General features: G+C 45.8%; 2 protein-coding genes across 5 annotated transcripts in view; one reads left to right on the plus strand and one right to left on the minus strand.

Annotated features, from left to right (window-relative positions):
- The window catches only part of CLEC3B (C-type lectin domain family 3 member B), an 11325-nt gene extending 8102 nt beyond the window's left edge, over positions 1–3223 (plus strand). The window contains exons 2-3 of one of the 2 annotated variants that reach the window (XM_063924880.1): positions 1454–1555; positions 2528–3223. In XM_063924880.1, the coding sequence (XP_063780950.1) occupies positions 1454–1555; positions 2528–2928 (503 nt within the window). In that variant the 3' untranslated portion in view covers positions 2929–3223. The remainder of the gene's footprint in view (positions 1–1453; positions 1556–2527) is intronic. The other variant, XM_063924881.1, reaches the window with a different exon arrangement.
- Positions 3224–52732: 49509 nt separating this feature from the next.
- On the minus strand, positions 52733–187112 carry CDCP1 (CUB domain containing protein 1). Of its 3 annotated transcripts, none has more exons than XM_063922418.1 (9): positions 186923–187112; positions 100152–100364; positions 99465–99818; positions 87241–87588; positions 73742–73960; positions 67884–68273; positions 59248–59616; positions 57290–57374; positions 52733–53500 (listed from the first exon to the last, which is right to left on the minus strand). In XM_063922418.1, the coding sequence occupies exons 1-9, from the start codon at positions 187095–187097 to the stop codon at positions 53083–53085; spliced, it is 2571 nt and encodes an 856-aa protein (XP_063778488.1). In that variant the 5' UTR covers positions 187098–187112; the 3' UTR covers positions 52733–53082. The 3 variants fall into 3 exon arrangements, with proteins under 3 accessions (XP_063778488.1, XP_063778489.1, XP_063778490.1); XM_063922419.1 differs by lacking the exon at positions 186923–187112 and adding an exon at positions 186681–186916; XM_063922420.1 differs by lacking the exon at positions 186923–187112 and adding an exon at positions 175066–175258.
- Between the last annotated feature and the right edge of the window lie 83935 nt (positions 187113–271047).

A 271047-nucleotide genomic window follows, 5' to 3' on the forward strand; every position in this document is an offset into this window, starting at 1 on the left:
AATGTGGACAGAAATGAGGGTGACGATGTAGGAGGGGGCAGACTGAATAAATGTTTTATAAGAGAGTGCCAGGAGTATACACTGGATTCAAAGGGTAATGCAAAGCCAATGAGCAGGTTGCAGAGGTGGAGGCTTACACTGAGCGTTAGAAAGTAAAATGAGACAGGCAGCAGCTGCCATAATAGATTGAAGTGGGGAGAGTCCATATGAGGAGTGTGTGGGGGATGAGGATTATGGTCTCATGAGGGGTGAGAGAAGGCCTGATCTTATATATGTTGTGGAGGTGGAAACTGCAGGTTTGGTAAATATTTTAAATGTGCAGGGTAAAGGACATAGAGGAGTTGAGGATAACAGTCAGCCAAAGTTAACATTTTGGTGCTACAAGAATAGTCACATAACAGAAGCAACCATTCCTATTTAGTTGAGTTTGTCACACCAGAACTAGGCATATTCCTGGGGCGTGTCCATGCCCCTATGATGTCATGACCATGTCCCCATCACAAAGGGTCCACATTCTCTGAGAGAGAGAGAGAGAGAGAGAGAGAGAGAGAGAGAGAGAGAGTGTGCATGCTCCACAACATGACCCATCCAGAAGGGACACGATGCTCTTTTTCTGGATTTACCTCTTAATGATCCCCATTGCCTTTCTTATCAATTAACTAGTTCAACACAGGTGACTGCAATCATAAATTGAAATGAAAGTCGAGGTACAGAGTATTTTGTTCCTCCTGCAATGGGTCATGTTGGAAGGTATGTGTGTATTGATGCTTTGAGGCTTTTACTCTGTTCAGTGAGTAGGTAAGTCGGCAGGTATGCAGAGTTGTTGGTAGATGTGCCACCATATAAAAACATTATGAATCCATAAGCTACACATCAATGCAAAATAAATGATGGCAGAACCCATCATGTTGATTGCAAAATGTATTTGCCTGGAAAGAAGAGCACTTGGCCTCCCGTCATTTCATTTTTCTGATTTTTATTTTTTTATTTTGTAATATCTTAGTACATACTACATCATGTGCAAATAAACTGAGATATTCATATTCAATTATACAATCTAGACTATCCAGAGACCAGGGGTTCACAACCACGGTCCTCAAGGCACACAGTCCAGGCTTTAAGGATAGCCACACTTGAGCACAGGTGATATAATTCGTTTGATTTAACCATCTATGCTCAATCATAGATATCACAAAAACCTGGACTGCTAGTGTGCCTCGAGGACAGAAGTTGGGAATCACTGCCCTGGACACAATAAAATGATACTTTCTCTCTAATACTGTAATTGTTCTCTAATACTGTAGAACAGTGCCCTCCAGTGGGCAGAATGTCACAAATATTTATTAGGATAGTTATTTCTTGCCAGTAGATTCTGTATTGCTTTAGAGAGACTGATTAATAAGCAGTTGCCAAAAGTATTTTTATATTTCTATTCAAATGTCGGTTTATTCAGCAGATGTAGTTACCATGAAAATGTATGAAGAGCTGAAGAAGGAGATCCAGAACATCGTGAATGAGATAACCCACCTGAAGGAACAGCAGTCATTGCAGACAAGTAAGTACTAATTGGCCACTAGGTCAATACTGGGTATTTTTTGTATATAGTCCCTCATACAGCTTTGCTAATTTAGTAAAACTGCTTGCGATTGCGTGCTCAGGGCCGCCCAGCATGTTAATGTCGGTAAGCGATACAATCGCAATTCAGTTGCATGGATGAATGAGGGAGCCCCCTGTCTGGCAGCCTGGCTGCGGAAGCAGAAGCGCTGCTGACAGTTTCTGCATTACAATGGGCGCGTATGACGTCATGAGGTCACCCTGAACCAGCCTGTTTTTACTGCCACATCCCAACAATGCCACATCACCACCTCACGATCGCCGCTGACTGTCAATCACGCAGAGGCGTTCTCATTAATGCGGTCGTATTGGCCAGCGTGTGTGCACTGATGCCGGTTTCAGCATAATGCGATCGCATTGCATTAACAAACAATGCTGAATAAGTCCCATAGTCCTACAAAGAAACGATAATTTACTCAAACAATAAAAATCATAACACCTAAAATCTAACTAAAATAAAATGACTGCAAACTAATATTAAATATGTGTACCTGAAAGCTCTCATATTTTAATAAAAGTTAAAAGACCATTACATACAAAAGAAATCCACTTCTATCAATCTCCCCCATCCCAACCACTCCAGACACTGTTCATTGAGACGTTCTACTGGTGAAACAAATCATAAATGGCCTTTGGCTGCACAATGGTAGAAGCTCTTCTGCACAGTGACCACCTTCTAGCATATAACCCAGAAGGCGGACATTCTCAAATTCTAGAAAACACTTACCCTTCCTGTGGGTGTGCATTGGGGTACATAGTTCCAGCTTCTTCCCAACCATTATGATGTAAAAGATTTACATGACTATGAAGGCACTGTCTTTGTATACTAACCTTGTATAAAGTTATCATTAATACCAGTCATCTTAGACTTTACACTTACTGTATTAAAGCACTGATCTTGTTTTCTTTTCAGTTTGTTTGAAGGGCACCAAAGCACTCAACAAATGTTTCCTGTCCTTCTCCGAGCCAAAGAACTATCACCAAGCCAGTGATGTCTGCATTGCACAAGGGGGAATCCTGAGTACAGCAGACAATGGAGATGAGAATGACTTACTGTATGAATATGTGCGTAGGAGTTTAGGTTCAGGGTCAGAGATCTGGATAGGCATCAATGACATGGCTAATGAGGGAGCTTGGGTTGATATGACCGGGAGCCGTATTTCATTCAAACATTGGGAGACTGAAATAACCACCCAGCCTGACGGTGGGAAGCAGGAGAACTGTGCATCTTTGTCTGCCGTCGCAATTGGCAAGTGGTTTGACAAAAACTGCAAAGATGAATTGCCCTTCGTTTGCCAGTTTGCAATTGTTTAGATGTAATCCCTTCTGTATTCTGCTAAATTAGCCATGCTTAAGAGCAATTATGTAGTAAAACGCACACAATAAGCTCAGTCAGCTGAAAAATAGGCTCTTCTGGAAGATTTGTCCTTATGACAAAGTATAAAATTAAGCCAAGACATTAACTTGCTGCCACATGTATATTTATTTACACATTCTATATTGTATATAGCTTTATGACAGTGGAAGTAATTAAGGTCAAGTGCCATCAGTAATTCTATTATGTAAAATGTAAACCAATAAAGTATTTGTAGTTCTGTTCATAATACAATTTGGTGGTCTGTGCTTCTAGCCTTTAAATCTGCTTGCATTGTTCTAAAGCAATGATCAATTATTTTCCGCCTGGGAACCCCCTTGGCAGCCCATTTGTGTTATTCGTACAAGCAAAACATTTGTGCTGTATATAATAGCTATTGGATAAAATGTTTAGGCGCCGCTATATATAAAGGCAGTAAATGTGCTATATACAAGATTTTTTTAAATGATATAAGAATAGAATGAACCATTATTATTTATTAACAGTTTCTTATATAGCGCAGCAAATTCCGTTGCGCTTTACAATTGGAAAAAACAATGATATAACAAACTGGGTGATAACAAACAGACATAGAGGTAGGAAGGCCCTGCTCTCAAGCTTACAATGTATAGGGAAATAGGCATGTATACACAAGGAAAGGTGCTATCTATTGCATAGTTGTTCACCAGTGTCAAAGTCAGAAAAATGTCTCAATGCACGTTGCCATATTTGCACCGCACACTGGTCCGTGCTGCGCATGCGTACGCTCTCCCGTGGAAGCGCATACCCGCAATAGCGTGCACTCGCACGCGCAGTATGCGCATTTACGGTAGAGTTTATGTGATCGTAGCGTGCGACTCATTAGTTACAAATGTTCACAATTAATGTAGTTTATAGATCATGATCCCTTTGATAGTTTCTGTAAGTTTGGTTAAAGTATAATGTCCCAGAGCTGAGGAATCCCTCTTTGCATCGTACGAAGGGTTTAACAGGAATCATACAGCAGTGTTTGGTACCCATCGGAAGAGTATTTGATTAGCAATATTCCGGTGTTGGTTTGGAGCGTATTAATCGCTCGTGCGAATAGTTATGGACATAAGAAGTTTATGTCCATTTCTATGATTTGCACATACTCAGGTATGCGGCGGGAAACCCAGTTTCCCACCCACCTGAGCTGTTGGAAATCGTCACAGCCCACCTGTATGAATCACCCTATGACCTTTTGTTATGATGCAGGGCCGAATTCCTTCGGCCAATGGACAATGGGATTGTAGGACCAGGAGATTGCATTGTGTGTGGAGCATAAATAGGCAGGCCGACCACATCCAGCTCTCACTCTCTCATCAACGGTTATCTGCTGATAATCGGGAGCTGGATATCGAGGCGCTGGCGATCATACCCTTTGTGCGTAAGTTCTCTCCATAATCATTGTCTTTCTGCGAGCCAATCTCTCTCTCTCTCTCTCTCTCTATCTCCCTCTCTCCTCTTTTTCTCTTAAATACCTTATAGTATTATAGTATTGTATCGTATTGCATTTAGGTCAGTGTAGTATTGTCTTTTTGTATTTATTGTTTAGTTCTGTGGTTAGGAAGTCTCTGTTATATTGTAGTGTATCATATGTACTGTTATCCCCTTTTACAAGTATATTAGACATAATACAGTTAATAGGCCTTGGAAACCTAAACCAGTATCTGTGTATTTCCTATAGTGATAAGTGTTCATTTGAGCGTCGGTGACGCTCATGCAGCTTTGTAGATAGTCAGGTTCCACAAGGTTGCACTTACACCCTGTACTCACATTAAGGTATTCAGTGTATTTCATCGGTATAAGGTTTAACATAAAGGTATAGTGTTGTGAGCGTCTGCATCGCTGGTGACCTCCTCGTGGTCTCTAGCGTACGCTACGTTACAGCGAATCTTTCCCCTAGACATAACCAATAACGTGTCCTGTGATCACTGGGCCGTGAGCGAACGTGACGCTTGAGCGTCTCGCCTACGGCTGAGCGATCGTTACGCAAATAGCGTATCATTACGGTATTTCTTAAATAAACAGCGTACAGTGTTCTTAGCTTCATAAGGGTTGTTTATACGACAAGGAATTTAGCATTGTCAATTGCGGGCTCGTCCGGTCCTTTTCACATCTGCACTAGGTAGATCAGCAGACGTTATCCCCCAGCAAAAGGGTGGGAGGTTGTCTCGCAGTTGCTGACGGGATAAGCGTCTGCTTCGCTTAGGTAAAGAGTGCTGAAGGAATCCGGTAACCGGAAGTAAGAACAAAACGCTTGTGTCTTTTAAAACTGTTTATTTTTCTTTTGTCTTGCGTACGCATACATTTATCTGCATTTCTGTTTCATTTTCGTATATCACTATTCCTGTTTGCCAATTTTTTATAGTTGATAGAAAGTGCTAAAAAAGAGATTTGCTGTTATTTTAGAGGTAATAGTTAAAGTATAGAACAAACACACGGTTTGTCTGAGATACAAGGCAGGCAGTGTGGATTGCGGTAGATGATCAGGGATCACCTACATTGATAAATAAATATATTGTGTTACGGTGGATCCTTTGCATTGCGTACACGTGTCGCTAACAAAGACTAGCGTACGCAATCCAAAAGGCAGACGCACGCAGCGTTCACTACGCAACGTAGCGTCTGGTTACGCCCACGTAGCCCAAGTCACGAAAAGTTGAATTAGCGCAAAGCGATAATTAGCGCAAAGCGATAATTAGCGCAAAAGCGATAAGTAACGCACAGCGGTAAATAACGCAAATCTATTTTTTGGAAAATCTGAAATTTAGTTTAACAGATCCTGCTCCTAATTGGTAACACTTTTGGCCTGAAGACAATTTCTGCGCAGAAATAGATATAGAAACAAAGTGTACATGTGTTGAGTGAGTGTGTTTTGTATACAAAAGTTTATATAACTTTAAGGTGGAACCAAAAGGAAAGTCGGGTACTCGTCAAGGAACATACGTGTAAGTGACATATACGGTGGCCAGGGAGGCATCCCTGGTTAAATAATATTTGAGCATTAGAGTATAGCGGACCATAAGGTAACAAGACCAGGAGGTCATAAGGAACAAGACCAGGAGGTCGTAAGGTAAAAGGTCCGCTATAAAAGTCCAGTGGCACAACGCCTGGGGTGTTGGTGCAGAACCCATATAGGCCATAAGCTCTTGCTGAAGGAATCGCGGCCGGAAACATCGATTCCATTGGTCTTTCAGTACATGACAAATAGTGCTCGTGTACTGAACGATTGGACCACACGTAATTGTGTGCAGTAGTTAGTAATCTGACCTAAATACCATTAGAGTAAAGTGGTCACAAACGCTATTTGTACATTCTGACGTGATTTGTGTAATTTTTTATTTTTGGAAGGGAAGTTCGCTGGTCACTCAGGAACTATCTAACAACCCCAACTTTACTGGAAAGAGTAAGTGTCCTGCGGGTAACCCTCATATGTTCCAGTAAACTGAAGGTTCCATAGGGGCCCTGTATCGAGTACGCTGGCATCATAACGGTGTTTACAGGTCGTATTGGTCGAGGTGGGCGAGTGAGTGGGGTACTCGGTAAACCGCCACCGCCGGCCTACTGTGGAGTAATTTGGTTGTCTGAAAAGGCTTGCTGAAAACCTTGATACAGAAAATCCAAGGAGGATTAAGCAACACCTACAGACTATGGGGGCCAGTTGCTCAGGTAGGGGGCGATCAACCCTGGTTCAGGTTGATTCTGTGAACCGACCAGTTGGGTCGGCACGATATGTAATGTGTGAAAAATATGGAATTCACACCGAATCTTTATGTGATGAATGGGAGAGAATGACTGTACAAGACAGGGACAAGTTCCCAAGAATAGGTAGCTTCAGTCCAGAGGTGTTACAAAATTTAAGGAGGAGGATATGTCTCGTAAAATCAGCAAAGAGACGAATTCAGCATCATGATTATTTACAGTTATGGCACCAGGAAGGTGAGATACAGAGAGGTTTGGCTCTGGCGGCGGGATCTGGGGCAGTCAGGAAGTTGATTGCCACAGCTCCTCCCCCACCATACATTGCAGGAGAGAAGTTGATTGCGGAGAGAAACGCACTGGGTTGTAAAACACAAACTCTTAGTAACACTGTAAATGTTAATGATGTTAACCAAATAACTCATGCAAGTATTAACCCGTGCAAGATGTACCCTGTTTTGAACCTTCCTCAGGAGTGTGATCAAGAAGACGATTCAGCAACAATTTCAGCTCTCTCTCTTGCAGCCACCATAGCAGAGACCACAGTAGGCACAGCGACACCCACGAGATTAGTGAAAGCCCCTAGCGGAGGGATAGGTGAGGTCGTGTCAACGGGTAAGTACGGCACCATGCACTACACTGAAACAATTGTACCACAACAAGCTGTAGAATCTACACAGGAAGAGGCTGTTAGAATTGCTCCTGTAAGGGTAATAGCAGTTCCCAATGGAAAAACAGATGTGTCTGGAGCCACTCCCATAAGGAACATTGCCATGTACACTCCATTTTCCAGAATGGAATTAAGAACAATAGTGTCCGAATTTCCTGACCCCAGGAAGGATTTAGTTGCTAGCCAAAAATACATCAGGGATTTAGGTAACACGGTAGAACCCAACAACAAGGATTGGCAGATACTGCTAAGAGCTTGTTTACCTTCCAATGTTGATGCAACTCAGTTTTTAGCTGATTGTGCATTGGATAAAGATGTACCGCTTACAGACGTGTACAACAAGGATAATGTAAAAAGGATAAATTTACAGCTAAAAGAGTATTTCCCAGCCGTTGTTAAATGGAATAAAATATTTTCCATTAAGCAAAAGGAGTCCGAAACGGCAATAGAATATTTTCACCGGGCACTATTAGAAATGGCAAAGTACACTGGTATAGAAGACATTAAGACCAACCCAAACCATCGAGAAGTAGCAGTATCTGTACTGATGGATGGTTTGAAAGAAACATTAAAAGCTAGGGTACAGACCACGCAGCCATGTTGGCGAGGTCTGTCAGTGTCCACCTTGAGAGAGGCTGCTATTGATCACGACAGAAATATCACTAGGCACAGGGAGTCGCAAAGTGATAAGTTGATGTCCGTAAGTATACAGGCGCTGACCACAAGGCAGCCTGCGTATGTACCACCGAATCCTGTGGGTAAGGCAAGTGTAATAACATGTTTTTCTTGTAACAGACCGGGACACTATGCACGAGACTGTAGAGTAAGAAATGTACAAAGATCTTTTCAACCCCCTAGACAACAACACCACACACGACATTGGGAGCAGGGTCCACAGAGGCGGAGTTTTGAGCCACATACAGGGGAAACAAAAAGATATCCCCCACACAGAGATTGGCATGCCTCTGGTAGTTCCCAGCTAACTCCCTCACAAGTAGTTGCTGCCAGCGGGATTCAGGGAGGTCAGCATACCCAATAGGGGTGTGGCCATACCTGTAATCTGCAACCAGTTAAATTGATTGCCAGTCTTGGAAGCGAACCAGAGATTGCAATCAATGTAGCCGGTAAAACTTTAAACTTTCTTGTAGACACAGGGGCGGCCAAGTCAGTGATCAATTCGACAGTGGGCATGAGAACCACTGGTAGGACAGTTCCAGCCATAGGAGTAACAGGAGTAGTCCAGCACTACCCTGTTAGCAAACCAGCCGAGATTACAATAGGGCCTTTGCATACCAAGCATTCCTTTTTGCTGGCTGCATCGGCACCGACCAATCTCCTGGGAAGAGACTTACTATGTAAAATGGGTTGCGTCATTTATTGTACTCCTGAAGGTGTATTCTTGGACATCCCTGAGAATCACGCTCAGGAAGTACGAGACATGTTAGACTCCCCATCAAAATTAATGTCACATTCCATTATGACAAATAGGAATCCATCCCAAGTAGAAGAGATGACATCTCAGATACCAGAGTCGCTTTGGACAAAAGATGGACAGGACACTGGATTAATGGCAAATGTAGCTCCAGTAGTTGTACAAGTAAAAGATGGTAGGATAGCTCCAAAAATCCCACAGTATCCTCTGAAGCCAGAGGTGGAGTTAGGAGTTTTCCCGGTAATAGAGCGCTTGCTACAACAGGGCATTCTAGTAAGAACGTCCAGCACAGCAAATAGTCCCATCTTCCCTGTTAAAAAGAGTGGGGGGAGGGGTTACAGGCTAGTGCAGGATCTAAGGGGGATTAACAAAATAGTTGAGAGTCAGTTCCCCGTAGTGCCTAATCCAGCTGTCATCCTAATGCAAATTCCTCCCACTGCCAAATTTTTCACTGTTATTGACCTCTGCTCCGCTTTCTTTTCGGTACCTCTGCACCCTGACAGCCAATATTTGTTTGCATTCACATACAGAGGAGTCCAATATACGTGGACTCGGTTACCCCAAGGTTTCATAGATAGTCCAAGTATATTTTCTCAGGCTTTGCATGATTGTTTACAGTCTTTCCAACCGGAAAGTGGATCAGTGTTGATACAGTACGTGGATGATCTACTGCTGTGTTCTGATTCATTGGAGGCATCCCTGAAGGATACGAAACAGCTCCTGTTTCATCTTTCAGACACAGGTCACAAGGTCTCCAAAGACAAGTTGCAATTATGCCAAGCTAAGGTAAAATACTTGGGACACTGTCTAACACAAGGACTGAGACACCTGACCGCTGATAGAATCCAAGCCATTAGAGACATGACACTGCCACAAACCCAGCAACAGATCAGGACGTTTTTAGGAATGTGTGGGTATTGCCGTAATTGGATCCCAGGGTTTTCCATATTAGCACTACCTTTGCAGGAAATGGTCTCCTCAAACAAACCTGATCGGATTTCGCATACAGACGAATCCGAAACAGCATTTGAGAGACTCAAACAGTGCCTAACGCAGGCACCAGCATTAGGTATGCCAGACTATGGGAAACCCTTTGAGCTATACGGAACAGAAAGTGCTGGGTGCGCAGCAGGGGTACTAACACAAAAACACGGTGATGCCAGCAGGCCAATTGCATACTACAGCGCGCAGCTAGACACGGTAGCGCGATCCCTCCCCACATGCTTGCGTAGCGTTGCAGTGATAGCATTGCTAGTGACGAAAAGCGAAGATGTCGTGCTAGGCCACAACCTCACAATCCATACACCACATGCGGTATCGGCCTTATTGAATTCTGCCCAAACCAGACATGTCTCATCAGCAAGGTTTACGAGATGGGAATTGGCATTAATGGCCCCAGTAAACATCACCATAAGGAGATGCAGCGCATTAAACCCTGCAACATTTCTCCCAGGTGTGCCTGGACAGGCACAAAGGGTGGGAGGTGAGAGTGATGGGGAAGGAGGATTTAATGCAAAGGAAGATACACATGATTGTATGGAATATTTGACCCAAAATTTTTCCGCAAGGCCTGACATCAGTGACAATCCACTAGAAGATGCAGAACTCACGTTCTACACGGACGGTAGTTGTCACAGACAGTCAGACTCGGGAGACTTGTGTACTGGATACGCAGTCGTAGATGACCAAGACACCATAGAAGCGGAACCGCTAGGCCCACCTCACTCAGCCCAGGTTGCTGAACTGGTCGCCCTAACCAGAGCATGTGAATTGGCTAAGGGTAAGTCTGCCAATATCTACACCGATTCTAGATACGCGTTCGGGGTAGTCCATGATTTCGGAGCGCTATGGCGTCTCAGAAATTTCATGACGGCAGCTGGTACACCGATAGCGCATGCAGCTCACATAAAAAGGCTTCTAACAGCGATACAGGAACCCGACAGAGTGGCTGTTATCAAATGTAAAGCACATACATATAGTCAAGACCCAGTATCCCTTGGTAACAGCCGAGCAGACGAAGCTGCAAAGCTTGCAGCTGCTACCCCCATACGGACAGACACCACACAACTGATGGTATTTAATACCATCAACACACAAAAGTTGTGTGAAATGCAGAATTTGTGTTCCACTCAGGAGAAGGCAGTCTGGAAGGCAAAGGGATATGGCCAGGAGTCCTCAGGGCTCTGGACGGATGGACATGGTAAACCAGTGGCCCCCAGGGCATACCTTCCGTGTCTGGCTGAAGCAGCTCACGGGCTGACTCATCTAGGCAAGGAGGGGATGTGCAAATTGGTAAGAGCATACTGGTGCGCCCCAGGATTCTCCTCTCATGCTAGTAAAAGAGCAATGTCATGCCTTACCTGTCTGAGAAAGAATATTGGAAAGGCAATACCTACAGAACCCTCCCATATCCCACCTGCCGGCGGCCCTTTCCAAGTAATACAAATTGACTTCATTCAATTACCCCCATGTAGAAATTTGAAATATGTACTTGTTTGCATAGATGTTTTCTCGAATTGGGTCGAGGCTTTTCCAGCAGCTACAAATACCGCTATGTTTACAGCTAAGAAAATTGTGCAGGAATTTGTATGTAGATATGGTATCCCTAGAATCATTGAAAGTGATAGGGGTACCCATTTTACAGGTGATGTCTTTCAAGGAATGTGTAAGTTGATGGGAATTGATAGTAAGCTGCACACTCCGTACCGTCCACAGGCGAGTGCGAAGGTCGAAAGAGTGAACAGCACTATTGAAAATAAATTGAGTAAAGTAATGGCAGAGACAGGATTGACGTGGCCAGAAGCTTTACCCATTGTTTTGTATAGTATCAGAACCACTCCCAGGTCCCCTCTTAATCTGTCTCCTTTTGAAATTCTGTTTGGTCGACAACCGCATGTCATAATTAACCCTCAGGATGATTTGAAATGTAACAATGAAGTAACTGTAAAGTACTTAATTAATATGAGTAAGCAGTTGAGGAATCAAAATGATAATCTGAAGTTGGTGATTCCTGATTTACCAGATAGTAATTGTCATGACATTGAACCTGGGGATTATGTAATGATACGAAATTTTCTACGCTCAGGTTGTCTTATTGATAGATGGGAAGGACCATACCAGGTCTTATTGACTAGCACCACAGCATTGAAGGTTGCTGAGAGAGAGACTTGGGTCCATTCATCCCACTGCAAGAAGGTTGCTGATCCAGAGAAGTCCCGTGATAAGGAACAGACGGTAGAGGTTGTATCACTAGAGTGTCTGTTCCAGGAGGACTGAGGCGGCACCTGAGCCTTGAAGACCGAAAGCAGCTGTCGACTCCCCTCTCCCTTTTATTGTTTTCTCCACTTCCCATCCCCTCTCCTTTAAAATTTCTTTTTCCCCCTTCTCATTCTTCTCTATTTCCTCCTCAAAGATGGACTTGCCCCAAGAGACTGTGATCCGGATTTTGATGTTAACCATGATGTTGACCAGAGCAGTCTGTTCCGGCGAGAGTACCATAGAGGTCGAAAGAGGTTCTGGAATGGGTTCCGATTATGATGATGGAGGCGTAGTTTTCCAAGATCAACCAAGCCAACAAGCAAAGGCGAGTATCAGAAAACGATCCGATAGAAGAAATTGTGATGGATTGTTAGCTGAGGAAAATTGTATCTGTAGGCTCTGTGATAATCTGGTTGAAGATGGATGCATAAAGAAATGCCAATCTAGTTTTAATATCCATATGGACCGGCATCCATTGAGTGACTATCACTCCTTAGTGGGTAACGTGTTAAACCAAACAGATTGTTGGGTATGCTCTCAAGTACCTCAGGGTCACAGTAAATCAGGGCTAGTACCATTTCCTTTAACGTTAGGGGAGGTACTTGAGCTAAGTGGTGGGAGACCGGTGGACCGGAGGTTTAACATCTCCAGCCCTCCTAGTTTGAAGCTCCACCAATACCATGTGGATAGGTCCCTCATATGTTTTAACATCTCCAATCCCAGAAAACCGGGAAATTGGGAAGTGTCATGGAGCAACCTTACCATGACCTTTTCACACAGAGCAGATAGAATGCCTACAGATACAGAGCTCGTACGCCACATAGCCAGTAGAGGAAAATCTTTCCGGTATCGATATACCTTAGGAAATAGGATTACTAAAGTTGGAGAGGTATCACCAGGATACTGTGCACATATCGTACAAACCGATACGTGCATTAGGCAGATGGAAGAATTAGGGTCAGGAGATTTCACCTGGAAGGTTTGTAACATGGTCATGTCCTTCTCCGTCCCCTATGTTCTCCCCGATGATGCATATTTCATATGTGGGAGAAAGGCGTACAAGTGGCTTGCCCCAAACTCTGAAGGATTGTGTTATATTGGAAAAGTATTGCCTGAAGTAATGACTGTTACACATGACAAAATGAAGGACATACACCGTGGTGCCCAAACTCCTTATACTCACACTCACTACGAGCACCTTGTTAAAAGACAACTGTCAGAAAGGTTAGAGCATCCGGCCTCTGATCTTATCCATGAATCCACCGGGATTCAGGTTCTGGTAGCGTTAGATTTCACTCGCACCGCTCGAGGTGTGATGAATTATAGATACATTTCCGCACTCGCCAATTTGTTAGATAATATCACTGAAATGTATGATGACACGTTTAGATACACTGGAAGAGAACTTCAAGCTTACAAAACAGAACTAGTTCAGCATAGGATGGTTCTTAATTATCTTACAGCAGTAACAGGCGGATATTGTGTTACATTGGCAACACAGTACGGCATAAAGTGTTGCACGTATATCACAAATAGCACCGAGGATCCGATAGAGGTCATAGACCAAAAGATGGACGATATTCTGCAATTAAAGTGGGAATTTCGTCGAAAACACAATCTCACCCTTGCTGCTGTAGGTAATGAGCTGACTGGTTGGGTGTCATGGTTGAACCCGCGAAATTGGTTCTCCGGTTTAGGAGACTGGGCTCAAGGAGTCATAATGGATGTTGGAAAGTTTCTCCTATGTATTTTGGGTGTCGTTATATCGTTTGGATTGATATTTAGATGCGGGCAGGCTTTAATAAGGTGCAAACAAAGTACAAAAGTGATGAGCTTGAGGAGTGAGGAAACTGTAATTAACCTGGATTTGATTTATGACCCAATGCTAGAAACCATGACGTAATGATGTAATGAGTATACGGTCCGTCTTTCACCCATTTCTATGTTTTCCTCCGAGGTACAAAGACCCACGTAGACGAAGGATTTGATGAGCCAAGGGGCCGACAACGGAAAGATGGAAAGAAGAAGAGCAGACGACCTGATAAACAAGATTTTGATGGACAATGCCATGGGTACCCCAGTTTCCCTAGGAACTTTAAAATCACGCTAGCCCAACATTTTTTGTAAATCCATGGACGTTGTATGCTTTACTCACGATTTATGAGCAAAAGCACAAAGAAGAAGACTCCAATCAACCGACACCAATCAAGACCCCAATCGACGAACGTACATTAACCTGACATAGAATATCATTGCATTTTTCGTAAGTGTTCTTTATCTTCATCTCTGCAACCCTCAGGTAATAACACACATAGTCGATAGGGAATACAGGCACAGATAGCAGCAACCACATACCCCCCCCAATTCATGTATCATCAACTAAAATGTGCATCCCCATTGTGTTACAACCACAGCCGAAATGAGCTCGGTAGAGTTTGACAGCCCATCCACAGACCTGTACCACAGGATAAGAAGGAATTCAAATGTATACTTCGCAATACCTCGAAGCTTGATTTACCACACGTACGGCACGATGATACATGACCCTCCAAACATGGACTCATACACACATGCTTCTACTTTCTCACTAGGTCATACCCTCTTCACACCTACTCCATTCTTCTTCCGTTCCCCACCATGGAAATCAATTAACCCCTGACTTACATTTTTCTCCTTAAATATTTTGTGGCAGTTATTATTGACTGCCAAAGGGTGGACTGTCAAAGTCAGAAAAATGTCTCAATGCACGTTGCCATATTTGCACCGCACACTGGTCCGTGCTGCGCATGCGTACGCTCTCCCGTGGAAGCGCATACCCGCAATAGCGTGCACTCGCACGCGCAGTATGCGCATTTACGGTAGAGTTTATGTGATCGTAGCGTGCGACTCATTAGTTACAAATGTTCACAATTAATGTAGTTTATAGATCATGATCCCTTTGATAGTTTCTGTAAGTTTGGTTAAAGTATAATGTCCCAGAGCTGAGGAATCCCTCTTTGCATCGTACGAAGGGTTTAACAGGAATCATACAGCAGTGTTTGGTACCCATCGGAAGAGTATTTGATTAGCAATATTCCGGTGTTGGTTTGGAGCGTATTAATCGCTCGTGCGAATAGTTATGGACATAAGAAGTTTATGTCCATTTCTATGATTTGCACATACTCAGGTATGCGGCGGGAAACCCAGTTTCCCACCCACCTGAGCTGTTGGAAATCGTCACAGCCCACCTGTATGAATCACCCTATGACCTTTTGTTATGATGCAGGGCCGAATTCCTTCGGCCAATGGACAATGGGATTGTAGGACCAGGAGATTGCATTGTGTGTGGAGCATAAATAGGCAGGCCGACCACATCCAGCTCTCACTCTCTCATCAACGGTTATCTGCTGATAATCGGGAGCTGGATATCGAGGCGCTGGCGATCATACCCTTTGTGCGTAAGTTCTCTCCATAATCATTGTCTTTCTGCGAGCCAATCTCTCTCTCTCTCTCTCTCTCTATCTCCCTCTCTCCTCTTTTTCTCTTAAATACCTTATAGTATTATAGTATTGTATCGTATTGCATTTAGGTCAGTGTAGTATTGTCTTTTTGTATTTATTGTTTAGTTCTGTGGTTAGGAAGTCTCTGTTATATTGTAGTGTATCATATGTACTGTTATCCCCTTTTACAAGTATATTAGACATAATACAGTTAATAGGCCTTGGAAACCTAAACCAGTATCTGTGTATTTCCTATAGTGATAAGTGTTCATTTGAGCGTCGGTGACGCTCATGCAGCTTTGTAGATAGTCAGGTTCCACAAGGTTGCACTTACACCCTGTACTCACATTAAGGTATTCAGTGTATTTCATCGGTATAAGGTTTAACATAAAGGTATAGTGTTGTGAGCGTCTGCATCGCTGGTGACCTCCTCGTGGTCTCTAGCGTACGCTACGTTACAGCGAATCTTTCCCCTAGACATAACCAATAACGTGTCCTGTGATCACTGGGCCGTGAGCGAACGTGACGCTTGAGCGTCTCGCCTACGGCTGAGCGATCGTTACGCAAATAGCGTATCATTACGGTATTTCTTAAATAAACAGCGTACAGTGTTCTTAGCTTCATAAGGGTTGTTTATACGACAAGGAATTTAGCATTGTCACCAGATTGCAAAGGTTCTTGGTGGGCTCCTATGATGTGGTCACACAGCAATGATGAACCGGGTTAGAGAGGAAGGGAAAGTGAAGAATGAGAAGACACGTGAGGATATGTGTGGACTCTACAGAGTGGATGCAATTTGATAGGAAGGTTTATGAAAGCTAAACCATAGGCGTTTCTATCATGGGTGCAATGTTGTTTAAATACTTACCTTTCCGGAGTCCCGCAAGGGGAGCTGCAGCCTTGGCAAAAAACACATTCAAAATGGCCACCACGCATGCACAGTAGATAATTAGTCTCCAGACATGACAGACCCATGTTTCTGGAGACCTGCGCAGAAGACTCCAGCATAGTGCCGGAGCCTGCGGCGCTGTGGAGAGGAGGGGGCTCACTCGGTGTCTGTACACGGGCCCCCTCTTCTCTTAAAACACCTCTGGAATGAACTGTACTAATATATGACTCACAAAGTATTACCATTCACAAACAAAACTGACAATCAAACTATAGTACACCTATGTTTTCTTTTACAGGGGTGAAACATTTTAGAGATCCACAGGAATCTGCTTTCTCTGGGTGTTTACTTATCAGTTGGATGTCCTAGTTCGCCATTTTGTATTATTTTATTTTCAAGTGCCTTCCTCCAGCTATTGTTTAACTACGTTATTTGTTGTTTTTCCCACCCTCTGTCCTCAAGCCACACTAACAGTCCTGGCTTTAGTGATGTCCATGCTTGAGCACAGATGGTTACATTAAAATAACTGCTGTACCATTACCTATGCTCAAGTATGGCTGAACTTAAAACTTGGACTGTTCTAGATCAGCAAAAGCTTAAAGCTGCAGTTTGCCACACATGCTAGTGATAAACCTGCATTTCTCCTGCAGCACTTAGTTCATTATATTTAAATGCAGTTTGAATGGCTGTCATAGGGTTAATTGGTATCACTGGTAATTTGTTCTCAGTAGACACTGTAGCACAGGGTGGAACATTGCCCCAGGTATGATGAGCTCTAGAGTGTGTGCTGTACATGTATACTATAGTGATCAATCATAACTATGACAATAGACAGCTTCCTTCCGTAATTAGCCTTCTGTTACATATATTATTACAGCCTGACATGCTGTCAACTCTCACTACTATCTATCTATGGGGGTCATTCCGAGTTGATCGCTCGCTAGCAACTATTTGCAGTGCTGCGATCAGGATAAATCTCGTCAAAACTGCGCATGCGTATGCACCGCAATGCGCAGGCGTGTTGTACGGGTACAAAGAGGATCGGTGCTGAGCAATGGATTTAATGAAGAATCTATTCGTACAGCCAATCGCAAGGTGATGGACAGAAAGAGGGCATTTGTGGGTGTCAACTGATCGTTTTCTGGGAGTGTTTGGAAAAACGCAGGCATGTCCAAGCATTTGCAGGGCGGGTGTCTGACGTCAATTCCGGGACCAAAAAGACTGAAGTGATAGCAGCGGTTGAGTAAGTCCAGAGCTACTCAGAAACTGCAAAAAACTTTTTTGTGCTGTCGACTGCAAAAGCGTTCGCACACTTGTAAATGTGAAAATACACTCCACCATAGGCGGCGACTATCTGATCGCAGCACAGCAAAAAGTTGCTAGCGAGCGATCAACTCGGAATGACCCCCTATGTTACCTGCTGGCAAGAGAAGAGCAGCATCAGGATATTTTAGTGAGGCACATCAAATATTTTTATTCTTTGTCCGCTGCTTTCTGTACTCCTTGAAGTAGCACTGCTGTGCTTGACCTCTTCTCCTCCTGGGACTGCAAGACTGGCTGTGGAATCATAGCCAAGCGCCACACTCCCAGAAGAGCAGCACCCAGCAGTTTTATGTGTAAGAAGCTACTGGCTGCCTCTCCTTCAGCAGCTGGTTCTCTATGTGACGGTGTCGCTGGGGCATTAAGGGGCAAATTTCACGACAAGTGATAGTCTTGTCATCACTCATTACGAATGATAAATGGTGCTCCAGCCAGTAATTTCCTGTCATGTGTTTGAAAAATTACAGAATCTGATTGGTTGGTGCACCATTTAACATTTGTAACAAGAATATCAGTCATTATTAAATTCGCTTCCAAGTCACTTATTCAGTGTTTAAGATGCGGTGATGCCCCATAAGCTTTCAATCTGTACTGAAACTAAAGGAAAGCAAAAGCTAAGACATGAGAATTACTCAACATAGTCATTGTAAGGGCTTGTATTTTAAAGTGCTGCTTGGATTTGTAAGTGTATGTGAGTTGGTAACAGCAAAAGCAGGAGATGGAATCCGAGTGAAAAGGAGGTGCAGTAAGCTGGAACAACTGCAACTACTAAGTGGAGTATCGGTGCTGCAGGAGAGAGTACTACGGCTGCATAAAAGTGAAGGACCAAGAACCGCACAAAGATAGATAAGTATAAGCCAGCTTAATTATTGTATAAGTGAGATTGTTTGTCTTCTACTTTTTCTTTTTGCTGCTTTTTCTTTGAGAGTAACAGGGAGTTAGACCTTACAAACAATATGGGAGGGGCTGTGATTGGGGACCTCACTCAGTGCATGTCGTGCAAGATGTATGCACACCTGGAGCTACCGGCCCAGTGTGATTACATCTGCACGAGGTGTGTGCGAACAGTTGCCCTGGAAGCCCAGGTAACTGATCTAGAGCAAACCGTTACACAACTGAGGGAGATTCACAATCTCGAGCGAAGTTTAGACAGAACGGTGGAGGAGTTGCGGGAGGGGTCACTGGTAGAAGAGGATGATGATCAGGTAGCCAGCTGGGTCACAGTTAGACGGAAGAAAAAGAGGGGGAGGCTCGACATCTCCTTACTATCAAACCCGAACAAATTTGCCCGACTGGACAAGGAATCGGAGGATGATAGTGAAGAAATGACGGTGCCGGAGGAGACTGCTCCCTCTAGCATCCAGAGGAGCGGTCCCTCTGGCGCGGTTGGGATAAAAGATAGTGAGGTACCTAGTCAGATGGTGGTGGTAGGGGATTCTATCATCAGGAAGGCAGATAGGGCAATCTGCTACCGGGACCGTGATCGCCGTACAGTCTGTTGTCTCCCGGGTGCTCGGGTTTGGCACATCGTGGACCGGGTAGATAGATTGTTGGGAGGGGCTGGGAAAGACCCGGCGGTCTTGGTGCATGTTGGCACCAATGACAAAGTTAGCGGAAGGTGGGTTGTCCTTAAGAAAGACTATAGGGACTTAGGAAAGAAACTTAAGGCAAGGACATCTAAGGTAATATTCTCAGAATTATTTCCCGTGCCACGCGCTAGTCCAGGGAGGCAGAGGGAGATTAGGGAGGTAAATGTGTGGTTTAGGGATTGGTGCAGGAAAGAGGGGTTTGTGTTCCTGGAACACTGGGCGGACTTCTCAGTCAGGCACCATCTCTTTTGTCATGACGGATTGCACCTGACTGAGGAGGGGGCAGCGGTGCTGGGGGGAAGGATGGTTAGAAGGTTGGAGGAGATTTTAAACTAGGAGCCTGCGGGGAGGGTTTAGCTAGAAACTACGGGTCATGCAGTGAGAATAGTGGGGATGGCGGTAGTAAACGAAATGGGGGAGAAGTTGGGGGGAGGGTAAGAGCAGGCGGTAAGGTTACTAACATGGGTACTAAAAGAGATTTTACCAAAGCACTAACCAATGACGATTACAGGTCATCATTGCTACATAAGGTGAAAGATGTCCCTAATGCAAGGGAAAATACTTATCTTAGTTGTATGTATGTAAACGCCAGAAGCATTACTGGTAAAAAGGGCGAACTAGAAATACTTGCAGCAAGCAAACAGTATGATATTATAGGCATTACTGAAACTTGGTGGGACGAATCTCATGATTGGACAGTCAATCTAGAGGGCTATACACTGTTTAGGAGAGACAGACTAAATAAAAAGGGTGGAGGGGTGTGTCTTTACGTAAAGCCATTTTTAAAACCTGATATACGGGAAGATATTCAGGAGGGGACTGTAGATATTGAATGGGAAGGTTTGTTTTTAGGAAAAAATACTCCGGAGAAATGGGAGGTACTAAAATTCCTGCTAGCTAAAAATACACTCAAATTTATTCCTACAAGCAGCAAAAAAAGGAATAAAAATCATAAACCGATGTGGCTTAACAAAAAGATTAAGGAACTTATGGGCAAGAAAAGGCGAGCATTTAAAAAATACAAATCTGACGGGGAAGCAGAGTCATTTCAGCACTATAAGGAAAGTAACAAAATTTGCAAAAAGGAAATAAGAGCAGTTAAAGTAGAAACTGAAAAACTAGTAGCAAAGGAAAGCAAAGCGAATCCCAAAAAATTATTTAAATACATTAATAGCAAGAGATTAAAGAAGGAGAGTATAGGCCCTTTAACAGACAAGTTGGGAGTCTTAAGCAAAAATGATAATGACATAGCGGACACACTAAATGAGTTTTTTCCAACAGTATTTACTAGAGAGGACCCAATTCAGGGACTAACACATAATCTCAATAATGAGAATATCCCACTGATAGGTACTTATTTATGCGAGGAAGTAGTCTGTGACCGATTAAAACATTTAAAGATTAATTAAGTCACCAGGTCCCGATGGTATTCACCCAAGGGTCCTAATGGAGCTTCACTCTGAACTTGCAAAACCGCTATTTTTGAACTTTAAGGATTCAGTAATATCAGGTATGGTTCCCAAAGACTGGTGTATAGCGGAAGTAGTGCCTATATTCAAAAAGGGAAGTAAAGCTGAACCAGGTAATTATAGACCAGTTAGTCTTACATCTATAGTGGGGAAAGTATTGGAAGGTATTCTAAGAGATAGTATTCAGAAGTTCATTGAAGTCAATAAGGTCATTAAAAGGAATCAACATGGGTTTATGAAGGACAGATCCTGTCAAACCAACTTACTTGGCTTTTATGAAACAGTAAGCGCAAACCTAGATCAGGGTAAAGAGGTGAATGTAATCTTTTTAGATTTTGCCAAAGCGTTTGACACTGTACCACACATGAGACTTATCTACAAGCTACAAGAATCAGGGCTAGGAAGCACAATATGCACTTGGGTCAAAAACTGGTTAGATAATAGGGAGCAGCGCGTTGTGGTTAATGGATCTTTTTCAAATTGGACTGAAGTGCTAAGTGGTGTGCCGCAAGGCTCAGTATTAGGACCGCTATTGTTCAATATTTTCATTAACGACCTAACAGAAGGTCTAGAGAGCATGGTGTAAATTTTTTGCAGATGATACCAAATTGTGTAAAGTTATAAATGCGGAGGGGGATGCTGAGTCGCTTCAGAATGACTTAGTTAAATTAGAAGCTTGGGCAGCGAAATGGAGAATGCGCTTCAATACAGACAAGTGTAAGGTAATGCACTGTGGTAACAAGAACAAAAATAACACCTATCTACTAAATGGGGTAAAATTAGGGGATTCTGTACTAGAAAAGGAATTAGGTGTCCTCATAGATAGCAAACTAAGAAGTAGTACCCAAAGTAGGACTGCAGCAAAGAAGGCTAATAAGATATTAGCATGCATAAAATGGGGAATTGATGCTAGGGACGAGAGTATTATACTCCCGATCTATAAATCACTTGTGAGGCCACACCTTGAATACTATGTACAATTCTGGGCACCTTACTACAAAAAGGATATCCTGGAGCTAGAAAAGGTTCAAAGGCGGGTGACCAAACTAATTAAGGGTATGGAGACGCTGGAATACGAGGAAAGGCTTGCAAGACTAGGCATGTTTACACTGGAAAAGAGGAGATTAAGAGGGGACATGATCAACATTTACAAATATATAAGGGGACATTATACCGATCTTGCGCAGGACCTGTTTTTGGTTAGATCAACACAGATAACTCGTGGACACTCGCTCAGGTTAAAGGAGAGGAGATTCCGCACAATACGGCGTAAAGGCTTTTTTACGGTAAGGACGATACGTGTTTGGAATTCCATGCCTGAGGGAGTTGTAATGGCCGACTCAGTCAACACCTTTAAGAATGGGTTAGATAAACTCCTAATGGATAAGGATTACGGGGCATAGTCACACATATGGTTATTATAAAAAAGTGGGGTAAAACGTAACGGCTGTCATCAACTTCAGTCAAAATTTTATACAAAATAATCGTGCATAGGAGACCACAAATAGGTTGAACTCGATGGACAATTGTCTTTTTTTCAACCTTAGATACTATGTTACTATAGTAAACACATTGCTGGCACATACTGAAATTTCCAAACATTTTGATGCATGAGTTATGGGCCCTACACACTTGCCAATTTCTTTGAAAGATCTCGTTCAGTAATGAACGATAAATCATTTATATCTTTCAGTGTGTATGCAACAACGATGAACGATGCGCATCCCCGCAATTGTTCATCGTTGATTGATCATCGTTTAACCATGCAAGCCAATTTGGATGATATCGATGTATGTAATGTCATATCGTCCAAATTGGCCGTAGATATTGTCCAGTGTCTAGGCTTAAAATTGCTGAAGAAAAATTGGCCAACGATAATGTCAATTTTGCTGACACTACCGGCCAGTGATAAGTGTGTGGGTCCCTTAACAGATGTGTCCTCACACATCCAGCTTCAATATGCTGCAAGATGCTTGGTGTGAGTAAGCTGCCAGGTCCCGTTCAACTCTGCACATGTTGGCCATCTTTTTTTTTTTTGCAGAAAGTACGTCTTAGTCACAACACAATGTGACTAGCATGCACGCGGAGACTGCTGGTTAATCTGATATGAAACTTGTATATTGTGTGTGATTGAGTCTGTATACAGAGCAGAACTTGTATTGGAAAAAGCTGCGGATACTACATTGTAGCACTTTGTGTACAAATTCACAGACTCTGTTGCGCACAGACATACAAGTGTCATATATCAAATTAATCAGCACTGTTTCCTCGTGCATCCTAGTTGCATAGCGCTGTGAATAAGACATATTTTTGTCAAAAAGGCACCCGGCGCTAGAAGATTCTCATGCAGCCTGGCATGCCAAGAGGGGCTGTTTGGCATGACTGCAGGAAAGATAACCGAAGGGGAGGTTCAAGGGGCATGGCAACACGCTATGAGTTTTTAATTCCTGCTCTTGCTGCAAAACGTTTTAGATAATAATAGCACACGCTTCAGTGGGGAAATGGGTGGTACCGGGAGTTGGCCTAGCACTTACCAAAATTCAGGAGTCTCCCAGATATGCAATAATACCAATTGGATTCCCAACATGAGTTCTCTTAGTTTTGTACCCTGTGTCAAGCATTTGTTATACAGTAGCGAGCATCAAGTTTCAGCACTGTGTGCTCCTAGTGACAACTCAGGGGAAAAGCATATATGCTGTAACAGAATCACACAGACGGAAAAAGTCCAACTTGAATTTATTTTGCACCACAGGCAGGTTACACAATTTCATGCAGGTTTCGCAGGTCAGTTTTACAGGCAATTACAAACAGCAACAGAAATCACAGCACACCATGGTAAAGTCTTCTCAATGAAGTTGTTACAAAGATCCAATGGTTCCTAACGTAGTCCTCAAATACACCAACCATTGCTTGGCCGACCACTTCAGCATCAGGAACAACTTCCCAGTGTTTCTGCTACTTCTTTTACCAGGCTCACACAAGTGACACAGGTGATTGTAATCATGAGTGCTGCTCAGCTTTGCACACAGAATTCCTGGCCTGGATCTTACATCCTGCATTTTACATTATCTGTGCTATCCCTGCCACAATACCAATTTGTAAATTACAAGATATAGGGCCTAATTCAGACCTGATCACTCACTAGCAGTTTTTTGCAGCGCTGCGATCAGATAGTCGCCGCCTACAGGGGAGTGTATTTTAGCTGTGCAAGTGTGCGAACGCATGTGCAGCCGAGCAGTACAAAAAGATTTTTGCAGTTTCTGAGTAGCCCAGGATGTACTCAGTCACTGCGATCACTTCAGCCTGTCCGGGACTGGAATTGACGTCAGACACCCTCCCTGCAAACGCTTGGACACGCCTGCGTTTTCCAACCACTCCCAGAAAATGGTCAGTTGCCACCTACAAACGCCATCTTCCTGTCAATCGCCTTGCGATCGGCTGTGCGAATGGATTCTTCGTAAAACCCATCGCACAGGAATGATCCACTCTGTACCTGGGTGATGCGCCTGCGCATTGCGGTGCATACGCATGTGCAGTTCTGACCTGATCGCAGCACAGCGAAAAAAAGCTAGCATGCGATCAGGTTTGAATTACCCCCATAGTGTGTTATTCAGAGCTGTTAGCAAACCAAAAAAGTAAGCAATTGAGCAAAACAATGGGGGTAATTCCAAGTTGATCGCAGCAGGAATTTAGTTAGCAATTGGGCAAAACCATGTGCACTGCAGGGGAGGCAGATATAACATGTGCAGAGAGAGTTAGATTTGGGTGTGGTGTGTTCAATCTGCAATCTAATTTGCAGTGTAAAAATAAAGCAGCCAGTATTTACCCTGCACAGAAACAAAATAACGCACCCAAATCTAACTCTTTCTGCACATGTTATATCTGCCTCCCCTGCAGTGCACATGGTTTTGCCCAATTGCTAACTAAATTCCTGCTGCGATCAACTTGGAATTATCCCCAATGTGCAGTGCAGGGAAGGGGGCAGATATAACATTTGCAGAGACAGAGACACTGCTATTTAGATTTCAGTTTGAACACACCACACACAAATCTAACTCTCTCTGCACATGTTACATCTGCCCCCCCTGCAGTGCGACATGGTTTGCCCATAAATGTGCTTTTGTGGATTGGTAATAAACCTGAATAAGACCCATAGATCATTATTTAGGGGTATGCCCTAATAAACAAAATAGTGGGACCTTTTTTACAAGCCTTTTGCTATAAACCTAAACACTTCATTCTCTCCGTGGCTTCCAGGGGGACCACGTCATCAAGCAGTGCAATCTTCCATTTAAAACCAACACCTCCCAAGTAATATCTTATACTGTACGCAGCCCAACTCCTTTTGATTTGCAGTTCCCTTGAAGAGATCTGGCAGGGATACATTGCAGTACAGATGTGTCGCAGATGTTCAAATATTACTAGTGTTTGATCTCTACAATTACATTTTCATACCCTAAATACACAATACAAAAAAATTACCACCTGCAATGTATTTACATTAAGAGGAATACATAACATGAAGATAGCGGAGCACATATGTGGATGGCTACCATAAGCCAGATGTCTCTTGTAGCTGAGGTCACAATGTGTTTTCCTTTTTCTTGGAACTACTTTCATTTCTAAATCATTGTAAATGTTTATTAGCAGGAACGTATATTTTATTTTACATTGAAATTGTAAAATGTTCATACAAGTAATATTAGTACAGTTATGCTCTGCAGTGTATATGAAACATAATAAAACAATGGTGAGGTAATCACTTAGTTGTATAGTAGTGATAACCAAATTTATACATTAAAGCAATAACGTATTATCTTCTATGTATATGGTGCCACAAGCAGTCTCAGCGCCATTGTCTCCTATCCTTGGATCTCATGGCACACTAATGGGTAATATAGTGCCACAAGGTGTCTCAGCGCCATTGTCTCCTATCCTTGGATCTCATGGCACACTAATGGGTTATATGGTGCCACAAGCAGTCTCAGCACCATTGTCTCCTATCCTTGGATCTCATGGCACACTAATGGGTTATATGGTGCCACAAGGTGTCCCAGCGCCATTGTTTCCTAACCTCGGATCTCATGGCACACTAATGGGTTATATAGTGCCACAAGGTGTCCCAGCGCCATTGTCTCCTATCCTTGGATCTCATGGCACACTAATGGGTTATATAGTGCCACAAGGTGTCCCAGCGCCATTGTCTCCTATCCTTGGATCTCATGGCACACTAATGGGTAATATAGTGCCACAAGTTGTCTCAGCACCATTGTCTCCTATCCTTGGATCTCATGGCACACTAATGGGTTATATGGTGCCACAAGGTGTCTCAGCACCAGTGTTTGCTAACCTCAGACCTCACGGCACACTAATGGGTTATATAGTGCCACAAGGTGTCTCAGCGCCATTGTCTCCTATCCTTGGATCTCATGGCACACTAATGGGTTATATGGTGCCACAAGGTGTCCCAGCGCCATTGTCTCCTATCCTTGGATCTCATGGCACACTAATGGGTTATATGGTGCCACAAGGTGTCCCAGCGCCATTGTCTCCTATCCTTGGATCTCATGGCACACTAATGGGTTATATGGTGCCACAAGGTGTCTCAGCGCCATTGTCTCCTATCCTTGGATCTCATGGCACACTAATGGGTTATATGGTGCCACAAGGTGTCTCAGCGCCATTGTCTCCTATCCTTGGATCTCATGGCACACTAAAGGGTTATATGGTGCCACAAGGTGTCTCAGCACCAGTGTTTCCTAACCTCAGACCTCACTGCACACCAACGGGTTATATAGTGCCACAAGTTGTCTCAGCGCCATTGTCTCCTATCCTTGGATCTCATGGCACACTAATGGGTTATATGGTGCCACAAGCAGTCTCAGCACCATTGTCTCCTATCCTTGGATCTCATGGCACACTAATGGGTTATATGGTGCCACAAGCAGTCTCAGCACCATTGTCTCCTATCCTTGGATCTCATGGCACACTAATGGGTTATATGGTGCCACAAGCAGTCTCAGCACCATTGTCTCCTATCCTTGGATCTCATGGCACACTAATGGGTAATATGGTGCCACAAGGTGTCTCAGCGCCATTGTCTCCTATCCTTGGATCTCATGGCACACTAATGGGTTATATAGTGCCACAAGTTGTCTCAGCACCAGTGTTTCCTAACCTCAGACCTCACGGCACACTAATGGGTTATATGGTGCCACAAGGTGTCTCAGCGCCATTGTCTCCTATCCTTGGATCTCATGGCACACTAATGGGTTATATGGTGCCACAAGCAGTCTCAGCACCATTGTCTCCTATCCTTGGATCTCATGGCACACTAATGGGTAATATGGTGCCACAAGGTGTCTCAGCGCCATTGTCTCCTATCCTTGGATCTCATGGCACACTAATGGGTTATATAGTGCCACAAGTTATCTCAGCGCCATTGTCTCCTATCCTTGGATCTCATGGCACACTAATGGGTTATATAGTGCCACAAGTTGTCTCAGCACCAGTGTTTCCTAACCTCAGACCTCACGGCACACTAATGGGTTATATGGTGCCACAAGGTGTCTCAGCGCCATTGTCTCCTATCCTTGGATCTCATGGCACACTAATGGGTTATATGGTGCCACAAGCAGTCTCAGCACCATTGTCTCCTATCCTTGGATCTCATGGCACACTAATGGGTTATATGGTGCCACAAGGTGTCTCAGCGCCATTGTCTCCTATCCTTGGATCTCATGGCGCACTAATGGGTTATATGGTGCCACAAGGTGTCTCAGCACCAGTGTTTCCTAACCTCAGACCTCACTGCACACCAACGGGTTATATAGTGCCACAAGTTGTCTCAGCGCCATTGTCTCCTATCCTTGGATCTCATGGCACACTAATGGGTTATATAGTGCCACAAGGTGTCTCAGCTCCATTGTCTCCTATCCTTGGACCTCATGGCACACTAATGGGTTATATGGTGCCACAAGGTGTCTCAGCGCCATTGTTTCCTAACCTCGGATCTCACGGCACACTAACAGGTTATATGGTGCCTCACGGTGTCTTAGCGTCAGTGTTTCCTAATTTCGGACTTCACGGCACACCAACAGGTGTCATTTATAATGTCAACATGTTCTAATTGCTGTCAAAATGTCGACAGCAAATTAGGTCAAAACCCAATATGCCGGCAATCACTAATGTTGTTATGGTTAAAATGCTGACCTGACCAGAATGTCAACATCGTTTATTTGTTAAATCTAAATTCCATGTCGACATTCAGAACCTATTGACCTTCTGATGGATACCACACTAACAGGTTTTAGTAATAGCTTTTATTAAATGACCTTTGCTCAGGTATGATCCTTAAAACTAGGACTATTAGTGTGCTTTGAGGACCGAGAATGAGAAACCTTGCTCAGCGCCATTCAAGGATTAAAGAACACAATCATACATCAATACATGGGAAAACAAAAATTCCACTTAACAAAAAGATACAACCAAAGGAAAAGTGGAGGGCAGGATACAGCGACTCAATGGTTAATAATAAGTTACCAAAGTGGACTAAGGGGGTGATTCATTAAGGATTGCTAATGCAAAGTTGCTTGCAGCAGTTTTGCAATTGCAGTCCATAGCAATGCAAATGCAGGAGGAGGTGGCCTCTCCACTCCCGGAAAACAGGGCAGCACGCAGTGGCGCACGTAGGAGGTTCGTCTGGCTCTCATCCCTTCCCCCGCTGGTTACCCGCCGGGCGTCCACGTTTTGTGTGCCCAGCTCACATCCCTTCCTCCGCTGGTTCCCCGCCGCGCGTCCACTTGTGGTGCGCCCGGCTCTCCTCCCTGCTTTTGCTGGATCCCCGCCACGCACCCATCCCCCCAGTGGTCTAATGTCCCTGCCCTGCCCAGTGGACTAATGTCCCTGACTCCCCACCCCCCCAGTGGTCTAATGTCCCTGACTCCCCACCCAGTAGTCTAATGTCACTGATTCCCCTCCCAGTGGTCTATGATGTCCCTGACTCCCCCCCCAGTGGCCTAATGTCCCTGACCCCTTCCCCCAGTGGTCTACAATGTTCTTGACTCCCCTCCCCAGTGGTCTAATGTCCCCGACTGCCTCCACCCAGTAGTCTAATGTCCCTGACTCCCCTCAAAATATGGGGTTAAACATGTTAGGCGTGTTAGGTTGTTTACCTTTGTTTTCATACTTGTAATGTGTATCCATTACCTATTTCAGTAAGTAATTTGGAGCCCTGCCTGATGCCCATCAAGTAGGTCTGGTAGGCTTTATGACTAAGGGGGCCATATATTGTGGATCGCATATTCAATGCGATCTGGGCAGGATCTTACTGCCAAGAATTGCATTGCAATATGCAATCCTAACGATGGGATGTATCACCGTGCAGGGACAGGAGCTCTGAAAGTATCCCATCCCAGCAATCTGCTCTGCCTGGGTTCTGCGCATGTGCTGACCGTGCTGCACAGTGGCCACTTCCAGGGATGGTCTCGTGGGAACTCTCTGTCTGGCCGGCAGAGTCTAGCCCATACACTACAATGGGCTACCGCAATTCTGAGATGGTGGTAGCTGTGGAGGCTAACATCCGGAGTGCTTTGCATTCTGGATATTGGTGAATTGGGCAGAATCACATCCCCCTTAAAAACCTACGGGGGATGCAGCTGCATGCAAGACTAGAGGGAGCAGGAATCGGCATTACGGTTTGTGGAATAATGTGTAATAGGCATTACAGTGTGTGGCATAATGTGTAAGGGTAATTACTATAAGGAGCAAAAATGACAAATAATGTAAAGAGCATGAATCAGTTTTTTTCCACGTGTTTTGTTTTTCCTGTGTTGTATGGGGAGCTCTGCCTGGAGTAATGTGTATAAGGGGTACTACTGTGTGGTGTAATGTGACTGACAGACACTACTGTGTGGTGTAATGTGAATTTGTACTATTATGCGGCCACGCACCTTCCCCATGAAGCCACGCCCCTGTTTTTTTGCTGCGCGCCTTTTGCACACAAATAACCCTTTCTTTTTCCATACCCCCACTTCAAAAATTCCACTTTGACCACTGTGTGTATATATATATATATATATATATATATATATACATACACACACCCACACCCACACACATATATATATATATATATACAAGTATTTGGATGCACTTTCTCAAGTTACTACAGTCTTGGGGTGTCACCATCACGCTACATATATATGGACCCCCCCTTGCAAATCTTGCATTTGCTCCTGACTTGCCCCCGTTTTCCCCAATGCCGACTGACCCCGTCCCTCCCTATGAACGCCTCTGCCTGTCAATCAGGCAGAGACATTCACATATCTGCGCCGCGACTGCAGGACCCGTTCTGCACATGCACAAAATGGTTCCTGAGCGTGCGCTGGACTCAAACCTTGGGGAAATACATTAAGAATCGCTTCAGCAATCCTTAATGTATTAGCCCCTTAAGGAATATGTACGCGACAAGTGGAAGGACAAAGAGAGTCAGATACACCACACCAGTGGTGGATGGGAGAATGAAGAAGCACTGGTAACATGGTAACATAGATAGTGCTGGGAACAGGGCTTAAAGCATACTTGCTTACCCTCCCAGAATGGCCGGGAGGCTCCCGAAACTCAGGTGGCCCTCCCAGCCCCCTGGAAAGGTGGACAAGCCTCCCGCTTTCCCTGCAGCCCCTCCACACCGCTCCTCGGCCGCCCACTGCAGAGAACAAGTGGGTGGTCCGAGGGGGTCCGATGATGCGATTCGCGCTGAATCACGTCATCGTAGCTCAGCCCCCCGCTTTACAGTGCCTATTTTTTCTGCACTGCATAGCGGGGGCGGAGCCATGATGACGCGATCCTTATGCCATGCCCCCGTGCTGCCCACTTCCCTGTCGATCACGCCTCCGGACTGCCCATCTTGCTGCCGGCCACGCCCCCATGCACCTACAACGCTGCCTCCTCCCGGAGGAGAGGGCAGCAAAGTAGATAAGTGTGGCTTAAAGCCTAAGGCAGGTATTCCCAACCTTGGCCCTCAACGCACACTAACCTGTCCAGGTGTTAGTGATATCCATGCTTGAGCACGTGACTTAGGGGAACATTTACTAAGCAGTGATAAGAGCGGAGAAGTGAGCCAGTGGAGAAGTTGCCCCATCAACCAATCAGCAGCTCTGTATAATTTTATAGTATGCAAATTATAGATGTTACTTCAGTGCTGATTGGTTTCCATGGGCAACTTCTCCACTGGCTCCCTTCTCCGCTCTTATTCCTGCTTAGTAAATGTCCCCCTTCATTATTTTTTTTTATTTAACCAGGTGTGTTGAAATCTGGTTATCACTAAAACCTTGACTGTTAGTGTGCAGATTATAGGTTACACATCGCAGATGTAGCCAGTGGAGGCCATTGCCAGAACCCTCCTCGGCAAACGCCATAACGAATATGCAGGCAGCAGGAATGCGCATGCGCAGGATGCCCAGCAGCACTCAAAGCACATTGCGGGGATCTTGCAGGTGTTCATTGATACATCCCGCCAGAAGAATAACATCCTGCAATGCGATCTTGGGTGCGAACACTGTGCCCAGATTACATTGGAAATGTGATTTTAGATAAATGGCCCCCTATGAGAGAAGAGTGTAACCATGAAGATGACCTGGTAGAGAGGGTAGATGGGTTGTCAGAAGGCCTCAGTAGTGAGGTATGAACAGAGCCGGCCCTAACCAATATGATGCCCTAGGCAAGATTTTGGTTGGTGCCCCCTAGCACCGCCGCTAGTTCTGCAGGAGATGCCTTGCATGAGTCAGATGGCAGCCCTGCTAACGTTGGGCGCCTTTTATTTAGGAAAATGCATCTTATTTGCATTACTATGTGGCTAGGACGCACAGCAGCTTCTGCTGATTAAAATGATATGCAGCATTCCTATATTCTGTGTGTGACTGCGGCTGTATCTGCATACGAAATACTACATTACAGTGATTTCCAGGAATACACTGCAACGTAGCATTTCGTATGCAGATACAGTCGCAGTCACACACAGAACATAGGCATGCCGCATATCATTTTAATCAGCAGAACCTGCTGGTGCCCCTAAGCATACCAAATGCCCTAGGCATTTGCCTAGTTTGCCTATGCCTAAGGCCGGCTCTGGGTATGAAGCAGGTTGATAGCCCTTTATACAGAGGTGAGCCTTAGTCACCACTGATGATAATAAAGATACTTACAGTATCTGGTATTACAGTCCATATTTTGAGGATATCCATGTTTGAGTCCAGATAGTTAAATCAGTTTGTCTGAGTTGCTAATTAAGTCACCTGTGCTCAAGCATGGATATCCATAAAACCTGGACTGCAATACATCATACTAGAGCTTACACATAACTACTATGCCACTTTGACATAAGCATTATCCAGTTTAAAAAAAAAAAAAATATACATTTTGGATGATGTTACATATTGGATGATGAAATTGGTATAACAGTTTACAGGACCTAAGGCTCTGGAAAAATATTTCCACTGAGTGGGGGCTATATGGCACAACTGAAGCCTCAGTGTACGAGGACACATCTGTAATTCACAAAACATGTTGTTACTGTGTATTATAGGGACTAGACATTATCATTTTTATGGGAGAAGAACATAAAATGTTTAAGTAAGGTCTCAAAAAAAAAAAAAGTGTTGACATTAGAGACAACATAGTCCCCACTATTTTGTGGACATTTTGAGACGGGACATGTGTGTTCTGGCTAACCTTATATAGTGACTTTTTGTGTCCTTTTGGGCAAATATTGCAGGATTTCTAAAACATTAAAGTAGTTCAGGTCACCAGTTCCAGTAATGCACTTTCTAAACCACAGGTTCTCAAACTCGGTCCTCAGGACTCCACACAGTGCATGTTTTGCAGGTCTCCTCACAGAGTCGCAAGTGAAATCATTTGCTCCACCTGTGGACCTTTTAAAATGTGTCAATGAATAATGAATACACCTGTGCACTTGCTGGGTTACCTGCAAAACATGCACTGTGTGTGGTCCTGAGGACCGAGTTTGAGAACCACTGTTCTAAACAAAATTATCTGCAGGACACACAAGGAACGTGGAGATAGTGCTCAGATATAAATGCATAGGGGGAATTAAATTACGTGCTAGTTTGATCCCGCAAGGCAATTCCAAACTTGCATTACCTTTTTAGAGTAAATGTACCTGTTTTTATTCACGCACCCCTGAGTGAAATGGTAGGGGAAAATCTATATTATAAGGTTAAATTGGGACATGCTTCAGAACCCCTTGGACCCCCCCCCCTCCCCCCCACCCCCCCATGACTAATAAGACATTTGGGAGTTTTCAATCAGCTCAGTTGGGCCAATAATTACATGTCATTTTTGTGGTGAAAAAAATATAATGGCCTCATATCACTCTGAAATCAAGTTTTTAATTAGTTTATGCACCCCCAAAATAAAGTATTTATTTCAAAGAAAATAGCTTTTTATAATTAATTTTTTTCATTAAAGTGGCCTCAAATTACCATCAAATCACTTTTTCTTTTGCTTTTTTTATTGCATGTTTTCATTTAATTCCTTCATAATTAAACAACATTTGTACGCTTTTTACATTATTTTACGTAAAAAAAAAATGCACAAATCAGCCGTTTGACACCTTGTACTTTCCTTGTGCCCACTATCAGTCTTCTCTATGATTCTGCTAACGAAGTGGTCACTTTTTGGGGGTCCACAAAGGTTTCCCCACTTTTTTATGCTCTTTTGCTTTTGGGACAAAACTCACACAAACTGCCCTGCGAGTCGGGCGAATTGGCATTTCTAATTGTATTGTGCAAATCTGGGTAAATGCATGAAGAAGAAGTCTACCAGTTTAAGTAGGCGAGTTTGCCTGCTGCAAACTTGTACCTAATTGAATTCCCCCCTTAGAATCTTGCTCAATACAAATCTCATGTTACATGATCTGTTTTTCTCACATAAGCAATAATCTAGGTGTGTATTTCCATGGCTGGAATGTAAGGGAGCTGCCACTGGAAGTCACTGTTGTGCTAATACACACTGAAGATCTGTAGCTTGTAATGAGATGAGTCAGATAGAAAGGGCAGGACTTTTTTTTTTAGTTTTGTTCGTGAAGCCTCCCAGTTATGTTGGCAGATATGGGGGACCAAAATGTAGACCTGGCTGTTTGAGTACAAGCCGCCTAAGATAAGTAGTGAGTAAGAGGGAGGAATTGATTACAGATGGAGGGAACTTGGGGGGTAAGTGGGTGTTTTGTCAGAGAAATTCTGGCAGGCAGAAGCAGCAAAAGACTTGCCATTGATGTTGTAAGCCTTTATTTGCTCCTTGTAACTGATACTTTTTTTTTTCAAGTTTATTATAACAGGAGTTCTAGTTATAAATCAAGTCCAATGTATAAGGCATGTTAAGGATAGTAAAAAGGAATCCATCACATTTAAAGCATACTTGTCTACCTGCCCCTCTCCATGAGGGAGAAAATGCTCTGTTCCTGGACTTTCCTGGTAATGTATGATTGCCAGCACCTGTGATGAAACACCTTTCTTATCAATTACCTAGCTCACCACAGGTGATGGCAATCATACATTACCAGGAAAGTCCAGGAACAGAGCATTTTCTCCCTCATGGAGAGGGTCAGGTAGGCAAGTATGATTTAAAGGAGTATAGGAGAATGTCAGCACACTACTTGAAAGTTGAAATATGTGCACTTTTTAGAAACATACTTTCCAGGATTAAAAATGGGTACAGACAGGTAGAAGTTGTCTCTACTTTGGGGGGTTTGTGCATAGCCACCTGCAAATATATTAACGCATTGTTTTATCTATTTTTATTGTGCTTGGATAGTAGACCATTTTAAGTCTTGTGTAGTGGATACCTACAATGATATTCATAAGTGTGTGCAGCACATTTTATTAGGGTGTGACCTACCACTAAATTAAATCAATAAATTCATGTAAACTAAAGCGGTTTACGGTCTATTGGCAGGGGTCTGATACACAGGAATGGCTATTTAATCCAGGCATGTCCAAACTGCGGCCCTCCAGCTGTTGTGAAACTACATATCCCGACAGTTTTGCTGTTAGAGAATGCTAAAGCTGTGTCAGGGCATGCTGGGATGTGTAGTTTCTCAACAGCTGGAGGGCCGCAGTTTGGACATGCCTGCTTTAATCTGTAGTATCTATTATCCATTGTATTTTAAAGAAATCTGCTCTTGCATGCACTCAAATGCACCAAAGGAGGAAACACATGTATCATGAAACAAACCTTACAGTACACAGCTGTGAATGCACAGCAATAGCTAACCTGCATACTATTTTAAAAATGTTGGATGTTTTAAATTTAAGAGCCAAATGTGCGTTTTTGGGATTTAATGTACATGTTTATCCCTTCACATCTTTACACCAGACCTAGAAAAGAAAAATTGGGCAGAAGTTTTGTATCCAAATACAGTAAGTGACAGTTATTAGTCATGAGTAACACATTATGCAGGATTATCAGACCAGTTCTGTTCGTCAGTCCTAATGCCTTCTTCACATCTAGCCACAGACAGCAAATTTCTAAGAAACTATATACACATCCATTGAGTGTCTCCAAGATCATTTGACAGGCATAATAAAGTTACAAACAAATAAAAAAACAACAACCTTAATTATACTTTCTGCTCATATTTAGATCATAGCATTTATGATACATAAAGGACACTTAGCAGGTGTGTTCATACTTAGATTACTGTGTATTATGGGCCCGATTCATGTTTGGAAGTAAAGCAAAAAATAAAAATAAAAAACAGCAAGCTACTTTGTGTCTGGAACAAACCATGTTGCCATGCAAGGGGAGCAAATATATATATATATATATATATATATATATATATATATATATATATATATATATTCTCCTGTGCAATGTAAATACTGGCTGCTTTATTTTTACACTGCAATTTAGATTTCAGTCTGAACACACCCCACCCAAATCTAACTCTCTCTGCACATGTTACATCTGCCCCCATGGCTAGATTAAGGGTTTTGGAGGCACAGGGCAATGGAGATTGTGGGGTACCCTCACTAGTAATGTTGCTGCAAAAGCACCCCCGCCCCACCCTTCCCCCTCTCACAGATACACAGATGTAGAGGCCCCCACAACTAATGTCGCTGGCAAAGCTGAAACTCCCATACCTCCCGGCGACACAGACACACACACACCCGAACGGAGATGGTCACTCATGGCAGTGAAGCCCAAGCAGCACATGTTGTTGTCTTCAAGTCGCTGTCTGGCGGGACTTCCCTTCCCTATCCCGCAAGACTGAGTGTGCAGGGGTTCCACTGCAGCACTGTTATGAAACAGCTCAGCTACCGGAGATGAAAAATGCACTGTGTGTGGGCCCCCGTGACAGCCACCCCTCCCCTAATCTGGCCCTATCTGCCCCACCTGCAGTGCAACATGGTTTTGCCCAGTTGCTCGCTTTTTAACTTTGCTTACAAACATGAATCAGGCCCTGTATACAGTCTTGTATATACTGTATTTGGACATTGATTCTAGGGGGAAAAAATAGGGCAACTACATCTCAACAGGTGTGCATTTATATGTTTGCATACATATAACTCAAATCTTACATGTTATATACTGTACTGTATTACATACTTTGCAGATACTTTAGACTTTATTTAAAGGAAGTTAACTATCGGCAATAGAGCATAAATAAGGTGCGATAACAGTTTGCTACCATTGCATCATAGAGCCCATGGCAGCTTCATGTACAGACAATAAAGATACAAGTAAGAGCAGAGAGACCCCCATCCTGTACATTGCCCTAGCTAGCCAAGTAGGTTAGACGGGTCAGTCGATAAACAAAAGGACGTAATCAAGTATGTGAAATTATTTATACTGAGCAGCATCGCAAAACAAATACAAAGTACAAAAAGGACATTTTTACAGTAAATGTATTTCTCTTTATAATGACCACACCAAACAAGGGTCTCAAAGGACTGAAATTCCTGTTTAATCATCTGCAGTGGGGTCAAATAGTGATAAAAACAAAACACCAAGATAATTCACGGGTTCTACAACTTGTATTTAGGAGACAAGTCTATTAAAGAACCTAATTTCAGGAGTGTTTAGTAGAGATGAGCGCCTGAAATTTTTCGGGTTTTGTGTTTTGGTTTTGGGTTCGGTTCCGCGGCCGTGTTTTGGGTTCGAACGCGTTTTGGCAAAACCTCACCGAATTTTTTTTGTCGGATTCGGGTGTGTTTTGGATTCGGGTGTTTTTTTCAAAAAACACTAAAAAACAGCTTAAATCATAGAATTTGGGGGTCATTTTGATCCCAAAGTATTATTAACCTCAAAAACCATAATTTACACTCATTTTCAGTCTATTCTGAATACCTCACACCTCACAATATTATTTTTAGTCCTAAAATTTGCACCGAGGTCGCTGTGTGAGTAAGATAAGCGACCCTAGTGGCCGACACAAACACCGGGCCCATCTAGGAGTGGCACTGCAGTGTCACGCAGGATGTCCCTTCCAAAAAACCCTCCCCAAACAGCACATGACGCAAAGAAAAAAAGAGGCGCAATGAGGTAGCTGTGTGAGTAAGATTAGCGACCCTAGTGGCCGACACAAACACCGGGCCCATCTAGGAGTGGCACTGCAGTGTCACGCAGGATGTCCCTTCCAAAAAACCCTCCCCAAACAGCACATGACGCAAAGAAAAAAAGAGGCGCAATGAGGTAGCTGACTGTGTGAGTAAGATTAGCGACCCTAGTGGCCGACACAAACACCGGGCCCATTTAGGAGTGGCACTGCAGTGTCACGCAGGATGTCCCTTCCAAAAAACCCTCCCCAATCAGCACATGATGCAAAGAAAAAGAAAAAAGAGGTGCAAGATGGAATTGTCCTTGGGCCCTCCCACCCACCCTTATGTTGTATAAACAAAACAGGACATGCACACTTTAACCAACCCATCATTTCAGTGACAGGGTCTGCCACACGACTGTGACTGATATGACGGGTTGGTTTGGACCCCCCCCAAAAAAGAAGCAATTAATCTCTCCTTGCACAAACTGGCTCTACAGAGGCAAGATGTCCACCTCATCATCACCCTCCGATATATCACCGTGTACATCCCCCTCCTCACAGATTATCAATTCGTCCCCACTGGAATCCACCATCTCAGCTCCCTGTGTACTTTGTGGAGGCAATTGCTGCTGGTCAATGTCTCCGCGGAGGAATTGATTATAATTCATTTTAATGAACATCATCTTCTCCACATTTTCTGGATGTAACCTCGTACGCCGATTGCTGACAAGGTGAGCGGCGGCACTAAACACTCTTTCGGAGTACACACTTGTGGGAGGGCAACTTAGGTAGAATAAAGCCAGTTTGTGCAAGGGCCTCCAAATTGCCTCTTTTTCCTGCCAGTATAAGTACGGACTGTGTGACGTGCCTACTTGGATGCGGTCACTCATATAATCCTCCACCATTCTATCAATGTTGAGAGAATCATATGCAGTGACAGTAGACGACATGTCCGTAATCGTTGTCAGGTCCTTCAGTCCGGACCAGATGTCAGCATCAGCAGTCGCTCCAGACTGCCCTGCATCACCGCCAGCGGGTGGGCTCGGAATTCTGAGCCTTTTCCTCGCACCCCCAGTTGCGGGAGAATGTGAAGGAGGAGATGTTGACAGGTCGCGTTCCGCTTGACTTGACAATTTTGTCACCAGCAGGTCTTTCAACCCCAGCAGACTTGTGTCTGCCGGAAAGAGAGATCCAAGGTAGGCTTTAAATCTAGGATCGAGCACGGTGGCCAAAATGTAGTGCTCTGATTTCAACAGATTGACCACCCGTGAATCCTTGTTAAGCGAATTAAGGGCTCCATCCACAAGTCCCACATGCCTAGCGGAATCGCTCCGTGTTAGCTCCTCCTTCAATGTCTCCAGCTTCTTCTGCAAAAGCCTGATGAGGGGAATGACCTGACTCAGGCTGGCAGTGTCTGAACTGACTTCACGTGTGGCAAGTTCAAAGGGCATCAGAACCTTGCACAACGTTGAAATCATTCTCCACTGCGCCTGAGACAGGTGCATTCCACCTACTATATCGTGCTCAATTGTATAGGCTTGAATGGCCTTTTGCTGCTCCTCCAACCTCTGAAGCATATAGAGGGTTGAATTCCACCTCGTTACCACTTCTTGCTTCAGATGATGGCAGGGCAGGTTCAGTAGTCTTTGGTGGTGCTCCAGTCTTCTGTACGTGGTGCCTGTACGCCGAAAGTGTCCCGCAATTCTTCTGGCCACCGACAGCATCTCTTGCACGCCCCTGTCGTTTTTTAAAAAATTCTGCACCACCAAATTCAAGGTATGTGCAAAACATGGGACGTGCTGGAATTTGCCCATATTTAATGCACACACAATATTGCTGGCGTTGTCCGATGCCACAAATCCACAGGAGAGTCCAATTGGGGTAAGCCATTCCGCGATGATCTTCCTCAGTTGCCGTAAGAGGTTTTCAGCTGTGTGCGTATTCTGGAAAGCGGTGATACAAAGCGTAGCCTGCCTAGGAAAGAGTTGGCGTTTGCGAGATGCTGCTACTGGTGCCGCCGCTGCTGTTCTTGCGGCGGGAGTCCATACATCTACCCAGTGGGCTGTCACAGTCATATAGTCCTGACCCTGCCCTGCTCCACTTGTCCACATGTCCGTGGTTAAGTGGACATTGGGTACAACTGCATTTTTTAGGACACTGGTGAGTCTTTTTCTGACGTCCGTGTACATTCTCGGTATCGCCTGCCTAGAGAAGTGGAACCTAGATGGTATTTGGTAACGGGGGCACACTGCCTCAATAAATTGTCTAGTTCCCTGTGAACTAACGGCGGATACCGGACGCACGTCTAACACCAACATAGTTGTCAAGGCCTCAGTTATCCGCTTTGCAGCAGGATGACTGCTGTGATATTTCATCTTCCTCGCAAAGGACTGTTGAACAGTCAATTGCTTACTGGAAGTAGTACAAGTGGGCTTACGACTTCCCCTCTGGGATGACCATCGACTCCCAGCAGCAACAACAGCAGCGCCAGCAGCAGTAGGCGTTACACGCAAGGATGCATCGGAGGAATCCCAGGCAGGAGAGGAATCGTCAGAATTGCCAGTGACATGGCCTGCAGGACTATTGGCATTCCTGGGGAAGGAGGAAATTGACACTGAGGGAGTTGGTGGGGTGGTTTGCGTGAGCTTGGTTACAAGAGGAAGGGATTTACTGGTCAGTGGACTGCTTCCGCTGTCACCCAAAGTTTTTGAACTTGTCACTGACTTATTATGAATGCGCTGCAGGTGACGTATAAGGGAGGATGTTCCGAGGTGGTTAACGTCCTTACCCCTACTTATTACAGCTTGACAAAGGGAACACACGGCTTGACACCTGTTGTCCGCATTTCTGGTGAAATACCTCCACACCGAAGAGCTGATTTTTTTGGTATTTTCACCTGGCATGTCAACGGCCATATTCCTCCCACGGACAACAGGTGTCTCCCCGGGTGCCTGACTTAAACAAACCACCTCACCATCAGAATCCTCCTGGTCAATTTCCTCCCCAGCGCCAGCAACACCCATATCCTCCTCATCCTGGTGTACTTCAACACTGACATCTTCAATCTGACTATCAGGAACTGGACTGCGGGTGCTCCTTCCAGCACTTGCAGGGGGCGTGCAAATGGTGGAAGGCGCATGCTCTTCACGTCCAGTGTTGGGAAGGTCAGGCATCGCAACCGACACAATTGGACTCTCCTTGTGGATTTGGGATTTCGAAGAATGCACAGTTCTTTGCTGTGCTGCTTTTGCCAGCTTGAGTCTTTTCATTTTTCTAGCGAGAGGCTGAGTGCTTCCATCCTCATGTGAAGCTGAACCACTAGCCATGAACATAGGCCAGGGCCTCAGCCGTTCCTTGCCACTCCGTGTCGTAAATGGCATATTGGCAAGTTTACGCTTCTCCTCCGACAATTTTATTTTAGGTTTTGGAGTCCTTTTTTTTCTGATATTTGGTGTTTTGGATTTGACATGCTCTGTACTATGACATTGGGCATCGGCCTTGGCAGACGACGTTGCTGGCATTTCATCGTCTCGGCCATGACTAGTGGCAGCAGCTTCAGCACGAGGTGGAAGTGGATCTTGATCTTTCCCTAATTTTGGAACCTCAACATTTTTGTTCTCCATATTTTAATAGGCACAACTAAAAGGCACCTCAGGTAAACAATGGAGATGGATACTAGTATACAATTATGGACTGCCTGCCGAGTGCAGACACAGAGGTAGCCACAGCCGTGAACTACCGTACTGTACTGTGTCTGCTGCTAATATAGACTGGTTGATAAAGAGATGTCTATGTAACTATGTATGTATAAAGAAGAAAGAAAAAAAAACCACGGTTAGGTGGTATACAATTATGGACGGACTGCCTGCCGAGTGCAGACACAGAGGTAGCCACAGCCGTGAACTACCGTACTGTACTGTGTCTGCTGCTAATATAGACTGGTTGATAAAGAGATGTCGTAGTAGTATGTATGTATGTATAAAGAAGAAAAAAAAACCACGGTTAGGTGGTATATACAATTATGGACGGGCTGCCGAGTGCCGACACAGAGGTAGCCACAGCCGTGAACTACCGCACTGTACTGTGTCTGCTGCTAATATATAGACTGGTTGATAAAGAGATAGTATACTCGTAACTAGTATGTATGTATAAAGAAAGAAAAAAAAACCACGGTTAGGTGGTATATACAATTATGGACGGGCTGCCGAGTGCCGACACAGAGGTAGCCACAGCCGTGAACTACCGCACTGTACTGTGTCTGCTGCTAATATATAGACTGGTTGATAAAGAGATAGTATACTCGTAACTAGTATGTATGTATAAAGAAAGAAAAAAAAAAACCACGGTTAGGTGGTATATACAATTATGGACGGGCTGCCGAGTGCCGACACAGAGGTAGCCACAGCCGTGAACTACCGCACTGTACTGTGTCTGCTGCTAATATATAGACTGGTTGATAAAGAGATAGTATACTCGTAACTAGTATGTATGTATAAAGAAAGAAAAAAAAAACCACGGTTAGGTGGTATATACAATTATGGACGGGCTGCCGAGTGCCGACACAGAGGTAGCCACAGCCGTGAACTACCGCACTGTACTGTGTCTGCTGCTAATATAGACTGGTTGATAAAGAGATAGTATACTCGTAACTAGTATGTATGTATAAAGAAAGAAAAAAAAACCACGGTTAGGTGGTATATACAATTATGGACGGGCTGCCGAGTGCCGACACAGAGGTAGCCACAGCCGTGAACTACCTCACTGTACTGTGTCTGCTGCTAATATAGACTGGTTGATAAAGAGATAGTATACTCGTAACTAGTATGACTATAAAGAAAGAAAAAAAAACCACGGTTAGGTGGTATATACAATTATGGACGGGCTGCCGAGTGCCGACACAGAGGTAGCCACAGCCGTGAACTACCGCACTGTACTGTGTCTGCTGCTAATATAGACTGGTTGATAAAGAGATAGTATACTACTAATATTATATATACTGGTGGTCAGGTCACTGGTCACTAGTCACACTGGCAGTGGCACTCCTGCAGCAAAAGTGTGCACTGTTTAATTTTAATATAATATTATGTACTCCTGGCTCCTGCTATAACCTATAACTGGCACTGCAGTGCTCCCCAGTCTCCCCCACAATTATAAGCTGTGTGAGCTGAGCACAGTCAGATATATATATACATTGATGCAGCACACTGGGCTGAGCAGTGCACACAGATATGGTATGTGACTGAGTCACTGTGTGTATCGTTTTTTTCAGGCAGAGAACGGATATATTAAATAAAACAAACAACTGCACTGTCTGGTGGTCACTGTGGTCGTCAGTCACTAAACTCTGCACTCTCTTCTACAGTATCACAGCCTCAGGTCAATATCTCTCTCTCTCTCTCAACCCTAATCTAAATGGAGAGGACGCCAGCTACGTCCTCTCCCTATCAATCTCAATGCACGTGTGAAAATGGCGGCGACGCGCGGCTCCTTATATAGAATCCGAGTCTCGCGAGAATCCGACAGCGTCATGATGACGTTCGGGCGCGCTCGGGTTAACCGAGCAAGGCGGGAGGATCCGAGTCTGCTCGGACCCGTGAAAAAAACATGAAGTTCGTGCGGGTTCAGATTCAGAGAAACCGAACCCGCTCATCTCTAGTGTTTAGTGATAGAAGCATTTATGTAGCTGATCTTTCCAATTCTTAATACTCAAGTCTACACCAGAAAAAAAGAAAATTAAAATAAACACACAGCAAAAAATTTAAATAATTAAATACTGTCAAAAACTAAAGCAGCATACACACTAGACTAGTCTAGTGTTTCCCCTCCCGGTCCGGACGGTCACCCGTACACAATGAGCGATATGACCGTTCATATCGCTCAGTGACATCACGCAGCGTCCGGCCATGCATGCAGCTCCTGGACGACAGTCCAGATAGAGCATGCATGCACTGCCGACAGTGAGGATCGTTGCCGATTCGTGGGGCCGCCCATTGATCAGCGACATACACACTTGCCGAGAAAATAAGCGCTGTCGCTCAGGAAGGGGGAAAATGAGCAACGTTGCTCATTTTCTCGGCAAGTGTGTACACACCGTAAGAGCTATGGCGGGTTAGCGTTGGTCAGACCCCAATTATAGGAGTGAGACCAAAGAAGACGACAGACAAGGTTTTTCTGTTCTATACAGTGAATAAAAAACGTATATATGGGATGGGAATATTCGTGTAAATGGTAAAGCATCACTTTCTCTAACATGCACTATAGGAATTTGTTTCATATTTTGATGCATTTATAAATCTGATGACAATTTGTTCATTATTTTCTGGTGTCCGCTAATTCTCCTGTTAGAAAGATGCGACTGGTGTGAGCATCTGCATAACGGAAACTGCCATGACATGTCTGTGACACAGCATAGGTTTTCATGACTCAAACAGCAGTCTGCAAGTACAGGCACCAGCAGCACAAGTTACTGCACCAGAGACTGCATTCTCCACAGTCCGTGTCTAAAGTAAGAAAAATGTTCTTGGCTGATCTATCAGTCACGTAGTTCAACAATGAGGGAGTGGCACCAGCTTTACTGTAGTCACATTTATAGTGAATATAAAATAAATTACTCAATATTCCAATGTGCAATCTGAAAAGCATTTTGTAACATAATTACAATTTTCCTGAAGGAATTCATTATATATATGAATATTTCTGAAAGGGCAATTTATGATTTGCCATTTAACAGTTTTAACTCTTTGTTGTCTCAGGGGTGAGACACAAAGCAGAAGCAAGCTGTGTGGAGAAACATCTTTGTGAATCATGATGAAACTCATACTGGAATACAATCTCTAGCTACCACACAGGAAATGCTGGTTTCTCATAAAGTTTGCAGTCACTTGTTTTGTTAACAATATTTGTCCTGTTTTAATGGTTCATTACCAGCAATGTCTGTTAATGCTGTAGATGTCACTTTTTATTGACCAAGCGCTTGTTCCTTGTTTCACAACACAGGCACTTTGCTCAAAAAATTCCTATTCTGCTCTTCTGAAAATGTGCAGGGGTTGGATTATACCCAAAGAAGCATCTCTTTTTTGAATCAGCACCGGGCTCCACTAGCTGGGGAGATAATGCCACAGCCGGGGGACACTTTTATACCGGTCCCTGCGGCCGTGGCATTAAATACCCAACTAGTCACCCCTGGCCGGGGTACCCTGGAGGAGTGGGGACACCTTAAATCAAGGGTTCCCCCCCTCCAGCCACCCAAGGGCCAGGGGTGAAGCCCGAGGCTGTCCCCCCCCCCCCCGCCCCCCATCCAAGGGCTGCGGATGGGGGGGCTGATAGCCATGTGTAAAAATGAAAGAATATAGTTTTTTTGCAGAAGAACTACAAGTCCCAGCAAGCCTCCCCCGCAAGCTGGTACTTGGAGAAACACAAGTACCAGCATGCAGGGGGGGGGGGGGGGGGGCGGGGGGGATGGGCCCGCTGGTACCTATAGTTTTTCTGCAAAAAAAATACCCAAATAAAAACAGGACACAGAGACCGTGAAAGTAAAACTTTATTACATACATGCCGACACACACATACTTACCTATGTTCACACGCCGACTCTCTCCACGTCTCCAAGATGAATCCATGGGGTACCTGTAAATAAAATTATACTCGCCTAAATCCAGTGTCCTGTTCTTTTTTTGTAATCCACGTACTTGGCAAAAAAACAAACCGCATTTACCCGATCCACACGGACTGAACGGGGTCCCATGTTTACACACATTTTTTTTCCAGAGTTTTAACTCATTCCCACCCCTTCCCACTGAAAGCCATGCTCTCTCAATTTTAGTCAGTTAAAAAAAATATATTATTTTTAAAAATATATAAATAATAGTTGTGTCTCCTAATAGACAAACAGAGTACCTAATCCCTTCTAATATAATTAGATATGCTATTAGCAATAAAAAAAAAAAAAAACACAAAAAAATGTTTTACATTTTTTTTTATTAGATTCCGCCAGCAAAGTGAGGCGGATTGAAATAGACGAATTTACTGTTGAAAAGCACTGTTGTCGAATCGACATTTTTCAATTGAATATACTTTTGTCGAAAAGCCGCATTTTTACCATTGCAGACATGTCGAATTTGCGAACTGTCGAAATTCAAAAAATCTAATCTGAAAAAAGTCAGGTTTTTTTGTCGAAAAAGTACTGTATTGCATTGTCAAATTTTTTTTTTTCGAAAATGGCCAGTTTTTCAACTTTTTTGGCAATTCGACCGCAATTGCATATACCCCATCATGTCTATGGATGGCCATTGGCTATTGATAGATGGTTAGCAATTTTCAATGGTTTGATGGTCAATGGTTTTGCCATGGTTAGCAGAGGTTCAATGGTCCTCTGCCATCGATGGCACATTGGGCACGTCCCATAGTGATGCCATCCTTATCTTACTGGCCCGCTGAGTCCCACTCCCCACTCAGAGCTGCTGCGTTGATGGTTAACTGCAGTCTATGTAACAGTCCTAAAGTAGGTGGAACTGTACAGTACCTTGCTTACTTTTTGGACCTATAGTAGGATAGAGGATACAAGGGGGAAAAACCTTAAAACAGGAAAGCTGCTGCAATGCCTGAGGACTGTTGTTATAGCGGCAAAATATCAGGATACAGGGCGTTCAATAACCATATAAAAAGGTATATCTTTACACAATTAGTGCTATTCTTTGGTCATATATGGGGCTTTCAGTATCATATGCATTCATTTCCATTAATTGTACCTTGGCAGTATTGTTTTCCTCCCCAACACACTACCAGTCATGGTGAATAACTTCCTGTTCGTTACACCTCCGTTCACTGGGAACCAGGAATGTGCTGTTGAGCAGAAAGCTAAATCACAATATTTCAGAAAATGCTTTGTGATTAATGGTGGACTTACTTAGCAAAATAGAAATAAAATGATGTAATTGTCCTTTAAAATAAACTAAATGTCTTCTTTATTACCAATACATTGGTTTTAAAGCACATTTGACATAAGGAACTGTATCCAAGTACTGCACATTCACAAGTTCAAATTCCTCCACACTGCCAAATACGTGTCCTGACAAATCCGACCTCTGCTCCTTTTGCATTCTCAGTTGCAGGTCACAATGTGCCTTTGACAGTAGAACTGGAAATGTCTTGAATAACTTACAAATGAAAAAAGGAGGAGTTCTACTTAACCAAATATTCATACTCCATTAAATATATTTTGTTATATTTACAACATTCACAATTTGTACAGCAGTGTTTGGTTAACAATATTGAGGTACAAAGGAATAATATTAGACTAAGCATATTGTCACGGGTACATAGTGGTCTTACAGCTGCCACAAGCATGAAGAGTTAGGAAGATGCAAGGTGGGTAAATTTCCTCATAATAACAGTATAAGTCTGCCCCCAAGTCCCTTAATGTTTGGAACTTGGGATGCTCTAAATTCCAGAAAGCAAAAAAAAACAAAAAAAAAAAACTGGTGTTGAAATCCTGAAGTCCCAAGGTTTCTGCATAATTGGACCTACAGTATATTGGTACTGCATATACTAATACTCAATTTTAAAATAATTGAAAATACTTGGATACGTGGGAGACTTCTATATAAATAGTGACTGCCTAAAAGCATTCTTGAGCAAAAAGTCAAAACAAAAAGCATAGGACCAGGCAAGGACAGTCTTATCAGAGAGTAGCAGCTTCCATTTCAAAGTGCCTCCAATGCGTTTCGATCAGCTTGGCTGTTTATCAAGGCTGCCTTGATTAAAAAAAAGCCAAGCTGCTCAAAATGCGCCGGCGGCACTTTGAAGTGAAGCTGCAACTCTCTGATAAGACGGTCCTTGCCTGGTCCTATGCGCCTTGGAGCCCAGCAGAGTATCTTATCCAGAGAACACTGTGTTTAACACCAGTGGCTCCCTACTCAGTCCGGGTTAAACTCGGTCTTCTGAACTAAAGTATATACAGTAGATTGCTGTCCTATTGTTTAGTGCAATATTTATGTGATTTTATAATCACTCATCATTCATATGCATCTTTATTCATTCTATTTAATATGCGTTTGTTAAAGTATATATATTTTTTCTAAATATTAGTTTGGAAACTATTAAGCTATTAATACCTCAGGGGAAATTGTAAGACAATGGTTGTACTTCCATAACTAGACATTGATTTCAAAGTAAATATATTCCCAACATGAAAACAAACCACCTGGTGAGGACACACAATTAGAAGACATCAGCTTCTATAGTGACATTAGATATGGTGGCACTGCTAAAACAACTCCCAGCTGAGTATTACTGGAATGAAAGCACACGGTTAGTGTAGCATGGCTCGGGAAAGGGGCAAGCTCATTCGCAAAATATATTTTTCTTAATTCACATGTTGGGACTAATCTGGATTTACAAGGATCTCAGTGCATCTCTAGTTTATGGAAATCACATGCATATGCCTGTATGTGCAGTTGAGCATTTCAGTAAGTGCGAGGACACATAACTGCCCTGACTCATGGAAGCGCCATCAAAGTCTCATGGGCGTGTATCAAAGGTTCCATGGAAGTTGTACTTTCAGGTTGGAAGCCTGTGTCTGACCTCTAGCAACTTGCATGGGACTAGTGCACATGCAGACACTAATGATGACGTTGCAGTGGGCAGACAGCATGGGTTTCCACTTGCACACAAACCCCCAAATTGGTTAAATGGTGTATTGCACTCGCTAGTAAATCAGGCTTTTGAATCTGTCCGCAACTACAGCCACAGCCAGGATCAGCCCATTATGGTAAATACGCTGCAATGAAATTCTGAGTGCTGATAATAAGGGGATTCTATTTAGAATCCTATGAACAATTCCCATCTTATGGATTTTATTTGGAGATCATGCGACTGTAGATTAACCTTATGGTAAAATCTCAATTGTTTTGTGAAAGGACAGCCATGGTTGACATCAAATGAGCCCAGTAATATTTCTATTCGTCCTAGTAACAGTTTCTGAGGTTGGAAAAAAGACTATTTGTCCATCGAGTTCAACCTATTGGTGGTCTCCTACACTGTATTATTTTATTAGAACTAATTTTATACGTTTAAAATGATGTGGAAAATGGCCGTTATTTAATTATTTATTTTAAATATAGTGCGCGATCTACCCACCATAACCCTGTATATCCTTATCCATTAAGAGTTTATCTAGCCCATTCTTAAGTGTTAACAGAGTTAGCCATTACCACTCTCTCAGGTAGGGAGTTCCAAACACGTACTGTCCTTACCATGAAGAAACCTTTTCGTCTCATTGTGCGAAATCTACTGTTCTCTAACCTAAGCGGGTGTTCACGAGTCCTCTGTGTTGATCTTACCTAAAACAGATCCTCTGCTAGTTCTGTGTATTGTCTCCTTGTAAGTGTTGATCATGTCCCCTCTTAATCTCCTCTTTTCCAATGTGCACATGCCTAGATTAGCAAGCCTTTCCTCGTATTCTAGCTTTTCCATCCCCTTGATCAGTTTGGTTGCACGCTTCTGAACCTTTTCTAGTTCCAGAATATCCTTTTTGTAGTATGGTGCCCAAAACTGGGCACAAGGGTGGTCATTCAGAGTTGTTCGCTCGGTAAATTTCTTCGCATCGCAGCGATTTTCCGCTTAGTGAGCATGCCTAATGTTCGCACTGCGACAAGTAAATTTGCTATGCAGTTAGGTATTTTACTCACGTTTTTTTCTTCGTTCTGGCGATCGTAATGTGATTGACAGGAAGTGGGTGTTTCTGGGCGGAAACATGCCGTTTTATGGGTGTGTGCAAAAAAACGCTACCGTTTCTGGGAAAAACGCGGGAGTGGCTGGAGAAACGGAGGAGTGTCTGGGCGAACGCTGGGTGTGTTTGTGACGTCATACCAGGAACGACAAGCACTGAACTGATCGCAGATGCCGAGTAAGTCTGGAGCTACTCTGAAACTGCTAAGAGGTGTGTAATCGCAATTTTGAGAATCTTTCGTTCGCAATTTTAAGAAGCTAAGATTCACTCCCAGTAGGCGGCAGCTTAGCATGTGCAATGCTGCTAAAAGCAGCTTGCGAGCGAACAACTCTGAATGAGGGCCAATATTCGAGATGTGATTCACTAAGGATTTATATAATCGGAGACAACACACTCGTCCCTTGCATCAATTCCCCGCTTTATGCATACTAATACCTTGTTTGCCTTCTTTGCTGCAATCCTACTTTGGATACTACTGCTAAGTTTGTTATCTATGAGAACACCCAAGTCTTTTTCCACTACAGAATCCCCTAATTGTACCCCATTTAGTATGTAGGTGGTATTTTTGTCCTGGCTACCAAAGTGCATTACCTTACACTTGTCTGTATTGAACCTCATTCTACATTTTGCTGCCCATGCTTCCAGTTTAACTAAGTCATTCTGAAGAGACTCGGCATCCCCCTCCGAATTTATAACCTTACACAATTTGGCATAGTCTGCAAAAATTGACACCGTGCTCTCTGGATCTACTGCTATATTGTTAAACAATAGTGGTCCAAGTACAGACCCTTGTGGCACACCCCTTAGTACTTCAGTCCAATTTGAAAAAGTTCCATTTACCACAACTCGCTGCTCCCTATTATGTGCATATTGTGCTTCCTAGCCCCAGTTTTTGTAACTTGTAGATAAGTCTTGTGTGGTACTGTGTCAAAAGCTTTAGCAAAGTCTAAAAAGATTACATCCACCTCCTTACCCTGATCTAGGTTCACGCTAACTGTTTCATAGAAGCCTAATAAGTTTGTTTCACATGATCTATCCTTCACAAATCCATGTTGGTTCCTATTATTAATCTTATTGGCTTCAAATAACTTCTGTATACTATCCCTTAAAATACCTTCCAGTACTTTCCCCACAATAGATGTAAGACTTACTAGTCTATAATTACCCGGATCAGATTTACTTCCCTTTTGAATATTGGCACAACTTCCGCTATATGCCAATTTTTGGGAACCATGCCTGATGTAAGCGAGTAATTAAAGATAAAATAGCGGTCTTGCTAGTTCGGAGTGTAGCTCCCCGAGAACCCTTGGGTGAATTCAATTGGGACCAGGTGACTTATTAATCTTAATTTTTTTTTAATTGTTCACAGACTACTTCCTCGCTTAAATAAGCACTTCGCAGTGGGACATTATCGCTGCTGAGATTAAGTGTTAATCCCCGCATCTGGTCCTCTCTTGTGAATACAGATGAGAAGAACTCATTTAATTTTTCATTATCATTTTTGATTAAGACACCCAGCTTGTCCTTTACAGTATTTTTTTTTCCTTGAAACAAATTTTCCCATTCAATGTCGCTTTGAGCTTCCCGCATCAGGTCAAAGTTAGCTTTGCTAAAGTTTAGAGTCCTAGTTGAGCCTATATAGGGCTGTTTATGAAAACGGATATTGAATGTGACTATATTGTGGTGGCTGTTTCCCATGGGCTCCCCTACTATAATATTTGATATCAAATCCCCATTGTTTGTTAATACCACGTCTAAGATTGCATTGTACCTAGTTGGTTCCTCGATTAGTTGAAGTAAGTAGTGATCATTTACTATGTTTAAAAACGTATTGCACCTAGCAGTGTCACATGAATAATTTTTCCAGTTAATCGCCGGATAGTTAAAATCTCCCATCACCTAATCCTGCCGCTTTTTCAATTTGATTCAGTAACAATTCCTCATCAGCCCCATTAATACCAGGTGGCTTGTTGCATAGCTCTAATACTAACTTTTTTGTTCCCTTTCCCCCACTTGCAATTTCTACCCATAAGGTCTCAACAATAGCTGCAGTCCCCTCGTGACTATCTTCCCGTATCTCAGGTTTTAAAAGTGGCTTTACGTAAAGACATACCCCTCCACCCCGTTTATTTAGTCCATCTCTCCTAAACAGTGTATATCCCTCAAGATTGATTGTCCAATCATGAGATTCATCCCACCAAGTTTCAGTAATGCCTATAATATCATACGGTTTGTTTGCTGCAAGGACTTCCAATTCCCCCAATTTCCCTGTAAGGCTTCTAGCGTTTACATACATACATTTAAGGTAAGTATTCCCTCTTGCGCTAGGGACATAATTTTCAATATGCAGTATTGATGATCCATAATCCTCGTTAGTCAGCGTTTTTTCAATACCCTTACTAATAACCTCATTACTACCCTTGCGAGCTGCTTTTTCCCTCCCCCCTTCTCCACCCCCAATTTATTCACTACCTCCATCCTTACTATTCTCACTGCTTGACCCGTAGTTTCTACCTAAACCCTCCCCCCAGGCACCTAGTTTAAAATCTCCTCTAACCATCCTCCTCCCCCCAGCACTGCTGCCCCCACCTCATTCAGGTGCAATCCACTGTGACAAAAAAGATGGCACCTGACTGAGAAGTCCGCCCAGTGTTCCACTGTCTTCTTACAACCAAGCTACACCACTGATCATGGCAGCACAATAATGCCAGTCACCAATGGTTGATTTAATACAGGTGGCTGATCAGGCTTTTGCCTAAAGGGGCCTACACACGGTGCGATATGCACCAACTATTTAAACCAAATGGTGTAAATCGCATTGAATATGGCGCATATCGCACAGTGTGTACAGGGCTTGCGATGCCGATGCACAGTTCTGTCACGTTTGCTATGTTCATGCAGATGTGATTAGATCGCACCGTGTGTTCAGAAAAGCCTTGCAATCCCGATTTAAGTCACCCAAGCCACTCCCCGGCCACTACCTGAGCCCTCCTCCTTTCACGCGGAGGAAGGAAAGGAAGCCATCAAGCAGCACGCTGGAGCCTTGAGTTTTGGCAAGTATTAAAAACCACTGACCAATGTTTTTGCTTCTAATGGCCGCTATTTATCCACTGTGAAAAGGTGCCACCCGCACCCCTGTAATAAAAACCCACTATTTAAATTAGCGTTTAATTTTTTTTATTTTTTTAGCATGGTGCAAATCGCACATAGTTCAAATGGCACCATGTGTATATGCAATATCAGCTCCTGGGACTTCAAGGGAAATTGCATGGTACAAATCTCACAATGTGTAGGCCCCTTTACAGTAGCTGCAGACACATTCTCCATTACTAGCTGTACTTACTATAGTATGTAGCAATTGTTCTCCACTCCTTCACAATTGCAGGTTAGTTGGGCAGGTCCATCTTTACATTCTGTTACATGTCATTGTGTGTCACTTGTATGTATGTAGACCCTCAATGCCATTTCTGCCTAATATTTTGGTGCATTATAAATAAAGGATAGTAGTAGTACTGTAAGTTATTAAAGAGCCAATTCTATGACTATTAAACACAATATACTTAAACCATGTTATTTAAAGTGGCATGCACCTATTATGCCGTAATCTCATGCACAGTGCATGTTAATAGGAGTTAGGAAGAAAGTATTTAAAACTTCTTTTTTTTTAATAAAAAAAAAAAATTAACACACAAGAAAACAAACCAAAAAACAACAACAACAATTCCAACTAAAACACTTTCCTCCTTATGGATTCCCCCCACTGTTTGTGGAAATTTTCAATGAACAACATATGCAAGCACTCAAATCATGAGGCTGCCAAGGCATCAGTTCTTCACACTGCATAGCCAGATATGCTTTGATGACTATCCAGATGTGATGTACATGGATGAGTAATGTCCCTGGTGCCCGGTACTCTGGATATATATGTCTTATCAGACTGTTTTAGTGCCATTCCTTCAAAAATAAATAACATCTGTCCATCCTGAATATACAGTATCACGCAGATATCACAGTTCCATTTCCTGATTCTTCTATGTAGGATATACTGGTATCTTCATTTTCTACCGGTTGCCTTGAAAATGATTCACAGAAATTGTAAATGTCATTCTTTTTCATTGAATGGGCAAGGAGATCCTCCACTTTATCTTCTCTTGTACTTCCATTAGGGAAAGTTATTGGGGGAACAGGTGGCGCATCGCCCATGCGTCCTTCAAAAGGTTGGTATACATCTACCTCCGGAACCAATCCATTGGTTTCTTGCAGAAGGTGGCCATATATCATTGTATCATCAATAACTGCGTAGACATGGGACTCGTTACTCTTCCTACCCTTCTTGAAGATGGCATGGCGCCTGGGTACCTCAGTGTTCACCCTAGCATCGTAAATACCCACTGGGGATTCTTTCTGCTTTTTCCTGAAGTGAAAATAAAAAGAGATATGTGATAAAAGGAAAAGACCTATAACTGCAAACTGCAATAATACAAAATATTATATAGTACAAGTACAGGTTTCAAACTGCTTTTGTTATAACAACTGGAACATCCCTTCAGAGTGCCGTTTCATCATTATCCTTTATTATGTACAGTAGATACATTTTACTTATAATAGGGGCAACACACATACACCAAGGTTAAAGAGTATATTTATCAGTATCAGGACTCCAGGTCGACACCAATACGATGACACGGACAAAAGGTCAACATAGACTTTTTCATACTTGACGATCCACATGGACTACATTTGGGAACGGTAACATGTGCCAAGCGCAGCGAGGCACCTTGCCCGAAGCATGGCGAGCAAAGTGAGCCATGCGAGGGGATACGGTGCACTAATTGGTGTTCCCAGTAACTTTACGAAGAAAACAACACCAAAAACAATCAAAAATCTAATGTCGACCTATTTCTGGCGTCGACCTAATGTGTCGACCTAAGTGGTGTCGACCCTGAGTCCCAGATCCTATTTATCAATATACACTGCTAACTAACAATTTGTATTGCGGCGACAAAGATTGTAGTTGGCTAGTTTATTCTATTTAGGTCTACTTGGTGCCGGTAGTCTAATGCTTCTGGTGAAGGGTTACAAGAAAATGTCTGTTGGAAAACCACAGTACTCTGACCCAGAGGAGATCCAGCAAAGCCAATCCAGAGGGGATCCATCAGTGCCTCATTGACGGGTATAGGTTTGATACATTTTTCTGACCTCCTAGAAGAGGTCTATTACGACAGCAATAAGTGGCAATTAAAAGGTGAGCTAACCTTTACTTAATTTGAGAGAAGCTGACAGGAAAAAACTCTGGTGAAACCATTAGAGAAAGGGCTTTTGCCAGCTTCATAAATAATTCCATTAAAAAATGATGGGGACTAAGTAAAAAAAAAAAAAAAACCTCTATGCAGAAATCATCCTGGTCAGAACTGACCCCAGGCCCTGATACTGTGAGGCAGCAATGTGAATGACTGCCACTTCAGGCACTCTACTGGATGAATCAGCTGAAGCTGCAAGATAAGTGGCTGGATTAGGTTTCTCTGTCCAGCACACTAACCAAGGCTGCAAAGGGAGAGAAGCTGGTAGCCACGAGATCCTGTACAGCGCAAGAAAAATCTACATTACGTGGGGATACAGATTCTGACTTAGTGAAGTTTTTAGTAGACTTAATTATTGGACAGGCAAATGGTGTCTATCCAAGTATTATGTCACGTACACCTGCACATTGGCGGATCCAGGGGGGGGGGGCACTCGGGCCCGTGCCACCCCTGTCGTTACCCAGGAATTGATATGGGGACACAAAACATAAAAAAAGCCGGGTCCCGACTCACTCAGGACGCGCTGTGAGCCACAGCGCTGTCCTGTCCTGTCAATCAGTCTGGTGGGAGGGACGGAACGGAGGGAGGAACTTGGAAGAGGCGGAGACCATGAAGAGTGTGATCTCCCGCCCTCCCCTCCTCCTCTGCTCCGCATGCTCTCCCCCCCACGATGAACTCCGTTGCTGTACCTGAGGTGGGGGCAGTTCGGTCCCTGGTCCCCCGGCTGGATGCCGCCGCACTCCCCGCTGATTCCCCTCTTCTCCCTCCTCAACCATGCGGCCGCCCCCTCCGCGTTTTCCGCTCCCCCCTGGCCGCATCCTGCGACTCCATGCTGGCGGCATTGTGGCCTCATACGGATCGGACTATACCCCCCGGCCTGACAGCGCTGCTGCTCACAGTGTCCATGGTAAGCGGTGGGGGCCTGGTCCCTGGAGGGAGTTATTTGGTGGGGTTTCTGGCTGCACACTCTCCTGCCTCTCTGTCCCTACCCCCTGGTGCCTCTGTCCCTACCTACTGGTCCCTCTGTCCCTACCTACTGGTGCCTCCGTCCCTACCCCCTGGTGCCGCCTCCGTCCCTACCCCCTGGTGCCGCCTCCGTCCCTACCCCCTGGTGCCGCCTCCGTCCCTACCCCCTGGTGCCGCCTCCGTCCCTACCCCCTGGTGCCGCCTCCGTCCCTACTCCTTGCTACCTTTGTCCCTACCCCCTGGTGCCTCTCTCTGTCCCTACTCCTTGCTCTCTCTGTCCCTATTCCCTGGTGCCTATCTCTGTCCCTGCTACCTCTGTCCCTATTCCCTGGTGCCTCTCTCTGTCCCTTCTCCCTGCTACCTCTGTCGCTACTCCCTAGTACCATATAAAACGTGTATAACATGCTCTACCTGGCGCAATGTGTATAGAACACTAACTGGTGCAATGTGTGTAACGTGTTTTACCTGGTGCAGTGTGTATAACGTGTTCTACCTGGCGCAATCTATATAACGTGTTCTACCTGGCGCTATCTATATAATGTGTTCTAGCTGGCGCAATCTGTATAACGTGCTCTACCTGGTGCAGTGTGTATAACGTGCTCTACCTGGCGCAGTGTGTGTAACGTGCTCTACCTGGCGCATTGTGTATAACGTGCTCTACCTGGCGCAATCTGTATAGCGTGCTCTACCTGGTGCAGTGTGTATAACGTGTTGTAACTGGTGCAGTGTGTATAACGTGTTCTACCTGGCTCTGTCTGTATAACGTGTTCTACCTGGCGCAGTGTGTGTAACGTGTTCTACCTGGCGCAGTGTGTGTAACGTGCTCTACCTGGCGCAGTGTGTATAATGTGCTCTACCTGGCGCAGTGTGTGTAACGTGCTCTACCTGGCGCAGTGTGTGTAACGTGCTCTACCTGGCGCAGTGTGTATAACGTGCTCTACCTGGCGCAGTGTGTATAATGTGCTCTACCTGGCGCAGTGTGTATAATGTGCTCTACCTGGCGCAGTGTGTATAATGTGCTCTACCTGGCGCAGTGTGTATAACGTGCTCTACCTGGCGCAGTGTGTGTAACGTGCTCTACCTGGCGCAGTGTGTGTAACGTGCTCTACCTGGCGCAGTGTGTATAACGTGCTCTACCTGGCGCAGTGTGTATAACGTGCTCTACCTGGCGCAGTGTGTATAACGTGCTCTACCTGGTGCAGTGTGTGTAACGTGCTCTACCTGGTGCAATGTGTGTAACGTGCTCTACCTGGCGCAATGTGTATAGGGTGTTCTAACTGGCGCAATGTGTGTAACGTGCTCTACCTGGTGCAATGTGTATATAACGTGATCTACCTGTGTGGTGTAATGTGAATTGGTACTGTTATGTGGCCATGCTCTTTCCCCATGAAGCCACACCCCTAAATTTTTGGTGCGGCGCACACTGTCCTTGGTTTGAAATATGGCAGGGGGACCACCAATTTACTTTCTGCCAAAGGGCACTGAAATGTCTAGTTACAGCTCTGGGGCAGAGTGTCCTGTTGGCTACACAGCCCAGCAGCATTGTCACCCCCCTCCTCCCCCTCGCAATACTTTTGTAGTGTCCAAATCAAGTCTGTTTTTATATTTGAATAATTAATAAGATTAATATGAACCTTCTTTCCTATGGGACCCAGAAAAGGACAGATAGGACCCCAATTTTTAAAAGTGAGGGGTCTGTGGGGCCCACTTTTTTTTGGGCTCAGCGCGATCACTGACACTTTTTTTATTTTTTTTTCAAAAGGAGAACCACACTCCTTATCTGGGAGCACGCGTGCCTTAGGTGCATGTAAATATAACTATTACTGTTCCCATATTATGGTGCCCCCCCCTTTCATTTTCTTCTGGATCCGCTCCTGCACCTGCATGCCTGGCGTACTGTACACCAGCATATGTATACAACATGAACATACACTTACTTTCTTTTGATACAGCAAACTGTTACAATCACGGCCAAAACAACTGCAACTGCGGAAGCTGCTGCAATGAGTATTGTTTTTAGATCTGTTAAAATGAAAATAAAGAGGATGTATGACATAGAACCAAACTTTTCTATTACTGTACAGTGTGGAAGTGCCAATGTTGCTCTACAATTCACACTACAATACAATGCTTAGAGTGACATGAGTTACCAAACACCTTCCTCTATGCTTTAATATCAGATAGAGTGATGGCTACCAGAACTATTTCAGCATCAAACGGGAGCTCAGTCAATATAAAAATCTGTACTCCATGAAGTACATACAAACATGACCAAACAGGTTCAGGAGAAAGCCTCAGCAGAAAAACTGTGAAATGTATTACCTTTACCATACTGTACCATCTTCTGTTTTCTAGGGAAACTTTTTGGAGTATAGTTCAAAAAAGAAAACATTTTCTCTCCAGCTTTTGTTCTTAAATTTTGCTATGTTATGTCCAATAACCTGTAATAACTACAAATCTCTGTGCACAAAGTTTCAGGTCTTCTGAGAATGTTTCAGCGGAGATTGTGTACATGGAGGGAGTGATTTTCCTGTACACAGTACATCTGCTGCCCATAATCCCACTGAAGGGTACTGCAGCCAGCCAAGAAAGTGGCAGGTCAATCTCTGCTGTTTTGATCATGTAGGATCTAGTTGTGTGCCAACTGTAGATGCTCTAGCCATACTTGGCTACTCTCCCCGAAGTTGTGGAAGTCTCACAGTTTTTCTTAGTGATGCAGGCAGAATGAGGAGATAATACATGGAACCGCGTCTCTGTATGGAGTGGGCGGGGGATACGTTATGCTAGAATGCATCATTTTAGCACCATACCTTCTCCGTGTAACCATTAATTGTGGCAATTTCCCATGCTGAAGAGGGGCCTAATGATGCAAGGGGTTCACTATGGCTGGCCGGCGGTCGGGCTCCCGGCGACCAGCATACCGGCGCCGGGAGCCCGACCGCCGGCTGACCGACAGTGTGGCGAGCGCAAATGAGCCCCTTGCGGGCTCGCCGCGCTACGCGCGCCACACTATTTTATTCTCCCTCTATGGGGGTCGTGGACCCCCACGAGGGAAAAGAAGTGTCGGTATGCCGGCGGTCGGGCTCCCGGCGCCGGTATACTGAGCGCCGGGAGCCCAACCGCCGGCATACAGAAGACCACCCGATGCAAGAGGCCAGACCTCTGCGACTGGTGGCTTGCGCGTCTCCATGGGTGCCACAAGCCATCGGATGGTGCCGGGGAAGATCAGATACGGCAAAAGGACACAGTTCGGATCGGTAATGCAAGCAGGTGTGACACCTCCTGCTGCATTACCACATTAGTGCCATCACTGCTGCTTCTACGTAAGCAGCGACAGCAACTCCAACATCATCTGGATCAAGCCCATCCTCTGCTATCACCATCCTAAGATGGCGATAACGAAAGAGGAATTGTTAAATGGACATCTCCATGCACTGCAGTGTGTGTGTGTGTGTGTGTGTTTATTTAGTAATGCAAGCACATCATGTGAATAGCATATAGAATAGCTTTTACATTTTGTATTGTTTTACTTTTTATACATTATTTTTCAATTAACTTTTGGGGAAGTTAGGTCTTTGTGTCCTCAGGACAGCAATACTTCCATCCATCACTTTTACAACTGCTACTAAAAGGTAATGGAGACTGCATAGTCACAAATATTGCATTTCCTTGGCCGTAATGTGGCAAGCCCCTCCTGGAGAAGATTGCATAATGTTGCCACCGTATTTCTGGTTATAACCCGTGCCACCGCCTTGATATGACATTTATCTGCATCTAATTTGAATATAGAGAATATTACTGGTATGTAGTTATTTGGGCATTCAGTGGTCCTAAAGAGGCCAAACTGGACAATTTTTCTAGAACTTACCCTTAAGCCTGCATATCAGGTTCTTACCTGGGGACACTTGACTGAAGATAATAGACATCTGCATTTTAAGTTTGTTTCTTCTAATAAATGGTTTGCAGTTGGAGATGTTTATCCAGAACGGAGAGTATATTTCCATGGGACTTGGCAGTTGTTCATCCTCCCTTCGCACTACGGCCAGTCCATTGCTTCCCTGTTCTTTTATGTTGACGTAGGCGCTGCCCGTTTCACAAATAATATCCATTTTGTCCTTAGAAAATTTCACTTTCCCAGACAGCTTTTTAGGTAAATTAATACTCCACGAAAGAGACACGTAATCTGGAAGCCCGATGTCCCAGTTTGGAGTCTGTAGATAAACAGTATCTCTAGTTTTGGGGGAGACAGTGAATATGCACTCCTCTGTAAACAGAACACAGGGCAAATTAATAAATAACAAGCAGCAGTACACAAAATAAGATTTATATGGTTTACAATGCACAGATCTCATCATAAAAAAAACTAATTTAAACATTGACAGTACTGAAATATACTTATAACAGTACATATTCCCGTTTACTACAACAACAACAGGCGCATGTTTAGTTGAACTTATTTACATACACAATACATATATGGAAAAGGCCATACATTAAAAAAAAAAAAAAAAAAGAATATTTGAAAAAGTATTCAAATCAGGCCTGCTTATACTGTAGTTGGTAATAAGTGCTGAAGCCACATTAGCCTATCAGTACACGATACAATAATGTAAACAAGTGTTAAATACACAAAAGAGACTATACCGTCCTGACCATTATAAACAAACACAAACGTCACATTTTCAATAAAGGTTGTCATTAAATGTAAAACCCATCCACATCTGTTTACTACTTTGTGTCAGTCTTCTTCACATTGAAATTTCAGTTACATATTGTGAATAGCCTGCAGCGACTTGATACAATATAGACACAACGCTAATGGCTAATGACTTAAGTACTAGCAGCTGGAGGGATCAGTACACAATCAGCCAATAAGAAGCAGCTAGATAGTGCTGCTGATAATACCCATCCTTGCACTAACCCTCCAGAACCTGCTAGAGATGCCAAATCCCCTCTGTTAATTAGCTGAACTTCTGATTGCACACCTCCCCCTTTGCCATCTGATATTGGGCCTAGTTCAGATCTGTTCGCTCGCTAGCGTTTTTTGCTGCGCAGCGATCAGGTAACTACTGCGCAAGTGTATGCACTGGTTCTAGCGAAGAAACCATTCGCACAACCGTTCGTAAGGAGATTGACAGAAAGAGGGCGTTTGTGGGTGGCAACTGACCGTTTTCTGGGAGTGGTTGGAAAAACGCAGGCGTGTCAAAGCGTTTGCAGGGCGGGTGTCTGACGTCAATTCCGGGCTCGAATAGGCTACAGTGGTCGCAGTGCCTGAGTAAGGTCAGAGCTATTTAGAAACTGCACAAGCGTTTTTTGTACAGGGCGGCTGTACACGCGTTCGCACACTTGCAAAGCTAAAATACACTCCCCTATAGGCGGCGTCTATCTGTTCGCAGCGCTGCAAAAAAATAGCTAGCGAGCGAACGAACGAACAGATCTGAATTAGACCCATAGAGTGTAGCATTTAAGAGCAATATTATCTAGGCCTGCAGTCAGGACTAGGCCTGCTTGCATTTGTGAAGTATGCATTTGTTAAGGATGTATTTTAAGGATGAAGTTAGAACCGGAACTGAAAACCATCTCTCCTTTCTTCACAGGTAAAAATACCATCCTCATGCTTGTATATCGGAGTCTATCATCTCTCTCTGGCTACACTTTTCACACCCCAAGAAAGTTTGTCTGCAAATTTCTGTGATCTGTCTTCAATGCAAAATCCACTCTGTTAATTAGCTGAACTTCTGAGTGCACACCTCCCCCTTTGCCAACTGACATAGGGGGTCATTCAGACCTGATCGCACACTAGCTATTTTTTGCGGCGTTGCGATCAGGTCAAAACTCGGCAAAAGTGCGCATGCATATGCACCGCAATGCACAGGCATGCCGTACAGGTACAAAGCGGATCGGTGCTGGGCGATGGATTTAACAAAGAATCCATTTGCACAGCTGATCGCAAGAAGATTGACAGGAAGAAGACGTTTATGGGTGTCAACTGACCATTTTCAGAAAGTGGTTGGAAAAACACAGGCGTGTCCAAGCATTTGCAGGGCGGGTGTCTGACGTCAATTCCGGGACCGGACAGGCTGAAGTGATCGCAGCGGCTGAGTAAGTTCAGACCCACTCAAACTGCACAGAACTTTTTTGTACTGCTCGGCTGCACAAGCGTTCGCACATTTGCAAGCAAAAATACACTCCCCCATAGGCGGCGACTATGTGATCGCAACGCTGCAAAAAATAGCTAGCGAGTGATCAACTCTGAATGACCCCCACAGTGTGTAGCATTTAAGAGCAATATTATGAAGGCCTGCAGTCAGGACTAGGCCTGCTTGCATTTGTGAAGTATGCATTTGTTAAGGATGTATTTTAAGGATGAAGTTAGAACTGGATTTGGACTACGCTAGAATCTCTAATTAAACTAGTTCCCCAAACACTACAACTCAGGACCACTATGTGGCCTCTCCTCACCTCTGCTATGAGAACACCAGGACCAATGCCTACTACTCCTCTGTCCAAAAACATCATGACTGCCCTAGGGACTACCCTTCAAGCTGAGCAGGGAACTGAGGGGCGTGCGCACCAGGACCAGACTTTGCTGGGTCATTTCCATTGGACATTAGTGTGCCCCCCACATTCTCACACCCACCCGCACTGCTCTCATGAGACCAGGACATTTAAAATTTTTGCAAAATAATGTTAGTACTGTTTTCCTGCAAATGTGTTTTTCTCTTCTCTTTCTTCTTACAGCGTACTTCCACCCCACTGTGTGCTATTCCTGTAATGTTTACCTCCATTGGTTGCACACCCTGCCAGCAGTAACCTACGCAGTGCGCCCCACATGGCTGCCTCAGATGGTTCCTCCGTGGGCAGGGTGTGCTTCATTTGGATCTTTCCATGCAGGGGATAGCATACTCATACATACGTGTCAGTTTTCCCATGCATGGCCCTTGTATGGCTCATCTCCCACTGTGTAACCTTCGTAGTGCGCCCAACATGGCTGCCTTATCTGGTGCGCTTGTGGATGGAATGAAAAATATATGGACTTGATGGTTTTGTTGGAACCATACTCTGAACTTTAGGACTCTGCAATCTCCCCATTTTGTGTTATCTAGGGGTGGACTATTCCACCCTGTGTAATCCTACGCAGTGCGCCTAATATGGCTGCCGTACCTGGTACCTTGTGAGGGTGGAATACACAACCCTTGGAGGTTATTACCCAAAATGCCTACACCAATCATGCATTATGATTATGCTTTCTCTGTGCTCAAGGTTTTTTTTTTTTTTTAATGTATGTGTGGTTTATCTTTTGATGTATTACTTAAATCTTCTGTATTATGTGCATTATTTGAGTTCAAGTTGGCTCCGCGGGTGGCTGCTCTGCGGTACTGCTCTGCCAAGCAGCCTTCTTTTTAGTCTTACATGTATAATATGTCTAGTCTATCGTACAGTTGCAATGTGCAGTATGAACTCATACATGTAATGTTTGTAATGTATGCCACTTTTCCCCACTTGTTATGCCATGTATTCCTCCTTCATGTTGCTGCTTGACAATGCTTTGTACCACAAAAAAATCCTAGTGTACATGAGAACACCTGGCCAAAAAAGCGGATTCTGATATGTGCCACCTAGTAGGCCTATCTGAGGATGCGCGCGTGTGTGTGTGTGTGTAGCAATTATGTGAACATGCTTGTGACTGTACTCAGCCTTCTCTTGCTGGTCTCTGTTCTGCGTCTCTCATGCATAAGGGAACACAAATCAACAATACTCAAATGAGCCAAGAAAAGAATGAATATGCATATTTGGAGTATGGAAATGTGTTCTTGTGCACAAAACAATGGCGTACATTCCACCTAACATGAGTCCCAAGGATGCACAAATCTACAGTTCACTATAAAAAATATTTTTAGACCTCATAGGTAATACTCTACTGCAAGGAATTGTTCTGCCAACATTGGTTGAAAGGCTCATTCAGATCACTTCCTTGTCTATCAGAGGCAACAAACTATCTGTTCTCTAATGCCCCTTTCACAAAGAAATCCCACGTCCGATCCGGATATCGAACACAGTTTCGAGCAGTGTCACAGCCACTCAGACCCCTTTCACACTGCACCTTGCGTGTCATTCCCGTTCACACTGGATAACATCATCAAATTTACCAAAAGGGATTTACCGCAATGAGATCTATTAATAAAAAAAGTGAAAAAAGAGACTTGTTACTTTTCACTATATATCGCATCAGCTCGATACGATATGTAGCTTTGTTAAATAGCTAATAATGGATTCTTCTGCTCGCCATACAATAGTATGACCAGCATAAGATCCAATTCAACAGCTGATTTCCCTTCAATCCTCCTGGGAGTCCCTGGCACACAATTTGTTTTTTATTTTCAATACAATGAGGCATACGATCTATTGTACGATCGTATGCCTCACCTGAACATGTGATGTAAAATAAATAAATAAATAAAAGGACGCTGATCGTATGCACCATCGTACGATGCATCGTATGTGCATTCGATTACGATGAATAATATGGGCTGCACATATGATCTGAGGATGCGACATTCGATCCACGGCCACGCATCGTAATTGTATGCAAAATACGTACTTGTGCATACAATGCATCACACGATGTGGCTAAATCGTATACAAGAATGCTCTAGTGTATGACCAGCTTTAACTTTCCGGCAAAGTCATCTGGTATCCAGGTCTCCGGCGGATTCTGTCTTCAGCTGCGGTACACTGAGAAGCGTGGAGACGGAAGCCAGGTACGTTCTAGCATATGCCAGCGGCTGAGGTCAAAAGGAGGCTGCAGGGGCTGCTAAGATATCAAAGGAACGGAGCAAATGCCGAGTGTGGGGCAGAGAGCAGGGAAGCATTAAAACTTCCCTGCCGTTTTCGCACTGATGTTCAGATTATGCTGTCCTGAGATGGTGAATCTGAACATACCAGGGAGATGGAAAGCAGAGCTTAATAAATCACACTCACCATATTTAAAGTATGGTGATGTGATTCAGCCACAGAGCAGCTGGAAAAGTCAGGAACTTCTCCACAGTAACTCGCTCTACGAATGGTACTAGGCAGAGAAAAGGACATCTTTCTGTCTGCTCTATGAATAGACCCCAATGTCTTTTATCAAGCTGCCATAGGCTCTTATAAAGTATTATTACATGAGATCCACACTTGTCTTGGGGAGTGCAATCATTTCTTCTTGCAGCCTCCTGAGGTGCGAGAAGAAATGTGTGCAAAGTCTGTGGTTTAGGCTACCAAACGAGAGTACCTAAATACAATTTTTATACACAGTCAAAAATGCAAAAAACTGCTCAGGGGCAAAGGAGGTGAAATAGCACCCATGACCACTCAATAGGAAATCTATATATATTGCTGCACAGTTAGGAAAGTTGCAATCACCGTCATAGACAGACGCATTTTACTTTCCTGCCCGTTATAAATTCCATCACAGAAGACTATCATATGCATCAAATTCCACAAACATTTATTTACATAAAATTTATGCTAATACACCTAAAATGTAGGGCGTGAAATACTGCTGAATACATACAAAGGGGAGCTCGAACAAATCAGCAGCCAAAATAAGGGATCTATTTACTAAGCAAAGCTGGAGATAAAGTACCAGTCAGTCAACTCCTAACTGTCATTTTTCAAACTCAGGGGTCTATTTACTAAGCCTTAGATGGAGATAAAGTGCATGGAATAAAGTACTGGCCAACCAGCTCCTAACTGTCATTTCTCAAACCCAGCCTGTGACATGGTAGTTAGCAGCTGATTGGCTGGTACTTTATCTCCAGCAACTTTATCTCCATCTAAGGCTTAATAAGTAGACCCCTCAGCCTGTAACATAGCAGTTAGGAGCTGATTGGCTGTTACCTTATCTCCGTCCACTTTATCTCCATCCAAGGATTAGTAAATAGACCCCTAAACCTGTATGAACCATTTATCAATCAAATGCGATGAACGATGCCAGGTTGCGTGCAATAGTGAGTACACACTTGAAGAAAATGTGGATGATTTGTCGTTCCAATTTGGCTCAAAATGACAAATCGTCCAATATATTGTCTAGTGAGTACCAAACTTAACAGCTCATATAGCTATAATGCGCTCTACAAATGAGCAAGCTGAAGTACCAGCTTTCTCTATGATGCACACAGATGCTGTGCTGACATCAGTCTTGCCTACTTTTGAAAAAGCATTTCAGGAAGATTGTTAAGTAACAGCTATAAAGTGCGGACGTGTACTGCTACATCCGAGAGGTGTGTCATAAAAATGACTTACATCTAAATGTAAATGAGCCTCAAAGCAGTTAGTAAGTTCTACTTGTTGATGAAAATACGCTGATACTTTTCAGAGCTTGCTCGTGTATTGTGTTTTACAAGTGGTTCCATATAAACCAATTTGAAAATACATGTAGCCATAGCGATCATTGTGCCTGATAACCAATACAACAAAATGGTACTGAAACCCCCTGAATAAATTCTGCCTTTTTCCCCTGGCTAACGTACAAGGATATAGACATGCTGTACTTATCACACATGTGAGGGTCTAGGGCTAAGGCGCAGCTTAGTCATGTGTCGGGCCATGGAATCAGTGCAAGAAGGGGCTTGCCATGCTATCTGTCATCCATACATATAGGGCATGATTCAATTCAAAGACCGTTGAATAGCACTGGGTATTAGCTCCTGGGGCTACTCAATACAGTGCAGTGGTAAGTCGGAGAATGCCCGTTCTCACTGACTAAACAGGGTGTTTTGTCAGGAGAACTGGCATTGTCCGACACAACACTGTTTCTGCCGCAGTAAGGGCAGAAATCAGCACTGCGCCAGAACTTTTGTCAGTTTTCTGCTCGCACCCCTCCGGGGGCGCGCCGGGAACTTACTGTACTGGGGCCCAGGATTTCTCTTGGTAGCCCTGATTGAATAGCCCCGCACGGTAATTCTCGGCGCTATTCAACTGTCTTTGAATTGAATCATGCCCATCTCCATCCACTTTATCACTCTCTAACTGCCATGTTACAGGCTTTGTTTGAAAAATGACAGTTATGAGCGGATTGGCGGCTAGTTTGTCTGTATCCAAGGCTAGTACATCTCTCCCCAAATATTTACAATAATAAGCTCACTCAAAGCCCTCATATTACACTGTGACTTCAACATGTACTGCATGTCATACTCAAACGGAGTAAGCCCAATTCAGTGAGGACTAAATTGAACCATTAAAGGTTTAGAGGTTTCCTTATGCAACTGAGGGGCAGATGTATTAAGCCTGGAGAAGTGATACAGCAGTGATAAGAGGAAGGTGATAACACACCAGCCAATCAGCTCCTAACTGCTATTTTTCAAATTCGTAATGATTGGCTGTTGCGTTTTCACCTTCCACTTATCACTTCTTTATATCACTGCTTTATCACTTCTACAGGCTCAGTACAGCTGCCCCTGAATTCATAACAGACATTATGAACATTTGCAACTTTAAATAAATCAGAAAATGTTACCATGACAACTAGCTCAACTGTAAAACAATGCAGGGAAGGTCACCCTTTATGTAATACAAAGGAATAGTTATCAACAGCAGCCTTATATAAACAGTAAGTCCACAGACATTACTAGACACCCCCTCACATTCTACAGTACACCATAAACCCTACACAAACCACTAAATCCAACATTTAAATGAAGACTCCGACTATCTACACTCAGTAATACATTTACACATAACAGGACACAACACTTTTCACTAATACCCCTTTTCCACTAGCTCTTAGAAACACGGGTAAATGTGCGGGGGCGCGCATTTACCAGTGTTTTGCCCTAGTGGAAAAGGGTTCCCCGGCAAATTCCCGGATCAATTGATCCGGGAATCCTACCCGGCTAGCTGTCTAGTGTGAACGGGAGCCGTGTCGAGGCGACACGGCTCCCATTCGCAGTGTATAGGGAGGGCGGCGCTGGGAGATCATGTGATCTCCCAGCACCGCCCCTGCCGCGTCAGTAGTAGCGTCACCAACCCGGAAATATGCCGGGTTGGTGAGCGCTGTTCAAAAGGGGCTGTAGCACGGGTCGCAGCCGTGTCAGGCGACACGGCTGCGAACCGTGCTTTAGTGGAAAAGGGGTATAAGAGCACTAGCAGCACTAGATAAGAGATGGATCTGACCCTGTGGCATTCCCTTGTACTTTTGCACCATCTCATATGGGAAGAAAAATCACAGCATGTGCCAGCTCTGGGCACCAGGGCACGTCGGACCTCTGCGTCCAACAGGTCATTGTCACAAGGGGATGGGGAGGATAAGGGGGGGGGGGGGGTCCCTGTCTGTTACATCTTAACTGGGCCCCACAATTTCTGATGGCAGCCCTGCCCCTATCTTTTCTTGCTGCTCTGACTATTACACATATGAGGTTGCGTGGCATCCTACAGAAACATAATAACCCGTATACACAGCATGTTTACATTCAAATGAATGAATACCGCCCTTAGTGCGCAAAGTAACATTTGCATCCCTTAACCTTACAATACTTAGCTGCTTCATACCTTTAATGAATGATACAAAAGACACATGCAGATCATGTTCAAGTAGTTTTTTAGGATTTCCATTCCAAGGTATGTTCATAATGATGGTAACGTTGTCTCTCATTTGAACCTTTTCAATCGACCCATTTGGGCAAAAGGTTCCAATTTTAAACTGATCTCTGTCAGTGCAGCTGAAGATGTCATACGTGAATCCTGAGGTGGTTACATTGCACGGTTTGTCATCTACATGCTGCTGTAGGTAAATGGACTTGGATGCTATTTCAGTACTTATGTGTTCTGGGGCTATCAGCTTCCAGGTGTATGTCTCCAGGCGCACAGGGAACTCAACCAAAGATTTAGGGATGTTAAGGGACACATTGCTTATATTGCAGACTTTGATATCCCAGCATGCTAAAACACAAGAGAAAAAAAAAAAAACATTAAAAAGGAATTAAATATCAGTTATACTATACATATGGATATAAGGTCTGTTATCCCATCTTGAGATTTAAGCCACACATACATTATGCATTTATCATCCCGTTGATTATTGGCATGACGGGCCGATAATGGCTGCGACCAATCAGCGATGATCGGATGGTAGGGCATTAAAACTCTTTCAACATGCCAGACTGATCCGATCTTTGGTCACTGCATCTGGCAATATATGTGCAGTTGCAGCCGATCGCCTGCCCGATATTTCCCATGATCCTTCACAGGGGAGGAATGGGGAAACGTCTCTTCCCCAGGAGGAAGATCCCAGATACTGTGTGGCCAAACACTGACGTATCTCCGTATATCTGCTGGGTGTCAGGCTGTCAGATAAAATGTCTGCTGGTCTGACAGACATTTTATCTGACAGTGTATTCCCATCATAAGAGTGTTTTCTAGAATTTGAAAGGGTAGGCCTAAATCATAAATGACTTCACAAAAAATAAAAAAACCTCAGCCCTTGATTAATCTACACATTTTTTCTAATCACAGGGTCATTCCATGTCAGTTCAACCAGGCTTGTCTACCACCCATCTCAGATTTTTATTAATTTTTTTTTAGTTGAAAGGATGTAAAAAAAACTTTTTCTGCCAAATATCTTGACTGTCTGACAATTTTTTTTATTATATATTGAATTTTCAATTTATTAAATTATTTCCTAATCACAGCTTCTTTATCCAGTTTATTTGAAGTATGACGGGTGTTTATTAAGAAATCACCGCAAAATTTGTACCCCTAAGGTAACTCTTCCTCCTGAATCCAAAGATCCAAACCAAAATCACTTTATCTGCCTTATGCTTTGAGTTACGGCAAAAATGCAAATTTTTCAAAAATACTTAAAAACACTAGGTTCAATCAACATTAGATATCCCAAATTGTTTTATGCGCTTAACAAAGTCATTATTACCACCCCCAAAAAATCAGCATGGTACACTGTTTCATAGCGGAGAAAAAATCGTGAAGTTGACTTTCAATTACGGTTGTATCGCATACATAATTAACACAAGAAACCATGAAATTTAAAAACTTAAACATAACTTGAATCCATAACCTAAGTTGAGTCAACAATCGCATTATCTTTCCCTTGTTTGGAACCTGCTGTAACGATCTGTTTTACTTAGTGTCAGCAGACTGTGCCTTCCAGTACTTCTTTGGATAGTGGGCACTTACGTTACACAGGGGACGTGAATAAAAGGAACAAAACACTGAAACACATTTGTTGATTAGTTTTGTTTCATGAAGTGTACCAGCACATCTTGTTCCTCCTGATTACATTGATGAATATACCCAATGTACCAGATGTTATTGTACACTGCTGGTTATGTATGTTCCAGGTTGCAGATCACTTTTGTGTACATTTTTTATGACTGTAGTTATAGTGACACTAAAGGGGTTATGCAATTAGTCACGGTAAATGAACCCGGCTAATTGTCCCACCGTGGGCTATCCAATTAGCCCTGTAAAGTGGCGGCTCGCGCCGGCTTATCAGGGATTTTGTTTCAGGCAGGCAAAACCAAATCCATGGAAAGGGGGCTGTTTCTACCAAAAACACAGGTTTCACCGAACCTGTGTGTTTTTTGGGATATAATGCATTTTTTTTTTTTTTTTTTACAGGCGATCAAATTAGATTAAAAAAAATCAGTACGGTATACAGAACTAATACCCGGGTACCATCACATGATTTTGTTTGACGTGTCTATGCTTCATATATTTCTGGTACGGAGACTGGGAAAATCCCCTTTTTATATGTATATCATGTATTGTGATTAAATACGGTTTTAAGTATACTACGCCATGAGAAGTTTTCATACTGTTTTTCATGTGCAATGGAATGAAAGAAACCTTTATGAGCCTTGAATAACAAGATCAACACGTAAGCAGTGTGAGCATCTGTTATGAATCCACCTATGGTTTTGTGTTCATAACAGTTAAAGATACCTTTAGGAGTATTCTGCATACCTATTGAAAGTAAGAACAAAGTGAGCACTATTCTGTTTGTTATCACGGTGATACCCCATACTGTAGAGGATTTCTGCACCACACTCTTTTGGGGAGATTATAAGGGTTTCATAATACCAACCTTCCCTGATCTTCACATAAAATAGAGTTGTTATTTATACCCCTCTTTTTTTCATACCTACAAACCTGTGAGACATACTGGGGGGAATTCAAATGTTTGAGAAGTTGGTTGGGTGTCTGTTTTTTCCTGTCTATTAGATACGAAAAAGCAGACACCCAACTGACTTTTCAAACATTTGAATTCCCCCCACTGAATGAGGAGAATACAAATGACGGTTGGTTGAAGGACCATACATCTGGTACAAGTTTGGCGCAAGGACCTTTTTATTGTTTTACCATTTGCTTAATGCCAATTTGATGGATATAATTTTTTCTTTAATACACTATTATAATCATCATTTATATTGTGCAACAAAATTCTGCAGCACTGAAGAGTGGCAGATTAGAACATATTACAGAAATGTAGAGTACCAACAAGCATAATACAAGACAGTCAAAGTACAAATTCTAGAATAGTAAGACCGCAAGCATACACTGTATATATTGCAATACATAATAAGTAAGGTCTACAATAAGACTGTATTGCACAGAACAAGCAGGTGGAGTAAGGGTCCTGCTTGTTAGATCTTACAATAGTACAGCAGACAACTTGATCTATAAAATACCCGTAGCAGTGATAAGGCCAACATGAAATAACAATGATCAGCATTATGATCTGCGTTTTGCAGCATAGCACAAAGAAACCATCAAATTAAAAAAAATGTAAAGAAAAATTTTGTTTCAACTACAAATCCTTCATTTTATACTTTAGAGTTCATTTTCATATTTAACATTCAATATATTTTGTGCCATATCCACAAAATAACGATAACTGGAAAATTATAAAAACAAAGTAACCATACTGTTCCCCATTTGCTCATGGAATTAGCACAGACAGCCCGGTAAATCACCAAATTACATTCAAGTAGTAGTGACGGATAAACCAGACAAGCCTGATATTTTCTGCATGGGATCCGGTCTCTAGGTCGACAAGACTAAGGTCAACCACTATTGGTCAACAGTAAGTAGGTCGACGTGGTTTCTAGGTCGACAGGGACTCTAGGTCGACATGCATTAGGTCGACATGAGTTTTTCAATGTTTTATTCTTCATTTTTTGAACTTTTTCATACTTTACGATCCATGTAGACTACACTTGGGAACGGTAACCTGTGCCCAAAGCATGGCGAGCGAAGCGAGCCATGCGAGGGTATACGGTGCACTAATTGAGGTTCCCCATCACTCTCTGAAGAAAACAACTATTTTGTTTTTAAAAAACTCATGTCGACCTTTTTTCATGTCTACCTAGAAACCATGTTGACCTACTTACTGTCGACCAATTGTGGTCGACCTAGACACTGTCAACCTAAGTCTATTCTATATAACATACCACACCCATTCTGCACACTGGTCTCCTGCATGTGGCTAATTCAGCAAGAGCTCTATTTAATACTCAGCATTAGTTTTCAAAGTATATTTACTGGACTAGTAGTAGGCAGCTTTTTAAAAAGATTTTACAGCTGTACCCTGAACCACAGCAAGGCTTTTGGGGGCTATTCAGGTTTGCTAGCAAACCACAAAAACATACTAATGGGCAAAACCATGTTGCACTGTGTTGCACTGCAGGTGGGGAAGATGTAACACGTGCAGAGAGATTGGATTTGGGTGTGGTGTATTCAAATTGAAATCCAAATTGCAGTGTAAAAATAAAGCTGGCATTATTTACCCTGCACAGAAATAGAACCCACTCAAATCTAAAGGTGGGTACACACTAGGCAATGTACTCTGTGAGTGACATCACCTAGTGTTTCCCCTCCCGGGCCGCCTGACGGCAGGCATACTCACTGTGCGATATCACAAAGTGACGTCATGCTGCGGCCGGCCGGAGCATGCAGCTTTGCAAAATGAGTCCAAATTGAGCTGCATGCACGGCCGAGACCGAGGGTCGTTAACAACCCACGGGGCCGCGCATTGCTAGTCGGCGGCTACATACACACTGGGCGATATAGTAAACTACATCGCCCAGGAGGGGGAAAATTAGCGATGTAGTATACTACATTGCCATGTGCACGTTGCATCTGCTCCATCTGCAGTGCAACATGGTTTTGCCCATAAGTGTGCTTGGATTGCCAACAAGCATGAATAAGCCCCTTTGTCAAGTTAGCTGCCACGTTGGCTGGATTACCTCTCTAATTAATGGAAGGAGATGTAGTCAAATTGTCAATATTTACAATGTCGACATGCATAAGGTTATAAAATTAAAGCAAGCAAGCACCGAATAGTAGTAAATAAAAAATTAAATAAAAATAATGACAAACTGAGTATAACCAAACGGTGCTCATCTGGTCACGAACCCACTATGCAACAACAAAAAGAGAAACACAACATAGTGTATATGATTTAAAACCAACAAATGTGTATACTCAATACTGGTGTTGTGATGTGAATTAACTTGGGTTTAGAAGGATAATATGTCCCAGAAATCACACCCAATACATATACAAGTCTCCCATTAAATTAAAAAAAACTTTTAATACGTAAAAATAAAACAAAGACCAATAGTAAGTAGCAAATGTATATAAGCACCAAATAAACAAAACCAAAAAAACAAAACGCTTATTGGTCTTTTTAAGGAGTCAAAGTGTATTGGAAAAGACCCAATGCATTTCATCTCTTGTCCAGGCTTCATCGTGAGGACAGCCACAGTGGAGATAATGCAGTATTTATAGCCAACAAATCAAAATTCAAAATGCGTAAAATGGACAGGCATCACTTCCAGTGATATCATATCGGTCACTGGTAATAATAATGTATTCAAGTTCAACATATAGGACATTTTGTAAGAAAAGAGTCCAAAAGTATTGGTAAAGCATAACAGTTCTTATTTGTCTGCACAGAATAGTGTTAAATATATATATATATATATATATATATATATATATATATATATTATTTATTTAGTAAAAACAAACAACTCAGGAGCTCCTACGCATTAGTCTTTTTACCTGCTTATTGAACACCGCTCTATCTGCAATACAAATAGAGAACAGTACACCTAAGAGGAAAGTGACAAGGATACATAAGTGTTCACTGTAAACGGATAAAGAAATAGCATGTTCCATTGTCATAATAGTCATTCCTCATACGATTCAATGATCACTATTTGCATTGTCAATTGAATATACCACAGGCACAGGGTAAACACCAATGTGTATGAGCACGAAAAGCATTTCCAGATACTGATGCGTGCTTGTAAACAGAAAACTCTGCAAAAAAATCATATTAACTCGATCAAAGCGAAAACATAAAACATTACTGTGAATAATCCTACCTATTTCTTTTTCCGCTGTTACAGTTAGACTGTTTATATTATTACAGAGGAAGGAAATTCTATAGTATTTGCCTCCTTCAAGGACCAGCTCGGTATCACAGTCAGCAAGGCCCTTGCAGATCACACAGACAGGGGTAAAACGACGTTGTATAGTTTTCCTCTTTCCAATGCGTACAACCAGATCTTTCTCCCTGGTCAAATCCAGATGGTACATTGTGTCTGTAGATGGAAGCATAAAATGTCACAAAGACTATTGCTAATAATCAATGCAGGGAAAATTGTCATTGCTCTTATTGCGTATTCCAGAAATATAATCAAGTTCCAAATAAAGAACCAGAGGACTAACTCAGCTCAATTACTTCTATATGGATATATACATTCTATTCTGGTAATTAAGAAATGTACAGTGGTGCTTGAAAGTTTGTGAACCCTTCAGAACTTACTATATTTTTGCTGAAATTTGGCCTAAAACTACCTTAGATTTTCACACAAGTCCTTAAAGTAAATAAAGAGAACCAAATCAAACAAATAAGACAAATTTTTTTTTATTTTTTTTTTAGACGTGCTCATCGTTTATTGAGGAAAATAATCCAATATCACATATCTGAGTGGCAAAAGTATGTGAACCTTTAAGCTTAGCAAATATTTTGAAAGTGAAATTAGAGTCAATCTATGGGATGACAATCAGTGAGTGGACAACCAGTCTTTTTAAAAGAACAGGGATCAATCAAAGTCTGACACGTTTGTGGAAGTGTATCATGCCACGAACAAAGGATATTTCTGAGGACCTCAGGAGATGAGTAGTTGACGCTCATCGAGCTGGTAAAGGTTACAAAACCATCTCTAAAGAGTTTGGACTGCACCAAACAATCAAACATATTGTGTACAAATGTAGGAAATCTCATACCATTATAATCCTCCCCAGGAGTGGTCACAAAAAAAGATCACACCAACAGCAAGGTGTCTAATAGTTCACAAGGTCACAAAGGAACCCAAAGTAACCTCTAAGCAACTGAAGGCCTTTCTCACATAAGCGAATGTTAATGTTCATGAGCCCACCATCAGGAGGACACTGAACAACAATGGTGTGCATGGCAGGAATGCAAGAAGAAAGCTGCTGCTCTCCAAACAGAACTTTGCTACCCATCTGCATTTGCTAAAGATCACCTGTACAAGTCAGAAGGCTATTGGAACAATGTTTTGTAAACAAACAAGTCCAAAACAGTGCTTTTTGGCTTAAATGAGAAACATTAGGTGTGGAGAGAGGAGGACACTGCATTCCAGAATAAAACCCTCATACTATCGGTGGTATCATGGTTTGGGCCCGATTTGCTGCATCTGGCCCAGGATGACTTGCCATCATTGATGTGACAATGAGTTCTGAATTATACCATAATATTCTAAAGGAAAATGTCAGGACATCTGTCCATGAGCTGCATCTCAAGAGAATGTGGGTCATGCAGCAAGACAACCAAAGCACACAAGTCATTCAACCAAAAAATGTGTAAAAAGAAAAATAAATGTAAAGTTTTGGAATGGCCAAGTCAAAGTCCTGACCGTAGTCCAATCAAAATGTTGTGGAAGAACATGAAGTGAGCAGTTCATGGGAGGAAACCCATCAACATAACAGATCTGAAGCTGTTTTGTATATAGGAATGGGCTAAAATTCCTCCAATAAGATGTTCAGTACCTTCCATGGCTCGCCCAGCTGCTGTGCTACTCGGTGCTGGAGTCTGGGTGTGGGACACAAAAATCTGGCCATCGGTGAGTATGGGGATCATACACTCACTACATACTGTGTGTACACCTACCTGCTGTCTCCCTCACTATATAATGTGTGTACATCTACCTGCTGTCTTCCTCACTATGTACTGTGCGTACACCTACCTGCTGTCTCATTCACTATATACTGTAGACAACAGGTAGGTGTATACAGGTAGAAGTCACTCGGGGGTCAACCTACGGAGTAGGGGTACTACTGTGTGGCATAATGTGTACAAGGGGCGCTACTGTGTGGCATAACGTGTATAAGAGGTACTACAATGTGTATAAGGGGTACTACTGTGCGGTATAATTTGAACTGGTCGGGTGGGGTGACGAAAACCAAACCCACTGTGTTAATACTTGTACTTTATCATTCCAAATTAGTGAACCATTTATCACATTAACTAAGAGAGAGATTTCTTTTGCTACTTGTAACTCAACTTCTTAATAGCAAAAGCCATGGCCAGAGATTGTTTACATTGTTGACACTGCCAATGGAAGCCTTTAATAATTAGAAAACAATCCCTAGTAAAACCAGAATTTATGGAGGAGGTAGGATATTTTGGGCTTCATAAATAGACCCCTTGTATCTATATACCGCTCCAAATAAGCTACAGGACATTTACCTCTGGTTTTACTCTATCAGCAAATGTTAGGCTGTCACCTGCAAAGCACGTGCAGTGTGATAAATGCTAAATTTGGAAATGGGGAGAAATTACCTTACCCAACATCATAACTTTACCAAAAATTATCTGCATGGTGCTGCCTGCCAGAACAGTGGAGACAAGATTTAGATCTGATTTCACTTGCCACTAACAGTAATAGATCCAGGGGCAAATGTATAAATCTTTAAAAAGAGATAAAGTACACAAGCTGCGCATAACCATCAGCTTTTAGCGGTCATTTATCCAGCACAGTCTTTGAAATGAAAGTAAGGGTGGGTACAAACTAGAGCAATATCGGCTTGATTTGCTTTATCGGCACAAAAAAATTATGCATATCGCCTAGTGTGTACACACTATTGCGCACTCCCACACGTGACGTCTTCCGGTTGGTTCTGCAGCATGACCAACCGGAACATATCAGTAGTGCGTATTAATGAAGTATGGAACAGTGATCGTTGCATCCTTCATTAAATCTTCCTGGTGTGCACAGCCAATCAGGCATAGTTTGGGACGATTGCCTATCGTTCAGGTGTGTAGCCCCCTTAGATGCTTATTGGCTGCTTTGGTCAATTTCTCACTCTTCATGTGTTGATACACCTCCCCTCCAGTGTTACCAGGATGTTACAATGGTTGACAAGAAAGCTACATTTAACGGTAAGTGGGGAAAATTTAAGGAAAGGGAGTGAAAGGGGGAAGGAATGTTGGATCCCTATACAAGTAAATCTTAAAATTTAAATATAATTTGCAATGGAAATATTAAAACAAAAACCTTGTACATTAGTATATTTCTGTAATATTAGGGTGCTTGGGTGTTGCAAATGACAACCAGTATGAATATCGAAAGGCAGATAAAAATAGTTCTTCCTAGGTGGCACACAATTTTAAACATAACTTTTATTATCTAATAAATATACACATACATCTAGAAAATGTGAAAAAAAATAAAAATAAAAATTATATATATTATACACACACACACACACACACACACACATATATATATATATATATATATATATATATATACACACACACACATATATATATATATATATATATATATATATATACATACACACACACATATTATATATATATATATATATATATATATATATACACACACACACACATATACACACACACACACACACACACACACACACACAGTAACATTAAGACGTGTTTATATTTCACCATGAAAGTGGGAAAAGTAATTGCATTTTCAAGGGTTGAAGTTTGATGTGTGTGGAGTAGGGTGGCCAATCCCCGAATCCTGGGATTTAGGCCTAAAATTGGCCGAGATTCAATCCCGGGATTGGAGCTTCCAATCCCAGGGATTTTGGGATTAGAAATATACGTTATGGTAAGAATTTACCGTTGATAACGTGATTTCTCTTATGTCCACAGGTATCCACAGGATAACATTGGGATATTGTCGAGTGACAGCGGCACCAACACGGCCACAAGCTTTCTGGCCTCCCAGGATGCATTGGGGCCTTCACCATATAGTCCCGCCCACTGACTCAGTCAAATCCGTTCTTTCCACAGCGATTTTAGTCAGGAACATCAGGCAGAGACCTGTTTAGGCGATAAGAACACACATGCACACCCTTCCATACAAGAAGGAAGAGGTTTTAGTGATTGTCTAGATCCTCAAATCAGATGCGTCAGGGTGGGATCCCTGTGGATACCTGTGGACATAAGAGAAATCACGTTATCAACGGTAAGTTCTTACCATAACGTATATTTCTCTGGCTGGGTCCACAGGATTATCCACAGGATAACATTGGGATTCCCAAAGCCATTTTAGTGGTGGGGACGCTCCTGATTGCACAGGAGGACCTTTCGCCCGAAGTCTGCGTCATGAGAGGCAAAAGTATCCAAGGCATAATGTCTAATGAATGTGTTTATGGAAGACCATGTGGCTGCCTTACATATCTGTTCTGCTGAAGCACCCTGTTGTGCTGCCCAATAAGGACCTACCGTAAGTGTAGAGTGTGCAGAGACATTAGCCGGAAATGGGAGATCTGCATGAGAATAAGCTTCTGATATTACCATTCGGAGCCATCTCGCCAGCGTCTGTTTACTAGCAGGCCATCCCCTTCTATGGAATCCGTAGGAGGATGAAGAGAGAATCTGTTTTCCTGATGGCACTAGTACGATCTATGTAGATTCTTAAAACTCGGACCACGTCCAGCGACGCTTCCCCCGCCGAAAGTCCCGATACCTGAAAAGCTGGGACTACAATCTCTTCATTCAGGTGAAACTTTGATACCACCTCTGGAAGATAGCTAGATCTCGTTCTGAGAACTGCTCTGTCTGGAAAAAAAACTTAGGAAAGGAGACTTACATGATAATGCTCCTAAATCTGACACTCTTCTGGCTGACGCCATTGCCAGTAAAAAAAGAACTTTAACCGTTAACCACTTAAGATCTGCTCTCTCAAGTGGTTCAAACAGAGGACCCTGGTGAAATTTAAGAACTAAATTCAAATCCCAGGGAGCTGCAGGAGGAACAAATGGAGGTTGAATATGTACTACTCCTTGAAAAAACGTACGTACATCCTGTAAATCAGCAATCTTCTGCTGAAACCATACAGTTAACGCTGAAACTTGAACCCTCAAGGAAGCAACTTTCAACCCTTTATCCAATCCTGCCTGAAGGAAATCCAAAATCCTAGCTACTTTAAAAGAGCTCGGATTGAAATTTTTTCCAGCACACCAGTGAATATAGGCTTGCCATGTTCTATGATACACACCGGCCGAAGAAGGCTTTCTTGCTCTAAGCATAGTTTGGATTACTTGTTTTGAAAAACCTTTAGCCTCTAAGATAGAGGTTTCAACAGCCACGCCGCCAAAGACAGGCAATCCAGATGACTGTGACAACAAGGACCCTGCATTAGCAGATCTGGACGTTGAGGGAGCAGGATCGGTGCTTCCATGGACATTCTCAACAGATCTGTGTACCAATGCCTTCTTGGCCAAGCTGGAGCTATTAGAATGATTGCTCCTTTTGCCTGTTTTATCTTTCTCACTACTCTGGGTAACAGAGATATTGGCGGGAACAGATATGCCAGCTGAAACCTCCATTCTACTGACAGTGCGTCTACAAGGACCGCTCCTGGGTCCCTTGTTCTCGATCCGTACCTTGGAACTTTGTTGTTTAGACGAGACGCCATAAGGTCTATCTCCGGTAGACCCCATCTGTTCACCAGTGTCTGAAACACTTCTGGGTGTAGTGCCCATTCGGTTTCCTGAATGGTGTGCCGACTGAGAAAATCCGCTTCCCAATTTAGTACACCCGGGACAAATACTGCTGACAATGCTGGGAGATGGAGTTCTGCCCATTTTAGAATGGGAGTTACTTCCTCCATCAGACTCTTGCTGCGAGTTCCTCCTTGATGATTGAGGTATGCTACTGCCGTCGCATTGTCTGAGCGGATCTGGACTGGTCTTCCTTGTAGATTGTCCTTTGCCTGAACTAAAGCCAAGTAAACGGCCCTTATCTCTAACAGATTTATCGGCAGGCGACTTTCCCTTGCGGTCCATTTTCCCTGGAACCATAGGCTTCCGAGTACCGCCCCCCCAGCCTTGCAGGCTGGCATCTGTTGTCAGGACTTACCACTCTTTTATCCAAAAGGGTCTCCCCTTGTTTAAATGGTCTGTCTGTAGCCACCACGCTAGAGACCTTTTTACGTTTACTGGAATCTTTATCATCTGATGATTTCCGTTCCATTTGGTCAGAATAAGATGCTGCAACGGTCTGGAGTGGAATTGCGCATATTCCACCATGTCGAAGGTTGATACCATCAGACCCAACAGTCGCATTGCTGCATGCACTGACATTGTCTGGGCTTGCAACGCTTCCTGAGCCATGACCTGCACCTTGACTATCTTTTTCTCTGGTAAGAGAACTTTCTGTAGGTCTGAATCCAATATGGCCCCCAAATGAACCATCCGCTGTGACGGATTCAGGGACGACTTTTCCCAATTTATGAGCCAACCGTGTCTCTGTAAACAGTTGAAGATGGCTCAACAGTAAATCTTGCGACTGTGCTAAGATTAACAGGTCGTCTAGGTATGGGAATATTCTTATCCCTTGTTTGCGCAGACAAGCTGCCATAACCACCATGATCTTGGTAAACACCCTGGGTGCTGTAGCTAGCCCGAACGGCAAAGCTTGGAACTGGAAATGTTCCTGGAGGATGGCAAACCTGAGGTAACACTGATGTGATAGTGCTATAGGCACATGTAGGTAAGCATCCCGTACATCCAGAGATACCATGTAATCTCCCGGTTCCATAGCCAACATTATGGAGCGTAACGTCTCCATGTGGAACTTCGGGATCCATATGTATTTGTTCAACATTTTCAGATTTAGAATTGGTCGGTATGACCCATTTGGTTTCTGGATTAGAAATAGGGCCCTCATTCCGAGTCGTTCGCTCTGTATTTTTCATCGCATCGCAGTGAAATTCCGCTTAGTACGCATGCGCAATATTCGCACTGCGACAAGTAATTTTACAATGGAGATAGTATTTTTACTCACGGCTTTTTCATCGCTCCGGCGATCGTAGTGTGATTGACAGGAAATGGGTGTTACTGGGCGGAAACAGGCCGTTTTATGGGCGTGCGGGAAAAAACGCTACCGTTTCCGGAAAAAACGCAGGAGTGGCCGGGGAAACGGGGGAGTGTCTGGGCGAACGCTGGGTGTGTTTGTGACGTCAAACCAGGAACGACAAGCACTGAACTGATCGCAGATGCCGAGTAAGTGTGGAGCTACTCTGAAACTGCTAAGTAGTTTGTAATCGCAATATTGCGAATACATCGTTCGCAATTTTAAGATGCTAAGATACACTCCCAGTAGGCGGCGGCTTAGCGTGAGCAACTCTGCTAAAATCGCCTTGCGAGCGATCAACTCGGAATGAGGGCCTAGATTGGAGTAAAACCCCTGTCCCCTTTGTGATGGAGGTACTGGGACAATCACACCTGACTGCAGTAATTTTTGGACTGCTTCTTGCAGGGCATTGGCCTTCGACTCTATACGAGACGGGCTGGTGAAAAAAAAAATCTTTGAGGAGGCTGGCTCCTGAATGGGAACCCATACCCCTGAGATACTACCTTCTGCACCCAAGCATCTGCTGTTGATTGTTGCCATATGTGTGCAAAAAGAAAGAGTCGGCCCCCAACCCTGGAATCCTCCAGGCGGAGGCCCGTCTCTTCAGGCTGACTGTTTCTGTTCAGGTTTGGAAGCTGGCTTTTTGCTAGCCCACTGCTTCCTACCCCTGGATTTAAACTGGGGTTGCTTAGGCTCCTCTTTAGCTTTCGCTTTGCTTTGCCAATGAAATGAGCGAAATTTTAAACCCTTGGACTTAGGGTTATAAACAGCCGGAAATCTGACCTTTTTCGATTCAGCCTCTGATTCTAGGATATCAGATAAAGGTTTTCCAAATAATATATTACCGACAAAAGGCAATGCTTCCAATTCTTTCTTGGACTCCGCATCTGGCTTCAGGTCCGTAGCCAAACTGCTCTGCGAGCGACTACTGTCAAGGCTGAAGCTTTAGAAGCAACTGTGCCTACATCAATTGCTGCTTCTTCCAAATACTGGGCAGATTGTCTTAAACAGCAAAAACGATCCTCTTGCTCCCTAGTAGGAGAAGGGATGTCATTCTCTAGTTCCTCTATCCATTCGCCCATTGCCTTTGCTACCCAGGCCGAAGCCATAGCAGGTCTTACCACTGCTTCTACTAGAGAAAAAATATTTTTCAACAGGCTCTCTACCCTTTTGTCTGTGACATCACTCAATGAGGTAGATGACAGTGGTAAAGCAGATTTATGCACTTGTCGCAGAACATGTGCATCTACTTTTCTTTTCGAACAATCCACAGCAGGAAATGGATAAGAATCCCATCTCTTAGGAATCTTATACTTTTTACTGGGCGCTGCCCAAGACTCATCCATCATTTCCGTCAGCTCATCTGACGCTGGGAATTCAGATTTCACTGATTTTGTCCGTTTAAATACAGGTGCTTTAGTTTTTAACACGGTCTTGGCTGGCTCTTCCAACGAGAGAACAGCCTTCACAGCATTAATAAGTTCAGCTACATCTTCTGAACTAAAACTCTGCGACTGATCATCATACGGAGTTGAATCTATTGTATCATCATCATCCAATGTGTCATCTTGTGTAGTCTGCCACACAGACGTATATCTGTCTTAGTCTTACCTGCCCCTTGGTTGCTTGTAGAGGCTACTGGAACCAAACCATAGGAAGGGAGCTGCATGTATGGGTTCATAGTGTAACCTAACCCTTGAGGTGGTACTACCGGAGCTAACCTGTCCGCTATTGAAGACAGAGTCTTTGCGAACATATTCCATGGTGGCTCTGTTGGTGGTTGAACCAACTCCTGTTTCTTACTTCGCTGAAAAGCGAAACAGTTTGCACACAAACCCTCATAAGTGACCAATTGATTCATATCAATTACCCCTGACTTACAAGATAAGCATGTTAGGGCTGTAGGAGTGCTTGATAAATTCTCCTCATCACTTTTGCCGCTCACAGACATGGTATTAACCTGTTATTGACTACACAATTTGTGACTGAAAATCACCCTGTGTGTCAGTATATAGAGGTGAGATCAATCTGACCACAGTGCACCTGATGAGGGTCAGAACAGGACTGACATTACACAGAAAAGTCAGCACACATACTAGCAGTCAGTCACATGTTAAAGCATTAGACATTGCCATATGAGAATACAACCTCCATAACAACTTATACATAAGTAGGAAAATCGTACTTCTGTTTTAAACTGGTTCTTTTTTTTCAACATAGCATGCAGAAAACACAGTAATATACAGTTCTCATATGCAATAGGTACTAAACATTAACAATGCATACTAAGAAGTAGAGAGAATATTTAGTACTGTATACCCTGCCTCCGTAGAGCGGGATACAGGGAGACTCACCACACTTCCATATCCAAGCAAATACGCTCGTAAGACGCTGAGTGGATTCAGACGCTACTGGTGTACACTGCCGCTCTTGATAACTGATAACGGACACGGACGCTCACCAACGGACACGGACGCTGAGCGACTTCCACGTGTATGCAGACGCTAAGGCCTGCGACTCGGTCTGGCAGGTTTATTTCCAGTGTACACAACCGCAGCGACTAAGCTGCGACCGAGTACCCTCGTGGTAGCGTCTGAGCCGGAACTGAGGTCATTTAGTTCATGAAACGAGAAACACGCAGGAACTGGCCATGAACTCGGAGGAGGGATGGCCAGGATAGCGTCTGAATCCCCCTGTTGACTTAAACTCCCAGGATCGCGGCCTTTACCTAGTCCTGGCGCCTATGATCCCCGGAGCGTAGCGCTGTCGCACTCTAGATGTTCGGCGCATCAACACACTGTTTGTAGTCTCCACCAAAATCAGTGTAGCTGTGTCCTGACCCCTCTAGTAAGAGGAAGTCCATAGACTCACCATCTCCCCATGCTCCGGGCCACAGCCTGGTTACGTCTGCTGGACCTGCTAGAACATCCGACACAGACGCCCGTCGAGACAGCACTGATACCCGAAGGTAAGCATTGTTACGACCCGGTGGGGAGTTGTTGAAGCGACTCTTTCTAGTATGCGTTTAAGACACTGTTAAGAGAAGTCGCTCAAAAAAAACAATATAGTAAGTCTTTAAAAATAAAATAATAAAAGCTTGAGGCTGCTCTCCCAGCAGCCCTGTGACCATGCGGCTTCCTGCCGCACCAAGCAAAAAACTGATTTGACTGAGTCAGTGGGCGGGACTATATGGTGAAGGCCCCAATGCATCCTGGGAGGCCAGAAAGCTTGTGGCCGTGTTGGTGCCATTTTCGCTGTCGCTCGACAATATCCCAATGTTATCCTGTGGAACCAGCCAGAGAGACGCCTTGTTTTTTCTCAGACGCTGCCCAGCTCCCTCTTCCCGGCTCCCGCTGCCCCCAGCTGTGCGCATTGTGCAGTGTGACTTGAAGTCAGAGGGCATGCTGTGCAGTTTGACGCCAGCCACCCGCGCTGCTCGGTCCGCACTCCCAGAGGATGGTCTGTAGTTCTGTGGGCTGAGCGGGTCCTGGAAGGGGGTGGGGCAATTAAGATTTTAATTTTAAAATCTTCAATCCAATCCATGGTATCCCGAATTGATCAGGTAATCCCGATTGAAAAAAAGGCCCTGGATTGGCCTCCCTAGTGTGGAGCACCAGGATGGGCATTGTGAGGTTAAGTTTAACCCTAAGCGCCACCTTCCATTGTAAATTAAGGTCCAGCCCAGTGCTCCCATCATTCTCTGTGTCCACATGTATGTAATGACATCATCACAAACACATGGACACATAGCAATTTACTAAGCAAGCATAACTTGCGCAGCTACAAGCTTGCCAGTGGCGGTTCTAGGGGCAGGCAAGCAGGGCCGTTGCCCAAGTCGAAGCGGTCTGAGGGCGCAGCCACAGTCACCATGCTGGCGCCAACTAATTTGATGGTGCCAGTCCGCTGCTAACAGCTGCTACTACTGGGTGCCGCATTGCCACCTAAGGCAGTTACTACATCTGCACGCCAGGTGGGAACCGCCATTGGTGGAAATACCTGCTCCGTCCACGTGAGAGACGGACGGGAACCATAGACCCACTGCCTCTACCAAACCTGAAGTGATTGACATGCTGCGCAACCACCCATACCGCAAGAAAACGGACAGAGTAGAACACCTCCATCACACTAGGGAGGACAGAACAACGAGTAGGGTCAGTTAGGGATAGTTCCATCACTATGCCCCTGGTCCCTGTGCACTGTGTGTGTGTGTGTGTGTGTGTGTGTGTGTGTGTGTGTGTGTGTGTGTGTGTGTGTGTAGAAGTGGCTCTATGGTGGTGTAACATGTATAAGCAGCTCTACTGTGGGGTAATGTGTATAAGCGAACCTACTGTGGTGTAACGTGTATAAGGGTCTCTGCAGTGGTCTAATATATTATATATATATATATATATATATATATATATATATATATATATATATATATATATATATATATATATATATATATATATATATATATATATATATATATATATATAGCTCTACTGTGGTGTATTATGTATAAGTGGATCTACAGTGCTGTAATGTATTGTATATAACAGGCACTACCGTGGTGTAACATGTGTAAAGGGCTCTACCATGGCATAATGAGTAAAAGGGTCTCACTGTGGTGTAACATGTATAAGGAGCTCTACTGTATGGCATTATGTGTAAAAGGGGCTCTAGTGCAGTGGCGTCACAAGGGGGGGTGTACAATTATGTGCAGCAAAAGGGCTCTTGCCACAGTGTAGGAGCAGACACTGCAGCCTACACGGTCACCAGGGGCAGACCTCCCAGACCCCAGCATGACAAAAACAGGGGTTAGCAAAGGAAACTTTCGCCCTGAACTCCACAAGGTCTAGAACTGGCCCTGTGTAGGAAATAAAACCTATAATATGCAAAATAGTCATCATGAAAACATTATAATGTGCACACACCAGCTGGCTTTGCTTTGAAGGCACATTCTTCCCTGATAATTGTTCAGATCAGCCGATGTAATGATTGTTTGGTAATCAAACCTGCCCGATCATCATGCCCATCATTCATCGGACTTCAGGCAGTGAATGGTGAATGCATCATGTATTGTATGGAGGTTCTTCAATTAGTATGCTGTCGCTCCACCCCTCACTCGTGTCACCTGTACTAGTATTCTCCTAATCACACACTGCACTCCTATCATGATCTTTTACTGAACAACACTCTATCCCAGAATGCTGCCTGGCCATAAACACAATAATACAACAATAGCATACATACAGTATCCGATGACTGCCTCTCGGTCACAAGACACTACTATATAGTGTGATGCAGAAGTCAGCCTGCCCATGCTAGGGTGACTCACCAACACAATGACCCTGGATCTGCCTCTGGTAGGGCTTCTCTAGAGCTGCACCTCCTCTCTGTCCCTTGCTCTATCAGACTTTGTTTCACTTTTTAAACCTTTACAATGTAACTCGGAACTTGCTCAGAAAATATTACTGTGCGGCCCACTTTTGTGCCCTTGGCAATTTACCCTTTAACACAAACCTAGATATGGCCCTGATAATAATAATAATAATAATAATAATAATAATAATAATAACAATTAGTATTCAATGCTTCACAACAGATGTATCCTCATACATCTAGCCTTAATATGCCATGCAACGCGAAATACCTGGAGCAAGTGAATCGACAGGTCCCATTCCCATGCCCATACCATCGGGTGTTTCTCTCTCTTCCCCCCCCCCCCCCCCCGAAAATGGAGCTGTATATATCTGTGGGGGGCAGTCTCTCTATATGAAGCAAAATGGAACATGACATGGAAAAAAACTGCAGCATCATAGCACTTAGGAGGCAGCTTTGTAATCCTCAGCAATGCAAATGCAGGAGGAGGTGCATCGTAGATGAACATAGCGACCGTAGGCTGAGTGAGCTTAAGCTTTCTAAGTCTTGCCGTCGCAGTGTGGCTTGAGAGACTAAGGTAATTGCATCTCGCGAGGCAGTCCTTGGCCCCATCACTCCCAGAAAATTGGGGCGACACCTCCCTGTTTTCCCCACATTCACCACCCCTCCCCACTAACGCCTCTTCCTGTCAATCAGGCAGAGGCATTCGCATATCTGTGACGCAATCATAGGACCCGTTCTGCACATGCGCAGAACGGGACTCAAACATCAGGGAAATGCAGTAAGGATTGCATCAGAGGTCCTTACTGAATAAGCCCCTTATTATGCAGATTCAGAGACTCATTCCCACACAGATATAAAAGTATTGCATATCAAATTAATCAGCACAGTCTCCTGGTGTGTCCTAGCCACATTGTGTCTGAGATGCATTTTTCGGCATAAAATATCTAAAAAAGACCCCTGATGCTAGCAGGCACGATTGCAGCAAAGATGTATGAGGACACATTGTACATGCAACACTAAACAAAGACCTTAAACTGATTGAACAGCTGTTAAAAACTCTAAAAATGGCATTAAGAACCTTACCTCCTTGGCTTTTCTGAATGGTGACACTGAAGTTCAAGGCGAGACCAGGTAAGCTGTTGTCTACCTCACAGTTTTGCAAGGAAAAGTTGAAGTTATTCTGTATGTTTGCATGCTGCTTGTCATCTAGTTTTAGCAGTGATCTCTTTGGAAGGTAATACTCAACATTCACCTCATTTTTCACACACTTGGGCATGGTATAATTGAGAAACTCCACACTGGCTGCATGGGCAGGAGGTAAATTGAACTTCCAAGTCACTTTTTCATTACGAGGAAAGGCATGTGGATAGTTTGCGGACAGTAGATTTACAAGGGACTCCTGCTGGAAGGTGGATTCAACAATGCCCAGCCCTGTGAAGAAATACATGCATCAGCACTGTGCCTAAGAGGTGTGCTGTCCATATGTATTATTCTGTAAATACCAATCCTGTCTAACTTTTCCATGACAATGCAACAAAGTGCCAATGCTAGTTGTGTGCAAATAGTCTACTCTTACACGGTACAAGAAATATTGCAGATCCCATCCATAAAGCAAGAACACTCTGCTCTATATACAGTATAAGGGTTGGTAATGCTTTGCCGGTGGTCAGCATACCGACTGCGGGATCTCGGCAGCGCAACAGAGCCCCTTGCGGGCTTACTGCACTCACCACACAGCAGGTTTGGTGGCTCACTGCACTTTCCACAGGTTCTATTTCCACTCCATGGGTGTCGTGGACATCCATGAGTGGGAGTAGACCCCATGTGTTGGCATTCAGTCCTGCGGCATTGTAATCGCTCGGGATTCCGGCATCAGCGTGGTGACCGCCGGGATCCGGAGTGCTGGTCACATGACCGCATCCCATATATAATCATAATCAGATACCAATACACAGGTAGTAAACATTTAAAATGGAACACTGACAAAAGGGTGTTGAACCAAAGCACGTGGCCTTTATAAGCTGTGGAGGGAAGCCTGCAAATGTCTGGAATTGTGCAGGGGGCATGTAACCCCATTCTTACACTAGCTAATCAACCAACTGATGGCAGTTGATGCTGGGGAAAACAGTTGTCCGAAGGGTCATTCCAGAAATTTCCTGCTCAAGTGCGTTCACGGGTTGAACATTATTCCGCTGTACCATTAAACAGTGGAGAGCATGGATTTGTTTCTTCTAAGAGAATCGCTTCACCCAGTCTATGCCAGGATCACAACATTGCACAACCACTGATCCCTTTGCTGCGATTTCTCTTTGAGTCAAGTTAGTCAGTAATTCTAGGCAACCAAGGCTGTCTAGCATTTTCATATATTGCTCTGAGGATATTACTTACTTCTTTCATGCCCGAGACGGGTGGTCTTCAGTTTGCCGGCTGTTGGGATCCCGGCGCACAGTATACCGGCGCTGGAATCCCGACACACTGACAACTTTTCTCCCTCTTGGGGGTTCACGACCCCCCTGGAGGGAGAATAAATAGCATGTCGCGCGTAGCGCACCACTGTGCCCGCAAGGAGCTCATTTGCGCTTGCCCAGCTTTCGGTATGCCGGCGGTCAGGATCCCGGCGCCGGTATGCTGGCCGCCAGGAGCCCGGCTGCCGGCATACCATACTACACCCGCCTGAGACACACCTGTGTGGAATCCTTTGCTTTCAGCATGTTTGATATCCATCATTTATCTAGGCATTTTCATTATCTTGTGCACTACCCAGGGTCAGATTAACAATGGGGTAGGAAGAGATGCAGCCCCAATGAAAATAGACCCACAGCAACAGTGGAGACCAATGGTGCAAGCAAGATGGTACTGGCCGGTAGACTGTACCGCCTTACTTACTGCCTTCTCAGGAGTGTGGGCCATGGGCCTGATCTTTCTTCCACAGTGCCAAAGTGGTTCCCAATTTCGCTTGAGCTTGACATAAGGAGACTGGAAGAGGACACAGACACAGAGGGAGAAGAGAGAACAATACAAGACATGGGAGCAGAGGAATGCATAGGGAGAGAGTACATTATAAAATAGAGGAGGAAGAGGATAATACAAATAATAGGGAGGAGGGGCAATCTAAAAAACATAGATGGGGGCGTAAAACAAGGCATAGAAAAGGTTGTGCATGCTACAGGACAAGCAGATGAGGGAAGGGAACAAGCAAAATACAGGATACACACAATGGGGGGGGGGGGGGGGTAGAACATAATACAGATGAGGGGGGCAGCACAATGAGGGCCATATATGTGGGGACACAGAACACAATGCGGGAGATGCAGATAGGAAGAGATAGCACTATGCAGAACATACAGATGGGGAGAAGGACGGAACAACAAAAATGAGATTTATGGTAAGAACTTACCGTTGTTAAATTTCTTTCTGCAAGGTACACTGGGCTCCACAGGAAAATACATTGGGGTGTATAGTAGGATCTTGATCCGAGGCACCAACAGGCTTAAAGCTTTGACCTTCTTCCCAGAATGCCTAGTGCCGCCTCCTCTATAACCCCGCCTCCGTTCACAGGAACTCAGTTTTTGTTAACCAGTCCAATGCAGTAGCAGGCAAACGAGATGACAACTGTTAGTAGCCACATACACCGCACTCACGACAGGAGAAAGTGTCAGCGGCTAATGCCATACCAACCCAAGGAAGCTAACTGCGTCAGGGTGGGCGCCCTGTGGAGCCCAGTGTACCTCGCAGAAAGAGATTTAACAACGGTAAGTTCTTACCATAAATCTTGTTTTCTGCTGCGGGGTGCACTGGGCTCCACAAGGATTAACATCGGGGATGTCCTAAAGCAGTTCCTTATGAGAGGGGATGCACTGTAGCAGGCACAAGAACCCGGCGTCCAAAGGAAGCATCCTGGGAGACGGAAGTATCGAAGGCATACAACCTTATGAACGTGTTCACTGAGGACCACGTAGCCGCCGTGCTCGATTGTTCAAGGGTCGCACCACGGCGGGCCGCCCAAGAAGGTTCAACCGACAGTAGAATGGGCCTTAATGGTAGCAGGAGCTGGAAGGCCAGTCTGTACATAAGCATGTGCAATCACCATTCTAATCCATCTGGCCAGGGTCTGCTTGTGAGCAGACCAGCCACGTTTGTGAAAACCAAACAGAACAAAGAGAATCTGACTTCCTGATGGAGGCAGTTTTCTACACATAGATACGGAGAACCCGTTCCACATCCAAAGACCGCTCTTTGGAAGACAATTCAGGAGAGGCAAAGGCCGGAACCACAATCTCCTGATTAAGTTGGAAAGAAGACACCACCTTAGGTAGGTACCCGGGCCGTGTTCTAAGAACCGCCCGGTCACGGTGAAAAATCAGATATGGTGACTTACAGGACAAAGCACCCAAATCAGACACCCGTCTGGTAGAGGCAATAGCTGGCAGAAACAACACCTTAAGAAAAAGCCACTTAAGGTCTGCCGATTCTAGAGGCTCAAACCGAGACCCTTGCAACGCCTCCAGAACTACCGACAAATCCCAGGGAGCCACAGGCGGGACGTAAGGAGGTTGAATCCGCAACACACCCTGAGTAAATATATGAACATCAGGTAAAGTTGCAATTTTTCTCAGGAACCAAACCGACAAGGCAGAAATATGAACCTTGATGGAGGCCAGACGAAGGCCGAAGTCCAGGCCCTGTTGTAGAAAGGCCAAAACTTTGGCTGTACTAAACTTGTAAGCGTCATGATTGTTAGATGCGCACCAAGCAAAGTAAGAATTCCAGACCCTATGATAAATACGAGCAGAAGTCGATTTCTGGGCCTTCAACATGGTTTGAATGACCGCCTCAGAAAATCCTTTGGCCCTTAAGACGGAAGCTTCAAGAGCCACGCCGTCAAAGCTAATCAAGCTAAATCCTGATATACACAGGGGCCCTGAACAAGGAGATCTGGGCGCTGCGGAAGTAGAAGGGGACGCTATATCGAGAGACCGTGAAGGTCTGAGAACCAATGCCATCTGGGCCACACTGTAGCGATCAGAAGTAGGATTCCTCCTTCTTGCTTGAACTTCGTTATTACTCTGGGCAGAAGTGACACCGGAGGGAACACATATGACAGCCGAAAGTTCCATGGAATTTCCAGTGCGTCCACGAACGCTGCTTGAGGATCCCTAGTCCTTGCTCTGAAGACCGGAACCTTGCGATTGTGTTGAGATGCCATCAGGTCCCCATCTAGAAGGCACCACTTGTCCACGAGGAGTTGAAACACTTCTGGATGGAGGCTCCACTCTCCGGCGTGTACGTCCGGACGACTGAGAAAGTCCGCTTCCCAGTTTAGGACCCCCGGAATGAACACTGCCGATATGGCTGGCAGATGGCGTTCCGCCAACTGAAGAATCCATGATACTTCTCTCAATGCCATGTGGCTTCGAGTGCCGCCTTGATGATTGATGTACGCCACCGTGGTGGCATTGTCCGACTGTACTTAAACAGGTCTGTCCTGTATTAAATGCTGGGCCAAGTTCAATGAGTTGAACACCGCCCGCAATTCCAGAATGTTTATCGGGAGGAGAGATCCTGAAGACAGTGTTGCTCCAACACCGCGCCCCAACCTCTTAGACTGGCATCAGTCTTCAGAAGGACCCAGTTGGAGATCAAGAAGGGACGACCCCTGATCAATCGTTGGTCCTGAAGCCAGCAGCTCAGTGACAGACGAACCTCCAGAGGCAAGTAAATCATTTGAGACCTGATCCAGTGAGGCCGGCCGTCCCATTTGTCAAGAATCCGCTTCTGCTGAGGGCGGGAATGGAATTGAGCGTACTCCACCATGTCGAAAGCCGACACCATGAGACCTAGCACTTGCATTGCCGAATGTATCGACACTTGCGGACGAGATAGGAAGCATTGAATCCTGTCCTGAAGCTTCAGGACTTTCTCCTGAGACAAGAACAACTGCTGATTGTGAGTGTCCAACAACTCCCCCAGGAGCACCATTCTCTGAGCAGGGACAAGGGAAAATTTCTTCCAGTTGATAAGTCACCCGTGGGCTTGCAGAAACTGGATAGTCAGATCCAGATGGCGTAGGAGAATTTCTGGGGAATTTACCAGGATCAACAAGTCGTCCAGGTACGGTAGGATCCTGACCCCTTGACGGCGGAGTACAGCCGTCATTACCACCATGACCTTGGTGAAGACTCGCGGAGCTGTGGACAAACCAAAAGGTAACGTCTGAAATTGGTAATGGAGGTTGCCAACCGCAAACCTCAGGTACTGCTGATGCGACACTGCAATAGGAATATGCAGGTAAGCATCCTGTATGTCCAGGGAGACCATATAATCCCCAGGTTCCAAGGCCAGAACAATAGAGCGAAGAGTTTCCATACGAAACTTGGAGAACCTCACAAATTTGATCAAGGACTTGAGGTTGAGAATGGGCCGGAAGGACCCATTCGGTTTCGGAACTAGGAACAGCGGTGAATAGTACCCCTTGCCTCTCTGAGCCAGAGGCATCTGTACTACCACTCCTGTGTCCAGGAGGGACTGTACCACCGAAAAGTTTTTGCCTTCACCTGATCTGAAGGGACGTCTGTCAGGCAAAATCAATGAGGGGGGACGATTCTTGAAGGATACGGCGTAACCTCGAGTGACGACTTCCCGTACCCAGGCATCGGAAGTGGTCTTCAACCATTCCTGGGTATACCCGAGAAGTCGGCCCCCCACCCTGGGATCCCCTAGAGGGAGGCCTGCCCGTCAGTTTTGGAAGCAGACTGACCGGCAGCCCAGGCCAGTTTGGGTTTGGGCTTATTGGGCTTGGAAGTGAGAAACCGTTTCAGGTACGCCTGACCTTTTGCTTTCCCTGAAGGACGAAAGGAGCGAAATGGGAGTACTCTTAGCCTTCGGCACCAAAGGAGCAGTACTAGGTAGACATGCTGTTTTAGCAGAAGCTAAGTCAGCCACTATCTTGTTGAGATCTTCTCTGAAAAGAATGTCTCCCTTAAAAGGGAGTACCTCCAGCGTTTTCTTAGAGTCCAGATCCACAGACCAGGACCGTAACCAGAGAATCCGGCGAGCCAAAATGGACGTAGTAGATGCCTTGGCCGCCACAATACTGGCATCAGAAGCCGCCTCGTTAATGTAATGAAGCTGTGACAATATAAGATAGACATTGTCTAGCATAATCAGAAGCATTGCAAGGCAACTCCGCCTCCAGCTCCTGAGCCTACGCTTCAACAGCCTCTGCAGCCCATGTCGCTGCAATGGTGGGCCTTTGCGCAGCATCAGTTAGGGTGTAAATTGCCTTTAAAACAACCCTCCACACCACTTATCCGTCGGTTCTTTCAGAGACGTGACGGTAGTTACCGGCAGAGCTGAGGATACTACTAGCCACGCCACCTGCGAATCCACTGGCGGGGGTGTTTCCCAATTTTTTCCTAGCTCCGCTGCGAGTGGGTAGCAAGCCAGCATCTTCTTGTGAGGTGTAAATTTCTTTCCTGAATTTTCCCAGGACTCCTGACGTAGGTCAACTAAATGGTCAGAATGAGGAAAAACTTGTTTAACCACTTTCTGACGTTTAAACATGTCCGGTTTCTTAGGGGCAGCATCAGGCTTCGGGTTATCCGTAAATTGAAGAATGGTCCTGATAGCCTCCAACAAGTCAAGAACATCCACCTGTGAAACAGATTCCCCATCAGAAGCGTCGGGATCAGAATATGAGGGGTCAATATAAACGCCATCCTCATCAGATGAGGAGTCTGGGACGTTGGTGGATTGTGAGGAAGTAATGGCCCGCTTAGAGGACCCCTTGGTCTTAGGCGGGCGAGGGTTAGACTTTTGAGCAGTCAGTGATTGGTTCAATTGCTGTAACTGAGCAGACAGTTGATCTGCCCATGGCGGGTTAACCGCAGGGACCATAAGCGGTTGTACCGGCACAGGAGGCCCCATAGAGGCCGTTAGTCTAGTTACCAGCGTATTCAATAGTGTGGAGAAGGTAGCCCAAGGTGGGTCATTTTGAACCCCCGTTGCTACAGTTCCACTTGGGGGTAAGGATCCCCCAGAACCTGAACCCTCAGCTGCTATGTTTTCCGCAAATGTGTCTGCAGCGATGTGGGATCAGCCCCAGCACCAGTGCCCTTTGTAGCTGACATATCCGAAAGCTCAATGCAAGGCAACACAGTACAATATCAGCAGCACAATACTTGACAAGAACCCCCTGTGTAGTGTATTCAGCACAAACAGGGAATTCAAGCGGTATATCGTGGCCAAAAATTACAGAGAAAAATACACACAGAGTATATCCTGTGAATTACCTACTGTATATTAAATGATAAACCTGACGCACTTAGCCCCCTCAGGTTATAGAATATAGGGATAGCAATCTGAGTGAGAGACACGAAATGGAGGTCACACAGCAGCTATATGCACACACACAGTCACATTGTACAATGCAGAAATTATGACATGCAATAAAACTGCACTGGACTAGCAATACAGAGTAGTACTATGTATAGCTATACACTCAATAGATATAACAATGCACAGTAAAGACTGGATGTATATCACAGGGTACTTGTACTATATAACACTGACTAAATGCACTCTCTCTTAACCAACACTGTCAGCAGACATGTAGAATACTTAAGTGTCCTGTAAAATGCACAGCGCTGACATGCAGGCGGCTTTACAGAGGAGGATTTGCCCAAACAGTCCCAAAATCAGCTCAGGTTGTCCTAATGGCGCCCAAACGCTGACAGGGAGTGAGTGAGTGAGGAGAGAGAGAGAGAGAGAGAGAGAGAGAGATGCAGCTCCAGGGCGGGAACATTTACTCTAAATTGCACCCTGGGGCTGGGGCTACAGGTCAAAGCCTTATCCCCCTGCTAGACTTCACCACCGGGTACTGTGGGCTTATACAGTATAAATGGTTTATGAGAAAAAAACCGACCTGTGCCCTTGCCCTGGTGGTCTAGTGGGGTCCCTGTACTACCACAGTGTCCACGCCAGCGCGCGTGGCCCGCCTCCCACCGGCCGCGCGGGATCACCATTTACAGCGGGTCCCGCCGGGGGATACCCACTTACCTCCTCCCTGAGTGCGGCCACACGATCCAGGAGAACAGCGGTCGTGTGTGTGACTAACAGGAAGAAAACCGAAGCCTCCGCTGTAAGTACACGGCAACCAGGGTGCGGGAGTATACAGTGCCGCTGGGGGAGGTGACGAAGCTGCAGCAGGAGATGTCTGACTGACATCTAACACAGACAGTGCCTCTGCTGCAGCCCTTGAAGTCTTCATTTTTCTTTTAAAAGCTTCTTCTCAGGGCTGCTGGAGCAGCCCCCCTGTAGTATGCCTGCTTACTGCATGGCACCAACTACAAAACAGAGTTCCTGTGCACGGAGGCGGGGTTATAGAGGAAGCGACGCTAGGCATTCTGGGAAGAAGGTCAAAGCTTTGAGCCTATTGGTGCCTCGGATCAAGATCCTACTCTACACCCCAATGTCATTCCCTGTGGGGCACAGTGTACCCTGCAGCAGAAATGTAGAACATATGGAGGAAGTAGGCGAAATGCATAATACAGACCAAACCCCCATAGCACTGGTCACCCCCCCACATCACTAGTCACACACCCTGTTTTGGCATTCAATAGGCCCTTCATAAATTTCAGCCCATGTGAACCTTAATCATGCACTGGCAGTCTACAGTACACTGCCCATGTATACACACTGCACCCCCATCATACCCTTCCATATAGTGCATACAGATGATGCAAGTGAGGAGGCAGATAACCGGCTCAGCCGCTTTATATACAGTATACTGTGCTGTGTGCCGATGGAGGGGTCCTGTGCTTGCCTCCTGCACACCTGCCTTGCAGAGACCCCTCCAGGCCAGCTGCTGGTGGCTACTGGCCACCTCTATCCCCAGACTGGCCGGGAGCTGTACGGTGGACTGGTGAGCTTAAACGTGCCAGCACTGGTGTATATAGTGTAGCATCATTATAGCCTGATAGCCTTCCCATTACAGATATACAGCATATTAATTATAAGTGCGCTAAAGTGGAATGTAATTACACAATTCTTCCAGCGTTTATTTCATCGGAATGTAGACTGGAGGAGGTTTAAATCTGGGGACCTGTAACAGACACCCCTCACCAAATAGTCACCCAAACAAGAGGCCAACAGGCCGATTAGTAAAAAGTTATTTTAATAACGTATAATTGAACATATGAATTTTGATACATAATTCAGAGTATAAAATTGTGTCAATAAAATACAACCAAAAAAATACACAACCAACACGTTTGTAAGATGGATTCTAGATACTCCCTCACCTTTTACAAGGTGCAAGCTCGAAGGGAGTATCTTCACAAACTGAGGTGCGATTTTCTGACTGACATACCCAACGCGTTTCGTCTTATCGACTTCATCAGGGGTAACTTGTTTGGGGAAAAATAATGTTCTATTTGAGAAAAACGGCTATTGTAAAATCGGAATATTATATATATATATATATATATATATATATATATATATATTTGGTATGTAAAAAGTACCTACCGCATATAGGGAAAAGGCTAATTTGCTCTCGATGAATTTATATGAAAGATCATGACCTAGAATTTGAATATAAATAACACATTCTTAGATGTGTTTATTTGGTGGAACTACTAAAACATTATTATTATCATCATTATTGTTACAGATGGTAACGACATACCTCAAATAGAGATTAATCAAAATCTCCTATATCGGGATTTCGTGGATGGAACTCTTATATTAGGGCTCCTGGCTGGAGCTTAAATGATATTCCATCTTGGATATATAATCTGTTAAAAAATGGTGTTTCGTATGCACTGCCTAATGGGAAGAAAAAAAAGAGATCCAATGTGGACCAATTTAAATGGTTTACCACCTATTAAATCCTATTGATTGATCCTAAGAAATAACATGCCTTAAAACTAGTTAGACATAGTTCCTTATAGAGCCGCCTAGGGAAACTCTTGATTATAGTCTCCTAGGAGTGCTGACAATTGTATGTCGGCATTATTGCAAACTGCCTAAAAAAAATAAAAAATTGAATGATGGTATTTATATAAAAATACCTGTTCATGTGATTTAATAATTATATGGTCAAGCCAAGTCTGCTATAGGCATACCTAAAGTGTGGTGTCCAACTCTTATAATCAAGACTATTTCTGATTCAAATGTTGACTCACGTAAAATAAAACTCTGAAAAAATTCAATTTTAATTTTTAGTGAAAGGTGTGTCAGTCATTGAATCAGAAATAGTCTTGATTATAAGAGTTGGACACCACACTTAAGGTATGCCTATAGCAGACTTGGCTTGACCATATAATTATTAAATCATATGAACAGGTATTTTTATATAAATACCATCATTCAATTTTTTATTTTTTTTAGGCAGTTTGCAATAACGCCGACATACGATTGTCAGCACTCCTAAGAGACTATAATCAAGAGTTTCCCTAGACGGCTCTATAAGGAACTATGTCTAACTAGTTTTAAGGTATGTTATTTCTTAGGATCAATCAATAGGATTTAATAGGTGGTAAACCATTTAAATTGGTCCACATTGGATCTCTTTTTTCTTCCCATTAGGCAGTGCATACAAAACACCATTTTTTAACAGATTATATATCCAAGAAGGAATATCATTTAAGCTGCAGCCAGGAGCCCTAATATAAGAGTTCCATCCACGAAATCCCGATATAGGAGATTTTGATTAATCTCTATTTGAGGTATGTCGTTACCATCTGTAACAATAATGATGATAATAATAATAATAATGTTTTAGTAGTTCCACCAAATAAACACATCTAAGAATGTGTTATTTATATTCAAATTCTAGGTCATGATCTTTCATATAAAGTCATCGAGAGCAAATTAGCCTTTTCCCTATATGCGGTAGGTACTTTTTACATACCAAATATATATAATATTCCGATTTTACAATAGCAGTTTTTCTCAAATAGAACATTATTTTCCCCCAAACAAGTTACCCCTGATGAAGTCGATAAGACGAAACGCGTTGGGTTTGTCAGTCAGAAAATCGCACCCCAGTTTGTGAAGATACTACCTTCGAGCTCGCACCTTGTAAAAGGTGAGGGAGTATCTAGAATCCATCTTACAAACGTGTTGGTTGTGTATTTTTTTGGTTGTATTTTATTGACACAATTTTATACTCTGAACTATGTATCAAAATTCATATGTTCAATTATACGTTATTAAAATAACTTTTTACTAATTGGCCTGTTGGCCTCTTGTTTGGGTGACTATTTGGTGAGGGGTGTCTGTTACAGGTCCCCAGATTTAAACATCCTCCAGTCTACATTCCGATGAAATAAACGCTGGAAGAATTGTGTAATTACATTCCACTTTAGCGCACTTGGGAATTTGTGCTTTTTCTGCATGCTTTTGAGATCTCCCAACAAAGATCTCTCCCGGTGTGTCGCTCCTGAGTTGCCGCAAGATAAAGACACTACTGTGTATGTATGTATGTATGTATGTATGTATGTATGTATGTATGTATGTATGTATGTATGTATGTATGTATGTATATATATATATATATATATATATATATATATATATATATATATATATATATAGATAGATAGAATGTGGTTGCGGGCGGCACTCTCGGCGTAGATGAAGACAGACACGTAAGTCTTTTAAGTCATCAACGTTTCAATGTCCAGAGTGACATTTTCGTCAGGATAAAGTTACAAACAGGTATTACTCACCATTTTATCTCCGTCAGGTGGTCCGTGGAGATAAAATATATATATATATATATATATATATATATATATATATATATATATATATATATATATATATATATCCAACGCTGCTACTCGCTTCACCTCTATGGTCCGCCGGCACAGTGGCACACATCTACACACACCTGCTCAGCATCACCGAGCCCCAGCTCCCAGCAGCAGGAGTTCCAGAAACCCAGCAGCTCCTGTGTGAACCACTCCCCTTCCCCCCCTTATTATCCGGCCCTGGTGTCCATCATTTTGACGGATGTTAACTAATATATATGTATCTATATACTAGACATACAAATACGCATAGTCAGAATGTAACATGTCGTCATTCTCAACGTTGACACTGACATGTCAACATTGTCAGAAATTGTAAAGTCAACATGTTGACTGTTGACATTTTGGCCATATTGACATTCAGACCATGTCGATTTAATAAACCACACCCATATTTAATATTATTTTATAAATTATTTCTATATATGTGCTAAATTAGTACAATATGTGAGACAATATTGAACAGGTAAAGTTATACTTATCACGCACTTTGGATGGAAGTTCTGTTTGCTATGCTGAATCCAGGGTTTACGAGAGTTTCAAACGAAGGCAGACTCAGAGCAACAACTCCTTTTTCTTGGACCTTAATGCTAGTAACCGTCCCGTTCCTGCAGAAAGTCCCTATGTCGATAGATGTGTCACGTACAAAAGTACTGATCTTACAGTTAACCAAGTCTGGGCACGTGCTTGAAGGATGTACCTGTCTCAGCCATGGAGTGGAGAAGCTTAGTTTAAGACCACTGTTCCGGGAAGCTAAGATGTGCCAAAAGAATGTCCGATTTAAACCAGACAAACTTGAAGGTTGTAGGGTTATATTTAAAGGGCACAAACCAGAACTGCAGTCTAGACATAGAAGGAAACACAAACAGCAGTAATTTGTAAGTTCACCAATACTATTACAAAAGGACATTTTTTGTATAAGACCACATTTTAGTCGGAGCCATGGTAAATGCGCAGGCAGCAGTACTATGCACCCTGCCTGAGTAAACGTATTGACAGCAAAGGCACAAAATAATTTAAGTAAACTGGTTAAATATAAAAGTCAAAATTAAATTAAAATCACTTTATGTTTTAAAAAAAAATTACATGTGTAGATGTATTTAAAATCTTGCTCCCTTGCTGGGGGACATACTATTACTACCACCAAAAGCTGACAGATAAATATTGAACACTTACCAATTGTCCTGTTGATTTCCATAATAAAGTACCTCTCAGGAGTAGTGCAGCTGAAGGTGTAATCCACTTTCATACCAGGGAGTATTTCTAGATTAGAATCTTTGCAGATATTGTTTGGTTTGCAGATATAACATTGTGCTGGTGGTAAATTATTACCACGTTTTATGCGGACAGTTATGTTTTGTGCGGGTTGTAAGGAGATGTTAATAGATTCTGTTAAAGAAGAGGACAGCAAAAGTTACTATGGCGAGTTGCGTCAAAGCTTTGAGAGAGATACAGCAGAGAGAGATAAAGTACTAACCAATCCGCTCCTGTCATTTTACAAGCTGTATTTGAAAAATTAGTTAGTAACATAGTATTTGAGGTTGAATAGAGGCAAATTGCCCATCGTGTTCAACCTGTTTTAAGTTGTGATGATTCTACATACTTGCTAAATAATGTTTTATGACTAGTTAGCGACTATAACTCATGTTACTCAGAAATTTATCCATTCCTTTTTTAAATCCAATTACAGAGTCCGCCATTACCACCTTCCCTGGCAGGGAATTCCACATCCTGATTGCCCTAACAGTGAAGAACCCTTTCCTCCGTTGCCTTCGAAACTTTCTCTCCTCCAGTCGCAGCGAGTGCCCACGTGTCCTAAACTGTGATCTTTTAATAAATAATTAATCTGATAATTCTTTGTGATGTCCCTTTACATATTTGAAGATATTAATAATATCTCCTCTTAGGCGCCTCTTTTCTAGCGTATACATATTCAGCCTAGTAAGTCTTTCCTTATAGTCCAGTCCTTCTAGACCTTTAATCAATTTAGTAGCTCGCCTTTGAACACTTTTCGAGTTCACTGATGTCTTTTTTATACAATGGTGCCCAAAACTGAACACAATATTCCAGGTGCGGACGTACCAATGCCTTATACAGCGGCATGATTACATCCGAGTCCCTTGTCTCAATTTCCCTTTTTATGCATGCTAGCACCTTACTTGCCTTCTTTACTGCGTTTTGACATTGTGTACGGTTATTAAGCTTATTATCAATGAATACCCCCAAATCTTTTTCCAACTCTGTTTCCCCTAGGTGTTCCCCATTTAATATGTAGGATGCAAGTTTGTTTTTAGTCCCAAAATGCATAACCTTGCATTTGTCTGTATTGAACCTCATTTTCCATTTAGACGCCCAGAATTCAAGTTTAGATAGATCATTCTGCAAGGACTCCACATCCAATTCTGAATTAATTACCTTACACAGTTTAGTATCATCTGCAAAGATTGACACTGTGCTTTCCAGGCCTATTTCTAGGTCATTGATAAATATGTTGAACAGTAGTGGTCCGAGTATGGACCCTTGTGGTATTCCGCTGACTACTGGGGACCAGGTTGAGGACTTCCCGTTGACCACTACTCGCTGTACCCTGCTATCCAACCAGCTGCTTATCCATTTGCAAATAGTTTTTCCTAGGCAAATCTCCTTTAATTTGATCATCAGTCTCCTGTTAGGAACTGTATCGAAGGCTTTTGCATAATCTAGGAAGACCACATCCACTGCTTTTCCTTGATCAATATTATTGCTCACATCCTCGTAGAAGCTAAATTAAATTAGTCTGACCTGTCCCTCACAAACCCATGCTGGTTCTTGCTAATAATCCTGTAGCTGGTTGATACTTTATCTCTCTTTAAGCCATCTACCCCTATATTTGTTAAACAACTAAACCTAAGCATCATATTAAAGATCTAGAACATTTTACAAATTTCTTTAATTACACATTCTTATACATTATTAACACTGTCCAAAAGATAGCAAAACATTTCTTGCAACATAATATTTTAATACACAGTGGTACCACTTACAGCTGGTCAGTGTTGTAAAAATGTATACGGACCTACTTAATTTAATAAAAATTTGCTAATTTTTTCCTTCAAATTTATATTATACTAATGTAAAATATACAATTCTAATTTGCACTATTGAGGCTTCTTCTGTAAAAAAAAAAAAAAAAAAAAAAAAAAAAAAGTTACTAAACCTGCTTTCAGACTTTAGCTTGTCTACAAAATTTGGTCATGGTTACCTGGTTACCTTTGTATTCTAATCAGTCATCTCCTCCCAAAACATTCCTATCAAAGTTACTACAATATGTTGAATCATCCAATACAAAACAACAATATTGGATTGTGTAATCCATATAGAGATTAAAAACAAATGACTAGAAACAAAGGAGGTACAATTCTAGACTTTTAAATTTGCCTATAACCTGTACAAAGCAATAAACACACATCTTGTTGCGGGCACAATGAAAGGATAACATCACAAAAACATCAAAACTGTTTTTCCAACAGTTGTGCAGTTTGCCAGATCCGACTGCTTCCTTGATGGCTGTAAAGGGGGGTACTCACGGAACGATCGCTGCTTAAAATCTAAGCAATCTGACTAGATTGCTTAGAATTTAAGCATGAGCTGTCCGTGTGTACCCCCCACAGCGATAGCGATGCGCAGCCCCGCGCATCGCTATCGCTGGTGCTAGATTGAGCCTGCATGCAGGCCAATCTAGCACATCACTCATTTCACCCACTGGGTGAAATGAGCGGCCCCCCGTTTTCCCCCGCACGCTCAGCACACATCGCGGAGATGTGTGCTGAGCGGTTCGCTCACATCTCTCCCCAAATCGGGCCGTGAATACGGCCCTTAAGAGTTCCACCACTCACAGCAGAACAATTAAAGTCTTAGGAGCAGAAACACGGATATACACACACATTATTATGATCATCATCATCATCATCATCTTGTATTTCTATGGCAGCACAAAGGTTCCGCAGTGCCTAATAAAGTACATAAACAAACAAACAAAAAGTATGACCAAAACAGGATGAGTGTCTTAGGGGGTTATCCAATTACCCGCAATAGTGCCACGTGTGCGAAAAACTGGCGATTATTGCGTTTTTTTTTTAATCACCCTATCCAATTAAGCCCCGTGAAACACACAAATTTTTCGCTCAAAAAGCCGCGGACCTATGTATTTTCGTACCACTTATCGCGGGTCAAAGGGGCACTTATCACGGATTATGCTTTGCATAATTCCCGATAAGTGCCAGCATGGGGGCTAATTGGATACCGCCCTAACAGTAAAAATGACTGCAGAACATGGACTACAAAGGTTATAAACATGACTGCATCAGATAAGCAGTGCCAGCTGAACCCTACGGTATGGTGCCACTGCTGGCGGTGAGTAGAAGATTATGGTATAAGTCAGGGAAGGAACAGCACATGAGGGAAGAGGGTCCTGCTCGTGAGAAATTAAAATCTAAAAGGGGAGTGGCAGACAGATATGGGAGACAATTCTGCTGTTTTATAGTAACTCAAGTGCATTATAATGAACCATTGAGTTTTATGTAGAATCTACTGTAGTCTGATCTGGTAGGAATAGGTGGACAGTCTAGTAGCATAAACACTATAAGAACTCCACCCAGTAATTTATTCTCTCATCCATCTACTGTCTGTTGTCTAATCTGTTTCCCAAAACCTATTTCTAAACCTATGCCCTTACATCCACCTCTAGCTTCATTAGTAATAATTCCCAATCCTAGATACTGTATTTCATTATACGGATCATCTCCTCTCCATCTGGCAACATTTCTCACGCTATGGTTTCCCGATCTTTTTTTTTTTTTTTTAAATCAACCCTTTCTTCAGAAGAACAAATTCCACCAGCCCCTTATGTAAGGACTACTAGTGAACCATTCTTCTTTTCTACTAGGACTACTAGTTATCCATTCTTGTACCCAGTATACAATTTATGGTGGCCAAGACTTTTTAGGTCAAATCAATTAATTTTGCCTAAGAACAATAAAAAATAACAGAGCTATGAGGGTCACAAGCATGAGGTCTCCCACCATTCTAGCTCATTTATGTTGCTTGCTAGAAAGTTATACTAGCGGACCTGTTCATATAGAATTTAAAAAAAAAAAAAAAAGAGTTTTATGGTAAGTACTTATCTTTGTTAAAACTCGTTCTGCGAGGTACACTGGGCTCCATAGACATTGGGGTGTAGAGTAGGATCTTGATCCGAAGCACCAACAGGCTCAAAAGCTTTGACCTTCTTCCCAAGATGCATAGCGCCGCCTCCTATATCACCCCGCCTCCGTGCACAGGAGCTCAGTTTTGTTAACCAGCCCAATGCAGTAGCAAGTAAAAGACGACAACAGCCAGTTGTCACAAACACCACACTCTCCCGACAGGAGAAGTGTCAGCGGCTAATGCCATACCAACCCAAAGAAGCTAAGTGCGTCAGGGTGGGTTCCGGTATGAATGGTCGACCATGTTATGGTCGACAGTCATTAGGTCGACCACTATTGGTCGACATTGACATGGTCGACACATGAAAATGGTCGACACATGAAAATGTCGACATAAGTTTTTTTTAAACTTTTTTGGGTGTCGTTTTTTGCGTAAAGTGACTGGGAACCTCAATTAGTGCACCGCTTCGCTCGCCATGCTTCGGGCATGGTGCCTTCGCTCTGCTACCGCTTCGCTCGGCACAGATTACCGTTCCAATCGTAGTCCACGTGGATCGTAAAGTATGGAAAAGTTCCCCAAAAGAAAAAAAGTAAAAAAATTCATGTCGACCTTTTCATGTGTCGTCCATGTCGACCAATAGTGGTTGACCTAATGACTGTCTACCATAACATGGTCGACCATGTGAACGGATACCGTCAGGGTGGGCGCCTTGTGGAGCCCAGTGTACCTTGCAGAAAGAGTTTTAACAAAGGTAAGTTCTTACCATAAAACTCGTTTCTGCTGCGAGGTACACTGGGCTCCACAAGGATAGACATTGGGGATGTCCTAAAGCAGTTCCTTATGGGAGGGGACGCACAGTAGTGGGCACAAGAACCCGGCGTCCAAAGGAAGCATCCTGGGAAGCGGTGTTATCGAAGGCATAGAACCTAATGAACGTGTTCACCGAAGACCACGTAGCCGCCATGCACAATTGTTCAAGGGTCGCACCACGGCGGGCCGCCCGAGAAGGTCCAACAGACCGAGTAGAATGGACCGTAATGTGAGCAGGAGCTGACAGACCAGCCCTCACATAAGCATGTGCAATCACCATTCTAATCCATCTGGCCAAAGTCTGCTTGTGAGCAGGACAGCCCCGTTTGTGAAATCCAAACAGAATAAAGAGAGAATTAGATTTCCTAACAGAAGAGTTCTCTTCACATAGATACGGAGAGCCCGTACCACATCCAAAGACAGCTCTTTGGGAGACAGATCAGGAGAAACAAGTGCCGGAACCAATCTCCTGGGTAAGGTGGAACGAAGAAACCACCTTAGGCAAATAAACGGGACGAGTCCTAAGAACCGCCCGATCACGGTGAAATATCAGATATGGGGAACTACAAGACAAGGCACCCAAATCCGACACTCTTCTAGCTGAAGCAAAAGCCAGCAGAAACACCACCTTAAGGGAAAACCACTTAAGATCAGCTGAAACAAGAGTTTCAAACGGAGACTCCTGTAATGCCTCCAAAACCACCTACAAGTCCCAAGGAGCCACAGGCGGGACATAGGGAGTTTGGATACGCAACACACCCCGAGTAAAGGTATGCACATCAGGTAAGGTAGCAATTTTTCTCTGAAACCACACCAACAAGGCAGATATTTGAACCTTGAGGGAGGCCAGACGCAGGCCTAAGTCCAGGCCCTGTTGAAGAAAAGCCAACAACTTGGCTATACTAAACTTGGAAGCGTCATAATCGTTAGATGCGCACCAAACAAAGTAAGAATGCCAGACCCTATAGTTTCCGGGCCCGCAACATAGTTTGAATGACCACCTCAGAAAACCCTTTAGCCCTTAAGACGGAAGCTTCAAGAGCCATGCCGTCAAAGACAGCCAGGCTAGGTCCTGGTAGACACAGGGGCCCTGAACGAGGAGGTCTGGGTGTTGTGGAAGTAGAATTGGACGCTCTGACGATAGGCCTTGCAGGTCTGAGAACCAGTGCCGTCTGGGCCACGCTGGAGCTATGAGAAGCAGAATTCCTTATTTTTGCTTGAACTTCCGACTTACCCTGGGCAGGAGTGACACCGGAGGGAACACGTACGGCAGCCAAAATCTCCACGGTACCGCCAGCACATCCACGAATGCTGCTTGAGGATCCCTTGTCCTTGCTCCGAAGACCGGAACCTTGTGATTGTGTCAAGACGCCATCAGATCTACGTCTGGAAGGCCCCACCTTTCCAATAGGAGTTGAAAGACTTCTGGATGGAGGCCCCACTCGTCGGCATGCACATCCTGACGACTGAGAAAGTCCGCTTCCCAATTCAGGACTCCCGGAATGAATATTGCCGGTAGATGGCGTTCTGCCCACTGTAGAATCCGTGAGACTTCCTTCATTGCTAGGCGGCTTCGTGTGCCGCCTTGATGATTTATGCAAGCCACTGTGGTGGCGTTGTCCGACTGTACTTGAACAGGATGGTTCTGAATTAAATGCTGGGCTAGGTTGAAGGCATTGAAGACTGCCCACAACTCCAGAAAATTGATTGAGAGGAGGGACTCCTCCTAGGTCCACCGCTCCTGAAGGGAGTGTTGCTCCAGCACCGCACCCCAACCTCTTAGACTGGCATCTGTCGTCAACAGGACCCAGTCGGATATCCAGAACGGACGGCCCCTGCACAGTTGTTGGTCCCGGAGCCACCAGACCAGCGACAGACGGACCTCCGGAGTCAATGAGATCATTTGAGACCTGATCCGGTGAGGCAGGCCGTCCCATTTGGCTAGAATCAGCCTCTGGAGAGGGCGAGAGTGAAATTGAGCGTACTCCACCATGTCGAATGCTGACGCCATGATGCCCAGCACCTGCATCGCCGAATGTATCGACACTTGCGGACGAGATAGGAAGCAACGAATCCTGTCCTAAAGTTTCAGGACTTTCTCCTGAGACAGGAACAACCGCTGGTTGTGAGTGTCCAATAGTGCTACCAGATGCACCATGCTCTGAGCTGGGATCAGGGATGACTTCTTCCAGTTGATGAGCCACCCGTGGGCTTGCAGAAACCGGACCGTCACATCTAGATGACGCAGGAGAAGTTCTGGGGAATTTGCCAGGATTAACAAGTCATCCAAATATGGCAGTATCCTGACCCCTTGATGGCGGAGTACCACCGTCATCACCGCCATGACTTTTGTAAAGACTCGCGGAGCAGTTGTTAAACAAAAAGGTAACCCCCGAAACTGGTAATGGCAGTTGCCAATCGCAAATCTCAGGTATTGCTGATGAGATACTGCTATAGGAATATGCAGGTAAGCATCCTGTATATCCAGGGATACCGTGAAGTCCCCAGGTTCCAAGGCCAGAACTATAGAGCGAAGGGTTTCCATCCGGAACCTGGAAACCTGCACAAAACTGTTCAATGCCTTGAGGTTGAGAATGGGCCGGGAGGACCCATTCAGTTTCGGGACTAGAAACAGCTGAGAATAGTACCCCCGGCCCATCTGTTCAAGAGGCACCTGTACTACGACTCCTGTATCCAGGAGGGTCTGTACCACCGAATGTAGAGTGTTTGCCTTTGTCTTGTCCAACGGGACATCTGTCTGGCAAAATCGATGAGGGGGGTCGGTTTTTGAAGGCTATGGAGTAACCTCGCGTGAAGACTTCCCGTACCCAGGCATCTGAAGTGGTCTTCAACCATTCCTGGGTATATCCTAGAAGCCGGCCCCCCACCCTGGGATCCCCCAGAGGGAGGCCTGCCCAGTCATGCTGCAGGCATATCTGTCTTGGAAGCTGGCTGACGGGCCGCGCAGGCTCTTTTGGGCTTAGGCTTACTAGGTTTGGAAGGGCGGGCCTGCTTGTTGTACGCCTGACCTTTTGCTTTACCTGAAGGATGAAAGGGGCGAAAGGAAGCACATTTAGCCTTCGACAAAGAAGGAGCAGTACTTGGCAGACAGGCAGTTTTGGCAGTAGTCAAGTCAGCCACAATCTTATTTAAATCCTCCCCAAGCAGAATATTTCCCTTAAAAGGGAGTACCTCCAGGGTTTTTCTAGAGTCCAGATCCACAGACCAGGATCTCAGCCACAATATCCGGTGAGCCAGGACTGACGTAGTAGAGGCCTTGGCTGCCAGGATACCGGCATCAGAAGCCGCCTCTTTAATATAACGAGAAGCTGTGACAATATAAGACAAGCATTGTCTAGCATGGTCAGAGGAGATTTCAGCATCTAACTCCAAGGCCCATGCTTCAATGGCCTCTGCAGCCCAAGTAGCTGCAATAGTGGGCCTTTGTGCAGCACCCGTGAGGGTGTAAATCGTTTTAAGACAACCCTCCACAAGTTTATCCGTAGGCTCTTTTAGAGACGTGACGGTGGTGACCGGTAGAGCTGAGGAAACCACCATCCTAGCCACATGCGAGTCCACTGGAGGAGGAGTTTCCCAATTCTTAGCTCCAGCGCGAGGGGATAGCGAGCCAGCATCATCTTTTGAGGCACAACTTCGTACCCAGGTTTTCCCAGGGTTCCTGATGTATATCAATTAGGTGGTCAGAGTGAGGTAAAACTTGCTTAATCACCTTCTGACGCTTGAACCTATCTGGTTTCTTAGGAGGAACGGATGGCTCGGGATCATCCGTAATCTGTAAAATTAACTTAATAGCCTCCAAAAGATCAGGAACATCCACATGTGAGCCACCCTCCCCATCAGCCATATCTGAGTCAGAACCTGTGGGGTCAGTGTAAGTGCCATCTTCATCCGACGAGGTGTCAGTGACAGCAGTGGATTGTGAGGAGACAAGCGCTCGCTTAGAGGACCCTTTTGGACGTAGGCGAGCGACGGTCAGACTTTTTAGTAGTCAGGGACTGGTTCAACTTCTTTATTTGAGCAGATAAATCGTCCACCCACGGTGGGTTAGCTGCAGGGACCACAAACGGTTGTTGGGGGTCCCATAGGGGGGTGTCAGTTTATGAACTAGCGTATGCAGAAGCGTGGAAAAAGTGGCCCACGGCGGGTCATTATTTGCCCCCGTTGCCACTGTCCCACTGGGGGGCAAGGAGCCCCAGAACCAGAGCCCAAAGCTGCTATATTCTCCTCATAGGTATCAGAGGCTTCAGCAACACTGGCAGTGTGTTCAGCCCCAGAACAGTTACCCTCAGAAGCAGACATGATATAACTTGCAGTATCAGGTAACACAGTACAATTTGTCAGCAGCACTATACCTCTAGCCCAAACCCCTGCGCAGTGTAGTCAGCACCAGCAGAGATAAAGGAGAGATATGGTGACTAATTCACAGAGAAAAATACGTAATACAGTATATCTTTGTGAAAATCCTATATTAGATAAAACCTGACGCACCAAGCCCCCTCAGGTTATAGAATATAGGGATAGCAGGTTGAGTGAAAGACACGAAATGGACACCACTCAGCTATCAAATGCACACACAAATAGTCACAGTCTGTACAATGCAGAGGTTATTACTAACAATAATACTGCACTGGACTAGCTTACACAGCTATATAACAATAGGTACAACAGTACACAGTAAGAACTGGATGTATATCACAGGGTAATTGTACTAGGAAACCCTGACTAAGTGCACTCTTTCTTAACTAACACTGACTAAAAAAAGGCAGGTAGAATACTTAAGTGTCTGGTAAAGTCACAGCACTGGCAACCAGGCGGCTTTACATAGGAGGATTTGCCCAAGCATTCCCAGGAACAGTGAGCTGATGGATAATGGCGCCACAGACACTGCCAGGGAGTGAGGGAGAGACAGATATGCAGCTCCAGGGCGGGAACATTTGCAGAAAATGGCACCCTAGGGCTGGGGGAGGGGCTTCAGGTCCAAGCTCTATCCCGCTGCTGGCAAAACCACCGGGTACTATGGGCTCTAATAAAACAGTTTATAGAGAAAACCTGACCTGTCCCATGCCCTGGTGATCTAGTGGGATTGCCTGTACTGCCACAGTGTCCACCGCCAGCGCGCGCGGCCCGCCCCCCACCGGATCACGATAAAGTGCAGGTCCCGCGAGCGGGACCCACTTACCTCCTCCCGAAGTGCGGCCACGCGATCCTGGAGAGCCCCAGCCGTGTGTGACTAACTTGGAAGAAAACAGGAGCCTCCTGCTGTAGGTACCCGGCAACCAGGGCACAGGAGTGTACAGCGCCGCTGGGGTAGAGATGGAGCTGCAGCAGGCAATGTCTACTGACATCCAGCACAATCTGTGCCTCTGCTGCAGCCCTTGTAGTCTTCTTTTTTCCTCAGAAAAAGCTTTTATAGAGCTGCTGTGAGCAGCTCTTCCTGTTACATGCTTGCACTGCAAGCACCAACTACAAACTGAGCTCCTGTGCACGGAGGCGGGGTGATATAGGAGGCGGCGCTATGCATCTTGGGAAGAAGGTCAAAGCTTTTGAGCCTGTTGGTGCTTCGGATCAAGAGCCTACTCTACACCCCAATGTCTATCCTTGTGGAGCCCAGTGTACCCCGCAGCAGAAAAAGGCTTTTACAGAACATAACATTTGTATTGTTTATTTCTTTCTACAGTATACTAAGATGTAGCTGCACAATCAACTCAGCTACACATTGCAGTCTTTGGGCCTCCTCTCCCCAGGTAAAAATAAGATCCATGCGTGGCCTGGCGTCAGCACCATATTACTGGTGAATTGCTTCAGAAATATGGCACTAGCAACAAATTCCACAGATAATGACTCACCATATTCAAATTTAACTTTAACATTTAGTTGCTTGTTATGGGATATAGTTATGTGACCGCCAATCAGAAGACTGCCGGTCACAACACCTTTCCCTACACCCCGCCCCCTGAGAATCCAGATAGTCGGCATGTCAACCAAGAGGGACTATTCCTACTCCTGGGTGCCCACAACACCCATAGAGTGGCGAGCGCAGCGAGCCCGCAAGGTGACGGGTTGCACTCACCCCCCCCCATCCCCTGCTAGCATTCCGCTGCCGGGATTTCCTGACTGCCAGTCACGCATACTGGACTCCCTTGTTACAGATAACTGTAAAATTGCAGACACTGTCCAACATATGAACTAATGGGTTGGTTATAATATGCAGACGGTCGGGATGCCGGCGGTCAAAATACTGGCTAAAGCATCCCTAGAATTAGAATCCTACATGGGAAGTATCCCCCCCCTTGTCCTCTAACCCTCCCCTTTTGTAGCCTAAATCTAACTCTCCCCCCACCCCCTTACCTTCCCCGGTGGCACCTAAACCTAACCCCCCCCCTTTCTGCAGCCTAAACCTAACCCTCCCCACAGCCTAACCCTTGCACTCCAGGGGAAGGGGGGCGCTTAAACCTAACTCCCCTCCCTGCAGCCTAGGCCTAACACCCCCTCCCCCCACACACCCCGGGAACAGCCTAATCCGAGCCCCTACAACTAAACCCCCTACCACCTTGGCTTACCTGTCCGGCGCAGTGGTCCTTCAGGATTCTGGCTGTCAGGATTTCAGCACCGGGTTGAAGACCCTATTCGCGATCCTGAAATAACAGATGTTGCCATACAATACACTATATTGACTACTCGTCCAACAACAGTGCCTGACCTCATAAATGCTCTACAGAATGAATGGGCACAAATTCCCACAGAAATACTCCAAAATCTTGTGCAAAGCTATCCAAGAAGAGTGGAAGCTGTTATAGCTGCAAAAGGGGGACCAACTCATTATTAAAGTATATGTATTTGAATACAATGTCATTACAGTCCATGTTGGTGTAATGATCAGGCGTCTGAATACTTTTGTCAATATAGTGTATGCAGCATCAAACTGGGGCATGAAGGACCCACGAGGAATGCCGTGGAAAGGGCCTATGTGCATGGGTGTGGTCATTCAGAGGGGGTGTGGCCAGCCGCCACAGATATTTGGCTAACCATTAGAGAGTGCATAGTCTGGGCCCCTATATAGTAAATGCTACTAGTGCATGCATGATAATGTATCAAATTAATAGCACCAATACAGTGCAGTCTGGAACCTGATCCTTAGAGAAGGAAGTGGGCAGTTGAGCAGTGGGGCCCACCGGGGATTTCCCTGTCCCCCAGTCCAACCCTTGGTGTATATTAAAATTAGAAGATAATACTAAAAGAATGCTTGTGTTGCAAGAGTAAACCATAACAAAACAAAATTAGTCAGGGTCACCCGGGTTCACATTTAGCCCACAAGGAGATATTACTCATTGAATAGGCTGCAATAGTGGAATAACTGTAAACAATGCATTGCACAACATGCATTAACAAGTATGATGCATCCTTTAATTAATACTCAACAGCTTTGCAATATTTGTCCCTTAACAGCAATGCCCTCAAACGGTCAGGGGAAAAAAAAAAGGTATTTTACATCCTACAGTCATCTGCTGTACATGATATATCACCAAATCCCAGTTTCCTTCCTGGCTGCCATGTACTTCATTCTCATTCAGCACTATATAGAAATCCAACAAAAGACAAATCTGAAAGCCGGAGATTCTGCTTACAGCTGCCCGCCAGCGTGGCTAGGAAACGGAGCATTTCTCAACTGCCCTGACTAGAGTGGCGACAGAAGATGTTCACTTCCTATCATATGTTGTGAAAATCTCTCATTGATAAATAGAACCTTTAATCTACCGTGCATTTACCTCTGTGGTTAGTAAATTATGGAGCGTAACACAACTTATTTAATAACTCCTGGTTACAATATTCCCAAGTACCTTTGGGTGCTGAATGACAGTTAAAAAGGTTTACAGTCAACAGGTTGACACCATGTGGTCAACAGTTAATTGACAGGTACAAAAAGGCGATAGGGACAAAAAAGGTTGACATGTAAAAGGTAGACAGTAAAAAAGGTTCAAAAAGTCAAAATGACATTGGTCAACTATTACCTTTACCTTGTGGCGAGCAAAGCGAGCCCGCGAGGAGACGAGCTTCTACTAATTTGGGTCATATATGGTTAAACATAAAAACTACATAAAAAAACAACAACTTGTCAACCTATTGACTATAGACCATTTGACTGTCTGTTAATCGACACCCGTACCTTCCCATCTTTCTTATTATACCATCTGAAAAAGCCCAGGAGGAAAGCAGAAACAGTTGGTTAATGAGGTCCATGAAAACTTTCCTTGGATAATGCTGCTTAGGTTAGCACACCACCACTTATCCTGAAATTATATATGTTTAGTGACTTATGGCCCCCATACATCAGCAATCGATTTGGGGCAATTTGCAGACCAGTGCAATTGAATATGGGTCATAAATTGCTTCTGTTCTGTCCCAGATTCAATGCCTCAATGTTATTGGTTTGTTTCCACACCAAATGTTGGACCAGCACATCCCCAAACCTCTCCATAATGTGGACAAGGTCACATCATATGGCATGGTCCAACACTAAAGGCTTTATATTACACATCATCAAACCATTGCTTTTTTACCGATACGGAGCATCACCCGGGCTCACTGCATTTCTTTTCTCCTGAACTACACTGGTGCTTCTTTGCTGCTCTTAATCAACCATCAGATGTATAATGCTGGCCATACACTAGAACGACTTGCATTAGATGCGAGCCGTCCTACGATACAACCCCCCGCCAGCTCCCTGGTGTATGATAGACCGTACGATCTATCACACCTCCGTAATGCAGCACTGCCGGGATTGACTGATCATATGTGCAGCACATATTATCAACTGATGCAACGTGCGACCCGCTAGGCCATGCATCTCATCATAACTGCACCCAAAGCATGCACGATGTGCATAAGATGGGGGCGACTGACGTGTCGATATCGTTTATTCGTACACGATTTCGACCTAGTGTATGGCCAGCTTAAGTCTCTTGGGGAACTTAACATGCAAGGGTGAGAAATGAGGGCTAGAATGATTTGTGCATATATAGGCCAGCAAATGCTGTTAATGCACAGAATGAAAAAGGTTATGCAATGTGATGTGTATACTGTAGCAGGAAGAGAGGCTTAAATGACAGGCCTTTGCACCTGTACAATTAGGTGCTTTATTTACAACACCCTTCCCATCCCATTACAAACTGAATTTCCCATCTGCTCCAGTTCTAAAATGGTATACCCTCCGGCATTCTATACACAGCAGACTCTGCCAGTGATACTATAGTAGCAAACATATTGTCACTGACCTGGATTGGGAGTATTGTGAACTCGGGGGCTCCTCCGATGGTCGGGTAGAGGCACCACAGCTGGGTCGGAGCAGAGAAGGCCGGATATAGGTTTTCCTCATACAGGACTCTGACAATTGTGTTTGATGAAGAAATGCTGAAGAACTTTATTTAGGGAGCAATACAGCAACACATGGAAGAAAGAGGACTGGTGGGCAATGTCAAAGGCTACTGAAGAATTTGTGAGCAATATTTAAAGATACATGAATAAAGAACTTGTGAGTGATGGTGAAAGACACTAAAGAATTTGTGAGCGATGTTTAAAGTCACTGATGATTTGTGAGCGATGTTTAAAGACACTGATGAATGAAGAACTTGTGAGCGATGATAGAGACACTGGTGAATGAAGAACTTGTGAGCGATGATATAAGGCACTGAAGATTTAGTGAGCAGTGTTCAAAGACGCTGATGATTGAAGAACTTGTGAGAGATGTTTAAAAACACTGAAGACTAGGTAAGCGAGCAGCACATATGCTGGGAAAGCTGACTGGATGCTGGAAACTCTGGGAGGTAGCACAGCGGTCACAGGAGCACTGGAGATTACCTCTGGAAAAGCGATGATACTCAGGCGCCGGAGCTCTGCCCGGCGTCTGGTTTTGAATCTCCCGCCCTAACAGGATTGGTGGAGCGGTTCTGTGATGCCACCCACTCCCGCCCACATGACGCCGGGTGCAATGACGGCGCCCACACTCCGGGGAACCACCGGGAGCAGCGCCAGCCAGACGCCGGGACCCGACGACCGCCGGAGGCGGGGGCCGCCAGACGGACCAGCAGACACGCAGGGGTAAGCGCGGCGGCCGCTGCCTCTGGTGTGTGACAGTACCCCCTCCTCCAGCAGTGGCCCCCGGACACTTCCCGGGCTTTGTTGGATGTCTGGAATGAAAGATCCGCACTAGTCGGGGAGCCGTGACTTCAGCAGTTTTGATCCAGCTCCTCTCCTCAGGACCATAACCTTTCCATTCTACCAGATACTGTAGATTCTTGTGAAGATAACGAGAGTCAAGAATAGCTTTAATTTCAAATTCCGTTCCAGCTTCAGTCTCTACAGAGGTTGGCCTAGGAGATTCTGAATGGAACCGATTCAAAACAAGAGGACGAAGGAGAGAGACATGGAAAGAATTTGGTACCCGAAAGTGGGAAGGCAATCCCAATTTGCAGACAACCGGGTTCAGGACTAGCAACATGGGGTAAGGACCAATGAAACTTGGAGCAAACTGCATAGCAGGCACTCTTAAACGGAGATTGCGGGTAGAGAGCCATACCCTGTCACACACTTTGTATTGGGGAGCTGCCCGCCGCTTCCTATCCGCAAAGAATTTGTAGCGGCCGGAGATTTTCTTGAGGATAGCATGAACCCTACTCCAGATTTGACTGAAGTGCCGGAGAGTAGAGGCTGCAGCAGGAACATATTCCGGAGGACAGATGGGTAATTCTGGAACTTGAGGATGGAATCCATAATTAATAAAGAATGGAGACTCACCAGTGGAGGAGTGGTACAGATGATTATGGGCAAACTCGGCCCAGGGTAACAGTTCCACCCAATTGTCTTGCGAAGGAGAGAGATAAACGCGGAGAAAAGTCTCTAAATCTTGATTGACGCGTTCAGTTTGCCCATTGGTTTGAGGATGGTAAGCAGATGAGAACTTGAGCTTTATTTGTAAGGCAGAGCAGAGGGCCCTCCAGAATCTTGCCGTGAACTGCACCCCCCGATCAGAGACTATCTCCTGAGGTAACCCGTGCAGGCGGAAGTGTTCACGAATGAATAAAGAAGCCAACTTGGGAGCGGACGGTAACCCGGTCAATGGAATAAAATGTGCCATTTTAGAAAAGCGGTCAATAATCACCCAGATGGTATTATGACCCTTTGAGAAGGGTAATTCGGTAACAAAGTCCATCGAAATATGGGTCCAAGGTCTCTTAGGAATGGACAGTGGATGAAGCAACCCCGCAGGAGGCAGACGAAGAGAGTTTTGTGCTGAGCACATTGAGGACATGAGTTGAGATAATCCTGTATATCCTTCTTCATAGTATCCCACCAGTATGACCTTCGTAGAAATTCCTACATTTTTTGAACTCCAGGATGACCGGAAAACTTGGAGATATGAGCCCACTGCAACAATTTCGGTCGAAATTTAGCTGGTACAGACATTCTCCCAGGAGGAGGACCCAGAGTGGTAGGAGCTGCCGAAATAGAGACTGGACTGAGAATCAAAGCGTTTTCAACTGAATTTTCTTCATCCGATGCCGTTAAGGAACGAGATAGAGCATCAGCCTTAGTGTTAAAAGTCCCGGCCCCGTACTTAATGATGAACGAGAAACGAGTGAAGAAGAGCGCCCATCTAGCTTGACGGGGAATCAAGCACTGGGCCGTCTTGAGATACAGCAAGTTCTTGTGATCGGTGTAAATCGTAATTAGATGTTTAGCACCTTCCAATAAGTACCTCCATTCTTCTAGGGCAGATTTTATCACCAGAAGTTCCTGGTCTCCAATGGTGTAGTTTCGTTCAGCGGGAGAGAACTTGCGAGAATGGAAACCACATGGATGTAACTTCCCATCAGAGGAGTACTGGGAAAGTACAGCACCGATGCCTACCGAGGAAGCATTGACCTCCAAGTAGTATGGGTTTGAAAAATTTGGTTGCTGGAGTACCGGAGCGGACATAAAGGCTGCTTTCAACCGGGCGAATGCTGCTACCGCTTCAGAAGACCAGTGACTTGGGTCAGACCCCTTTTTGGTTAGGGCAGTAATAGGTGCCACATTGGTAGAGAATCCCTTTATGAATTTCCGGTAGTAATTTGCAAAACCCAGAAATCTTTGTACCGCTTTCAAGGAGAGAGGCTGAGTCCAGTCCTGAATGGTAGTGAGTTTTTCCGGATCCATGCGGAGCTCCGTACCTGAGATGACATAGCCAAGAAATGGAATTGAAGGGACCTCAAAGGTACATTTGGAAATCTTGCCGTAGAGATGATTCCTTCATAGGCGAAGAAGTACTTCCTTGGCCTGTACTCTGTGCGATTCTTAGAAAATATCAGAATGTCATCCAAATATACCACTACGCTTAGGTATAACATGTCCCGGAATATCTCATTCACAAACCCCTGGAAAACAGCAGGGGCATTGCTGAGGCCAAACGGCATTACCAAATATTCATAATGCCCGTCCCTGGTATTGAAGGCAGTCTTCCATTTGTCCCCCTGTCGGATGCGTATCAAATTATAGGCTCCCCTTAAAATAGAGCTTAGTGAAGACGTGGGCTCCGCGAACCCTATCAAATAGCTCCGTGATGAGCGGCAAAGGGTATTTGTTCTTAACGGTGATATAGTTTAACCCCCGATAGTCAATACACGGTCTTAACCCTCCGTCCTTCACAAAAAAGAAACCTGCTCCCGCCGGTGAGGTAGAGGGGCGAATGAATCCTTTCAGCAAATTAGACTTGATGTAGTCAGACATAGCTTGGGTCTTGGGTAAAGACAAGGGGTAAGTACGTCCCCGGGGGGGTGGCATTTTCCCTGGGATGAGCTCAATGGGACAGTACCAGGGTCTATGGGGTGGTAACTGATCGGCCGCCAGCTCCGAAAAGACATCAGTGAACTCCCGATAGACCTCCGGAATGAGCTCTTCATCCGACTTGGAAGATACCCGGAGCGGGTAGACAGGAGTGAGACAATTAGAATGACAAAAAGAACTCCAGGACAGTATTTGTGACGACTTCCAGTCAACGTGAGGGTTGTGAATTTTAAGCCAAGGAAGACCTAGAACCAGATCGTGGGGCATCTCCCGAATCACTAGGAACTCCAGATGTTCTTGATGCAGAGCTCCCACCTGCAGCCTGATTGGCACTGTGCGACTGGTAATAAGACCATTAAAAATTTGGCTACCATTGATGGCGGTCAACGTAATAGGCCGTTTGACAGACTGTAACTGTAAACCTAAGCTCTGGACACAAGAAAGGGAAACAAAATTCCCTGCAGCCCCAGAGTCCAGAAAAGCTTTAACAGGTTTGGCTACTGACTCAGGAAACAGAGACACGGAGAGTAAACAGTCCACTGTTGGAGAAGGTTTAGATGTAATTCCTAACTCGACTCCTCCGGAACAAGCTAGGACTGCCCGTTTCCCAGACGGGACTTACAGAACTTGAGAAAATGATCTGCGGCTCCACAGTAGAGGCAGAGTCTACCCTCACGACGTCGCTGTCGTTCTTCCGTGGACAGCCGAGATAGATTGATTTGCATGGGTTCGTCTGGACCTGGACTAACCGTTTGCTTAGACGGGAGAGACCGGAATCTGGATCGATCTGACCGACTAAGTTCGCCTCCCCATTCCTGCATGCGAAGATCCACCTTTACACAGAGTGAGATCAACTGTTCTAAGGAATCTGGCAGATCCCTAGTGATCAGTTCGTCCTTTAGGCGGTCGGAGAGCCCGTTCCAAAAGGCAGCCCGGAGAGCATCATTATTCCAGCGTAGTTCTGAAGCTATGGTCTGGAAGTGAATCACATACTGCCCCACTGAACGGGAGCCTTGTCGAACTCGGAGCAAGTCTGAAGAAGCAGCGGTCGTTCTGCCGGGCTCATCAAAGATCCTTCGAAATGAGGCAATGAAATTGGTGTAACTAGAAACCAAAAGGATCAGATCGCTCCCACAAATTTGACACCCAATCCAACGCTGAACCTTCCAGTAAGGAAATAACGTACGCCACGTTGGACCGATCCGTGGGGAAGTTGTGCGAAAGAAGTTCAAAATGCACCTCGCATTGGTTGAGAAAACCACGGCAATTCTTTGGATTCCCATTATAGCGAGAGGGAGTGGGAAGCTGAAGGCGTGACCTAGTTCCAGACAAGGACTGAACATTACTAGGGACAACCACTGGAGCGGGCACTGGAGCTGGAGCCGGAACTACTGAAGCCAGAGAAGCCTGAATTTGATCCAGCCGACTGGATAATTCCTGGAGATACTGCATCACCTGGCTCTGTGCAGCCTCCTGACTCTGAACTCGGGAAACCAAGTCCTGGATGGCACTTGCCTCTGGGTTCCGATCCCCCCGGGTCCATGTGGCCTGAGTTTACCGTCACTCAGGCCACAGAGTATTTAGAGGAAATATACAGGAGAATCCTAAGTCTATTCCAGCGTGAAAGTGTAGGACCAATAGTAGGATGATCTGTGTGGTATCTTTGAGCACCAAGGGTAATAAGCAATGGGGGCGGGTAGCACTGCTCCCTCGATATGGACCCACTGTTTTGTGTCATTTGAGCGTGACCATTCCAAGATTCTACGGAGAACAATAGCCTCATAATACAGTGTGAAGTGCGGTAGCTGAAGACCGCCCTTATGTTTAGGGCGAAAGAGAATGGTATGTTGAAAGCGGGGCCATTTGTCCCCCATACAAAGTCCCTAACTAAATTATGTAGATCTCTGAACCAAGTTTTGGGAATGGAAACTGGGAGCGCCTGGAGGAGATAGAGGACTCTCTGTAAAACGTTCATTTTAATGACACTGAGCCTCCCCAACAAGGATAACCTCCTGTTGCCCCAGTCCCGGAACTCGGAGCGAAGTGAGACGAGTAATTTTTTTGAAATTTTCCTCAAAAAGGCGTGATAAATCTTTGTGTAAAGTGACCCCCAGGTAATTAAAGCTAGAGGGGTGCCAGTGGAAGGGGAAAGATTGTTTGAGGCCGTCAAGAGCTTGGGAGGGCATGGATACAGTCACTGCCACTGACTTAGAAAGGTTAATCTTAAAATTTGACAGGGAGCCATATCTATCAAGTTCGGACATCAGGTTAGGAACAGAAACCACCGGGTTCGATATAATAGCTAGCAGATCGTCCGCGAACAGCATGAGTTTGTACTCTCTGTCCCCTACCGTGAGTCCCGAGATGTTTGGATTTATCCTAATGGATCCCGCCAAGGCCTGGTACCTTCTAAGTTTTAAATCCACTGACAAACACCTCAATTGTAAAGCACAATGGAATATGCTGGTGCTATATAAATGTATGATAAGAATACAGTATTTGTTTGAAATGGCTGATAACAGTAGCTTGCTCTTCCTTATATCCCTTTCACGTGAACGCACAGCAATACAATGTTTTGTTTAGTCTGAAAGGGTCCAAGTAAAAAAAAAAAACCCGGGTAGTTACTGGCATTTTAACCCGGGTAGTTACTAGGGTTGACCTCCAGATCAGTGACATGTGCAGTCAAGTGGCGACCCAGGAATAAGCCGCCTGTCTGAAAGGGGTCTGGGACGGGTTGGACTCGCGTTCAAAATTCTGGGTATGACCCAGCATATTGATCTGAATGAAATGAAGTTTTAGATATAAAAAATAATAGTTATGGTAGACTTACCGTTGATAACTCTATTTCTCCTAAGTTCACAGTATCCACAGGATAAATTCATTGGGAAATGAGGTAGAGACAGCGGATTGGTACCAACGATCAAAGATTTCAGCCTCCCAGAATGCAACGGGCCAGTTCCTTATATCCCCGCCTCCTGGCTCAGGCAATTCAGTTGTTTTCCAAAGCTCAGGGCAGGAGCATCATAGAGAGCCCTAATCAGGCAAGTAGAACCCACATGCACACCCTTCCATACAAGAAGAAAGAGGTTAGTGAGTAGAAGGATCCTCAAATCAGGTGCGTCGGGTGGGATCCCTGTAGATACTGAGGACTTAGGAGAAATAGAGTTATCAACGGTAAGTCTACCATAACTATTATTTCTCCTGCAGGGTCCACAGATTATCCACAGGATAAACATTGGGATGTCCAAAAGCAAAATTAGTGGTGGGGACGCTCCTGATTGGACAGGAGAATCCTTTGCCCGAATTCAGCGTCGTGAGAGGCAAAAGGTATCAAAGGCATAATGTTTAATGAATGTGTTAATGGAAGACCATGTGGCTGCCTTACATATCTGTTCAGCTGAAGCACCATGTTGTGCTGCCCACAACGGACCTACCTTACGAGTAGAGTGAGCAGAGATATTAGCCGGAATAGGAAGATCAGCTTGAGAATATGTTGCTGAAATAGTCATCCAAAGTCACCTCGCCAGTGTCTACTTGTCAGCAGGCCATCCTCTCTTGTGAAATCCGTAGAGAACAAAGTGTCTGTCTTTCTGATGGCACTGGAGCGATCCACATAGATCCTTAAAGCACAGACTACGTCCAATGATGCATCTCCCGCAGAAAGGTCCAGTCCTTGGAAGGCCAGGACAACAATTTCTTCGTTAAGGTGGAATTTAGATACCACCTTAGGAAGATAACCAGATTTGGTTCTGGATAAAAAAAATAAAAAAAATCAGAAAAGGAGGGCGACATAATAATAACACCCCTAAATCTGAAACTCTTCTAGCTGAAGCAATAGCCAGTAGAAAGAAACCATTTAAGATCCACTTGCTTTAGTGGTTCAAATGGAGCAACCTGAAGTGCCTTTAGGACTTAATTTAAATCCCAAGGCTCTGCAGAAGGAACAAAGGGGGTTGGATGTGAAGCATTCCCTGGAAGAAAGTGCGAACATCCTGTAGGTTGGCAATTTTCTTTTGGAACCATACAGTCAATGCTGACACCTGCACTCTCAAGGAAGCCATCTGTAAGCCTTTGTCCATTCCTGCCTGAAGGAATCCTAGGACTCTGGAAACTTTGAAAGACCTAGGGTCAAATTTACGGTCACTGCACAATTGAATATAGGCTTGCCATATTCTGTGATAAATGCGAGCTGAGGATGGTTTTCTTGCTCTGAGCATTGTTTGAATTACCTGTTGTGAGAATCCTCTTGCTTTCAGAATGGAAGTCTCAAGAGCCATGCCGTCAAAGACAGTTGATCCAGGTGTTTGTAATAGCAAGGACCCTGTGACCGTAGATCTGGACGTTGAGGGAGTAGAAATGGAGCATCCATAGACAGCCTCTGCAGATCTGTGTGCCAATGTCTTCTGGGCCAAGCCGGAGCTATTAGTATCACAGCGCCCTTTACCTGTTTTATCTTTCTCATCACCCTGCAGAGAGCCGGACGCATTGCATAAGGGGCACCACTACTATGGGCTCTATATAAGGGGCACTACCAGTACAGTGGACATTGCATAAGGAGCACTACTACTGTGGTCATTGTAAAAGGGGCGCTACTGCTGTTGGCAATGTGTATTAGGGGTCCTACTACTGTGGGCATTATTACTATTGTGTGACCACGCCCCTTTCAATTTGAGACCATTCCCCTTTTTGGGGCGCGCAATACTTTTATTGCATGGGCGCCGGGGGAAGGGGGGGGGGGTGAGTTCCACCACTTCTCTAGGACCACTTTAAGCACTGATTGGCAGGCAACTTTTGTCATTGGTCCACTGTCCTTGGAAGCAAAATATTTCTGACACTGCTCCCCAGCCCTGTACACTGGCATCTGTTGTCAGGATTTCCCAATCCGATATCCAAAAGGGTCTCCCTTCATCCAGATGAGATGTCTGTAGTCACCAGGCTAATGATCTCCTTACTTCCAGAGGAAGAACCATAGTCTGCGTTTTTATTGTCTGATGAAAAACCATTCCATTTGGAAAGGATCAGATGTTGCAGAGGCCTCGAGTGTTACTGAGCATACTCCACCATTTCGAATGCCGACACCATCAATCCCATCATGCGCATTGCTGCGTGAACGGATACCCTTTGACTGTAGTAGCTCCTGAATCCTTGACTCAATTTTGAATATTTTGTTCAGCTGTAAAATTACTCTCTGAAGACCCAAATCCAACACAGCCCCCAAATGAGTTCAGCCGTTGTGACGGAACCAGAGACGACTTTTCCCACTTTATGAGCCAACCATGTCTCTGCAAACAAGCTATTGTCTGTTGTAGAGGACCCTGAAGAAATTCCTGAGACTGTGCCAGGATTAATAAGTCATCTAGGTATGGAAAAATCTGTATCCCCAGCTGACGGAGATAAGCTGCCATTACCACCATCATTTTGGTGAATACTCTGGGAGCTGTGGCCAGCTCAAATGGTAGTGCCTTTAACTGAAAAAAATATTGCTGGAGGATAGCAAACCTGAGATAGCACTGATGGGACAGTGCTATAGGAACATGTAGGTAAGAATCCTGGATATCCAGGGATACCATAAAATCCTCCGGCTCCATGGCCATAATAATAGAACGTAAAGTCTCCATATGAAACAGAGGCACCCAAATGTACTTGTTCAGCACTTTGAGATTGAGTATGGGCTGGAACGACCCATTTGGCTCCTGGACTAGAAACAGGTTAGAATAAAAACCTTGTCATCGTTGTGCAAGAGGAACTGGAATTATCACTCCTGACTGAAGCAACTTCTGAACTGCTTCTTGTAAAGCCCTGGCCTTCCTTTCCACTGAAGACGGGTTGGTACAAAACAACCTTTGTGAAGGGCGTTTCTTGAAAGCAAGCTTATAACCGTGAGATACCGCTTCTTGTACCCAGGCATCTGAGGTAGACTGCTGCCAGATCTGTTCAGATTGAAGAAGTCGGCCTCCCACCCTGGGGTCCCCCAGGCAGAGGCCCGCACCATTAGGCTGATGGCTTATCTTCTGACTTGGAAGCCGGCCCTCTGGTAGCCCAATGCTTTTTAGTCTTACCAGACTTGTCAGATTGAGCCCGTTTGCCATAACCCTTTCCTTTTGCTCTTCCTCGAGTCCGAAAAGGGTCGAAAAGCTGGAAATCTAGGCTTGGAAACGTCACTTTCTTGGACTCCAGAATATCTGTCAATTCTTTACCAAAAAGAATATCTCCAGTAAAAGGCAAAGACTCCAGAACCTTCTTGGATTCTGAGTCAGCTTTCCATGTACGTAGCCAAACCGTTCTGCGAACTGCTACTGCTGAGGATGATGCCTGAGAGGCAATTGTACCCATATTCAAGGCTGCTTCTTCCATAAAAATAGCTGCCTGTTTGATATGTGCAATATGGGATTTTTGCTCTCTAGATGCCAAAGAAAGATCATCCTCCAATGAATCAGCCCAGGCTGCCACTGCTTTTGCCATCCAGGCTGAAGCTATGGCTGGTCTTATGATTGCTCCAGACAAGGAAAAAATGTTTTTTAGAAAACCATCTATTTTCCTATCTGTGACATCATTTAAAGATGTTGAAGGCAGAGGTAATGTAGATTTCCGCACCAATCGAATGACATGTGTATCTACTTTGGGAGCCACCTCCCTTTTTAAACAGTCCCCAGCCGGAAGAGGATAATGGGAATTCCATTTCTTTGGAATTCTAAACTTCTTACTGCGTGTTACCCAAGCCTCTTGTATAATTTCCGTCAGCTGTTCTGACCCAGGAAATTCAGTCCTAACTGTTTTGGGACGTTTAAACACAGGTGCATTAGATTTTAACAAAGGCTCTGCTGCTTCCTCCAAGGATAGAATGGCTTTCATAGCACTAATTAGCTCAGGTATGTCCACAGACCTAAGACCTTCATCCTCACCTTTGTATGCAGACTCTGAGTGCAATGAGTCCTCATCCACCGACAAGTCCCCATGTGAGACATGTGTAGACTTTGAAGATGTTGTTTCAGGTCTATGTGATTTACTTTACATCTGACTTTCAACCGGTTTTTGTTGAAAGGCTGCAGATTCCTATACTGGATGTGATAAACCCTGAGGGGCAATGTTGCATGTAAGGGTTAATAGGGTAACCTATCCCTGGTATAGAAGCTGGCAATATCCACTCCGCTATACTGGATAATGTCTGTTCAAACGTAGTCCATTTTAACCTGTGCCTGCCTTGGATTACTCAGGAGGCTTTGGTGAAAACAAACAGTTTGCACATAATACATTTTGAACCAGATCCCGAGAGGTTAACCCAGCTTTGCAAGACAAACATGAAAGGAGTGTTGGTGCTGCTGTGGAGAGTGCATCCGCCTCACCCTTGCCTCTCTTAGACAGAAAAATAAATCATACACCTGCACAGTGTTAACACAATTTGTGACTGAAATCACTTTAAAATTTGTAAAGTGACATACAATCCGACCCCTCCCTGCTTTGCACCAGCATTGAGGATCTAAATACATAGAAACTGACAGAAAATAGTAAAGTCGGCAATCAGTCACAGGTTATACATTAGTATAATAAGCAATATGAGCACATATTCTACTACAGATACATTACAAGTATGTAGGAGAAACATATTACTGCATTACCTTATACAGGACTTTAACCGTATTCAGTCGCACAGCGAAAGAAACTGCAGCAATAGTTTACAGACTCCTATACATCAGGCACTTATCCAACTATTCATATTCAATAGTAAATCGAGACTTAGGGGGTCATCCAGACCCGTTCGCATGCAGCGGTTTCTTGCTGCGGTGCGAATGGGTGTGGAATGCACATGCGCGGCGGCATTGCGTGACGTTATGCCGCGTCCAACTAACAAAGCTGTCGCAGAGCGGACCGCTAAGAAGATTGACAGGAAGAAGGCGGTCCTGGGCGTCTCCACAGCGTTGGCGGCCGTTTTCGGGGAGTAGATTGAAAAACACAGGCGTGTCCAGACCAACGGAGGGCGGATGTCTGACGTCAGAAGCAGTTTCAGCATCGCAGGGATCATCGCACAGGGTATGTCCAGGGCTACTCTGAAACTGCTTGAAATTGTTTTAGCTTAGCAGGGCTGCACAAGCGATCGTAGCCCTGCTAAGCTAAAATACACTCCCCCATAGGCGTGGACTGTTGATCGCAGCAGCAGCTAAAAGTTGCTGGCTGCGATCAACTCGGAATGACCACCTTAGTGCTGCATCACCCAGCTCAGGAAAGTGGGATACAGGAAGACCGCTTCCAGGATCGATCAAAACGTTAGTGAACGCTGAGTGGATCCAGACGCTAATAGTGTACACAACCGCCCTGTGAACCTACAGTGAACACAGATGCCAAAGTGCACACCGACGCATCAGTCATACAACCGCCTATGCTGCGACTGGGTCCTTTTAGATACACAGGGTCTCAGACGGAAGCGGGAAACTCGAAGGAAACTGGTCATAAACCAGGGGGAGGGGCGACCAGGGGAGCGTCTTACTCCCCACTGCTGACATCAACCACAGGGATTGCGGCCTCATACCACCCCTGGAGCCTATAATCCCTGAGGTTTAGTGCTGGTGCACCAGAGGTGGCAGCTGCGTCAGCGACTGTTTGGTAGTCTCCATCCCAAAACAGTGCAGCTGTGTCTCGCGTTTACCCGCTAAGCGGAACCGATGCCTTACCTTCTCCCCATGCTCCGGCCATAGCCTGGTAACGCCTGCTAGACTTGCTAGTACATCCTACACAGACGCCTGCCAAAACAGAACTGTACACATGGGTAAGCGTTGTCGCGACCCGGAGGGGAGTTGGTGGAGCGACTCTAAGGTACATATAAGACGCTTTTTAGAAAGATCACTCAAAAAAAAAAAAAAAAAAAAAAAAAAAGCTTATGGCTGCTAAAACCAGCAGCCCGCTGACCATGGTCCGGCTCCTGCCGCACCAAACAAAAAACTGAATTGCCCGAGCCAGGAGGCGGGGATATAAGCCTGTTGCATTCTGGGAGGCCAAAAGCTTTGATCGTTGGTGCCAATCCGTTGTCGCTACCTCATATCCCAATGTTTATCCTATGGATATCCTGTGGACCCTGCAGGAGAAAATTTAAATACATTATAAAAAAGTCTCAAGCATGGTTTTGTGAGAAATAGGGTAATGTCAAACTAATTTGATCAGCTTTTATGAGAAAGTGACAATCTTGACCAGTGTAATGCAGTAGATGTGTTCTATCTAGATTTTGTGAAAGCTTTCAACACAGTGCCTCACAGGAGGCAGATTTTCAGATTAATGGAGCTTGGTATAGGAAACACTGTACATGGGTGAGTAATTGGCTTCATAACAGGGAACAGCAAGTGGTGGTTAATGGGATGTTTCCCACCTGGGCTAAAGTGATGAGTGGAATACCGCAGAGTTCTGTGCTGGGGCCACTATTGTTTAATATATTTATAAATTATCTAGAAGGACTAGAAAGTACAGTGTCAGTTTTTGCAGATTATGCTAAAATATGTAGGGTAATCAAGTCCTATGTGGATGTGGAGTCTCTTCAGAGCGATTTATTTAAACTGTAAGTTAGGGCAACAAAATGGAGTATGAGGTTTAATGTGGAAAAATGTAAAGTAATGCACTTTGGGACTAAGAATAAACATGCAAATTACCAATTAAATGGGGAAAATATAGGGAAAGCGGTATTAGAAAAGGATTTGGGGGTGTTTATTGATAGTAGATTTAGCAGCAGTACACAATGTCAAAGTGCAGCAACATAGGCAAATATGGTGTTAGCATGCATAAAAAGGGGAATTGAGTCAAGGAAAGAGAGTGTAATCCTGCCACTGTACAAATCATTGGTACTGCCGCATCTTGAGTATTGTGTACAGTTCTGGGCACCACACTATAAAAGAGACATGTTAGAACTTGAAAAGATTCAGAGGCGAGCTACCAAATTGATTAAGGGGTTGGAGACACTGGACTATGAGGAGAGGCTTTCTAGGTTAGATATGTTTACACTAGAAATTAGGCTACTAAGAGGAGATATGATTAATATTTACAAATACAGGTTGAGTATCCCATATCCAAATATTCCGAAATACGGAATATTCCGAAATACAGAATTTTTTGAGTGAGATAGTGAAACCTTTGTTTTTTGATGGCTCAATGTACACAAACATTGTTTAATACACAAAGTTATTAAAAAATAAGAATTTACTTACCGATAATTCTATTTCTCGTAGTTCGTAGTGGATGCTGGGGACTCCGTCAGGACCATGGGGAATAGCGGCTCCGCAGGAGACAGGGCACAAAAATAAAGCTTTAGGATTAGGTGGTGTGTACTGGCTCCACCCCCTATGACCCTCCTCCAAGCCTCAGTTAGGATACTGTGCCCGGACGAGCGTACACAATAAGGAAGGATATTGAATCCCGGGTAATACTCATACCAGCCACACCAATCACACCGTATAACTTGTGATCTGAACCCAGTTAACAGTATGACAAACGTAGGAGCCTCTGAACAGACGGCTCACAACAATAACAACCCGAATTTGTTTGTAACAATAACTATGTACAAGTATTGCAGACAATCCGCACTTGGGATGGGCGCCCAGCATCCACTACGGACTACGAGAAATAGAATTATCGGTAAGTAAATTCTTATTTTCTCTAACGTCCTAAGTGGATGCTGGGGACTCCGTCAGGACCATGGGGATTATACCAAAGCTCCCAAACGGGCGGGAGAGTGCGGATGACTCTGCAGCACCGAATGAGAGAACTCAAGGTCCTCCTCAGCCAGGGTATCAAATTTGTAGAATTTTGCAAACGTGTTTGCCCCTGACCAAGTAGCAGCTCGGCAGAGTTGTAATGCCGAGACCCCCCGGGCAGCCGCCCAGGATGAGCCCACTTTCCTTGTGGAATGGGCCTTGACAGATTTAGGTTGTGGCAAGCCTGCCACAGAATGTGCAAGTTGAATTGTGCTACAAATCCAACGAGCAATCGTCTGCTTAGAAGCAGGAGCACCCATCTTGTTGGGTGCATACAATATAAACAGTGAGTCAGACTTTCTGACTCCCGCCGTTCTTGAAATATATATTTTCAATGCCCGGACCACGTCCAACAACTTGGAATCCTCCAAATCGTTGGTAGCCGCAGGCACCACAATAGGCTGGTTCAGGTGAAACGCTGACACCACCTTAGGCAGAAAATGAGGACGCGTCCGCAGTTCTGCCCTGTCCGTATGGAAAATCAGATATGGGCTCTTATATGATAAAGCCGCCAATTCTGATACTCTCCTGGCTGAAGCCAGGGCCAGTAGCATGGTTACTTTCCATGTAAGATACTTCAACTCCACCGATTTGAGCGGCTCAAACCAATGGGATTTGAGAAAATCCAAGACTACATTAAGATCCCACGGTGCCACTGGGGGCACAACCGGGGGCTGTATATGTAGTACTCCTTTTACAAAAGTCTGGACTTCAGGAACTGAAGCCAATTCTTTCTGGAAGAAAATCGACAGGGCCGAAATTTGAACCTTAATGGACCCCAATTTGAGGACCATAGACAATCCTGTTTGCAGGAAATGTAGGAATCGACCCAGTTGAAATTCCTCCGTGGGGGCCTTCCTGGCCTCACACCACGCAACATATTTTCTCCAAATGCGGTGATAATGTTGTGCAGTCACCTCCTTCCTGGCTTTTACCAGTGTAGGAATGACCTCTTCCGGAATGCCTTTTTCCCTTAGAATTCGGCGTTCAACCGCCATGCCGTCAAACGCAGCCGCGGTAAGTCTTGGAATAGACACGGTCCCTGCTGAAGCAGGTCCCGTCTTAGAGGTAGAGGCCACGGATCCTCCGTGAGCATCTCTTGAAGTTCCGGGTACCAAGTTCTTCTTGGCCAATCCGGAGCCACTAGTATCGTTCTTACTCCCTTTTGCCGTATAATTCTCAGTACTTTTGGTATGAGAGGCAGAGGAGGGAACACATACACTGACTGGAACACCCACGGTGTTACCAGAGCGTCCACAGCTATTGCCTGAGGGTCTCTTGACCTGGCGCAATACCTGTCCAGTTTTTTGTTGAGGCGGGACGCCATCATATCCACCATTGGTTTTTCCCAACGGTTCACAATCATGTGGAAGACTTCTGGATGAAGTCCCCACTCTCCCGGGTGTAGATCGTGTCTGCTGAGGAAGTCTGCTTCCCAGTTGTCCACTCCCGGAATGAATACTGCTGACAGTGCTATCACATGATCTTCCGCCCAGCGAAGAATCCTTGCAGCTTCTGCCATTGCTGTCCTGCTTCTTGTGCCGCCCTGTTTACGTGGGCGACTGCCGTGATGTTGTCCGACTGGATCAACACCGGCTGACCCTGAAGCAGGGGTTTTGCCAGACTTAGAGCATTGTAAATCGCTCTTAGCTCCAGTATATTTATGTGAACAGACATCTCCAGGCTTGACCATACTCCCTGGAAGTTTCTTCCCTGTGTGACCGCTCCCCAGCCTCTCAGACTGGCATCCGTGGTCACCAGGACCCAGTCCTGTATGCCGAATCTGCGGCCCTCTAACAGATGAGCACTCTGCAACCACCACAGAAGAGACACCCTTGTCCGTGGCGATAAGGTTATCCGCTGATGCATCTGCAGATGTGATCCGGACCATTTGTCCAGCAGATCCCACTGAAAAGTTCGTGCGTGGAATCTGCCGAATGGAATCGCTTCGTAAGAAGCCACCATCTTTCCCAGGACTCTTGTGCATTGATGCACAGACACTTTCCCTGGTTTTAGGAGGTTCCTGACAAGTTCGGATAACTCCCTGGCTTTCTCCTCCGGAAGAAACACCTTTTTCTGAACCGTGTCCAGAATCATTCCCAGGAACAGCAGACGTGTCGTCGGGGTCAACTGAGATTTTGGAAAATTCAGAATCCACCCGTGTTGTTGCAGCACTAGTCGGGTTAGTGCTACTCCGTCCTCCAGCTGTTCTCTGGACCTTGCCCTTATCAGGAGATCGTCCAAGTAAGGGATAATTAATACGCCTCTTCTTCGCAGAAGAATCATCATTTCGGCCATTACCTTGGTAAAGACCCGAGGTGCCGTGGACAATCCAAACGGCAGCGTCTGAAACTGATAATGACAGTTTTGCACCACGAACCTGAGGTACCCTTGATGTGAAGGGCAAATTGGGACATGCAGGTAAGCATCCTTTATGTCCAGGGACACCATAAAGTCCCCTTCTTCCAGATTCGCTATCACTGCTCTGAGTGACTCCATCTTGAACTTGAATTTTTGTATGTACAGGTTCAAAGATTTCAGATTTAGAATAGGTCTTACCGAGCCGTCCGGCTTCGGTACCACAAATAGCGTGGAGTAATACCCCTTTCCCTGTTGTAGGAGGGGTACCTTGACTATCACCTGCTGAGAAAACAGCTTGTGAATGGCTTCCAATACCGTCGCCCTGTCTGAGGGAGACGTTGGCAAAGCCGACTTTAGGAACCTGCGAGGGGGAGACTTCTCGAATTCCAACCTGTAACCCTGAGATACTACCTGCAGGATCCAGGGGTCCACCTGTGAGCAAGCCCACTGTGCGCTGAAATTCTTGAGTCGACCCCCCACCGCTCCTGAGTCCGCTTGTAAGGCCCCAGCGTCATGCTGAGGGCTTTGCAGAACCCCGAGAGGGCTTCTGTTCCTGGGCAGGGGCTGCTTGCTGCCCTCTCTTACCCCTTCCTCTGCCCCGAGGCAGATATGACTGTCCTTTTGTCCGCTTGTTCTTATAGGACCGAAAGGACTGCGGCTGAAAAGACGGTGTCTTTTTCTGTTGGGAGGGGGTCTGAGGTAAAAAGGTGGATTTTCCGGCAGTTGCCGTGGCCACCAGATCCGATAGACCGACGCCAAATAATTCCTCCCCTTTATACGGCAATACTTCCATATGTCGTTTGGAATCCGCATCACCTGACCACTGTCGCGTCCATAAACTCCTTCTGGCAGATATGGACATCGCATTTACTCTCGATGCCAGAGTGCAAATATCTCTCTGAGCATCTCGCATATAAAGGAAAGCATCCTTTAATTGCTCTATAGTCAATAAAATACTGTCCCTATCCAGGGTATCAATATTTTCAGTCAGGGAATCCAACCAGACGACCCCAGCACTGCACATCCAGGCTGAGGCGATGGCTGGTCGCAGTATAACACCAGTATGTGTGTATATACTTTTTAGGGTAGTTTCCAGTCTCCTATCAGCTGGATCCTTGAGGGCGGCCGTATCAGGAGACGGTAACGCCACTTGTTTTGATAAGCGTGTGAGCGCCTTATCCACCCTAGGGGGTGTTTCCCAGCGCGCCCTAACCTCTGGCGGGAAAGGGTATAATGCTAATAACTTTTTTGAAATTAGCACTTTTCTATCTGGGTTAACCCACGCTTCATCACATACATCATTTAATTCCTCTGATTCAGGAAAAACTACAGGTAGTTTTTTCACCCCCCACATAATACCCCTTTTTGTGGTACTTGCAGTATCAGAGATATGCAAAGCCTCCTTCATTGCCGTGATCATATAACGTGGCCCTACTTGAAAATACGTTTGTTTCATCACCGTCGACACTAGATTCAGTGTCTGTGTCTGTGTCGACCGACTGAGGTAAAGGGCGCTTTACAGCCCCTGACGGTGTCTGAGACGCCTGGGCAGGTACTAACTGGTTTGCCGGCCGTCTCATGTCGTCAACTGATTTTTGTAATGTGCTGACATTATCACGTAATTCCATAAACAAAGCCATCCATTCCGGTGTCGACTCCCTGGGGGGTGACATCACCATTATCGGCAATTGCTCTGCCTCCACACCAACATCGTCCTCATACATGTCGACACACACGTACCGACACACAGGGAATGCTCTTATCGAAGACAGGACCCCACTAGCCCTTTGGGGAGACAGAGGGAGAGTTTGCCAGCACACACCCAAGCGCTATAATATATATATGGGAACAACCTTATATAAGTGTTGTTCCTTATAGCAGCTTAAATATATCAAAATATCGCCAAAAAATGCCCCCCCTCTCTGTTTTACCCTGTTTCTGTAGTGCAGTGCAGGGGAGAGTCCTGGGAGCCTTCCTCACAGCGGAGCTGAGCAGGAAAATGGCGCTGTGTGCTGAGGAGAATAAGCCCCGCCCCCTATTTCGGCGGGCTTTTCTCCCGGAGTTTTAGATATCTGGCATGGGTTAAATACATACATATAGCCTCAATGGCTATATGTGATGTATTCTTTTGCCATAAAGGTATTAAATATTGCTGCCCAGGGCGCCCCCAGCAGCGCCCTGCACCCTCCGTGACCGCTTGGTGTTAAGTGTGTGACAACAATGGCGCACAGCTGCAGTGCTGTGCGCTACCTTCATGAAGACTGAAGAGCCTTCTGCCGCCTGTTTCCGGACCTTCAATCTTCAGCATCTGTAAGGGGGGTCGGCGGCGCGGCTCCGGGACGAACCCCAGGGTGAGACCTGTGTTCCGACTCCCTCTGGAGCTAATGGTGTCCAGTAGCCTAAGAATCCAATCCATCCTGCACGCAAGTGAGTTGAAATTCTCTCCCCTAAGTCCCTCGATGCAGTGAGCCTGTTGCCAGCAGGACTCACTGAAAATAAAAAACCTAAAAACTTTTTCTAAGCAGCTCTTTAGGAGAGCCACCTAGATTGCACCCTGCTCGGACGGGCACAAAAACCTAACTGAGGCTTGGAGGAGGGTCATAGGGGGAGGAGCCAGTACACACCACCTAATCCTAAAGCTTTATTTTTGTGCCCCGTCTCCTGCGGAGCCGCTATTCCCCATGGTCCTGACGGAGTCCCCAGCATCCACTTAGGACGTTAGAGAAATATTGTATTAAATGACCTTCTGGCTGTGTGTATAAGGTGTATATGAAACATAAATGAATTGTGTGAATGTACACACACTTTGTTTAATGCACGAGGTTATTAAAAATATTGGCTAAAATGACTTTCAGGCTGTGTGTATAAGGGCCCTCATTCCGAGTTGTTCGCTCGCAAGGCGATTTTAGCAGTTACACACGCTAAGCCGACGCCTACTGGGAGTGAATCTTAGCTTCTTAAAATTGCGAACGATGTATTCGCAATATTGCGATTACAAACTACTTAGCAGTTTCAGAGTAGCTTCAGACTTACTCTGCATCTGCGATCAGTTCACTGCTTGTCGTTCCTGGTTTGACGTCATAAACACACCCAGCGTTCGCCCAGACACTCCTCCGTTTCTCCAGCCACTCCCGCGTTTTTTCCGGAAACGGTAGCGTTTTTATCCACACGCCCATAAAACGCTGTATTTCCGCCCAGTAACACCCATTTCCTGTCAATCACACTACGATCGCCGGAGCGAAGAAAAAGCCGTGAGTAAAAAAAACTATCTTCATAGCAAAATTACTTGGCGCAGTCGCAGTGCGAACATTGCGCATGCGTACTAAGCAGAAAAACGCTGCGATGCAAAGAAAATTACCGAGCGAACGACTCGGAATGAGGGCCAAGGTGTATATGAAACATAAATGTATTCTGTGCTTAGACTTGGGTCCCATCACCATGATATCTCATTATGGTATGCAATTATTCCAAAATACAGAAAAATCCCATATCCAAAATACCTCTGGTCCCAAGCATTTTGGATAAGGGATACTCAACCTGTATATGAAGGGGCAAGATTCAGAGCTATCAGGTGATTTGTTTATTAAGAGACATCTGCACTAAACACGCGGACACCCACTAAGGCTTGAGGAGAGGAAATTTTGTACTCAGCGCAGGACGGGAATCTTCACTGTAAGGCAATACAAATATGGAATTCACTGGCAGAGAAGGTTGTAATGACGGACTCGGTCAATACGTTTAAAAATGGGTTAGATAATTTGAGAACGGATAAAGATATCCGAGGATATTGCATTTAACCAGAATAGAATAGGTAATATAATATAATATAATTCAGGTTGAACTCGATGGACTACTGGTCTTTTTTCAACCTCACCAACTATGTTACTTTAACAATATGTCACCTGCTACATATTATCTTTGCCAATATCCTTCTGCAACATAAGGCAATAGGACATTTTGGGAAACTAATGGTTAACAAGTAATAAATAGATAAGTGGGAGAACAAATAAAATAAAAATCAATGTTGTGTTGTCCATTTATGGAGCACAAAAAAAATCCATACGTCCAAAAGATTGCCTTATTTAAACTGGCAAATATGACACACATAATCCGCTCTTTATACCTTATCAGGACTTATTCTTGCGCAGAAAAAAAAAAAAAAAGTCTTGCCACAAAGGGCAAAGCAATAAACAAATAACACTCACACTCTGGGAAGACATTTATAATGACAGAGTATTAGGTTTCCCTCTGTAGTAGCACCTGATCCCCTATGTGCATATTTGTTGAGAGAGAGAGCGAAAACAGAGAGCGAAAACAGAGAGCGAAAACACAGAGAGAGAGAGAGAGAGAGAGAGAGAGAGAGAGAGAGAGAGAGAGAGAGAGAGAGAGAGAGAGAGAGAGAGAGAGAGAGAGAGAGAGAGAGAGAGAGAGAGAGAATATGAATATGATCTTCCCGCTCTTCAGGTCAGGCCGCCTCTTCTCCCCCGCGCCGGCCGCCTACTCCTTCCAGTTTGTCTCCCCCTCCTCCCAAGTACTCCTGCTCTGGCGGGGTTTCGCGTCATTCCATAAACTCCACCCCCCCACCCCCCCCCAGCAGGAGTGCTCGAGAAGAGGGAGACAAGGACCCGCAAAGTGCCACAGCGGGCGCCCCGCCTCAAGAAACGGCACTGACTCTTAGCACTAAGAACACGGATAGTAAAAATAATTTAAATAAACACTCACAATTAACATGGAGTATAATTGAAGTTCTTAGCACACATTTATTTAAATAATTTTTACTATCACATTATAAGAGTGAGCATGTGCATCTCTCTTCCTCCAGCATAGTATTAGAAGCCTCAGCATGATAGTGCCTCTTGATATCTTTAGTAATAGGATGTGCAGTCCAGGTCCCCCCTTTTACCGGTATCAGAACTGTGGCAGAAAAGATATGGTCATTCCTGGTCAGTGACTTAGCTAGTAGTGCAAGCAAAAATGGTCTCTTCAGTGGGCATGTTATAAATTCACAGCCGCACCCCACAAACATTGGAGGCCATGGTCAGATGGAGAAACTGCACCTGCCATAGGACTGGTGAAAGATTTGATGGTGCGACCAATGAGGGCATATAAGGATGCACCACCAATTCAATTCACAAATGCTAAAAGGGAAGGCATTTGCATAAAGTCACACGAGGGCCACCACCAATAGACGATGTGGCATGCAACTCAATCAGGCCCTAAATGTTAAATTCATAATTCTACCCACAGAGAAAGATTAAACAAGTTTGGCTGTCTTGGAAACGTAGCCTGTCATGAAGTGGCGGATGCCTTGCTTACCGATGTGGCTCTCCGTCAGGGTGCTGTGGGCATCCGGCGGCTGCAGGGAAGGAGGAAGCCATCCACGTGGACGCAGCGCCGGGTCCCGTGCCTAACATGGGACAGGGTGGAACCACTGCTCCAGAGGTCAGATGACCTTTTCTGACCAGTTACTACAGCAGCCAGCCACGTGACCTCTTGCTTCAATGAGAGTGGGGCAGGAGGTATAAAGGAAGTGTAAGGCAGGGTCTCTGTGCCTGAATATCCTGATGACGGTTTTTATTTAATAAAACCGAAATGTATAAGTTATATATGGACTTTGTTTGATTATTTACCTGAGAGTGCCACCTTCACAAACCTCTGTATGCATCTTTTAGGAAGGCACCGGGTCATTTGAATTAAAGGAAGCAAGGAGTGCCGGTTTCACGAATACACTATGAATATATATATATATATATATATATATATATATATATATATATATATATATATATATATATACATACATACATACATACACACACACACACACACACACACACACACACACACACACATCCCAGTGGAGTTTCTACTCCAAATACTTATATCTTTATATCCATATGGAATAGATGGCTGGTAAGCATGAATTGCTGACAGCCATCCCAATGTATCAATCGGGCTGACTCATTGACAGACGCACAGTCTATTGTTTTGCAATTGGGAATTTATTTATTCATTTTTTACACACTGGGAGGGCAGATGTACTAAGCCTGGAAAAGTGATAAACTGGACGGAGATAAACAACCAACCAGCTCCTGTCACTCTTCAAACACAGCCTGAAAGATGGCAGTTAGGAGCTCAATGGCTGGTGCTTTATAACTTTTTAAGGGTTAGTACATCTGCCCCAGCGGATGCGTCGGAGCTGCAGTGTAGATGCCCAGCGTTAGTGCTGTGGCTGCGGTTGCCATGCCCTGGATGCCGCAACCTGATTGACAGGATGCAGCAGTTTTGGGGGCGGGGGCAGGCCGGAGCTGGAGAGTGTTCCCGAAAATGGGGGTGTGATGTCCTGGTTTTCTAGGAGTGCCATGGCCATTGCCTACGTCCTCAGACGCACATACAGTATACTGTCCCCAAAAGCCTGAACAGCCTGGCAATCCGGAGTAACCAGAGGACTTGTTTTGCAGCCACAGGACCTGCACACGTCCCATTTATTTAAAGAGGAGTTCATGGAGGACTCAAAGTACTGTAAATTTGAGGCCATCCCTAACAGTTGAAGGTTGGCCTAATACAGTTCATTCAACAGGACAATGTTTAGCACTTCAAAATCATATTTGACGAAAAAAAAAAAAAAAAAAATTCTAAAACTAAATAGGATTCAGGCTGACTGGGGCTGTCACAGCAGCGTTCATGGGAAGCAATCACGTTGCCGGCATCCCGGCGGTCACGATACAGATGCCAGAATCCCAACACCCGGTGAAATGTCAGTGGCCGGAATACTGACCACCACCCAGATCCCCCACTTGGGTGGTGGTCCACGCCACCACCCGAGGGGAAATAGATTAGTGAGGCAACCGAAGGCCACCACCAGGTCCGAAGCATGGTGAGCGCAGCAAGCCAGCGAGGGCACATGCTGTGCTTGCTGCCGGTATTCCAGCTGTCTGCTGACCGCCAGGATCCCGACAGCCGGGATATACTACCGATTCCGCATCCATGTGTGTGTCTTTTGTGACTTTATGCTAATTCCACCTTATGCCCCTCCCTGGTGTACAGCCGGGCGCTTAAATGTGCAAAGACTGAGATGCCCCCTTTAGACGCTCAAATACCCCTTGCTCTGCCTATAGATGCAACCACCATTGAAACATGTACCAGCCCCATGCTAGGTACAGAAACTCTGTGATTATGTATCTGATTTTGCAACTACTTGAGTGATGCTCCCATAACATCTTCGCGTGTCTGAATAGCCACCTGCCAGTCACCGCCCAATACATTTCTGTGGCAGTGCACCCAAATCAACCCTGCACTTTGTACACTAAGGGGGAATCCAATTAGCCATGGAGTTTGCCGCATGTTAAAAGCTCCAGGTTTCGTGGCCACAGCTATTCAATTAAAACAACCTTTTCCCTGCGTGTTAACCATTTGATTCTGTTTAAAATGTGGAGTCAATAGGTTTTTCCCCATGTGCTATACCCCAGAGGCTGCCTTTTATTGCAGACTTTTCCTTGTACCTACTGAATCTGCACAGAAAACTGAACAATGTGCAGGGTAAACCCAGTTTGAATTGGGTTCATTGACTTTTTAGCAAATTGTCCATGTATAGTATGCCGAGTTATCTATACTGCACATAACAAGAAGTAGCTTGTACAGTCACAGTACCTACAAGGTTCGTGGACACCGAAGCCCATGTAAGTGCTCATAATAGTGAAAACTAAGAAGCTTAGTTTTTCACAGTATGTTAAATTGAACACACTTTGCAGTCCCCTCAACAGGCTATTGGGACTGGGATGTAGTTGGCAACCATGATAATTACAATGCCGGCAGTCAGTATACCGACGCTGGAATCCCCGATGACGGAAAGTCAACTATCGCAATGCCGGAAAGTCAACCATCGCAATGCCAAACGGACGTATAAAGGGGGAGGTTACGGTCTGGCACTAGAGGGAGGGTTAGGCTGCGAGGAGGGGGGAGGGTAAGGGTGTAGGGTTAGGCTACTAACAAAGAAGTATAGTGATTCTGACCATCGGCATCCAGACTGTTGGGATCACATACCCAACCGATAGGGACTACAGTACAACGAGAGAATGCAGGGACCTGCAGGAGAAAAATAATATCTCTCAGAAACCCTCTTGATAAAAGTGGAAACACATTTTACAGCAAAAATGCCAGAAATAGAGGTTATCAATGCTTGATAAATGGACCCCAGACAGGCCTATACATCAATATTTGCTTTGCCGTTACACACAATAGTTTCCACGTTTCTCATATTATAATATATATTTTGAATTTTGGATAAGGGATACTCAACACACACACACACACACTAGATTATATAATTTATTACAGACCCATTCATCATTGCCACAATTAAGGCGTTTTCCTTGAACATTAAAAATGTGATGTGCCACAGCGCCACTATCTAGTGTAAAAATGACATAAAAGCTTTGAAAACTGAGCTTTAGTAGCTTGTCTGCGGTACCTAACTTCATCCTCAGAATCAATTTGTTTGCAGAGAAGGGCTGTCATCAGATATTGTGGAGCCCTTGACTGCCAGAGTACGCAGCCACCTTATCTTCCCTTCCCCCTCCAGACACCACATTTTACCGTTCTGGTTGCCAGTTGCGGGATAAGGCCACAAGGTGGCACCCCTGGCCATGACCATGGCGGGCTGGGACCACAGCAGCAGCACAGGGAAAGAGTCTGAAGCTGGCTGCAATAGAAGGACAGCACTTGTAGTATTTCAAATTCGGAGCAGGCCACGAGCCAATCAGAGCTCACAAACTAACAGCCAGTCAGGAGCTGCAAATTAAAAATGGCGACGGTGCTGCCCCTCTATGACAGCCTGTGTGCTCTAATCCATACCGATGTCATATGGACCCCCCAGTGGTCAGGGCCAGGGACTGGAGTCCTGGCAGTGCCCCCCTGATGGCAGCCCAGTTGCCAAGTACTATTTTATCCTATAGGGAGAGGGTCTGGACTGCAAAGAAGGATTCATGCAGATCCACCCTCCAGTTTTCGCAATGTGCACGTGAGACAGACTGTTGGCGACAAAAGACGCAGTGTTACTATTCTCAGGACCGCTGCTTTTTGGAGTAGCTGTGCTGGCATTGGATAATGATGAATTGCTCTCATAAATTTAGGTACACTTTGCCAATCAGATCAAATCCAAGGGCGTAGCTACGATAGGTGCAGGCTGTGCAGCTGCTATGGGGCCCAGAAATGCTATGGGGCCCAGAGCTGAGAGGGGCCCATGTTCCCTGTCAAAGTACATGTGTTATATACATTTATCGCCATTTGCTGGTACGTAGGGGTCCTTTCAAACTTTTTCCTTGGGGCCTGCAATATATCTATGTATGCCCCTGGACTTGCTCATTGTAGTGTGGTATAAAATGAACTGGAGGGCATTTTAAGGTTATATAATATGAACCGTGGCACTGTAATGAGGCACAATATGAACGGGGAGCACTATATATCATATTGTGAATTGGGGGTACTGTGCGGCATAATGTGTGCTGGCAGCTCTGAAATGTGACATAGGGTAAACTTAAGCATTACTACGATTCATAAAAGAAACTAGGGCACTACTATGGGGCATAACATTAAATAAGGCTCTACTATGGTTTAGAAAATGAACTAAGGAACTATTATAGGGCATAAAATTAACAACTGCTGCAGAGAAGTGTCTCTAGAAGCATTGGGACGGGGGCCCCTTCAAAATGCTGCTATGGGGCCCACAAAGTTCTGGCTACACCCCTGGTCAAATCTTAATTTGTGCAGAGCCATCGCATTTATTGGTGAATAGGCCTAATTTAGTAAAGAGGAAAAGATGTAAATAGCATTATAAAAAAATAAAAATAAAATTACCAGCATGAGATATAGGGACATATTTACCAATAATCAGCACTTGGCACCAATAAATTTGATACATATGCCCAATAAAGATAAAACCTACAATGGAGGAAATGTGGTCCAGTGGCCTAAATAGCAATATTCGGCTAAAAGATTTAGAAAAGCTTAATTGTTAACCCCAAAGTCAAGTTCAGAAAATCATATCAGAACCATCTATAGGTGCACAGACTACAATTATCTATAGGTACATTATTCAGAAAGTCCTACCTTTTATTTACTCTCCTAGAACTAATAAAAATGAAAGAGGGCTGCCATAAATAAACTGACCGAAAAAGCCAGTACTTATGTTGAACAACATCCACAAAGGTTTCTGACTGCATTACCATCTTACAAGAGGTACACCCTTCATGTATTAACTAGAATCCATGATACAGACGTAGGCAGTAATGGTTAAAGACCTGTAACGCTGAATCACTATGTTTACTAGCATTGACCATCAAGTTGGCCCCACAGCATTTTGAAAAAGTTGATTTGCAAATAAAGAGGTCTCCTCTATGACAAATGAGAGGACGTTCCAGATTAGCAGGCAAATTAGTACATTGACAGACACCTGCCATTTAAGTTATTTTGACAATCATGGCTGCTATTGTAGACCAGATTAATGAAATAATTGGAATTATGGGTTTCACTGTGACTGATCTACTGGGTATCCGGAGGATAGCTCTACAATGTCCAGGTAGACAGTCAATAGATCCACATGTACAAAAGGTCAACAGATGAAAGGTCAACATGACAATGGGCAAAACCTTTTTTTGTTTTTCAGGTTTTCCCCAACATATGCTTGAGTTACTATCCATGAGAACTATTATTGGAAACAGTAACCTGTGGCGAGCCCTCGAGGTTCTACGTTTATACGAATGAAGAACATTAAATATGCAAGATCAGGTAGACTTTTTGAAACTGTCAACCTTTTATCTGTCGACTTATTGACCGTCTACCTGTAGATCTTTTATACCACACCAATCTACCTGAACCAGGTGTGTAAGGATATTTTGATGAATAATGTAACTGTTAGCTTCATTTCACTTTCACTTTGGTTATACTCTGCATTCCACATGAATGACATAATAGAACAAGCAGTTCTTGAGATTCTTGATTCTTCCTATTATAAAAGGTGATGTGTCAAGGAATTATAAAAAGGAACAACATGAAATCAGCAGTGACGTGATGTGGCGTCAGGGTAGGTAGAGCCTTACCTGTCATACTCCAGAGTTTTAACTATAAAAAAAATTAGACTAAAAACAAAGAAGATATTTATAACTTAAAATATATTATAATAAGAATTTACTTACCGATAATTCTATTTCTCATAGTCCGTAGTGGATGCTGGGACTCCGTCAGGACCATGGGGAATAGCGGGCTCCTCAGGAGACAGGGCACATCTAAAAAAGCTTTTAGGTCACATGGTGCGTACTGGCTCCTCCCACTATGACCCTCCTCCAAGCCTCAGTTAGGTACTGTGCCCGGACGAGCGTACACAATAAGGAAGGATCTTGAATCCCGGGTAAGACTCATACCAGCCACACCAATCACACCGTACAACTTGTGATCTGAACCCAGTTAACAGTATGATAACACAAACGAAGTAGCCTCTGAACAGATGGCTCACAACAACAGTAATAACCCGATTTTTGTAACAATAACTATGTACAAGCATTGCAGACAATCCGCACTTGGGATGGGCGCCCAGCATCCACTACGGACTATGAGAAATAGAATTATCGGTAAGTAAATTCTTATTTTCTCTAACGTCCTAGTGGATGCTGGGACTCCGTCAGGACCATGGGGATTATACCAAAGCTCCCAAACGGGCGGGAGAGTGCGGATGACTCTGCAGCACCGAATGAGAGAACTCCAGGTCCTCTTTAGCCAGAGTATCAAATTTGTAAAATTTTACAAACGTGTTCTCCCCTGACCACGTAGCTGCTCGGCAAAGTTGTAATGCCGAGACTCCTCGGGCAGCCGCCCAGGATGAGCCAACTTTCCTTGTGGAATGGGCCTTTACAGATTTAGGCTGTGGCAGGCCTGCCACAGAATGTGCAAGTTGGATTGTACTACATATCCAACGTGCAATCGTCTGTTTAGACGCAGGAGCACCCAACTTGTTGGGTGCATACAATGTAAACAACGAGTCAGATTTTCTGACTCCAGCTGTCCTTGAAATATATATTTTTAATGCTCTGACAACGTCCAGTAACTTGGAGTCCTCCAAGTCGCTAGTAGCCGCAGGCACCACAATAGGCTGGTTCAAGTGAAATGCCGAAACCACCTTAGGGAGAAATTGAGGACGTGTCCTCAATTCTGCCCTGTCCGAATGGAATATCAGATATGGGCTTTTGTATGACAAAGCTGCCAACTCCGAAACTCTCCTGGCTGAAGCCAGGGCCAACAGCATGGTTACCTTCCATGTAAGGTATTTTAAATCTACCGATTTTAAAGGCTCAAACCAATGAGATTTGAGAAAATTTAGAACCACGTTCAAATCCCACGGTGCCACTGGAGGCACTATTGGGGGTTGTATATGTAGTACACCTTTGACAAAAGTTTGTACTTCAGGCACTGACGCCAATTCCTTCTGGAAGAAAATTGATAAGGCCGAAATTTGAACTTTAATGGACCCCAATTTGAGGCCCATAGACAATCCTGCTTGCAGGAAATGTAAGAATCGACCCAATTGAAATTCTTCCGTTGGAGCCTTCTTGGCCTCACACCACGCAACATATTTTCTCCAAATGCGGTGATAATGTTGTGCGGTCACTTCTTTCCTGGCTTTAATTAAAGTAGGAATAACTTCCTCAGGAATGCCCTTCTCTTTTAGAATCCGGCGTTCAACCGCCATGCCGTCAAACGCAGCCGCGGTAAGTCTTGGAACATACAAGGTCCCTGCTGAAGCAGATCCCTTCTTAGAGGTAGAGGCCACGGATCCTCCGTGAGCATCTCTTGAAGTTCCGGATACCAAGTTCTTCTTGGCCAGTCCGGAGCTACCAGTATTGTTCTTACTCCTCTTTTCCGTATAATTCTCAGTACCTTTGGTATGAGAGGCAGAGGAGGGAACACATACACTGACTGGTACACCCACGGTGTTACCAGAGCGTCCACAGCTATTGCCTGAGGGTCTCTTGACCTGGCGCAATACCTGTCCAATTTTTTGTTGAGGCGAGACGCCATCATGTCCACCTTTGGTTTTTCCCAACGGTTCACAATCATGTGGAAAACTTCTGGATGAAGTCCCCACTCTCCCGGGTGAAGGTCGTGTCTGCTGAGGAAATCTGCTTCCCAGTTGTCCACTCCCGGGATGAACACTGCTGACAGTGCTACGACATGATTCTCCGCCCAGCGCAGAATCCTTGCAGCTTCTGCCATTGCACTCCTGCTTCTCGTGCCGCCTTGTCGGTTTACGTGGGCGACTGCCGTGATGTTGTCGGACTGGATCAACACCGGCTGACCCTGAAGCAGCGATTTTGCCAGGCTTAGAGCATTGTAGATCGCTCTTAGCTCCAGTATATTTATGTGAAGAGACGTCTCCAGGTTTGACCACACGCCCTGGAAGTTTCTTCCCTTTGTGACTGCTCCCCAACCTCGTAGGCTGGCATCCGTAGTCACCAGGACCCAGTCCTGTATGCCGAATCTGCGGCCCACTAACAGATGGGCAGTCTGCAACCACCACAGGAGAGACAACCTTGTTCTCGGTGACAGTGTTATCCGCTGATGCATGTGCAGATGCGATCCGGACCATTTGTCCAGCAGATCCCACTGAAATGTTCGTGCATGGAATCTGCCGAATGGAATCGCTTCGTACGAAGCCACCATCTTTCCCAGGACTCTTGTGCATTGATGTACTGACACAGTTCCTGGTTTTAGGAGGTTCTTGACAAGTTCGGATAACTCCCTTGCTTTCTCTTCCGGGAGAAATACCTTTTTCTGAACCGTGTCCAGAATCATGCCCAGGAACAGCAGATGTGTTGTCGGGGTCAATTGAGATTTTGGAAGATTTAGAATCCACCCGTGTTGCTGAAGCACTACTTGTGTTAGCGCTACACCGACTTCCAGCTGTTCTCTGGACTTTGCCCTTATCAGGAGATCGTCCAAGTAAGGGATAATTAATACGCCTTTTCTTCGTAGAAGAACCATCATTTCGGTCATTACCTTGGTAAAGACCCGAGGGGCCGTGGACAACCCAAACGGCAGCGTTTGAAACTGATAATGACAGTCTTGTATCACGAACCTGAGATACCCTTGGTGTGAGGGGTAAATCGGGACATGTAGATAAGCATCTTTTATGTCCAAGGACACCATGAAGTCTCCTTCTTCCAGATTCGCTATCACTGCTCTGAGTGACTCCATCTTGAACTTGAATTTCTTTATGTACAGGTTCAAGGATTTCAGATTTAGAATAGGCCTTACCGAACCGTCCGGTTTCGGTACCACAAATAGTGTGGAATAATACCCCTTTCCCTGTTGTAGGAGGGGTACCTTGACTATCACCTGCTGAGAATACAGCTTGTGAATGGCTTCCAAAACCGACGTCCTTTCTGAGGGAGACGTTGGTAAAGCAGACTTTAGGAACCGGCGAGGGGGAGACCTTTCGAACTCCAGCATGTAACCCTGAGATACTATCTGCAGGACCCACGGGTCCACTTGTGAGTGAACCCATTGATTGCTGAAAATCTTGAGTCGACCCCCCACCGTTCCTGAGTCCGCTTGTAAAGCCCCAGCGTCATGCTGATGGCTTTGTAGAAGCCGGGGCGGGCTTCTGTTCCTGGGCAGGGGCTGCTTGCTGCCCTTTCTTACCCTTTCCTCTGCCTCGCGGCAGATAAGACTGTCCTTTTGGTCGCTTTTTATAGGAGCGAAAGGACTGCGGCTGAAAAGACGGTGTCTTTTTCTGTTGGGAGGGGGTCTGAGGTAAAAAAGTGGATTTGCCGGCAGTTGCCGTGGCCACCAGGTCCGAAAGACCGACCCCAAACAATTCCTCTCCTTTATATGGCAATACTTCCATATGCCTCTTGGAATCCGCATCACCTGACCACTGTCGCGTCCATAAACTTCTTCTGGCAGATATGGACATCGCGCTTACTCTTGATGCTAGAGTACAAACATCCCTCTGAGCATCTCGCATATAAAGGAAAGCATCCTTTAATTGCTCTAGAGTCAATAAAATACTGTCCCTATCCAGGGTATCAATATTTTCAGTCAGAGAATCCAACCACACTACCCCAGCACTGCACATCCAGGCTGAGGCTATTGCCGGTCGCAGTATAACACCAGTATGTGTGTATATACTCTTCAGTGTAGTTTCCAGCCTCCTATCTGCTGGATCCTTGAGGGCGGCCGTATCAGGAGACGGCAACGCCACTTGCTTTGATAAACGTGTGAGCGCCTTATCCACCCTAGGGGGTGTTTCCCAGCGCGCCCTAACCTCTGGTGGGAAAGGGTATAATGCCAATAACTTCTTGGAAATTAGCAGTTTTCTATCGGGGTTAACCCACGCTTCATCACACACGTCATTCAATTCCTCTGATTCTGGAAAAAATACAGGTAGTTTTTTCACCCCCCACATAATACCCCTTTTTGAGGTACCAGCAGTATCAGAGATCTGCAAAGCCTCCTTCATTGCCGTGATCATATAACGTGTGGCCCTATTGGAAAATACGTTTGTTTCTTCACCGCCGACACTAGATTCATCTGTGTCGGTACCCGTGTCGACTGACTGAGGTAAAGGACGTTTTACAGCCCCTGACGGTGTCTGAGACGCCTGAACCGGTACTAACTGGTTTGCCGGGCGTCTTATTTCGTCAACTGACTTTTGTAATGTGCTGACATTATCACGTAATTCCATAACTAAAGCCATCCATTCCGGTGTCGACTCCCTAGGGGGTGACATTACCATCATCGGCAATTGCTCTGCCTCCACACCAACATCGTCCTCATACATGTCGACACACACGTACCGACACACAGCAGCCACACAGGGAATGCTCTAATCGAAGACAGGACCCCCTAGCCCTTTGGGGAGACAGAGGGAGAGTTTGCCAGCACACACCAAAAGCGCTATAAATGTATATAAACAACCCTAGAAGGTGTTGTTTACTATATATGCGCTCTTAATATATAAATATCGCCAATTTATGCCCCCCTTCTCTTTGTTACCCTGTTTCTGTAGTGCAGTGCAGGGGAGAGACCTGGGAGCCTTCCTCACCAGCGGAGCTGAGCAGGAAAATGGCGCTGAGTGCTGAGGAGAATAAGCTCCGCCCCTTTTTCGGCGGGCTTTTCCCCGGTTTTTAAGAAACTGGCCTGGGTTAAAATACATACATATAGCCTTAATGGCTATATGTGATGTATTTATTTTGCCACTAAAGGTAATTATATTGCTGCCCAGGGCGCCCCCAGCAGCGCCCTGCACCCTCCGTGACTGAGTCAGTGAGCCGTGTGACAACAATGGCGCACAGCTGCCGTGCTGTGCGCTACCTTCAAGAAGACTGAGGAGTCTTCTGCCGCCTGCTTTCCGGACCTCCGTTCTGCCGTCTCTTCAGCGTCTGTAAGGGGGATCGGCGGCGCGGCTCCGGGACGAACCCCAGGCTGACCTGTGTTCCGACTCCCTCTGGAGCTAAGTGTCCAGTAGCCTAAGACTCCAATCCATCCTGCACGCAGGCGAGTTGGAAATCTCTCCCCTAAGTCCCTCGATGCAGTGATCCTGTTGCCAGCAGGAATCACTGAGATTGAAACCTAAAAAAAAACTTTTCTAAACAGCTCTTTAGGAGAGCCACCTAGATTGCACCCTCTCGGACGGGCACAAAAACCTAACAGAGGCTTGGAGGAGGGTCATAGGGGGAGGAGCCAGTACGCACCATGTGACCTAAAAGCTTTTTTAGATGTGCCCTGTCTCCTGAGGAGCCCGCTATTCCCCATGGTCCTGACGGAGTCCCAGCATCCACTAGGACGTTAGAGAAAATATATTTATAAGTTATAAAACTATCAATATCACCTTTTACTATTTGAATCATATTTGTAGTCAAAACTCAAATTTGCAGTGCTCTGCTGGAAATACATGAACCATCGAGTTCATATAGTATATGTGAGTGTAAATCTGGCTATGATACTAGCCAGTGTCTCTCCAGCCATTGACCTCACCGCACCTCACTGGAAATCAGAAACAAAAACTTCTCCTAAGGCTAAGCAATTGTTAATGCTGACCTTCCAGTAAACCGATAACAAACAGATGAATTCATTACACCACTAATCCAGATTACTTCTGTACATATCACCATAGGGCTCGATTCAATTCAGCGCGGATTGAATAGTGCAGAGAATTAACAGTATCTCCCGGTGCTAGTCAATTCTGTGCGCTGTCATGTTGGGGGAAGGCCGGTTCTTGTGGACTAAACAGGGTGTTTAGGAACAAGAGCAGGTATTCTCCGTCTAAAGTGCCCGGCGCAATGCTGTTTTGTACACGCTATGGCACAAAACAGCATCGCGGACCTAAGTTTTGTCGGATTTCTGCCTGCAACCCCGGAGGGATGCGAGACCATAGACTCACTTAGGGAGCCGATGGGGGGTAATTCTGAGTTGATCGCAGCAGGAACTTTGTTAGCAGTTGGGCAAAACCATGTGCACTGCAGGAGGGGCAGATATAACATGTGTAGAGAGAGTTACATTTGGGTGGATTATTTTGTTTCTGTGCAGGGTAAATACTGGCTGCTTTATTTTTACACTGCAATTTAGATTTCAGTTTGAACACACCCCACCCAAATCTAACTCTCTCTGCACATGTTATATCTGCCTCCCCTGCAGTGCACATGGTTTTGCCCAACTGCTAACAAAGTTCCTGCTGCGATCACCTCAGAATTACCCCCGATGTTCCCTGGATTTGCATCAATATGTAGGCAGTTGGTTGAATTTTGCTCCGATGGGCATCTCTATTCATTTCTGGGCAGCTGCTTCACTTGCGTTGTTTCTCAAGTCTGTAGGTTGAAAAATTACAGCTGCATACAAATTGGAATCAGGCCCCATGCTCACACAAGTACGGTAATCATTTCAATGGCAACTATATTTGCGACTGAAGAGCATAAGTAAACTACAGTGGGGTGTTACTAGGTAAAGCTCAGAGAGGGTGTATCAATTGAATTGCGAGCTGTGCAGAGGATGAAAGTAAATATGCGACCTGGCTTTTTTTTTCTCTCAGTCTCCACCCAGAACCTCTCTTTCTTCTTTCCCACCCCCACTCTCTCTTTGCCTGTGGAACGAGTAAGCGGGCATACCTACCGTCATCTTTTATCAGCAGTCGATTTGATAGATATAGTGTGTTCAACTCAGGCCCTTAATGTACACTATATGGAATGTTAAACCTTATTGATAAATTGGAACCATTTTTATACAGTCTGCATATAACAATTCTAGATGAGCTTTGGGCAGTTCAGGCAATGACTTGCTACAGAGGAATTTTGATCTAATCGCTGATGAGCAAAGAGAAAATAGCCGAGAGCATTATCACGTACAGTCTCAGTACCCGGAAATGCTGTCCCTACGGGTAACCAGCAATGATGAGGATGATGATTCAGGAGACGTATGTTGTTTTGATACTTATTAGAACTCAGAGGGCAACTCTAGCTAAAATCAATTGAACAAACTTGGACTTCCAATTACAGGGCTTTGCTGCCAATGCCTATGCATATTAAAATAAGAATTTACTTACCGATAATTCTATTTCTCATAGTCCGTAGTGGATGCTGGGACTCCGTCAGGACCATGGGGAATAGCGGGCTCCGCAGGAGACAGGGCACATCTAAATAAAGCTTTTAGGATCACATGGTGCGTACTGGCTCCTCCCCCTATGACCCTCCTCCAAGCCTCAGTTAGGTACTGTGCCCGGACGAGCGTACACAATAAGGAAGGATCTTGAATCCCGGGTAAGACTCATACCAGCCACACCAATCACACCGTACAACTTGTGATCTGAACCCAGTTAACAGTATGATAACAAAAAACGAAGTAGCCTCTGAAAAGATGGCTCACAACAATAGTAATAACCCGATCTTTGTAACAATAACTATGTACAAGTATTGCAGACAATCCGCACTTGGGATGGGCGCCCAGCATCCACTACGGACTATGAGAAATAGAATTATCGGTAAGTAAATTCTTATTTTCTCTAACGTCCTAGTGGATGCTGGGACTCCGTCAGGACCATGGGGATTATACCAAAGCTCCCAAACGGGCGGGAGAGTGCGGATGACTCTGCAGCACCGAATGAGAGAACTCCAGGTCCTCCTTAGTCAGAGTATCAAATTTGTAAAATTTTACAAACGTGTTCTCCCCTGACCACGTAGCTGCTCGGCAAAGTTGTAATGCCGAGACCCCTCGGGCAGCCGCCCAAGATGAGCCCACTTTCCTTGTGGAGTGGGCCTTTACAGATTTAGGCTGTGGCAGGCCTGCCACAGAATGTGCAAGTTGGATTGTGCTACAGATCCAACGTGCAATCGTCTGTTTAGACGCAGGAGCACCCATCTTGTTGGGTGCATACAATATAAACAACGAGTCAGATTTTCTGACTCCAGCTGTCCTTGAAATATATATTTTTAATGCTCTGACAACGTCCAGTAACTTGGAGTCCTCCAAGTCGCTAGTAGCCGCAGGCACCACAATAGGCTGGTTCAAGTGAAAAGCCGAAACCACCTTAGGGAGAAAATGAGGACGTGTCCGCAGTTCTGCCCTGTCCGAATGGAAAATCAGATATGGGCTTTTGTATGATAAAGCCGCCAACTCTGAAACTCTCCTGGCTGAAGCCAGGGCCAATAGCATGGTTACCTTCCATGTAAGGTATTTTAAATCTACCGATTTTAGAGGCTCAAACCAATGAGATTTGAGAAAATTCAAAACTACGTTCAAATCCCACGGTGCCACTGGAGGCACTATTGGGGGTTGTATATGTAGTACACCTTTGACAAAAGTTTGTACTTCAGGCACTGATGCCAATTCCTTCTGGAAGAAGATTGATAAGGCCGAAATTTGAACTTTAATGGACCCCAATTTTAGGCCCATAGACAATCCTGCTTGCAGGAAATGTAAGAATCGACCCAATTGAAATTCTTCCGTTGGAGCCTTCTTGGCCTCACACCACGCAACATATTTCCGCCAAATGCGGTGATAATGTTGTACAGTCACTTCCTTTCTAGCCTTAATCAAGGTAGGAATAACTTCCTCTGGAATGCCCTTTTCTTTTAGAATCCGGCGTTCAACCGCCATGCCGTCAAACGCAGACGCGGTAAGTCTTGGAACATACAAGGTCCCTGCTGAAGCAGATCCCTTCTTAGAGGTAGAGGCCACGGATCCTCCGTGAGCATCTCTTGAAGTTCCGGATACCAAGTTCTTCTTGGCCAGTCCGGAGCCACCAGTATTGTTCTTACTCCTCTTTTCCGTATAATTCTCAGTACCTTTGGTATGAGAGGCAGAGGAGGGAACACATACACTGACTGGTACACCCACGGTGTTACCAGAGCGTCCACAGCTATTGCCTGAGGGTCTCTTGACCTGGCGCAATATCTGTCCAATTTTTTGTTGAGGCGAGACGCCATCATGTCCACCTTTGGTTTTTCCCAACGGTTCACAATCATGTGGAAGACTTCTGGATGAAGTCCCCACTCTCCCGGGTGAAGGTCGTGTCTGCTGAGGAAGTCTGCTTCCCAGTTGTCCACTCCCGGGATGAACACTGCTGACAGTGCTATGACATGATTCTCCGCCCAGCGCAGAATCCCTGCAGCTTCTGTCATTGCTCTTCTGCTTCTCGTGCCGCCTTGTCGGTTTACGTGGGCGACTGCCGTGATGTTGTCCGACTGGATCAACACCGGCTGACCCTGAAGCAGCGATTTTGCCAGGCTTAGAGCATTGTAGATCGCTCTTAGCTCCAGTATATTTATGTGAAGGGACGTCTCCAGGTTTGACCACACGCCCTGGAAGTTTCTTCCCTGTGTGACTGCTCCCCAGCCTCGTAGGCTGGCATCCGTAGTCACCAGGACCCAGTCCTGTATGCCGAATCTGCGGCCCTCTAACAGATGGGCACTCTGCAACCACCACAGGAGAGACAACCTTGTTCTTGGTGACAGTGTTATCCGCTGATGCATGTGCAGATGCGATCCGGACCATTTGTCCAGCAGATCCCACTGAAATGTCCGTGCATGGAATCTGCCGAATGGAATCGCTTCGTAAGAAGCCACCATCTTTCCCAGGACTCTTGTGCATTGATGTACTGACACAGTTCCTGGTTTTAGGAGGTTCCTGACAAGTTCGGATAACTCCCTTGCTTTCTCCTCCGGGAGAAACACCCTTTTTCTGAACCGTGTCCAGAATCATTCCCAGGAACAGCAGACGAGTTGTCGGGGTCAATTGAGATTTTGGAAGATTCAGAATCCACCCGTGTTGCTGAAGCACTACCTGGGTTAGTGCTACACCGACTTCCAGCTGTTCTCTGGACTTTGCCCTTATCAGGAGATCGTCCAAGTAAGGGATAATTAATACGCCTTTTCTTCGTAGAAGAACCATCATTTCGGTCATTACCTTGGTAAAGACCCGAGGGGCCGTGGACAAACCAAACGGCAGCGTTTGAAACTGATAATGACAGTCTTGTATCATGAACCTGAGATACCCTTGGTGTGAGGGGTAAATTGGGACATGCAGATAAGCATCTTTTATGTCCAGGGACACCATGAAGTCCCCTTCTTCCAGATTCGCTATCACTGCTCTGAGTGACTCCATCTTGAACTTGAATTTCTGTATGTACAGGTTCAAGGATTTCAGGTTTAGAATAGGTCTTACCGAACCGTCCGGCTTCGGTACCACAAATAGTGTGGAATAATACCCCTTTCCCTGTTGTAGGAGGGGTACCTTGACTATCACCTGCTGAGAATACAGCTTGTGAATGGCTTCCAAAACCGACGTCCTTTCTGAGGGAGACGTTGGTAAAGCAGACTTTAGGAACCGGCGAGGGGGAGACCTTTCGAACTCCAACATGTAACCCTGAGATATTATCTGCAGGATCCACGGGTCCACTTGTGAGCGAGCCCACTGATTGCTGAAAATCTTGAGTCGACCCCCCACCGCTCCTGAGTCCGCTTGTAAAGCCCCAGCGTCATGCTGATGGCTTTGTAGAACCCGGGGCGGGCTTCTGGTCCTGGGCAGGGGCTGCTTGCTGCCCTCTCTTACCCTTTCCTCTGCCTCGCGGCAGATAAGACTGTCCTTTTGGTCGCTTGTTTTTATAGGAGCGAAAGGACTGCGGCTGAAAAGACGGTGTCTTTTTCTGTTGGGAGGGGGTCTGAGGTAAAAAAGTGGATTTGCCGGCAGTTGCCGTGGCCACCAGGTCCGAAAGACCGACCCCAAATAATTCCTCTCCTTTATATGGCAATACTTCCATATGCCTTTTGGAATCCGCATCACCTGACCACTGTCGCGTCCATAAACTTCTTCTGGCAGATATGGACATCGCGCTTACTCTTGATGCTAGAGTACAAATATCCCTCTGAGCATCTTGCATATAAAGAAAAGCATCCTTTAATTGCTCTAGAGTCAATAAAATACTGTCCCTATCCAGGGTATCAATATTTTCAGTCAGAGAATCCAACCACACTACCCCAGCACTGCACATCCAGGCTGAGGCTATTGCCGGTCGCAGTATAACACCAGTATGTGTGTATATACTCTTCAGTGTAGTTTCCAGCCTCCTATCTGCTGGATCCTTGAGGGTGGCCGTATCAGGAGACGGCAACGCCACTTGCTTTGATAAACGTGTGAGCGCCTTATCCACCCTAGGGGGTGTTTCCCAGCGCGCCCTAACCTCTGGTGGGAAAGGGTATAATGCCAATAACTTCTTGGAAATTAGCAGTTTTCTATCTGGGTTAACCCACGCTTCGTCACACACGTCATTCAATTCCTCTGATTCTGGAAAAGCTACAGGTAGTTTTTTCACCCCCCACATAATACCCCTTTTTGAGGTACCAGCAGTATCAGAGATCTGCAAAGCCTCCTTCATTGCCGTGATCATATAACGTGTGGCCCTATTGGAAAATACGTTTGTTTCTTCACCGTCGACACTAGATTCATCTGTGTCGGTACCCGTGTCGACTGACTGAGGTAAGGGACGTTTTACAGCCCCTGACGGTGTCTGAGACGCCTGAGCCGGTACTAACTGGTTTTCCGGCCGTCTCATTTCGTCAACTGACTTTTGTAATGTGCTAACATTATCACGTAATTCCATAACTAAAGCCATCCATTCCGGTGTCGACTCCCTAGGGGGTGACATCACCATTACCGGCAATTGCTCTGCCTCCACACCAACATCGTCCTCATACATGTCGACACACACGTACCGACACACAGCAGCCACACAGGGAATGCTCTAATCGAAGACAGGACCCTCTTAGCCCTTTGGGGAGACAGAGGGAGAGTTTGCCAGCACACACCAAAAACGCTATAAATGTATATAAACAACCCTAGAAGGTGTTGTTTTTGATATAAGCGCTTTTAATATATCAATATCGCCAAATTATGCCCCCCTTCTCTTTGTTACCCTGTTTCTGTAGTGCAGTGCAGGGGAGAGTCCTGGGAGCCTTCCTCACCAGCGGAGCTGAGCAGGAAAATGGCGCTGAGTGCTGAGGAGAATAAGCTCCACCCCTTTTTCGGCGGGCTTTTCTCCCGGGTTTTAAGAAAACTGGCCTGGGTTAAATACATACATATAGCCTTAATGGCTATATGTGATGTATTTATTTTGCCACTAAAGGTATTTAATATTGCTGCCCAGGGCGCCCCCAGCAGCGCCCTGCACCCTCCGTGACTGAATCAGTGAGACGTGTAGCAACAATGGCGCACAGCTGCAGTGCTGTGCGCTACCTTCATGAAGACTGAGGAGTCTTCTGCCGCCTGCTTTCCGGACCTCCGTCTTCAGCGTCTGTAAGGGGGATCGGCGGCGCGGCTCCGGGACGAACCCCAGGAGGACCTGTGTTCCGACTCCCTCTGGAGCTAAGTGTCCAGTAGCCTAAGACTCCAATCCATCCTGCACGCAGGTGAGTTGGAAATCTCTCCCCTAAGTCCCTCGATGCAGTGATCCTGTTGCCAGCAGGATTCACTGAGATTTAAACCTAAAAAAACTTTTTCTAAGCAGCTCTTTAGGAGAGCCACCTAGATTGCACCCTTCTCGGACGGGCACAAAAACCTAACTGAGGCTTGGAGGAGGGTCATAGGGGGAGGAGCCAGTACGCACCATGTGATCCTAAAAGCTTTATTTAGATGTGCCCTGTCTCCTGCGGAGCCCGCTATTCCCCATGGTCCTGACGGAGTCCCAGCATCCACTAGGACGTTAGAGAAAAACTAATTACTACAACAAGTCAAGAAACTTTGCAATGTCAAAGAGCACATATTCTCTATAGTTGCATGTAGGGATGGGGTCATGGTGCTATAGTTGCTATGTTGTCTAGAGGGAGCATTTTGGTATATTAGTGCAACCAGGGAAGACTCTTAAAAAGGGCAAACTACAGTATCAGGAAATCTATCAACATTCTGGTATGGTTGAGTTTGTTGATGAGGCAATACACAGGAATAAAAGTTTAATCGGTGAGAAAGGTGCCCACCAGTGTACCATTTAAGTAAAAATTCAAAAAGGGTCCAAAAGTGCACACATGCTATAAAAATGTGATTATATAGCATAACTATGTAGATTTCTAATACAATATAATTCTATTTTGTCACATGTTTAATTTTTGGGACCACTCCTATTATTTTGTACTTAGATGCTACACTAGAGTCAGGGAAGGTGCTAGGGTGTTCCGCGCACCCCTGCAAACTACAAAGTTGCATTTTCCTATACTTAACAAATGGACAGAGCACATAATGCCCCCTGCAGCAGTACCGCTTATACACATAATGCTCTCTGTAGTAGAGACGCATACACACATAGCGCCCCCTGTAGTAGTGACACTTACATGCGTACATACGTAATGCCCACCGTAGCAGTGACGCTTACACACATTATGCCGCACACAGTCACACATACACACCACATACTGTACATACATTACACACACACACTTTCACTCACTCTCTTTCCATCCACTTACCTATGGAAGGGTATCCGGTTGATAGACAGTGTCTAGTTAGACAGTCAATAGATAGACACCATATGTTAGACAGACATTAGGTCGACAAGGTCAAAAGGTCGACATGAAAAGGTAGACAGTACAAAAGGTTGACATGAAAATGGTCGACATAAAAAATAAGATTTTACTTACCGATAAATCTATTTCTCGTAGTCCGTAGTGGATGCTGGGACTCCGTAAGGACCATGGGGAATAGCGGCTCCGCAGGAGACAGGGCACAAAATAAAAGCTTGAGATATCAGGTGGTGTGCACTGGCTCCTCCCCCTATGACCCTCCTCCAAGCCAGTTAGGATACTGTGCCCGGACGAGCGTACATAATAAGGAAGGATATTGAATCCCGGGTAAGACTCATACCAGCCACACCAATCACACCGTACAACTCGTGATCTGAACCCAGTTAACAGTATGATAAATTTAAAGGAGCCTCTGAAAAGATGGCTCAACAATAATAACCCGAATTTTTTGTAACAATAAACTATATACAAGTATTGCAGACAATCCGCACTAGGGATGGGCGCCCAGCATCCACTACGGACTACGAGAAATAGATTTATCGGTAAGTAAAATCTTATTTTCTCTAACGTCCTAAGTGGATGCTGGGACTCCGTAAGGACCATGGGGATTATACCAAAGCTCCCAAACGGGCGGGAGAGTGCGGATGACTCTGCAGCACCGAATGAGAGAACTCCAGGTCCTCCTCAGCCAGGGTATCAAATTTGTAGAATTTAGCAAACGTGTTTGCCCCTGACCAAGTAGCTGCTCGGCAAAGTTGTAAAGCCGAGACCCCTCGGGCAGCCGCCCAAGATGAGCCCACTTTCCTTGTGGAATGGGCTTTTACTGATTTTGGCTGTGGCAATCCTGCCACGGAATGTGCAAGCTGAATTGTACTACAAATCCAACGAGCAATCGTCTGCTTTGAAGCAGGAGCACCCAGCTTGTTGGGTGCATACAGGATAAACAGCGAGTCAGTTTTCCCGACTCCAGCCGTCCTGGAAACATATATTTTCAAGGCCCTGACAACGTCCAGCAACTTAGAGTCCTCTAAGTCCCTAGTAGCCGCAGGTACCACAATAGGTTGGTTCATGTGAAATGCAGAAACCACCTTAGGTAGAAATTGAGGACGAGTCCTCAATTCCGCCCTGTCAGAATGAAAATTTAGGTAAGGGCTTTTACATGATAAAGCCGCCAATTCTGACACACGCCTAGCTGAAGCCAAGGCCAACAGCATCGACACCTTCCACGTGAGATATTTTAAATCTACCGTAGACAATGGTTCAAACCAGTGTGATTTTAGAAATCTCAACACAACATTGAGATCCCAAGGTGCCACTGGAGGCACAAAAGGAGGCTGTATGTGCAGCACCCCTTTCACAAATGTCTGAACTTCAGGTACTGAAGCCAGTTCTTTTTGGAAGAATATCGACAGGGCCGAAATTTGAACCTTAATGGACCCTAATTTTAGGCCCATAGACAGTCCTGTTTGCAGGAAATGCAAGAAACGACCCAGTTGAAATTCCTGTGTAGGGGCCTTCTTGGCCTCACACCACGCAACATATTTACGCCAAATGCGGTGATAATGTTTTGCGGTTACTTCCTTTCTGGCTTTTACCAGAGTAGGGATGACTTCTTCTGGAATGCCCTTGTCCTTCAGGATCCGGCGTTCAACCGCCATGCCGTCAAACGCAGCCGCGGTAAGTCTTGGAACAGACAAGGCCCCTGCAGTAGCAGGTCCTGTCTTAGAGGTAGAGGCCACGGTTCGTCCGTGAGCATCTCTTGAAGTTCCGGGTACCAAGACCTTCTTGGCCAATCCGGAACCACGAGTATAGTTCTTACTCCTCTCCTTCTTATGATTCTCAATACTTTCGGTATGAGGGGCAGAGGAGGGAATACATACACTGACTGGTACACCCACGGCGTTACCAGAGCGTCCACTGCTATTGCCTGAGGGTCCCTTGACCTGGCGCAATATCTGTCCAGTTTTTTGTTTAGACGTGACGCCATCATGTCCACCTTTGGTCTTTCCCAACGGTGTACAATTTGGTGGAAGACTTCTGGGTGAAGTCCCCACTCTCCCGGGTGAAGGTCGTGTCTGCTGAGGAAGTCTGCTTCCCAGTTGTCCACTCCCGGAATGAACACTGCTGACAGTGCTATCACATGATTTTCCGCCCAGCGAAGAATCCTTGCAGTTTCTGCCATTGCCCTCCTGCTTCTCGTGCCGCCCTGTCTGTTTATGTGGGCGACTGACGTGATGTTGTCCGACTGGATCAACACCGCCTGACCCTGAAGCAGAGGTTTTGCTTGAATTAAGGCATTGTAAATGGCCCTTAGTTCTAGAATATTTATATGAAGAGATGTTTCCATGCTTGACCACAAGCCCTGGAAATTCCTTCCCTGTGTGACTGCTCCCCAGCCTCTCAGGCTGGCATCCGTGGTTACCAGGATCCAATCCTGAATGCCAAATCTGCGGCCCTCTAGTAGATGAGCCCTCTGAAGCCACCACAGGAGAGACACCCTTGTCCTTGGCGACAGGGTTATCCGTTGATGCATCTGAAGATGCGATCCGGACCATTTTCCCAGTAGATCCCACTGAAAAGTTCTTGCATGGAATCTTCCGAATGGAATCGCTTCGTAAGAAGCCACCATTTTTCCCAGGACCCTTGTGCACTGATGCACTGAGACCTGTCCTGGTTTTAGGAGGTTCCTGACTAGCTCGGATAACTCCCTGGCCTTCTCCTCCGGGAGAAACACCTTCTTCTGGACTGTGTCCAGAATCATTCCTAAGAACAGTAGACGTGTCGTTGGAATCAGCTGCGATTTTGGAATATTTAGAATCCATCCGTGCTGACTTAGCACTACCTGAGATAGTGCCACTCCGACTTCTAACTGTTCCTTGGTTCTTGCCCTTATCAGGAGATCGTCCAAGTAAGGGATAATTAAGATGCCTTTTCTTCGTAGAAGAATCATCATTTCGGCCATTACCTTGGTAAAGACCCGAGGCGCCGTGGACAATCCAAACGGCAGCGTCTGAAACTGATAATGACAGTTTTGTACTACAAACCTGAGGTACCCTTGGTGAGAAGGATATATTGGGACGTGGAGATAAGCATCCTTGATGTCCAGCGACACCATATAGTCCCCCTCTTCCAGGTTCGCTATCACCGCTCTGAGTGACTCCATCTTGAATTTGAACCTTTTTATGTAAGTGTTCAAAGATTTTAGATTTAATATTGGTCTCACCGAGCCGTCCGGCTTCGGTACCACAAACAGCGTGGAATAATACCCCTTCCCCTGTTGTAAGAGGGGTACCTTGATTATCACCTGCTGGGAGTACAGCTTGTGAATGGCTTCCAGAACTGCCTCCCTGTCGGAGGGAGACTTTGGTAAAGCAGACTTCAGGAACCGATGAGGAGGAAACGCCTCGAATTCCAGTTTGTACCCCTGTGATACTACCTGTAGAATCCAGGGATCCACTTGCGAGTGAGCCCACTGCGCGTTGAAATTCTTGAGACGGGCCCCCACCGTGTCTGAGTCTGCTTGTAAAGCCCCAGCGTCATGCTGAAGACTTGGCAGAAGCAGGGGAGGGCTTCTGCTCCTGGGAAGCGGCTGCATGGTGCTGCCTTTTTCCTCTTCCTCTGCCCTTGGGCAGAAAAGAGTGACCTTTTGCTCACTTGTACTTATGGGAACGAAAGGACTGAGTTTGAAAAGACTGTGTCTTTTTCTGTTGATGTGAAGTAACCTGGGGTAAAAAGGTGGATTTTCCAGCCGTTGCCGTGGCCACCAGGTCTGTTAGACCAGCCCCAAATAACTCCTCCCCCTTATACGGCAATACTTCCATGTGCCGTTTGGAATCTGCGTCCCCTGACCACTGTCTGGTCCATAATGCTCTTCTGGCAGAGATGGACATTGCGCTCACTCTTGATGCCAGGGTACAAATATCCCTCTGCGCATCACGCATATATAGCAATGCATCCTTTAAATGTTCTATAGTTAACAGAATATTGTCCCTATCCAGGGTATCAATATTCTCAGTCAGGGAATCCGCCCATGCGACTCCAGCACTGCACATCCAGGCTGATGCGATTGCTGGTCGCAGTATAACACCAGTATGTGTGTATATACTTTTCAGGATATTTTCCAGCCTCCTATCAGCTGGTTCTTTGAGGGTGGCCGTATCAGGGGACGGTAACGCTACTTGTTTAGATAAACGTGTGAGCGCCTTATCTACCCTAGGGGGTGTTTCCCACCGTGCCCTAACCTCTGGCGGGAAAGGGTATAGTGCTAATAACTTATTAGAAATTAGCTGTTTTTTATCGGGGGAAACCCACGCTTTATCACACACCTCATTTATTTCCTCAGACTCAGGAAAAACTATTGGCAGTTTTTTCACACCCCACATAATACCCGCCTTTGAGGTATTTGTAGTGTCAGAAAGGTTCAATGCCTCTTTCATTGCCGTGATCATGTAACGTGTGGCCCTACTGGACATTACGTTTGTCTCGTCACCGTCGACACTAGATTCAGTATCTGTATCTGGATCCGTGTCGACCCACTGAGGTAGCGGCCGTTTTAGGGCCCCTGAGGGTGTCTGAGACGCCTGAACAGGCACTAATTGATTTGCCGGCTTTCTCATGTCGTCAACAGTTTTTTGTAAATTGCTGACATTATCACTTAATTGCTTAAACACAATCATCCAGTCAGGTGTCGACTCCCTAGGGGGTGACATCACTAACACAGGCAACTGCTCCGCCTCCACCTCATTTTCCTCCTCATACATGTCGACACACGCGTACCGACACACAGCACACACACCGGGAATGCTCTGATAGAGGACAGGACCCTACTTAGCCCTTTGGAGAGACAGAGGGAGAGTCTGCCAGCACACACCCAGCGCTATATATATATACAGGGATAACCTTATATAAGTGTTAATCCCTTATAGCTGCTGTTAATCTAGTTATTTGCTGCCAAAATGCCCCCCCTTCTCTTTTTTACCCTGAATCAGATGCAGTACTGCAGGGGAGAATCAGGGAGCCGTCCTTCCAGCGGAGCTGTGAGGGAATAATGGCGCCAGTGTGCTGAGGAGATAGGCCCCGCCCCTTCACGACGTCCTTAACTCCCGCTTTTTTGTGTAAAATGGCAGGGGGAAAAATACATCCATATAGCCCTGGAGCTATATGTGATGTATTCCTTTTGCCAGCTAAGGTATATGTGTGTTATATTGCGTCTCAGGGCGCTCCCCCCCAGCGCCCTGCACCCTCAGTGACCGGAGTGTGAAGTGTGCTGAGAGCAATGGCGCACAGCTGCGGTGCTGTGCGCTACCTTAGTCTTGAAGACAGGATGTCTTCTGCCGCCGCTTTCACCGGACCTTCGTCTCTTCTGGCTCTGTAAGGGGGACGGCGGCGCGGCTCCGGTGACTCATCCAGGCTGAACCTGTGATCGTCCCTCTGGAGCTAACGTCCAGTAGCCTAAGAAGCCCAATCCACTCTGCACTCAGGTGAGTTCGCTTCTTCTCCCCTTAGTCCCACGATGCAGTGAGCCTGTTGCCAGCAGGACTCACTGAAAATAAAAAAACCTAACTAAACTTTTATTCTAAGCAGCTCTGGAGAGCTACCTAGTTTGCACCCTTCTCGGCCGGGCACAAAAATCTAACTGGCTTGGAGGAGGGTCATAGGGGGAGGAGCCAGTGCACACCACCTGATATCTCAAGCTTTTATTTTGTGCCCTGTCTCCTGCGGAGCCGCTATTCCCCATGGTCCTTACGGAGTCCCAGCATCCACTTAGGACGTTAGAGAAAGATAGACAAAGTTTTTTTTTTTTTTTAAATGTAACATGTTTTTGGACTCTCTCATACCTTCCCTATCCATGTTGGCATAGAGTTGGTTATAAACCTTTGTGGCGAGCGCAGCGAGCCCCGCGAGGATTTGCCTTTCTACAATTGGGGGTCCCAGATGACAAAACTATCTACACAATCCACAAAATGCAAAAAACATGGTGTCTACCTTTTTTATGTCGACCTTTTTCATGTTGACCTTTTGACCCTGTCGACCTAATGTCTGTCTAACATATGGTGTCTATCTATTGACTGTCTAACTAGACACTATCTATCTTTTATACCACACCCCCTATGGAAGTCTTGCAGGCCGGAGCCGGTGCTGGAGCAGCTCATCCTCCTGTGTAGCAGGCTGCAGTCTGGTCCAGTGTAGCTCTGCCCCTTATCCCCGTGTAGCTCCCTTTGGGTCCCGCACTCTGCACCGTCACAGGGGAGGAGGGAGAAAAGGCTTCAAGCTGCCGGTGCCGCTGCCTGTCAGAGTGTGACAGGCGCAGCAGCGGGATGTAGAGCAGAGAGAGTGCCTTTCCAGCTTGGCACCTCCCTGCTTTGCATTCCTTTGCTGAGCGGCAAGCGCCAGGCCTGACTAGCGTATTCCTCTTTAATGGGCGGGATGTACTAAGCATCACATCTACGATGCAGTACATCCCGCCACTTACTCCCTTACATACTACTCGCATATGTACTTACATATGTGATTAGTTTCACAAAGGACAGCTCTGCGATAAGAGCTGTTCTATGCGAACACAGGACCTCCGGGATTAGGACCCGGGAGCACTATTGTGCATTTGTGATGCAGCAGGCGTGCGGGAGGTGCTGGGAGGGAACCGACTGGAACCCACTCGGGGGAAAATGTAAACAGAAGCCCCTAGGCTTCTATTGGGTAACGCCACCCAAGATTTCCAGAGCTTGGTACATGGGGGGGGGGGGGGGGGGGGGAGAAATGCGGTTTTTGCCTTAGTACATCCAGCCCAATCTCTCCATACATTTTCACAGCCGAACAGGCTTTTTAAAAACCGCAGCTTGACATTTTTAGATGAAACAATGTGGGAAATTCAGAATTGATTGCAGCAGCAAATTTGTTAGCAGTTGGGCAAAACCATGTGCACTGCAGGGGGGCAGATGTAACGTGCAGAGAGAGTTAGATTTGGGTGGGGTGTATTCAAACTGAAATCTAAATTGCAGTGTAAAAATTAAGCAGCCAGTATTTACCCTGCACAGAAACAAAATAACTCACCCAAATCTAACTCTCTCTGCAAATGTTATATCTGCCACACCTGCAGTGCACATGGTTTTGCCCAACTGCTAACAAACTTGCTGCTGCGATCAACTCAGAATTACCCCCCATGTGCAATGCAGGGGGGCAGATATAACGTGCAGAGAGAGTTAGATTTGGGTGGATTATTTTGTTTCTGTGCTGGGTAAATACTGGCTGCTTTATTTTTACACAGCAATTTAGATTTCAGTTTGAACACACCCCACCCAAATCTAACTCTCTCTGCACATGTTATATCTGCCCCCCCCCCCCCTGCAGTGCACATGGTTTTGCCCAACTGCTAACAAATTTGCTGCTGCGATCAACTCTGAATTACCCCCAATATGTTTAGCAATTTTTATTCACTGCATACATTCGTTTTTTGTTTTTCACCTTTTTTTTTAATAAGCTATTACTTGAAACCTAAATCCAGGCAACCTAGCACAGTGTGCAAGTGAGCTCTTAAGTATTCTTACTTCTGCCAGCCAGTATCGCTAGGGAGTTGACCATCGCTCACTGCACTGGCAATTTTTTTTTTTTTAAAGTGCAATGTCAGGGACATCACTTTGGGGCCGATTCAGACCTGATCGTTGCTGTGCGTTTTCACACAGCGGGTGATCAGGTCTGAACTGCGCATGCACTGCAATGCGCAGGTGCGACGGTCCCCAGCGCCGGGATGGTGCATAAAATCCCATCGCACCGGCGAACGCAAGGAGATTGACAGGAAGAGGGCATTTGTGGGTGGCAACTGACCGTTTTTGAGGAGTGTCCGGAAAAACGCAGGAGGGACCAGGCGTTTGGAGGGAGGATTCCCGACGTCAGCTCCAGCCCCGATCATCACAGCGGCTGAGTAAGTCCCAGGCTGTGCAGAGACTGCACAAATTTCTGTTTGTGCAGCTTTCCTGCACATGCGATCGCACTCCTGCACAGCCATTTCCCCCTCCCCCTGTAGGCGGTGACTAACTGATCGCAGGGATGCAAAAAACGCACCCTAGTGATCAGGTCTGAATTAGCCCCTTTATCCCTGACCTGTTTGGATTGACACTGCCCTCTAACTATTGGTCAGAACAGGAATTCAACACAACGCATTGCCACCACCCGTGATAAAGTGGTCACAGGTGCACCAACACAATTGCGCACAGGCATGGTGATATTACACATCCACACAGTCTGTGATATTGTCCCCTACTTTACCAATTTATAACTGTATATTATTAATATCTCCAATTGCACAGCCATGACAACCCAAATGCAGTTTGCCACCTGCCTCAGCAATTAATAACAGTTTATAGCATAGTCTAGCGGTCTCACAACCTCTTCAAAGTATTGGGTTCTAAGGCCCTCATTCTGACCTGATCGCACAGAGTAACTTTTTGCTGCCCGTGCGATCAGGTAGACGCTGCCTATGGGGGAGTGGATTTTTGCATAGCAAGGCTATGATCGCATGTGCAGCCGTGCTATGCACATAAAGTTTTGTGCACAAAAGGAGTAGGTCTGGACTTACTTACTTGGTGCGTTCACTTCAGCGTCTCAGGTCCCGGAATTAACGTCAGACATCTGCCCACCAAACACCTCGACACGCCGGCGTTCAGAAATCCACTCCCCGAAACCGGTCAGTTGACGCCCGTATCCGCCTTCCAGCTGTAAATCTTCTTGCGGTCACTGCTGCGACCACTTTCTTCATTGTAAGCATCGCTGCCCGGCGATGGCAGTCGCTGGGCAATGACGCGCCTGCGCATTGCGGCCGCAGCGCATGCGCAGTTCAGAACCGATCCCACGGCTGCGAAAAAGTGCAGCGTGCGATCGGGTCGGAATGACCCTATAAGAGCATACATGAATTAACAAAGAAACTCTTTATTTACAAAAAAATAAAAATAAATAAAAGGATAACATTCTTTTCTAAATAAGCATTGTAACAAAAAATTATTACAGCTGCAGGTTACAAACATCCACGCCAAGCATAAGGTGTGTACACACGGCGAGATCCTTGCTATGGCCAATTTTGACTATGCTATTTCCCTTGAACTCCCCGGAGCCCAGCACCACCGATTTTGACTAACTTTTCTTGAGATTTGGACTATGTGTGCTTACGATTTTGGCTTATATGAGATTTTGGCTTATGCGAAATGTAATTGACATGTGAGATGAACTAGATAGTACACCGATCTAGCAAGGATTGACTTTCCTGCACAGTCTATCTTTTCTTGCGATGCCAACCTGGCGGGACGGCAAGGTGACTTTCACCTTGCGATCTGCACTAACCTTTCTTGAGATTTTGACTATATAGTCAAAATCGAAAGAAAATCTCACCGTGTGTACAGGGTTCACTACGATATGCCGGAGGTCGGGCTCCCGGCGACCAGCATACCGGCGCCGGGAGCCCGACCGCCAGCTTACCGACAGTGTGGTGAGCGCAAATTAGCCCCTTGCGGGCTCGCCGCGCCACGCTATTTTATTCTCCCTCCAGGGGGGTCGTGGACCCCCACGAGGGAGAATAAGTGTCGGTATGCTGGTTGTCGGGATCCCGGCGCCGGTATACTGTGCGCCGGGATCCCGTCAGTCGGCATACTCAAGACCACCCTGTGTACACACCTATAGATTCTCCAAAGTTTGAACCGACAACAATAGGTACTCAGCCCTTTTATCAGCAGAGCAACACACCTTGCAAGAAGTCACCAAAGTACAGTACCTGCCGATTTGCTGGTTATTTAATTAAGGCTGAGATTCTCCCAGACTTGCTCATATAACTTAGAACTTAAATTCAAATAATTTGGCACTACTTCCCTTGCTATATTATGATGATCTAGAACAGACATTCCCAACCTAGGTCCACAAAGCACACTAACAGTGCAAATTTTAGTGATATCCAGGCTTCAGGACACAGATGGTTAAATCAAAATAACTAAGATACTAATTGCTCAAGCATGGATATCACTAAAACCTGGACTGTTAGGGCGATATTCAATTGATATATTGCGCCCGATCCCTTGTCTAAAGTGACGGGAGATCGAGGGTGCTATTCAATTGTCCCTGGGGCGGGGGTATTGGGGACGGGATGCCCGAGGGTTGCTGGGTAATAAAATGTAATCCAATGGTGCCAGGACGCCCCACATCCAACCTACACCCAGTGTAATGAATCCTGTGCTCCCTAGTAGACAAAAAAAAAAAAAAAAAAAGTAGGCACACACATCCCTTGCCAATAATAAATTCCTACAGGTAATGACACCTAAGTGTATAGCAACTAACAGCAGCGGCAAAAGAAAGACACGAGTAAGCAATGTCCCAGGAACTTGGGAATAATACATAAGGTAAAACAAAGCACTGATCTGAGTTGAGTTTCTCTTTAAAAAGGTAGAAAAAAAAATAATAATGCGACTACATTTAAACGCCCCTGCCTGTTTTTATAGTAAGCTGAAGCAGGCGTTATTCCAATGCCCTGTGTTTTCACAATGCATATAAATAGCGGCTACACAACACCGAGTACACTCCATACTTGCCTACTTTTCAAAACTAGTTTCAGGGAGATTGTACAGTAGGTGTAAGCAAAATGCAGTGTGTCATGCTCCACCGAGAGGGTATGTCTAGCTCCACCTATGGGCGCATCTATTGCCACTAAGGGGTGTGTCCTTCAGTGGCAGGCACTCACTCCAGTGACTATAGGGGAAATAATACATTTTAATTGTTTTGTCTCACCCAAAATGGCCGCCTCCTTACGAGACACAAAAACCATAAAACATGGATTTTCAGGTGCTGGTGTGTGTTTTGTCATGGTGCCATACCTCCCAACATTTGGATTATAGAAGGGGGGATTTCTGGTGCGTGTCGCTGACAAGGGTGCGTGGTCTATTGAAAAGGGGTGTGACCTCACGTGGATGACGCGATCGTGAGACACGTCTCCAATTTTCGGCATAGTGGGGGCAAGGCCAGCGCTGTATCAATAACTGGAAATAAATAATAATAAAAATAGACACAAAAACACACCAGCATTTAAAATGTAAACATCATATCGGTCTACACAACCATTGGAAAGCAATTTGACATAAAATGGATGCAGGGGGTGACATAAGCCATATTTAGGGATATTCATGAAAACAGAGCATGACATCACATTTGCTCTAAAAACAAAACCCCTATAAGGTCACCTGTGCTCAAGCAGGACTATCCTTAAAACATGGATTTTTAGGGGGCAGCATTTAAACCTAGCTTTTACAACAGACCTGCTAAAACATGACAAGCCTGACCCTAATCCATATAACGCTGACCCTATCCCTATAATTCTGACCTCATACTATAACTCTGACCCTATCCCTATAACGCTGACCCTATCTCTACAACCCTATACTATAACTCTGACACTATCCCTATAATACTGACTCTATACTATGACACTGACCCTATCTATCCCTATAATACTGACACTATGACACTAGCAGTGCTCCCCCTAAGATAAATGTTCGACAACTTGGACTTGTAGGGACTAATGCTGGTAACCTGCAGAGTTTGAACTCGGCACTCACTATGTTCATTGTCTCCAGCCAAGCCCTGCCCTGCCCTTCGCAGCCCAGCCACACGCACACTAAAGGTTTATTTAACTTATATTTCAAACAGGCCACCACTGCTGTGCTGCTGCTGATGGGGCCGCAGTCAATGCCACTGCTGCCATTGCTTCTGTGGTGCAAAGACAGCCTCCCCTGCGAACTGCTATGCGGCCACCGCTACAAATAACCCCGCGGTGGCCGGCATTTGAGTAACAGGACATCGCCCGTCATGAGGTCTCCCGAGCAGGCTCCTCCCCCGGCACTTCTGGACTGGCGCATGCACAGTCCGTACTTTCACTAGCTATTGAAAAAATAAGAATTTACTTACCGATAATTCTATTTCTCATAGTCCGTAGTGGATGCTGGGACTCCGTAAGGACCATGGGGAATAGCGGCTCCGCAGGAGACTGGGCACAAAAGTAAAAGCTTGAACTAGCTGGTGTGCACTGGCTCCTCCCCCTATGACCCTCCTCCAAGCCTCAGTTAGGATACTGTGCCCGGACGAGCGTACATAATAAGGAAGGATCTTGAATCCCGGGTAAGACTCATACCAGCCACACCAATCACACCGTACAACCTGTGATCTGAACCCAGTTAACAGTATGATAAACGAAGGAGCCTCTGAAAAGATGGCTCACAACAATAATAACCCGAATTTTGTAACAATAACTATATACAAGTATTGCAGACAATCCGCACTTGGGATGGGCGCCCAGCATCCACTACAGACTATGAGAAATAGAATTATCGGTAAGTAAATTCTTATTTTCTCTAACGTCCTAAGTGGATGCTGGGACTCCGTAAGGACCATGGGGATTATACCAAAGCTCCCAAACGGGCAGGAGAGTGCGGATGACTCTGCAGCACCGAATGAGAGAACTCCAGGTCCTCCTCAGCCAGGGTATCAAATTTGTAGAATTTAGCAAACGTGTTTGCCCCTGACCAAGTAGCTGCTCGGCAAAGTTGTAAAGCCGAGACCCCTCGGGCAGCCGCCCAAGATGAGCCCACCTTCCTTGTGGAATGGGCTTTTACAGATTTTGGCTGTGGCAGGCCTGCCACAGAATGTGCAAGCTGAATTGTACTACAAATCCAACGAGCAATCGTCTGCTTAGAAGCAGGAGCACCCAGCTTGTTGGGTGCATACAGGATAAACAGCGAGTCAGATTTCCTGACTCCAGCCGTCCTGGATATATATATTTTCAGGGCCCTGACTACGTCCAGTAACTTGGAGTCCTCCAAGTCCCTAGTAGCCGCAGAACGTGAAACGCTGAAACCACCTTTGGGAGAAATTGAGGACGAGTCCTCAATTCTGCCCTATCCGTGTGAAAAATCAGGTAAGGGCTTTTATAAGATAAAGCCGCCAATTCTGAGACACGCCTGGCTGAAGCCAGGGCTAACAGCATTACCACCTTCCATGTGAGATATTTTAATTCCACAGTGGTGAGTGGTTCAAACCAATGTGATTTTAGGAACCCCAAAACCACATTGAGATCCCAAGGTGCCACCGGGGGCACAAAAGGAGGCTGTATATGCAGTACCCCTTTGACAAACGTCTGGACTTCAGGCACTGAAGCCAGTTCTTTTTGGAAGAAAATCGACAGGGCCGAAATTTGAACCTTAATGGACCCTAATTTTAGGCCCATAGACAGTCCTGTTTGCAGGAAATGTAGGAAGCGACCCAGTTGAAATTCCTCTGTAGGGGCCTCTTTGGCCTCACACCACGCAACATATTTTCGCCAAATGCGGTGATAATGTTTTGCGGTTACATCCTTCCTGGCCTTTATCAGGGTAGGGATGACTTCTTCTGGAATGCCTTTTTCCTTCAGGGTCCGGCGTTCAACCGCCATGCCGTCAAACGCAGCCGCGGTAAGTCTTGGAACAGACAAGGCCCCTGCTGGAGCAGGTCCTTTCTTAAAGGTAGAGGCCACGGTTCCTCCGTGAGCATCTCTTGAAGTTCCGGGTACCAAGTCCTTCTTGGCCAATCCGGAACCACGAGTATAGTTCTTACTCCTCTCCTTTTTATGATTCTCAGTACTTTTGGTATGAGAGGCAGAGGAGGGAACACATACACTGACTGGTACACCCATGGTGTTACCAGAGCGTCCACCGCTATTGCCTGAGGGTCCCTTGACCTGGCGCAATATCTGTCTAGTTTTTTGTTGAGACGGGACGCCATCATGTCCACCTTTGGTTTTTCCCAACGGTTTACCATCTCTTGGAAGACTTCTGGATGAAGTCCCCACTCCCCCGGGTGAAGGTCGTGTCTGCTGAGGAAGTCCGCTTCCCAGTTGTCCACTCCCGGAATGAACACTGCTGACAGTGCTATCACATGATTCTCCGCCCAGCGAAGAATCCTTGCAGCTTCTGCCATCGCCCTCCTGCTTCTCGTGCCGCCCTGTCTGTTTACGTGGGCGACTGACGTGATGTTGTCCGATTGGATCAATACCGCCTGACCCTGAAGCAGGGGTTTTGCTTGACTTAGGGCATTGTAAATGGCCCTTAGTTCCAGAATGTTTATATGAAGAGATGTTTCCATGCTTGACTCCAAAACACTGGAAATTTCGTCCCTGTGTGACTGCTCCCCAGCCTCTCAGGCTGGCATCCGTGGTCACCAGGATCCAATCCTGAATGCCGAATCTGCGGCCCTCTAGTAGATGAGCACTCTGCAGCCACCACAGAAGAGACACCCTTGTCCTTGGCGACAGGGTTATCCGCTGATGCATCTGAAGATGCGATCCGGACCATTTGTCCAGAATATCCCACTGAAACGTTCTTGCATGGAATCTTCCGAATGGAATCGCTTCGTAAGAAGCCACCATTTTTCCCAGGACCCTCGTGCACTGATGCACTGACACCTGGCCTGGTTTTAGGAGATTCCTGACTAGCTCGGATAACTCCCTGGCCTTCTCCTCTGGGAGAAACACCTTTTTCTGGACTGTGTCCAGAATCATTCCTAGGAACAGGAGACGTGTTGTTGGAATCAGCTGCGATTTTGGAATATTTAGAATCCACCCGTGCTGACGTAACACTAACTGAGATAGTGCTACTCCGACTTCTAACTGTTCCCTGGACCTTGCCCTTATCAGGAGATCGTCCAAGTAAGGGATAATTAAAACGCCTTTTCTTCGAAGAAGAATCATCATTTCGGCCATTACCTTGGTAAAGACCCGAGGTGCCGTGGACAACCCAAACGGCAGCGTCTGAAACTGATAATGACAGTTTTGTACTACAAACCTGAGGTACCCTTGGTGAGAAAGGTAGATTGGGACGTGGAGATAAGCATCTTTGATGTCCAGAGACACCATATAGTCCCCTTCTTCCAGGTTTGCTATCACTGCTCTGAGTGACTCCATCTTGAATTTGAACCTCTTTATGTAAGTGTTCAAGGATTTTAGATTTAAAATTGGTCTCACCGAGCCGTCCGGCTTCGGTACCACAAACAGCGTGGAATAATACGCCCTTTCCCTGTTGTAGGAGAGGTACCTTGATTATCACCTGCTGGGAATACAGCTTGTGAATGGCTTCCAAAACTGCCTCCCTGTCGGAGGGAGACTTTGGTAGAGCAGACTTCAGGAACCGGCGAGGGGGAGACGTCTCGAATTCCAGTTTGTACCCCTTTGATACTACCTGCAGAATCCAGGGGTCCACTTGCGAGTGAGCCCACTGCGCGTTGAAATTTTTTGAGACGGGCCCCCACCGTGTCCGAGTCCGCTTGTAAAGCCCCAGCGTCATGCTGAAGACTTGGCAGAAGCAGAGGAGGGCTTCTGCTCCTGGGAAGAGGCTGCCTGGTGCAGTCTTTTTCCTCTTCCTCTGCCCCGGGGCAGAAATGAGTGGCCTTTTGCCCGCTTGTACTTATGGGAACGAAAGGACTGAGTTTGAAAAGACGGTGTCTTTTTCTGCTGAGAGGTGACCTGGGGTAAAGAGGTGGACTTTCAGGCCGTTGCCGTGGCCACCAGGTCCGATAGACCGGCCCCAAATAACTCCTCCCCTTTATACGGCAATACTTCCATATGTCGTTTGGAATCCGCATCCCCTGACCACTGTCGCGTCCATAACGCTCTTCTGGCAGAAATGGACATAGCACTCACTCTTGATGCCAGGGTGCAAATATCCCTCTGTGCATCACGCATATATAGTAATGCATCCTTCAAATGCTCTATAGTTAGTAATATACTGTCCCTATCCAGGGTATCAATATTTTCAGTCAGGGAATCAGACCACGCCACTCCAGCACTGCACATCCAGGCTGAGGCGATTGCTGGTCGCAGTATAACACCAGTATGTGTGTATATACCCTTCAGGATATTTTCCAGCCTTCTATCCGCTGGTTCTTTGAGGGCGGCCGTATCAGGAGACGGTAACGCTACTTGTTTAGATAAACGTGTGAGCGCTTTATCTACTCTAGGGGGTGTTTCCCAACGCGCCCTAACCTCTGCCGGGAAAGGGTATAGTGCCAATAATTTATTAGAAATTAGCACTTTTTTATCGGGGGAAACCCACGCTTTATCACACACCTCATTTAATTCATCTGACTCAGGAAAAGCTACTGGTAGTTTTTTTACTCCCCACATAATACCCTTCTTTGTGGTACTTGTAGTGTCAGAAATGTTCAATGCCTCCTTCATTGCCGTGATCATGTAACGTGTGGCCCTACTGGACATTACGTTTGTCTCCTCACCGTCGACACTGGACTCAGTATCTGTGTCTGGGTCTGTGTCGACCCACTGAGGTAACGGGCGTTTTATCGCCCCTGACGGTGTCTGAGACGCCTGGACAGGCACTAATTGATTTGTCGGCTGTCTCATGTCGTCAACAGTTTTTTGTAAAGTGCTGACATTGTCACGTAGTTCTTTAAATACAACCATCCAGTCAGGTGTCGACTCCCTAGGGGGTGACATCACTAACACAGGCAATTGCTCTGCTTCCACATCATTTTCCTCCTCATACATGTCGACACAATCGTACCGACACCCAGCACACACACAGGGAATGCTCTGATAGAGGACAGGACCCCACTAGCCCTTTGGGGAGACAGAGGGAGAGTTTGCCAGCACACACCAGAGCGCTAATATATATATATATATATATATATATATATATATATATATATATATATATATATATATATATATATCATATAGGACCGGCACTCACCTCTCATAGAAACTTTGCTCCGGTGCCCTCTGAAAATAGTCAACAATCCAGGTATCCCATGTACACAGCGGCACTCAGAGACTCATGGTAAGTGAAAAAATGTGCAAAATTTAATCCATGTTACAAACTGTTCAGGCCAACGTTTCGGGGCACACCCGCCCCTTTGTCAAGGTGAACCAAAAGTGAATAAAACAAACACATACAGTACCTTATATTGTGAAGAAGACCCTCTGGCGGGAAGCATCGCGGCCGAAGGCGGGCTGTGCGTCTCGCCCGGCCGCCTCTGGTGCAGTGATGTCATCAGTGCGCCGTAGAGTTCTCCTTCCGTGCGCCGTCGGCCTCCTGTGTTGCCTAGGGAACCGGGACGCCATCGTATCCCCCGCCTCCGACACAACGCGTCTCCACGGAAACCCGGTTTACACTGGTGCCTGGCTTCCGGACTGTCCTCCACATACGCCGCACTGACAACCTGGAGTGAAAAGTGTATCCACATCAGGCACTATGTGAACTAATGAACTTATTGCATGATCCAAATATTACCTTACTTAATCATACTGAATGTATAGGTACAAGGTCGCCAAGTCACCGCTGTTAGCACCACAGAAAGTTCAAATTGGTCTAGCATGTATATAATAAATTGTTAAATCCTGATGCTTAACTACTATACATACTGAAGATATAAATATGCTTAAAAACTAAAGTACATTCCACTGTATCATATCATTGAGGCCCTTCGGCCTTATGGTGTCCAGTTTGTACATCCATCTTGCCTCCATGCGCAGTAATTGCCCATGCCTGTCCCCCCCTCTGATCCTCCTGGGGACATGGTCAATGATAGAAAAGCTCAAGTCCTTCAGATCATGTCCCTTCTCCCTGAAGTGTTTGGCCACAGGCTGATCCGTGGGCTTTCCAGCTAACGCAGCTTTGATTGAAGATTTGTGCATGGCAAAACGCTCTCTGAAGGTACGCGGCGCGGCTCCGGGACCCATCCAGGCTGAACCTGTGATCGTCCCTCTGGAGCTAATGTCCAGTAGCCTAAGAAGCCCAATCCACTCTGCACGCAGGTGAGTTCGCTTCTTCTCCCCTTAGTCCCACGATGCAGTGAGCCTGTTGCCAGCAGGACTCACTGAAAATAAAAAACCTAAAATAAACTTTTACTCTAAGCAGCTCAGGAGAGCCACCTAGCATGCACCCTTCTCGTTCGGGCACAAGAATCTAACTGAGGCTTGGAGGAGGGTCATAGGGGGAGGAGCCAGTGCACACCAGCTAGTTCAAGCTTTTACTTTTGTGCCCAGTCTCCTGCGGAGCCGCTATTCCCCATGGTCCTTACGGAGTCCCAGCATCCACTTAGGACGTTAGAGAAACCGGGAGAACCAGGAAGATTTCCAGGGCAGCGGGAGGCTCATGTAAAAAAACGTGAACTTCCTGCTGAATGCAGAAGGGTAGGCAAGTCTGCGCTGGGGACACCAGTCATCTTCTTTCCTATGCGGCCCAAAATACCCAGAACCTTATTGAGCCACCACCAGCCCAGTCACCACACAGCTCCATGATTAAATGAATGACCTTACACCCTCACCCTGTTCCTCCACCTCATACTCACCAAACTCCCAGATCCCACCCATCTCTCACACCCTAACCCCGCTCCCAGATCTCACTCTCACACCTTCTCACATATCTCATCATACATTAATCACCACTGCAGTAACTGGTCTTTAAATAACATGCCGCCCACATCATGACATCATCCATGCAGGCCCGCCCCTGGCTAGACTCGCCGGAAAATGCAATCTGCACATGCGCGATCAGGAATGCCGGGGGTGTGGCCTGCACAGACGACTCATGATGTGGGCGGCATGTTATTTAAATAAGCCACAGTGGGCGGGGTTGTAGGGAGCGGATCCCGGCATTTAAATAAAAAGCACATTCAGATAATGGCGTCGCCGTGCAGGCTCCGCCCCCTGCCATCCGTGACTCACGCATGGTCCGCATTTTCTGCGGGCAGCGCAGGAAAAGCGGGAAGACCGGTGGTTTAGCGGTGCAATGGGAGGGTAGTTTAAAAAACCAGGAGCCTCTCGCGTAATGAGGGAGGGTAGGCAACCCTGTATTATACACATCCCCCTCCCCCATATGACACCCAGCACATTATATTAAACACACCCCCTCCCCCATATTACACCCAGCACATTACATTATACACAACCCCCTTCCCCCATATTACACCCAGCACATTACATTATACATACCCCCTCCCCATTTTACACCCTGTACTAGATTACACACTGCAACACAGCCCCCCCAATATTACACCCAGTGCCACATTACAGGACACACAACACCTATTCCACACAGCACCCACCTGGCTATGTTGCTCCTTCCTGTAAGGACTGGGAGCCGGCCCCAGGACAGTGTGGGGCTGTGGGAAGGCAGCACATCGCAGGCACAACCTATCGAGGAGCAGGAGGAGGAAAGTTACTGATACACGCTGCCATCTGACTCAGTGTGGTGGGAGGGGCCAGCAACCAAAGCTCTGCCTCTCTGTTTACACGGCAGGGAAGAAACGGCTGCACACAACCCTGCGGTGGCCGGCTCTGAAGTCTCCCGTGCAGGCCCCGCCCCCGATCTCCGGACTTGTGCATGCGCAGTCCAGATTTTCAACGATGGACCCTCAAGATCCGGGAGGGCTGTCTAGGTATGCGGGGCAGCGTGAGGCTCATTTAAAAATCGGGAGCCTCCCGCTGAATGCGGGAGGGTAGGCAAGCCTGGTACACTCACATGTCTGGAGCCATACTCACACTGCAAAGTCATGGTCAGGAATCCTATATAAAGTATGTCAGATGTAAACAGGACAAAAGGTATTTCGGTTTCACGATTACTGCAACAATTTTGTTCTATCTTTCCATAGCAAAATCAGCACTACGTATAGCCGACATATAAACGCAAACGACAATAGTAACGGAGCAGCCTTTATTACTAAACTTTGTTCCTTTTAGTTAAAAGTATATTATATTTGTAAAGTACAAAAAGCAAACACGAAATTAGCTATAATACTATTTGTCACATAAGAAAGCACTCACATTTACTGATTTACATGCCACTGTGCGGGTAGGAGTACAGTAGTCTGGTCTGTGATGCCAGACGTTACAGGAATCATGTAACTGTAGAAAAGTAATCACTATCAGCAAGGCCACAAACCAAATAAACTAGCTATTTAGCCACTACTGGGTAAACGTACCCAATAGTTTATTTTACATCAACAATATAAAAGAGGTTTATCTTGTGCATTATGCCAAACAGTGACTCATCCAGGGTGAGGTTCTTGCTTTTAAGCAAACTTTCTGGGCGTTCCTATGCGAACACCAATTTGCTTACTTCTTTAACTAAATATTAAATTCTTTAACCCAGTGGGCTTTTTCATGGCCTAATCAATTGCTTAGTTCCACTACTGTCCTGAAAGTACTAAAATGTACAGAAAATGAGTGAAGGATGAAGAAATCTCCAATTTACTAAATGGCACGAGGCAGTGAAAAGCCTGAGATATTTTGAGGGTATCCAATTACCCGCGGTTATTGACCATGGGTATTTGCATCACCGGGGGCTATCCAATGAGTCCCAATAAGCCGGCGCTCGGGCTTCAGGCAGGCAAAACTAAATCTCTAAAAGCAGCCCCGCTGCAGCCAATGAAAAACACAGGTTTCCCTGAACCTGTGTGTTTTCGTGAGAATTTTTGGATAGCCTGTAAAAAAATATTGTGTAAAATATCTGGAAAAATTGCGAAAAACTTCTCCAATGTTTTATTGTGGGTAATTGGATACTCCCCTTAATATTATGAGACAGATCGGATATTATAATAAATATATTAGCAATAAAATGGTAATTTTTTTTCTTTTTCAGACTGTAGGAACGGGTCTGCCCAGCAGTTGCATGGCAATCACGATTATGCTGTGCTCACACACAAAACAATGGATTGATGTATTAAGCCAGGGATGGGGAACCTTTGGCCCTCCAGCTGTTGAACTACACATGCCCTGCTACAGTTTTGCTATTTGTCCATGCTAAAACTGTTACAGGGCATGCTGGGATGTGTAGTTCAACAGCTGGAGGGCCGCAGGTTCCCCGCCCCTGTATTAAGCAGTGAAAAGAGTGGAGAAGAGGACAAGTGGAGAAGTTGCCCATTGTAACCAATTAGATTTGAGGAAGCATTTCTCAATTGGACTCTAAAAATAATAGGTAGATTCTGATTGGTTGCTATGGGCAACATTTCCACTCTATCCAGTTTGTTACATAAAAAAAAAAAAAAAAAAAAAAGTGTGTACCCACTAAACTTACGATTCCTGCCCCCCCCCCCCAAAAAAAACAACCAACAACAACAATATCTGTGATTTTTATTTTATTTAAATAATTTTGTCAAACTTGGAACATCGCGACCATCGGAACATCGCGACCATCATTTTTAGAGCCCGGACAGCTGCCGGGTACCCAGGGTGTTCTGGGGGCGATGATTTACACTTACCAGTGTCTGCTATTGTCTGCAGCCGCTGGGGATGAGGGATCCTGCGTGCTGACCGATCACCAATGATCGGCAGCACTGCAACACTGGGGCAGGGTGCAGGGGAGGCAGAGGGATCTTCCGGTGCCTCTGACAGCAGCAGTGGAGGGAAGTCTCCCTTCCCTGCCGCTGCTAACACTGTTTATCTGACTGGTCGCATCCTGTGCGACAAGGTCAGATAAACTAAAGCACTTGCAGGTATGGTTGCATCTGATGCGACCTTGCCAGGCAAGTGGTTAAACTCTTCATACCACTGACAGCCAGCTACCCTTTTTCAAGTAAATGCAAAGATTTTCTGTTGCTGGGATAAGAACATCTGTGTAATCTATGCTCATAGTAAATAGACCTACTTATGGTAATTGAGTAAAGCTTCATACACACGGATCGATATAGCAGAACGATTTTGACTATATATTTAAAATCGCTCAGAAAGTTAGTGCATATCGGTCTGTGTGTACACAGCCAGCGATAGTGATGCGCGTCCCCGCCAGGTCGCTATCGCTGCTAAAAATAGACTGTGCAGGCAAGTCAATTTTGGCTAGGTCGCTGGAAAAGAAAAAGCATCCCCTTGCTTAAATGAGTTAGCCAAAATCGCTGGTAAAAAGTTAGTCAAAATCTCCTACTGCCAGTTCAAGGAAAAACGCTCAGCCAAAATCTCTCATAGACAAAATCTGAATGGATGTCTACAGTAATTACTAATTATACACTAGTATAAACATAATCAAGCAGACACTGCTTGGAATACAAGGTTAAGCTAGACACACACTGTCAGATTTTTTTTTGGTCGACCCGGCAATCAGAATTTTTCGGGAAATTGTAGGCACCAATATCTGGCCTATACACTAAAAGTGTTCTTTTTTAAAGTTAACAATTTTCTGCCACATTACACTGCATTTGCATATGTCCGCCCACAAGTAGGATGATGTAGTGAGAGGAAACATAGGAAAAATGGGCAGATTATTGATTATGCACACATACTGCTCCATATCTGGAGATTGCGGCAGATATTTTTGGTTTGGGACGATAGACTGGAAAATAAGAATTTACTTACCGATAATTCTATTTCTCGTAGTCCGTAGTGGATGCTGGGAACTCCGTAAGGACCATGGGGAATAGCGGCTCCGCAGGAGACTGGGCACAAAAAGAAAGCTTTAGGACTACCTGGTGTGCACTGGCTCCTCCCCCTATGACCCTCCTCCAAGCCTCAGTTAGGATACTGTGCCCGGACGAGCGTACACAATAAGGAAGGATTTTGAATCCCGGGTAAGACTCATACCAGCCACACCAATCACACCGTACAACTTGTGATATGAAACCCAGTTAACAGCATGATAACAGAGGAGCCTCTGAATAGATGGCTCACAACAAGAACCCGATTAGTTAACAATAACTATGTACAAGTATTGCAGACAATCCGCACTTGGGATGGGCGCCCAGCATCCACTACGGACTACGAGAAATAGAATTATCGGTAAGTAAATTCTTATTTTCTCTAACGTCCTAGTGGATGCTGGGAACTCCGTAAGGACCATGGGGATTATACCAAAGCTCCCAAACGGGCGGGAGAGTGCGGATGACTCTGCAGCACCGAATGAGAGAACTCCAGGTCCTCCTCAGCCAGGGTATCAAATTCATAGAATTTTGCAAACGTGTTTGCCCCTGACCAAGTAGCTGCTCGGCAAAGTTGTAAAGCCGAGACCCCTCGAGCAGCCGCCCAAGATGAGCCCACCGTCCTTGTGGAATGGGCTTTTATTGATTTAGGCTGCGGTAATCCTACCGCAGAATGCGCCAGCTGAATAGTGCTACAAATCCAGCGCGCAATAGACTGCTTAGAAGCAGGAGCACCCAGCTTGTTGGGTGCCATCAGGATAAACAGCGAGTCAGTTTTCTTGACTCCAGCCGTCCTGGAAAAATAAAATTATCAGGGCCCTGACTACGTCCAGCAACTTGGAATCCTCCAAGTCCCCAGTAGCCGCAGGCACCACAATAGGTTGGTTCAAGTGAAAACCTGAGACCACCTTCGGGAGAAACTGAGGACGAGTCCTCAATTCTGCCCTATCCATATAGAAAATCAGATAAGGCCTTTTACATGACAAAGCCACCAATTCTCTGACACACGCCTGGCCAAGGCCCAGGCCAACAGCATGACCACTTTCCACGCGAGATACTTTAGCTCCATGGTTTTAAGTGGCTCAACCCATGCGACTTTAGGAAATCCAACACCACGTTGAGATCCAAAAAGTGTCACAGGAGGCACAAAAGGAGGCTGAATATGTAGTACTCCTTTAACCAAAGTCTGAACTTCAGGCAGTGAAGCCAGTTCTTTCTGGAAGAAAATCGACAGAGCCGAAATCTGGACCTTGATGGACCCCAATTTGAGGCCCAAACGTCACCCCTGCTTGCAGGAAGTGCAGGAATCGACATAGTTGAAATTCCTCCGTCGGGGCCTTCATGGCCTCCCACCAAGCAACAAATTTTCGCCAAACGCGGCGATAATGTCTTGCGGTGACATCCTTCCTGGCTATGATCAGGGTAGGGATGACTTCCTTCGGAATACCCTTTTCCTTTAGGATCCGGTGTTCTACCGCCATGCCGTCAAACGCAGCCGCGGTAAGTCTTGGAACAGACATGGTCCCTGCTGCAGCAGGTCTTGTCCGAGCGGCAGAGGCCAAGGGTCCTCTGCCAGCATCTCTTGAAGTTCCGGGTACCAAGCTCTTCATGGCCAATCCGGAAACCCGAGTATGGTTTTCACTCCTCGCCTTCTTATTATTCTCAGTACCTTGGGTATGAGAGGTAGGGGAGGAGACACATAAACCGACTGGTACACCCACGGTGTCACTAGAGCGTCCCCAGCGATCGCCTGAGGGTCCCTTGACCTGGCGCAATATCTTTTCAACTTCTTGTTGAGGCGGGACGCCATCATGTCCACCCGTGGTCATTCCCAACGGTTTACCCGCATTTGGAAAACTTCTGGATGAAGTCCCCATTCTCCTGGGTGTAGGTCGCCCATCGGAGAATCCTTGTGGCTTCTGCCATCGCCATCCTGCTTCTTGTGCCGCCCTGTCTGTTTACATGGGCGACCGCCGTGATGTCGTCTGATTGGATCAGTACCGGCTGGTTCTGAAGCAGGGGCCTTGCTTGGCTTAGGGCATTGTAAATGGCCCTTAGCTGCAGAATATTTATGTGAAGCGAAATCTCCTTGGAAATTTCTTCCCTGTGTGACTGCACCCCAGCCCCGTAGGCTGGCATCCGTGGTCACCAGGACCCAGTCCTGTATTCCGAATCTGCGGCCCTCTAGTAGATGAGCCCTCTGCAGCCACCAAAGCAGCGACACCCTGTTTCTTGCTGACAGGGTTATCCGCTGTTGTATCTGTAGATGGGACCCGGACCATTAGTCCCACAGGTCCCGCTGGAACGTCCTTGCGTGGAGTCTTCCGAATGGAATTATGCTTCGTACGAAGCTACCAGTTTTCCCAGGACTCGTGTGCATTGATGTACCGACACCTGTCCTGGTTTTAGGAGGTCTCTGACTAGAGATGACAACTCCTCGGCTTTTTCCACTGGAAGAAACACTCTTTTCTGGTCTGCGTTCAGAAACATTCCCAGGAACAGAAGACGTGTCGTCGGGACCAGCTGTGACTTTGGAATATTGAGAATCCAGTCGTGCTGTTGTAGCACTTCCCGAGAGAGTGCTACCCCCACTACCAACTGTTCTTTGGACCTCGCCTTTATCAGGAGATCGTCCAAGTACGGGATAATAAAAACTTCCTTCTTGCGAAGGAGTTTCGTCACTTCGGCCATTACCTAGGTAAAGACCTTCGGTGCCGTGGACAACTCCAACGGCCGCATCTGGAACTGATAGTGACAGTCCTGTACCACATATCTGAGGTACTCCTGGTGAGGGGGGTAAATGGGGACATGCAGGTACGCATCCTTGATGTCCAGGGAGACCCTGTAATCCCCCTCATCCAGGCTCGTAATAACCGCCCTGAGCGATTCCAGCTTGAACTTGAATCTTCTGATATAAAAGTTCAAGTATTTTAATTTCAAGATGGGTCTCACCGAACCGTTTCGGTACCACACCCACTGTGGAATAGTAACCCCTTCCTTGCTGAAGGAGGGGCACCTTGACAATCACTTGTTGTGATTATAGTGTTGAATATCCACCAACACCGTCTCCCTGGCAGAGGGAGGTGCCGGTAAGGCAGATTTTAGGAAACGGCGGGGGGAAGAACGTCTCGAACTCCAGCCTGTACCCCTGAGATACTACTTGAAGGACCCAGGGATCCATGTGAGAGAGCCCACTGTCCGCTGAAATATCTGAGACGGGCCCCCACCGTACCCGGGTCCACCTGAGCAGCCCCAGCACCATGCTGTGGACCTACCGGACGCAGGGAGGACTTCTGCTCTTGGGAACTAGCTGTGTGTTGCAGCTTTTTCCTCTACCTTTGCCACTTGGCAGAAAGGATGAGCCTCTAGCCCTCTTGCTTTTCTGGGGCCGAAAGGACTGTACTTGATGATACGGTGCTTTCTTTTGTTGTGGGGTAGCCTGTGGCAAAAAAATCGATTTCCCACAGTAGCTGTGGAAACTAGGTCTGAAAAACTATCCCCAAACAGTTTTACCCCCTTATAGGGCAACTTCCATGTGCCGATTCGAGTCGGCATCGCCTGACCATTGCCAAGTCCATAACCCCCGTCTGGCGGCAATGGACCTAGCGCTTATTTTTTGATGCCAGCCGGCAAATATCCCTCTGTGCATCACGCATGTATAAGACCACGTCTTTTATATGCTCTATTTTCAGCAAAATATTGTCCCTATCCATAGTTATTTTCCGACAGGGAATCTGACCACACAGCGGGAGCACTGCACATCCATGCCGAAGCAACGGCTGGTCGCAATATAATGCCCTAGTGTGTGACCATATCTTATAGGGTAACCTCCTGCTTTCTATCAGCAGGTTCCTTCAGGGCGGCCGTATCCGGAGACGGTAGTGCCACCTTTTCTGATAAGCGTGTAAGCGCTGTATCTACCCTATGGGGTGTTTCCCCGCGTGACCTATCCTCTGGCGGGAAAGGGTACGCTGCCAATAACCGTTGTAGAAATGATCAATTTCTTACCGGGGGAAGACCACTCTTCCTCACACCTCATTTAAATTTCTCAGATGCAGGAAAAACTACTAATAGTTTTCTCTCACCAAACACAATACCCTTTTATGTGGTACCTGGGGTATAATCATAAATGTGTAATACATTTTTCATTGCCTCAATCCTGTAACGGGTGGACCTATTTGGAGGGTACACCAGTCTCATCGATGTCGACACTGGAGTCAGTATCCGTGTCGACATCTGTGTCTGTTATCTGAGGTAGCGGGCGATTTTAGAGCCCCCCCATGACATTTGAGACGCTGGAACAGGCACAAGCTGAGTAGCCAGCTGTTCCGTGTCGTCGACCTTTTATGTAAGGAGTTGACACTTTCACGTAATCCTTCCATAAGTTCAACCACACCGGTGTCGACCCCGCAGGGGGTGACAACATATTTACAGGCATTCGCTCCGCCTCCACCTCATTATCCTCCACATACCTGTCGACACAGCCGTACCAACACACAGCACACACACAGGGAATGCTCTGATAGAGGACAGGACCCCACAAAGCCCTTTGGGGAGACAGAGAGAGTATGCCAGCACACACCAGGGCGCTATATATCACAGGGATAGCACCTATAAAAAAAGTGTTTTCCCTTATAGCTGCATATATATTGTATACTGCGCCTAAATTGTGCCCCCCCTCTCTTTTTAACCCTTTCTGTAGTGTATTAACTGCAGGGGAGAGCCAGGGAGCTTCCCTCCAACGGAGCTGTGAGGGAAAAATGGCGCCAGTGTGCTGAAGGAGATAGCTCTGCCCCTTTTTCGCGGACTTTTCTCCCGCATTTTTATGGATTCTGGCAGGGGTTAATGTACATCCATATAGCCCTGGGGGTTATATGTGATGTATTTTTGCCAGCCAAGGTGTTAATATTGCTGCTCAGGGCGCCCCCCCCCCCAGCGCCCTGCACCCATCAGTGACCGCAGTGTGAGGTGTGCATGAGGAGCAATGGCGCACAGCTGCAGTGCTGTGCGCTACCTTGATGAAGACTGATGTCTTCTGCCGCCGATTTTCCGGACCTCTTCTTGCTTCTGGCTCTGTAAGGGGGCCGGCGGCGCGGCTCTGGGACCGGACTCAGAGGCTGGGCCTGTGTTCGATCCCTCTGGAGCTAATGGTGTCCAGTAGCCCAAGAAGCCCAAGCTGGCTGCAAGCAGGCAGGTTCGCTTCTTCTCCCCTTAGTCCCTCGATGCAGTGAGCCTGTTGCCAGCAGGTCTCACTGAAAATAAAAAACCTAAAACTAACTTTTATCTAAGAAGCTCAGGAGAGCCCCTAGTGTGCACCCTTCTCGGCCGGGCACAAAAATCTAACTGAGGCTTGGAGGAGGGTCATAGGGGGAGGAGCCAGTGCACACCAGGTAGTCCTAAAGCTTTCTTTTTGTGCCCAGTCTCCTGCGGAGCCGCTATTCCCCATGGTCCTTACGGAGTTCCCAGCATCCACTAGGACGTCAGAGAAAATCGATTGTTCGTGTGTGTGTGTGGGCAAGATTTTCCCGAATTATCTGGGAGGGCAAATTCAAATGCCCACCCAGCTGTGACATCGGTACAGCATATCAAGCGGCCTGTTTGTGCAAAGTTTGGTCCGCCAATGTGTCGTCCCAGTATGTACCCAGCTTTAATCTGGGCATACACAGGCTGATATATTGCTCATTCAAGCAGACAGCCGATATATCATGATCCTGTCGGCAGGTGTGTACCCTCAATATGGGGTCTATTCATGTAGCATTGAAAAGCCCTGTTTTGCGTTAAACAGGGCTTTTCTATGCATACTGCAATATACAGAGCAGGTTACCGTGGAGAAGTCTCTGACTTCTCCAGCGGTACCCCCGCTCTGTGCCTGAATCGCATCACCATACCTTTGTGCTTTCCGCTTCTCCATGGAGTTCAAGTTCGCCATCTCAGGACGGCGTAACCTGAACTGTAGTGCGGAGACGGCAGGGAGGCTCAACGCTTCCCTGCTCTCTGCTCGGCACCTGGCGCTGGCTCCGCCCCCCGACCTCCCAGCAACCACTGCGGCCTGCTAGGAGGTCAACACCCTGCGCACGCGCAAAGGGACCCGCCGCTGGACTCCGCACATCGCAGGGAGGGACCGCTGGAGATGACCTCACCGCAGGAGCCCCAGACACCGCAGCGCATCGTCGGAAGGGTGAGTATACATGAATTGCTACTTATTACAGCTATACATCACATCGAAGCAATGCGATGTATAGTGATAAGTAGCAATTCTGTTTTCGTTTTCTACATGAACAGACCCCTTAGTCTGTGAACAATGTCACTCACAGACTTATCACGTCAGCTATGCAGCATAGCCGATGGATGACATATCTGTAGATGCATCAGGCCATCCAGCTGTGTGTATGCCGATAACCCTGGGCCGTAACTAGGGGGGGCTAGGGGGTCACGCGCCCCGGGCGCTGGAATGAGGGGGCGCTAGGGAGGCTGTTTTCGGAGCCAAGATTATCTGAGGTTACCGCGTGCTGTGCCTGCAGACGCCAACAAACAGCAGCTGTCAATACCTGACAGCCTATCGGGTGCCGGCTCCAGGGACGCGTTCGGATTCTGGCTGCCACGTCGATGCGTGATGTCACACGCATCACGCAACGACGGAGGAGAGGGAGAGAGGACGGACTGGAGAGAGGAGTCTGGCTGGCGGGGTTGAACCCATGCGCATAGACCGCGGGACTGATAAGGGCACGCTGGCTGCAATCAGTGACAGTGAAAGAGCCACTGTCACTCACGCTGCAGCATTCCGCACTGGATTCTAAAGGCGCCTCTGACAGGGGAGCTTTCACGGAGACTGTATGTCTCTGGCAGCCCTGAGCACACAGCCCTCCCCCATGCCTGGGAACACAGTGCAGCGTCAACTCTGAACGAGAGGGAGATGGAGCGGACCTGTGACAGACAGACAGGAGATTTAGAAGGTATATATCTCTGGCTGGCAGACAGCTCCCCCTGTACAACGTGTGTGTATGTGTGTGTGTGTCAGTATGCATCTGGTCCCTATACAGTGTGTGTGTGTGTGTGTGTCAGTGTGCATCTGGTCCCTATACAATGTGTGTGTGTGTGTCAGTGTGCATCTGGTCCCTATACAGTGTGTGTCAGTGTGCATGTGGTCCCTATACAGTGTGTGTGTCAGTGTGCCTCTGGTCCCTATACAGTGTGTGTGTGTGTGTGTGTGTGTGTGTGTGTGTATCTGGTCCCTATACAATGTGTGTGTGTGTCAGTGTTAATCTGGTCCCTATACAGTGTGTGTGAGTGTCAGTGTGTATCTGGTGGGTCCCTATACAGTGTGTGTGTTTCAGTGTGCATCTGGTCCCTATGCAGTGTGTGTGTGTGTGTGTGTGTGTGTGTGTGTGTGTGTGTGTGTGGTCCCTATACATTTAGTGTGTGTGTGTCAATGTGCTCATATACAATCTGTTTTTGAGTCAGTGTGCTCCTGGTCTGTGTGTGGGTGTCAGTGTTCCCCTGGGACCTGCACCATATGTGCATCAGTGTGCCCCTATACAATCTATGTAATGGGTGTATGTATATGTATATGTATATGTATGTATATATATATATATATATATATATATATATATATATATATATATATATATATATATATTTTAATTATTATTATTTTTAGACATAATTTTTTTGTTTGTGTTGGGGGGGGGGGGGGGGGGCGCAGATTTACTGTCTTGCCCCGGGTGAGAGAAATCCTAGTTTCGGCCCTGGATAACCCATACCCTTGCTGCTTGGGGGGGTACAGAGAGGGTGTCTCAAAGTCACAGAGGACCAACGCATCAAGTGTACATTTGGTAAGTGTGTACACTTTCCTTGATCAGGCTCTTGGTCGGCAGGTCTGCTGACATGTCGGTCAGGCATGTACCCAGCTTTACTCTCAGACACTTGGATTTAGCAATTATAAAACTCAAAGTTGGTAAAACATTGGAAAAAGTTACTGTATGAATGGTCACCCTCACTCATATAGCAGCCGCTCACTGCTGGCACCGGCATGCCAGACTGCGGGTCACATCATGGATTTGACATGATCAGACTAGAGGAAGCCCACCCACATCTAGCATCTACCTCGGTGTTTTGGGTACCTCCCCACCACTGAGTGACTGCGCAGCACCACCACCATGTAGCACACGGCCGGCTGGTGGAGGAGAGGAGCAGGGGGTGCGACATGCGCCGCACTCTTCTTACAGTAAATAGCTCAGACAGATAAGGAAATGCGGAGCCTGGCGGGGTGTGAGGAGGACACATCATTACGTCACATTAATGCAGGTCCCTACCTGTAAAACGAGAGAGCAGGCAGCCGAGCAGCAATCCCAGGAGCATCATTGCCGAGTACCCACTGTCCGGGTCCCTGGCCATGTCACACAGTCCAGCCACCCCGCGCTGGCGCTAACGTCCCCCGAATCGCGGTGCTGTGGGCATGCTATGGGCGCAGCGATGCTCCCTCCTGCCGGTCTCCCATGAGAGAGCTGTGTACGGGATGTCTCGCTCCCCAGCTTCCTCCAGGAAATGTTCTCACCTGTACACGCCCAGCTACACAGGGCGTGCCCGCCCGGCTGCCCCCTCCTACCTGCCCGCCAGGTGTGCTCAGGTACACGCTGCGTCTCCACAGCAGCTGGCCAGTCACACTGGCTGCTGCAGGGCGAGTATGGTCTGCTGCTGGCTAGCGTCGCCGCTGCCGCTGTGTGTGACATGCTGGTCTCCCCATAGCTGTGACTTAGCACGTGTCAGTAATGCAGTGTGTGCACTGTAGAATGTCACGTTCTAGTACGAGGCTGAAGTTAGCTTCTTATTCGGCCAGCTTCTTATTCACTTCTTATTCGAGCTCCAGCTTCTTTTCTCTATCGTCCTAAGTGGATGCTGGGGTTCCTGAAAGGACCATGGGGAATAGCGGCTCCGCAGGAGACAGGGCACAAAAAAGTAAAGCTTTACTAGGTCAGGTGGTGTGCACTGGCTCCTCCCCCTATGACCCTCCTCCAGACTCCAGTTAGATTTTGTGCCCGAACGAGAAGGGTGCAATCTAGGTGGCTCTCCTAAAGAGCTGCTTAGAGAAAGTTTAGTTTAGGTTTTTTTCTTTACAGTGAGTCCTGCTGGCAACAGGATCACTGCAACGTGGGACTTAGGGGGAAAGTAGTAAACTCACCTGCATGCAGAGTGGATTTGCTGCTTGGCTACTGGACACCATTAGCTCCAGAGGGATCGAACACAGGCCCAGCCGTGGAGTCCGGTCCCGGAGCCGCGCCGCCGACCCCCTTGCAGATGCTGAAGCGTGAAGAGGTCCGGAAACCGGCGGCTGAAGACTCCTCAGTCTTCATAAGGTAGCGCACAGCACTGCAGCTGTGCGCCATTTTCCTCTCAGCACACTTCACTGGGCAGTCACTGAGGGTGCAGAGCGCTGGGGGGGGGCGCTCTGAGAGGCAAATATAAACCTTATACAAGGCTAAAAATACCTCACATATAGCCCATAGGGGCTATATGGAGATATTTAACCCCTGCCTGACTGGAAAAATAGCGGGAGAAGAACCCGCCGAAAAAGGGGCGGGGCCTATCTCCTCAGCACACGGCGCCATTTTCTGTCACAGCTCCGCTGGTCAGAACGGCTCCCAGGTCTCTCCCCTGCACTGCACTACAGAAACAGGGTAAAACAGAGAGGGGGGGCACATTAATGGCTATATATATATATATATTAAAGCAGCTATAAGGGAGCACTTAATATAAGGATATCCCTTGTATATATAGCGCTTTGTGGTGTGTGCTGGCAGACTCTCCCTCTGTCTCCCCAAAAGGGCTAGTGGGTCCTGTCTTCATTAGAGCATTCCCTGTGAGTTTGCGGTGTGTGTCGGTACGTGGTGTCGACATGTATGAGGACGATATTGGTGTGGAGGCGGAGCAATTGCCAAATATGCAGATGTCACCCCCCAGGGGGTCGACACCAGAATGGATGCCTTTATTTGTGGAATTACGTGATGGTTTATCTTCCCTTAAACAGTCAGTTGAGGACATGAGGCGGCCGGACAATCAATTAATGCCTGTCCAGGCGCCTCAAACACCGTCAGGGGCTGTAAAACGCCCTTTGCCTCAGTCGGTCGACACAGACCCAGACACGGGCACTGATTCCAGTGACGACGGTAGAAATTCAAACGTATTTTCCAGTAGGGCCACACGTTATATGATTTTGGCAATGAAGGAGACGTTACATTTAGCTGATACTACAGATACCGTAAAACAGGGTATTATGTATGGTGTGAAAAAACTACAAACAGTTTTTCCTGAATCAGAAGAATTAAATGACGTGTGTGATGAAGCGTGGGTTGCTCCTGATAAAAAGTTGATAATTTCAAAAAAGTTATTGGCATTATACCCTTTCCCGCCAGAGGTTAGGGCGCGCTGGGAAACACCCCCTAAGGTGGACAAGGCGCTCACACGCTTATCCAAACAAGTGGCGTTACCCTCTCCTGAGACGGCCGCACTTAAGGATCCATCAGATAGAAAGATGGAAGTTATTCAAAAGAATATATACACACATGCAGGTGTTATACTACGACCAGCTATAGCAACTGCCTGGATGTGCAGTGCTGGAGTAGTTTGGTCAGAATCCCTGATTGAAAATATTGATACCCTAGATAGGGACAATGTTTTACTGTCGTTAGAACAAATAAAGGATGCATTTATCTATATGCGTGATGCACAGAGGGATATTTGCACACTGGCATCTCGGGTGAGTGCTATGTCCATTTCAGCCAGAAGAGCCTTATGGACACGACAGTGGACAGGCGATGCGGATTCAAAACGTCACATGGAGGTTTTGCCGTATAAAGGGGAGGAGTTATTTGGAGTTGGTCTATCAGACTTGGTGGCCACGGCTACTGCCGGGAAATCCACTTTTTTACCTCAAGTCACTCCCCAACAGAGAAAGGCACCGACCTTTCAACCGCAGCCTTTTCGCTCCTACAAAAATAAGAGAGCAAAGGGCTTGTCGTACCTGCCACGAGGCAGAGGAAGAGGGAAGAGACACCAACAGGCAGCTCCTTCCCAGGAACAGAAGCCCTCCCCGGCTCCTGCAAAAACCTCAGCATGACGCTGGGGCCTCTCAAGCGGACTCGGGGACAGTGGGGGGCCGTCTCAAAAATTACAGCGCGCAGTGGGCTCACTCGCAGGTAGACCCCTGGATCCTGCAGATAATATCTCAGGGGTACAGGTTGGAATTAGAGACGGATCCTCCTCATCGTTTCCTGAAGTCTGCCTTACCAACCGTCTCTTCCGAAAGGGAGAGGGTGTTGGAAGCCATTCACAAGCTGTACGCTCAGCAGGTGATAGTCAAAGTACCCCTATTACAACAAGGAAAGGGGTATTATTCCACTCTATTTGTGGTACCGAAGCCGGATGGCTCGGTAAGGCCTATTCTAAATCTGAAGTCCTTGAACCTCTACATAAAAAAGTTCAAGTTCAAGATGGAGTCACTCAGAGCAGTGATAGCGAACCTGGAAGAAGGGGACTTTATGGTATCCTTGGACATCAAGGATGCGTATCTACACGTTCCGATTTACCCCGCACACCAGGGGTACCTCAGGTTCATTGTTCAAAACTGTCACTATCAGTTTCAGACGCTGCCGTTCGGATTGTCCACGGCGCCTCGGGTCTTTACCAAGGTAATGGCCGAGATGATGATTCTTCTTCGAAGAAAAGGCGTATTAGTTATCCCATACTTGGACGATCTCCTAATAAGGGCAAGGTCCAGAGAACAGCTGGAGACAGCTTTAGCACTATCTCAAGAGGTGCTAAGACAACACGGGTGGATTCTGAATATTCCAAAATCCCATTTAATCCCGACAACTCGTCTGCTGTTCCTAGGAATGATTCTGGACACGGTTCAGAAAAAGGTTTTCCTTCCAGAGGAAAAAGCCAAGGAGTTATCCGATCTGGTCAGGAACCTCCTAAAACCAGGAAAAGTGTCAGTACATCAATGCACAAGAGTCCTGGGAAAAATGGTGGCTTCTTACGAAGCAATTCCATTCGGCAGATTCCATGCAAGAATATTCCAAAGGGATCTGTTGGACAAATGGTCAGGGTCGCATCTGCAGATGCACCTGCGAATAACCCTGTCACCAAAGACAAGGGTGTCACTTCTGTGGTGGTTGCAGAAGGCTCACCTATTAGAAGGCCGCAGATTCGGCATTCAGGATTGGATCCTGGTGACCACGGACGCCAGCCTGAGAGGCTGGGGAGCAGTCACACAAGGAAGAAACTTCCAGGGAGTATGGACGAGTCTGGAAAAGTCTCTTCACATAAACATTCTGGAACTAAGAGCAATCTACAATGCTCTAAGCCAGGCGGAACTTCTCCTGCAAGGAAAGCCGGTGTTGATTCAGTCGGACAACATCACGGCGGTCGCCCATGTAAACAGGCAGGGCGGCACAAGAAGCAGGAGTGCAATGGCAGAAGCTGCCAAGATTCTTCGCTGGGCGGAGAATCACGTGATAGCACTGTCAGCAGTGTTCATCCCGGGCGTGGACAACTGGGAAGCAGACTTCCTCAGCAGACACGATCTTCATCCGGGAGAGTGGGGTCTACATCCAGAAGTCTTCAACATGTTAATAGACCGTTGGGAAAGACCAATTGTAGACATGATGGCGTCTCGCCTCAACAAGAAACTGGACAAATATTGCGCCAGGTCAAGAGATCCACAGGCAATAGCTGTGGACGCACTGGTAACTCCTTGGGTGTACCAGTCAGTGTATGTGTTTCCTCCTCTGCCGCTCATACCAAAGGTATTGAAGATCATACGGCAAAGAAGAGTAAGAACAATACTAGTGGTTCCGGATTGGCCGAGAAGGACTTGGTATCCGGAACTTCAAGAGATGCTCACGGACGAACCGTGGCCTCTACCTCTGAGAAGGGACCTGCTACAGCAGGGTCCCTGTCTTTTTCAAGACTTACCGCGGCTGCGTTTGACGGCATGGCGGTTGAACGCCAGATCCTAAAAGGGAAAGGCATTCCAGAAGAAGTCATTCCTACCTTGATTAAGGCACGGAAGGAAGTCACCGTGAAACATTATCACCGCATTTGGCGAAAATATGTAGCGTGGTGCGAGGATCGGAGGGTTCCGACGGAGGAATTCCAACTGGGTCGTTTCCTACATTTCCTGCAATCAGGATTATCTATGGGTCTCAAATTGGGATCCATTAAGGTTCAAATTTCGGCCCTGTCAATATTCTTCCAAAAAGAATTGGCCTCTGTCCCTGAGGTCCAGACTTTTGTCAAGGGAGTACTGCATATACAGCCTCCTGTGGTGCCTCCGGTGGCACCGTGGGATCTAAATGTAGTTTTAGATTTCCTCAAATCCCATTGGTTTGAACCATTGAAAAAGGTGGATTTGAAATATCTCACATTGAAAGTGACTATGTTACTAGCCCTGGCCTCTGCCAGGAGAGTATCTGAATTGGCGGCTTTATCTTATAAAAGTCCTTATCTAATCTTCCATTCGGATAGGGCAGAACTGCGGACTCGTCCGCATTTTCTCCCTAAAGTGGTATCAGCATTTCATCTGAACCAACCTATTGTGGTGCCTGCGGCCACTAGCGACTTGGAGGACTCCAAGTTGTTGGACGTTGTCAGAGCCTTAAAAATATACATTGCAAGGACGGCTGGAGTCAGAAAATCTGACTCGCTGTTTATATTGTATGCACCCAACAAGTTGGGCGCACCTGCTTCTAAGCAGTCGATTGCTCGTTGGATTTGTAACACAATTCAACTTGCACATTCTGTGGCAGGCCTGCCACAGCCTAAAACTGTAAAAGCCCACTCCACAAGGAAGGTGGGCTCATCTTGGGCGGCTGCCCGAGGGGTCTCGGCATTACAACTCTGCCGAGCAGCTACGTGGTCGGGGGAGAACACGTTTGTAAAATTTTACAAATTTGATACCCTGGCAAAGGAGGACCTGGAGTTCTCTCATTCGGTGCTGCAGAGTCATCCGCACTCTCCCGCCCGTTTGGGAGCTTTGGTATAATCCCCATGGTCCTTTCAGGAACCCCAGCATCCACTTAGGACGATAGAGAAAATAAGAATTTACTTACCGATAATTCTATTTCTCGGAGTCCGTAGTGGATGCTGGGCGCCCATCCCAAGTGCGGATTATCTGCAATACTTGTACATAGTTATTGTTAACTAATTCGGGTTATTGTTAAGGAGCCATCTTTAAGAGGCCCTTTCTGTTGTCATACTGTTAACTGGGTTTAGATCACAAGTTGTACGGTGTGATTGGTGTGGCTGGTATGAGTCTTACCCGGGATTCAAAATGCCTCCCTTATTGTGTATGCTCGTCCGGGCACAGTACCTAACTGGAGTCTGGAGGAGGGTCATAGGGGGAGGAGCCAGTGCACACCACCTGACCTAGTAAAGCTTTACTTTTTTGTGCCCTGTCTCCTGCGGAGCCGCTATTCCCCATGGTCCTTTCAGGAACCCCAGCATCCACTACGGACTCCGAGAAATAGAATTATCGGTAAGTAAATTCTTATTATTCACATCATTCAGTTTTGCAAGGGTTAATGAGTCTTGGGTAACAAATTTGACACCTGAAATCAACAGAGTAGGTTCCCTTACATATGACCCACTTGTATTTTGCCTGGACCAATGCTGTTTTGGGCATGAAATACACTGGCAAAGTGGGCACACACCATATTTTACCATTTTGAATAAGTAGCTGTAGTTTTGCAAGGGTTAACTAGTCTTGGGCCACAAATTTGACCCCCAAAAACAACAGAGGGTGGTGAACTTGCATGTGACCCACTTGTATTTTGCCTGGCCCAATGCTGGTTTGGGTATGAAATACACTGGCAAAGTGGGCACAAACACCATAATTTACCATTTTGAATAAGTAGCTGTAGGTTTGCAAGGGTTAACTAGTCTTGGGACACAAATTTGACACCTGAAATCAACAGAGGGTGGTCACTTACATGTAACCCAGTTGTATTTTGCTTGGCCCAACGCTATTTTGGCCACGAAATACACTGGCAAAGTGGGCACAAACACCATTTTATAAATTGCCATTTTGAATAAGTAGCTGTAGTTTTGCAAGGGTTAGCTAGTCTTGGGCCACAAATTTGACCCCCGAAAACAACAGAGGGTGGTCACTTGCATGTGACCCCGTTGTATATTGCTTGGCCCAACGCTGTTTTGGGCATGAAATACACTGGCAAAGTGGGCACACAGTATTTTCCCTGGCCCAATGCTGTTTTGGGCATGAAATTTCATGCCCAAACCAGCGTTGGGCCAGGCAAAATACAAGTGGGTCATATGTAAGTGACCACCCTCTGTTGTTTTTGGGGGTCAAATTTGTGGCCCAAGACTAGTTAACCCTTGCAAAACTACAGCTACTTATTCAAAATGGTAAATTATGGTGTTTGTGCCCACTTTGACAGTGTATTTCATGCCCAAACCAGCATTGGACCAGGTAAAATACAAGTGGGTCACATGCAAGTGACCACCCTCTGTTGTTTTCGGGGGTCAAATTTGTGGCCCAAGACTAGTTAACCCTTGCAAAACTACAGCTACTTATTCAAAATGGCAATTTATAAAATGGTGTTTGTGCCCACTTTGCCAGTGTATTTCATGCCCAAAACAGCATTGGGCCAGGCAAAATACAACTGGGTCACATGCAAGTGACCACCCTCTGTTGTTTTCGGGGGTCAAATTTGTGGCCCAAGACTGGTTAACCCTTGCAACACTACAGCTACTTATTCAAAATGGTAAAATATGGTGTGTGTGCCCACTTTGCCAGTGTATTTCATGCCCAAAACAGCGTTGGGCCAAGCAAAATACAACTGGGTCATATGTAAGTGACCACCCTCTGTTGATTTCAGGTGTTAAATTTGTGGCCCAAGACTGGTTAACCCTTGCAAAACTACAGCTACTTATTAAAAATGGTAAAATATGGTGTTTGTGCCCACTTTGCCAGTGTATTTCATGCCCAAAACAGCGTTGGGCCAGGCAAAATACAAGTGGGTCATATGTAAGTGACCACCCTCTGTTGATTTCAGGTGTCAAATTTGTGGCCCAAGACTAGTTAACCCTTGCAAAACTACAACTACTTATTCAAAATGGCAATTTATAAAATGGTTTTGTGCCCACTTTACCAGTGTATTTCATGCCCAAAACAGCATTGGGCCAAGCAAAATACAAGTGGGTCATATGTAAGTGACCACCCTCTGTTGATTTCAGGTGTCAAATTTGTGGCCCAAGAGTGGTTAACCCTTGCAAAACTACAGCTACTTATTCAAAATGGTAAATTATGGTGTTTGTGCCCACTTTGCCAGTGTATTTCATGCCCAAACCAGCGTTGGGCCAGGCAAAATACAAGTGGGTCATACGTAAGTGACCACTCTCTGTTGATTTCAGGGGTAAAATTTGTGACCCAAGACTCATTAACCCTTGCAAAACTAAACTTTCTGAATAAGAAGCTGGAGCTCGAATAAGAAGTGAATAAGAAGCTGGCCGAATAAGAAGCTAACTTCAGCATCGTCGTTCTAGTCCGTGTTTAGTGAAACAACTTTTATCTTATGGGTGCGGGAATAAAGTGGTTGTGTCTATTCCCCTTTCCACGAAGGTGGGAAACTAGACGCTACCGGGATATGTGGCGGGGCGGCTGCGTTCCATCATCAGTAATTACAGGCGGAACGCGTCCCGTCCCCGCCCACCCGCAAGTCCTTCCCGCTGTGAAGTGAACAGCGGAGCCGAAACGCCATGGACCCAGGCGTCACTCACGCAGTGCTCCCGACTGCTGTGCAGTAGGCGGAGGGGAGCTGACAGCAGAGAGCAGCAAGGCATGGGTGCATGGAATGGCTGCCAGGAGCTTCTTACAGGTCAGGCTGCCGGCTACTAGGTCCCCATGGCGCTGAGTTCCTGTGGGGGTGGCGCAGGGCCGCGCTCTCAGGCTGTTATGTCACCTGTCCTCCCATGCTGAGGTATGAGGTGAGCCAGTGCCTGAGGTCCTGTGGTAGGTAGCACAATGAGGTTTGGGGCAGCTAGGTGTGCTCTGTCTGGTGTCCAAAACTAGGCTGTTTTCCAGTGTACTATGTGAATTAGCTACTGTGTGTGTACGCATAAGGAAGAGAGGGTGGCCTGCTGCGTCCCTGCTAAACCAACCCCAATATCTCCTCTACTGAAATCTTACTCGGAGACAAGATCTGGGATTTAATAATTGGCCACAGTTTTATTAAACATTACCTTATTTACATTTTGCAGGGTAGGGACAGAGAACGGTGGGCAAGGCACAAAACCCTATCATTGCCTATCATTGATTTATGATGGGGCGTGCCACATACCTACGCCGTAGGCCCTCAGCAAAGCCCCCGCTATGGAGCCAGCCCCCACAGATCACTCTAACCTGGTGCGCAGCCGACGGCCCGCCGCCGACAGCTGGAGCCTGGCGTGCGGCACCTTGCCGACGGTGAATCTGCGACCTCAGCTGGCTCCTCTGCTCCACCTGCCTTGCGCACCGCTTCTTCCCGCCTGCCCTGCTACATATATCTCCATACCAACTGTGACAAAAGACAAAGGGGGTAATTCCAAGTTGATCGCAGCAGGAAATTTTTTAGCAGTTGGGCAAAACCATGTGCACTGCAGGGGAGGCAGATATAACATTTGCAGAGAGAGTTAGATTTGGGTGGGTTATTTTATTTCTGTGCAGGGTAAATACTGGCTGCTTTATTTTTACACTGCAAATTAGATTGCAGATTGAACACACCACACCCAAATCTAACTCTCTCTGGACATGTTATATCTGCCTCCCCTGCAGGGCACATGGTTTTGCCCAATTGCTAACAGAATTCCTGCTGCAATCAACTTGGAATTACCCCCAAAATGCATAGACATTACACAACCTCTTTCCGGTTACCCAAACCGATTGTATCTCCACAAACCTTGTTACCTTACAAAATTCTTGACCACCAATGCATCCATTAACGTCCCATTTTTTCTCAGTGTTTTTTTTATGTATTTATTTATTTATTTAAACACACAAAATGCTGACAGGCATAAAGTAGAAATTATACATTCACAAAAAGGGTGGGTGGCTGGGATCTGTTTGCAGCTCTGGCCTGGAATGCAGCCTCCCCCCTCTGCCGCAACCTTTTAACCCCCTCATGGCTCTTTCCTCCCCCTGCTAGCCTACTGGCAGCCCTGCTCTCCTAGGTGTGAAAGGGAGGACGGGTATACCTGCCCCCGTCCCTCCCTTTCCCCCGTTTGGCCCACGGCCGCGTGTGCCCCCCCTCTCCCTTATATCGCTGCAGCGCCATTTTGGCGCCTGTGCTCCCTTTATTTGCTCATCACATCAATAGAAAAAAGCCCACATTTGCTTATCTGTGCAAATCTGCAGTAAAACAATTGCCTTCAAACAGCAGTTAGTTTTTTATCTTTCTCATTTTTTTTTAAAAGTTTTGAATTTTATGATTTATTTCGATGGTGATCACGCATGTTAAAAAAATGTTTCATACAGTATGATGGACGTGTATTAAAGTGCAGATTTATTAAATAGCGCTTCTTCTTTTTTTTGTGGTTTAGTAAACTGAGACTTCATAAAGGCCAAATCCAACATAAAATAGCATGTTTTCAAAATGCCTGTCAATGAAGGGGAGTTTTTTTTTTTTAGTATTGCAGTACTGATGGTGTTTTCCCCTAAACAGTATTATTATTATTATTATTATCCTTTACTTATATGGTGCAACAAGGGTTCCGCAGGGCCCAAGTACAGAGTACATCAACAAATAATCAAAACAGGAAAACAGCAACTTACAGTTGATGACAATATAGGACAAGTACAGGGTAAATAAACACAGCTACAGCAGCAGATGACACTGGAATAAGTATCAGGTGGCAGAAGACTGCTGGATTTGGTGCAGTTGAAGATTATTAAGTAAGAATAGGATAAGCACATGAGGGAAGGGGGCCCTACTCGTGATAGCCTATATTCTAAACAGCATAATGTTGTGACTAAGCCGCATGCGATTTATGGGTCTCAGTTGCTACACATCACCGAACAGCATCAGTAATTTCAGTTTTGACCCCAAAAAACTGAAATAGCCTGCAAAAATATTAACTTTGGCTGATGTCGGCAACGTCAAGTTCAGATAGTCTGAAGTTCAGATTTATTCTCTTTTATTTTCTTCTCTCATTCATTTGTCTCTCACATTTACCTTGATTATTGATGCCCCTAAGGCAGTGGTCTACAAACTGGGTGCTGTGGCTCCCTTTTGTGCTCTGGGCGCTTGCAGGGATACCTTGAGTTGGTGATCCTGGGCAAATTCAAATTAATTATGGTCAATGGTAATGGTCAAGGGACACGCTGATTGGCTGAATGCCGTGACAGATGGCTTTCTCAGCCAATCAACGTTCAGCCTATTGACTTAATTGGACTTTTGAAACTGGTGCCCGATCTGAAACCGCATAATCCGACAGCGGGATCTCGTGGTTATGCCAGCCGGGGCAGACCTGAGCCCCAGCTCGACTGCCTCAAATCCAAGAAGTTCGGAGTGGTTTGGATTTCTTAAAATCCGAACCGCTCATCTCTAGTGGCAGGTGATGAAATCACAAATTTTAAAGTTTACTTTGTTCACTGTTATGTCAATATGTTTGTTGGATTGATCTTTGATGGTTTTACATACAATACATACAGCGGTGCCAAGAGAGGGACGGAGAGGGTACAAATTACCCGGGCCCAGGTTTGATGGAGGGGCCCAGTGAGGATACAGTAGGGGCCCAGGCCACCTCCAGCAGCAGCTGCAGCACTTTTCTTCAGCCCATCACACGCCGCTGTGTACTGGGCTGCAGTGTGGCCATGGAGGTGCTTAAAATACTATTCTTTTCAGCATTTTTTTCTAAGGGTACATAACCACACCTCCTGTGATTAGGCCACACCCCCTCCTACTACTGCGCACAACAACAAAAATGCACCACAGGTATGGATGGATAGTATACTTGACGACACAGGTAGGTAGAGCAGTGGACTACTGTACCGTACTGCTATATATTATATACTGGTAATCAGCAAAATTATGCACTGTCCTCCTATTACTGTGCACAACAACTAAAATGCACCACAGGTATGGATGGATAGTATACTTGATGACACAGAGGTAGGTAGAGCAGTGGACTACTGTACCGTACTGCTATAAATTATATACTGTTGGTCAGCAAAATTATGCACTGTCCTCCTACTACTGCGCACAACAACTAAAATGCACCACAGGTATGGATGGATAGTATACTTGACGACACAGATGTAGGTAGAGCAGTGGACTACTGTACCGTACTGCTATATATTATATACTGGTGGTCAGCAAAATGATGCACTGTCCTCCTACTACTGCGCACAACAACTAAAATGCACCACAGGTATGGATGGATAGTATACTTGACAACACAGAGGTAGGTAGAGCAGTGGACTACTGTACCGTACTGCTATATATTATATACTGGTGGTCAGCAAAATTATGCACTGTCCTCCTACTACTGCGCACAACAACTAAAATGCACCACAGGTATGGATGGATAGTATACTTGACGACACAGGTAGGTAGAGCAGTGGACTACTGTACCGTACTGCTATATATTATATACTGGTGGTCAGCAAAATTATGCACTGTCCTCCTACTACTGCGCACAACAACTAAAATGCACCACAGGTATGGATGGATAGTATACTTGACGACACAGAGGTAGGTAGAGCAGTGGACTACTGTACTGTACTGCTATATATTATATACTGGTGGTCAGCAAAATTATGCACTGTCCTCCTACTACTGCGCAAAACAACTAAAATGCACCACAGCTATGGATGGATAGTATACTTGACGACACAGAGGTAGGTAGAGCAGTGGACTACTGTACCGTACTGCTATATATTATATACTGGTGGTCAGCAAAATTATGCACTGTCCTCCTACTACTGCGCACAACAACTAAAATGCACCACAGGTATGGATGGATAGTATACTTGACGACACAGAGGTAGGTAGAGCAGTGGACTACTGTACTGTACTGCTATATATTATATACTGGTGGTCAGCAAAATTATGCACTGTCCTCCTACTACTGCGCAAAACAACTAAAATGCACCACAGCTATGGATGGATAGTATACTTGACGACACAGAGGTAGGTAGAGCAGTGGACTACTGTACCGTACTGCTATATATTATATACTGGTGGTCAGCAAAATTATGCACTGTCCTCCTACTACTGCGCACAACAACTAAAATGCACCACAGGGATGGATGGATAGTATACTTGATGACACAGAGGTAGGTAGAGCAGTGGACTACTGTACCGTGCTGCTATATATTATATACTGGTGGTCAGCAAAATTATGCACTGTCCTCCTACTACTGCGCACAACAACTAAAATGCACCACAGGTATGGATGGATAGTATACTTGACGACACAGGTAGGTAGAGCAGTGGACTACTGTACCGTACTGCTATATATTATATACTGGTGGTCAGCAAAATTATGCACTGTCCTCCTATTACTGTGCACAACAACTAAAATGCACCACAGGTATGGATGGATAGTATATTTGATGACACAGAGGTAGGTAGAGCAGTGGACTACTGTACCGTACTGCTATATATTATATACTGTTGGTCAGCAAAATTATGCACTGTCCTCCTACTACTGCGCACAACAACTAAAATGCACCACAGGTATGGATGGATAGTATACTTGACGACACAGAGGTAGGTAGAGCAGTGGACTACTGTACCGTACTGCTATATATTATATATACTGGTGGTCAGCAAAATTATGCACTGTCCTCCTACTACTGCGCACAACAACTAAAATGCACCACAGGTATGGATGGATAGTATACTTGATGACACAGAGGTAGGTAGAGCAGTGGACTACTGTACCGTACTGCTATATATTATATACTGGTGGTCAGCAAAATTATGCACTGTCCTCCTACTACTGTGCACAACAACTAAAATGCACCACAGGTATGGATGGATAGTATACTTGATGACACAGGTAGGTAGAGCAGTGGACTACTGTACCGTACTGCTATATATTATATACTGGTGGTCAGCAAAATTATGCACTGTCCTCCTACTACTGCGCACAACAACTAAAATGCACCACAGGTATGGATGGATAGTATACTTGACGACACAGAGGTAGGTAGAGCAGTGGACTACTGTACTGTACTGCTATATATTATATACTGGTGGTCAGCAAAATTATGCACTGTCCTCCTACTACTGCGCACAACAACTAAAATGCACCACAGGTATGGATGGATAGTATACTTGACGACACAGAGGTAGGTAGAGCAGTGGACTACTGTACCGTACTGATATAATACTGGTGGTTACTGGTCAGCAAAATTCTGCACTGTCCTCCTACTATATACTACAATGCAGCACAGATATGGAGCGTTTTTCAGGCAGAGAACGTATAATACTGGTGGTCACTGGTCAGCAAAACTCTGCACTGTCCTCCTACTATATAATACTGGTGGTCCCCAGTCCCCACAATAAAGCACACTGAGCACAGATATTTGCAGCACACTGAGCACAGATATGGAGCGTTTTTCAGGCAGAGAACGTAGATATTTTCAGCACACTGAGCACAGATATTTGCAAGCACACTGAACACAGATATTTGCAGCACACTGAGCACAGATATTTGCAGCACACTGAACACAACTGAGAGAACGCTGCACACGTCCTCTCCCTATCATCTCCATTGCACGAGTGAAAATGGCGGCGACGCGCGGCTCCTTATATAGAATACGAATCTCGCGAGAATCCGACAGCGGGATGATGACGTTCGGGCGCGCTCGGGTTAACCGAGCAAGGCGGGAGGATCCGAGTCTGCCTTGGACCCGTGTAAAATGGGTGAAGTTCGGGGGGGTTCGGATTCCGAGGAACCGAACCCGCTCATCTCTACTTCTAGTATGATTTTTTTTTCTTCTTTCTGATGTGTGTGTTCTATCTGGGAACCAGGATATTGCTTCCAGACCTTGATTGTGCCTTTGGGTATAATTTGTTCTGTTGAGTATTTCTCTAACGCGGTGAAGACAACTTCCGGTCCAGGAAGAAAGGTAAATGGAGACTACACTCTTGAAACTACATATCCCAAGACACTCCGCAGAGAACGTCTGGTCACGCGATCTCTAGTTAACTAGCTGCAGTTGACTAAATTCAGTAGTGAGAATATTGTAAACGGATGCACAAGAACATATTCTAAAGTGATTACAGTTCCTTGTTACTAAAAACGTTAGGTGGAGGGAAAAATCGTGTGGCACCTCCACTTCCAGTCAGGTGACTGGATCAGGAAGTACCTTCATCTTAGAGCTAATCTGCTTCACTATAGATACTAGACCAGCTATCCACTCCATGCATTGATAAAGAGCTGCATTTACTCGAAACCAAACAGATATAGTAGGTATTGGACAGGTGTTTTAAGCTTTGCAACCTTGGAGGAAGGTATGACCCTTTAATTTATTTGATCTTTTTTGGGATCCTAGGAACAGGACCTTTGCTCCCCTGGGTACTATCTCCTCTAGGTTATTGCCTGTACAATACTTTTTAATATATATTTTTAGCTATGTGTTAGTGCTGTATGTAATAAAGTAGTATATTTTCATATCACACTGCATTAGAAAAAAACAAAGAAACCGTGATATGAGGAACCATGTCATGTTTATCGTGAGTACTGATACGCACTTATTAAGAAACCTTGATGTGTTCTCCTACTTTTGAAAGTGTAAGTGAGGTGTGTTTATTCAATTGACCCCCACCTCCATCTCACTAATGCTGGGTAGACACTGGCAGATATATTGGCCTATCAATTGATCGGTCAATATGTCGTCAACTCATCGGCCGGTGTGTACAAATGATATGTCTGTGAACAGCGTCGTTCACATACATATTGCGTCGGGCCTGCTGCACACACTATGACCAATATATCTGTAGATATATTGGGGCATCGTGCTGTGTGTATGGCGATAGGTCGCGCATTGGGCTGGATTATTTAAATGAGTTTACTTGTCCCGGACCGGCCCCCTGCAGCTCACCTTTCCTCTGGGGTATGTGTCTGAAGTCTGTCAATACAGACTGTTTGGGGCCGCGTGCTGTCTGCCCGCAGGAGACCATGTGCTGCTGGAGGGGTAACTGTGTTCTGCCTGCGGTAGACTGCGTGTCTCGGATGATTTGGCAGCGGGAGGATGGTCTGTGTAGTCTCTCCTCTGTGTTATTTGTGAGAAAGATGCTGCAGAGGCTTCGAACCCCCGGAGGTGGAGAAGGGGGAGGAAGTTCGGCCCCGGGTTGTGGTGTCCAACCCAGCTTGTGCTTCTGCTTCCGGTTCCCAGTGAGTCCGGGGAGGAATGTCTACATGACCGAGGAGGAGGTGCGGGGGCTGGTTGGTGAGTGGGGCCGGGGACTGTGCTCAGGTCCGGCCAGGGCATCTCTCCCCATTGTGTCTGTTCTCATCTACCCTTCATCTAGTCTAGTGCAGTAATAAAATATACATATACAAGGCACTTGTAACAATGTGTTGTGTTTTGCAACAAATGAATGTTGCCAATGCTGCAGTGCAATACCTGTAAAAAAAAAGGGATTAGTTAAATGTTAACAGCCCTTTTGCATCCCCATTCTACCCCACCTTGTTACAGGGCCCAGGAGGTTATCACCCCCCTTCTTTATCCCACCCCCTTGTCAAAGGGCCCAGGACACTACCGTCCCCATTCTACTCCGCTTGTCACAGGTCCCAGACTACCAGTTCCTGATCCCCAGGCTGATTTAAATCACATATAAGCTTCCCATACACTACCGACATTTTGGGAAAATCCTCCTATCCCCTGATGGTTGAGTTGGGGGACTGTGGATATTAAACATGTTTAAAAATCCCGATCCCTGCACGGATTGCTGAATGGGGCATTTTTAACATGCTTAATTTCCCTGATCCCTAGATGGATCGCCGTTCCTCGCTAGCCACCAAACGGCACAACCTGTACCGATATGTCGGGAGATCGCATCCGTAGATGTAACCACCAGCCTGCTGTCTCCTTTCACTGGGTAAAGCTGGGTATACACTAGACAACATTGCAAACAAATTTGCAGATTCCGACCATTCTTTACAACTAATTTATTTTTCGTCCAGTGTGTACCCACTAGATCGGAAGCAACATCCCCAATCGGCTTTACATGCAGCTCAATCTGAGGATGTCACTAGTGATGCCATGCTACCGAACACAGCATGGCCCCACTCCGCCCCCCGCCACCGCTGACACTGGCAAGTGTGTATGCACTTGCTGATGCCAGGTCCCGTCGCTAACGAGGTCACCGAGTACACACATTGTTTAGTGTGTACCCGACATTACACTCCTGGGCGGGTGATGCACACAGATAGTAGCTGCTACCCCATGTTGTCCTTCTATGTGGGTGACTTCCACCCCATGTCCATGGCCATGTTCTATGATAACACAGGCCCTGCTGGACTAAATTTATCTATATAGGTCTGCAGGGACATGACCACATAGACGGTGAGGTCTCCATGCCTTATAGGTACAGCCATCATTGCATCTGGGTTCCCCCCCCCCCTTCCCCCAATCTGTACTCTCATTCCGCATGCATAGGACTGAGGAAGGAAATAGTTAGGAACGCTTCTGCAATTACATCTGTCTACATGCAGTGATTATTGGAAGTTGGGTCTTTTGCGTATGGTCCTTTGTAGCAATACATTTTGGATTTGAATTCTGTGCCTATTGGGTGATTGGAATGCATAAAAATAGAAAACGCCTATAGATGTAGCCATGCTCATCCATCCTGTGGCCGAAGCACGGATGCGACTTGATACACTGCCCATTTATTCCTATGGGCACGTGTACTTAGATGCATGCACACGTCCTAGTCACAGGTACACTTGCCACGCTTGGATTGACATGAATACGCAAAGTTGCAGGATGGATGAGTGTGGCTACATCTGTATTTGAGGAGCGTATTGCTGTTCTGATGTCTAGTGACACATGGTGTGTGTTAGGGAATACATATGTTTTACCGGCAGATGGCATGCCGGCTGTCAATATACCGACAGCGGCATCCCGTCTGTCAGAATCCTCGCAATGAGTCCCTAAACAGGCTCGCTGCACTCGCCATGCTTTGAGCCTGGTGGCTCGCTTTGCTCACCAAAGGTTATATTCCTACTTGGTTGGTGGCATGGACCCACCAACTGAGTAGGAATAACCTGCAGTGGTCGGGATTCCGGCTGGCACATTTCACCAGCTGTCGGGATTCAGGAGTCTGTCTCCTGATTGCCGGGATCCCGACAGCCGGTATTTTAATTGCATCCCATGTGTTAGTCCAAGGGAGTTCCAGGCAGCTGTAAGCAGCATATTACAGTATGAAGCACCTGTCTATAAAGTAACTCCTCCTTCATCACCCTCTACCTCTCACTCTCTGCTCATTACCTTCTGCATCTCCCCATCATCCTCTGCCCATCACCCTCTCATCGTCACACTCTCCTCTACCAGTCAGCCTCTCACTCTCTGCTAATCACCCTCTACAGATCACCCCCTGCCTCTTCTCGTCACACTCTCCTCTCACTCTTTGCTCATCACCCTCTGCCTGTCACCATCATCCTCTTCCCGTCACCCCTCTGCCTATGTGCTCTTTAGAAGGCCAGCCCATTGTGTAAGTTGCAGGAATATTTGACACATTTCATGGTGACAATCTAGCAGTGTGTACAGAGGAAAGATGAATTGGCCAATGTCCTCAACAACAGTTATATCTGCAGATGGCAGTGGTGGTTGCCATATATTAAAGATTCCAACCCAGGCATCATTTCCTTAAGAAGGGCAAAAATAAACCCTCATGCGTTTTTAATACAAACTCCACCATAAAAGTGAGGTATGCCACCGATAGAGAACTATTTTTCTGCAGCGGGGTACTCTGGTATTCCACAGGGAATAACATTGGGGTGTAGAGTTGGATCTTGATCCGAGGCACCAACAGGCCTAAAGCTTTGACTGTTCCCAGGATGCACTGCACCGCCTCCTCTGTATCCGCGCCTCCAGGCACTGGAGCTCAGTTTGTAAATTTGGTGCCTGCAGTGCAGGCAGCTAACAGGGAGGGATGCGCTAGGCAGCCCTGAAAAGAGCTTTTCTGACAAGAAAGAAGACTTCAAGGGCCGCAGCATAGGCACTTGGTGCTTTATGTCATACTGACATATCGTGCTGCGGCTCCCTCACCTCCCCCAGTGGCGCTGTATGCTCACGCGCCCTGGTTGCCAGGTCTTACAGCGGAGGCGCTCCGGTCCCATCAGGCACACATACTGCCGCTGCTCTCCTGGATCGCGTGGCCGCACGATAGGGAGGAGGTAAGAGGGTCCCCCAGGTGGGACCCACCGGAATCGCGATCCGTTCGCAGTCACCGGAGACGGACTACGCCACTGGCATGGACACGGTGGCCGTGCAGGGACCCCACTATATCCACCATGGCAAGGAGCACAGGTAGGATTTACTAAAATCTGTTTATTACAGGCTCCATTGTACCCGGTAGTGAAGTCCAGCAGAGGGATAAGGCTCTGACCTGTAGCCCCTCCCCCAGCCCCAGGCGCCATCTACAGCAGATGTTCCCGCCCTGGAGCTGCATCTCTCTCTCTCTCCCTCACTCCCTGTCAGCGTTTGGGCGCCATTACGCAGAGCTGCGCTGATTCTGGGACTGCTGGGCACTGTCTCCTCTGTAAAGCCGCCTGTCTCATCAGCGCTGTGCATTTACAGGACACTTGAGTATTCTACATGTTGTTTAGACAGTGTTAGTTAAGAACAAGTGCATAACTATAGGGATATTTAGTACACGTATCCTGTGATATACATCCAGTATTTACTGTGCATTGTAATATCTGTATACATATATAGCTTTGCTTCTTATTGCTATTCCAGTGCAGTTTTATTGTTGTTTGCATTAATTTCTGCATTGTACATGTGACTGTGTGTGCCAATAGCTACTGTGTGGCTCCTATTCCGTGTTTCTCCTACGTCCTAGAGGATGCTGGGGACTCCGTAAGGACCATGGGGTATAGACGGGATCCGCAGGAGACATGGGCACACTATAAGACTTTGAATGGGTGTGAACTGGCTCCTCCCTCTATGCCCCTCCTCCAGACCCCAGTTAGACTCTGTGCCCAGGAGTGACTGGACAGACACTAGGGGAGCTCTCCTGAGTTTCTCTAAAATACTTTATTGTTAGGTTTTTTATTTTCAGGAAGACCTGCTGCAACAGGCTCCCTACATCGTGGGAGTGAGGGGAGAGAAGTCTGACCTACTTCTTCTTAGTTCAAGGGCTCTGCTTCTTAGGCTACTGGACACGATTAGCTCCAGAGGGTTCGATCACTTGGTTCGCCTAGCTGCTTGTTCCCGGAGCCGCGCTGTCACCCCCCTCACAGAAGCTAGAAGAAAGAAGCCGGGGGAGTATGAGAAGATCAGAAGACTTCAGTGATGGCAGAAGACTTCAGTAACGGAGGTACAGCGCAGCGGTCGCGCTGCGCTCCATGCTCCCACACACCAACGGCAAACCGAAAAAGCATATTCGGTGCCCGGGCACCGTGTCCCATACCCCCGCCAGTATAAAGCAGCGCGCTGCGTGCCATTGCTCCCGCGCCGACGGATTTACAAGGGTGCAGGGCGCAGGGGGGGGGGGCACCCTGGGCAGCAGTATATACCTCTTTAAGGGTTGCTACACATGTATACAGTGTGTAGACACTGTATAGGGACCCCCGCCAGCATAAAAAACGCTATATTAACAGTGGGCTGAAGCGCGCCGAGAAGGGGCGGGGCTTAGCCCTCACAACACGTTTCAGTGCCATTTTTCTCCATGTCCCCGCCATAGCAATGAAAACAGTGCAAACGTGGGGGGGCACAGTGTTTAGTGCTATATAGACGACAATATAACACTATTTTAGATAAATGGACTTGTAATCTGTGTGTTGTGCATATATCTCTGTGTGTTCCCTGGTCAGACATACCCATTATAGCTTTTTAGTCGACATACGTCGACAGGCGTGAGTGCTCTGTCACAAATAGTTATGGGGATCACTGTTGACGCCTGTTGGTACTTGATTCAGTAGATGCAGTGTCAGCAGGTCAGTAGTTGTTTGCTTGTCAAAAGTAAACACTGTATGGGAGACACAGTGTTAGGTGGGTGGCCCTGTCGGCACCAACTGTTATTACTGAGTGTAAATTAACATGCTGTAACTGCCTTATACCTGTTTATATATATATATAAATATGTATATAGGATGGCAATAGTGCGGCACACAAAGACGTTTTTCATCAGAAAATAACACTCACGGACACCAGGGTCACTGATTTCAACGTTTCAATCCCCACAGGATTTTTGTCAAGAATACAAACAATACACAAAGCAAGCTTACCTTATACCCCCCCGAATACGTGTGGACATGCACGGATTGGCCGCATTCTCCAGCGCGGGAGTCCGTCCCAGTCACTGGCGCGGGAACATGACGTCAGCGCGCACTTGCACGCCGCACGTCTCACATCAGTTGGCATGGCAACATCTAAACAAAAGCACAGACACCTTGAATTAATCAAATACCAAACGTCAGCGCGTCTAAATGCGTCATACGTCAGGGTTAAGTAGTCATGGATACCATAAGCACAACAAAATTAGCATGATATAAAACACATCTAATCAATATAGCCGCACTATACATATCAGCGCAACAGTGATAGCCAAATAAACAATCGCCACTAACCTAGAGCAATTGGTTATAAATATAGCACAATGGTAATGCATAATTAACACTATATCTGCACATACATAATACATAATACAACAATACATAAAATCATGCATCAATCATAAATCTGGACCACATGTGAATCACTTTGTCTACCAACAAGGAGAGAATTCCCAACATTTAAGCTAGAGATGAGCGGGTTCGGTTTCTCTGAATCCGAACCCGCCGAACTTCAGCTTTTTTTACACGGGGCCGAGCAGGCTCGGATCCTCCCGCCTTGCTCGGTTAACCCGAGCGCGCCCGAACGTCATCATCCCGCTGTCGGATTCTCGCGAGGCTCGGATTCTATCGCGAGACTCGGATTCTATATAAGGAGCCGCGCGTCGCCGCCATTTTTCACACGTGCATTGAGATTGATAGGGAGAGGACGTGGCTGGCGTCCTCTCCGTTTAGAGTGACTAATAGTACTAGAGAGAGAGAGACACAAATTTTGGGGAGCATAATATAGGAGGAGTACTACTTGCTGCTGATAGTGTGACCAGTGGCAGTGACCAGTGCCACCAGTTTAATGAATCCGTTCTCTGCCTGAAAAAAAACGATACACAGTGTGACACAGTCACACATACCATATCTGTGCTCAGCCCAGTGTGCTGCATCATATACTGTATATCATTATCTGACTGCTGAGTGCTCACTGCAGTGCTCACACAGCTTAATTGTGGGGGAGACTGGGGAGCAGTTATAGCAGGAGTACATATTTTAAGTACAGTGCACACTTTTGCTGCCAGAGTGCCACTGCCAGTGTGACTGACCAGTGACCACTGAACCACCAGTATTGTGATTGTCTGCTGACCACCAGTATATTGTGATTGTCTGCCTGAAAAAGTTAAACACTCGTCGTGTGGTGTTTTTATAAACGCATTCTGCAGACAGTGTCCAGCAGGTCCGTCATTACATAATATATACCTGTCCGGCTGCAGTACTAGTGTGATATATATATATATATTTTAATTTTATCTCATTATCATCCAGTCTATATTAGCAGCAGACACAGTACGGTAGTCCACGGCTGTAGCTACCTCTGTGTCGGCAGTCGCTCGTCCATCCATAATTGTATACCACCTACCCGTGGTTTATTTATTTTTTCTATCTTCTTGATACTAGTAGCTTACTTTAGGAGTCTGCAGTGCTGACAGACAGTGTCCAGTAGGTCCGTCATTACATAATATATACCTGTCCGGCTGCAGTACTAGTGTGATATATATATATTTTAATTTTATCTCATTATCATCCAGTCTATATTAGCAGCAGACACAGTACGGTAGTCCACGGCTGTAGCTACCTCTGTGTCGGGACTCGGCAGTCGCTCGTCCATCCATAATTGTATACCACCTACCCGTGGTTTATTTATTTTTTCTATCTTCTTGATACTAGTAGCTTACTTTAGGAGTCTGCAGTGCTGACAGACAGTGTCCAGCAGGTCCGTCATTACATAATATATACCTGTCCAGCTGCAGTACTAGTGTGATATATATATATATATATTTTAATTTTATCTCATTATCATCCAGTCTATATTAGCAGCAGACACAGTACGGTAGTCCACGGCTGTAGCTACCTCTGTGTCGGCAGTCGCTCGTCCATCCATAATTGTATACCACCTACCAGTGGTTTATTTTTTTTTTCTATCTTCTTGATACTAGTAGCTTACTTTAGGAGTCTGCAGTGCTGACAGACAGTGTCCAGCAGGTCCGTCATTACATAATATATACCTGTCCGGCTGCAGTACTAGTGTGATATATATATATATATATATTAATTTTATCTCATTATCATCCAGTCTATATTAGCAGCAGACACAGTACGGTATTCCACGGCTGTAGCTACCTCTGTGTCGGGACTCGGCAGTCGCTCGTCCATCCATAATTGTATACCACCTACCCGTGGTTTATTTTTTTTTTCTATCTTCTTGATACTAGTAGCTTACTTTAGGAGTCTGCAGTGCTGACAGACAGTGTCCAGCAGGTCCGTCATTACATAATATATACCTGTCCGGCTGCAGTACTAGTGTGATAGATATATATATATATATATATATATATATATATATATTTTAATTTTATCTCATTATCATCCAGTCTATATTAGCAGCAGACACAGTACGGTAGTCCACGGCTGTAGCTACTTCTGTGTCGGCAGTCGCTCGTCCATCCATAAGTATACTAGTATCCATCCATCTCCATTGTTTACCTGAGGTGCCTTTTAGTTGTGCCTATTAAAATATGGAGAACAAAAATGTTGAGGTTCCAAAATTAGGGAAAGATCAAGATCGACTTCCACCTCGTGCTGAAGCTGCTGCCACTAGTCATGGCCGAGACGATGAAATGCCAGCAACGTCGTCTGCCAAGGCCGATGCCCAATGTCATAGTACAGAGCATGTAAAATCCAAAACACCAAATATCAGTAAAAAAAGGACTCAAAAATCTAAAATAAAATTGTCGGAGGAGAAGCGTAAACTTGCCAATATGCCATTTACCACACGGAGTGGCAAGGAACGGCTGAGGCCCTGGCCTATGTTCATGGCTAGTGGTTCAGCTTCACATGAGGATGGAAGCACTCAGCCTCTCGCTAGAAAAATGAAAAGACTCAAGCTGGCAAAAGCACCGCAAAGAACTGTGCGTTCTTCGAAATCACAAATCCACAAGGAGAGTCCAATTGTGTCGGTTGCGATGCCTGACCTTCCCAACACTGGACGTGAAGAGCATGCGCCTTCCACCATTTGCACGCCCCCTGCAAGTGCTGGAAGGAGCACCCGCAGTCCAGTTCCTGATAGTCAGATTGAAGATGTCAGTGTTGAAGTACACCAGGATGAGGAGGATATGGGTGTTGCTGGCGCTGGGGAGGAAATTGACAAGGAGGATTCTGATGGTGAGGTGGTTTGTTTAAGTCAGGCACCCGGGGAGACACCTGTTGTCCGTGGGAGGAATATGGCCGTTGACATGCCTGGTGAAAATACCAAAAAAATCAGCTCTTCGGTGTGGAAGTATTTCAACAGAAATGCGGACAACATTTGTCAAGCCGTGTGTTGCCTTTGTCAAGCTGTAATAAGTAGGGGTAAGGACGTTAACCACCTCGGAACATCCTCCCTTATACGTCACCTGCAGCGCATTCATAATAAGTCAGTGACAAGTTCAAAAACTTTGGGCGACAGCGGAAGCAGTCCACTGACCAGTAAATCCCTTCCTCTTGTAACCAAGCTCACGCAAACCCCCCCACCAACTCCCTCAGTGTCAATTTCCTCCTTCCCCAGGAATGCCAATAGTCCTGCAGGCCATGTCACTGGCAATTCTGACGAGTCCTCTCCTGCCTGGGATTCCTCCGATGCATCCTTGCGTGTAACGCCTACTGCTGCTGGCGCTGCTGTTGTTGCTGCTGGGAGTCGATGGTCATCCCAGAGGGGAAGTCGTAAGCCCACTTTTACTACTTCCACCAAGCAATTGACTGTCCAACAGTCCTTTGCGAGGAAGATGAAATATCACAGCAGTCATCCTGTTGCAAAGCGGATAACTGAGGCCTTGACAACTATGTTGGTGTTAGACGTGCGTCCGGTATCCGCCGTTAGTTCACAGAGAACTAGACAATTTCTTGAGGTAGTGTGCCCCCGTTACCAAATACCATCTAGGTTCCACTTCTCTAGGCAGGCGATACCGAGAATGTACACGGACGTCAGAAAAAGACTCACCAGTGTCCTAAAAAATGCAGTTGTACCCAATGTCCACTTAACCACGGACATGTGGACAAGTGGAGCAGGGCAGGGTCAGGACTATATGACTGTGACAGCCCACTGGGTAGATGTATGGACTCCCGCCGCAAGAACAGCAGCGGCGGCACCAGTAGCAGCATCTCGCAAACGCCAACTCTTTCCTAGGCAGGCTACGCTTTGTATCACCGGTTTCCAGAATACGCACACAGCTGAAAACCTCTTACGGCAACTGAGGAAGATCATCGCGGAATGGCTTACCCCAATTGGACTCTCCTGTGGATTTGTGGCATCGGACAACGCCAGCAATATTGTGTGTGCATTAAATATGGGCAAATTCCAGCACGTCCCATGTTTTGCACATACCTTGAATTTGGTGGTGCAGAATTTTTAAAAAAACGACAGGGGCGTGCAAGAGATGCTGTCGGTGGCCAGAAGAATTGCGGGACACTTTCGGCGTACAGGCACCACGTACAGAAGACTGGAGCAACACCAAAAACGCCTGAACCTGCCCTGCCATCATCTGAAGCAAGAAGTGGTAACGAGGTGGAATTCAACCCTATATATGCTTCAGAGGTTGGAGGAGCAGCAAAAGGCCATTCAAGCCTATACAATTCAGCACGATATAGGAGGTGGAATGCACCTGTCTCAAGCGCAGTGGAGAATGATTTCAACGTTGTGCAAGGTTCTGCTGCCCTTTGAACTTGCCACACGTGAAGTCAGTTCAGACACTGCCAGCCTGAGTCAGGTCATTCCCCTCATCAGGCTTTTGCAGAAGAAGCTGGAGACATTGAAGGAGGAGCTAACACGGAGCGATTCCGCTAGGCATGTGGGACTTGTGGATGGAGCCCTTAATTCGCTTAACAAGGATTCACGGGTGGTCAATCTGTTGAAATCAGATCACTACATTTTGGCCACCGTGCTCGATCCTAGATTTAAAATCTACCTTGGATCTCTCTTTCCGGCAGACACAAGTCTGCTGGGGTTCAAAGACCTGCTGGTGAGAAAATTGTCAAGTCAAGCGGAACGCGACCTGTCAACATCTCCTCCTTCACATTCTCCCGCAACTGGGGGTGCGAGGAAAAGGCTCAGAATTCCGAGCCCACCCGCTGGCGGTGATGCAGGGCAGTCTGGAGCAACTGCTGATGCTGACATCTGGTCCGGACTGAAGGACCTGACAACGATTACGGACATGTCGTCTACTGTCACTGCATATGATTCTCTCCCCATTGAAAGAATGGTGGAGGATTATATGAGTGACCGCATCCAAGTAGGCACGTCAGACAGTCCGTACTTATACTGGCAGGAAAAAGAGGCAATTTGGAGGCCCTTGCACAAACTGGCTTTATTCTACCTAAGTTGCCCTCCCACAAGTGTGTACTCCGAAAGAGTGTTTAGTGCCGCCGCTCACCTTGTCAGCAATCGGCGTACGAGGTTACTTCCAGAAAATGTGGAGAAGATGATGTTCATTAAAATGAATTATAATCAATTCCTCCGTGGAGACATTGACCAGCAGCAATTGCCTCCACAAAGTACACAGGGAGCTGAGATGGTGGATTCCAGTGGGGACGAATTGATAATCTGTGAGGAGGGGGATGTACACGGTGATATATCAGAGGATGATGATGAGGTGGACATCTTGCCTCTGTAGAGCCAGTTTGTGCAAGGAGAGATTAATTGCTTCTTTTTTGGTGGGGGTCCAAACCAACCCGTCATTTCAGTCACAGTCGTGTGGCAGACCCTGTCACTGAAATGATGGGTTGGTTAAAGTGTGCATGTCCTGTTTATACAACATAAGGGTGGGTGGGAGGGCCCAAGGACAATTCCATCTTGCACCTCTTTTTTCTTTCATTTTTCTTTGCGTCATGTGCTGTTTGGGGAGTGTTTTTTGGAAGGGCCATCCTGCGTGACACTGCAGTGCCACTCCTAGATGGGCCAGGTGTTTGTGTCGGCCACTAGGGTCGCTTAGCTTACTCACACAGCTACCTCATTGCGCCTCTTTTTTTCTTTGCGTCATGTGCTGTTTGGGGAGTGTTTTTTGGAAGGGCCATCCTGCGTGACACTGCAGTGCCACTCCTAGATGGGCCAGGTGTTTGTGTCGGCCACTAGGGTCGCTTAGCTTACTCACACAGCTACCTCATTGCGCCTCTTTTTTTCTTTGCGTCATGTGCTGTTTGGGGAGTGTTTTTTGGAAGGGCCATCCTGCGTGACACTGCAGTGCCACTCCTAGATGGGCCAGGTGTTTGTGTCGGCCACTAGGGTCGCTTAGCTTACTCACACAGCTACCTCATTGCGCCTCTTTTTTTCTTTGCGTCATGTGCTGTTTGGGGAGTGTTTTTTGGAAGGGCCATCCTGCGTGACACTGCAGTGCCACTCCTAGATGGGCCAGGTGTTTGTGTCGGCCACTAGGGTCGCTTATCTTACTCACACAGCTACCTCATTGCGCCTCTTTTTTTCTTTGCGTCATGTGCTGTTTGGGGAGTGTTTTTTGGAAGGGCCATCCTGCGTGACACTGCAGTGCCACTCCTAGATGGGCCAGGTGTTTGTGTCGGCCACTAGGGTCGCTTATCTTACTCACACAGCTACCTCATTGCGCCTCTTTTTTTCTTTGCGTCATGTGCTGTTTGGGGAGTGTTTTTTGGAAGGGCCATCCTGCGTGACACTGCAGTGCCACTCCTAGATGGGCCAGGTGTTTGTGTCGGCCACTAGGGTCGCTTTGCTTACTCACACAGCTACCTCATTGCGCCTCTTTTTTTCTTTGCGTCATGTGCTGTTTGGGGAGTGTTTTTTGAAAGGGCCATCCTGCGTGACACTGCAGTGCCACTCCTAGATGGGCCAGGTGTTTGTGTCGGCCACTAGGGTCGCTTAGCTTACTCACACAGCTACCTCATTGCACCTCTTTTTTTCTTTGCGTCATGTGCTGTTTGGGGAGTGTTTTTTGGAAGGGCCATCCTGCGTGACACTGCAGTGCCACTCCTAGATGGGCCAGGTGTTTGTGTCGGCCACTAGGGTCGCTTAGCTTAGTCATCCAGCGACCTCGGTGCAAATTTTAGGACTAAAAATAATATTGTGAGGTGTGAGGTATTCAGAATAGACTGAAAATGAGTGGAAATTATGGTTTTTGAGGTTAATAATACTTTGGGATCAAAATGACCCCCAAATTCTATGATTTAAGCTGTTTTTTAGTGTTTTTTGAAAAAAACACCCGAATCCAAAACACACCCGAATCCGACAAAAAAAATTCGGTGAGGTTTTGCCAAAACGCGGTCGAACCCAAAACACGGCCGCGGAACCGAACCCAAAACCAAAACACAAAACCTGAAAAATTTCAAGTGCACATCTCTAATTTAAGCAAAGCTGGAAAATGAAATCAAATCATTAAGTCCTTTAGGGGCAATAACATTCAGCCAGTGGCGTAACTACTGCCCCCGCAGTCCTCGCGGTGGCTTGGGGGCGAGGGGCTGCGGGGGCGCCACTGATTACAGCAGACTGACATGCGGACGAACGTCCGCATGTCAGTCTGCTTTATTGGAGGGACACGGCGGGCGCAGCGTGTGCCTATCCTGTGTCCCTCCTGAGCCCTGCATCATCTCCGGCGGCCCGCGGGTCTAATAGGGGGAAGTGCCGTCCGTGAGCCAATTAGAGCTCACGGACGGCACTTCCCCCTATCAGACCCGCGGCCGCCGGAGATGATGCAGGACTCAGGAGGGACACAGGAGAGGCACACGCTGCGCCCGCCGTGTCCCTCCAAGTTCTCCAACAAGCGGCGGCTGCACTGCGGCATATCTGTCAGGGGGGGGGAGAGAGGAGAGGGTGTCTGGCACCGGGGAATATATGGCCATTGGGGGGGGGATGTCAGGCACTAGGGGGGATATCCGGCACTGGGGCATATATGACACTGTGGGGGGGGGCGGGGGATATCTGGCACTAGGGCATATCTGGCACTGGGGAAGGGGGGGGGGGGATATCTGGCACTGGGGCATATATGGCACTGGGGGGGGGGGGGATATCTGGCACTAGGGCATATCGCACTGGGGGGGGGGGATGTCTGGCACTGGGGGGGATATCTGGCACTGGGGCATATATGGCACTGGGGGGGGGATATCTGGCACGGGGTGGATATGTGGCACTGGGGGGGGGGGGGATATCTGGCACTGGGAGGGAATATCTGGCCCTGGGGCTTATATGGCACTGGGGGAGAATATCTGGCACTGGGGGGGAATATCTGTCACTGGGGATATATGGCACTCGGGGGGAATATATGGCACTGGCGGCATATCTGGCACTGGGGGAATATCTGGCACTGGGGGCATATGTGGCACTGGGGGGGAATATATGGCACTGGCGGCATATCTGGCATGGGGGGAATATCTGGCACTGGGGGCATATGTGGCACTGGGGGGGAATATCTGGCACTGGGGGCATATCTGGCACTGGGGGGGTATATGTGTACCTGGCACATGGGGGGGGGGGGCTATATTTGGCACCGGGGGCATGTGAGTACCTGGCACCGTGGGGAAATATCTGGCACTGGGGACATATGTGGCACTGGGAGCACAGCCCTAGCAACAAGGACTACCTCCTAGCAACGAGCATGACACCCAGTGCATGAAACACCTGACAACGAGCATGACACCCAGTGCATGAAACACCTGGCAACGAGCATGACACCCAGTGCATGAAACCCCTGACAACGAGAAGGTAATTGAAAAGTAATTAGAAGCCTTACTGTAGGACTTAATGTGTAATGGGCATTACGGTGTGTGGCATAATGTATCACGGACATTGTGGTGTGTGTCATAATGTGTCACAGGCATTACGGTGTATGGTATACTATATCGCGGGCATTGTGATATGTGGTATAATGTCTCAGGGTCATTGCAGTGTGTGGCATAATGTATCACGGACATTGCGGTGTGTGTCATAATGTGTCAGGCATTACGGTGTGTGGTATACTATATCACGGGCATTGTGGTATGTGGTATAATGTCTCAGGGTCATTGCAGTGTGGCATAATACATAACGGGCATTGCGGTGTGTGGCATAGGGTATAACGGGCAGGGCATTGCGGTATGTGTCACAGGCATTACGGTGTATGGTATACTATATCACGGGCATTGTGGTATAATGTCTCAAGGTCATTGCGGTGTGTGTCATAATGTGTCACAGGCATTGTATGTGCTATAATGTATCAGGGGCATTGCAGTGTGTAGCATAATGTATAACGGGCATTGCGATTCCTGTCATAATGTGTCGGGGGCATTACGGTGTGTGGCATAATGTGTCGGGGGCATTACAGTGTGTGCATATTGTGTCATGTGCATTGTTGTGTGCGGCATAATGTCTAAGGGCCATTGCAGTATGTGGAATAATGTATACTGGGCATTACTATAAGGAGGAAAAATGACAAATAATGTAAGGGGCATGAATCAGGATTATTTTTCTTTCCTGTGGTGGCTAACGTCTGGGCGTGCAGGTTGCAAAACTGGGGTATAAGGTAGTCTTTTCCTGCAATACCACGCCCCTTTACGAGAAACCACGCCCATTCCAACAAAACCACGCCCCTTTTTTTGCAGCGCGCGCCTTCGGCGCGCGCATATTTGTCCCTTTCTTGCTCCCAGTTATGCAGCGGGGGGGGGGGGGGGGGGGGGCGCCAAAAATTTTTTGGCTTGGGGGAGAAAAATTTCTAGTTACGCCACTGCATTCAGCCTATGTATCCATTCTGCTTCTCTCTTTAACAATAAGGAATTACGATCACCTCCTCTCCGCAAAGGCGGAATGTGGTCGATCATTCTGTACCGAAGGCTATGTAAAGGGTGTTTAGCCATTAAAAAATGGCGAGCCACTGGTTGATCGCTTGACCCCTTTGACAAAAGCTAGTCGAATAGAGGAGCGGTGTGCGCTCATTCTCTCCTTAAATTTCCTCTGAGTTTTTCCAACGTATGACAGCCCACACGGGCACACCAATTGGTATACCACGTGTGTGCTGTCACACGTGAGATGATGAAGAATCTTATATTTGGTCCCCAAATGCGGGTGACAAAATGTATCTCCCGTTAAAAGAAAATTGCATGTAGTGCAAGAACATCTGAAACAACCATTTCTTTTTTTAGCCAAGAAATTCTTGCTAGTGTCAATTTGATAATTAGAAACATCAGCTTTAACAAGTACATCCCTCAAATTTTTAGGGCGAGAGTAGCATGACATGAGAGATGTCTGAGAGAGCCCTAGCTCTTTATCTGAAGTGATAATAGGCCAAAGTTTCTTAGACAGTCGATTAATGTCAGGTGATCTAGTATTATACTGATTAACCCAATGTAATCTTTGTCTCTGTGGTCTAGGATCATCACTTTGCAACAAATCTTGTCTACACAAGGCCATCGCTTTAGCACTCAACAAATTATTTAAATGATAACCTCTCTGTAGAAATTTGCTAATGAGCCAGTCAATTTGTGACGATGCCATAATATTATCAGTATTGAGCCTTCTAATCCTCACCATTTGTGAGAAGGGCAAACCCATTTTAAGGCTAAGGGGATGGTAGCTTTGGAAATGTAATAGAGTATTTCTATCTGTTTCTTTAGAAGACAAGGTGGTATTAATCTCACCATTGGCCAAACTAATTTTCACGTCCAAAAATTTAATCTCAGACTGGCTCATAACAAATGTCAACTTTACTGGAGAGGATTACTCCACAAGTAATGTATTCAATTCTAGTTCAGACCCAAGCCAAATGAAAAATAGGTATAACAGTGTAGAGACTAGATACATCAGCTGTTACTAACCATGCTCCACCAGGAATACTACTAAGAGAATTCAATTTGTTCAATAACATTGTGGTATCAAGTAAGAAATTAGAGTGTCTCTGGACTAATGGTTGTAATATAGAGTCCAAATAGATAGAGGTATGCTGTAATAGCGAACCTCTGGCTGATACTATGGGGCGCCCGGGCGGGGGTAACAAACCTTTATGAATCTTAGGGAGCGTGTATAAAAGCGGCATCACTGGATACTTAGGGAGTAGAATATCGAAGACTGAATCGTCAATCAATTTTGAGTCTTTTGCCAAGGTAAGTACCTCACGTAATTCATGAGAGAATTGCATAGTCGGATCACAACTCAGTCTCTGGTAAACCGTACAGTCACCCAGTTGGCGGTTAATTTCATTGGTATAGTCTTGTAGGTCTTGTAAGACTATACCGCCCCCTTTGTCTGCTGGACGAATCACCAATTGGTGATTCTGTGATAAGGACTTAATAGCCTCCTGTTCAAGAGGGGCTAAATTAGGATATACAGGTTTCCTAGTTGTAGATGCAGATGTAACTCCTTGATCCAGTAACCTCACAAAGGTTTTAATGGAGGCATTATTCGATGGAGGATCAAAACTTGATTTAGGTTGTAACCGCTTCAATTGCACTGGTATCTTAGGTTTTTCCGGCTGTTCCAAAGTGGCATCTTTTTTATTGAAAAATTCTTTTAATTTTAATTGCCTATGTAAACAGGATTTTTCAACTTGCCATCTAAAATGATCGAATTTCGCTGTCGGTATAAATGATAGTCCCTTAGATAATAAGCTTGTTTCACTTGCACTTAATTCATAAGAGCATAGGTTAAAAATTATTTCCTCCTGGATTGCATTGGTGGTTTTGTGCTCTGGTTTATTTAGTTTGTTCTGGCCCCCTCTCCTATTGAATCTCCTAGGTCTATTCTGACCATTTTTCTGGTAGCCACTGCCAAAGGGATGACCTCCTTGTTTTTATTCCTTTTATTAATTTTACCTTTATCAATCTCACTGGCTGAGCTATTGCCGTCTTGAGAAGATTAAGTATCTAGAGCATTTTTCGGGTAGCGATTCCTTTCGAAAAAAGGGTTTTTGATCTGGACCTCTGCTCCCTTTGAAGTTGTCTCTGCCCGTGAGCCACCTATAGACTTGATGATGCTCATAGTCTAAGTTCACTTTCCGTAATTTCTCCCGTTTGAACTTCAGTACGTCTCTCTTATAGATAGTGAGTTGATTACCAAGCCTAATAAGCCAATCAGTCTCAGTATCTGTCTGAAGGCAAGATAAGTGCTTTAACTCAAATACATTAATTTTGCTCTGGGTATTAAGATACTCTTTCTTAGATTGCTCGATGACCAACAGCATCAGGTCAAAAGAGCACTTATTAAGGATGTTAACCCATTTTTTACAGAAATTAGGGTCGAAACGACCAATAGTCGGGCAATTGCGAACTCTGAATCCCCTGGGGATTTGTTTAGCTCGATAATAATCGCTCAGGGAGACCCCGTGTAGATGGAAATCAATTTCACGCTTTTTAAGATTAAGGAGGTCACGGTAAATGATGTCATTAGATAGATTCAATTTGATCGACCATATGTTCACAATGCAGAATACCATCTGTGTCAGTCTCAGAGTAGCTAAAAATATCATGCAGTGGTACAAGTAGCGGATTAAAATGATCATCAATTGCTTCTGCTGATTCTGCCATATTAGCCACCAAGCTTATTCAGAGGACAATCCGTGCAAATTTACAATGTGCAAAAAAGATTTATGTGCAATAGTTTAGAAAAAAGTGCAAATGCAAATAAAGTGTCTTATTAAATAGCAGCAGTCATAATATAATATAATGTATATATATTTATATGTATATGTATGGTACGGTTCCTTGGGCCTGTAGCTCGAGCTCAGATATGGCAGTTGTGTGGGGGAGTGTTATTAAGATTACTTCCCTTGGACCTCTCGGGGTCACCAGATGGTTATTTTGCCTGGTTACTACTCCCTGTTGTCGACGAATACTAGGTTTTCTCTGGCTGGGTCCACAGGATTATCCACAGGATAACATTGGGATATTGTCGAGCAACAGCGAAAATGGCACCAACACGGTCACGAGCTTTCTGGCCTCCCAGGATGCATTGGGGCCTCCACTATATAGTCCCGCCCACTGACTCAGTCAGATCAGTTTTTTGCTTGGTACGGCAGGAAGCCGCATGGTCATAGGGCTGCTGTGAGAGCAGCCTCAAGCTTTTATTATTTTATTTTTATAGACTTACTATATTCTTTTTTTTGAGCGACTTATCTTAACAGCGTCTTAAACGCATTCTAGAAAGAGTCGCTCCAACAACTCCCCACCTGGTCGCAACAACGCTTACCTTCGGGTATCAGTGCTGTCTCGACGGGCATCTGTGTCGGATGTTCTAGCAGGTCCAGCAGACGTAACCAGGCTGTGGCCGGAGCATGGGGAGACGGTGAGTCTATGGACACAGCTACACTGATTTTGGTGGAGACTACAAACAGTGTGTTGATGCGCCGAACATCTAGAGTGCGACAGCGCTACGCTCCGGGGATCATAGGCGCCAGGACTAGGTAGAGGCCACGATCCTGGGAGTTTAAGTCAACAGGGGGATTCAGACGCTCTCCTGGCCGTCCCTCCTCCGAGTTCATGGCCAGTTCCCGCATGTTTCTCATTTCATGAACTAAATGACCTCACTTCCGGCTCAGACGCTACCACAAGGGTACTCGGTCGCAGCTTAGACGCTGCGGTTGTGTACACTGGAGATAAACCCGCCCAGACCGAGTCGCAGGCCTTAGCGTCTGCATACACGTGGAAGTCGCTCAGCGCCCGTGTCCGTTGGTGAGCGTCCGTGTCCGTTATCAGTTATCAAGAGCGGCAGTGTACACCAGTAGCGTCTGAATACACTCAGCGTCTTACGAGCGTATTTGCTTGGATATGGAAGTGTGGTGAGTCTCCCTGTATCCCGCTCTACGGTGGCAGGGTATACAGTACTAAAAATTCTCTCTACTTCTTAGTATGCATTGTTAATTTTTAGTACCTATTGCATATGAGACCTGTATATTACTGTGTTTTTCTGCATGCTATGTTGAAAAAAGAACCAGTTTAAAACAGAAGTACAATTTTTCTACTTATGTATAAGTTGTTATGGAGGTTGTATTCTCATATGGCAATGTTTAATGCTTTAACATGTGACTGAATGCTAGTATGTGTGCTGACTTTTCTGTGTAATGTCAGTCCTGTTCTGACCCTCAAATCAGGTGCACTGTGGTCAGATTGATCTCACCTCTATATATTGACATATAGGGTGATTTTCAGTCACAAATTGTGTAGTCAATAACAGGTTAATACCATGTCTGTGAGCGGCAAAAGTGATGAGAATTTATCAAGCACTCCTACAGCCCTAACATGCTTATCTTGTAAGTCAGGGGTAATTGATATGAATCAATTGGTCACTTATGAGGGTTTGTGTGCAAACTGTTTTGCTTTTCAGCGAGCTAAAAAACAGGAATTGGTTCAACCACCAACAGAGCCACCATGGAATATGTTCGCAAAGACTATCTTCAACAGCTGACAGGTTAACTCCGGTAGCACCACCTCAAGGGTTAGGTTACACTATGAACCCATACATGCAGCTCCCTTCCTATGGTTTGGTTCCAGTAGCCTCTACAAGCAACCAAGGGACAGGTAAGACTAAGACAGATACGTCTGTGTGGCAGACTACACAAGATGATACATCGGATGATGATGATACAATAGATTCAACTCCGTATGATGATCAGTCGCAGAGCTTTAGTTCAGAAGATGTAGCTGAACTTATTAATGCTGTGAAGGCTGTCCTCTCTTTGGAAGAGCCAGCCAAGACAGTGTTAAAAGCTAAAGTACCTGTATTTAAACGAACAAAATCAGTGAAAGCTGAATTCCCAGCGTCAGATGAGCTGACGGAAATGATGGATGAGTCTTGGGCAGCGCCCAGTAAAAAGTATAAGATTCCTAAGAGATGGGATTCTTATTATCCATTTCCTGCTGTGGATTGTTCGAAAAGAGAAGTTCCTCCAAAAGTAGATGCACATGTTCTGCGACTCGTGCATAAATCTGCTTTACCACTGTCATCTACCTCATTGAATGATGTCACAGACAGAAGGGTAGAGAGCCTTCTGAAAAATATTTTTTCTCTAGTAGGAGCAGTGGTAAGACCTGCTATGGCTGCGGCCTGGGTAGTGTCAAAGTCGAAAAATATCATGATGCATATCCTTTTGTACTAACCCCATGCACATGCCCGCTGCGCGTGCACTCGCTCTGCTGTGCGTGCGCATATCCGCACTTTGCGTAACGGAGCTTCAACGGCAATGCGCTTTGGTGCGTGGTATGCGCATTTACGGTACAGTTTGTGAGCGTGTAGCGTGCGACTCGATCGTAGCATATTTAACCCAAATAGTGCATTTTGTAGTTAATATTCCCCTAGACCATGTCAGCAAGTATGATTAGTTTAAACTGTTCCTGGACAGAGAGATTCCTCTTTGCATGATAGGAAGGGTCAGATAAAGGTTGAAAGGTAGTGTCTAGTATCCAGCTGTAGGGTATTTTAAGGGTAACATTCTGATGTTAGTTAGGAAAGGATCGCTCGCTCCTGCGTATAGTTATGTACAAAAGTAGTTTATGAACATTAACTGTATTTGCTATAAATTACACATGCGGCGGGAATCCTGAGGATACCTCCCACCTGAGCAGTTGGGGAAAGACACAGCCCACCTGTTCAAATCCACCTATGACCTTTCCTGTAATGTAGACACATTCCTGTGTCCAATGAACAATGAGATTACAGGGACCATTGTATTGTGAATGTATGTTGTGTATATAAAGACCACTGTTGCCTGGCCAGCCTCAATGTCTCTGAAGGCTTTCTTCCTGAACAGCTGAGGACTGGATTCCAGGTCGCGCTTGCGAACGATTTCCCACGTATGTATATTCTCTGTAGCGATTATTCTCTGTTATTCTGTTTAGATTTCCCTGTTAGTTTGTAGTGTATAATTTGTACTGTTTTCCCCTTTTTACTCTGAAACAATCCACGGCAGTGTTAGAGCTGCTGTGGTTTTAACCAAACTCGGTCTTGTGTTTTCACTTTCCTGCAAAGGGCTCTCTCAGCGTCTTAATCGCTCAAACAGCATACACATTGTTAAAGGTTTTAAACATTACATCGTTACAGTATCTGATTATTAAGGTTTAGAGTATAAGCATATTCTTACTGTGTTTAGTTAACAAGGTTTAAAAGGTTATCAACTGTGTGTGCGCCCGCTGTGTGTATTCCGTACACTCAGCGCAGCGTGTGTACGCCAAGTGCGTACCACGTGCGGGACTCTGTACGCAAATAGCGTACAGATTGCATAGCACGTGCACGTGGTCTAGCGGCCATAGCGGTTCCACGGTATTAGTATATAGCTTTATGTTTAAAGGTAATATTTGACATTATCAATTGGGGGCATCGTCCGGTTCTCCTCATATCCGCAGCCTAGCAGGACAAGACAGACTTTTATCTGTCAGCAAAGGGCAGGAAGGTAGTATCCCCTTGTTAGCCGTTTTGTGGTCGGGGATACAGTAGTGCTGATTAGATAGGCGTCGGCTCCGCTTGGTTTGAAGGGATGCTGGTGGGATCCGAAAGGTAAGAACGTAAAGCTATTGTTTTTTTTTTTAAATCTGTTAAATTTCTGTTTGGTGACGACTGCGCATGCAACACACACAACACACGCACACACTTGTATTTCATTTGTGTATTTTCGCATATCTACCCTTTTGTTTGCCATTAAGCATTGATCACGTGCTGAGAAATTTGTTGCTATTTAGTTAAAAGTAAAGAGTAATATTTAAGGGATTAATTGTAAAACACACACGCAGCCTGACTCAGTTATAAAGGTTTATACAGGAGATACTGTGTGGTGCTCGGTAAGCGATTATAGTTAAATATCGTTTACATTTATAGAAGCGTGTTATTTGTGTTACTGCGGGCGTATCCGGCCATTGTACACGTGTCTCGGACCGCGTGCAAGACTGCGTACGCAACGCAAAGGCCTACACACGTGGCGTGTTTACGCAACGTGCGTACAGATACGCCCACTAAATACAAATCACACGATAGCATTGTTTTAGTTTAGGCGATATGATAGCCACACGATAATAGCACAAATTTGTTCAGTTTCCAAAATTTTAGTTTAAAAGATCCTTCTCTTATTGCATCACCTCTGGGATTGGCCTGTTTCACCTGAATGAAAGTAATTTTCTGTACAGAAAAATCAAAGTGTATATGAGTGAGCAAGAGTGAGTGTGCAAATAAAGGTTTTGTGAACCCAGAATTCGGGATCCCGTCGGAGACCACATCAGGTGAGTGGACACTTGGTGGCGTGGGAGTGGCTTCCTCACGTTAACATTGTATAAGGTATAAAGGAGCAATTAGTATTACAGCAGACCAAAAGGTCGGCGAAGTCAGAAATCCGCTTAACAGACCTAGCGAAGTTCTGAAAACCCTGGCCTGAGAAAGGTCAGAGGTAGAGAGCGCAGCCCCGGGTGTTGGCGTAGTACCCATATAGGCACGTTTTGAGATTACGCTCCGGCTGAGGTTTCGCAGCCTAAACAATTGATTCCGCTGGTCGTTCGGCGGATAAGTAATAGTTACTTATACGCAGTGCGACTGCACCGCACGTTACTGTGTGCATTAGTTAGTTCACCTTGATACCCACTAAATTTTCTGCGGGATCATACACGCTAATTGTACACGTGACGTGATTTGTGTAAAAGGTTTTTTTTATTTTAAGGGAGTTTCGCTGTTCACTCAGGAAATCTCCAACAACTGATATTTACTGGGAGGGGTAGCATACTCCCACACGCTCTCAGTAAATAGAGGTTACGTAGGAGCCCGAGGTTGGGTACAACCGGCATTGGGCACAGTGTTTGGTGTATTGGCCAATAGGGGCGTGAGTGGGTGAAAGCGCTCGGAGAACTTTCACCGTCGCCTTACCACTGAGTAATTTGTTTTTTGTAAGGATTAGATGAGAAGGCAATACCTGCAAAGAATGGGGGCCAGTTGTTCAAGTAAGGGACGATCAACAAGGATTCACATTGATATTTGTCGGCCCAAAGGGTCGGCGAGGTACATAATGTGTGAGAAATATGGATCACACGCAGAGGTCTTATGCAATGAGTGGGAACGTATGACTGTGGATGATAGGGAACCGTTCCCTAGGGTAGGCAGTTTTAATCCTGAGGTGTTGCAAAATCTAAGGAGAAGGATATGTCTGATAAAATCCAGAAAGCAACGGATTAGACATTATGATTATTTACAGTTATGGCAACAGGAGGGTGAGATACAACGGGGATTAGCTCAAGCAGCTGGTTCCAACCCTAGCAGGAAACTGATAGCAACAGCACCACCACCACCATACATAACAGGAGAGAAAATGGCTACAGAGAATGGCATACTGGTATACGATAAAAGTGCACTTAATAAATGTAGTAATGGTGATAAGAGTAAAGTAGATAAGTGTATTGATACTAACGCTAACCCATGCAAGTTGTATCCCATCTTAAACTTCCCTCAGGACTGCGACCAGGAAGATGAGCCCACTACGATATCGGCACTCTCTCTAGCAGCCACCATACAAGAGACTACAGTGGGCACGGCCCAACCAGTAAGAGTAGCAGAGAAGGCCCCTAGCAGAGGGATAGGTGAGGTCATGTCCATGGGTAAGTACGGTACTGTACATTATGCGGAAACAATTACACCTCACATTGTAGAATCAACCCAGAGTGATGTGATTGAACTTAATCCTGTCAGGGTGATTGCAGTCCCAAATGGAAAAACTGACGCTCTGGGAGTCACTCCCGTCAGGAATATTGCAATGCATTGTCCCTGGTCCCGGACAGAATTAAGAACAATTATGTCTGAATTCCCTGATCCCAGGAAAGATCTAGCCGCATGTCAAAGGTTTATTAAAGAACTAGGTAACGCCGCCGAACCCAATAACAAAGATTGGCGGACAGTACTGCGGGCATGTTTGCCCTCTACTATTGACCCTGTAAAATGAATTACTGATTGTAGGATGGATGAAGAGGTACCCCTCACTGATGAATACAATCAGGAAAATGTTAAACAGATCAATCTGCAGTTAGGAGTATATTTCCCAACTGTTGTCAGGTGGAACAAAATTTTCACCATTAGACAAAAAGAAGGTGAAACTGCTTCTGACTATTTCCATCTGGCATTAGAGGAAATGGCTAGATACACTGGAGTTGTAGACATTGAGGAAAATGGGCATCATAGGGAGGTAGTGGTGTCCGTATTAATGGACGGTTTAAAGGAAGTGTTGAGAACAAGGGTACAGACCACTCAACCTAACTGGAGAGGTATCTCGGTGGCTGCACTAAGAGAGTCCGCTGTCGGGCATGATCGGAACATCGTTAGACACAGGGAGTCACAGGGCGATAAGCTGATGGCAGTAAGTATACAGGCCCTTACAACAAGGCCACCTCAGCCTAAGCCCCAGACCCCTGACGGTAAGTCGTATGTGGTAAAATGTTATAACTGTCAGAGGGAAGGACATTACTCACGGAACTGCACCTATAGAGACCCACATAAGGTATATCGACCCCCTAGACCAGAACATGACACACAGTATGGCGCACGCAAATGGGATCAGGGACCGCAGAGTAGGAGTTATGAGCCACATGCAGGGGAAACGAAGAGGTACCCTCCAAAAAGAGACTGGCAGGTCTCTGAAAATTCTCTGTTACCCCCCTCACATATTGTAGCTGCCAACGCGCTGCGGGGAGGTCACCACAACTTACAATAGGGGTCAGGCCACACCTGTAGTCTGCAGCCAGTGAAATTAATTGCGAGCCTTGGAAGTGAACCTGAGGTCACAATTGATGTAGCTGGTAGATCACTACCTTTACTTGTAGATACGGGGGCGGCCAAGTCAGTGATAAATTCAACGGTGGGTATGAAGACCACAGGTAAAACAATTCCAGCAATGGGAGTAACAGGAGTAGTACAACACTACCCTTTAAGCAAACCAGCAGAGATTACGATAGGGCCTTTGCAGACCAAGCACTCCTTTTTGCTAGCTGCATCGGCTCCGACTAATCTACTTGGGAGAGATTTACTGTGTAAGATGGGGTATGTCATATATTGTACTCCTGGAGGTGTTTTCTTAGATATACCCGAGAATCACGCTCAGGAAGTACAGGATATGCTAGACTCCCCTCAAAGGTTAATGTCACACACTGCTGTTACAGACAGGTGTCCATCCAGGGTAGAGGAAATGATCTCCCAGATACCGGAGTCACTTTGGACCAAGGATGGACAAGACACTGGATTGATGGCAAATGTAGCTCCTGTAGTAGTTCAAGTAAAAGATGGTAGGATAGCTCCAATAATCCCACAGTATCCTCCGAAGCCAGAGGTGGAGTTAGGAGTTTACCCAGTAATAGAGCGCTTGCTACAACAGGGCATTCTGGTTAGGACGTCCAGCACTGCCAATAGTCCCATCTTTCCTGTGAAAAAGAGTGGGGGGAGGGGTTACAGGCTAGTGCAGGATCTAAGGGGATCAACAAAATAGTTGAGAGCCAATTCCCCGTAGTGCCAAATCCAGCTGTCATCCTTATGCAAATCCCTCCCACTGCGAAATTTTTCACTGTTATTGACCTCTGCTCCGCTTTCTTTTCGGTCCCTCTGCACCCTGACAGCCAATACTTGTTTGCATTTACATACAGAGGAGTACAGTACACCTGGACTCGGTTACCGCAAGGTTTCATTGACAGCCCAAGTATTTTCTCACAGGCTTTGCATGAGTGTCTACAATCCTTTCAACCTGAGAGCGGATCAGTATTAATACAGTATGTAGATGACTTACTGCTGTGTTCTGATTCACTCGAATCGTCCTTGAGAGACACGAAACAGCTTTTGTTTCATCTTTCTGATACGGGACACAAGGTTTCAAAGGATAAGTTGCAGTTATGCCAAACCAAGGTAAAATATTTGGGACATTGCTTGACACAAGGACTGAGACACCTCACCGCTGATAGAATACAGGTGATTCGCGACATGACTCTGCCACAAACCCAGCAACAGATTTGCACGTTCCTAAGAATGTGTGGGTACTGCCGAAACTGGATCCCAGGGTTTTCCATACTAGCCTTACCTTTACAAGAGATGGTCTCGTCAAACAAACCAGATCGGATTTCGCACACAGATGAGTCCGAACTGGCATTTGAGAGACTCAAACAGTGCCTATCACAGGCACCAGCATTAGGTATGCCAGATTATGGGAAACCCTTTGAATTGTACGGTACGGAGAGTGCTGGGTGTGCGGCAGGTGTTTTAACCCAGAAACATGGTGATGACAGCAGGCTGGTAGCCTACTACAGCGCTCAGCTAGACACCGTAGCACGATCCCTCCCCACATGCTTGCGAAGTGTTGCAGCGATAGCATTGCTAGTGAGTATAAGCGAAGATGTAGTGTTAGGACACAACCTGACCATCCATACACCTCATGCAGTGTCAGCCTTACTGAATTCTGCCCAAACCAGACACATCTCATCTGCACGGTTTACAAGGTGGGAATTAGCACTGATGGCCCCTGTAAACATCACCATAAGGAGATGCAGCGCACTAAATCCTGCAACGTATCTCCCAGGTGTGCCTGGACAGGCACAAAGGGTGGGGGATGAGAGTGATGGTGAAGGAGGATTTAGTACAGACACTGACACACATGATTGTATGGAATATTTGACCCAAAATTTCACTGCAAGGCCTGACATCAGTGACAACCCACTGGAAGGTGTAGATTTTACTTTTTACACTGACGGTAGTTGCCACAGACAGACGGACTCGGGAGACTTGTGTACTGGATACGCAGTCGTAGATGACAAAGGTACCATAGAAGCGGAACCCCTGGGCCCACCACACTCAGCACAAGTTGCTGAGCTGGTCGCCCTAACCAGAGCGTGTGAATTGGCTAAAGGTTTGTCAGCCAATATCTACACGGATTCTAGGTATGCCTTTGGAGTAGTGCATGATTTCGGGGCCCTATGGCGCCTCAGAAATTTCATGACGGCAGCTGGGACACCCGTGGCGCATGCGACCCACATCAAAAGACTTCTAGCAGCGATACAGGAACCTAACAGAGTGGCTGTTATCAAGTGTAAAGCCCACACGTACAGCCAAGACCCAGTGTCACTTGGTAACAGCCGGGCAGACGAAGCTGCTAAATCAGCAGCCAGCACCCCCATACAGACAGACATCACACAACCGATGGTATTCAATACCGTCAACACACAGAAATTGAGTGAAATGCAAAATTTGTGTTCCCCATAGGAAAAGGCAGTCTGGAGGTCAAAAGGATATGGCCAGGAGTCCTCAGGACTCTGGACAGATGGACAGGGTAAGCCAGTGGCACCCAGAGCATACCTTCCAAGTTTAGCTGAGGCGGCACATGGTCTGACTCATCTAGGCAAAGAAGGTATGTGCAAGTTGGTAAGAGCCTACTGGTGCGCGCCAGGATTTTCCTCTCATGCAGGTAAGAGAGCAATGACATGCCTCACCTGCCTGAGGAAGAATATTGGAAAGGCGATACCAACAGAACCATCCCATATCCCGCCAACGGACGGCCCTTTTCAGGTGATACAAATTGATTTCATACAATTGCCACCTTGTAGAAATTTAAAGTATGTATTGGTTTGTATTGATGTGTTTTCAAATTGGGTAGAAGCGTTCCCCGCTGCCACAAATACTGCTGTGTTTACTGCAAAGAAAATTGTGCAGCAATTTGTGTGCAGGTATGGTATCCCTAGGATAATTGAAAGTGATAGGGGTACCCATTTTACAGGTGAAGTCTTTCAGGTAATGTGCAAATTAATGGGAATTAATAGTAAGCTGCATACTCCGTACCGCCCACAGGCGAGTGCGAAAGTGGAAAGAGTAAACAGCACTATTAAGAACAAGTTGAGCAAAGTGATGGCTGAAACTGGATGTTGTGGCCAGAAGCTTTGCCACTTGTATTGTACAGCATCAGAACCACTCCCAGATCCCCTCTTAACCTGTCACCCTTTGAGATACTTTTTGGTCGACAACCCCATGTAATGATTGACCCCCAGGATGATTTGAAATGTAACAATGAAGTAACTGTGAAGTATTTGGTTAAGATGAGCAAGCAGTTGAGGAATCAAAACAGCAATCTAAAGCTAGTGATTCCTGATCTGCCAGACAGTAATTGTCATGACGTTGAACCTGGGGATTATGTAATGATTCGAAATTTTCTACGCTCAGGTTGCCTGATTGACCGGTGGAAAGGACCGTACCAAGTCTTACTGACCAGCACGACAGCATTGAAGGTTGCCGAAAGAGACACTTGGGTCCACTCGTCCCACTGTAAGAAGGTCGCTGACCCAGAGAAAGCCCGTGACAAAGAGCAGAGTGTGGAGGAAACCATATCACTGGAGTGTCTGTTCCGGGAAGGTTGAGAGGCAGGACTGTTGTCACGGCACCTGAGCACAGAGAACTACAGGATCAGAGGCGGTTGTCGCACCAGTTTTCTTTCCCTCCTAATTATTTTCTTTACCCCCATTACCACTCTTTCTTTCTCCTCCTGCAAGATGGACTTGCCCCAAGAGACTGCATTCCGGGTTTTCCTGTTGACCCTGTTGTTGACCAGAGCAGTCTGTTTCGGTGAGAGTACCAGAGAGGTCGAGAAAGGATCTGGAATGGGTTCTGATGACAAGGATGGATTCGTAGAATTCCAAGAGCAACACAATCACCAAGCAAAGGCGAGTATCAGAAAACGATCTGGTAGTCATGACACTAGGAGACATTGTGAAGGATTGTTAGCTGAAGAGAATTGTATCTGTAGGAATTGTGAAAACATAGTTGAGGACGGGTGCATCCAGAAATGTCAGTCCAGCCTTAATATCAACATGGACCGTCATCCATTGAGTGACTATCACTCATTAGTGGGTAAGGTTTTAAACCAAACGGAATGCTGGGTGTGCTCACAAGTACCTCAAGGTCATAGAAAGTCAGGACTAGTGCCATACTCTTTAACAATAGATGAGGTACTTAAATTAAGGGGTGGGAGACCGGTGGACAAGAAATTTAATATTTCTAGGCCTCCTAGTTTGAAGCTCCACCAATATCATGTGGATAGGTCCTTAATATGTTTTAACATTTCCAATCCCCGAAAGCCGGGAAATTGGGAAGTGACATGGAACAACCAAACCATGACATTCTCACACAGAGTTGATAGAATGCCCATAGACTCAGAGCTTATACGCCAAATAGCCAACGGTGGGAGATATTTTCAGTATAGGTATACTCTAGGAAGTAGGACCATGCGGGTTGGAGAAGTATCACCAGGATACTGTGCGCATGCCATACAGCCTGATACGTGTACTGAACAGATGAGAAAGTTAGGGATAGGATTTTTCACCTGGAAGGTTTGTAATATGCTGATGTCATATTCAGTCCCATATGTCCTCCCCGATGATGCATATTTCATATGTGGGAGGAAGGCGTATAAGTGGCTTGCCCCAAACTCAGAGGGATTGTGTTACATTGGAAGAGTGTTGCCAGAAGTAATGACCATTACCCATGATAAGATGAAAGACGTTCACCACAATGCTCAAGCTCCTTACACTCACACTCATTACGAACACATTGTTAAGAGACACCTTATAGATAGGACAGAGCACGCAGCCTCTGATTTGATCCACGAATCCACCGGGATTCAATTCCTACTCGCGCTAGATATCACCCGTACCGCCAGAGGAGTTATAAATTTTAGGTATATAACTGCGCTAGCGAACCTGATAGACAATATCACCGAGATGTATGATGACACCTTCAGGTATACTGTGAGGGAATTGCAAGCTTACAAAACGGAACTGATCCAGCACAGGATGGTTCTCAATTACATCACAGCGGTGACAGGCGGGTATTGTGTCACCCTAGCAACTCAGTATGGTGTGAAGTGCTGTACATATATCACAAACAGCACGGATGACCCAACCGAGGTCATAGATCAAAAGATGGACGATATCTTGCAATTGAAATGGGAGTTCCGAAGGAGACACAACCTTACCCTTACTGCTGTGAGTAATGAACTGACCGGCTGGGTTTCATGGTTGAACCCACGCAATTGGTTCTCAGGTTTGGGAGAATGGGCTCAAAATGTTATCGTGAATGTAGGGAAATTTCTCTTGTGTATCCTAGGAGTTGTCATAGTGATTGGTTTGATATTTAGATGTGTTCGGATTTTAATGCATTGCAAGCGCCGTACCAAATTGATGAGTTTGAGGAGCGAGGGCATTGTTACAACAACTGGTTTAATTTATGACCCATCTATTGAGACAATGTTGTGATAAGACGTGATTCCACGGTCCGTTTCTTTCACCCGTTTCTCCTTTGTTTTTCTCCAAGGTAAAAAGACATCCACTCGGAAGAAGATTTTGATGCACACTTCTACAGACCGTTGATGAACATGTCTACAGACCTTTGATGAACTTTTTCACAGACTTTGCAAGACACTTTAGAGACTTTAACTTTCTATGGACACTTGAAAAACTTTGCTTACCACTTACAGCAAAGATACAGCAATCCGGACAAGACTTCAACAGACGCCCAAGGACAACCACACACATTACCATATGAATGTATTTATAACACATGTTTCTTATCTTCATCTCTACGATCTTCAGGTAGTGACACACATAGTCGACAGGTGATATAGGTACATATATTAGCACTCACATATTTTCCCCCTCCATGTATCATCAACTAATGTGCACCCCATTTGTTGGAACTAAAAGCCAAAAAGAGCTCGGTAGAGTTTGTTAGCCCACTTACAGACCCTTAATACGGGATAAGAAGGATTCAATGTATATTTCGCAATACCTCGAAGCTTATTTAGAACATGTACGGCACAATGATACATGGCCCCTCAGACATGAATTTCATACATACATGCTTTTACTATCCCACTAGGTCATACATTTCCCACCTTCTCCTCTCCTCCCTACACCCAATCATTTATAGGTATTTCACGGTATTATATATTTTTCTGCTTAATTGTTTAGATAAGTGGCAGTTATTGTTGACTGCCAAAGTCAAAAAATATCATGATGCTTATCCTTTTGTACTAACCCCATGCACATGCCCGCTGCGCGTGCACTCGCTCTGCCGTGCGTGCGCATATCCGCACTTTGTGTAACGGAGCTTCCACGGCCATGCGCTTTGTCGCTTGGTATGCGCATTTACGGTAGAGTTTGTGAGCGTGTAGCGTGTGACTCGATCGTAGCATATTTAACCCAAATAGTGCATTTTGTAGTTAATATTCCCCTAGACCATGTCAGCAAATATGATTAGTTTAAACTGTTCCTGGACAGAGAGATTCCTCTTTGCATGATAGGAAGGGTCAGATAAAGGTTGAAAGGTGGTGTCTAGTATCCAGCTGTAGGGTATTTTAAGGGTAACATTCCGATGTTAGTTAGGAAAGGATCGCTCGCTCCTGCGTATAGTTATGTACAAAAGTCGTTTATGAACATTAACTGTATTTGCTGTAAATTACACATGCGGCGGGAGTCCTGAGGATACCTCCCACCTGAGCAGTTGGGGAAAGACACAGCCCACCTGTTCAAATCCACCTATGACCTTTCCTGTAATGTAGAGACACATTCCTGTGTCCAATGAACAATGAGATTACAGGGACCATTGCATTGTGAATGTATGTTGTGTATATAAAGACCACTGTTGCCTGGCCAGCCTCAATGTCTCTGAAGGCTTTCTTCCTGAACAGCTGAGGACTGGATTCCAGGTCGCGCTTGCGAACGATTTCCCACGTATGTATATTCTCTGTAGCGATTATTCTCTGTTATTCTGTTTAGATTTCCCTGTTAGTTTGTAGTGTATAATTTGTACTGTTTTCCCCTTTTTACTCTGAAACAATCCACGGCAGTGTTAGAGCTGCTGTGGTTTTAACCAAACTCGGTCTTGTGTTTTCACTTTCCTGCAAAGGGCTCTCTCAGCGTCTTAATCGCTCCAACAGCATACACATTGTTAAAGGTTTTAAATATTACATCGTTACAGTATCTGATTATTAAGGTTTAGAGTATAAGCATATTCTTACTGTGTTTAGTTAACAAGGTTTAAAAGGTTATCAACTGTGTGTGCGCCCGCTGTGTGTATTCCGTACACTCAGCGCAGCGTGTGTACGCCAAGTGCGTACCACGTGCGGGACTCTGTACGCAAATAGCGTACAGATTGCGTAGCACGTGCACGTGGTCTAGCGGCCATAGCGGTTCCACGGTATTAGTATATAGCTTTATGTTTAAAGGTAATATTTGACATTATCAGTAGCAAAGGCAATGGGCGAATGGATAGAGGAACTAGAGAATGACATCCCTTCTACTAGGGAGCAAGAGGATCGTTTTTTACCGTTTAAGTGTCACAACTGAGGACTGGAGACCGTGACTGGGAGCCTCAGTTGTAGGGGCTGACGGGTATTTGAACTTAGGAGGAGCTATGTGACTCCTGGACATGCGTAATGACCGTAGCAATGAATGCCCGAGGGCGTGACCACGACAACTGGAAATGCCTTAAGTGCTTTTATTAAATAAAAAGTTAAATAACGTGCAAAAGAATAATAGAAAGTCACACGTGATAATTAGGTGCACAATTGGTAAAGACCAGTAACCTGGAATATGGAGGAAAGTTCTGTAAACAATAAATGAAGCTGGGGTTCGCTGGAAGATGAGTAAAGAAGCTGGGGTTCGTTGGAAGATGAGAAAAGAAGCTGGAGTGCGCTGGAACTGAGGAATGAAGGATGATTACTGAAAAGCAAAAGTTCAAACACAGGAATCCAAAGTAGACTGTAGAGGGTTAACACTGGAGAGTCGGGTTACACTGCAGAGTGTAATCACCAGGGAAGTCAGGCTGAACTGCAGAATGTAATTGCAGGAGAAAGTCTGTAGTGAAGCTTGTAGGCTGGAATCACATATGACAATGGAAGCACTGACAATTTCCTGGCCCAGGCACAGGATACTTATACCTGCAGCAAGGCAGGCATTGGCTGGGCAATTATGCAGATTCCAGAGGTAGTGGATTGGTGGAAACTGAGGCATGTGACTGAAACCAAGATGGCTGCGCCCATGTTAGCACTTGGAGGGAAAGTTAGTTTGGAAAACCATGTGGAGATTCAGCAGCAATGGCGGCGAAGGCCACGGAGGGCAGGAGACGCCACACTGGCAACTTGTACACTGGAACCGCATGGATGACAGCGGAGACCGCGGCAGACATGAGACGTTACACTGGTAAGTCCGTATAATGGAAACACAGGAACGGCGGCGGAGGCCGCAGAGGGCGTACAACCAGAAGGGAGATAGTGTCTCAGTACCCGGATCGTGACAGTACCCCCCCTTTTAGGAGTGGCCCCAGGACACTTCTTGAGTTTACCTGGCCAACTGGAATGGAACTTCTGGATTAAGACTTGTGCCAACTTGGAAGTGGTGAATCCATGACAGAATCCATCGAGGGATGAGCCCATGGACGATGAGGATCAGACAAGGAAACCAGTTGCCTAGTGGGTAACTGGCGGAATACTTTGTGCTGGGCACATTTCGGGCAGGAGGCCACAAATTCAGCAATGTCCTTCTTTAGGGTCGGCCACCAATTTGACCTGGAAACGAATTTTAAGGTCTTGCATATGCCCGCGTGTCCGGCAAAGCGAGAGGAATGTGCCCGATGCAAGAGCTTCCTCCTGAAAGCCGGCTTCACAAAATTTTTCCCTGGCGGGGGCATAGTGTCCATCCTCACTGCGGAGAACGCCACTGGATCAACAATACAATGCTTGTCAGTAGACAGACTCATTTTCTTGCTCCCAGGAGCAGGAAAGGGCATCAGCCTTGTGATTCGGTGACCCTGGACAAAACTGTAGCTTGGAGTCTTGGCACGGAGGAGACGGGACATCAGAAGACTTGTAGGAAGATATGCAAACTGGAAGCTCTTTTTGGAGACAGGTCTCTGAGCAGGAAGGACCCCATACCAGGATACGGGTCGACTTCCAATCAACTTGAGGATTATGCAGACGTAGCCATGGGAGGCCTAGGACCACAGGATGGGTGGCCTTGGGGATTACCTGGAAAGAAATCAACTCTGTATGCTGGTCCCCTACCTTCAGACGGATAGGTAGGGTCTTGGAGGTAATCACCGCATCAGGAATCCTACTGCCGTCCATGGCAGTTAGAGATATAGGAGATGACAGTCTCACAGTGGGTAGAGACCACTGCTTAACGAACCTCTCTGTAATAAAGTTTCCGGCTGCTCCAGAATCCAATAAGGCAATGAGATTCTTTGTACGCTGACCCACCTGCAGAGAAACGGAGAGGTTGCAGTTACTTGGAAACGGAGAGAAATTCGTCACTCCTAGCTGGTCTTCTCCTTGGTGGGCTAGGACCTGGGGTTGTCCCGGACGGTTGGGACAGGACTTGATAACGTGAGAAGATTCGGCACAATACAAACAGAGACGCTCAGCAAGACGTCTACTACGCTCTGCCTGAGATAAACGAGAGCGACCTATCTGCATAGGTTCCTCCCTAGACGGAAATGGCTGACGAGGAATGGAAACAGTAGGAATCTTGGAAAATGTGGATCTTCCTCGTTCAACAGCCCTTTCACGGAACCGTAAATCGACCTTAGTGCAGAGGGAAATGAGCTCGTTTAATGTTAAAGGCAAGTCTCTAGCAGCGAGCTCATCTTTGATACGCTCGGATAGCCCTCCCCAGAAGGCTGCATAAAGAGCGTCATCATTCCAGGAGACTTCAGATGCCAAGGTCTGGAATTGCACCAAATACTGACCGACAGTTCGCGTCCCCTGACGCAGTCGAAGGATCTTTGAAGAAGCTGATGTCACTCGACCTGGCTCATCGAAAATTCGTCTGAACGTTGCCACGAAGTTAGCATAGGATGACAACAGAGCATCAGACCTTTCCCATATAGGTGAGGCCCAGTCTTGAGCAGCACCACTGAGTAGAGAAATTAGGTATGCCACCTTAATGCGGTCAGTAGGGAAACTGCTGGGTTGCAATTCAAATTGGATCTCGCACTGGTTTAGGAAACCCCTGCAGGCTTTAGGAGATCCATCATATTTAGCAGGAGTCGGCAAATGAAGGTAGGGAGCAGGAACGGGTATGGTGGGTGGGGACACCACCGGAGGCGCTGGAGTCGGCACACTGGACGCCCCTGATACACGGAGGGCCGCTTGAATTTCATCCAGCCGGGAGGAGAGATCCTGGAGACAGCGAACAACATGGCCTTGAGCAGCCTCCTGACGTTCAAGGCGGGTTGCCAATTCTTGAATCAGCCTAAGCGCTTGAGCCTGGTCTCCGGCTGGATCCATAAGGTCAGTGCTTACTGTCACAACTGGGGGCTGGAGACCGTGACTGGGAGCCTCAGTTGTAGGGGCTGACGGGTATTTGAACTTAGGAGGAGCTATGTGACTCCTGGACATGCGTAATGACCGTAGCAATGAATGCCCGAGGGCGTGACCACGACAACTGGAAATGCCTTAAGTGCTTTTATTAAATAAAAAGTCAAATAACGTGCAAAAGAATAATAGAAAGTCACACGTGATAATTAGGTGCACAATTGGTAAAGACCAGTAACCTGGAATATGGAGGAAAGTTCTGTAAACAATAAATGAAGCTGGGGTTCGCTGGAAGATGAGTAAAGAAACTGGGGTTCGTTGGAAGATGAGAAAAGAAGCTGGAGTGCGCTGGAACTGAGGAATGAAGGATGATTACTGAAAAGCAAAAGTTCAAACACAGGAATCCAAAGTAGACTGTAGAGGGTTAACACTGGAGAGTCGGGTTACACTGCAGAGTGTAATCACCAGGGAAGTCAGGCTGAACTGCAGAATGGAATTGCAGGAGAAAGTCTGTAGTGAAGCTTGTAGGCTGGAATCACATATGACAATGGAAGCACTGAGAATTTCCTGGCCCAGGCACAGGATACTTATACCTGCAGCAAGGCAGGCATTGGCTGGGCAATTATGCAGATTCCAGAGGTAGTGGATTGGTGGAAACTGAGGCATGGGACTGAAACCAAGATGGCTGCGCCCATGTTAGCACTTGAAGGGAAAGTTAGTTTGGAAAACCATGTGGAGATTCAGCAGCAATGGTGGCGAAGGCCACGGAGGGCAGGAGACGCCACACTTGCAACTTGTACACTGGAACCGCATGGATGACAGCGGAGACAGCGGCAGACATGAGACGTTACACTGGTAAGTCCGTATACTGGAAACACAGGAACAGCGGCGGAGGCCGCGGAGGGCGTACAACCAGAAGGGAGATAGTGTCTCAGTACCCGGATCGTGACATTAAGACAATCTGCCCAGTATTTGGAAGAAGCAGCAATTGATGTAGGTACAGTTGCTTCTAAAGCTTCAGCCTTGACAGTAGTCGCTCGCAGAGCAGTTTGGCTACGTACCTGGAAGGCAGATGCGGAGTCCAAGAAAGAATTGGAAGCACTGCCTTTTGTCGGTAATATATTATTTGGAAAACCTTTATCGGATATCCTAGAATCAGAGGCTGAATCGAAAAAGGTCAGATTTCCGTCTGCGTATAACCCTAAGTCCAAGGGTTTAAAATTTCGCTCATTTCGTTGGCAAAGCAAAGCGAAAGCTAAAGAGGAGCCTAAGCAACCCCAGTTTAAATCCAGGGGTAGGAAGCAGTGGGCTCGCAAAAAGCCAGCTTCCAAACCTGAACAGAAACCGTCAGCCTGAAAAGACGGGCCTCCGCCTGGAGGATTCCAGGGTTGGGGGCCGACTCCTTCTTTTTGCACACATATTGCAACAGTCAACAGCAGATGCTTGGGTGCAGAAGGTAGTATCTCAGGGGTATGGGTTCCCATTCAGGAGGCAGCCTCCTCAAAGATTTTTTTGCACCAGCCCGTCTCGTATAGAGTCGAAGGCCAATGCCCTGCAAGAAGCAGTCCAAAAATTACTGCAGTCAGGTGTGATTGTCCCAGTACCTCCATCACAAAGGGGACAGGGGTTTTACTCCAATCTATTTCTAATCCAGAAGCCAAATGGGTCATATCGACCAATTCTAAATCTGAAAATGTTGAACAAATACATATGGATCCCGAAGTTCCACATGGAGACGTTACGCTCCATAATGTTGGCTATGGAACCGGGAGATTACATGGTATCTCTGGATGTACGGGATGCTTACCTGCATGTGCCTATAGTCGCATCAGTGTTACCTCAGGTTTGCCATCCTCCAGGAACATTTCCAGTTCCAAGCTCTGCCTTTCGGGCTAGCTACAGCACCCGGGGTGTTTACCAAGATCATGGTGGTTATGGCAGCTTGTCTGCGCAAACAGGGTATAAGAATATTCCCATACTTAGACGACCTGTTAATCTTAGCACAATTGCAAGATTTACTGTTGAGCCATCTTTAACAGACGATAGTTTGTTTACAGAGACACGGGTGGCTCATAAATTGGGAAAAGTCGTCTCTGAATCCATCACAGCGGATGGTTCATTTGGGAGCCATATTGGATTCAGACCTACAGAAAGTTCGCTTACCAGAGAAAAAGATAGTTAAGGTGCAGGTCATGGCTCAGGAAGCGTTGCAAGCCCAGACAATGTCGGTCCATGCAGCAATGCGACTGTTGGGTCTGATGGTATCAACCTTCGACATGGTGCAATATGCGCAATTCCACTCCAGACCATTGCAGCACCTTATTGTGACCAAATGGAATGGAAATCATCAGATGATAAAGAAGCAGATGATAAAGATTCCAGTAAATGTAAAAAGATCTCTAGCGTGGTGGCTACAGACAGACCATTTAAACAAGGGGAGACCCTTTTGGATAGGAGAGTGGCAAGTCCTGACAACAGATGTCAGCCTGCAGGGCTGGGGGGCGGTACTCAGAAGCCTATGGTTCCAAGGAAAGTGGACCGCAAGGGAAAGTCGCCTGCCAATAAATCTGTTAGAAATAAGGGCCATTTACTTGGCTTTGGTTCAGGCAAAGGACAATCTACAAGGAAGACCAGTCCAGATCCGCTCAGACAATGCGACAGCAGTAGCATACCTCAATCATCAAGGAGGAACTCTCAGCAAGAGACTGATGGAGGAAGTAACTCCCATTCTAAAATGGGCGGAACTCCATCTTCCGGCATTGTCAGCAGTATTTGTCCCGGGTGTACTAAATTGGGAAGCGGATTTTCTCAGTCGGCACACCACTCAGGAAACCGAATGGGCACTACACCCAGAAGTGTTTCAGACACTGGTGAACAGATGGGGTCTACCGGAGATAGACCTTATGGCGTCGCGTCTAAACAACAAAGTTCTGAGGTACGGATCGAGAACAAGGGACCCAGGAGCGGTCCTTGTAGACGCACTGTCAGTAGAATGGAGGTTTCAGCTGGCATATCTGTTCCCTCCAATATCTCTGTTACCGAGAGTAGCGAGAAAGATAAAACAGGCAAAAGGAGTGATCATTCTAATAGCTCCAGCTTGGCCAAGAAGGCATTGGTACACAGATCTGTTGAGAATGTCCGTGGAAGCACCGATACTGCTCCCTCAACGTCCAGATCTGCTAATGCAGGGTCCTTGTTGTCACAGTCATCTGGATCGCCTATCTTTGACGGCGTGGCTGTTGAAACCTCTATCCTAGAGGCTAAAGGATTTTCGAAACAAGTAATCCAAACTATGCTTAGAGCAAGAAAGCCTTCTTCGGCCCGTGTGTATCATAGAATATGGCAAGCCTATATTCATGTTAGGATCTCCTGCTCTGTGCTGCCACGTCGCCATGGCAACCGGGAAGAGTGTTAGCGAAGTAACCTGAGCGCAGCTGATACTCCGGTCCGGGTTTTTACTGTGTAGTGGTTCAAGGCTCTGTGCACGGCAGGGAATCCGGCGCTGGTTTTGTGCTCACAGTCTGTGAGGTCTGAGTGGGGCGTGGACAGCACCTGCTATATAAACCATCCTCTCAGGCTAGGCAAATGCTGCTGAATCTTTGTTTGTTAGTCAGTTCCAGAGAGTTAGCTAGTACTGTGTGACTTTGTATTTACTTGTTGCTTACTGCGAATAGGCCTTGGGATTCGGTACTTCATTCTGCCAATCCGGACCTAGCAGTAAGACTGGAGTCAGTTGTTTGACCTGCTGGGGTTCTTTTGCTATTCTGTGAACCCAGCAGGTTTGCGGCTGTACTCTCAGACCTGCTTGCTTAATCCTCCCTCACTGTGCAGGGCGTCCAGGTGTCAGTTTAGTGGCAGTAAGCTGAACCTGTGCCCTGCAAGTGGGGGTTAGGATTGTGGATACTCTCCTTGTGTCTATATTTCTATCTCTGACCAAGGAGTTTATTCCCACACCCGTTGGTAACCCTTTGGGGTTTTTTCTGTTGCTCTTAGCAACATCATTTCAGGTGCTCCACATGTTAAATCACTACACATCGCTTCATTGTCCGCTCTATTCCATCTGAGCATTCCTGACACTAGGGAGACACCCAATTCCTGAGCCTTTGGGCTTCTCCGTTCACTTTGTGTTTATTAGTTATTCCATCACCTCCTGTGGATGTTATGTTATACTGTCTGTGAGTTTGTTTGCTTCGCTTCCCTCTCTGTTCATACACCGGTATACTCCTGTTAGCACTGGTGTGCGTAACATATTCAGCAGCCTTACTCCTGTTGAAATTTAGTGGGAATATGGAGCATACCCCTCAAAATACTTTGCAACAGGTGGTCGATCAGGTGCAGGTCCTGACTCGACAATTTAATGAGATGTCCATTAAAATGAACACCCCGCAGGCCGCTAGCGGAGCTCCCGCAGCAGCAGCGGCAAGTTCAGGGGTTAAGGAGCCGAAAGTAAATCTCCCGGATCGTTTTTCTGGAGATCGCTCGCAGTTCTTTTGTTTCAAGGAGAGCTGTAAGCTATATTTCAGGCTTAGGCCCCAGTCTTCTGAGTCGGAGATTCAGCGGGTGGGCATGGTGATTTCCTTGCTACAAGGAGACCCACAGGTCTGGGCATATGGGTTACAGCCTGACTGTCCGTCGCTTAAAAGTGTTGATGCTTTTTTTACGGCACTGGGCATTTTGTATGATGACCCTGACAAGATGGCTTCAGGCGAGGCTCAGATTACGGTTCTTAAGCATGGGCGACGGCTAGCTGAGGTTTATAGTACGGAGTTTCGGAGGTTGGCTCATGATACCCAGTGGAATGACCCAGCCCTGAGAAACCAGTACCGAAGGGGCCTTTCTGACCAGATAAAGGACCAACTGGTACAATATCCCTCGCCTGATAGCTTAGATCAGCTCATGCAGTTATCCATCCGGGTGAATAGACGGCTGAGAGAGCGTAGGCTTGAAAGGGAGACCGCAGTTTCCTTTTTTCCCAAGGGAACCTCAGACTCTGAGGAATATTCCGAGGAGCCTATGCAGATTGGGGCTACCCGCCTCTCCTCGCGTGAGAAGACGCGGAGGAGACAGCAGGGTTTGTGTTTGTACTGTGGGAATAAAGGTCATGTTGTAGTATCATGCCCAGAAAAACCGGAAAACTTCAGGGCCTGAGGGTGATGGGAAATATCCTGTCAGGCCAGAAGTCAGAATTTCCTAAAAAGACTTTTCTCATTCCGGTGACTTTGGAGATCCTCGGTCAAACTGTCAAGACTGAGGCCTTTGTTGACAGTGGGGCCGATGGGGTTTTCATGGACCGTCAATTCGCCCTGGAACACTCTGTTCCCTCAGTACCTTGGGCATGAGAGATTGAGATCTGTGGGTTAAACGGGGAACCATTGTCCCAGGGTAAAATTACCTCCTGCACCAGCCAAATTCCTTTGTTTATTGGAGCCACACACTCTGAAAAATTGTCTTTTTATGTGACTGTCTGTTCTTTTGCCCCATTGGTTTTGGGGTTACCCTGGTTAAGGGCCCATAACCCTCAATTTGACTGGATCTCTGGGGAGATTCTTAGTTGGGGTAGTGATTGTTTCAGGAGTTGCTTAAACCTTCCAGTCAGGCTCTCGCAGCTAAGTTTGCCAGGATTGCCAGGATGTTATGCAGATTTTGCGGATGTGTTCTCCAAAAAAGTTGCGGAGGTACTACCTCCCCATCGCCCCTATGACTGTGCCATTGATTTGTTGCCGGATGCTAAGCTTCCCAAGAGCAGGTTGTACTCCCTGTCACGTCCTGAGACTCAGGCTATGGCAGAGTACACTCAGGAGAACTTGGCTAAGGGATTTATCAGACCCCCACAGTCCCCAGTTGGGTCGGGGTTCTTTTTCGTGGGTAAAAAGGACGGTTCGTTGTGACCCTGCATCGACTTCAGGGAATTGAACCGTATCACGATTAAAAACTCGTACCCACTGCCTCTCATTTCGGTTTTGTTTGACCAGCTTCGTACTGCCACCATTTTTTCTAAGATTGACCTACGCGGTGCTTACAATCTAATCCGAATAAGAGAGGGGGATGGATGGAAGACTGCCTTTAATACCCACTCAGGGCATTATGAATATTTGGTGATGCCTTTTGGGCTCTCTAATGCCCCGGCAGTCTTCCAGGAATTCATGAACGATGTGCTCAGGGAATATTTGGATAGATTCTTAGTTGTTTATCTAGATGACATCCTAATCTTCTCTCATTCCCTGGAGGAACATCGGAAGCATATACGCTTAGTCCTCCAGAAACTCAGAGACCACCAGCTTGGGGCGAAGCTGGAGAAGTGCGAGTTTGAAGTCCAGCAAATCGCATTTCTAGGGTATATTATCTCCTCAGAAGGTTTCCAAATGGAGGGTTCTAAGGTACAGGCAGTCCTGGATTGGGTGCAGCCCACTAGTTTGAAGGCGCTTCAGCGTTTTCTGGGCTTTGCAAATTTTTATAGACGGTTTATCGCTGGATTTTCTTCTATAGTGGCCCCCTTGGTGGCACTCACTAAGAAAGGGGCGGATGTTGCTCACTGGTCTTGTGAGGCCAAAGCGGCCTTTGCCCGTCTCAAAAGGGCATTTGTCTCGGCCAAGGTGCTGCGACACCCAGATCCAGAGCGTCCTTTTGTGGTAGAAGTGGATGCCTCTGAGATAGGTATTGGGGCAGTGCTCTCTCAGATGGGGGTGTCTGATAATCGCCTTCATCCCTGTGCTTACTTTTCCCGTAAATTTTCGTCTGCCGAGATGAATTATGATGTGGGTAACCGGGAATTGTTGGCTATAAAGGATGCACTCGGGGAGTGGAGACACTGGCTTGAGGGGGCTAAGTTTGTGGTCTCAATTCTCACCGACCATAAGAATCTGGCATATTTAGAGTCAGCGAAGCGTCTCAATGCCAGGCAGGCACGATGGGCTTTGTTTTTTGCTCGCTTTAATTTTTTGATAACATATCGCCCTGGGTCAAAAAACATCAAGGCTGATGCGCTCTCGCGGAGTTTTGCTCCAGTTCAAGAGACCACCGAGGAGCCATTGCTCATTGTGTCCCCATCATGTATTAAAGTGGGCATTACCCAGGACCTCTTGTCATTAGTCCTTAGAGCACAGGAGCAGGCTCCTCCAGACCTTCCGGTAGGTCTCTTGTTTGTGCCTCCTAGGTTAAGACAGCGAGTGTTCCTGGAATTCCATGCCAAGAGGTCGGCAGGGCATCCGGGTATTGCCAGAACTCGGGAGTTGCTGTCTAGGGCGGTGTGGTGGCCCTCGGTGGCTAGGGATGTGGATCAGTGGGTTCGGGCATGTGACGTTTGTGCCCGAAATAAAACTCCTAGAGGGGTTCCTGTCGGCCCATTACATCCACTCTCTATTCCGTCTAAGCCATGGACCCACATTTCCATGGATTTTGTGGTGGACTTGCCCAAATCCTCGGGGATGACAGCCATTTGGGTTGTCGTTGACAGGTTTTCGAAGATGGCACATTTCGTTCCACTGGTTGGGTTGCCATCGGCCAGACGCCTGTCTGAGTTATTTATGCAGCATGTTGTGCGCCTCCACGGGTTGCCACTTGATGTGGTCTCTGACCGTGGATCCCAGTTTGTGACCAAATTCTGGAGGGCATTTTGTTCTGATCTCCAGATTTCTGTGAGCTTGTCGTCAGGCTACCATCCACAGTCTAATGGGCAGACTGAGAGGGTGAACCAGTCATTGGAGCAGTTCCTCAGGTGTTATGTCTCCAAGTGTCATACTGACTGGGTTGCTCATCTGTCCATGGCGGAGTTTGCCTATAACAACGCGGCTCACTCTGCTACAGGGATCTCTCCCTTCCTTTGTGTGTATGGGCATCATCCTAAGGCCAATTCTTTTGACCCCCTGGATTCCACGTCTGGTGGTTCCTCTGTTGTTTCGGTCCTTAGGGGTATTTGGAGGAAAGTGAAGAAAGCCCTTGTGTCTGTGTCATTAGTGACCAAAAGGGTTTTTGATACGCGGAGAAGACCCTGCAGCTTCAAATTAGGAGACTTCGTCTGGTTGTCCACCAAGAATTTGAAGTTGAGACAGCCATCTCATAAGTTTGGCCCCCGGTTCATCGGCCCTTATAAGATCACCAGGGTTATCAATCCGGTGGCATTTCAGTTAGATCTGCCCCGTTCATTGGGTATCAATAAAACATTTAATTGTTCCCTTTTAAAACTGGCGGTTAGTAATCCTTCTTCCAGTGGAAGACCTTCTCCTCTTCTGATACGGGGTCAGAGGGAGTTTGTGGTTGAAAGGGTTCTTGACTTCAAGATGGTTCGGGGTCGGCTGTCATTTTTGGTGCACTGGAAGGGGTATGGCCCGGAGGAGTGGTCGTGGGTGCGCAGTTGTGATCTTCATGCCCCCAGACTGATACGCTCTTTCTTCTCGCAGTTCCCCGATAAACCCGGTGGTAGGGGTTCTTTGACCCCTCGTCAGAGGGGGGGTACTGTTAGGATCTCCTGCTGCTCTGTGCTGCCACGTCGCCATGGCAACCGGGAAGCAAGTGTTAGCGAAGTAACCTGAGCGCAGCTGATACTCCGGTCCGGGTTTTTACTGTGTAGTGGTTACAGGCTCTGTGCACGGCAGGGAATCCGGCGCTGGTTTTGTGCTCACAGTCTGTGAGGTCTGAGTGGGGCGTGGACAGCACCTGCTATATAAACCATCCTCTCAGGCTAGGCAAATGCTGCTGAATCTTTGTTTGTTAGTCAGTTCCAGAGAGTTAGCTAGTACTGTGTGACTTTGTATTTACTTGTTGCTTACTGCGAATAGGCCTTGGGATTCGGTACTTCATTCTGCCAATCCGGACCTAGCAGTAAGACTGGAGTCAGTTGTTTGACCTGCTGGGGTTCTTTTGCTATTCTGTGAACCCAGCAGGTTTGCGGCTGTACTCTCAGACCTGCTTGCTTAATCCTCCCTCACTGTGCAGGGCGTCCAGGTGTCAGTTTAGTGGCAGTAAGCTGAACCTGTGCCCTGCAAGTGGGGGTTAGGATTGTGGATACTCTCCTTGTGTCTATATTTCTATCTCTGACCAAGGAGTTTATTCCCACACCCGTTGGTAACCCTTTGGGGTTTTTTCTGTTGCTCTTAGCAACATCATTTCAGGTGCTCCACATGTTAAATCACTACACATCGCTTCATTGTCCGCTCTATTCCATCTGAGCATTCCTGGCACTAGGGAGACACCCAATTCCTGAGCCTTTGGGCTTCTCCGTTCACTTTGTGTTTATTAGTTATTCCATCACCTCCTGTGTATGTTATGTTATACTATCTGTGAGTTCGTTTGCTTCGCTTCCCTCTCTGTTCATACACCGGTATACTCCTGTTAGCACTGGTGTGCGTAACAATTCACTGGTGTACTCGAAAAAATGTCAATGCGAGATCTTTTAAAGTAGCTAGGATTTTGGATTTCCTTCAGGCAGGATTGGATAAAGGTTTGAGAGTTGCTTCCTTGAGGGTTCACGTATCAGCGTTAACTGTATGGTTTCAGCAAAAGATTGCTGATTTACAGGATGTACGTACGTTTTTTTCAAGGAGTAGTACATCTTCAACCTCCATTTGTTCCTCCTGCAGCTCCTTGGGATTTGAGTTTAGTTCTTAAATTTCTCCATGGTCCTCTGTTTGAACCACTTGAGAGAGCAGATCTTAAGTGGTTAACGGTTAAAGTTCTTTTTTTACTGGCAATGGCGTCAGCCAGAAGAGTGTCAGATTTAGGAGCATTATCATGTAAGTCTCCTTTCCTAAGTTTTTTTCCAGACAGAGCAGTTCTCAGAACGAGATCTAGCTATCTTCCAAAGGTGGTATCAAAGTTTCACCTGAATGAAGAGATTGTAGTCCCAGCTTTTCAGGTATCGGGACTATCTGCAGGACAAGCGTCGCTGGACGTGGTCCGGGCTTAAGAATCTACATAGATCGTACTAGTGCCATCAGGAAAACAGATTCTCTCTTCATCCTCTACGGATTCCATAGAAGAGGATGGCCTGCTAGTAAACAGACGCTGGCGAGATGGCTCCGAATGGTAATATCAGAAGCTTATGCTCATGCAGATCTCCCTATTCCGGCTAATGTCTCTGCACACTCTACATGTAAGGTAGGTCCTTCTTGGGCAGCACAACAGAGTGCTTCAGCAGAACAGATATGTAAGGCAGCCACATGGTCTTCCATAAACACATTCATTAGACATTATGCCTTGGATACTTTTGCCTCTCATGACGCAGACTTCGGGCGAAAGGTCCTCCTGTGCAATCACAATAACGTGATTTCTCTTATGTCCACAGGTATCCACAGGGATCCCACCCTGACGCATCTGATTTGAGGATCTAGACAATCACTAAAATCTCTTCCTTCTTGTATGGAAGGGTGTGCATGTGTGTTCTTATCGCCTAAACAGGTCTCTGCCTGATGTTCCTGCCGAAAAACGCTGTGGAAAGAACTGATCTGACTGAGTCAGTGGGCGGGACTATATAGTGGAGGCCCCAATGCATCCTGGGAGGCCAGAAAGCTTGTGACCGTGTTGGTGCCATTTTCGCTGTCGCTCGACAATATCCCAATGTTATCCTGTGGACTGGATACCTGTGGACATAAGAGAAACGTGCACGAATACTTTTGTGATATATTTTATTCGCTGCCCCTGCGGATTGTTTTACGTGGGGAAGACAGTGAGACAATTTCGCGAAAGAATGGCCATGCACAGGTCGGCCATTAGAGCGGCTTTGGGGGGAGAGAGCCAGGCACAACCAGTAGCACGCCATTTTGCCAAATACAAACACAATCTATCAAGTCTGAAATACAAAATTATAGATCAGCAACCTGAAATTATACGAGGGGGCAATAGAGAGAAAATGTTGTTACAGCGTGAGGCGAGGTGGATTCATTTCCTCAACACACAGACCCCTGGGGGGTTAAATGAGCAAATACCGTTGAATTGTTTCCTATAGGTCATTATAATGTCTTTTCAATGGAGGGGAGCATTAGGAATGGCTGTCTGTATATGCAGAGGGAAGGTATGGGAGTGAGGCCACTTTAACTACCGGTTGCCAATAGGAATTTGTAGGTCCTTAATTATTCATGTTTCAGATTTATATAGAAAGGGTATAGTAACAGGGTCATTATTACTGTCAGTGCAGGATAAATGTTATAACGAATAGGAGATAGAATAGGCGATATGAATAAGCCATTAATATTGTTGATTTAATTATCCTAGGTATCATGTATAGTGGTGGCACCACAACAAATTCCACTTTATGTCATTGTCATGTGATGTTATACACTATGTCATATTTGTATATCTGTTCCCTAGGTAACCGGGGCCGGGCAGGAGGAGTGAACGCGTCTCTCAGCCGTGACGTGATGACGTCACTTGTCTCTGCTAGCGCACAGGGCTGCGGGGAGTACTGGAGGAAGTGGGCAGTAACCGGCGCGATGCGGAAGGCGGGACGAGGTCACACAGCTGAGCTGCGACGACGTCATCCATCCCCGCCAGCGTACCGGACCAGGGAGGAGGGAGCACCAGGTGTGGGGTAAGGTATAAATGTTTGCTTATTGTTCATATATGTTTGGTCTGACAAAAGCTAGAATATAGCTGAAACGTTACCAGAGCTTAGTCTCTCTCGTTATTTCTTTGGATGTTAAAGTTCCCCGTGAGTGCCACTCGTTTTACACGGAGTATATATATATATATATATATATATATATATATATGATATGTGTGTATTACATTATGATTTATAATGAATGCTGAAGTAAAAGTATTCTTTCTCATGTGCTGGTCGCTCTGTTGATAAAGCTCTAGGTCGGCCGTGACGAGCAGATCCTCACATGGAGTCCGAATGTTTATTTTTTCCCTGCTGCGTTTAGAATACTGTGAAAGTCAACTCGTGGTCGACACGGAGCCCTGTCTCAAAGGATCGTACATAGGAAGCTAAGTGATATTTTATTTCTATGCTTTGGAGTTATTTGCATTACATGCACATGGGGGAGTGTTTATATTCGGAAAGGTATCCGATAGTATTACCCTAAAGAGAGTGAGGATTCTTATGTTGAGTCTTCTCTATAACATGGCAAGAAATGCTGAGGCTGACTCCGAGAGATACTCGAGTGTTTCCCTGGGACGGTGTACCGCTGTTTGGGGATGCCTCAGTTCAGTCAATCTCGGCAGATACCACTGGTAAGCCTAACTTCGTGAGTTAGATTCCCTCGCAAGGGTTGGTGATGCATTCTGTTGTGGGATGCAGTCATTTTAACCGGTTCGATACCGTTCTTTTTTCCCTGTCTGTGCAGATAGTGGAAAGTGAAAAGGTAAGAGGTCTGCAGCCTTGTTAGGTTCGCAGAAGTGGATGTCGGTTCTGTTTCTACCACATCCACCTTCTTGTCGCTGGGTCTGCCTGGCTGGAGTCCACTCCGGTGGGAACTCGTCTACTACTTTTCAGTCAGTCCGGGAATGGACTTGGACCTGTGAGTAAATTATAGAATCCAAAGGGGGACATTCTGGCATTTACAGATGTCTCCCCTCACTGATTTTTTAAAATGGATCTTGCTGTTTCCCCTCTGAAAGGGGAGGTAGTACGCGACGCCATACCAGAGTTGCGTCAGGTTCAGGGCATTGTACTGCTGTCCCTGTTAAAAAAAAAAAAAAGAATAACAAAGATTTCGCCTTACGAAGTTGATCTACGGGAGGGAATCTCTCAGACCAGGGAGCTCCAGCACATAAGGGTAGAAAGGGGTTTAAATGCGTTTTTTCTCCGCATTCAACTTACCTGGGTTGTTATCCAGGATTGTCTTTGCCATTTCACCGGAGTGATGGCAGTAGGATGGTATTCTTTCAAAGAGTAAGAGCCATTGTTATTCTGTACTGGGACACTCTCATGATTAAGGCGAGGTCAAGACACAAGTGGTGCAAATCGTTGTTTTCTATCTGACTGTTCTTCAACACAGGGGAAGGCTGTTGTTCCCAATGACGCAGACGTCGGAGGTGGGTATCACAGTAGATACGGAACGGTTGAAGTTCTGTGTGTTCCTGTGGAAACAGGTCTGAGGATCCGGAGTCGGATCAGATTTGCAGTGACAATCCATCAATATGTTCCGTTGATGAAAAAGATGGGGGCGGCCTAAGAGGCCTTTTCGGTGAGCATGTCAAATGCCAGAGTGCTTTTAACGGGGCCAGTTGGAAATGGGGTCCGGGTCTCACCTGCACATGCACCGGAATATAATCCTAATGGCCAGGATATCGCTCCTGTGGTGTCTGCTCAGTTTTCACCTCCTAGAGGGATGAAGGTTCGGAATCCAAGATGAGATCCTGGTGTCCATGCATGCAGATCTCCGAGAGGAAAAGGTCAAGCTGGGAAGCTTGTCTGCAATACGCTTTTCTTGGATTCAGAGTTATTTTCAAGGAACATATGCTTCGTGATCTGCCCATGTTAATTCTGTCGGAAGACTTGACAGCAGTGGTGTAAGTAAGCTGCTACGGCGGAACAGGGAGCAAAGCGGCAATGGCAGAAGCCGAAAAAGTTTGCAGCTGGGTTATTGTCGAGCAACAGCGAAAATGGCACCAACACGGTCACGAGCTTTCTGGCCTCCCAGGATGCATTGGGGCCTCCACTATATAGTCCTGCCCACTGACTCAGTCAGATCAGTTTTTTGCTTGGTACGGCAGGAAGCCGCATGGTCATAGGGCTGCTGTGAGAGCAGCCTCAAGCTTTTATTATTTTATTTTTATAGACTTACTATATTCTTTTTTTTGAGCGACTTATCTTAACAACGTCTTAAACGCATTCTAGAAAGAGTCGCTCCAACAACTCCCCACCGGGTCGCAACAACGCTTACCTTCGGGTATCAGTGCTGTCTCGACGGGCGTCTGTGTCGGATGTTCTAGCAGGTCCAGCAGACGTAACCAGGCTGTGGCCGGAGCATGGGGAGACGGTGAGTCTATGGACTTCCTCTTACTAGAGGGGTTAGGACACAGCTACACTGATTTTGGTGGAGACTACAAACAGTGTGTTGATGCGCCAAACATCTAGAGTGCGACAGCGCTACGCTCCGGGGATCATAGGCGCCAGGACTAGGTAGAGGCCGCGATCCTGGGAGTTTAAGTCAACAGGGGGATTCAGACGCTCTCCTGTCCGTCCCTCCTCCGAGTTCATGGCCAGTTCCCGCGTGTTTCTCATTTCATGAACTAAATGACCTCACTTCCGGCTCAGACGCTACCACAAGGGTACTCGGTCACAGCTTAGACGCTGCGGTTGTGTACACTGGAGATAAACCCGCCCAGACCGAGTCGCAGGCCTTAGCGTCTGCATACACGTGGAAGTCGCTCAGCTTCCGTGTCCGTTGGTGAGCGTCCGTGTCCGTTATCAGTTATCAAGAGCGGCAGTGTACACCAGTAGCGTCTGAATACACTCAGCGTCTTACGAGCGTATTTGCTTGGATATGGAAGTGTGGTGAGTCTCCCTGTATCCCGCTCTACGGAGGCAGGGTATACAGTACTAAAAATTCTCTCTACTTCTTAGTATGCATTGTTAATTTTTAGTACCTATTGTATATGAGACCTGTATATTACTGTGTTTTCTGCATGCTATGTTGAAAAAAGAACCAGTTTAAAACAGAAGTACAATTTTTCTACTTATGTATAAGTTGTTATGGAGGTTGTATTCTCATATGGCAATGTTTAATGCTTTAACATGTGACTGACTGCTAGTATGTGTGCTGACTTTTCTGTGTAATGTCAGTCCTGTTCTGACCCTCAAATCAGGTGCACTGTGGTCAGATTGATCTCACCTCTATATATTGACATATAGGGTGATTTTCAGTCACAAATTGTGTAGTCAATAACAGGTTAATACCATGTCTGTGAGCGGCAAAAGTGATGAGAATTTATCAAGCACTCCTACAGCCCTAACATGCTTATCTTGTAAGTCAGGGGTAATTGATATGAATCAATTGGTCACTTATGAGGGTTTGTGCGCAAACTGTTTTGCTTTTCAGCGAGCTAAAAAACAGGAGTTGGTTCAACCACCAACAGAGCCACCATGGAATATGTTCGCAAAGACTCTATCTTTAACAGCGGACAGGTTAACTCCGGTAGCACCACCTCAAGGGTTAGGTTACACTATGAACCCATACATGCAGCTCCCTTCCTATGGTTTGGTTCCAGTAGCCTCTACAAGCAACCAAGGGACAGGTAAGACTAAGACAGATACGTCTGTGTGGCAGACTACACAAGATGATACATCGGATGATGATAATACAATAGATTCAACTCCGTATGATGATCAGTCGCAGAGCTTTAGTTCAGAAGATGTAGCTGAACTTATTAATGCTGTGAAGGCTGTTCTCTCTTTGGAAGAGCCAGCCAATACAGTGTTAAAAGCTAAAGTACCTGGATTTAAACGAACAAAATCAGTGAAAGCTGAATTCCCAGCGTCAGATGAGCTGACGGAAATGATGGATGAGTCTTGGGCAGCGCCCAGTAAAAAGTATAAGATTCCTAAGAGATGGGATTCTTATTATCCATTTCCTGCTGTGGATTGTTCGAAAAGAGAAGTTCCTCCAAAAGTAGATGCACATGTTCTGCGACTCGTGCATAAATCTGCTTTACCACTGTCATCTTCCTCATTGAATGATGTCACAGACAGAAGGGTAGAGAGCCTTTTGAAAAATATTTTTTCTCTAGTAGGAGCAGTGGTAAGACCTGCTATGGCTTCGGCCTGGGTAGCAAAGGCAATGGGCGAATGGATAGAGGAACTAGAGAATGACATCCCTTCTGCTAGGGAGCAAGAGGATCGTTTTTGCCGTTTAAGACAATCTGCCCAGTATTTGGAAGAAGCAGCAATTGATGTAGGTACAGTTGCTTCTAAAGCTTCAGCCTTGACAGTAGTCGCTCGCAGAGCAGTTTGACTACGTACCTGGAAGGCAGATGCGGAGTCCAAGAAAGAATTGGAAGCATTGCCTTTTGTCGGTAATATATTATTTGGAAAACCTTTATCGGATATCCTAGAATCAGAGGCTGAATCGGAAAAGGTCAGATTTCCGTCTGCTTATAACCCTAAGTCCAAGGGTTTAAAATTTCGCTCATTTCGTTGGCAAAGCAAAGCGAAAGCTAAAGAGGAGCCTAAGCAACCCCAGTTTAAATCCAGGGGTAGGAAGCAGTGGGCTCGCAAAAAGCCAGCTTCCAAACCTGAACAGAAACCGTCAGCCTGAAGAGACGGGCCTCCGCCTGGAGGATTCCAGGGTTGGGGGCCGACTCCTTCTTTTTGCACACATATTGCAACAGTCAACAGCAGATGCTTGGGTGCAAAAGGTAGTATCTCAGGGGTATGGGTTCCCATTCAGGAGGCAGCCTCCTCAAAGATTTTTTTGCACCAGCCCGTCTCGTATAGAGTCGAAGGCCAATGCCCTGCAAAAAGCAGTCCAAAAATTACTGCAGTCAGGTGTGATTGTCCCAGTACCTCCATCACAAAGGGGACAGGGGTTTTACTCCAATCTATTTCTAATCCAGAAGCCAAATGGGTCATATCGACCAATTCTAAATCTGAAAATGTTGAACAAATACATATGGATCCCGAAGTTCCACATGGAGACATTACGCTCCATAATGTTGGCTATGGAACCGGGAGATTACATGGTATCTCTGGATGTACGGGATGCTTACCTGCATGTGCCTATAGTCGCATCAGTGTTACCTCAGGTTTGCCATCCTCCAGGAACATTTCCAGTTGCAAGCTCTGCCTTTCGGGCTAGCTACAGCACCCATGGTGTTTACCAAGATCATGGTAGTTATGGCAGCTTGTCTGCGCAAACAGGGTATAAGAATATTCCCATACTTAGACGACCTGTTAATCTTAGCACAATTGCAAGATTTACTGTTGAGCCATCTTCAACAGACGATAGTTTGTTTACAGAGACACGGGTGGCTCATAAATTGGGAAAAGTCGTCTCTGAATCCATCACAGCGGATGGTTCATTTGGGAGCCATATTGGATTCAGACCTACAGAAAGTTCTCTTACCAGAGAAAAAGATAGTCAAAGTGCAGGTCATGGCTCAGGAAGCGTTGTAAGCCCAGACAATGTCAGTCCATGCAGCAATGCGACTGTTGGGTCTGATGGTATCAACCTTCGACATGGTGCAATATGCGCAATTCCACTCCAGACCATTGCAGCACCTTATTGTGACCAAATGGAATGGAAATCATCAGATGATAAAGAAGCAGATGATAAAGATTCCAGTAAATGTAAAAAGATCTCTAGCGTGGTGGCTACAGACAGACCATTTAAACAAGGGGAGACCCTTTTGGATAAGAGAGTGGCAAGTCCTGACAACAGATGCCAGCCTGCAGGGCTGGGGGGCAGTACTCGGAAGCCTATGGTTCCAAGGAGAGTGGACCGCAAGGGAAAGTCGCCTGCCAATAAATCTGTTATAAATAAGGGCCATTTACTTGGCTTTGGTTCAGGCAAAGGACAATCTACAAGGAAGACCAGTCCAGATCCGCTCAGACAATGCGACAGCAGTAGCATACCTCAATCATCAAGGAGGAACTCTCAGCAAGAGACTGATGGAGGAAGTAACTCCCATTCTAAAATGGGCGGAACTCCATCTTCCGGCATTGTCAGCAGTATTTGTCCCGGGTGTACTAAATTGGGAAGCGGATTTTCTCAGTCGGCACACCATTCAGGAAACCAAATGGGCACTACACCCAGAAGTGTTTCAGACACTGGTGAACAGATGGGGTCTACCGGAGATAGACCTTATGGCGTCGCGTCTAAACAACAAAGTTCTGAGGTACGGATCAAGAACAAGGGACCCAGGAGCGGTCCTTGTAGACGCACTGTCAGTAGAATGGAGGTTTCAGCTGGCATATCTGTTCCCTCCAATATCTCTGTTACCGAGAGTAGTGAGAAAGATAAAACAGGCAAAAGGAGCGATCATTCTAATAGCTCCAGCTTGGCCAAGAAGGCATTGGTACACAGATCTGTTGAGAATGTCCGTGGAAGCACCGATACTGCTCCCTCAACGTCCAGATCTGCTAATGCAGGGTCCTTGTTGTCACAGTCATCTGGATCGCCTATCTTTGATGGCGTGGCTGTTGAAACCTCTATTCTAGAGGCTAAAGGATTTTCGAAACAAGTAATCCAAACTATGCTTAGAGCAAGAAAGCCTTCTTCGGCCCGTGTGTATCATAGAATATGGCAAGCCTATATTCACTGGTGTACTCGAAAAAATGTCAATGCGAGATCTTTTAAAGTAGCTAGGATTTTGGATTTCCTTCAGGCAGGATTGGATAAAGGTTTGAGAGTTGCTTCCTTGAGGGTTCACGTATCAGCGTTAACTGTATGGTTTCAGCTAAAGATTGCTGATTTACAGGATGTACTTACATTTTTTCAAGGAGTAGTACATATTCAACCTCCATTTGTTCCTCCTGCAGCTCCTTGGGATTTGAGTTTAGTTCTTAAATTTCTCCAGGGTCCTCTGTTTGAACCACTTGAGAGAGCAGATCTTAAGTGGTTAACGGTTAAAGTTCTTTTTTTACTGGCAATGGCGTCAGCCAGAAGAGTGTCAGATTTAGGAGTATTATCATGTAAGTCTCCTTTCCTAAGTTTTTTTCCAGACAGAGCAGTTCTCAGAACGAGATCTAGCTATCTTCCAAAGGTGGTATCAAAGTTTCACCTGAATGGAGAGATTGTAGTCCCAGATTTTCAGGTATCGGGACTATCTGCGGGACAAGCGTCACTGGACGTGGTCCGGGCTTTAAGAATCTACATAGATCGTACTAGTGCCATCAGGAAAACAGATTCTCTCTTCATCCTCTACGGATTCCATAGAAGAGGATGGCCTGCTAGTAAACAGACGCTGGCGAGATGGCTCCGAATGGTAATATCAGAAGCTTATGCTCATGCAGATCTCCCTATTCCGGCTAATGTCTCTGCACACTCTACACGTAAGGTAGGTCCTTCTTGGGCAGCACAACAGGGTGCTTCAGCAGAACAGATACTGTATGTAAGGCAGCCACATGGTCTTCCATAAACACATTCATTAGACATTATGCCTTGGATACTTTTGCCTCTCATGACGCAGACTTCGGGCGAAAGGTCCTCCTGTGCAATCACAATAACGTGATTTCTCTTATGTCCACAGGTATCCACAGGGATCCCACCCTGACGCATCTGATTTGAGGATCTAGACAATCACTAAAATCTCTTCCTTCTTGTATGGAAGGGTGTGCATGTGTGTTCTTATCGCCTAAACAGGTCTCTGCCTGATGTTCCTGCCTAAAAACGCTGTGGAAAGAACTGATCTGACTGAGTCAGTGGGCGGGACTATATAGTGGAGGCCCCAATGCATCCTGGGAGGCCAGAAAGCTTTTGACCGTGTTGGTGCCATTTTCGCTGTCGCTCGACAATATCCCAATGTTATCCTGTGTATACCTGTGGACATAAGAGAAATCACGTTATCAACGGTAAGTTCTTACCATAACGTATATTTCTGTCGACTATAAGGTTTCCTGTTAGATCCACAACTGGGGTTTTCAGTACATAGACATACACATTCAGAACACATTAATGTCACTAGGGACCCTACGGTTCCAGACAATATGCTTATATGTGTGTTATGTAGATATATATATATATATATATATATATATATACACACACACAGATGTCGGCGGCACTCACGGGCTTTTCAAAGCCAAAAGACCAGATCAGTCAATTAGCGCTTAACGTTTCGGTTTATTTCAACCGTCATCAGAAGCATAATGATACAAAGACACAAACAAACATTTATACATGAGTAACTCACCACACGTGCATGTTCCACGGAGCCCCGGGAACAGATTTCCGGTGACGTCATCCCACACTGACAAGCCTGCCCAGTAGATGACGACTTCCGGCTAAGTGCACCATCACCATAACAACCAGTGTATACAATACTGCGTACTGTTCTTAAAACGGATTGCTGTACAAATATACAAAAAATGCATTTTAAATACAACATAATCTCAGGATATAGCTGCAAGGGCATTAAATAACAAGGATTATACGGCAGCAGATGATAAAGATGATAAAAAACAAACAAACCGCACAGTTACCCAAATTGACTTCTGTAAAAATTACTATGTAACAGATGTCTCCAAAAAACCACTTTACAATTGTTACAAAAAGCATGTAAGAGAAAGGGTTTCATTGAGGCCATGAGGGGATACCGTATTTAAACGGTGTATCCACCGCGCTTCCAATTGAAGTAATGTCTTACCCCTATCTCCACCCCGTTTGGAAAGGGGCACATGATCTAACATTTTGTACCGTAAAGATGATAAATTATGCTGATAATCTTTAAAATGTTTAGCAACGGGCTGATCGATTTGTTTCCCCTCTAAGATCTGTTTTATGGCACTACGATGCTGAGACATTCTTTCCTTAAATTGACAAGTGGTCTTGCCAATGTAATAAAGTCCACATGGACATCGTATACAGTAGATAACAAATCTACTTGTACACGTAAGAACGTGAGAAATCTTGATTTGTTTACCAGAATGGGGATGCAAGATATAATTGCCCGTCTCAAGATATAAACAAGTAGTACATCCAGTACACTTGTAATTGCCGGGTTTTTTTGTAAGAAATGTCTGACGAGGTCCAGGTGATAATTGAGATATGTCTGCGTGAACGACCATATCCCTGATGTTGCGACCTCGTTTATAGCATGGAAGTAATTTATGTGTGGCCAGACTCGACAAACCAGGGTCTGCTTGAATCACTGGCCAAACACGTTTAGCCGTACCCACAATTTTATGGCTAGAGGTAGTAAATTTGGTAACACAGATCATCGTTTGATCAATCTTCCTTTCCTTCTTAGGAGCAGACACTAATGGCTGGGCTAATGCACGTTGCATTGCTTGTTGCAACAGCTTATGAGAGTAACCCCTCTGTAAAAATTTTTGTGTTAATTTCTGCATTTGAATTTTTTTATCCCCTGCATCACTGCATATACGGTGGATGCGCAAAAATTGAGAAAATGGTAACCCATTTTTTAAAGAGCTTGGATGATGGCTGGAAGATTGAAGCAAACAATTGACATCAGTAGGCTTACTGTAAATTGAAGTTATGAATTTACCATTTTGTTTAGTAATGCTGACATCTAAAAAGTGAATACTATGAAATTGTATGTCAAAAGTAAACTTAATGCAGTCATCCATCTCATTAGCATGTTGAATCATCGAAATGAAGGCTTCTTTGGAACCTGTCCATAACATGAATACATCATCTATGTAGCGAGTATACATAGCAATATTCGAACTACATAGATGATTAGTGAAAAACATTTCATGCTCAACGCCAAACATGAAGGCATTTGCGTACGCCGGGGCTGCACAAGAACCCATAGCGCAGCCCTGTTGTTGTCTAAAGAACTCATTATTAAATAAGAAATAATTCCTATGCAATGTTAACCATAAAAGGGACATGAAGAAATTGCATTCTGGACCTTCATAATGTATGTTATCACGTATTAAAGCCTCAACCGCTTGCAGACCACGTTCATGTGGTATGCTGGTATATAAACTGACAACATCAGCTGTAACAAGCCAGCATTGATCTGCAGAAACAGTAACTTCGCTCAATTTTTTCAGAAATGTGGAGGTATCTTTAAGATATGTTGACTGATTTTGGATTACAGGCTGCAGAAAATGATCTATATATTTGGCCACCTGTGAATATAACGAATCCCGCGCTGAGATGATGGGACGCCCTGGTGGGCGGACCATATCTTTATGCAGCTTGGGGATCGTATATAACACAGGTGTACGGGGAAATAAGACAAGAAGTCCTACCATTGTCTTTTCTGGAATTATTCCTCGTTCAACTGCCTGTTCTAATAATGCACGCAGCTCACTAAAATATTCTTGAGTGGGATCATTCAACAATTTGACATATACATCACTGTCATCTAGCTGACGATAAATTTCAGCTTTGTAGTCGTCAATATTCTGTATCACTATGCCCCCACCCTTGTCAGCTGGGCGCACAGTGATATCAGAATAGGACGACAGATCCTTTAATGCTTTACGTTCTGCTGCAGAAATATTGGATAAATGATGATTATTAGAAACAGCTTTCTCATCAATACAACATAACATAGTTTTAGTGAAAGATTTTATAGCTGCATTATTCGAATGGGGATCAAAAGTAGATTTAGCTACAATCGGACAGCCCTTACCCTTATCAATCTCCACATTAATCTTATCATTGAAAAATTCTTTTAAACGTAACTGTCGATTAAATCTGCAAAGATCTATTTTGCTCTCAAACACATTATGGGTATTGGTTGGCACAAAGTTCAGTCCCTTGGATAAAACTTGAATTTCCATCTCTGTCAAATCTCTGGACGAGAGATTGTAGATTATTTCTTGGCTTTTGAGCTCTTTCCTCCTTTGTCTTTGGCATTGCTTGCCCCGCCTCGTCCTCGTTCTGTGGGACCTTCCCGTTGGGCCCTGGTTTGAACCCCTAAAGGGATGTGAGAGGCAGAGGCTCCTTTCCTTGTTGATTGATCGGATTCACTATTTGACGCCCCACTGGATGTTTCTCCTTCCAGTGGGAACCGGCGCGTTTTCCTAAAAGCCCTCTGCCGGAAAGATCTCTGAGGTCCTGACTGGTTGTTGGACCAAAAATACACCCGGTTTTGTTCATAGTCCTTCTCAACCGTGAGGTGTTTTTTGGTCTTAAACTTAATGAGATCAGTTCTGTATTTCTCAATCTGCTGTGTAAGTTTTGTTTGCCAGTCACAAGAAGTATCAGATGTAATGGTGACCATATGGATATCCTCAAATGCTTTAATTTTGGCACGGGTTAACTCTAATTCTCTTGTAGACTCCTCCACTACAAGCAGAATAAGGTCAAAAGAAGCTTTGTTCAAGACAGCTGCCCATTTTTTACAGAATTCAGGATTATGTCTCCCAATGGTTGGATTGTTACGTATCCGGAAACCTCTCGGTAACATCTTCTCCCGGTAGTAATCAGAGAGGGATACCCCATGCAAATAAAAGTCAGTCTCACGATTTTTCAATTTGAGTAACTGTAAATATAATTGTTCCACAGAATCTGCAGGAACAGTAGACGCCATTTTATCCTTGACTAAAATTCTTTCAGCATCCATATCAGATAGTGAAAGCTGTTCACCTTGCAATAAAGCCGTATGTCGGAAGCCTGCCACTTCCTCTTGTAACATATCCATTTTCACTGGAATGTAATAACTTTATAGAAGATGCATCAAAATTCTATGATATAGATGCAGTGCAAATGCAGGTGCCTTAATTAAATGAACCAGTCCAGCCAGGACCAGTTCGATACATAAACACAAGATATTCGGCACTCACTGCTTTTCAAGAGATTCAACTTGCCGGGTGCCCTCCGCAGCAAACAGCATACGTACACACACAGATGTCGGCGGCACTCACGGGCTTTTCAAAGCCAAAAGACCAGACCAGTCAATTAGCGCTTAACGTTTCGGTTTATTTCAACCGTCATCAGAAGCATAATGATACAAAGACACAAACAAACATTTATACATGAGTAACTCACCACACGTGCATGTTCCACGGAGCCCCGGGAACAGATTTCCGGTGACGTCATCCCACACTGACAAGCCTGCCCAGTAGATGACGACTTCCGGCTAAGTGCACCATCACCATAACAACCAGTGTATACAATACTGCGTACTGTTCTTAAAACGGATTGCTGTACAAATATACAAAAAATGCAATTGTAAAGTGGTTTTTTGGAGACATCTGTTACATAGTAATTTTTACAGAAGTCAATTTGGGTAACTGTGCGGTTTGTTTTTTTTTTATCATCTTTATCATCTGCTGCCGTATAATCCTTGTTATTTAATGCCCTTGCAGCTATATCCTGAGATTATGTTGTATTTAAAATGCATTTTTTGTGGGATGACGTCACCGGAAATCTGTTCCCGGGGCTCCGTGGAACATGCACGTGTGGTGAGTTACTCATGTATAAATGTTTGTTTGTGTCTTTGTATCATTATGCTTCTGATGACGGTTGAAATAAACCGAAACGTTAAGCGCTAATTGACTGGTCTGGTCTTTTGGCTTTGAAAAGCCCGTGAGTGCCGCCGACATCTGTGTGTGTACGTATGCTGTTTGCTGCGGAGGGCACCCGGCAAGTTGAATCTCTTGAAAAGCAGTGAGTGCCGAATATCTTGTGTTTATATATATATATATATATATATATATATATATATATGATATGTGTGTATTACATTATGATTTATAATGAATGCTGAAGTAAAAGTATTCTTTCTCATGTGCTGGTCGCTCTGTTGATAAAGCTCTAGGTCGGCCGTGACGAGCAGATCCTCACATGGAGTCCGAATGTTTATTTTTCCCCCGCTGCGTTTAGAATACTGTGAAAGTCAACTCGTGGTCGACACGGAGCCCTGTCTCAAAGGATCGTACATAGGAAGCTAAGTGATATTTTATTTCTATGCTTTGGAGTTATTTGCATTACATGCACATGGGGGAGTGTTTATATTCGGAAAGGTATCCGATAGTATTACCCTAAAGAGAGTGGGGATTCTTATGTTGAGTCTTCTCTATAACATGGCAAGAAATGCTGAGGCTGACTCCGAGAGATACTCGAGTGTTTCCCTGGGACGGTGTACCGCTGTTTGGGGATGCCTCAGTTCAGTCAATCTCGGCAGATACCACTGGTAAGCCTAACTTCGTGAGTTAGATTCCCTCGCAAGGGTTGGTGATGCATTCTGTTGTGGGATGCAGTCATTTTAACCGGTTCGATACCGTTCTTTTTTCCCTGTCTGTGCAGATAGTGGAAAGTGAAAAGGTAAGAGGTCTGCAGCCTTGTTAGGTTCGCAGAAGTGGATGTCGGTTCTGTTTCTACCACATCCACCTTCTTGTCGCTGGGTCTGCCTGGCTGGAGTCCACTCCGGTGGGAACTCGTCTACTACTTTTCAGTCAGTCCAGGAATGGACTTGGACCTGTGAGTAAATTATAGAATCCAAAGGGGGACATTCTGGCATTTACAGATGTCTCCCCTCACTGATTTTTTAAAATGGATCTTGCTGTTTCCCCTCTGAAAGGGCCATACCAGAGTTGCGTCAGGTTCAGGGCATTGTACTGCTGTCCCTGTTAAAAAAAAAAAAAAGAATAACAAAGATTTCGCCTTACGAAGTTGATCTACGGGAGGGAATCTCTCAGACCAGGGAGCTCCAGCACATAAGGGTAGAAAGGGGTTTAAATGCGTTTTTTCTCCGCATTCAACTTACCTGGGTTGTTATCCAGGATTGTCTTTGCCATTTCGCCGGAGTGATGACAGTAGGATGGTATTCTTTCAAAGAGTAAGAGCCATTGTTATTCTGTACTGGGACACTCATGATTAAGGCGAGGTCAAGACACAAGTGGTGCAAATCGTTGTTTTCTATCTGACTGTTCTTCAACACAGGGGAAGGCTGTTGTTCCCAATGACGCAGATGTCGGAGGTGGGTATCACAGTAGATACGGAACGGTTGAAGTTCTGTGTGTTCCTGTGGAAACAGGTCTGAGGATCCGGAGTCGGATCAGATTTGCAGTGACAATCCATCAATATGTTCCGTTGATGAAAAAGATGGGGGCGGCCTAAGAGGCCTTTTCGGTGAGCATTTCAAATGCCAGAGTGCTTTTCACGGGGCCAGTTGGAAATGGGGTCCGGGTCTCACCTGCACATGCACCGGAATATAATCCTAATGGCCAGGATATCGCTCCTGTGGTGTCTGCTCAGTTTTCACCTCCTAGAGGGATGAAGGTTCGGAATCCAAGATGAGATCCTGGTGTCCATGCATGCAGATCTCCGAGAGGAAAAGGTCAAGCTGGGAAGCTTGTCTGCAATACGCTTTTCTTAGATTCAGTTATTTTCAAGGAACATATGCTTCGTGATCTGCCCGTGTTAATTCTGTCGGAAGACTTGACAGCAGTGGTGTAAGTAAGCTGCTACGGCGGAACAGGGAGCAAAGCGGCAATAGCAGAAGCCGAAAAAGTTTGCAGCTGGGTAGAAAGACTGGTAAACGCTATATTAGCAGTCTTCGTGCCGGATGTGGACGACGGAGAAATAGATTCCTCTGCAGACGCGATCTCCATCCAGGAGAAATACAGTCGTCATCGAGAAGTTTTCACTGAAGTGACAAGTATTTGAGGAGTGCCTCAAGTGGACATGTTGGCGTCTTGCCTCAACGAGAGATCTCAGGGATATTGTTCCGGGGCAGGGGACACTCAAGCTATGGCAGTGGACGTCCTCGGGAGACCCTGGGTGTTTTCAGTTGGTATATGTGTCTCCTCCGCTTTCACTCTTCGGAAGGTGATAAACGTAAGAAGAACAAAGGTTCAGGCAATTCTCATTGTTCCGGTCTAACCAAGGAGGGCTTGGTATGCAGTTCTTCAAGAGTTACTCATAGAAGATCCCTGGCTTCTTCCTCTACGTGAGGATCTGTTACATTAAGATTCGGCTGTGTATAAAGACTTACCGCGGCTGCGTTTGATGGCGTGGCGGTTGAACGCCATATCCTATCCAGAAAGGGTATTCCCAGTGAAGTCTTTTCCACACTTCTTCTTGCTAGAAAAGAAGTAACGGCAAAGCCTTACCACCGTGCTTGGAGAAAATATGTGTCTTGGTGTAAATCCAAGAGGGCTATTACGGAAGACTTTCACCTCGGTCGTTCTTCTCCATGTTTTTGCAAGCAGGTGTGGCTGAAGGCCTTAAGTTAGGCTCCATTAAGTGCGGTTTTGGACTTATAAATTTTATTTCAAGAAAGAATTGGCAACCTTTCCGGAAGTTCGGACCTTCGTGAAGGGAATACTGCACATCCTACCTCCATTTGTGCCCCGTTGGCACCGTGGGTCCTGGACGTGGTGTTGCGTTTTCTTGTGTCACACTGATTGGAACCTTTGTGTTAAAATTTCTCTCTTGGTAAGTGGTCATGCTATTGGCTTCGGCGTCCGCAAGGCGGGTGTCGGAAGTAGCAGCTTTGTCTCACAAGAGCCCTGTTTTGATTTTCCATGTTGATAGAGAGGAATTGAGAACTCGGATAATAGTTCTGCTAAAAGTGGTTTCTGGGTTTCGCAGAAATCGGTCTACTTTGATGCCGGTGGTTACTTAGGCATTAACTGATTCAAAGTCTCTCGATGTAGTCGGATATTTAGGTCGCCAATTTGGCTCAGATTGGGGAAACAGAGGCTCTGTCCGGTATGCTCCCAGCATGATTGGGGCGCCTGCGTCTATGCAGTCTTTTACAATCTGATCTGTGATACGATTTGGCGTGCTTGTTCTACGGCTGGATTGCCGTTGCCGAAGTCGGTGGAGATCCATTCTACTAGGAAGATGGGCTCTTCTTGGGCGGATGATCGAGGGGTCTCGGCGGTTCGACCTTGCCGAACGGCTACTTGGTCGGGTTCAAACACTTTTGCTATGCTCTACAAGTTTGATACCCTGGCTGATGGGGACCTTTTGTTTGCTCAATCGGTGCTGCAGAGTCGTCCGCACTCTCCTGCCCGGTCTGGAGCTTTGGTATAAACCCCATGGTCCTAACGGAGTCCCCAGCATCCTCTAGGACGTAGGAGAAAATAGGATTTCTCTTACGTCCTAGAGGATGCTGGGGACTCCGTAAGGACCATGGGGTATCGACGGGCTCCGCAGGAGACATGGGCACTATAAAGAACTTTAGATGTGTGTGAACTGGCTCCTCCCTCTATGCCCCTCCTCCAGACCTCAGTTAGATCCTGTGCCCAGAGGAGACTGTGTGCACTGCAGGGGAGCTCTCCTGAGTTTCTCTGAAAAAAATAATTTTGTTAGGTTTTTTATTTTCAGGGAGCACTGCTGGCAACAGGCTCCCTGCATCATGGGACTGAGGAGAGAGAAGCAGACCTACTTAAATGATAGGCTCTGCTTCTTAGGCTACTGGACACCATTAGCTCCAGAGGATCGGAACGCAGGACTCACCCTCGCCGTTCGTCCCGGAGCCACGCCGCCGTCCTCCTCACAGAGCCGGAAGATAGAAGCCGGGTGAGTATAAGAAGAAAGAAGACTTCAAAGGTGGCAGAAGACTTCAGATCTTCTCTGAGGTAACGCGCAACGGTAACGCGCAACGGTAACGCTGCGCGCCATTGCTCCCACACACAACACACACAGCGGGCACTGAAGGGTGCAGGGCGCAGGGGGGGCACCCTGGGCAGCAATAATAAACCTCTAGGGACTGGCAAATATATATATATATATATATATAAAATATAATATATATATATATATATATATATATAATATATATATGCTGCGGAGGCAGTATAATATATAATCCCCCGCCAGTATAGTAAATTTGAGCGGGACTGAAGCCCGCCGCTGAGGGGGCGGAGGTTGATCCTCCAGCACTAACCAGCGCCATTTTCTCCACAGCACACTGCAGAGAAGCTGGCTCCCCGGACTCTACCCTGCTGAACACGGTGACAGGGGGCAAAAAAGAGGGGGGGGGGGGCACTTTTTATTGGCGCACTGAGTGTATATTTATATAATTATATAAAAGCGCTGTTTGTCTGGGAATTTTGTTTCCAGTGTCAGTTGGCGCTGGGTGTGTGCTGGCATACTCTCTCTCTGTCTCTCCAAAGGGCGTTATTGGGGAACTGTCTCCATATAGATATTTCCCCTAGTGTGTGGGGGTGCCGGTACGCATGTGTCGCCATGTCTGAAGCGGAAGGCTCATCTAAGGAGGAGGTGGAGCAGATGATTGTGGTGTCTCCGTCGGCAATGCCGACACCTGATTGGTTGGATATGCTGAATGTTTTAAATGCAAATGTGTCTTTATTACATCAGAGGTTGGACAAAGCAGAGTCCAGGGATAGAACTGGGAGTCAATCCATGGCTTTGACTGTGTCACAGGGCCCTTCAGGGTCTCAAAAACGGATTCTGACTCCAGTGTCGACTACGATGATGCGAGGTTACACCCAAGGGTGGCCAAAAGTATTCATTATATGATTATTGCAATAAAGGATGTTTTACATATCACAGCTGACCCCTCTGTCCCTGACAAGAGGGTACACATGTTTTAGGAAAAGAAACCTGAGGTAACCTTTCCCCCATCTCATGAGCTGAACGCGTTATTTGAAAAGGCTTGGGAAACTCCAGACAAGAAACTGCAGATTCCCAAAAGAAACCTTATGGCGTATATTTTTCCCGCACAGGACAGGTTACGGTGGGAATCCTCACCCAGGGTGGACAAGGCGTTAACGCGCCTGTCCAAAAAGATGGCGCTACCGTCGCCAGACACGGCAGCCCTCTAAGGATCCTGCTGATCGCAGACAGGAAATTACCTTAAAATCTATTTATACACATACGGGGGCCTTGCTCAGACCGACAATAGCATTGGCTTGGGTTTGTAGCGCTGTTGCGGCTTGGACGGATACCTTGTCAGCTGACATTGATACCCTGGATAGGGATACCATTTTATTGACCTTAGGTCACATTAAAGACGCAGTCTTATATATGAGAGACGTTGGTCTGCTAGGTTCGAGAGCCAACGCCATGGCGATTTCTGCTAGGCGAGCCCTGTGGACCCGCCAATGGACGGGTGATGCCGACTCAAAGAAGCATATGGAAGTTTTACCTTACAAAGGTGAGGATTTATTTGGGGAAGGTCTCGCGGACCTGGTTTCCACAGCTACCGCGAGCAAATCTACTTTTTTACCTTATGTTTTCCCACAGCAAAAGAAAACGCCGCAATATCAGATGCAGTCCTTTCTGTCGCATAAGTCCAGAAGAGGTCGGGGCTCTTCCTTCCTCGCCAGAGGTAAAGGAAGAGGGAAAAAACTGCCTGCTACGGCTAGTTCCCAGGAGCAGAAGTCCTCCCCGGCTTCTACTAAATCCACCGCATGACGCTGGGACTCCACTGAGGGAGTCTGCGCCGGTGGGGGCACGTCTTCGACTCTTCAGCCACATCTGGGTTCAGTCTGACGTGGATCCTTGGGCAAGGGAAATTGTATCCCAGGGTTACAAGCTGGAATTCGAAGACGTGCCTCCTCGCCGATTTTTCAAATCGCCTCTACCAGCTTCTCCCCCAGAAAGGGATATAGTTTTAGCTGCAATTCAAAAACTGTGTCAACAACAAGTGGTTGTCGAGGTTCCCCTAGTTCAACAGGGGAAGGGGTACTATTCAACCCTATTTGTGGTCCCGAAACCGGATGGCTCGGTCAGACCCGTTCTAAATTTAAAATCTCTAAACCTGTACTTGAAAAAGTTCAAATTCAAGATGGAATCGCTCCGGGCAGTGATCTCCAGCCTGGAGGGGGGGGGATTTATGGTGTCACTGGACATAAAGGATGCATACCTTCATGTCCCCATATATCCACCTCATCAGGCGTACCTGAGATTCGCTGTACAGGACTGTCATTAGCAGTTTCAGACGTTGCCGTTTGGCCTTTCCACGGCCCCGAGGATTTTCACCAAGGTAATGGCAGAAATGATGGTGCTCCTGCGCCGGCAGGGAGTCACAATTATTCCGTACTTGGACGATCTGATAAAGGCGAGATCGAGAGATCAGTTGCTGAAAACCGTGGCGCTCTCCCCGAGAGTGCTGCAGCAACATGGCTGGATTCTGAATCTACCAAAGTCACAGTTGGTTCCAACAACTCGGCTATCATTTTTAGGCATGATTCTGGACACGGAACAAAAGAGGGTTTTTCTACTAATGGAAAAAGCCCAGGAACTCCAGAACATGGTCAGAGACCTGTTAAAACCGAAAAGAGTGTCAGTCCATCAATGCACTCGAGTACTGGGAAAAATGGTGGTGACCTACGAGGCCATCCTCTTCGGTAGGTTTCATGCGAGAACGTTTCAGTGGGACCTTCTGGACAAGTGGTCTGGGTCCCATCTTCAAATTCATCAGAAAATAAGCCTGTCCCCCAGGGCCAGGGTGTCTCTCCTGTGGTGGCTGCAGAGTGCTCACCTTCTAGAGGGTCGCAGGTGCGGCATTCAAGACTGGATTCTGGTAACCACGGACGCGAGCCTCCGAGGATGGGGAGCAGTCACACAAGGAAGAAACTTTCAGGGGATATGGTCAAGCCAGGAGGCTTGTCTACACATCAACGTACTGGAATTGAGGGCCATATACAACGGCCTACGACTAGCGGAGAATCTTCTTCGCGACCTACTGGTTCTGATTCAATCAGACAACGTCACAGCCGTGGCTCATGTAAACCGCCAAGGCGGGACAAGGAGCAGAGTGGCAATGGTGGAAGCAACCAGGATTCTCTGCTGGGCGGAAAATCACATAAGCGCTTTGGCAGCAGTCTTCATTCCGGTAGTGGACAACTGGGAAGCAGACTTCCTCAGCAGGCACGATCTCCATCCAGGAGAGTGGGGACTTCATCAAGAAGTTTTTGCAGAGATTACAAGTCAGTGGGGGCTTCCTCAAATAGACATGATGGCGTCACGCCTCAACAAGAAGCTTCGGAGGTATTGTGCCAGGTCAAGGGACCCTCAGGCAGTAGCAGTGGACGCCCTGGTGACACCGTGGGTGTTTCAGTCGGTCTATGTGTTTCCTCCTCTTCCGCTCATCTCAAAGATATTGAGAATCATAAGACGAAAAAGAGTGCAGACAATACTCATTGTTCCAGATTGGCCTCGAAGGGCCTGGTATTCCAATCTTCAGGAAATGCTCACAGAAGATCCGTGGCCTCTTCCTCTCAGAGAGGACCTGTTGCAACAGGGGCCCTGCGTGTTCCAAGACTTACCGCGGTTACGTTTGATGGCATGGCGGTTGAACACCGCATTCTAGCTGGGAAAGGCATTCCGGAAGAAGTCATCCCTACTCTGATGAAGGCTAGGAAGGAGGTGACGGCGAAACATTATCACCGCATCTGGAGGAAGTATGTATCTTGTTGTGAATCCAAGAATGCTCCTACGGAAGTTTTCCATCTGGGCCGTTTTCTCCACTTTCTACAGACAGGAGTGGATATGGGCCTAAAATTAGGCTCTATTTAAGGTACAGATTTCGGCCCTATCAATTTTCTTTCAGAAGGAATTGGCTTCTCTCCCAGAAGTCCAGACTTTTGTAAAGGGAGTGCTGCACATACAGCCTCCTTTTGTGACCCCAGTGGCACCATGGGACCTTAACGTGGTGTTACAGTTCCTAAAATCTCACTGGTTTGAACCTCTTCAAATGGTTGAATTGAAGTTTCTCACTTGGAAGGTGGTCATGTTGTTGGCCTTGGCATCTGCAAGGCGGGTGTCTGAATTGGCGGCTTTGTCTCACAAAAGTACCTATCTGATTTTCCATGTGGATAAAGCAGAATTGAGGACTCATCCTCAATTTTTGCCTAAGGTGGTTTCATCGTTTCATATGAACCAACCTATTGTGGTACCTGTGGCTACGGAGGACTTGGAGGATTCTAAGTCCCTTGATGTAGTCAGGGCCTTAAAAATATATGTAGCCAGGACGGCTCGGGTTAGGAAAACAGAGGCACTGTTTGTCCTGTATGCAGCCAACAAGGTTGGCGCTCCTGCTTCTAAGCAGACTATTGCTCGCTGGATCTGTAACACGATTCAGCAGGCTCATTCTACGGCTGGATTGCCGTTACCAAATTCGGTAAAGGCCCATTCCACTAGGAAGGTGGGCTCTTCTTGGGCGGCTGCCTGAGGCGTCTCGGCATTACAGCTTTGCCGAGCGGCGACTTGGTCGGGTTCAAACACTTTTGCTAAATTCTACAAGTTTGATACCTTGGCTGAGGAGGACCTCATGTTTGCTCAATCGGTGCTGCAGAGTCATCCGCACTCTCCCGCACGGTCTGGAGCTTTGGTATAATCCCCATGGTCCTTACGGAGTCCCCAGCATCCTCTAGGATATA

This window comes from Pseudophryne corroboree, chromosome 5 (genome assembly GCF_028390025.1).
Source record: "Pseudophryne corroboree isolate aPseCor3 chromosome 5, aPseCor3.hap2, whole genome shotgun sequence".
Lineage (NCBI taxonomy): Eukaryota > Metazoa > Chordata > Amphibia > Anura > Myobatrachidae > Pseudophryne > Pseudophryne corroboree.

What these genes read in the sequence shown, in the direction of transcription:
- CDCP1 (XM_063922418.1), bottom strand. Translation starts at nt 187,097, where the DNA reads ATGTCACACACAGCGGCAGCGGCGACGCTAGCCAGCAGCAGACCATAC. An exon ending in AAACAGAACTTCCATCCAAA is followed by an intron (nt 87,589 to 99,464) that starts GTGCGTGATAAG and finishes ATTTCTTCACAG; the next exon opens with GGCTGGGCATTGTTGAATCC. An exon ending in CTTCAGTCAAGTGTCCCCAG is followed by an intron (nt 57,375 to 59,247) that starts GTAAGAACCTGA and finishes TCATTTTAACAG; the next exon opens with ATCTAAAAACAATACTCATT.